General features: G+C 58.8%; 22 protein-coding genes and 2 non-coding genes across 28 annotated transcripts; 6 read left to right on the top strand and 18 right to left on the bottom strand.

Annotated features, from left to right (window-relative positions):
• Positions 1-332: 332 nt before the first annotated feature.
• Positions 333-2106, bottom strand: LOC126649072 (hemoglobin subunit epsilon). Its single transcript, XM_050332904.1, has 3 exons — positions 1713-2106; positions 1381-1603; positions 333-472 (listed from the first exon to the last, which is right to left on the bottom strand). Exons 1-3 carry the CDS (start codon positions 1802-1804, stop codon positions 344-346), a joined length of 444 nt encoding a protein of 147 aa, XP_050188861.1. The 5' UTR covers positions 1805-2106; the 3' UTR covers positions 333-343.
• Positions 2107-5299: 3193 nt separating this feature from the next.
• LOC126649061 (hemoglobin subunit beta) lies at positions 5300-6848 on the bottom strand. The gene is made up of 3 exons (XM_050332894.1): positions 6681-6848; positions 6359-6581; positions 5300-5513 (listed from the first exon to the last, which is right to left on the bottom strand). The coding sequence occupies exons 1-3, from the start codon at positions 6770-6772 to the stop codon at positions 5385-5387; spliced, it is 444 nt and encodes a 147-aa protein (XP_050188851.1). The 5' UTR covers positions 6773-6848; the 3' UTR covers positions 5300-5384.
• Positions 6849-8720: 1872 nt separating this feature from the next.
• Positions 8721-10025, bottom strand: LOC126649073 (hemoglobin subunit beta-like). Its single transcript, XM_050332905.1, has 3 exons — positions 9922-10025; positions 9602-9824; positions 8721-8908 (listed from the first exon to the last, which is right to left on the bottom strand). The coding sequence occupies exons 1-3, from the start codon at positions 10011-10013 to the stop codon at positions 8780-8782; spliced, it is 444 nt and encodes a 147-aa protein (XP_050188862.1). The 5' UTR covers positions 10014-10025; the 3' UTR covers positions 8721-8779.
• A 3403-nt stretch (positions 10026-13428) lies between these two features.
• HBE1 (hemoglobin subunit epsilon 1) lies at positions 13429-15295 on the bottom strand. The gene is made up of 3 exons (XM_050332906.1): positions 14881-15295; positions 14570-14792; positions 13429-13590 (listed from the first exon to the last, which is right to left on the bottom strand). Exons 1-3 carry the CDS (start codon positions 14970-14972, stop codon positions 13462-13464), a joined length of 444 nt encoding a protein of 147 aa, XP_050188863.1. The 5' UTR covers positions 14973-15295; the 3' UTR covers positions 13429-13461.
• Positions 15296-35173: 19878 nt separating this feature from the next.
• On the top strand, positions 35174-37412 carry LOC126648773 (folate receptor gamma-like). Its single transcript, XM_050332214.1, has 4 exons — positions 35174-35320; positions 35951-36139; positions 36614-36749; positions 36962-37412. The coding sequence occupies exons 1-4, from the start codon at positions 35174-35176 to the stop codon at positions 37324-37326; spliced, it is 837 nt and encodes a 278-aa protein (XP_050188171.1). The 3' UTR covers positions 37327-37412.
• A 22174-nt stretch (positions 37413-59586) lies between these two features.
• On the bottom strand, positions 59587-60726 carry LOC126648774 (olfactory receptor 52B2-like). The gene is given in 2 exon segments (XM_050332215.1): positions 59587-60586; positions 60709-60726. Coding segments are annotated over 2 exon segments (987 nt in total). The 3' UTR covers positions 59587-59617.
• A 15197-nt stretch (positions 60727-75923) lies between these two features.
• Positions 75924-78676, bottom strand: LOC126649044 (olfactory receptor 52B2-like). The gene is made up of 2 exons (XM_050332873.1): positions 78566-78676; positions 75924-76953 (listed from the first exon to the last, which is right to left on the bottom strand). Exon 2 carries the CDS (start codon positions 76916-76918, stop codon positions 75944-75946), a length of 975 nt encoding a protein of 324 aa, XP_050188830.1. The 5' UTR covers positions 76919-76953; positions 78566-78676; the 3' UTR covers positions 75924-75943.
• A 10682-nt stretch (positions 78677-89358) lies between these two features.
• On the bottom strand, positions 89359-91796 carry RPS11 (ribosomal protein S11). Its single transcript, XM_050332892.1, has 5 exons — positions 91712-91796; positions 90851-90982; positions 90529-90604; positions 89918-90047; positions 89359-89529 (listed from the first exon to the last, which is right to left on the bottom strand). The coding sequence occupies exons 1-5, from the start codon at positions 91724-91726 to the stop codon at positions 89406-89408; spliced, it is 477 nt and encodes a 158-aa protein (XP_050188849.1). The 5' UTR covers positions 91727-91796; the 3' UTR covers positions 89359-89405.
• On the bottom strand, positions 89648-89737 carry LOC126649790 (small nucleolar RNA SNORD35). The gene has a single exon (XR_007631172.1). It is a non-coding gene; the product is annotated as a small nucleolar RNA SNORD35 (small nucleolar RNA).
• LOC126649792 (small nucleolar RNA SNORD35) lies at positions 90325-90409 on the bottom strand. Its single transcript, XR_007631173.1, has one exon. It is a non-coding gene; the product is annotated as a small nucleolar RNA SNORD35 (small nucleolar RNA).
• Positions 91797-92996: 1200 nt separating the features above from the next.
• On the bottom strand, positions 92997-101045 carry FHIP1B (FHF complex subunit HOOK interacting protein 1B). Its single transcript, XM_050332791.1, is given in 14 exon segments — positions 92997-93624; positions 94243-94405; positions 94624-94802; positions 94874-95677; positions 95680-95823; positions 96267-96439; positions 96650-96729; positions 97103-97270; positions 97380-97466; positions 97538-97696; positions 98294-98680; positions 99099-99341; positions 99419-99688; positions 101016-101045. Coding segments are annotated over 13 exon segments (3006 nt in total). The 5' UTR covers positions 99557-99688; positions 101016-101045; the 3' UTR covers positions 92997-93343.
• Positions 101046-103123: 2078 nt separating this feature from the next.
• On the top strand, positions 103124-107273 carry CNGA4 (cyclic nucleotide gated channel subunit alpha 4). The gene is made up of 6 exons (XM_050332216.1): positions 103124-103206; positions 103566-103676; positions 103769-103875; positions 104632-105624; positions 105692-106333; positions 107026-107273. The coding sequence occupies exons 1-6, from the start codon at positions 103124-103126 to the stop codon at positions 107271-107273; spliced, it is 2184 nt and encodes a 727-aa protein (XP_050188173.1).
• A 43-nt stretch (positions 107274-107316) lies between these two features.
• Positions 107317-111296, top strand: CCKBR (cholecystokinin B receptor). Of its 2 annotated transcripts, XM_050332830.1 has the most exons (5): positions 107317-107474; positions 108454-108705; positions 108985-109249; positions 109317-109444; positions 109829-111296. In XM_050332830.1, the coding sequence occupies exons 1-5, from the start codon at positions 107324-107326 to the stop codon at positions 110344-110346; spliced, it is 1314 nt and encodes a 437-aa protein (XP_050188787.1). In that variant the 5' UTR covers positions 107317-107323; the 3' UTR covers positions 110347-111296. The 2 variants fall into 2 exon arrangements, with proteins under 2 accessions (XP_050188787.1, XP_050188786.1); XM_050332829.1 differs by lacking the exon at positions 107317-107474 and having other exon boundaries at positions 107795-108705.
• A 129-nt stretch (positions 111297-111425) lies between these two features.
• SMPD1 (sphingomyelin phosphodiesterase 1) lies at positions 111426-115808 on the top strand. Its single transcript, XM_050332823.1, is given in 7 exon segments — positions 111426-111703; positions 112741-113543; positions 114136-114307; positions 114386-114462; positions 115048-115193; positions 115261-115358; positions 115361-115808. Coding segments are annotated over 7 exon segments (1854 nt in total). The 5' UTR covers positions 111426-111460; the 3' UTR covers positions 115676-115808.
• A 292-nt stretch (positions 115809-116100) lies between these two features.
• On the bottom strand, positions 116101-122384 carry APBB1 (amyloid beta precursor protein binding family B member 1). Its single transcript, XM_050332820.1, has 14 exons — positions 122312-122384; positions 121378-121984; positions 120926-121104; positions 120464-120520; positions 120291-120385; positions 119831-119867; positions 119408-119545; positions 119198-119322; positions 118299-118413; positions 117827-117911; positions 117362-117445; positions 117145-117266; positions 116594-116770; positions 116101-116483 (listed from the first exon to the last, which is right to left on the bottom strand). Exons 2-14 carry the CDS (start codon positions 121865-121867, stop codon positions 116316-116318), a joined length of 1872 nt encoding a protein of 623 aa, XP_050188777.1. The 5' UTR covers positions 121868-121984; positions 122312-122384; the 3' UTR covers positions 116101-116315.
• Positions 122385-125068: 2684 nt separating this feature from the next.
• Positions 125069-132475, bottom strand: TRIM3 (tripartite motif containing 3). Of its 2 annotated transcripts, XM_050332848.1 has the most exons (11): positions 132334-132475; positions 130262-130511; positions 129749-129909; positions 129205-129385; positions 128105-128828; positions 127711-127814; positions 127155-127322; positions 126895-127063; positions 126312-126382; positions 126075-126215; positions 125069-125380 (listed from the first exon to the last, which is right to left on the bottom strand). In XM_050332848.1, exons 1-11 carry the CDS (start codon positions 132459-132461, stop codon positions 125228-125230), a joined length of 2250 nt encoding a protein of 749 aa, XP_050188805.1. In that variant the 5' UTR covers positions 132462-132475; the 3' UTR covers positions 125069-125227. The 2 variants fall into 2 exon arrangements, with proteins under 2 accessions (XP_050188805.1, XP_050188804.1); XM_050332847.1 differs by lacking the exon at positions 130262-130511 and having other exon boundaries at positions 125071-125380; positions 132334-132474.
• Positions 132476-135884: 3409 nt separating this feature from the next.
• Positions 135885-141175, bottom strand: ARFIP2 (ADP ribosylation factor interacting protein 2). Of its 2 annotated transcripts, XM_050332858.1 has the most exons (9): positions 141110-141175; positions 140221-140328; positions 140007-140115; positions 139049-139159; positions 138491-138606; positions 138147-138368; positions 137654-137811; positions 137398-137572; positions 135885-137092 (listed from the first exon to the last, which is right to left on the bottom strand). In XM_050332858.1, the coding sequence occupies exons 2-9, from the start codon at positions 140317-140319 to the stop codon at positions 136937-136939; spliced, it is 1146 nt and encodes a 381-aa protein (XP_050188815.1). In that variant the 5' UTR covers positions 140320-140328; positions 141110-141175; the 3' UTR covers positions 135885-136936. The 2 variants fall into 2 exon arrangements, with proteins under 2 accessions (XP_050188815.1, XP_050188816.1); XM_050332859.1 differs by lacking the exon at positions 139049-139159.
• Positions 141176-141193: 18 nt separating this feature from the next.
• TIMM10B (translocase of inner mitochondrial membrane 10B) lies at positions 141194-142755 on the top strand. The gene is made up of 3 exons (XM_050332900.1): positions 141194-141305; positions 141471-141566; positions 141650-142755. Exons 1-3 carry the CDS (start codon positions 141267-141269, stop codon positions 141827-141829), a joined length of 315 nt encoding a protein of 104 aa, XP_050188857.1. The 5' UTR covers positions 141194-141266; the 3' UTR covers positions 141830-142755.
• Positions 142756-142774: 19 nt separating this feature from the next.
• LOC126649005 (F-box/WD repeat-containing protein 7-like) lies at positions 142775-149746 on the bottom strand. The gene is made up of 13 exons (XM_050332806.1): positions 149580-149746; positions 148412-148591; positions 147861-148181; positions 147355-147437; positions 146880-147018; positions 146386-146520; positions 146187-146310; positions 145972-146108; positions 145270-145383; positions 144798-144979; positions 144470-144695; positions 143724-143934; positions 142775-143209 (listed from the first exon to the last, which is right to left on the bottom strand). Exons 1-13 carry the CDS (start codon positions 149700-149702, stop codon positions 142941-142943), a joined length of 2244 nt encoding a protein of 747 aa, XP_050188763.1. The 5' UTR covers positions 149703-149746; the 3' UTR covers positions 142775-142940.
• Positions 149747-149803: 57 nt separating this feature from the next.
• On the bottom strand, positions 149804-153161 carry RRP8 (ribosomal RNA processing 8). The gene is given in 10 exon segments (XM_050332217.1): positions 149804-149995; positions 150634-150730; positions 150832-150938; positions 151137-151214; positions 151253-151701; positions 151780-151927; positions 151930-151942; positions 152019-152083; positions 152146-152473; positions 153157-153161. Coding segments are annotated over 10 exon segments (1401 nt in total). The 3' UTR covers positions 149804-149884.
• A 580-nt stretch (positions 153162-153741) lies between these two features.
• ILK (integrin linked kinase) lies at positions 153742-157928 on the top strand. Its single transcript, XM_050332849.1, has 12 exons — positions 153742-153830; positions 154840-155005; positions 155296-155391; positions 155478-155574; positions 155665-155748; positions 155855-155940; positions 156175-156284; positions 156534-156661; positions 156754-156875; positions 156953-157052; positions 157128-157258; positions 157493-157928. Exons 1-12 carry the CDS (start codon positions 153742-153744, stop codon positions 157640-157642), a joined length of 1359 nt encoding a protein of 452 aa, XP_050188806.1. The 3' UTR covers positions 157643-157928.
• Positions 157929-158455: 527 nt separating this feature from the next.
• On the bottom strand, positions 158456-159655 carry TAF10 (TATA-box binding protein associated factor 10). The gene is made up of 4 exons (XM_050332897.1): positions 159477-159655; positions 159319-159383; positions 159115-159229; positions 158456-158621 (listed from the first exon to the last, which is right to left on the bottom strand). The coding sequence occupies exons 1-4, from the start codon at positions 159585-159587 to the stop codon at positions 158532-158534; spliced, it is 381 nt and encodes a 126-aa protein (XP_050188854.1). The 5' UTR covers positions 159588-159655; the 3' UTR covers positions 158456-158531.
• Positions 159656-160174: 519 nt separating this feature from the next.
• On the bottom strand, positions 160175-165769 carry TPP1 (tripeptidyl peptidase 1). Its single transcript, XM_050332827.1, has 13 exons — positions 165736-165769; positions 165149-165244; positions 164941-165080; positions 164717-164867; positions 164507-164628; positions 164013-164194; positions 163604-163802; positions 162276-162464; positions 162078-162150; positions 161706-161826; positions 161370-161528; positions 161168-161305; positions 160175-160721 (listed from the first exon to the last, which is right to left on the bottom strand). Exons 1-13 carry the CDS (start codon positions 165744-165746, stop codon positions 160581-160583), a joined length of 1722 nt encoding a protein of 573 aa, XP_050188784.1. The 5' UTR covers positions 165747-165769; the 3' UTR covers positions 160175-160580.
• Positions 165770-170098: 4329 nt separating this feature from the next.
• DCHS1 (dachsous cadherin-related 1) lies at positions 170099-209237 on the bottom strand. Of its 2 annotated transcripts, XM_050332750.1 has the most exons (20): positions 207486-209237; positions 193926-194114; positions 193595-193826; positions 192338-192574; positions 190984-192003; positions 190415-190602; positions 185447-185543; positions 185129-185286; positions 182676-183510; positions 182103-182342; positions 181537-181662; positions 181088-181297; positions 179694-180557; positions 179129-179242; positions 176515-176726; positions 176218-176372; positions 174850-174980; positions 174119-174405; positions 173420-173558; positions 170099-173167 (listed from the first exon to the last, which is right to left on the bottom strand). In XM_050332750.1, exons 1-20 carry the CDS (start codon positions 209235-209237, stop codon positions 170553-170555), a joined length of 9801 nt encoding a protein of 3266 aa, XP_050188707.1. In that variant the 3' UTR covers positions 170099-170552. The 2 variants fall into 2 exon arrangements, with proteins under 2 accessions (XP_050188707.1, XP_050188708.1); XM_050332751.1 differs by lacking the exon at positions 181537-181662 and having other exon boundaries at positions 207486-209190.
• Between the last annotated feature and the right edge of the window lie 25016 nt (positions 209238-234253).

The raw sequence follows: 234253 nt of genomic DNA on the forward strand, positions 1-234253 counted from the left end.
GCTGTTGGACTCCACGATCCCTGCGGGTTCCATCCACTCAGGATACTCCGCGATCCCGTGATTCCCTTTGCGATCCCTCCCTGTCCCCAGGACCCTCCAGCCCGGTTTTTCCCCGAGCCCCTGCACTGGCAGCGATCGCACATGAGGGAGCAGTGCGGAGTTGTGGAAACGCGCTCTGGCGCAGCTCTGGAGAGCGGGAACACCCCCGCGATGGCCCCGCACAGACACACGGACACGCTCAGGTGATGCTGGAGGCGTTTATTTGTGGGTCACGGCCCGAGGGGTCCCGCGGGACACCCGCCCGAGCCCAGGGGTGGTGGCGGCTCCTCCTGTGCCCGGGGGCTCAGTGGTACCTGCGGGCCAGAGCGTGAGCCACGACACCCACCAGCTTCTGCCAGGCGGACTGGCACGCAGGGGTGAAGTCCCTGCCGAAGTGGGAGGCCAGGACGATGACGAGGATGTCTCCGAGGAGCTGGAGGAGGAGGAGGACAGGCAGGGTCAGTGCAGCTGGAAGCGCTGTGCCACAGCCGACCTGGAGCTCAGGATGTCCGTGCTGGACCCACCGCCGCGAAGGCTCCGCTCCCTCTGCTCACGACCGCCCCAACCCCGTGTCCTGCTGTGCCCTTAGCTCCAAACAGCTTTTCCTTGTATTTCTCCTCGGGTTTCCTGCTGCAGATTTCCCCTCCACCCCAGTCCCTCTCCTTCCCGCCCGCCTCCGACACCACCCACAACCCACGGGCTGTTTCCTTGCCCTGACTTCTCCCTGAGGCTGAATTCCCCTCCTAAACGAACTCACACACTGCACACTCCTCCTCCTCTTACTCCCCAGCCCCCTTGAAAACATTAAAGCAATTTGGCCTGAGAACAACTCTAAAAAACCGTGGTTTTTCTTTCTCTTTTTAGGTCTAAATGAAGAGAATGATTCATTTGCATTTGAGAGTGCTGGAGGAGTGGGGAGTGTCCCACCCGCACTCCAGGCAGGACCCTGCTCTGTGGTTCTGCTTATCTTGCTGTAGGACCTTGGATTTCCTGAAATGCTCTGCTGAGCTTCCCTCTGCCTCCTCCTCCTCCTCCTCCTCCAGCCCACGCTGCTTCCCCTGGGGTTGTTCTCCAGCCAGACCTCTTCCAGGTAACCATCTCCCAATACCTTCCCCTCCCCACTGCTGTGCTGGCACTACAGGTGGGGCTTTTTCAGGTGAAGTCCCCCACGCTGTTGCAAACAGCCCTGCACAAGCTGCCACCTCGCCTGGGACACAGGGATTCTGCCCCCACCACCCAGGCAAGTGCCCCTGGACAGGGTTGTTTGAAGCAACAGCAAAAGCTGCCTCTGCCCACACCACACGGCTCAGGGAAGGGGCTGGGACAGCAAACACGGCTCACCCTGAAGTTCTCGGGGTCCACGTGCAGTTTCTCACAGTGCAGCTCTGACAGCTTGGAGTAGGTGCCCTTGATGTTGTCGAGGTTCTTCACAGCCTCCCCGAAGGAGGTGAGCACCTTCTTGCCGTGGGCACGGACCCTGGGGTTGCCAGCGATGGCCGTGGGGCTGGACAGGTTCCCGAAGTTAGAGAAGAACCTCTGGGTCCAGGGGTAGACGATCAGCAGCCTGGGGAGAGATGGAGGGACACAAGCAGACACACGTTAACGCTCCCGAATGCAGCTGCCTCAGTTTCCCTGGCAGGTGCAGCGGGGCAGGTTCCCGGAGCTGGACGTACCTGGCCAGGGCCTCGGCCCCACATTCCTCCACGTTGACCTTGCCCCAGACGCTGCTGATGAGCTGCTTCTCCTCGGCTGACCAGTGCACCATGGTGGCGGCTTTGCTGGGCTGCAGGAGGGCACAGAGCCTGGAGCTGAGCCCAGACCCCGCCGGGCCTTTTATCCCTGCCCGCAGCCCCTCCCCGGCCGGCCCCGAGGGGCCATTGCATGGGGGGTCCCCTCCAGTGGGAGGGGGAGCACGAGGGGGTGGCCAGGGCGTGGCACACCAGGAAGGGGCCTCTGAGGGAAGGGTTATCCTGAGCTCCAGATTTGTCCCTTCCCCTCCGTGAGGGCAGCTCTCCTCTCACCTTCCAGCGCAGGCCCCGCTCTGGAGAAGGGGCTGCAGGAGCCCTGGGGGATGGTCCATGAGCACTGAACATGGGCTGGGCTCAGGGGGGGTGAGCTTTGTGCCTCAGCTCTCCCAAACACCGGGCTCTGCCTTCCCTCAGTGAAATGAGGAATGTCCAGGCCAAAATCCAGCCTGTGGCACAGCGATCCCCAGGGGTTTGTCCCCAGCAGACTGTGCAGGTCCTGCCTTGTCCCAGGACTCCCTGCATCCCCAGGAGCTGTGGCAGTGCTGGAGCTGTTCAGAAGATGCTCAGGCTCTGCAGCCAAAATCTGCATTAGCCCCATTTTCCTCCTTCTGTAACAGAACTTGATTTATTTGTGCCTTTTGGAGCAGGAGGAATCATCGTTGCACTTCAGGCTCCAGCTTGAGCTGGGCTTCCATGAGCCTCGTTGGTCCCTTCCAGCTCAGGATATTCTCTGGTAGAATCACAGGCTGGTTTGGGTTGGAGGGACATTAAGGGTTGTCTTGTTCCACCCTCCTGTCGTGGGAAGTTCACCCAGGTGTTCTCCCTCAGATGTTAAAGGAGCAGCCCAATGCAGTGCTGCTGCATGGGGAGCAAGGACCAAACAGGACCATCCTGCTCATCCCAATTCTGCTTCCAGCCACACACAAAGGGTAGGTGAAACAGGTTTGTCACTGCAGGCCCTGCTGTGGGGCTCAGCTGAGGGATGTCCAGCCTGGGGGGAGCCCAGAGTGTTCCCCCTCAGAACCTGCCAAATTCCACAATCCGCCCCCATCCAGCCAGGCTGGGCACCCAGGAGGAGACATTTGGGCTCTCCTGAGCACACTGGGATGATGCATCCAAGCCAGGAGCAATGCCCTGGGGAGCTCTCCTCTTTTGTTTCCTGCATAAACCCCAAGAATCACCACCCCTGCTGAAAGCACAGGGGCTTTGATGCTGATCCCAAGGCACCCAGAGCAATCTGCAGTTTTCCTGTTGTTTTCCACAGGATTTGGACTGGGCCAGGGAAGAGCTGGGGACAGGTGAGGGGATGGCTGGGTGGCCAGGCTGCAGCAGAGCTGCAGGGCTGCCCAAGCTGCTCTCCAGACACCAGCCCTTGCCTTCCTCCACAGACCATCTCCTGCTAAGTGTCTTCTGGACTGAAAATATGGCAGGAAAATCAATTCAAAGAAAGAAAATACCGAGGGACCTTTCCAGCCTGACAACATCTCTTTCCCTCTCTAGTTGTAGCCTTTTTTTAATGGAATAGGGATGAATAATCTTCATTAGATTTGTGTATGTCTGCCTTTTCTCCAGAAAACCCAGTGTGGGGGCTGGAGCACAATGACAAATCAAGTCAAGCCCAGCCCAGCCACAGTCAGGGAGAAGAGAACAGGCAGGGAAAATGCTACCAGGCACCAGTGCTCCCCCTCCTGCACCCCCTTATCAGCCCTGCCAGGACCTGGGTGCTGCCAGCACTGCTCCAGGCATCCCCCAGGGGTGCTGGCACCCACGGGGACGTTCTGACATCCTGAAATGGGAGCAGGGAAAGCAGCACGGGCAGAGGACATCCCACAGGATCTGTGTGCTGGGGGACAGGGATTCAGGAGTCATCCCCCAGGCAGGGATGGGGAGGAGAGTGAAGCCGTGGGCAGCACCAGTGGGACTGTTCCTGTCCTGTCATGCCCCTTCTCCCTGCTCCCAGGAAGGGGGACCCCAAAAGGAACACCAGGAGCTCCAGCCCAGCCCTGTCCTGCTGGGCTGATCTTTAGGGTTTGACCTGAGAGGTCTGTTTGGCTCATAGGGTCATGGAATCATGGAGAAGTTTGGGATGGAAGGGACCCTAAAGCCCATCCAGTGCCATGGACACCTTCCACCAGCCCAGGTTGCTCCAAGCCCCATCCAACCTGGCCTTGGACACTTCCAGGGATCCAGGGGCAGCCACAGCTGCTCTGGGCAACCTGTGCCAGGGCCTGCCCACCCTCCCAGGGAAGGATTCCTTCCCTATATCCCATCTCTCCCTGCCCTCTGGCAGTGGGCAGCCATTTCCCCTTGTCCTGACCCTCCATCCCTTGTCCAAAGTCCCTCTCCAGCTCTCTAGTCTTTGCTACCCCCACATACCTCACTTACAGCAGAACTACTTATGCCAATAATTCAGTCATTCCCTCCTGAAGTCTATGAACAATCATATTCATACAAAACTATTAATATCTATCATGAAACCTATGAAAAATCATTAAGAACGGGGGGGTTCTGGTGCTGCTGTGCCTGCCCAGCCTCCCTGCAGGGAGAAAAACCCTTTGGGACTCACTGCAATTTGTCTTCTCACCTTCTCAGTGTCTGCCTTGACAGCAGGAACAAAAAGCCTCTTCCTTTGGCAGACGTGTGTGAGAAAGGGCATTTATGGGTCACTGAGGGTTTTTAACACCCTCCTGTGGGTCAAGGCAGAGTGGAGTGCCCAGAAACGTGGCTGAAGCAGGATTAGGCCACAGTGCAGAGATCCTGGGGTAAAATAGCTTTACTCAATGTTTCCCCTTAGAAATTGAGCAGGTCCCTTCAGTTCCCCACCACTTTTGCTGCATCACCCTTCAGATGGTGCTTCCCGTGCCAAGAACGAGCTCTGCCCAAACGAGTCCTGCTCTGCAGACACCCAAACCCACCCAACACTGCGTGTGCAGAGCACTGATCGATCCCTGCACCCAGAAAATGATGAAGTCTCTGCTCTTGGCAGGATCGGAACCCCCCAAATTGCAGCGTGGGCGGCGCAGGGTGGGAGGGAAGTGAATAAACAAAGTCTGGACAGGCCTTGATAGCAAAATGTTTATCTCAAACCTGCCCCCACCCAGCTGGCTGCTGGGCCAGTGTGACTCAGCTGATTTTGGGTGGGTTTGATGCCAGGGATGAGCCAGGGTAGATTAAAGTCTTCAATTTGTTTATCCTCCTCCCCCAAAAATATGAATCCTCCCAATTCCCCTTGTCTGGGAGAGACAGGCAGGTTTCACAGTGAAATTCTGAGTAGTTCCTCGGTGCAAACTCCCCAGTGTGTGACCACGGGGGTGGCAGGGCTGGATCGACCCAGTATCCCAAAAGTACAATTTCCAGAGGCAAATCCCACACAAACCACCCAGCTCACACACGACAGAGGCAGGGGGGATTTTCTGGGACCCTGCTCCCACTGACACCCCAGCCTGCCTGTGTCCCGTGTCCCCCAGTGCCCCCCCAGCCCTCCAGCCCCTCAGGGACACTCAGACTCCGTGGAGGCTTCACAGGATGAGCTTTATTTGGCTGTTGGAAGCGGCAGCGGGTTCAGGACACGAGGCTGCCGGGGCTTTCCCGAGCTCTTTAGTGGTATTTGCGGGCCAGGGCGTGGGCCACCACACGCACCAGCTTCTGCCAGGCAGCCTGGCACTCGGGAGTGAAATCCTTGCCGAAGTGGGCGGCCAGGACGATGATCAGGATGTCACCCAGGAGCTGGGGGGACAAGAGCACACTCAGGTCAGCAATGCCCCACACGAGCACTCACATGACACCCAGGGAAGCCTCCAGGAAATTTGTAGCCTTGAAAACCTCCCTGAAGTCCTTTTTAAGATGCACCTTGAACCTGGTCTCTGCTCTTAAACCTCCAAAGGTTCAGGTTCTGATACCCTCTGGGAAGAGTAACTGAAAATTCTCCAGAAATTTTGTTGATTAAATTTTTCTTTCTCCCTTTTGGCTCCATTTGGGAGTTTGTCCCAAGTAGAAGACCCAGCTGAGCTCCCAGTGTGGCAGGGAGGTGGCACTGGGCACCTCGGAGCACCCTGGCACGAAAAACGAGCTCATGCTGACATGGGGGGATCTCTGCCAGTCCTGGGAAGACATGTTGGGCTTAATTCCCCACTGGGGGACTCTGAGCTGCACAAACACAGGAGCCAAAGCTCTCTCTCCCTCTAGATCTTCTTTTGCTTTTGACATCCAGCTCTCCTCACTCATCTTTCCCTTCTCCTCCAGGCCAACCTTCACTCTTGCTCCTTCGCTTTCCCCTTGGCTCAAACCTCTTCCTGTTTAACAACTGTTTCTCTTTGCTCTCCCCATCCCTTCCTGCACCGAAACCACCTCCACAACCCCTTCCCGTCCCCCATGCACCCTCCCCTGCACCCTCTCACCAGGCAGCAGGTTGGTCCCTTCCCTCTGTCCCTCTGCCTCTCCCCCTCGCTCCAAACACCAGCCCCGTTCCTCCTGCAGCACCACATCTGGGGTAAATCCCTGCCAGGGTGGGGATGGGGTTAGGGGGGACGCCGCGCTGGGGGGACGGAGCCCCCGCTCGGGGCAGGGCTCACCCTGAAGTTCTCGGGGTCCACGTGCAGCTTGTCACAGTGCAGCTCGGACAGCTGGGCGAAGGTGTTCTTGATGCTGTCCAGGTTCTTGACGGCGTCCCCGAAGGAGGTGAGCACCTTCTTGCCGTGGGCACGCACCATGGGGTTACCCAGGATGGCGGTGGCGCCAGACAGGTTCCCAAAGGAAGCGAAGAACCTCTGGGTCCAGGGGTAGACGATCAGCAGCCTGGGGAGAGACACAAGCAGACACAGGTCAGGTAATGCTCCTGTGGTCAGGGTGGTCTCTGTCCGGGTGCAGCGGGGCAGTTCCCAGAGCTGGACCTACCTGGCCAGGGCCTCGGCACCGCAGTCGGCGACATTGACCTTGCCCCAGAGGCCGGTGATGAGCTGCTTCTCTTCAGCTGTCCACTGCACCATGGCGTCGGCTGGAGGGCTGCGTGTGGCAGGGCTGGAGAAGGCTCTGGCTCCCGAGGGATCGCACGCTGGCCAGCGGCTTTGCCAGCCCTGCCTTTATACTCTGTGCTGGGCCCCTCCTCCTGCCCGTGCACCCCTTCATTGGCTGCGCCCCCGGGGGGGCCCCGCGGCCCTGGCACCCCGAGGGAGGGGACCCGACATCAGGGTGGGGCCCCAGGGCAAGGTGCCCAGATCCAGTGCTGGGCCGGGCGTCCCCTCCATCCCTGATTCCCAGCCCCGCTGCAGGGTGTCATTATCTCCATGCCAAGCCCAGGCCTGGCACCGTGCCAGCCCCACAGCAGCCCCCAGGGACGGTGTCTGCAGGGCTCGGTGCCCCTCAGACCGTGCAAACCCCCGAGGCAGAAGGTTTAGACTTGGGGCTTTTGGGTTCTCCCTCTGAATGCACCAGTTCCTCTCTCTCCTCTTCTTGTAGGACGTCAAGCTTTGGGTTCTCGCTGTTCTTTCCCATCAACTCTTGAAGAGTTTGATGATTTAGGGTGACACTACAAAAACCATGGCACAGCCTTGCAGCCAAGAGAGGGTTCCTGTCTCAAAGAGCCTGTTGGCCAAGGTCAGCAGGGCTGGAAGGGACATGTTATAACTCAGGGCACACCAACTGCCTGCAGGGTGTTGGCTCACAGGACCCCAGGAGAGGTGGGAAGACTGAGTATACTGGGATCTCACAGAATCCCAGGATCACCGAGGCTGGAAAAACCCTCCCAGCCCACGGAGTCCACTCTGTGCCCAATGCCCCCTTGTTCCCCAGCCCAGGGCACTGAGTGCCACGACCTTCCTTGGACACCTCCAGGGGTGGGGACTCCACCACCTCCCTGGGCAGCCCCTGCTCGTGCCCCTGGGCAGCCTGAGCACCCTTCCCGTGAAGAAAAAACATCTGCACAGATGTGCAGCAGGAGATAGTGCATTGCCCAGGGATTTGGCAGCCTGAGGAGCAGTGGCGCTGCCGAGAGGTGGGAGAGGCAGCCGGATCTCCTGGGGTTGCACATCTGCTCCTGCTGCCAGCTGGGGATGGCAGGGTGGGATGCTGATGCTGGGCACAGGGATGGAGCTCGTGGGGTGCAGGAATGCCCCGGTGGGGTCTGGATGGCCATGGAGAAAAGTGTTTGCATGGGTATGAGCTGCTGTTGTGTCTAATGAGTGCCCCAGTCCTCCTCTGACTGCTCAACACAAGAGGGGTCAAAGGACCCTGGGGATGACACAGTGCCCCAGCCCTCCACACTCAGCAGGGCAGTGTTTCATGGAATCCCAAACTGGTTTAGGTTGGGAATGACCTTAAAGCCCATCCAGTGCCACCCCTGCCATGGGCAGGGACACCTTCCACCAGCCCAGGTTGCTCCAAGCCCCATCCAACCTGGCCTTGATAGTTGTGTTTATTACGTTCTACCTTTACTAGTATGAGAATGACAATGATTTAGGCAAAAAAACCTCCACAAAACAAAAACAAACCCAAACAAAAATAGCTAAACAACAACAAAAAAACAACCAACCAACCAAACAAACAACCCCCCACATTTTTCATTACATGAAGGAAGTTACAAATGATGCACCCAATCTCCCTGTCCTTTCTCCCACTGCACATTTTTGTACAGTTTTGTTTCACTTACTCTGCGAAAGGCTTAAAAAATTAAACCAAAAAATGTTACCCCATGTCTCCAAAAACCACCAGAGTGTTTCTCTGCATTTTGTGGTGTTTATTTGGGTTTTGTCCTGAATGTTCCCCTGGATTCTCCATGTTAGACAAGTCTCACTTGCGTGAATGAGACCATGGCTCATGTTGCCCCATGTGTGTGATCTTCCCTTATCCCTTCCCCAGCCTCTGTGTGGCCCCTTCCCTATTCCCACAGAGAGCCAGACACCTCCTCGTGGCTGAGCAGTTGGTGTTTATTTGGCAATGAGAGATTTTTCCAGGAGGACTCCCCAGGAGTGTCTCCAGGCAGGAGTGCTGGGGGGAGCTCAGTGGTACTCGTGGGCCAGGGCGTGGGCCACCACCCTCACCATCTTCTGCCAGGCAGCCTGGCAGGCAGGGGTGAAGTCCTTCCCGAAGGTGGAGGCCAGGACGATGATGAGGATGTCACCTAGGAGCTGGCAGGGCAGGGAGGAGAAGCTGTCAGCCAGGTGCTGCCCTCCCCCCACACTGTCACAGCACCCAGGTGTCCGTGTGGGGACAGCAGTTATTGGGGAACTCATCACAGATCCCAGCCCCGTGGCACAGATTGTGTCTCTGGCACAGACCAGGATCCCTGGGTGTGGTGGATCCTCCACAAACACCTTCCCTTGCCTGCTATGCAGTGTCCTCCCCCTGCTTCCACTGGGTTTAACCCTTCCTTTTCCACCCCTGCCCACCCTGGCTTTCCCTGGGCTCAGATCCCTCCTGCTGAAATGGCTGTGTTAGTTTTCCCTCCTGGTTTAACCTCTCCATCACAGGCAAGCTCAGCTCTTCCCTCCCTTCCTTCCTTGTCTCAGCTTCTTCCCTTCTGCTCTCTGGCTGCTCCAGGATGTTTTTTCCCACCAGGATGTGTTTGACTCTGCTTGTTCCCACCACTGTCCCCTGCTTGGGTCCCTCCCCTCACACATCTCATCTCTGTAACTTGTCTCTGTTCTCCCCAAATATGACTGTTCCTCCCCTTCCATCACCCCTGCCCTCTGCAGACTCCCAGGCTGGGGCAGTCTCAGGGTTTCTCCCGAGGTCTCACTGACTGTCAGACCCCTCCAGGACCCCGCTCCAGAGACCAGACCCCTGTGCTCAGCCGAGGCTGGAGCCCGAGCACGGCTCACCCTGAAGTTCTCGGGGTCCACATGCAGTTTGTCACAGTGGAGTTTGCTCAGCTGAGCAAAACATTTCTTGATGTTGTCGAGGTTCTTGACGGCGTCCCCGAAGGAGGTGAGCACCTTCTTGCCGTGGGCACGCACCATGGGGTTGCCAATGACGGCCGTGGGGCTGGACAGGTTCCCGAAGGAAGCGAAGAACCTCTGGGTCCAGGGGTAGACGATCAGCAGCCTGGGGAGAGACACAAACGGTCACACATCAATGTTCCTGTGATAGGAGTGGTTCCTCTCTCCAGGTGCCTCTGGGCAGTTCCCAGAGCTGGACCTACCTGGCCAGGGCCTCAGCACCGCACTCGGCGACATTGACCTTGCTCCAGGTGCTGGTGATGAGCTGCTTCTCCTCAGCTGTCCAGTTCACCATGGTGCCGAGCAGAGGGGCTGCCTAGGGCTTTCCTGACAGTGAGAGGAGGTGGTACCAGAGGCTGCCCCCAGCATTTTTATACAGGCTCAGCCTAATCTCAGTTCTGGAGCCACTGGTCGGGGCTGGGGAGGGAGCGGGGCTGCACAAGGAAAGATAGCGCTTTTGGATGCTGTCCAAGAGGAAAAGGGGCCCTTTCCCCCTCTGTCTTGGAGTGGACAAGCATCACCTCCCCCCATGCTCAGCCCCGAGCACACTGGAGCTGCCCCAGCCCAGCCGAGGGTTCCGGAGTGGCAGAGCCGCAGATTCCACCAGGAATCCCTGTCCCTACTGGGCTTTGCACAAGGGATCAGGGAATCACACACTGCTTCCTGTGGAGAGAGACCTCAAAGCTCATCCAGTTCTATCCCCTGCCATGGGCAGGGACACCTTCCACCAGTCCAGGTTGCTCCAAGCCCCGTCCAACCTGGCCTGGGACACTCCCAGGGATCCAGGGGCATCCACAGCTCCTCTGGGCAGCCGGACATCTCCAGCAGTTGCATTGGTGCCACAGGGCAGCTGACAGGAGGAATAAACACGTGTTTAAACTGCCTGCAAAAGACTTCCAAGGTCTTGTAAGTTTGAAGATCAGTGAGCCATGGGGACTGGGCCGGCCCAGAGGCTGTTTCAGCAGTGGGGCAGTGGTTGGTAACGAGCTCCCAGCCAGGCAGACACTGCCCCAAAGGTGCCCCCGAGGATGGCAGGGGGAGCCTGGCCAGGACAGCAGGAACATTTGCTCTGAGCAGCTCTGGGTACTTGAGACCTGGCAAAACCCAGACAGTCCCAGCCCTGGGCTCAGCCTGGGGCTTCTCCAGGGGATGCATCTGCCTCATCCACTTTTATAAGAAAGAGTTAATTCTATTTTAAAATCACCTTCTTTATGGCTGGGAGGCAGCAGCCTGGCTGGCAGGTTTTGGGAGCTGGAGCTCCCAGCACAGAGGTTGTCTGCTGAGAGAGCAGTCTGGGGACACAGGGTGGGAGAGGAAATGGTCATCACAAGGTGCTGAGCAGGGGCAAATCCTGTAGCTTTGTTCCTGTTTGCAGAATCAAAATGAGATCTCCTCTCCTCCAGTGCACCCCCAGCAATAGCTGGCAGCTTGTCTCCAGAAAGAAAAGCAGGGGTTCTGTAGCTGTCTGCCTGGCATGGATTTCACTGTGCTCAGGACTCTGACCCCAAGCACCCTCACAGCCAGCTGTTTCCTTTGGTGTGGGGGGAAGAGCTCCTAAGTCATAGAATCTCAGAATCATGGAATCCTAGGATCATGGAATGGCTTGTGTTGGAAGGGATCTGCAATATCACCTCACTCCAGCCCCTTGCCATTGGCAGGGAACCTTCCACTAGACCAGGTTGCTCAAGTCATGTTTGATGTCTTAGCCACACACTTGCCTTCTTCCATGGGCAGAAACCTTCCTTTTAGAGACAAACCATTCCAATCATGTCCAAAGGCAGCTCCAGTGATGGCCTTTCTGCACAAGCAGAGTTAATTGTCCCTGATTGCAGCAGGAGTGTCCCACGCCAAGCTTTACAGAGCGCTTATCAGCAGCTGTGGCATCTGTGCCCAGGCTCTGGAGCCAGGCCAGCCCCCACTCCCCTCTGCAACGTGCAGTGTCTGGTGTCCAGAGCCAGCAGGTTTCAAGGCTGTCTTTGTTCCCACTCCAAGATCCCAGAATAGTTTGGATGGGAAGGGACATTGAAGCCCATCCAGTGCCACCCCTGCCATGGGCAGGGACACCTTCCACCAGCACAGGCTGCTTCAAGCCCCATCCAACCTGGCCTTGGACACTCCCAGGGATCCAGGGACAGCCACAGTACCCAGTGCTCTCCTCTGCTCCCCACTTTGGGGTTGGGTGGGTGGTTGGTGGTTGGAACTTTGCTCTCTCACACCGGAGAGGGACAACTCTTACTGGGAAAGTGGGGCCCTCTGGCTCTGGGACACCAGCACCTCACCCTCGCCTTGTATCCCCAATCCAGGCCAGCAGGAGCATCCTGGTGCTGGCCAGGGAGCAGGACACGCCCCACAGAGATGTGTCCATGGGGAAGGAGCACAGGATGGTGAAGGAGTTCACAGGCACCGGGACAAGCACACACTTCTGATGTCCACAGCCACTGCACATGTGGGGGCTGGTTTGGGACCATGCTGGGAACACCCTGGCAGCTCTGGGAGTGCTGCTGGGTGCATCTACCATCATTCTGTGTGTGTGGTGGCAAATTCCCGAGGGTTTGGACTGGAACAAGGTGTTGAGACAGGTCTCACCTCCTGGAATCACACTGAAATGCCCATTGCTGGCTGGAAGGAGAGGCCATGCTGCAGGGAAGCTGGATGCAGTTTTGGGGGTCTTTTTCTATTTCTTTTCCCCCAACCCAGAATGTTCTTGGTGCTGCCAGAGAGCCTGGACCCTTTGCCTGCCCAGCTGTGTAGGATCTTAAGTTCCCTGCTTTATCAAGAGAAAGACAGAAAATGTATTCCTAAATCATGCAAAACAAGGGTTTTATCATCCTGAGACACCAACTTGTCTCTTCTTGTTGCTTTTTTAAATTATTCCTGAAAAAGCACTGCTGAAGCTGAGGTGCTTACATGGAATCTTCCCATTCCAGTGAAAAAATTAAGCCATTAAGCCAAAATGAGTAAAAAAGGCTCTGATCCGTCCTGCCTGAAAGCTGCCCTCACCCCTCATCCCATCCCCTGGGGATCAGGCAGATGTTTCAGACACTGAATTCTGATCAAAATGCACAAAGTAATGGGGGTGTTTTCAGTACTGGTGCAGAAAATGCCTTTGATCAACTTATTAAAAATACATTGGTACCAAAGTATGGATGGGCAAATTTCTGCCTACCCAGTGAACTTCTACACATTTAAATCCTTGTGTGGGGCCAAACCTTGGCCTAATCAGTGAATCTCTGCACATTTATATCCTTGCAGGCATCACAGGCAGAAAAGTTTAGGGCCAGAGGCGTCCCTGCTTGCCCTGCACTTGGCCTTCTGCAGAGAACAGGGCTAAATCCCCCCTCCCCAGGGATTTCAGCAAGCTCAGGGGGACTGGCTGGGCTGGGACTGGGTGGGCTGGGCTTTGCCCATGGCTGATTTTCAGACCAGTATCCCCTGATGTCCCGTTGGAGCTCTGTATGTGAGGAGCACCCCAGCATCACTTTGTGTGTGGAGGTCTGGGACCAGCAGGGAAGGGCAGCAGCAGCTGATGCCTGAGAGAGCCCAGAGGGCTGGGGGGAGCAGCCTGGCTCCCTCTGCCCAGCCTGGCTGGTGTGTGCTACTCCATCAGCCCAGAGCCCACCACCCCCTTTTCCTGCCCCTCCCTTCCTCCCACCCTGCAGGCAGCCACAGAGACACAGAACACAGAGAATTCCAGGAAATGTGGGGTTTATTGCCTGTCACAGACGCAGCTGCATCCCGAGGGTTCAGTGGTACTTGTGGGCCAGGGCGTGGGCCACCACACCCACCAGCTTCTGCCAGGTGGCCTGGCACGAGGGGGTGAAGTCCTTGCCGAAGTGGGCGGCCAGGACGATGATCAGGATGTCACCCAGGAGCTGCAGAGGGGAGGGAAGGAGGGACACCAGGTCAGCAGGGTGCTGACAGCCCGTGGTCCTGCACAGCAGCCCAGCACCAGGGGCTGGAGGCACCCTGCTCTGGGGTCAGAATGCTCTGTGCAGGACAATAGCCCTGTGCTGGCCACAGGCACCCTTATCCACCTGCTTCCTCTCACACCTGCATTTTCCAGCCTCTGGATTTTATTTCCAGATATTTTGTCTTTTTTTTTTTTTTTTTCCTGCTGTGAAACCCCACACACCTGCTGGAGCAGAGGGTCAGTGCGAGGTCCACCTGCTACATCCCCAATGCCAGGCTTGGACAGAGGCTGAAGCAGAGGCCACCAGCCCCATCCAGCCCTCCCGGTCCCTTCCAGCCTGATCTGTTCCTTCTCCTCACCCTCAGCGAGGGTGCCTATGCCCTGACCTCTGGCTTCACTCCTCTCCTTCCCCCCGCTCCTCTGCTGATCCTGTCCCCCCACTCAGACCTCTCCTCTCTCTCCAATCCCAGTCTCCATCTCTTCCCATCAGTGTCCAGCCCCAGACCATCCCACACTTGCTTTTCCCTCTCCTCCCATGCCTGCCAGCCTTGGAAATGGGGAGATGAAATGATCCCCAACAAAGTAGTCCCTATCCGTGGGGCCAGGAGGTGCCAGGGGGCCTTCCTCCATACTCTCCACCCTCAGCCCCACTCAGCCTCCCAACATCCTTCTCCCTTTATCAAGCCATGCCTGCACGAGCCTCCAGGCTTTCAGAGCATCTCCCTATGTTTGTCCCTAAATTTGTCCTCACAGCCTGGAACCTGGTATTTCCCCGCATTATCAAATGCCAAACCTTCCTCACTCCCCCAGTTCCCACCCCAGCCAACCTCTTCCTGTTTGGTAAATAAAATACAAGTTATTTATGCCTGTTTGAAACTCCCCAAGCGCTGAGATGCTCTGAGGAAGGAGAGACAGAGGGTCAAGCCCCAAGCACAGCTCACCCTGAAGTTCTCGGGGTCCACGTGCAGTTTGTCACAGTGCAGCTCTGACAGCTTGGAGTAGGTTGCCTTGAGGTTCTCCAGGTTCTTGATGGCCTCCCCGAAGGAGGTGAGCACCTTCTTGCCGTGGGCACGGACCTTGGGGTTGCCAATGATGGCCGTGGGGCTGGACAGGTTCCCAAAGTTGTCAAAGAACCTCTGGGTCCAGGGGTAGACGATCAGCAGCCTGGGGAGAGACACAAGCAGACACACGGGCACATTACCACTCCCGTGAGCGGAGGGGTTTCTCTCCAGGTTCCCGGAGCTGGACGTACCTGGCCAGGGCCTCGGCCCCACATTCCTCCACGTTGACCTTGCCCCAGACGCTGCTGATGAGCTGCTTCTCCTCGGCTGACCAGTGCACCATGGTGGCGGCTTTGCTGGGCTGCAGGAGGGCACAGAGCCTGGAGCTGAGCCCAGACCCCGCCGGGCCTTTTATCCCTGCCCGCAGCCCCTCCCCGGCCGGCCCCGAGGGGCCATTGCATGGGGGGGTCCCGGGGGCCGGGCTGGCCGGGCAGGGGTCAGTCTGCAGCGAGGTGTGGCCGTCAGGGAAGAGCCCTGTGAGTCGCTTAACGGGCCTGCTCAGGACACAGGACCTTATCTCCTTCTGCTTCACCCCTGGCTGCCTGCTGACCACAGGCTGGACATGCCACCCCCTCCCCACAGCAGGCACGGACCCACAGGGAGGTGCTTTAAAATCATGGAATGCTTTGGGTTGAGCAGGGACAATAAAACCCACCCAGTGCCACCCCTTCCATGGGCAGGGACATCTTCCACCAGCCCAGGTTGCTCCAAGTCCTGTCCAGCCTGGCCTTGGACACTTCCAGGGATGGTGTTAGTGAAGCAGAAGTCACCTCCTCAGCTCCAGGTTTCCAGGAATACCTGTGCAGGATGTCAGGGCAGGCTGGGGGTGGGAACAGGCTCCTCTGCTCTTTCCATGTGTGTCCAGTTTTAACCCTTCACTGGCCTCTCTGCTGGGAATTAAAAGTCTTCCATGAAGCAGGACCTGTCATGTCACAGCCAGACCAGCAACACCCATTTCCACTAGGTCCAGGTCTGTCCAAAGGCTTTGGATTGACTCTGGGTGTCACAGGTGTTCTCCTGGTTTCCAGGCTTCAGGTGAAGCTGTGCTTCCCTGCTCAGAAAGCAAAGCTGGGATGAGTGAGGTGTGGGACATCCAGACAAAACCATGGACTCTGGAAGTGTCCAAGGCCAGGTTGGACAGGGCTTGGAGCAACCTGGTCTAGTGGAAGGTGTCCCTGCCCATGGCAGGGGATTGGAGTAGGATGATCTTCATGGTACCTTCCAACCCAAACCATTCCATGATTCTATGATTTTATTCAAACTTTGGGAGTGTCTGTGGGGAGTTTAGGTTTCCAGTTTTAGATCCAGACCTCTGAGACATTCTAGTTACTGATCAATACTGGTCCATTGATCTATGAAGGCTGGAGAGGGACTTTGGGCAATGGCCTAGAGAGACAGAACAAGAGGCAATGCCTTCCCACTGCCAGAGGGCAGGGTTAGATGGGATATTGGGAAGGAATCCTTCCCTGGGAGGGTGGGCAGGCCCTGGCACAGGGTGCCCAGAGAAGCTGTGGCTGCCCTGTCTCTGGAAGTGTCCAAGGCCTGATCTGGTGGAAGGTGTCCCTGCCCATGGCAGGGGGTGGAACTGGATGAGCTTTAAGGTCCCTTCCCACCCAGTCTGGGACTCTGTGATCTCATCAGAACCACCCTGGCACAAGCCCATCACTCTGCTCCAGTTAGGGTTCACATCCCTTAGTCACCCAGCACAGCTATACCACAGGGTCCTATGGGGTTTTATTAAGTTTTTTACATTTCCTGATCCTGGGAGAGGCCCTCAGGCCCCTCTCAGCAGCCAAGCAGCCCCCTGTGTGCCATGATAACACAGCGGGAGCAGAGACTGCTCGTGGCAGATAAAGGTATCGAGCAGGTGGCCAGTGCTGCCTTCAGCTCCTCATCTCCAGAGCAGAGTCACGACACACCCTCGGCTTTCAGGAGACCTGAAGACTTCAGAAGTTGTATAATTTCATAATGTAGATCTCCAAAGAGTGGAATGGGATATGTGCAACCCTAAATGCACAGGCAGATATCCCCACCGTGCGAGGCAGGCAGTGCTGACCAGCAGCTGGGGGGGACGATAAACGGCCTTGATGGCCCCCGCATTTATTTCTTCCCTGCAGCCCGAATTCCCTGGCTCTGAAATTAAAACCACATCTGGGGCTGTTCTCAGCAATGCACTCACCTCATCTGTGATGGGAGATTCATTTCCTGCTCTGCAAGGCTGAACTTTAAAAGGGAAGAGATAATGATGCTTTTCTGCTGCATCTGAACCAGCAGCAGGGAAAAGCTCAGGGGGAGAGAGCAGGAGGGTGGTGCTGGTACAGGCAGGACAACATCAAACACAGAGGCTGGAAGAGAGTGGTAATGGCAGCTTTAATATTATTTTACAAAACGTGGTTAATAAAAGCTGGTTTTCTGGAGTCTGTGGAAAACAGGCAGAGACGTGGCTTGTGGTGAGAAACCTTCAGGCCTGGCCCCACACTGACCCATCAGGGTCTTGTCTTACTGGTGAGAGGCAGGATGACTTTTCATGGGGTGGTTAATGATGGTCACAAGGAGCTGTGGGAAAGGGGCAGGGGGAAGGCAGAGGAAAGGGGAGGAAGCGAGGCTGGAGTTGTTTTCATCAAGATAAGCCGGTTCGGTGCTGTTCTCCTGTATTGATCCCTTTAATGGCTGGTTTTATCCCCACAGCAAGTCCTTAACCTCTCTAAATCCCATTGGATGGGCTCAATAGAAATGGAATAACAGCAGGTGAATCAGCCTGTTAATCAGATTAGGGTCATATCAGAGGCTTTGTGGGCTCTGGATGGGGAGAATCCCTTATGGCAACAGCCTTTGACAGCCACTCTGGGCTGTACATTTGTGCCTCAGCTTCAGCCAGTCCTGCCCCACTGGTCCCCACTGGCCCATTTGGCTGTGACCAGTCTAGAACTGGTGCCTTGGATTAACTTGAAGGCCAGAGCTGATTTCCCACCACCACACTGCTAATACAGACAGTAACGTGGGGGTCCAGAATGGGGCTTGGGGCAAAAATAAATATCAAGAATCCCTGGAAAAATTGGAGAGAGGCTTTGAACAAGGGCCTGGAGTGACAGGACAAGGGGAATGGCTTTCCACTGCCAGAGGGCATGGTTAGATGGGAGATTGGGAAGGAATTGTTCCCTATGAGGGTGGGCAGGCCCTGGCACAGGTTGCCCAGAGAAGCTGTGGCTGCCCCTGGATCCCTGGAAGTGCCCAAGGCCAGGCTGGACGGGGCTTGGAGCACCCTGGGCTGGTGGAAGGTGTCCCTGCCCATGGCAGGGGTGGCACTGGGTGGGCTTTGAGGTCCCTTCTAACCCAAACCAGATCTGGGATTCTATGAACCCCAAGTTCAGGAGTGGAGCAAAGCCAGATGTTCCCAGGCTGCAGGGAAAGGGGCAGAGGAGCTGCTCAGTTCAGGATGTGGTCAGTGACAAACCCAGAGAAATTCAACAGGTGGGTCTGAATCACCACAATTTGAACAGTTTCCCTAGCTGGGACTGGTTGGTTGCTCATCTGAACATGGAAGCCACGAATTTCTGAAAATGCAATTTTTACCTTAGACGGGACAGGGAAACTGGGAGAGACCATGGACAGGAGAGGTGTGGGGGCTCTGTGGTGGAGCCTGGGGCAGGCTGGGGTTTTACACCGGAGAGCTGGATGTCATCACCTCAAGGAGAGTTATCTCACGTTGCCCCAGGCACTCTGCTCTCAACACACAGACACTGCAAAATGAATCTCTGCTGTAACAATAAACTAACAGAAAACCTCACTGCAGGTCACATTAATTCCTCTCTGTCCCTAATGAAGTTCTCTCATTTCAGGATCCAGGCTTAACCCCTGATATCTTTAGGTCTGACTCCAAGGGGTGTGGAGCACTCCTTGCTCTGACTGCTCCAGCCTGCATTTCGTGTCGTGTAATTGTAGAATCATGGAATATCCTCAGTTGGAAGGGGCAGAATCACAGAATTCCAGAGTCACTGAGGTTGGAAAAGCCCTCCCAGCCCATGGATCCCCCTGTCCCCACCTTGTCCCCAGCCCAGAGCACTGAGTGCCACGGCCAGGCCTGCCTTGGACACCTCCAGGGCTGGGCACTCCAAACCTCCCTGGGCAGCCCCTGCCAAGGCCTGACCACCCTTTGTATGAAATTCTTCCTAAAAAGGACCCACAAGGACCATCATGTCCAACTCCTGGCCCTGCTCAGGACCACCCCAAGAATCCCACCACATGCCTCACTTCTGACACAAACATGTTTTAGCTGACTTAGAGACTTTCACTCTGTTATTTTAATTTTATAAGAAATCTCCTGGGTCTGAAATGTGGGTCTTGGGTGACACTGCTGGAGTTTGGGGGCTGGATGCAGCAGAAATGCCCCAAGGACCTCGTGGGCACAGCAGGAGACGTGCCCTGACCCTGTTCATCTGTCCCTGTATCCCTGCAAAGGGATCCACCAGGATGTGCTCAGCCCTAAGGACAGTCCTGTGGGCTCTGGGGTTCAGTGGAGTGAAGGTATGAGAGGCACAAGGTCAGACAGGAGAGTCAGGATATCCAGGGAAAAGCTAGAATTTAATTGGACATCTTCTGAGTTATCCCTCCCCACAAACCCACCCAGAAACAGGCAAAAGCATTTCCTTCATTCCAGACAAGCTGTCTCCAGGACAGGCTCACTGCGGGCAGGAGTTTTGCTTCATGATTTGCTCTCAGCTCCTGCTGGGGTTCCATCTGCTCAGCACGGGACAACTCGGGCCCCTGGCAAGAGGGTCCAGCCTGTGGCTTCCACCAGCCCCTCAGCCCTGGGCTGCAAAGGAGCCCACACGAGCCCCGGGCTGGAGGTGACATTGGAGGGGACAACTCAAGGGAGGGACAGGGTCGGCAGGGGAAGGAAGGGAGGGCAAGAGCAATGGTGTTGAGGGTTTCCTGGCTGTGACCAGGTGGGAAATAGCATCACAGCAAAGCACTTGCACACGCTGGGGCTCCCCTGGCTCTGCAGTGCTCGGGCTGCTGTCACATTCCCGGCAGGACCCCGAGCTATCGGCCCGGCTGGGTCCCCCCCCGCCCTGCCGAGCCCAGCTGCCCCTGTATCGCCCGCGGGCAGGGCTGGCCCCTCCGCCCTGCGAGCCCGATATCCCCTCCCCGACAGCTCCTCCCCGATAGCCCTCGCCTCCCTCCTGCGGCCCCAGATAAACCCCAGCGCCCGGCCGGGCTCCAGATGGGCCGGGCTGTTTGCTGCCCTGGCACAGAGAAATGGGGTGGGGGCCGGGGGGCACTGGGGCCGGCTCTGCTGCCCCCGGAGCACGGACAGACCCACGGACAGACCCCCATCCTCACATCCAGCTGCACCAGTGTGCAGCCCTGGCATGGAATCACGGAATCCCAGACTGCTTTGGGTTGGGAGGGACCTGAAAGCCCATCCAGTGCCACCCCCTGCCACAGGGACACCCCTGCCATGGGCAGGGACACCTTCCACCAGCACAGGGTGCTCCAAGCCCCGTCCAACCTGGCCTTGGACACTTCCAGGGATCCAGGGGCAGCCACAGCTTCTCTGGCAACCTGTGCCAGAGCCTCCCCACCCTCACAGGGAACAATTCCTTCCCAGTATCCCATCTAACCCTGCCCTCTGGCAGTGGGAAGCCATTCCCCCTTGTCCTGTCACTCCAGGCCCTTGTCCAAAGATCCTCTCCAGCTCTCCTGGAGCCCCTTCAGGCACTGGAAGGGACTCTAAGATCTCCCTAGAGCCCTCTTTCCTATCTATGGGGAACATGGAGTCACATTTTTCTCTCAGGGCAGGTGAGGGCTGTTCCAGGACAGGGTTTCAGGGTCTCCTCCATCACTGCCTGTTGCTCAAGGGCAGCGTTCACACCAGGGCAAAGCGTGTACCAACACTGATCAGGAGGATGGGAGCAGATTCCTCAAGGAGCCCTTCCCTCTGCTCCTCCAGCCGTGTGGCTGCTCCCCCCCTCCCCACTGAGTGACACCAGAGCTCCCTGGGCAGGCTGAGCTGAGTTGTGCTGCAGGAAAAGCATCCCCAAGATGCTTGACTGTAGATGTGCTGGCAGCACAGAGTAGAAAGCAGGGAACCCTCCCACAGGGAAACCCCAGAGACCTCCGTGTAAGGGCACAAGGCCTTGCTTTCCCCACAACAAGGCTCCAGTACCCTTTTCTCCAGGCACAAGTTGGCTCCAAGGGACCCGGCCAGTCCTCCCAGCCCCACACCTGCTGCAGGTCAAGCTGGCTCTGCCTGTCACTGCTTTGCAGAAGATCCCTTTAACCAGAGAACTCCCCCAAAATCCACCAACACTGGCTGGGAACTGTCCCACTGGAACTGTCCCAGACCTCACAGTCCCCAGCACTTGCTAACAAAAGGTTCCCTGTGCATAGCAATGGTTCCAGCGGGACCGAGAGCTTTGCTGAGCTCTGACAAGGACTGTTCTCATCCTGCTTGTGGCCTGGGACCTGCTGGCTCAGGAACACATTCTATGGGTCATGTTCTGCCTTTCCAGACTTTCCAGCTGGCAGTGGACAGACCTGTTCCTGTGCTGGGGCTGGTTTAGGAGGGCAGACCTGCCCTGCCTCCCGACCTGACCCCAACCTGGCACCTGCCAATTATTCGAGCAGCAGAACTGGCTCTGAAAGTGGGGTGGCACCTGGGGCAGCCCCTCTGCAGAGGCTGAGCAGCTGTTTGGGGGCTGCCTGCACCCTGCACCACTCAGATGGGAGAGCAGCCCCTGCCCCAAGCAAGGCACCGAACCCCATCTTTGGGGTTCTGCCTTTGGCAGAGCCTCCCCAGCCTGGACAGAGACCCTGGGCTTCATCCCAGCAGCTCTGTGGTCCCAGCACTTGTGGGTGAATGAGGGACTGGCCTGAAATTCATCACTCACTCTGCTCAGCTCTGCCCAGCACCAAGCACTGGGCAGGAGCAGGGAACCCCAAATAACAGTGTCTCTGTGGGGCAGAGCTGGGACAGGGCTCAGGCCACGGCCCACAGACCCCATTGCACCCATCTTAGGAACACTTGGTTTTGAGCATCCTATTCAGACACACAGGAAGAAAGGGAGCTCTGAGACCAGGGTAAGGGTTAGGGGTTGGAGTCAGGGTTAGATTTAGGTGATCTCAATCCCAGGTACAGGACTCAAGCCTGTTCTCTGCAGTGGGATGTTGAGTCATGGTTAGGATCGGGGTCAGGGTTAGGTTTAGGGTTAGAATTAGGGGGTCTCAGTTCCATGCCCAGGGCTCGAGTCCCTTCTCTGCAGTAGGATGTTTATGGGCTCTCCCATCACAAAATTGTTTGTGATGAGTTCGCACCAGGCACCTGCAGCAATGGCAGGGGAAGGGGCAGTCTTAGGGTCAGGGTCAGGATTAGGGGGGTCTAACTCCAAGTTCCAGGCTCAAGCCCGTTCTCTGCAGTGGGATGGGTCAGGGTTGGGATGAGGGTCAGGGTTGGGATGAGGGTCAGGGTTGGGATCAGGGTCAGGGTTGGGATCAGGGTCAGGATCAGGGTCAGGGTTGGGATGAGGGTCAGGGTTGGGATGAGGGTCAGGGTTGGGATGAGGGTCAGGGTTGGGATCAGGGTCAGGATCAGGGTCAGGGTTGGGATCAGGGTCAGGGTTGGGATCAGGGTCAGGGTTGGGGTCAGGGTCAGGGTTGGGATCAGGGTCAGGATCAGGGTCAGGGTTGGGGTCAGGGTCAGGGTTGGGATCAGGGTTGGGATCAGGGTCAGAGTTAGGGCATTTCACTCCCAGTTCCAGGCTCAAGCCCTGTGCAGTGGGATGTTTATGGGCTGTCCCATCACTCAGTGGGTGTGATGAGTTTGCAGAGGCCGGGGGGCAGTGCTGAGTCACGGTGCCGGCCCGGCCAGGGGCTGTGCCGAGGCGATAACCAGGACGGCACAAACAGGAGCCAGGGGGCAGCGATAAGGCACCCCCGGCCCCGGGGCCGTGCCCTTTTCTGCTGCGTCAGATTCTGACTCAGCAAATATTTCTGCTGAGGCAGAGGCAGCCAGCGGGAAAGCTGCCAGGTTTCTTTATTGATTATTTATTTTACCCAGCAGAACCAGGAGGGTGGCCCTCTGTGGCCCACCCCTGTGGCAATGAGGGCTTCAGGACCCCCTCCACCTGTGGGGCAGAGCCCGTGGCAGGCTCAGGACACTCACATTCCCAAAGGGACGCTGGGACATGTCCTGATATCCAGCCCCAGTTCTTCATCCTCCCCCCTTGCCCTGTTGCAAGTCCCAGGGATGTGGGTGGGGAGAAAAGTGCCAGCTCTCACACCTTGTCCCCCTCCCAGAGAACAGCTCCCAGGGGATCCCTTCTCCCTGGCTCCCCTGCACTGGCCACAGGCAGAGGTCCCTGGGGGGAAACTGAGGCACAAAGTGGCTACTCTCCCAAAATGCCATGAAATGCTCATGGCAGGCAGGATCCCCCTTCCTGATGGGTCCCTTCCAACTCAGCACATTCTATAAGTCTGTGTTTGCTGTATCATGCTCTGCTCCTACCCCAGGGACACAACAAGATATAATCTTCCTTAGAATGAATAGAATTCCTTAAAATTCTTAGAATTGTGGAATCCCAGAACAGTTTGGGTTGGAAGGGACCTTAAAGCCCACTCAGTGCACCTTCCTGCCATGGGCAGGGGCACCTTCCACTAGACCAGGTTGCTCCAAGCCACATCCACCATGGCCTTAGCCAGACTTTCATTCACATTCTGACTGGATATTGATGCCCAGCCAGTTTAGGGGTGGGGGTGTAATGCCCTCTTGACCTGCCAACTGGGCCTGATGCCACGGGGTGGGTGCTTTGCTGACTGCGCTCTGGGCAACCTCCTGTGTGCTCCAAACCTGGCCTCTCCCACTGGGATCGAGGAGCTTTTGGGTAAATGTGGTTTGGGATGATCCATAGAGATAACCGTTTGCGTTGGGAAGCATAGAGCCATCCAGCCTGAGCTCCCGGGGGACAAAACTCACCCTAGGACTCCAGTTACCCGAGGAATTTGTGCTCTTCATGAGCCCCTTCCTAACAGGCACTGAGCGAGGCTTCAACATCATCATCAGTACTCTGGAAAGTGCCTTTTCCTTCCTGTTTTGCTTGTGGCAACTCCTTGGGGCAACCTTTGTGCCGGTTCATGCACAGGGCACCACGGACCCTCGGGGGATGCAAAAGGACCGACAGAACCTTGGGATGAGGCAAAAGGACCAACAGCCCTTGGTCCAACATGCAAATGACAGCAAACCTGCTTTTTCCGAGCTCTCTCCAGGCAGGGAAGTCGAAGCACAGATTTAAGGAAGGTGGGGGAAGAAAAGCAGGAGTCACTGGGGCAGACCCGGCTCGTTTGCCCGGGCCCCCCCGCTCCCGGCAGCCCCGTGCGGGTGGCTGTGCCCGGGGATGGGGGCAGCAGCACCGGACCCGCCACCGCAGCCCCGCACGCCGGGACCCCGCGGCCGATGCGGCCTCGGCCGGCGACAAACCCGGAGCAGAGGGAGGGTTCCAGCTCCCTCTGGTGTCGGAGAAACGCCGCGAGTGCGGCCGGACCGGGGCGGGGGGAAGGGGAAACTGAGGCACAGCCGGGCCCCGCGAGGGCGGGCGGGGGTGCCGGGTGGTACCAGGGCTCCATGATCCCATCGGTGACTGGGATTTCCAGGGGAGCTACTGGGATTTGGCTACCCCCAGCCCATCCCCAGTCTGGCTGTGGATTTTCCAGCCAGGCTGGTTTGTGCTGACCTCTGCTAATCCGAGGCTTAATCCAAAGCCACTCCCAGAAATACAACCCATGTTTGGTGCCCAGTGTGATGAGGGGCTGAGGGTGCAGAGCAGAGCTGGGGGTATGATGAACTGCCTGCCCTCCCCCGTCCAAGGCTCAGTTTATCCCCTCTGTATCCCCAACACAAGGCCAGAGCCACAGCAGAGCTGCTCCCCAGGGCTTTGCTCTCCTGTTTGCACACCAGCCAGGGGTGGAGAGCACCCTCACCCACCAACTCACAAATCCCTGCCCCACAAACGCCTCATTCTGCACTGCCACAGCCACACTGCTCCAGGGAACCCCCTCCCTCCCCAGTTCAGTCCACCTCTGCTCCCAAAGCCAGTTCCTGATTCTGTGACTCTGTGATTGTGCCAGCCCAGCCCCAGCTCGTGTTCTGCCCCTTTCAGCAGTGACACTGCCCTGCCCAGCACGTGCTGTGCTGGGAAACTGGGGAGCTGCTGGCTTGTGGCACAAAAGGTGGCTGAGATAAGGCAGTCACCCAGTTCCCCCCCAGCACCCAGCACAGACTGAGCTTGGGAGGAAGAGATGGGGCACAGCAGAAATTTAGGCCAATCAAAAATTAACCCTGACAGTTCCTGTCTCTCAGGGTGGAGGCTGAACTGGAATTGTGCTGTTTTAACTCGTACTGTCAGATGCTGGTACCTGAAGATGACTTATTCCTCCTCCTTCCCCTGTGTGCAATGTGGGGGATGGTTGTTAAAGAGCTCCTCAAGAACTAGAGGAACTTCCCACACATTAAAGTTAACAGGAGTTGGAAAGTGGGTAAATGGGGCCCAGGGTCTGGACATGGATCTGGACAGATTTATGGTCTGCTCTGGGGTCCAGGGGACTCGTGGACACAGGAGTGAATTGAACCAAGTGGTGAGGGTCATGTCCTGTCCTGACCATCCACCAAGGAGGAGCAGGGCTGGGTGGTGCTGGCCATGCCCCTGTGAGCAGTGCTGATGTGGGAATGGGGACAGGGCAGGCACTGCTCTCTGTGCCGGTCCTTTTGCCACCCAGGACCACGCGTGGCCCCAGGGAGTCCAGGCTGGTCACCTGCCAGGCAGATTTGGGCCATTGTAGCTGAGGTGGAGGATGAGGGTGAGCAGGAGGTGAGGGGTCTGGGTCTGGCAGGGTCACCCTCCACGGCTGGGCTGGTGTCCCCAAACAGGGGTTGACAGTAGAAGTGGCTCCTGGGTCTGCCAAAGGACTGGCTTTGGGGCTCAGCCAAAGGTGCTGGTTTCCCTTTAAAACACAAGTGTTTTCCTCCCTAGTTTTAATTTGTTTCACCTGGAGCATTTTGCCTGGCTCGGGCTGCACCACCAGCTTTCTGGAAACAACTGTCATTCCAGAATTAGCAGGCACTAATGAGGCTGCTGGAGCTTCCACGAGGAACTGCAGCTCAGCCTCCTCACACTGGCTTGTTTAGACTTGGAATCACGGAATCACAGACTGATTTGGGCTGGGAGGGACCTTAAAGACAGCCTGGTTCCACCCCCCTGCACTGCCAAGGCCACCACTAAACCATGTCCCCAGGTGCCACATCTCAGAGAACCTCTGAGAGCTCCTGGCAGAGCCTTGCCCCAGGTGAGTCCTCCTGTCCTCCCCCTCAGAGCTCTCCTCAGACTCAGGGATGAGTCTCAGACTCCTCTCCCTCAGGGGCGAGCTCTGGGACATGCTGTGGGAGGCAAAAGCTTCCACAGGCACAAAAAGCAGTGAGACAATCCACGTGAGAGTCATCCCCGGCTCCCAAAGCAGCCTCCGCCTGAGCAGTCCCCGGCTCTTTGATGTCGAGAAGCACCGCCGTGGGTTTTCCTCGTGCTCAAACCCTTTCCCAGAGACCTGGAGGTGGCCAGGCTGGGATGGACAGCGCCGGACCGAGCTCCTGGAGCAACAGCTCCCGTGTTGGTGCTCAGCAGGCTGGGCTGAGCCCCGCTGCCCCGGCGGGAGCCGTCCCAGGGCAGCCGAGCTGGGGAGCCCCGGGGGCAGCTGGAGCCGGGCATCGTCTCGCCCCCTGAGCCGGGAGAGGTGGGGCCGTGACCCTGGAATGTCCCCCTGCCCTTTGCCGGCCCTGCCCCGGCCCGGGCCGGGCCCCGCGGCTCGATGCTCCCCTCTGCAGGGGCTGCGGCGGGACCCGAGGGAGCGGGTGGGGTGCGGGGGGAGGGATGGGGGAAGCGGGATGTGGATGCGGGATGCGGATGTGGGATGCGGGATGCGGATGCAGGAGGTGGGATCAGGATGCAAATGCAGGTCCACGATGCTCCAGTCCCTGTCACCCCCGAGCCCCGTGGCCTCAGCCCACTGGTGGGAACCCCTCAGATAACCAAGGAGAGGACACATCTCCTCTTTGGAAACTACACATCCATGGGGTCATACAGGTTGCCTCGTGCCAAATGCACCCAGAGCTTAGGAAAATACCTGGCTGTAGTCAGTCCATCTGGGTTTATCTCAGGCCCAAGTCCTGATTTAGTGCTTTATTTTAGGTACCGGATCTTCCTTCATCCTTTAATTAATTTCCATCCCTCACAAACGCTGATCATTCCCACTCTTTGTTAATACTGGATTTTTTTCACGCTCCCACAGATCCCTGTGAGGGCAGAGCCCGGTGCTGAGCCTTGGGGCTGGGTGCAGAGGACGGGCACACTCGGTGCATTCGTGCCCCCAGGGCGGGAGCAGCAGCCCCTGAGCGTCCCCAGAGGCAGCAGAGCAGGGCCAGCCATGGCAGCAGGTCCTGTGTCACCCCTGTGGGGATGGCTGGAGGTCACTTCATCACCCGTGTCTGTGGCCATCCTGCCTCCCCCGATCCTGCTGGGAAGGGGATGGTGCAGCCTCCAGGGGCTGCGTGTGCTCCATCCCAATCTCAGTGATGCCCCAGACAGCTCACAGCAGAGTAATCCCACTCCAAACCATGGGGATTTGGTACATCTTTAGTCACATTTGTCACTGCGCTCCCCACTGGAGCCCCATGGGGACCCAGGGAGGGGCTGCATGAAGTGTGTCACCTCCATGACTCCAGATCATGGAATCATTAAAGCTGGAAGAGACCTCCAAGATGGAGAGAGACCATATGCAAGGCCCTGGAGTGCCAGGACAAGGGGGAACAGCTTCCCACTGCCAGAGGGCAGGGTTAGATGGGATATTGGGAAGGAATTGTTCCCTGTGAGGGTGGGCAGGCCCTGGCACAGGTTGGGCAGAGAAGCTGTGGCTGCCCCTGGATCCCTGGAAGTGTCCAAGGCCAGGTTGGACGGGGCTTGGAGCACCCTGGGCTGGTGGAAGGTGTCCCTGCCCATGGCAGGGGTGGCACTGGATGAGCTTTGAGGTCCCTCCCAACCCAAACCATTCCATGATTCCATGATTCCGTGATTCTATGATGTGCCTTTGCATTTGTGCCTGGAACCCAGGGCAGACCTATGGCAAACCCATCTCATGGTGGGTCTCACAGTTTATCCAGTCTGTCTGAGATGATTCATCCAGCAGGAACCCCACCTCCAGAACCTCCCTCCCTTGTCATCTCCTCTGCAACCCACAGACCTGGTCTCTAAAACTGCTGATCTCTGAAAGCTGGTTTTGCTTTGCTGGTTAAACTTTAACTCTCTTTTGTGACCCCAAGAATAACTGTTCTCTCTGATAACCCCTGCCTGGTCCCTGTGATCCCTGCTCCCTAATTACTGATGGAAATTGCTGATATCCCTGCACAGGAGCAGTGGATATCCAGCACTCTGCTGCAGCATATGAGGCTTTATTGAGGTATTTATTCATTCTTTTTTAGCAAAAAGACAGTGGGCACAGCCTTGTTCTTCACTGGATGTTTTTGTGAGGGGAAAATCAACAGAGGGAATGATGTTTGGTTCAAATATTAATGTGGTGACATCACTCAGGGTATGGGCATTTCTCCTAATTAATAACATCTTAGGTGTGTGTGATGCACAAAACTGCATCTGACCATTAAAATGGGACACACAGAGTCATGGAACTGTGGAATGGGTTGGGTTGGGAGTGACCTTAGAGACCATCTAGATCACCATGAAAGTTCACACCCCTCAAGTGGAATTTTATAGCCCAGGTCTTTACAGTTCCTCAGTTGGCACCAGATGATGAGTTTTTGGTGTCATTCTCATTGCCTTTCTGGGCTGTGTGATCCCATCATCCCCTGTGAGCCTCTGCCCACCCACATGTGCCATCCTGACAGACCCCCCAGCTCTGACCCAGCTCACACCACGACTGTGGAGTCACATCTGGCTTCTTGCAGCTTTCTGGTGGTCTGATACCGACCCATTTGGGTTTTACTCTGTACACAACAGGGTCCATCATGGTGGGACCAGCAGCAGGTGGTGACCACGAGGGTGTGAACAGTGGAAGAAGCATTTTTCCCAAATTTGTGAATGATGGACAGTCTGGTCACTGTGATGCTGGATATTGTACAGCATAGGTGTGGCAGGTGCTGGTGTTCAAGGCCCTGGTCCTCAGTGGTGGAGAAAGTGGGGATGAAATACATCTCACTGAGGCCACAGCAGATGGATTGGTACTAAAACCCACACAGCCCCCACTGCAGCATCTCCAGCCCCTCATGCCTGCTGTACTGGGAGACCCAGACTGGACCCAGTGCCCAGACATGGTCTCACCAGTGCAGGACTGTTGGGGAACCACTGCTCTGCACAGCCTGAGAGCCCCAGCACCCCCAAAGACCCAGTACCCCAGAGCCCCAGTACCCCAGAGACCCAGCACCCACAAAGACCCAGTACCCCTGAGCCCCAGCACCCCAGAGACCCAGCACCCTGAATACCCACCACCAGCCACCTTTACTGCAAGGTCTCCTGAAGCTGGGGTCACTCATACACAAGCCCTTTTCCAGTTCTCCATTCTGGCCAGACAGTTCTCATATGGAATAAAAGCATCAATTACAATGAAATTTAACCCAAAATCTGTGGGCAAAGTCTGCTCAGCCCCAAGGCAACTGCACAGTCTGTCCCCAAGCGCTGTTTTATTCCTGCTAATTATTGTCAGTGATAACAACGGGCTGTTGTGACTCAGCCGAGTGTTTGAATTCTGTGGGATTGACTTTCTAAGCAACCTCACGTCTCCCAGTCCTCAAAGTGTTCTGATTGCAGGAAGATGATCAACACCCAGACATCTCTGTCTGCTATCCCACTCCCTCATCCCCTCTAACAGCCTTGATGCCACTTCCAGCCTCCCCCTGGGAGCTGCAATCAGCAAAAGCCTCAGGGAAACACCTTCCCCACGTCAGCTGGGAGTCTGTGTGTCCCAGAGAGTGAAGGGATTTGTTGGTTGGTTTCTGGAATTTATTTTCCTCTAACAGGTGTCCCTGCCCATGGCAGGGGGTGGAACTGGAGGGGCTTTAAGGCCCCTGCCGTGCCAAAGGGTTCCATCACTGTGTCCCCAGCATGATTCTGTGTCCCCAGCATGAGGCTGGCTGAGAGCTGGGACAGGGGTCCTGCACACTGACCCCAGCCCAGGGCCATAGCGAGGCCACCGCTGGTCAGGGCTTTGTACTGAGTTTGCAGGGACTCAGGACCGAGCCACACCAGCTCTGCTCTCTTTGAACTTGTCCTGTGCCTTTGTTTTCACCACATTTGGCAGCGAAGGCAGCTTTTATTTGGGCTGTGGCTCTTTGCTTCTCCTTGCACGGTGCAAACAAGGCTTGGGTTTTATGCAGAGAACAGCAAATCTGTGCTGAGGGAGATATTTGTGCCTTCAGCACCCCGTGCAGTGCTGAGAAACACACACCTGGCAGGATGGCAGGGCCTCAGGGAGGGGGGACACGGATGTGACACGGAGGAGTGCAGGCAGAGGTAACGAGAGACAGGCACAGGCTGGTACTGCCTGTATATAGATATTATATAGATAATATATATGTGTGTGTAAGTAACTATTATATTGTACAACTGTATGTAACTCATGGCTATAAAACAACTCTGGGATAGTCCGTTAAGGAAATACAAGCTCAGACTGGGGCAAAAATGCCTTGGGGGTGGCAAAGAGAGCAAAGAACAAGCATCTGGCATGAAAAAAATGCATCCTATCTAGGAAATGTCGGTATCGTGGGCCTGCAGAGCAGCGAGGGGAGAGCAAGGTGCAAAAGCACATTATCAAAGGTAAAACAGACACAGAGTGCACCCTAGAGGGAGGCAGAAGAAGCCACAAACACCAATATCATGACTCCCTGTGAAGGACTCCAGGTTTTTGTGGCTCTGTGTGTCATCCACCACCAAAGTCACCAAGCTCAGGACCCCAAGGAGCAGGGAAAGGGTGGCCCCAGCAAAGAGGTAGAAATTGGGAAGAGTGTGTATAACAATCTTGATTTATTACAATTATTACTTTTTTTTTCTGTAGAGAAATATTAATTTAGCTCTTTTTTCTGCAATAACTGGCTCTGGACTCACACTGACTCTTGTGTTGGCCTGCTGTCAATGACACCAACAATTAATCCTTGCCTTTATACACACAGTGCCTTTGCTTTTCTGCTGGTTAATGATTCTGATCATAACAACCTGCGTGTCCATTTTGGCAGCTGGAGCCACGTGGGACCCCACCAGGCCTCTCGGGTGGGAGCTGCCATCGCCAGCGGCACCGAGCCTTGGTGTGTGGGCAAAGGTCCTCCCTGCAAGGACAAGGTCTGCACCTTCCCATGGAACACCCTGAGAGGCTCTTTGGAGAGGTGGGGGGATCAGCACAGCCACAAACACGGCATCTCTGCGTGACAAGGTCACAGGGAATGGATCAAAGGGCTGAATACAAAAGCACTCGGATAAGCCCCATCCCTGCAAAGTGTCCAAGGCCAGGCTGGGTGGGACTTGGAGCAATCTGGTCTAGTGGAAGGTGTGGCAGGGCATGTGACTGGATGACCTTTAAGGTGCCTACCAACCCGAAACTTCTGTGGTTCTCTGATTTCTGCTTTTCAACAATTTTTTTCTGGGAAAGGGAGGGGAAAACATCAAGTCAACCAAGTTTCTGATAGTATTAAAACCCTCCAGGACCAGCTGTAAAAATCTGCAGCAGACTGTGGTGTAGCAGCCTGGGCAGGAAAGAGTTAATGTGTTGTTTTGCCTCAAACTCCAATGGCCACTCAAGGAGAGAGTTGGACCAGGATGTGACCACCAGGATGTGGCTGGGAGGGGCCATACCGAGGTGGGGCAGCACCTCTCAGGGACAGCACCTGTTTGGGACAGCACCTTTTTGGGATCAACTTCCCTGTTCTGGTCCATGGTGACCCCACAACACAAAGGGCAGCACCAGCGCAGGAAAGGGGTCATGGAGGGGGCATGAACTGTCAGCTGAGGGTCAGTTCAGTAGAGGGGGATCAAGACCTCCAAAAGACCCTCAAAACCCCTCGACCCATTTCCAGAAAGGTCCAGAAGAACAGACTGCACGTGCTCACTCACACGAAGAGCAAGAGACACGATCTGGGGATGGGGTGGGGGGCAGACACCCTGTTGGTCAGATCAGTGCTGGAGCCAGGACTGGGGATCCCCTTTCCTCGACTACCTGAGCTCTCTTTCACACTCTCCTTCTTCCCTCTTTCTTTTTACTCTTTTATTTCTGTCACCATTAGAAAGAGGGGGCAAAACATGCACCAATTTCCCCATGGAGGGTGGAGTTGGCCAATTAAACTTTGTGAGCTTTATTTTTGGACCCTTCTGGCTTTTGCCATCCTTGTTTAACCACAGCCATCTACGGCTCTTGGGTGCTCCTTTCCACGTAGGAGTGGGATGTGACACCTGCTATGACTGAGTCACTGAACAATAAAGCAACAGATTTTACTGAAAAAGCAGCTGAGATGAACAGGCAGCGATGCACTGGGGAGAGCACAGGACACGTCAGATGGAAGATGACAGGCTGGTGGCTGACAATTATCTCTCAGGAACAAGCTGTCACTGCTCTGACAGTGTTACAACACAGTTCAGTGATCAGCAGTTCCAAAAACAAAGCAGATATTAGAAATTCCAAGGCAAGGAGCAGGAAACAGGCAGGACAGCCAGGGCATCTGAAGCTGCCACAGTCCTGTACCTCGGGGGAAACACTCATCTTGCGGGGGAGAAGGGAGCAGAGGAGGGGAAGGGTCAGTGGGGAAGATCTGCTCGGTGACAGCTCCAGTGGGAGGGGTAGAAGCACACGAGGTTCTTTTCTACTCGACAGGAGGGGGGAGCCGGGGGGGGTCGGGCTCTGCTCCCAGGGAACAGGGACAGGAGGAGAGGGAACGGCCTCCAGCTGTGCCAGGGGAGGCTCAGGTTGGCCAGGGGAGGAATTTGTTGCTGGCAAGGGTGGTCAGGCCTTGGCAGGGGCTGCCCAGGGAGGTTTGGAGTGCCCAGCCCTGGAGGTGTCCAAGGCAGGCCTGGCCGTGGCACTCAGTGCTCTGGGCTGGGGGACAGGGTGGGGATGGGGCACAGGGGGATCCATGGGCTGGGAGGGCTTCCAGTGACTCTGGGATTCTGTGATCACTAAAGCAGGCTCCCCCAGAGTCTAAAGTGCTCACACATGAAATTTAAGAAGATTTGCTCCTTAGGCAAGTGGTTCATCACCAAAACATCAGAAATGTGAGTGAGGAGAACAGCAAAGCAGCCCCAAAAGCTGCCCTAGGAGGAAGACAGCCTGTGCTGAGAGCCAGGGCTTTCCTCGGGCTCCGGTGAAGCTTTGAGCAGCAATGACTGTGCTCAGGCGTCACAAGGAGCTGCACTGCTCCCCTCAGCACCCGTGTTTCTGCTTTGTGTTGGAAGTTGCTGTTGTTCTTCCTCCTGAGGCAGCAGCATTATTCCTGCCTGTCATTTGCTGCCTTTGGAATTTATTCCATTTATTACAAACCCTGGGTCAGTACCTACCTGGCTCTTCTGTCTCATGCAATGGTGCAAACCCAAACTGCCTGGTGCAGGGTGAGCAGGGGAAATGGGACATGTTGTGGAGGGCCAAGGCTGAGCAGAGACCTGCTTTTGGAACCAAACCCCCGAGTGTCTCCTAGGCAAGAGCTTCTGCCTGGGAAAGGGGCCAGGCAAGCTGGTTATAACAAAACATCGACCTCTGCAGTAACAAAGGCTGGCACAAATGAAACCTCCCTAAACACAGGTGGAAGTTCCTCCCAGGTGCTACCAGGAGCCTTCCTATTAAAGCTCCAGGAAGCCTCTGAGCTTAGTGTTTTTAAGGTGTTACAGTCAGTTTAGAGGCTCTTAGGACTGCTAAGGTTAATTTTTTTTTTTTTTTGAGGAGAAGGGACTTTTTTGAATTTACATATATATATGAGCTTATGTAAATATGTATAACACAAGGTAGGTACTTCCCAGTTCTCAGATTTCTGTGTCTACTTCCTCAGGTCTGTAACTGCTTCTTCTGGGATTTTTAGTGCTATTTTAATGCTGTAACTGCTTTGTCTTGCTCCTGTGTCTTGCAAAATCCCTCTTAAAAGGCAGTTGGTTTAGACCCTTGTGCTGGATTGATGAGGAATGGCAGGGAATTTGCTTGTTTGGGTGTTGTTATTGGCTGTTCTGGTTTTTTTGGTTGTTTGGGGGTTTTTAGTACATTACAATAAAATTTCTCCCAGGCAGGCAGAGGAGGCCAAGGCATGACAGTGTAAAATGTGTTTTATTGCTCAAGTCAGGCCAGGCTGGACAGGGCTTGGAGCAGCCTGGTGTAGTGGAAGGAGTCCCTGCTCATGGCAGGGGATGGAATGAGCTGAGCTTTAAGGTCCCTTCCATCCCAAACCATACCGGGATTCTATGATGATTCTGGTCTCCCCTGGAGATGTCAGGTGAGGGTCTGCAAAGTCCCAGATGCAGATAAAACAACAAAAAAAAAAGCTTTCCTATCTTAACATACTCCTGAGGACAAAGTGGGGCTCCTGCAGCTCATGGTCCACCCAAGGTGTCTGTGCATTTACTGCATCCTCTGAACCCTCTCTAGGGATCCCTGAACTACCCTGTCGTGATGCAGAAGGCCTGGGCTCTGGAAGCTCCCTCTGAAGCAGTTGGGTGGCGAAGGACCCCAGCCTGAGTGGGTCTCACAGAGGACCCTCACTCCCCTCAGGGGTGTTGAGCACTCCCAGGGTGTTTTTCCCGACGTTGTCCCGATGATAACGTGTGCCTGACCTTGCAGCCCTGCCCAGGGAGGGGGAGGCTGTGCTGGTGTCCTTGGTGCCTCTGGCACATCACGGGAGTGCTCGGCCCCCACAGCACCTCCCTCGCTGCTGCCAGTGCCCAGCCCTCGCTCCGTGCCCACCATCCGTCGGCTCCGTGCTGCCCTCCCAGGCCATGCCCTGCCCCTCCCGGAGCCGTGCACGGCCCCTCCCGGCCATGCCCTGTCCTCGCTCCATGTCCTCCCGACCGGCTCCGTGCCTCTGCCCCTCACGCCTCCAACGTGCCCTGTCCCCGCAGCTCCGTGCCCTGTCCCCGCAGCTCCGTGCCCTGTCCCTCCCGAGCCGTGCCCTGTCCCCTCCAGCTCCGTGCCCTGTCCCTCCCGAGCCGTGCCCTGTCCCTCCCGCAGCTCCGTGCCCTGTCCCTCCCGAGCCGTGCCCTGTCCCTCCCGAGCCTGTGCCTCCAGCTCCTGCCCTGCTCCGTGCCCTGTGCCCTGTCCCTCCCGAGCCGTGCCCTGCCCCTCCGCTCCAGCCCTGTCCCTCCCGAGCTTGCCCTGTCCCTCGCTCCGGCCCTAGTCCGTCCGCAGCTCCGTGTCCCTCCTCGAGCCGTGCCCTGTCCCCTCCGCTCCGTGCCCTGTCCCCTCCGCTCCGTGCCCGCGATGGCAGCGGGGCCGATGCTGCTGGTGCTGCTGGTGCTGTTGGCAGCCGGGGCGGTGCTGCCGGCGAGGGACACACTACTGAACATCTGCATGGACGCCAAGCACCACAAAAGCAAGCCTGGCCCCGAGGGGAAGCTGCATGACCAGGTATGAGCTGCTGGAGGGCTCTGTGGGGCTGTGTGGGCCCCCCCTGCACCCACCTCCCCAGATATGTGGGCTGGTTTGGGCTTGGCCACCCCTTGCCTGAGGGAGGAAGCCCATGCTGGGTATGAGAGTGGTTTGTTTGCTGCCTTCTAGCAGATGGCCAGGGCAGGGGCAGTGGTGAGAGGAGCCATCAGCTCAGTGTCACCCCTCTTTAACCAGGACATCTCCCCTTCCCAAAGCTCAGGTACCCCAGAGCAGAGCCAGGGAAAGGACGGAAAGGGAAGACTCTGCTCTGCTCCCTCTTGGTATTGAAGACTCTCCTTGCTCTACCCCCGGCCCTTGGTGGAGATGGGGTTAAGAGCAAGTCAGGATGCAGGAGAAGGGGTTTGCTCCTGTTCCTCAGGGTGGGACTAATTCCTGGTGAGGCCATGACCTCCACCTCCTGCTCTTCCTCCAGGGCTGCAGCCCAGAACTCCTCAATCCAAAGTGCCCAAGGGTTTGCTGGAGGACAGAAAATCCTCTGGCTGCTGAAGGCACCTTGCTGGGGGCCCTGCAAGGAACCAGCACCTGCAGCATCCTCTGACTCCCTGGAGTTCCTGCCCTCCCAACAGCCTGTCCCTTGTTATGTCACAGTGTTCCCCCTGGAAGGACAATGCCTGCTGCACAGCCAACACTAGTTCAGAGGCCCACAGGGATGAATCCAACCTGTACAACTTCAACTGGAACCACTGCGGGGTGATGCCACCCAAGTGCAAGCGCCACTTCATCCAGGACACGTGTTTGTACGAGTGTTCCCCCAACCTAGGACCCTGGATTGACCAGGTAGGATTAGATCATAGAGTCATAGAACTGTTTGGGTTGGAAGAGACCTTAAAGCCCATCCAGTGCCACCCCTGCCATGGGCAGGGACACCTTCCACCAGTCCAGGTTGCTCCAAGCCCCGTCCAACCTGGCCTGGGACACTTCCAGGGATCCAGGGGCAGCCACAGCCTCTCTGGGCAACCTGTGCCAGAGCCTGCCCACCCCCAGAGGAATATTTTTCTTTCCAAAAATCTAGGCTGTCCCAACCTTTCCTACTGGGTGGAAAGATTCCAAGGACTTTTCTGGCCACTTCTTCGGCCTATCTGACTGATGGAAGAGCTTTTGTCAAGGCACATCCCTGCAGAGGCTGAAATGCTTCTGAGATCGATTTCTGGAGCCCAGTGGGAAGGGCTGGGGGGTGATCTGGGATGGGGCAGATCTTGCCCTTGATTTTCAGGCCTTCTCCCCAGCGTGCTTGGTCGTGTCCCCTTGCAGGCTGACAGCAGCTGGCGTCGGGAGAGGATTCTCCACGTGCCCCTGTGCCAGGAGGACTGCGAGCAGTGGTGGGAGGACTGCAGGGATGCTGTCACCTGCAAAGAGAACTGGCACAAGGGCTGGAACTGGGCAACAGGTTTGTGGGCTGTGGGGAGCCTCTCCTCACTCCCCCAGGTGGGTCACCGGCAGTGTCACTGCTGCCAGGACCCCAAATCACCCTCACGTTCTGGGGTTGCCACCCCCCATCAGCCCAGGTGTGGTGATGGGCTGTGGGCAGGCAAAGGACCCTAGGGAAGGGTTGTCCCAGTGCTCATGCTGACCTGTCCTCCTGTGGTGCTCTGTCCCCAGGAAGGAACCGCTGTCCCTGGGGCTCCATGTGCAGACCCTTCAGCGAGGTCTTCCCCCGGCCCAAAGACCTGTGTGAGAAGATCTGGTCCCACTCCTACAGATACACCACTGCTCGCCGGGGCAGCGGGCGCTGCATCCAGATGTGGTTCGACCCTGCCCAGGGGAACCCCAACGTGGTTGTGGCCAAATACTACTCTTGGAAAAAGAGATCCTCCCCTGACGGGATGGAGGACTTGGCTCCTGAGAGTGACCGAGCTGTGCGTGCTCTGCCGTGCTCTGTCCTGGTCCTGCTGCCTCTGGCCCTTGTGCTGCTGCCTGAGGGGCTGTGGATCCCATGGATGGAGGTCCCTGTGAGTGTTTCCTAAAGGGACATGGCCTGGACTGCTCCAGCTGCCCTGCAAGAGTTGCTGGCACAGCTGACTTGGGTCTGACTGTCCCAGCTGGTCACACACCCCAGTAAGTGCTCAGTGTGAGCAGCTTGCAGCTGAGCAGGGCAGGGATTTCCTTGCCATCCTGGGAAGGGCAAAACAATCTCTGCCCTGATGTAAGAGCTCCTGCACATCTGTTCCCACCCCGTGGCTGTGCTGGGCTGGCTGAGCTCTGGTGTCTGGTCCTTTGGGCTTTTGGGACTCCCTGGAGGGTGGGGTTGATAATAAAGTTGTGCTCTGAACCAGCCTCGCTGTGCTGATGTGAAATTCCGCTGAGGAGGGGCAGTGCCCCAGGGAGAACAGGATCGACTCTGGGTGGTGTGGGATCTGTAAATGTAGGAGCTTGTCCTGGGGGGTAGGAAAGGTCACAAAATAACAAAAATGGTTTGGTTTGGAAGAGATGTCAGAGCCCATCCAGTGCCTCCCCTGCCATGGGCAGGGACACCTTCCACCAGAACAGGGTGCTCCAAGCCCCGTCCAACCTGGCCATGGACACTTCCAGGGATCCAGGGGCAGCCACAGCTTCTCTGGGCAACCTGTGCCTGTGACCCTCACAGGGAAGAACCCACCTATCCCTGCCCTCTGTCAGTGGGAAGCCATTCCCCCTTGTCCAAAGTCCCTCTCCAGCTCTCCTGGAGCCCCTTTAGGCACTGGAAGGGACTCTGAGGTCTCCCTGGAGCCTTCTCTTCTCCAGGTGAACACTCCCAGGTCTCCAGCCTGGTTCCAGCCCTCGGAGCAGCTCCATGCTGCTTTGCTTATTTCAGGCTTTCCTTCCTCTGAAGCAGGAACAAACCTCCAGCAAAACCTCAGCGGCTTCTGAAAGGAAGGGTGGAGTGGAGCGGGAGGCTCTGCCTGAGTGCAGGAAGACACCTTGAACGCTGCCTTACTTGCAAAGCTGTCAGTGGCAGATGGAAAGGAGGGTCACACTGCTTTGGGGGTTGGGTAAAGCCGAGACCAGCCTGACTCCTCAATCCCAAAATTCAGCCAATCTGAGGTGAAGGTGTGGCAGAGCTGGTGAAGTACCTGAGCCAGGAAGCCACAGCTGATAGCACTGATACCTCATCTAAAGCTGCTGAGCTGGCACAGCCCAGAGACACCTGACAGTCCAGTGCTTTATCCTATAGAAGCCCAGACCCAGTTTTAATGGGAGGGTCTTTTGGCATCCCCTTTCTCAGAGTACCTCTAAGGACACCTATCAAGGTCACCCCTCAAGACTGAACCGAAGAGATTTGCCCATGATTCTTGGTCTGGGTGAGTGACATCAGTCTCTGATTAATAACTGGTTTGTTCACTTCATTATAATTGCTCCAATATTGCTTAAAAATAGTGCACTATACCGGGAGTTGTAGCTGCTATACTGTGTAGTAAATAATTCTGATTGAGGTCTTTCAGTGTAATCATGATTATGATAAATTATTTATATGCATGTATCTGGTTAGCCATCCTTAATCCTGTGAGACAAAGTTGCACAAAGGTTCAATCACAGCTGCACAATCCTTTGGACATAAACCATTGACCAAAGTCTTGGGCTGGGGTTGGATCCAGCTGCACCCAGATCCCTGTCTGGGAAGGAGTTTAGGAAGTCAGAGGGTCCTAGGGAGGTTTTGGAGGGTCTGTTTGGGGTCCTTTCTGCCCCTCGTGACTCAGCAGGAGGGTCTCCCTGATCAGCTTTGTCTGGAGCTCCCACTCTGCCCGTGACAGTACTGGGGCAATGCCAGGGCTGCCCAGGTCAGGCCAAGTCCAGGCTGCAGATCTTTGTAGTACTTCAAATATTTTCAGAAGTTTTTAGATCAAAAGCAGATGTTTCCTGAAGCTTTTCTGGCTCACTGTTTTTATTTTTAAATGCCCCTCATGATGCAGCCTCTGTCATAGCTGGTCACTAATTCCTTGCCTTTACATGAAACAGAGAAGCACTTTTTCCTTCCCTATCTAAGTTTAATATGTTACATTTAATCTAATCTCTCTAAATTTGGTATGTTGCCTGCAAAAGCTGAAGGTATTCTAGGACTGAGCAGGGCTTAGACTCAGAAATATCTTCTAGCCCTTGTGGGGGGTGTGAGGTTTGCCCTGAATGCCCCAGGTAGGGACAGGGAAGAGGGAACACTTGGAGCTGGTTCCTGTGACAGGATGGAGCAGGACAGGAGGGAGAGCTGGAAGTGGGCATTGCAAGCAGAGAGGAAGAACTTGGTAGGTAAGATGAAGAGAAACTGTTTGGTCTCAGCCTTGTCCCAAAAAACCTTTCTACCTGCTGGGATATCTGCCACTTGTCCAGGGCCCATGGCTTTGTCCAGACAGCTCTATGGGCACGTGCAGGAATATTGCATTTCCTGGGGTGTCCGTGGTGATTGTTTCAAGGAGAGAAGCGGTGCCAGCCAGCAGGACCTTCACTGCTAAAGGCTTTTATTCTCTTGGGGTTTTATTTGCTCTTCTTTGTCTGCTTTTTATAACTGAAAGGACTTGACTTCAGCAAGGTGGGCTTGGGAAAACTGAGCTGGAGGTACCTCGTTGCCCCATGCCTGAAAGTGTCTAAGGGCAGGTTGGGTGGGGCTTGGAGCAACCTGCGAGAGTGGAAGGTGTCCCTGTCCATGGCAGGGGGCGGCACTGGATATTCCACCCAAAACCATTCCAGGATTCTCTGATCACACAAAGACAATGCCTGGGAGGACACATTTCAGGAAGTTGTGCAGTTTGTTACGCATGGAATCAAAACAGCAATTTTTTTTTCCCAAACCCCACCAGTGGAATGACTAACCAAGAAGAGCACTAGAAAATACCGGCATAAATCCCCACCTTTGCAGTGATCCCTGGCATGAGAAGAAAACAGGAATGATGATTTATGGAAGGAAGCAGCAAGAGCACGAAAAGCAAAAGAGTAAGGGATGGGAAAGCAGGAGGTGATTTGCATTCAGTGAGCACAGGTTGATGTACGAGCTGCTTTGGTATTCAAATGGTGGGGAAGCACAGAGAGTGATGGATGGTGTGACCAGGCATGGCAGCTATTTATTTTTTAGTTATAAATTATTCTTCCTGGAGTAGTCTAACAGTAGCAGCCAAGCAGGAAATCAGAGAAAATAGGGAAAAAAATACAAAGGTAATGAAATGGATGGTTTTCAATGAGCAGGGCAGGGTAAGAGCAAGGTGACAATTCCCGTGGGAGCACTTAGAGAGGGGCAGGAGCAGCCCCAGGGCTGCTGGCAGAGACCTTGGAGGCTGAACAGAAGTTAAATGGGAATGAAAATCAGCGTGGAGGGAGGTAACCCCAGGGCCTGCCATAGGAGAGGTGGAAAAGGGCAAAGGAGCAGTCAGATTAACATTCATTTCCTGAAAAATAGCAGAGAAGGCCAGTTTTTATGGAGCACACGTGGGAGCAGCCATCACAAATCTCTCAATAACAAATTGTGCCAAGAGGCTGTGAGTTGTCCTGCAGCTGGGGCAGCACATCCTGATGCCAGGGCAGGAGCGGGGATGGCACAGACCCGGCTGGGATCGCACTGGGACATGTCCCACGTCGCGCCTTTGGGAACGGGAGAGCGGAGAAGAGTCTGAATGAAACCACCACAGAGTGAGGACAAAACTCCCTGGGAAAGGGCTTTGTCAAAGTGAAGTTATCAATTATGCATTGCCAAAGATGAGGGAGGTGGTCGTGTTCCTGCTGTTATTCACCACTTTCGCTGACGAGCTGCTCAGGGAACAGCGGTTTCACTGGGTGTGAGCGTTGCTGATGTCGCGTCACTTCGGAGGCGTAGAGCTGATCTTCCCGGAATGATCTGGCCTTTAATCACTGTATTCCATGTGAATGTCCCACACTGACATGGTCTTTATTACTCTGCCTCACTATTCACAATTTTTGGTGTAACTCCAGCCTCCTTCCAGTGCTCAGATGGCACCAAACCCAAGTGGGAGCACCTTCTGCGAGGTAACACAGAGACCTATTAGCAACAAAATAATTCAAGTTCCCCAGGAAATGCAGCACAAAGGCTCCTTTCAGGCACAAGGGGCTTTTGGAGAGGTACAGAGGTGCCAACCAGGAATGTTAGATTGGATTTACTGAACACCCTTCTGGGTTGGTTTGGGTGAGCTGTTGTCCTCCAAGGGGGGCAGCTGGACTACATGATCCCTCAGGGTCCCTTCTATTCCTACTTTTCGTGTTTCCTTTGAAAATTTTGTCTTAGATGTTTATTTTCCACCACTGCCCTGCACATCTTATTTGTTGTGTGTGTGTCTTGAGATTGCTCATCTACATCTAGGACAGCTTCTCCTCCTGGCACGTGTTGATCTTCACTAACAGGGACATGGGAGCCTGAATCACAAAGTCCCAGAAGGTTGGAAGGGACCTTAAAGATCATCTTGTTCCACCCCCCTGCCCTGGGCAGGGACACCTTTCACAAGAAGGTTCTGCCACCTCCCTGGTGTAATTTCAGTGTTAATAAATACTTGGGTCTTGGGGAGACCCACCAACCCTCTTGCCCTTCCTGTATTTTCATTGGCAAATTGTGTGGGCTGGTTGGATTTCTCAGTTTTAAAAAACAAAACAAAACTATACTTAAAGAGGGGAGGAGGGAGGGGGTGTTTGTTTTTCACAAACATCCAGGATTTAATCCAGACTTTGCACCCTGTGGGTCTCATCCAAGCTCAGTCTGGGGACCTGACTTAGAGAGATGTTATTGCAGTAATACTGGGTGTTATTAGAGAGTCAGAGATATGAGGAGGGGCTGAGGGAGCTGCGGGGGCTCAGCCTGGAGAAAAGGAGGCTCAGGGGGACCTTCTGGCTCTGCAATCCCTGACAGGAGGGGGGAGCTGGGGGGGGTCGGCTCTGCTCCCAGGGAACAGGGACAGGAGGAGAGGGAACGGCCTCCAGCTGTGCCAGGGGAGGCTCAGGTTGGCCAGGAGGAGGAATTTGTTGCTGGCAAGGGTGGTCAGGCCTTGGCAGGGGCTGCCCAGGGAGGTTTGGAGTGCCCAGCCCTGGAGGTGTCCAAGGCAGGCCTGGCCGTGGCACTCAGTGCTCTGGGCTGGGGGACAAGGTGGGGATGGGGCACAGGGGGATCCATGGGCTGGGAGGGCTTTTCCAGCCTCTCATCCTGGGATTATTGGCTGCATACAGATTTTCCCCTCAGAAGCCCCCATGCAGACAAGGTTTCCCCTCTTGAGGCCTCTGTGGGGCCACCAGAACCCCTAAAAGCACAAGGGATCAATCAGAGAGGGGTGGCTGTGAAGTGCCACCAGAGGCTACTATTTACACATTTTATAGGAAGAATGTTCTACAAGATTTATCTCTCAGCTCCAGCCTTTGGGCTAATGAAAGAAATTACCTCTCGTCTGAAAAGTAAAAATACAAAAGGCAGGGTCAGGTGTCTGAGAGAACCCCAATTTTCAGAAAAATGCATCATTAATTGTGGTTGTTTGCTGGAGGGAAAAGTGGTCCAGCATTAAAATGATTCACTTTTGCAAAAATTATCTAAAATCATTTTCTAGCACTGAATCCATCGCTCCCCCCAGCAAAACTACATCCTTCTGATGAGTGAGAATGAAATAATTACTTCTGTGGAAGCTCCTGTTCCCAGGCATGAGTCACCTTGATCCGATGGCTCCCAGTGTCAGGGGCACTGTGGAGGTCAGCCATAAATGGCACTGGGGCCCCACAAGGGTTCGATTCCCAGAATTCGTGGCAATTATGGGATAAGTTGGATCGTAAACACACCCATCATACTGACCATTGGGCACCATCATTCACCTGGGGATGTCCTTGCAGCCAGAAGGAGAGGTAAAAAGCAACAAGGATTTCTGGAACCCAAGAAATGCTTCAGAGGGCTCACTCCTCCCTCAGCTGTGATCTGACTGTCCAATTGCTCTTCTGTTTTCTCCTCAGATCTGTTTGCTCCAGCCCTGCCTCTTTCCTGGCATTCACAGTGGTAGCAAGGGAATATTCCCCCTGGTTCTGCTGAACAAGCCCGGGCCCAGCTGCCAGAGACGCCTACACCGAGCACTCGGGTGTTCGAGCCTGGCCCAAATCTGACTGTCCCTGTGCAGAACAACTGGCACTTGTCACTGCAGGAGGAGAAACACAGCCTGGGACTGCCCAGTCCAGCTTGGGTCACAGAGCAATATAGAGGGGGTCATTTCCCACCCAGGAAAAGTGAAGGTCTCGATTTCCAAAATGGGAATGTGCTTAAAAAGAAAAGCCTGGGAACAATGTGAATCTGTCTTGCTTTGAGACTTGGTTTTTTCCCTTGTGCCAGGTGCAATCAGGGAATTTCCTGGAGTAAGCCAGGGCAAATGGAAGGTGTCCCTGCCTGTGGCAGAGGGATGGAACTGGATCATGGAATCACAGAATATCTTGAGTTGGAAGGGACCCACAAAGATCATCGACTCCAACTCTTGGCCCTGTCCAGGACACCCCAACAATCCCACCATGTGCCCCTGAGAGCGTTGTCCAAACAGTCCTTGAGTTCTTGGTGCTGTGACTGCTGCCCTGGGGAGCCTGTTCCTGTGCCAAACCACCCTCTGGGGAAAGAACCCTTTCCTAATAGATGATCCTTAAGGTCCCTGCCAGCCCAAAACCTCCCGAGATTTGGTGATTCTCAGGCACCACAGATGGGTTTCTGTATCTGCAGGTGACAGGGACGCCAGGAGGAGGCTCAGAGGTCTTTATTTGACAACCTGGGTGAAGCAGATACTCTCACCTTCCATTTACCCTCACGGGAACCAGGCAAGGCCAGGAAGAGGCAACAAAAACAATCAACAAGAATAAAATAATTTCCATACAAGGAAGATGTGGGTGAACCCGGGCTCTCCAGCCTGGAAGAGGGATCACTGGAGAATGGGGAAGGGCTCTGTGGAATCCTGAGACCCACTAGCTCTGCTTTTTGCTTTCTGTTTTGTTTGGGGGGTTTTTTTGGTTATATTTCCAAAAAGGAGGAAGTAATTTAACCTCTGGAAAGTGGAGCACTTGGCACCTCTGCCGTGTTTGAAAGAACTTTGGCCCTCAGCTGCCAGCACTCAATTAGCAGGAGCTGCACTTCTGAACCATTCCCAAGTGCTTCCCTCCCTCCTCTTCCCCGCCACCAACCCCGGGAGGGGCCGGGCTTTGAGGGGGCTGAGGTTGGTGACAAAACCCACCCTTCCCAAATTCCCTTTTTTACAAAAATACACCCCAAAATCCACCAGCTGAGATGTTCCATGGGGGGTGTTTCTGGCTGTGCTGGCACAGCCATGAACCTTTAACCCCAGGCAGGTGATTTTAACCCATCCCCCCACCAAGAGCTGCTTTGGGGAGCACATCCAAACCCTCCTGAGGGATCTCCAGAGCCACAGGAACCCCCTGGCAAAGCAGGGAATGGCAGAGGAGGAGCAGGATCTGCAGGGATGAGGTCCCCCCATATTTAAGGTCTCTCCTCCCTTTTTCCCCAATCCAAGGCTCCTCAGGTGACCCCACAATCCAACCCTCCTCCTAATTCCCTACTTACAACCCTCTCACTGGACAAGAAGGTTTCCAACCCAGGAATTTCTTTGTTTACTTAGCCAGCAATCATTTTTTTTGGTCTATTTATTTAGTCTCCCTCTCTTTATTTCTTACTCTGAATGAACAAACACCCACCTGGATAATGAGCTGTTAGGAGGAATCCCTTGGGATCCTCAGCTTGTGCTGGATAACTGGGCAGAATTCCTGGTCTGACCAGTGGCACTCATAGACTGGAGAAATTCCCAGGTACCACAGCCTGGATCCTTGCATTAAAAAAAATAAAATAAAATAAAAAATTAAAAAAACAATCACATGTTTGGGGTTTTTCCCTCTAAAAGAAGGGCTGGCTGGATCCTGGGAATCCTAGAAAGTCCTAGCATCACTTAACCCACACCCAAACCAAGAAAGTAAGCAAATTATTCCAAAAACCCAGAATATTTCCTGGGAAATGCAGGGAAAAAACAAACAAACCACCTTTAATGCAACTTCTCTGAGCTGTTGTGAATATTCTTCACTGTCCAGCTCCTCCCAGGTTTCTGCTCCCTCCTGGAGCAATTCCTCCTGTCTGGAGGCAATCCCTGTGCAACTGGAACTCCAGCTGGGGATGGAGCAGGGGGGATCTTTGCAGTTTTGTTCTGCTGAGGGGACACAACAGGGCCAAGCTCTGAACACAAGTGGTAAAACCATTTCAACCTTGGGCTGTCAGAGGAGGTGCCAAGCCGGCCCCGTGCAGTTGGCAGTCCCCAAAAACCCCAGGATCAGAGGAGAGCTGGATTAATTCACTGCTGAACCTCCTGCAGGGGAAAATATGCAACAGAAAAGTGACTCTGGGCATAAAATCCGAAGGAAAAAAAAAAGGAAAAAAAAAGATTTTCAGACTTGCTCTTCCTGCTGTGTGTGAAAAGGGGGGGCAGAGCTGGGAGGAGGGTGATGGATCCATCCCCATGGACCTTCTGCTTGGACACACCACATCCCCAGGGGTTAGATAAGGGATTTCACTGGCACCACACAGCTCTGAGCTTCCAGGGATCCACCAGGGTGGGAATTTTGGTGATGGAGGTGGAAGAAAAAAATCCAGCTGATGGACTTTTTATACATGCAGAGGAATTTCCCCCTGGCAAGGGTGGTCAGGCCTTGGCAGGGGCTGCCCAGGGAGGTTTGGAGTGCCCAGGGAAGGGGGCACCTCCAGGGAAGGATTGGATGTGGCACTCAGTGCTCTGGGCTGGGGACAAGGTGGGGATGGGGCACAGGATCCACCTTCAGTGATCCTGGAAGGCTTTTCCCAGCCTTTTCCCAGCTATCCTGGGATTTTTACACCAAGGGAGTTCAAAACCTTCAGGAAAAAGGGGATACAAATTTGTCCCACCAGTTCCTCCTCACTGCTCCCCTCCAGCTCCCACCCCTCCCTCCAGAGCAGGGGTGGAGGGGGAATCGGGGGTACAAAAAATGGGGAGGAAAAAATCGGGAGTTACAAAAATTGGGAGGGAAAAATGGAGAGGTACAAAAATGGTGTGTGGGGAGAAATAGGGTGCAAATAATCAGGGGGTACAGAAAAATGGGTGGAAAAATCGGAGGTACTAAAATGGGGGGAATCAGGGGTACAAAAAATCTGGGGCAAAAAATCGGGGAATACAAAAACTAGGGGAAAAATTGGGGTGTGCAAAAAATCGGGGGAAAAAATGGAGGTGGGGAAAAAATGGGGTTGTACAAAAAATCGATGCGAAAAATGGGGTGTACAAAAATCAAGGGAAAAAATGGGGGTGTACAGAAAATGGGGGGAAAAATAGAGTGGTACAAAAATGGGGGAAAAAATGGGGTGTACAAAAATGGGGAAAAAAATAGAGGTGGTACAAAAAATGGGGGAAAATGGGGTGTACAAAATCGGGGGAAAAATTGGGGTACAAAAATGGGGGAAAAATTGGAGGTACAAAAAATGTTTTGGAAAAAATCGGGGGGTACAAAAATTGGGGAGGAAAAAATCGGGGGGTACAAAAAGGAGGGGGGGCAAAAAATCGGGGGGTAAAAAAAATGGGGGGAAAATCAGGGGGTACAAAAAATCGGGGGCAAAAAATCGGGGGTTACAAAAAATGATGAGCCCAGTGTGTTGGCACCTTTTCATTGGGAATTTTGCTCCCCTGAATGCAGGTTAGGAATTGAATATTTCTGATCATTTCACTGCAGAAAACAAGCACATTCCCCGCTCCAAGACACGTTTGGGTCACTAGAACATCCTTCCCATTGCCTCAAACCCCTTTTCCAGGCAGCTCCAAAGCCTTTCCAGCCCAGAACTCCAGCGGGCAGCAATTCCTGATCCCCAGCTCTGCTCTCACCTGGCTCCAGGAGCACTCAGTGCTGCCACTTCCCAGCAGGCCCTCTCTAAAAAAAGGAAGGATGAGCCATTTTTAGACTCTGGAGATGGATTTAACACGTCCCAGGTGTTTGGAGAGGGCTCTGCTTTGCTGTCCATTCCTAACCAGGTGTTCCCATGGAGAGGGAGTGTCCCTGTGCCCTGCCCAGCAGTGCCAGGGGCATTCCCGTGCCAGGGTGGCACTCCAGGGAATTTCCTCTGCCTTGGCAGACTGAGGGCTGATCCCTGTTACCCTGGGATTCCTAGAATCCTACAATTGGATGGGAAGGGACCTTAAAGCTCATCCCATTCCAGCCCCAAACCTCCCACTGTCTCTCCAAGCCCCATCCAACCTGGCCTTGGACACTTCCAGGGATCCAGGGGCAGCCACAGCTTCTCTGCCCAACCTGTGCCAGGGCCTGCCCACCTTCCCAGCCAGGAATTCCTTCCCTGTATCCCACCTAACCCTGCCCTGCTTCAGCTTAAAGCCATTCCCCCTCATCCTGTCCCTCCCTGCCCGTGCCAAAACCCCCGAGGTTTGAGCTCACTTGAATTGACAGTGATGGTGTTTAAAAACATCCTAAAGAACAGACAAGGTTCCCATGGGAGCAGCAGGGATGGATTGGGATCTTGGACATGGCACACTGGCCTTGGGCACCTCCAGGGCTGGGCACTCCAAACCTCCCTGGGCAGCCCCTGCCAAGGCCTGACCACCCTTTCCATGAAAAAAATTCCTCCTGATGTCCAAAACAATTTCTCTGCTCTTACCAAATATGGGAGTTGGATTTTTAGGGCGAGATCAGCCCAAAGGTGCTCTCTTTGTTCACAGAACCTGAGGTTTGCTCCAGAGCCGGTGCCAGCACATTCCCATCTTATTGCTTCTTTTCTGGGAAAAAAGGGTCGAAAACATCCTGAAAAAAAGCGCCAGTTCTTCCCAGAGAAGCCAGTCCTGCTGCTCCCTGTCCCTTGGCTGCCTGTGCTGGCAGCTGTGCCATGTGCAGCCCTGTCTGCAGGGCAGGAAATGCCATCCCGAGGCCTCCAACTGCAGGAACCCAGAGATGGAAAAAAAGGGAAGTGTGAAGGGATTTAGTGCTGCAGCTCTGGGGCTGGCTCCCACCACCCAGACAAATTGCTCCTGGATGCTGAGCCACAGGCAAATATTGCAGGCTGAGGAACTGATTTTCTAAATGAGCAGGTGGTTTATTTTCCTCCCTCCAGTCCATGAACCAGCCCTGGGATGTCCCAGGGACAAAATTCCTTTGAAACCACAGGAGCATCAGAGCTCCCTCCCATTTCCAGCTGGGAATTCACTGAGGGTTTGACTCCATCAGCTACTTAAATTCACATAAAAGCACTGCTAAGCCTTTTCCCTGGATTTTGGCTGCCTCCATGGCTTTTGCTGTGGAATGGGATGGAGGAAGAGCCCCCCCTTGGCTATGGAAGCTGCAGGGAAGGAATCCCCCGTCATGGGGTCTGTCCTCACCCTCCTTATTTCTTCTGCCTAATTCCAACTTCCAAACTCGTTTTCCCTGGCTTCTCCCACCTCTTCCCCTGTGTTATTTCAGCTTTATCCTGCTTTTCCAAGCCATGCCTTGTGCAGTGGCCAGAGGGGCTGCAAAGCCTGGGGGTCCTGTATCCTCTCCTCCTTTGGGATCCTGTCGTGGTTTTGCCCTGGCTCAATTTACTTTTATACCCCCCATACAATTACTATCAGTTGAGAGAAGGTTTATGCAGACAAAAAGAGACTGAATTGGAAAAAAGTATGAGTATTTATTATTAACAAACTAAAACTAAAGAATTATATTTACAACAATTCTACTTAAGTAAAAGGTATTATGTATTTACAAAAGATACTTTTCCCCCCACTTCCCTTTATATCAGTCCAAGGAGGAGAAGCAGTCTTTTTCTGTTCTCAGAATTCCAGCTCTCTCTCTCTAGTAACTCTGCAGCACTTTCGTCGCAGCTGAAATTTCTTTATCTTTTTCTCATTCTGTGTTGGCCTCCAGGGCTGGGCCTACCCCCCTCCTGGGTTAAAACCGAAGGCTGAGGGTTACCCAGGTCCTGAAGGGTCTCCTTCCATAGGCTTGCAAGGGGACACTTGCCTACTATGGATCTTCTTCCACAGGGTTACAGGGGATAATGGTTTAAGAGTTCACCCCTGTTTCCCTATGGAGGTCCCTCCCCATGGGAGAACAGTCCTTGATTGACTTCTCGGCATGGGTCCAGTCTGGATCCCTTACTCGGATCCCAATATCCCACCTGAGCCATTTTCTGCTCCAGCGTAGGTTCTCTCTAGCACCAGCAGCACGGATCCCACACATGGATCCCAACATCCCTACCTGAACCGTTTTGTGTTCCAGCGTAGGTTCTAATACCCGTCAGGGTCATAAATCTTCAACAGCAGCAGCATGGATTTCTCACTGAGATCCCAGGCTTATCTGAGCCGTCTCGCTCCAGCATAAGCATCGATCCCTTCGAGGGTCACAAAGTCTTTAACAGGACTCTGCCTCATCTGAGCCGCTTTTACTCCAGCATAAGGCTTTCTCTGTTAAAGTCACAAATCTCTGGTGCATCCACAAGCTCCTCTGTGAGCCGCACGGGGGTCTCTTCACCCCAACAAACTTTCACAGGTGGCAGGGTTTTATTTTTCAGTCTTTACCCTGCTGAAGGGAGGGAGAGTGAAAAGGAGAAAAAAAGCAGTTCTCCCCCCTTTGAACTTTTCTTCTCTCTCCTGCGACTGCAGCTTTGACCTTGGAAGTTCTCTTATCTCATGGCTGGAATTCTTCTATAGCGGTTTTTTTCATCTAAGCAGTTCGTCTTTTAAACCTTTTTTTCTTCACTCTCTCACAAGAGAGAAGGGAGGCTTCAGTGCTGCACCTGCCCCCCTCCCCGGCCCAAGCCGGGGAGGAGGGGGCCTTGGCCCTCCTCGGGCCCGCTACCCTTCTACATGGCTGCTGTTCTTAATTTCAACTGCGCCACAACCTTCTCTTCCGTTTTCTTAAAGATGTAATTAGCAAAGGCGTCACTGAACTTTTTGATTGGTTTTTTGTCCGGAAATCACCTGGACAAAACCATCCTCAGCCCCAGGGATGGGCTGGTGGGCAAAACCACGACAGATCCCCATTCCCAGCGCTGCTCCCAGTGCCAGGCAGGAGCAGGGTGGTGAAGGGGCTGCTCCAGCAGGCAGGAATGAGGCTGGATGAGGGAATTCCAGCTCATGGGAAGGATGCAGCATCAGCAAGAAACCTGCCCTGGCTTGTAACAGGATAAAGATGTTTCCCTGCCCAGCCAGCCCAGGGGTGGATTAGAAAGAGAGCAGGGATAAATTAATCCCAGGGCTGCCCACCTCCCTAAAATCAAACTAAACCCCAGCACCAAGAGGAAACAGCCTCAGGTTGCACCAGGGGAGGGTTGGATTGGATATCAGGAGAAATTTCCACATGGGAAGGGCTGTCCAGCACTGGAAGAGGCTGCTCAGGGCAGTGGTGGAGTCACCATTCCTGGAGGGATCTGAAAGTGGAGGTGGCATTCAGGAATGGGGTTTACTGGTGGGCACAGGCACCCCTAGTGCTCCTCACCATGGACAAAAGCCATCCCAGAGGGATTTGGGCATCAGAAGGAAATCAGAGGGATGCAAACAGGAGTCCCACTTTGCTCTCCTAGTTAACAAAAATCGCGGTGTTCCTGAAGGTTCTGCGGCAGATGAGCCCCTTCCCACCCTAGATCCATCTGCCAGGAAGCTCCTTTCAGATCTTCCAGTGGACAAGGGGGTGTTCCCGGGCCATCTGCATCCCACAGTTGTGCTGGAGTCAAGTGTGACGGATCGAGGCACCCCTTCCATCACTAGGATGGGAGGAAACCCAGCTGAGCATCCCAGCCTGGGGGCTCATCTGAGCAACAGCCCGAGGTTCTGATCAGCAGATCCCATCTGCCAGAGCTCCCAAATCCCAAGGGACCAGTGCCCCACATCGTCCTCTGTCCCTTCTCCCATCCCACTCGAGCTGCTCCTCGGTACAACGCTGCAGGTCTTTTTGCAGCTCTCGACATCTTTTGGTAATTATGGATTTTAAAGAGCTTGAAAACATCCTATAAACCTGAAGGTTTAATTATTTCCATGCCCTCTGCGCTTCCAGACAGCTTTTTTCCAGCAGGATGGGGCTGGGAGGGACCCTCAGCTCCAAGTGAGAATTCAGGAGGATCCCCTTTGCTTCCTTTTAATTGAGCTGGTAACGAATAAAGACAACTTTCCCCACCCACAATCCACATTAAACCAGACTTTCCCCTTCCTCCTGCTCCTCCACAGCTGCTCCATCCCACTCTGGAGCAGGAACCCTCCCACTCCTGGCTCCAGGAGGTTATATTTAGAAATTTAGGAGGGGGAGAAATCCTAAATAAATACAGTTTTGCAAACTGTAACTAGAAAAATACATCACTTTGCAGCCGTTTTCCTCCAGGCCAGACTGCTGGGAAAACACATGTTTTTCCCCTGCTGGAAGTGGAGCAGGTGCTCAGGCCCAAATCTCCTTGTTTATTGTTGGAGAAGGGGAAAAAAAAAACCTCTCTAATGGCATCATGAAACCTCTGGACACTTCACTCCCTGCCCAGGGAGTGAGGAGGGACTGCCCAGATCCTTTAAAAGGTGCTTTTTCCCGCAGCATCATCGGGAATGTCACACAAATACTGGTTGGAGACTGCTGGATATCAGGGAGCAGGCTAAGCCTGGCTTTGTAAATCCCTGCCTAGATGGGACACCCACCCAAGGGATAAGGTCCCTGGGGGTCAGGTCTGTGCCAGAAACACCAGAGCTGGTTCCTGGGCCAAAGGCTGAGGAGCATTCCCCCCAAATCCCAATCCCACCCCCCCCCAACAGAGGGATCAAAGCACCACCCAGCCCTTGCTTGGGTATTTTATCCTTCAGATCTTTCCAGACACCCAGAGCCAGTCAGGATCAAAGGGGATATTTTATCCTTCAGCTCCTTCCATGGACCACCTGGATCCCTCCAGCACCTGCTATCCCCATCACCACAGGCTGCAAAAAAAAAAAAAAAAAAAAAAAAAATCAGTATTTCAACTTCTCTTCCACACTCCCATCATGTAAAAAAAACCCCAAAAACCTCCTGGCCAAGTCTGTGTGGCTCTGGAGTCAGGATGGATTGTTAAGGGATTTATGGCAGCAAACCCATTCCTCTCCTTTGGTGTTTCTGAGCTACCCATTCCCACCTGAAAACCATCCAGGGGGGTTCTAAATCCTCCTCCTGCTGGAAAAATCCAACCAGCACTGCTGCAGTTGTTTCTCCTCTTGGGCCCTTGGCAGCCAGTCCCAGCCCCAGGGATTTATGGAAGGGGAATATTTGATGGTGTTAAGCCATGTGCTTATTCCTTTCCTGAACACTGCCCAGGGCACAGCCCCAGCCAGCGGGACCCTCGGGCAGCCCCCGAGCAGCACAGGGATCCTCGGGGACTGTTCCTCTCTGGGTGTGACAACACCTCCCATCCCAGACCCAGCATGGCGAGAGAAGCTGCCTGGAGGGGTGTCCAGTCCCGTGGAGCACCCCTGAGTGTGTGAGGAGGCGGGACATGGGGCAGGAAGAGCCCATGGAGTTGGAAAGGTGGGAGTCCTTTGATATCATCCTCACCCAGCCACGGTGAAACAACTTCTGAGCTGCTGCGTCCTCCCACCCAACAGGGGTTGGGTGGGGAAGCTGTGCCCCAGGAGCTGCTGGTCTGTGGTGACCCCAGTGCCAGAAGGTCCCCAGGCCCTGCAAAACATAATTTAAAATGCTGTTTATTAGATCTAACACCAAAAAGAGAGGTCAGTGTAGACAATCTGATGTCCTTCCAGATGCTGGCAACCCCAAGTTGCGCCAGGATGTAGCTGCCTTCCAGAGTCATAGACAAATGGGAACATTAAGGTTGGAAAAGACCTCTGAGATCATCAAGTCCAACCATCAACCAGCACCACCACCATGGTCACCGCTTAACCTTGTCCCCAAAGGCCCCATCCACGTTTTTTGAACACCTTCAGGGGCAGTGGCAGCTCTGCCCACCCCAGGTTCAGCTCCTGACCCACAGCATCGAGGGCATCACCCAACTGTAGCCACCCTCCCACCCACACACAGCCAAAGCCAGGGCTCAACAGACCCTCTCACCACTGATTTTAGTGGCTGTTTGTGGTCTCTGAAGGCTCAGCTTCCTCATCACAGCTCAGCCCAAGCCCCAGCCATGCAGAATAGGGCATGTTTCCAAAACACCCCAGCAGGAACACCCCAGCATGTTTCCAAAACACCCCAGCAGGAACAGTGCCCTGAGGGTTCGTCTCTCTGGGGGCCCTTGCACCGTCCAATCTCGCTGCTGAGAGGTTTTGCTGATGGGACTCAAGGGCAAAGTATGGAAAGAGTGTTTAATCCCTTCTCTCTGTTCTAATTAATATGTTCATCCACGTGGGGTTTCATCCTCGTTACAGGAGAGTTAGGAAATATTAAGCTTGGGAAGGATCACTGAGATGTGTTTTGACATTCTGTGTCACAGTTCTGGGAGAATTTCATGACCCATTTACCCACCAAGCCCATTCATGGGCTTCAGGCTAGGCCTGGGTCTCCAAGAAATTTCTGTCCTTCACTTCAGGGTCCCAGGAAACAAAGAATTTGTCATGTGTCCATTTTTATCTTCAGATTTGCAAAGGATCAGTGTCTCATTTCATCCCATTTCAGGATGGTTGTGTCTGCAGTCACCAGCTCACACTGACCTTGGGGGTTGTACCAAAGGGTCATCACAGCCACCACACACTGGGGATGAGTTCTGGATCCATACAGATTTCCGTTTGCCCCTCCTATCACCTGAACTCAGTAAGTCAGGTCCCTTTGGACCTTCTTTCTCTCTGCTGGTGAGATGAAATTGGAAAATTTTTTTCTTATTTTTTTAAATGTTAATTCTATTTTTAATTGTTTGCATTTTTCCCAGACTTTATTAATGTTTATCTGTTGGATGAACAGTTACAAGATCTTTGGGTTAGACCTTTCACACTTACTTTAAAAAAAAAAAAAAAAGAAAAGAAAGAAACATTCTCAGTACCATAATTCACTTCCCAGGATTAAACCTGGCTCAGGGGGTTGGAAGAGTTCAACTCACTGTGGGATGGACACATGGGATTTAATCACGATTTAACCATGATTTATTACTCGAAACCAGAGTATTTTAGAAAAGATACAAACAAAAAAACAAAACAAAAACCACCAAAACAAAAACAGAACAAAAACCCAAAACAAAAACCTAAACAAAAACTGAAACAAAAATAAAAACAAAACAAAACAAAAAACAAACAAACAAACAACCATTACTATGGGGAATTTCTAAATATTGAGGCAGCTGATAAATTTCAAAACTTCTTGACATGTTTGTCTTAATTTGTCTCTTGTTCATGGATATTTTATCCCAGAAACACCAATGAGAGGGGTAAAATAACTACTGGTATGTTCACTAACCACTGCTGTGAGCTTGGGCAATTTAAGAACAGCAATAATAATAAAATATATCATATGTGCACATGAGCTCTCTGTTTTGGGGCAGCACATGGATTTTCTGAGGGTTGAGAAGGTTGGACTGAGAAGTTCCTATTCAGGATTGTCCAGGGCAGAAATTTAAAATGAAAACCAAGTTTTTATAGTTGAACCTGTGATGTCCTTGCAAGCAAAGATCTTCCAGCCTGAAGAACGAGTTCTGGGGTATCCAGTTTTCATATTTCCAAGGACTGAGTCCTCATCCCCATGAGGAAGAATTTTTCCTTTATTTTCCAATCAAATTTTCCCATATTGCAACTTTTCCACCCACCCTCTTGTCTTTTCACTTCAGATGGGTCTGACGCCATTTGTTTCTCTGCCTTAGGTTTCAGAAATGGAAGGACTTACTTAGAAACTGCTTTGACCTTCTTTTCTTCTGCTCAGAAGCCCCATTTTCACCACCCAGCTGTCCTGGTGGCCCCACCTGGGCTTGTGCCAGTTTATTTTCACATGCATGGAAGGACCCACAATCCAGATGTGATCAGACAATCACTGATCAGAGGGTAGAACCTCTTCCCTCGAGCTGCTGGTGGCACTGTCCTGCAGTCCAGGGACACACTGAGGCCCCTGTCTGACCTGCTCCCCTCCAGCCCCTTCCTGAAGAGCTGCAGCCCAGCCAGCTCCAGGGCAGGGGCTGTTCTGCCCCACGTGCAAGACTCTGTGGGGAACTGGAGCAGCATCAAAGCCTGTGGGGCTCAGTGTCCCCCAGGCTGGGAGAGGCTGGGGCTGCTCCAGCAGCTCCTCTGGAAGGAGCTCGTTGTTCCAGGCATCTCTCAGACACACAGATCCTCAGTCCCAGTGACTCACACAGTACAGAGACAGAGATGAGCAAATCTAAAGTCTGGAAGAAATAGTTCCTTAGCATAAGGTCATTTTTTATTGTTCTCATGAAAAGGGGGCTCATAAAAAAGAGGCAGAATGACTTTTTACATGGGCAGAGAGTGCCAGGACAAGGGACAGTGGTTTTAAACCGAGAGAGGAGAGATTTAGATGGCATATTGAGAAGAAATTCTTCCCTGTGAGAGGGAGAGGCCCTGGCACAGGTTGCCCAGAGAAGCTGTGGCTGCCCCATACCTGGAAGTGTCCAAGGCCAGGTTGGACGGGGCTTGGAGCAACCTGGGCTAGTGGAAGGTGTCCCTGCCCAGGGCAGGGGCTGGGACTGGATGAGTTTTAAGGTCTCTTTCTACCCAAACCAGTGTAGGATTCTGTGTTGCCTCAAAGAAATGTGACAGGTTTTATTTCAACCTGTTCATTCTCTAATTGCATGTGGACTTGGAGGAGTTCAATAAGCTCCATGGCCCAGCTACCAGGGGAATGAAAGGCTTGGCCCTTAAAGTTCATCAAAGACCTCTGAAAAGCTCTGCCTATAATGTGAAAGCAACAACTGCTATTGGTGAACTTCCGACATGAAGGGGAAACCTCTCAAATTCTTGTTTTCAGCTCAACTAAGCTGGTGTTGAAATGCTTCCCTTGTGTCTCTCAGTTAGATTAAGGCCTCATAGAATCACAAAATCATAGAATTACAGAGGGTGGAAAAGCCCTTTGAAGGCATCCAGTCCAACTGCTCCCCCAGCACAGCCAAGGCCACCACTGACTCCTGTCCCCAAGTGCCACATCCACATGGTTGTTAAATCCCCCCCAGGGATGTGACTCACCCCTGCTCTGGGCAGCTGTGCCAGGGCTGGACAGCCCGTTCAGCAATGAAATTTTGCCTGTCACCCAGCCTAAAGCTGGCACAACTTGAGGCTGTTTCCCCTCATCCTTGTTCCCTGGGAGAAGACACCAACACCTTGGGCAGCCTGTGCCAGTGTCACCTGCCCTGCATGTGCCCTGCAAGATGAACTGAGCCCCAGGCAGGAACTCCCAGGGCAAACTCTGATTTCCACAGGCAAACCTGACTGTGGTTAGTTCTGGCCTAGAGTGGGATGTTCACATACTGCACCACACAAGTAAACTGAAGCACAGCTACAGCTTGGCAGCTACTAAAGAAAATAATGATGGCCCATGCAGAAATTAGGGTGTCATTTGTCCTTGGGCTGGCTCGGGACCTGTCCCCACTGACCAGGACTGCCTTCCCCCTCACAGCTCTATACACTCTGCTGAGGGACCAGCACTGGCAGCCCCTGGAGGTGTCCATGGCCCAAATCAAGGCTCAGGTTTGATTTCACTGCAGTTTTGATCTCTACCAATCCAAGCCCCAGCAGGGCTGGGATGGAATGGGATCTGCATTATTTTGCTGCAGCAGCACTGGTGACCCAGGGACTCCAGTGGTGTTTTGTAACATTGCTCTGTAGGTCCAGGCTCGCTGGGATCCCACTGAGAAGACCCTCCAGGCCACCTCCCACCTTTCCCTCACTTGGAAAACACAGAGATCATTCCAGAGCGTTTCTGCAGAGGCTGTTTGGCTGGTGTGTGTGCTGGCACTGAGATCACCACGGCTCTACCAGCTGAATTTAAAGGGTTCATTGATCTGATTGTTCACTCAATTCTCCAAACACCCCAGGAAATCACTCCTTGATGCTTCTCCAAAGGATCAGTGCTCAGGAAAGGACACATGTCCCTAAGACAAACCTGCAGCTAAACACCAGCCCAGGTTTGACACAAACCCACAAAGATTATGGGTTTATAGGCAGATGGCAGAGTTTCAGTGTAAATTAAACCCAGATGAGGAGTTTATAGAATCAGAGAATGGCTGATGTTGGAAGGGAACTTGAAGATCATCTCTGACCTAATACCACTCAAACATGGAAACCAAAGCCAAACTTAGATTTGTTTCTTATCTCAAAATTCTATAGAATCGGTGATTCCTGGCAAAAGGAAACACATCATCTCTGTTTTACAGGGAACCAGTGACAATGCTGGGTCCAGCACTGCAAAAGTGTCATTTTGTGTCATAGCACCGGTTTCCTCCTCCCTGGCAGCTTTTGTGACCCTGATGGAGCATCTGCCCAGAAATTTTGTAGGGTCAAGAGCCAATCGAAACTTGACAGGTTTGGAACTGAAAGAGGTTTGTTTGTTGGTTGGTTGGTTGGTTGGTTGGTTTGGGTTGGTTTTTTTGTTGTTTGGGGTTTTTTGTTTTTTGGTTTTGTTTTGTTTTTTTAATCTGGGGTATATAGCAAGACAAAGAAACTCTCTCTGCATTTCTGCTTTGAATACCAGCACCTTTCTCATTTTCATGGCATCATTCTGGTCCCAGTGTTCCCCACCATGGACACAATGGCACCATCAATTCCTCTGCTTTCACTGTTTTTAGGCTGAAAATGAGGCACATCACGACGCTGATCCCCACACTGAGGCAGAGAGGGTGAACGTGCTGAGGGCTCTGACTGCAACTGAAGGCCTAGAAAATGAGATTTTTGCCATAAAAGAACTTAATCCAATTTAGATTCTAAAGTGAAGCTCGATGTACCTTGGGCAAATCACTGAACCCATCTTTGCTGCTCAGAATGAGAATAAACACCACTCAAAATGGCAATGAACACCACTCCTGTCCCTCTGCCTTCACACACTGCCAGGTCTGCAAAGCCTCTGGCTCTCCTGCTGGGTGACTGGGGTAGTGATGAATTTCCACTGGAACATTAAGCCTCTGCCATTAAATGAGCAATAAAGTGACGACAAATAAAATATACTGTTGCTGGAGAGAAAACTATGAATTATACATGTGGCTGCCACTGGCTGGCGGCCTTGGAGGGCAGTGCCAGCCCTCTGCTGCCTCCCAGCCACCTTCAGACAGGCAACACTTTTTAATTGTTATTTCTTCACTAAATAGCAATCCCATGTGGTACCTCTGAGCAACAAGAAACAGAAAGTCAAACTCCTGAATGTTCCACCTTGGAATGGCATTAAATATTTTTTGGTTATTTTTAGAGAGAGTAACTCCAAAGAAAAGGGTATTTTAGCACTAAAATGTGGTCAGCTGCACCACCAGGCTCAGTGCACCACCAGGGTGCTCCAAGACACTCGGCAGCCCCTGCCCAGCTCTGCAGCCCTGCCCAGCTCTGCAGTTCCACAGAGATGCCCAAGAGATTTTTAAGCTCCAGGAAAGCAGCTGCTCTGGAGCACTTTTAGGATTTGATAACAACAATTGTTTCAATTGTTTCAATGCCATTCTATAATTCTTTTGGGAATGACTTTTCACTGACGTTTACTCAAAGTAAGGTCAATTAAGGAATAAAGAGACCTCATGAATGCTGAAGTGCAACACTTGCTTTATTTCTGTGTTGTTTCCTTTTGGAGATTTTCCAATACTATGAATTTTAATAAAGAATAATTCCCTAAAATGAATTCCATTACACACTTGTGATTCAGAAGAACACATTCATTATATGTCTTTCCACCTGACTCCAGAGAAGACAACTGAGATGGAGATTTATTCTCACACCACAGTGAATTCCACCTGCCTCCTTCTCATAAGGGATTTACATGGGAAGTTTCAGCTGAATATGAGGGAAAATTCTTTATTGTGCATTGGAAGCAGCTGCCCATGAAAAGTGTGGAATCTCCTTCCCTGGAGATGTTCCGAACCCTTCCTGAATGTGATCCCAGGTAACCTGCTCTGGGTCAATCTGCTTGAGCAGAGATTTGGATGAGATGATTTCCAGAGGTCTCTTCCTACCCCAACCACCCTGTGAGTCTGGGATTTCCCACAGGTGACATACCTGGGGTAGGTTCCCGTTTCTTTGATCACTCTCCTCCCATTGCCACAGGTCCTGATTTTTACCTTTATCTTTCATTTTCTACAAACTCATGGACAGGGGTGTCGGGTGTTCTGCATTTGACCGGGATGGCAGAAGACGTGGCAACATTGCCTGAAAGAGTTGAAGGAGACTCCGGGGTGGGGAGCTTGGAGTGCCACCAAGGTGTCCGTCACTTTCCCTCCTGTTCTCCCGGGAAGTGGCCCTTGGAGCAGACAAACACCTTCCCAACCTTCTCCCTGATCTGCTGCACCTTCACTCCGTAGACGACGGGGTTCAGCAGCGGCGGGAACAGCACGTACAGGTTGGCCGGCAGGATGTGGATGTGGCGGGGGATGTCCCAGCCAAAGCGGTGCGTCAGTGCCGTGAAACCGGCGGGAACGTAGAAAAACACCAAAACACAGATGTGAGAGCCACAGGTGTTGAAAGCCTTGTGGTTGGAGGGGAGCCTGAGCAGTGCCACGAGGATGAACGCGTAGGACACGGCAATGAGGACGAGGTCGAGCGCAACCACAGCCAGGGGCACCGTGAGGCCACACCAGAGGTTGGCGGAGATGTCGGCGCAGGCCAGGCGGGTGATGCCGATGTGCTCGCAGTACGTGTGCGGGATGACGTTGTGCCCGCAGAACGGCAGCCGCTTCAGCAGGAAAATGCAAGGGAAAACGATGCAGAAGCCCCTCAGCAAAGCCACCAGGCCGGTCTTGGCCACTGCCACTGGGGTCAGCACCGCCCCGTAGCGCAGCAGGCGGCAGATGGCAACGAAGCGGTCGAAGGCCATGGCCAGCAGGATCATCAACTCTGCCGAGCAGGCGAAGTGCAGCAAGAACATCTGGGTGAGGCAGGCGCCGAAGGAAATCTCCCTGGCACGGAACCAGAACAGGGCCAGCATCTCGGGCACCGCCGTGGTGGAGAGCGCCAGGTCAGCCACAGCCAGTATGGACAGGAAGAGGTGCATGGGCTGGTGCAGGCTGTGCTCGCTCCAGATGGTGAACAGCAGGACACCGTTCCCCAGTAGGGCTGCCAGCTACATGGTGCAGAACGGGATGGAGAGCCAGGTGTGCAGCTGCTCCATGCCCGGGATCCCAGCCAGGATGAATGTGGCTGGCGTCAGGCCAGTCAGGTTGACCAGGGCCGTGTTTACCTGAAAGCAAAGGCAGAAGGCACTGCAGAACGGTGTTGTAGGTGCTTGAGCTCCTCCACTGGCACCAAATGCCTGGTGTCACCTGCTCTGCTCTGTGAAGAGCCACAGCCAGAGGTACAAACCCAATTCACAGGCCCCATGGTTTGCACCGCCCTGCAGCCTTTCCTGACCCCCCTGTCCTGTGGAAACAGCAACATCCATATTTTCTCCTAATTTCATTTTAATACAACATAAATGTATTTTTCTTCCAAGTGCTTCCACTTCAAACAGAGTGACTGGAGGTAGAATCAGCCTGGGTGCACAAATACTGTGATATTTCTATGTTCTCTGAGCCCAGAGTAGAAGGAAGAAGTCGAGCAATGAGAGAAGAAAGGTCAAGTGTTCACAGAGATGCACAAGATGTTCTCAGACATCAGAAATGGGGAGTTCTAAGGCTCCTGGACTCCCACTTAGGGTAGAGAACAAAATCAGCTCCAAGTCTGAAGCTGGCTGCATGTTTGTTCCTTATCTCCAAGGTCTCTCCCTCCACTTTGGGCTCTGGGACCCAGTTCAGTTCTTTTTCAGAGCAGAAATAGAATTTAACCAGGCATTTGGGAATACCTTTGTGTCAGGGGAAAATCAAGTCATGTGGAATTCCCCTGCTAGCCAAAGGAAGGATGTGCTGCTGCCCTGGAGAGGCCTGAGAGCCCCAGAGGCTACATCAGACCCAGACTCACGAAAGTTAAAAAGAGATGCAAATGTTTCGGCAGCTTCTGCCTTAACAGCCAGGTCTTAACATATCAAAACTCAAACCAAGAATTATCCATAACACAGCCAAGAGGAGAAAGTGGTGCAAAGGCTGAAAAACAAAACTGTGAGGTTCCTGCACACAAAAAAATTGACTCTGTGTGTGAGAAAGCAAGTGTATCTTCAACAACAGATTGGATTCCCTGTTCACATTCAATTCCATGTCTACAATATTCTGAACCGTGAAAGTCCAAGGAGCCTGATCCAGGGAAACACAACATGACAGTGGACTGTCTTTGAAAATAAAACTCATCAAAATAATAAGTGATTCTATAATAATAATGAGAATATGGAAAACCATTGTATAACAATAACTACTATTCTCTATTAATAACAACCAATCCTATAAATTATTTAAAACAGTTCAGTGTAAATATTGCATGAAACAAAAATAGATGTGGTGTATTAACAGACAAAATATTACTAGTGCTGGTAGCTGACAGCTGTGCTGCCATGCCAACAGCTCTGCCTCTCCAGCAAAATAGGAATGCAAAACTGCAAAGAAACATGGATCCACTGGAAACCTCAGTGCACCAGGAGCTCTCCACCAAAGGATTCTCCTCAGCATTAGATCCCTTCTCCATGATCTATCAGACCCCTTCCTCCATGATCCATCCTCACCATAAACCTCTATTATTACAGTTTTTAATGCAGCTCTAAGGATGCAGCTCCCACAGCTTCCCTGAGCAGCCCCTTGGATTCTTCTTCCCTAAACTCTTTTAATTTCAATTTAAACTAAAAGCAATTACCTAAAAAAAACCAAAGTCCATCCCTCCCGAGCTGCCCTGATATGACGGGAAGCTGTGCAGAGAACTGTGGGATCACTGCAGAAGGGTTTTACTGCTGCCGAGGGAGAGAGGCTGAAGCCCCCCCGCTGTATCCACGGGGGCAACCTCCCCCCACCCCCAGATAACCGGCCTTCAGGAGAAGGGTCAGGGAAACAAAACCAGGCTGGGGGAGAGAGGATTCCCGGGTTATTCCGGGTGACTCCCCTCTCAAGAGAAGGAAAACCGCAGAGCCGTTTGCCTTGCACGGAGGGCAGTGGCGGGGATGGTGGGGCTGAGCCAGGCGGGAGATCCACGCCGGCTTCGCCCCTCCGACCGTGCGGGATCACTCCCGCCTGCTCCTGCTGCTCGGTCACCTCTAGCCGGCACCCCCAGCTCTCGGGACACCCCCAGCTCTCGGGACACCCCCAGCCCGCACCCCCAGCTCTCGGGACACCCCCAGCCCGCACCCTCAGCTCTCAGGACACCCCCAGCTCTCGGGACACCCCCAGCTCTCGGGACACCCCCAGCCCGCACCCCCAGCTCTCGGGACACCCCCGCAGCCTCGGGACTACCCCCCAGCCTCGGGACACCCCCAGCCCGCACCCCCAGCTCTCGGGGACACCTCGTCCCCGTCGGAGAGTGCGGATCTCAGCCTGAGCGCGGCGGATCTCTCCGCTCAGGAAGGAAAGCTTTTCTCCGGTTTGTTGTTGACAGGGAATTTGACAGCTCTGCGCCAGCCTCTCAGTGCCCCAGAGATCCCTCGGGCCCCAAATCCACAACACAAACAGCTCGCCAGCTCCCGACCTGGGGAGGAGGGGGGTCCCCGGCTGCGCTGGGGCGGTGCCGAAGCCGGCGTGGTGGGAGCGCGGTACCTGCTCGGGACTCCCGAGGGCAGGGAGGCTCCGTGCCCTGCTCGGCAGCCGCAGCGTCCCTGGGGTGCCCTCCCAGTGCCCCAGTGAGGAGCTGAGCCGTGGGGTGCCCCCTGACTCCCCAGCCCCGCCCGGCCCCACACACAGAAGGTGTCCCCACTCGCGGGTCCCCACTCGCGGCTCCGTGAGAGCCAACCCAGCGAGGGCACGGCGACATCCCCGCCGCCCCTCCTGTGCCGGGGCCCCGCAGGCTGTGGCAAGGCTCGGCCAAACTTTGGGAAAACGGGTGTGAAGAGACCGACAAGCCAGTCTGACACGGACGGTGTCGAGCAGCAGAGCGAGCACGGGAGGAGATCACTTCTGCAAATGGCTGAGCATACCTGCAGAAATAGCGATCCCTGACTGGAATAATTATTGTTATGCAGATCACTCTTGGTGATTAATTCCCTAAAAGGAATTTGGAAGAGTTTCCCCACGGAAATGAGAGAGGAGATCTGTGGACTAGGCTCCTCCAAGGGATGGGAGGAAGATTCTGGGGCTCAGGAGCCCTCCTTGGAAGGACAGAGTGGCAGGGTGGCATCGCTGCCCATGGCAGGGATGTGAAACTAGATGATCTTTAAAGTCCCTGTCAACCCAAACCCTCCTGTGATGTGATTCTATGAATGACTGGACCCCACCCCCGGAGCAGTGGGTGACCACCCCTCCCTCCAGCCCCCAGGGATCTCACCGTGGTTAATGTTCAAACACATCCACCTGCAGGAACAATTTCCTGCAGGCTGGACCATTCCAGCACTAATGACTCCAGGCAGCAGCAGCAGGGGAGTCACCCCAGCACCTGGAGAAACACAGGAAGATTTTTGACCATAATGAAAACAATAATTCCACAAGAGCAATTGTGAAGTACAGCATCCAACACCCCTAAACCCCTCGAGGCAAGAGTGCCATGCTACTGCTTGATCAGAGTTGCAGGTAGTGCAGGCGTCATGGAAACATGGAATGGGTTGAGTTTGAAGAGACCCTAAAGATTATCTTGTCCCAACCCCTGCCATGGGCAGGGACACCTTCCACCAGCCCAGGGTGCTCCAAGCCCCATCTGACCTGGCCTTGGACACTTCAGGGATCCAGGGGCAACCACAGGTGCTCTGGGCAACCTGTGCCAGGGCCTGCCCACCCTCCCAGGGAAGGATTCCCACCCACATCCAATCTAAATCTTTCCTCTTTTGGTTTAAAATCATTGCCCTGTGTCCTATCCCTCTCTGCCCACATACAAAGTCACTCTCCACTTGGATTGCTAATCCAAATAAATCCCAGATACGAGGTGAGGCCTGGCTGTGTCGTGCTTTGGGCTGGCACAGGTGTCCCAGAGAGCTGCAGGATTGCTGCTGCAGTGGAATCACTGCTCCAGGCCCTGGAGAAGCACGGTTAACGCTCTCCAGGAGGACGCTGGCCAGCTGACATCTGCTGTCCTGGCCAGGCTGGAGATGTCTGCCTGGAACTATCCAACACTGCTGCCTGTGCCAGGGAAGGGGCCGGTGCCAGGGAACATGGGTGGGCACCAGAGCTCAGCCACTGTGTGAAGGAACAGATGGAAAGGTCCAGCCTTCAACTCGAAGGCTGGTTCCCAGCCAGCCTCATCCCTGGGGCCCAGGGAGAAGCATGACATGGGAAATACGAGCTCAGGGAACTCCAGGACCATTTCCACTTGAGACAACCAGCACACCCATCTGCTTGCAGGCTGCCATGGCCAACTCCACTGCAGAGCCCCCAAGGACCCTCCCTGTCCACTCCAGACCCTGCTCCCCTCGTTTTCTGAACACCCCTGTCCTGCTGGCTTTGCTTTGGGGATGTCAAACACCCTGAACCTTCACATCCCAGTGGGCCTTTTGGGCCTTCTGGGGTTCTGCTGCCAGCCCTGCACCCCCCACCTGGGCTCCCCCCTCTCCTCTCGCGGGCTCCCAGCAGTGGCATATTTTGGCAGCATCCACGTTCAATTCCCTGCTCTCAGAACAGACATGCTCCAGCGCCACCAGCAGAACAAACCTTCACCCAGCCGAGCAAAATTAGCTTTGTTTCAAAACAAAGCCAAAAGGAGGCAAATGTGTCTCAGCATCCCATGGTTTGCTTCTTGTTTGTGTGATGCTTGGAAAGAAGCTTCCACAGTCCCCAGGCCACTGCTCAGTTTCTTCATCTGCAATTTTCCAGTGCTCATGGAGGCACTGGGAAAACCCAGGTGCAGAGCAGAACGGCTCTGTTTGTTCAGCCTTCACTCACAGCTTTCAGAGTATTTGATGCCCGCATCAATTTTGTAAATTAGAAAAGTTTTCTTTTCATCAGAACTCCCCTGATCCATTCACAGAGAGCCTGGCTCGTGTCTGCAAGTCATGCCCAGGGCAGCTCCCAAAGGATGCAGTGTGGTGTCTGTTCCCAGACACTGTGCCAGGAGCAGGCGCTTCCAAAGCCCTGGATGTGTTTGCAGTCCCAAAGAGCTGCTCTGCAGTTGTCTGCTTGGACAAAATCTGCTGCCACTCACACCTGGGATATGGCAACCAATGCTCCCTGTCCCCATGATTCATCCCTCGTCCCCTCACTGCCACCAACAGCCCCTCTGGCCACTGGGGACAGCAGTGGCAGTGACCCCCGCCCTCCTGTCTGCTGGCTCTGGCTCCTGCTCGCTGAGAAGTGAAGGGGTAGCACAAGGGGGAATGGTTTAAACTAAAAGAGGGCAGGGTTAGGTGGGATAATGGGAGGGAATTCCTGGCTGTGAGGGTGGGGAGGCCCTGGCACAGGTTGCCCACAGAAGCTGTGGCTGCCCCTGGATCCCTGGAAGTGTCCAAGGTTAGACAGCAACCTGCAATAATGGAAGGTGCCCTTGCCTTTGGCCAGGGCTGGAACTGGATGATCTTTAAGGTCCCTCCCAACCCAACCCATTCCATGGTTCCATGATTCCATAATTCAGGGAGGAATTTCTTACTGAGGAAGCCGAGTTGTTTCCCACCGGCTCATGTTAGCACTGCCATGTGTCAACAAATGTCAACCTGTTTAAAGTCAAAATAATTCTTTTTTAACAAGTATATTGCTAAATCTACGTAGAATTCTTCTCTCTCTGAAGTGGACTTTCCACAGCGTGCCTGGCATTGATTTTCTATTTGTTCATGGAAGAGCCATGGCTGGAGATGCTCACTGGAAGGTGTGTGGAACATGGTCATGAATTCTGCTTCTGGGTGGCCTTGGAAAACTGTGGAGTCCCTTCAGACTGATTTGCCTGTCGGAAACAGATCACTCTTGTCCACATGTTCCTCCACCCCACTCTGGGAACTTCAAATTGTGCAAACAAGTGTCCATAAAACTTCAGTGCTGGCATCCACCTGCAGATCACAGAGCCCTGTGTGGAAAAGGAGGAGCTCCAAGGGCAAAACAGCTCAGAACTAACACTGAAGGACAGCACAGCAGGGCTCAAGCAGCCCATGGGGATTGTAGAGACCTTGGTGACTCGGACTTCAGTGTTCCTTGGGCTTTGGTGATCCTTGTGAGTCACTTCCAACTCAGGAGATTCTGTGATTCCAAGATCTATCCCTGCTGAGAAGAGCCCATCCAAAGAGGATGGGCAGGAACAGCTCAGAAATACCAGGAACTGTCACACTGCAAACATGCACAGAAGTAGAGCTGGGGACCAAACCAGGAGTGAGGACAGGAGAGCTTCTTGGTCCTCCAAAGATGTCACTGAGAAAATAACTTTGTACTCAAAAGCTTCCTCTCTCCACAGGGCCATGGAGATATGGGCACAGTTGTTGCTGGGAAATCTGCTGCTGCTCTCATGTGCCTCTCACAGCAGTTAATTATTCTCATTACTCAAAATAAGGCTTTTATTTCTAATCAGAATATGTCTGGCTTAGTTTTCCATTCATTCCAATTCATCTTTCTCAAGGGCATTAAACAATCCTCAGCATCAGATGTTTTCTCCTGGGACTTCCACAATGAAGATGCCTTACAGCTCTTTAAAAATTAATGTTTTCTACAGCCCTGGAATAATGTCTGTTCTGTCTCCCACCTCCCCAGAATTTTTTGCTGTTTTTTTCAAGCACTGATGCCCAAAACAGAGCTGGAGAGGGACTCTGAACAAAGGCCTGGAGAGACAGGACAAGGGGAAATGGCTGCCCACTACCAGAGGTCAGGATTAGAGTCATAGAATCATAGAATTAACTGGGTTGGAAGAGACCTCCGAGATCATCAAGTGCAACCCTTGATCCAACCCGACTGTGATTACTGGATCATGGCACTCAGTGCCACATCCAGTCTCATCTTAAAAACCTTCAGGGATTGTGAATCCACCACCTCTCTGGGCAGGCCATTCCAGTGCCTGATCACTCTCTCTGGAAAGAACTTCTTTCTAATATCCAACCTAAACCTCCCCTGACAGAGCTTAAATCTGTGCCCTGTTGTCCTATTGCTGATTGCCTGGGAGAAGAGACCGACCCCCACCTGGCTACAACCTCCTCTCAGGTAGAGAGTGATGAGGTCACCCCTGAGCCTCCTCTTCTCTAGACTAAACAACCCCAGCTCCCTCAGCCTCTCCTCATAAGACCTGTGCTCAGGTCCCTTCACCAGCCTGGTTGCTCTTCTCTGGACCTGCTCCAGCACCTCAATGTCTTTCCTGAACTGAGGGGCCCAGAGCTGAACACAATACTCAAGGTGCGGCCTCACCAACGCAGAGAACAGGGGAAGGATCACTGCCCTGCTCCTGCTGCTGCACTGTTCTTGATGCAGGCCAGGATGCCATTGGCCTTCTTGGCCACCTGGGCACACTGCTGGCTCACCTTCAGCCTCCTGTCAGTCAGCACCCCCAGACTCCTTTCCTCCTGGCTGCTCTCCAGCCACTCTGTGCCCAGCCTGTAGCGCTGCAGGGGCTTGTTGTGGCCAAAGTGCAGGACCCGGCACTTGGCCTTGTTGAACTTCATCCCATTGGAATCAGCCCATCTCTCCAGTCTATCCAGGTCCCTCTGCAGAGCCCTCCTGCCTTCCAGCAGATTGACACTCCCTCCCAACTTGGTGTCGTCTGCAAATTTGCTAATGATGGACTTAGATGGGATATTGGGAAGGAATTGCTGGCTGGGAGGGTGGGCAGGCCCTGGCACAGGTTGCCCAGAGAAGCTCTGGCTGCTCCTGGATCCCTGGAAGTGTCCCAGGCCAGGTTGGATGGGGCTCGAAGCAACCTGGGCTGGTGGAAGGTGTCCCTGCCCATGGCAGGGGTGGCACTGGATGAGCTTTAAGGTCCCTCCCAACCCAAACCAGTCTGGGATTCTAAAACAGAATAAGAGTCCCTTGGGTAATCCCAGCCCTCAGAGGCTGCACTAAAGCAGCTCCTGCCCAACAGCCACAATTTGCTGGAACAGACCTCTGGAAGTGAGTGGAGGACCAGAGCTGAGACTCCTCCATGCCAGGACACAGGTGATGGGAACTGGGGCAGTGCCACTGCCAGTTGTCACTGCAGCCTGCTCCTTGCACTTTCTGCAAGGCTTCTAGTGACTAAAAAGAGGACAAAACTTTAGTCTTACAGGTCATGAACACCCATGACACAACCTAACCCCTGACAGCCACTCACAGCCACAGAACTGTGGAGCGATCCAGGCTGGACAGGACTCTGGGATGCTTCTGGTCCCACCACTTGCACAGAGTAGGGTCAGCCAAGGGCTTGAATGCCAAAATCCTCTGAGGATGGAGCTCATAAGCTCTCCAGGAAACCTGCTCAGTCCCTGCTCTGGGACTGTAAATCAGTCAGCCCTGTACAAGGCCATCCAGAAGAAACAGAAAATTCTCCCTTTGTTCCTGTTACATCTGATAACTTACATTGTCCAGGGGGAGCTGGGATTCCAGGCAGATGCTCCAGACTCCTCTGTTGCTCTAATGCAGAGCATTAGAGCACCATCTCTCCAGATGGTGCTCACGATCCAAAGATGTCCAAGGCTCAAAGCAGGGTTCTGCCCTTCAGGATCTACCAGACCAACAGAGGGATATTTAGTGCCAGAAATGCTAAAATATGTAAAGAAAGCTCCCCCCTTCCTACCCCAGCCCAGGCAGAAAGCCACATTATTTAGGTCAAGGTAGAACCCCATGGCTCATCTGAAGTCACCTGATGGCCTGCCAGCCCCTCAGCAGACACTCAAGGAGCTCCTCTTGATTTCCAGCAGTCCCAGGGACAAAAGACTTCTTTTTCACGGCAAAGGACTGCTGTGATCACCCACCTTCGCTTCTTCATCAATCCCAAAAAGCACCCGTAAGGTGCTTTGCTTTCATTTTCCTTCAGAGGGGGTGAGGAGCCCCCAGCCGCTGCAGCTGAGCGAAGCTGTACCCGTGTGCTGGTTCCTCGTCTCATCCCTGTCACCACTGGGGCAGTGGGAGAGGTGAGGGACACATGGCCCTGTGCTGCCCACCATCACCCCTCCCTGGCTGCCCCCAGGGACACACTGGGACCCTCACGCTGGGGCCAAGCACCATTCCAAGTGCCCCCACCAAAACTCCCCTTCCCTCAGACCCTGGAACCACACTGGGGCTGGGCCCTGCCCTGGAGCAGCCCTTGCCCCCTCCCGGGGGTGACTCTGCACTCACCTCGAGTGCCTTTGCAGGAGCTGAAAACCTGATTAGCAAGGATTTTATACTTGTTTCTACACAGCTGATACCAATCACCAAACAGCAGACCCAGCGTCCGGCCAATTCCCAGCAGAACCTCCCCGGGAAGGTATGGAAAACGAGACATTTATTGAAGTGAGACTTTGCAATTGGCCAAACTCCACCAGCAGCTGCTTTACTTATCATTAATTAATTCGTTTGTGTGACATAATGAGCTCCACATCACGATGCCGTGACAATAAAAAATGGGTTATGCCCAGCCTTGGGGTAACTTTAATCAGCCTTGGGGTAACTTTATCACCCCATCTGGAGTCTCTGGCAAATGAAATGCTAGGACTCCACGGAAGCCAAACACCCGAAGGAGCCCTGATTGCTGTCAATTACATTCCTGCCCTTTTACACTGTATTGATCAAGTCTCATATTCACTTAGCCATTATTTTATTTGGATCTAAAGGCAAATGAAACCGTTTCAGATTTCTCTGATAATCCTATTTCTCTGTTAAACTGAAGCACATAAACTTCTATTTTTCCTGTCTAAAGTCAGAAACTTTTTTCCTTTTTCTCACTGGCTTGGCTGAGCCAGGGGACACTCGAGGAAGCCTCGCAGTTCTGGTGGCTCCTCCACCTGCTCTTCCAGACCCCTCAGGCACATTATCCAGGTCTGCTGAACTCCACTTGCTGGAGTCCTAGTAAAGCTGCCCATTCTTTGGGGTGTGACATTGGGAATGGGGGGACACAGACACCTGGAACATCCCCGTGGGTGCTCCCAGACCCAAGTGCCTGCAGGGAGCATCCCTGCCTCAGGCCTGCCTCTTCCCATCCCATGGAGACAACGCCCAGCTGGAGCAGAGATGTTTGTGTTCTGAGATAACACACACACACACATTTTATGCACTTCTTTAATGTTTTCTACTTCACAAGCCTCTCAGGAGCCCCTCAATATTCAGAAATGGCATTTTTGCCTGCAGAAGTCTTGGTTGTACAAACACCCAACTGGACACCGTGGGGATCCCAGGGACATGGGAACCACGGTAACCCCATTGTCTGGCTCCTGATGTCCCCATGAGTGGTTTCACACCAGCACACCTGGGCACATGCCTGGGCTCTGTGACGGAGCCATGGGGCAGATGCTGGCATTGGCTGTATCCTAAAACCATCACAGAATCACAGAATGGTTCTATGACCATCAACCATCACTCTGTGATGATCAAAACGTTCCCATCCACTCCCTGTTTGCCAGGTCCCTGCTGTCTTTCACTCATTTCCCTCTCGCCAAAGCCTCCTGTCACTCCCCTCAGCTGTGCAGTCTGTCCTGGCCCCCCTGCCAGGCTGTGCCCTGCCCCTCCCACCCCCAGCTGGAGCAGGAGAGATGCAGAATGGGGGTGGGACACCAACTGGTTGGGTGCTGACATCTCCATGCAACACATCCCATTTTTCCTCGCTTGCAGGAGCTGTGGAATCACAGAACAACATAAGGTTTGAAATGGGGGGACCTTAAATTCCATCTCATTCCACCCCCTGCCAGGGCCAAGGATACCTTCCACTAGATGAGGTTCTCAGAACTCCATCCAGCCTGGCCCTGAACACTTCCAGGGATGGGGAGTCCACAGCCTCTTTGGACAACCTGTGCCAGGCTATGGGATAAGGAAAAGACTCAAAGAGCAGCAGAACACCCAGGGTTGATTCATGGGAGTGGAGCTCACGGTCAGCCTTGATGGCACATAAACATCTGAGCCACATTTTAACAGGAAGTGGTAAATATTGGGCAATTTGCTCCATCAAGGTCCCCCTCAACTGTTCTGGTCCCTTCATCTGGGCTGGGAACTGGCATTTCTGCTACTGCAGCCTTAGAGACAAGGGGATCTTCTGTCTGTAGCTGCTGGGAACTAGAGCAGAGCACAGAATCATGGAATAATTCAGCTTGGAAAAGCCTCTGAGATTATCAAGTCCAATTACTCCCCCAGCATGGCCAAGGACACTAACCCATGTCCTCAAATGCCACATCCACACAGCTGTTAAATCCCTTCAGGGGTGGGGACTCCACCACTGCCCTCTGGGCAGCTGTGCCAGGGCTAGACAGCCCTTTCTGTGGAGGAATTTTCCCAATATCCAACCTGCCCCTCCCCTGGCACAGCTGGAGGCCGTTCCCTCTCCTCCTGTCCCTGTTCCCTGGGAGCAGAGCCCGACTCCCCCGGCTCCCCCCTCCTGGCAGGGATTGCAGAGCCAGAAGGTCCCCCCTGAGCCTCCTTTTCTCCAGGCTGAGCCCCCCCAGCTCCCTCAGCCCCTCCTGCTGCTCCAGCCCCTTCCCAGCTCCCTTCCCTTCCCTGGATGCTTCAGTAGATTCACTCCAGACATGCAAAGAGACAAAGTCAAAACCCCTCAGCAGCAGGGCACTGTCACGATGTCCGGGGTCCCAAGGGGAATTTGGGGTCCCAGGAGGAGGGACCAGGTGTGTCAGGAGCTGCCACTGTGTGCACTGTATCTGTGGAGCAGAGAGGAGGACTCCAGGCTGCTGCTGGATCACCAGGAGCTCTGGCACCAGTCCAAAATAAATAATGAAATTCTCTGAGCATCCAGGCACTGGGGACTTGGGGAATATGGAAAATTTACAGCACATTCTGCACTAGCTCCCACACAGTGCTCTCCAAGTATTAGAGGAACACAAACCCATCCTTCTCCAAGGGAAATCCCTTCCCCTCCACCAGGCCTGGAGGAACTGAGCAGGGGCAGGGTGCTGCTTCCACCCCCCTGAAAACACAACAGTGCCCTCCTGGCCCAGCTCGTGGCTGGAGTTTGGGCTCACACAGCTGGAACTGCTGCCAGGGGATGGTCACACACCTCTGGCAGTGTCACCCAATAAAATGGTCACACACCTCTGGTCACTCAATAAACCCTGCAGGGACCCCAGCCCATCTCTCTAATCCACCTCTGTCTCAGCACACCCGGCTGAAACAACAGTGCTGGGACCCACCCTGCGTGTCACCAACCTCCTGTGCCATCCCCCACCTTCTGTGTGTCACCTCCTGTGCCAGCCATGTGCCACCCCAGCCTGGGTGTTCAAGGCCTGTCTGGGAGGGCCATGGGGCACAGCAGGGTTGTGGTTGTGCTCACACCCGGCGCAGGTGGCAAAGGGCACCAGGGACCTCACTGGCTCCTCTCCCTGGGCATTTCCTACCACTGCACCAATTGGGTGGGGATTCCACAAGCCCTGTAGACCTTCAGGCTGTCCCTGAAGGAGCCTCAGTGAGTCCTCACCACTCCATCACTCACCCCCCACCCTCCACAGTCAGACCTGCACAATTCATTCCCTGGTCCTGGATCCCAAAGTGGTGCCCAGGGCTGTGCCTGGACCAGCCTGGGTAGGCAGGGACCTGTACACCAGCTGTGAACTTTACCCCTGTCCTTGCCTCAGACTCAAAGTGCTCTGGGACCAGAAACTGTTTTAGCTTTTTCGGGAACCACAATGGAGAGGAATCTGGGAGCCTTTTCTAGAGATCAGTGGGTATTCCTACTACAAACCTTTCAGTTGATTTTGTGCTCCTTTCTGATTTTATTGGACTACTGTTCCTCCCCTAGAAACCTGCAGAGACCCTGGGCAGGCTGTGCAGTGAGAGCAGCAGACCTGCAGTCAGCAGCTTCCTGGCTGCCACGACCCTTGAGGGAGCTGTCAGGGACCTTCGGGGACCAGCAAGAACCTCTAATTCCTGAGAGGAAATCAGTTAACCAAAACCTCCCCCTGAATGCTGAGTTACCATCTCATTTCAGGCAGGACAATTCAAGGAGGTGCTGTGCTGTTTTTTGTCTCCCTGTCTGTCTGTAGTGGGGATTTTATTAAATTAGCACTTGATAGAATCATCTCACTGCACCCCCTGCCCTGGGAAGGGACAACTTCCACTAGATCAGGTTGCTCCAAGCCCCATCCAACCTGGCCTTGGACACTTCCAGGGATGGGCCAGCTCCTCAGCCACCCCAGGTGAGCTCCACACATCCAGCTGGCCACTGGCACAGATGGTGACCCCCCTCCTCCTGTCCCCTGCCCGTCCTTCCCACAGCCACTCTCCTGCCATTTGCCAAGACATTATGATGAGAGAAGTGAGAGGAACTAAAATCATGAAGCCTCACTGCTCTAATTCATTGCCTCCAGAGCTCTCTGCAGACTGTTAACAAAGCACCACTGTCCATGAACAGCAAGAAAACCCAGTGGAAGTGGGATACTTGAACCCTGAACACTCAAGTCTTTGTCCATGATGAAAGCCAAGCTTGTCCCTGTCCATGCAGCAAAGCAATCACAGACTGGAGAGTGTTTTCCTTTCAGACACAAGCTGAGAGCTTGACTCAGCACAAGCCTGAGGCTCCACTTCCACTTCAGGCACAGACTCGGCTCCTTCTCTGTGCACAAAGACATTCACTGAGGGCAGAGGATTCTCAGCAACTTCCACTTCTCTCCCAAAGGTTTGTGAGATTTCATTTACTTTTTACAAAACACCAGTTGAAATTACAGAATCATGGAATCGTAGAATGGTTGGGGTTGGGAGGGACCTTAAAGCTCATCTTGTCCCAATGTCCTTCCATGGCAGAGAACCTTCCTCCTTCCACTCCTCCCCCTCAGAAAAGGCTTCTTGAGCTCCAAAGATACTTACAAAAACCATCAGCTGAGCTAAAAGAGAATAGGTGTCTCCAGAGCTGGAGAAAAAGTAGGAATTGTGGGAGCTGCAGTTTCCCACCGCGTGTGGGTTATTAAGCTGACATTTTAACCACACTGAAATATAAATCTCCCTGCTCAGCTGGCTAATGCCCTATTAGGCACGGCCCCCTGACCAGGAATGGCCCAGCTGGTGATTCATTGACTCAGGAACATGTCCCTGGGCAGTTTGCTCCTGACCCAGCCAGCGTGTCCACCCAAGGAGCAGAGCAGAGAGTTTAAAACTGCCTCCTCCAGGGTATAAAGCCATTTTGGGAAACCCCAAGGAGCAGACAGATCCATAGAATCCCAGAATTATTTGAGTGGGAAAGGACCTTAAAGCTTATTCTGTTCCACCCCCTGCCATGGGCAGGGATACCTTCCACCAGCCCAGGTTGCTCCAAGACCCATATATTGACCAACTCAGATGGCAGCTCAATTGTTCTCAGAGCTGCCAACAGCAACACACTCTCCTGACGTATTTTCCTTCTCACAGCTCCCTCTCCTCTCAGAAATCACATGGCTGCTCTGAGCAAACACTCTTTCTTTTGCTAAGAAAGCCAATGCAAACACAAATGTTCTGAGGACATTGAAAAAAACCCAACGACACGAGCAGCTTTTGTACCCGGCTCTGTTATCTCCACTGGGAGACAAACAGCCTTTAATGAACAGACTTTCATTTCCCCTGTGCCCATCACGGAGTGCCACCTTTGATCAAATCAGAAGAAAATAAAACAAAGAACAGAAGAAATGCGTTGAGTGTTAAGAAAGTTTGGGAGTTCTAATCTGAAATCATAAATCTCTCCCTTTTTTTGAAGTTGTTACTGGAATGGCTGGAGCACAGCAGGGATTGGGTTGCTGTGTCAGAGTCACCTGCTGCGTCATTCAGGTGTGAACACCCCTGGTCCCAGAGAGCAGAGAACCATCAGGGACACTGGAACATGATCCACTAGCCCCCATCCTGATGCAGGGCACAACATTCTGTGGATCCCATGTCCAGGGAGAGCCATTCCCTGACATCTCGGGGTCACCAGCCACTCCAGAGGTTGGAATTCCGTTCAGGAGTCATGGTTTAATGCATATATTTCCTTCAAACACAGGAAAATAAAGCCTTTCCTGACCTCCCCAGCTTCTTCAGCAGGGAAACACCTTCAGCAGCAAGAGGTGCCAGGGTCCCTCAACAACAAGGGCAGGACAGGCCACCCACCCTCTGTGCCGTGGTGAGCAGTGAGTTGCCCATTCCAGCCATGGTTGGCGTGCCAGTCTCCTGTCTGGTGACTGACAAGGTGTTCAGGGTCTGGGCACTAAGAGAACAGGTGAAGGAACAGGCAGAAACGAGGCTGTAGGACAGCAAACACAACCAGCAGCAGCGGGTGACAGCAAGTCAGGAGGTGTAGGAGCCTCAGTGATACCCAGCTGAACCTGTGCAGTCTCTGCCAATGGAGCATTCATGGGAAGCAGCTCCGGTAGAAACCAACAGCAGTGAAAGTGCTGATGACCCAAGCCCACGCTTCCAGAAATCCCACCACCCTCAACCTGTCCTGAGTGCCTTGGGCAAACCTCGGGTGAGAAGTCCTGCAGCTCTTGGTGCCGCTTTCCAGACCCTGTCCCGTGTCCCCCTTCCCCTGCTCAGCACCTGCCCCAACAGCTGGGGCAAGGACACTCCCCCGCGGGGCAGAGGAGGCGGAGGACACGCTCCCGGATCTGCCTGGTCCTCACCCCGTAAACGATGGGGTTGAGCATCGGCGGGACCACGACGTAGAGGTTGGCGAGGAGGATGTGGACGTGGCTGGGGATGTGGTGGCCGAAGCGATGCGTGAGGAAGGAGAAGAAGGCCGGCACGTAGAACATGAGGATGACGCAGAGGTGGGAGCCGCAGGTGCTCAGGGTTTTGAGCCGAGCCTCGGGGGACGGGAGGCGGAACACGGCCCTGAGGATGAGCGCGTAGGACACGGCGATGAGCACGACGTCCAGCCCCGAGGAGAGCAGCGCCGTCGTCAGCCCGTACCACACGTTGGCTCGGATGTCGGCGCAGGCCAGGCGGGCGATGCCCATGTGCTCGCAGTAGGTGTGGGGCATCACGTTGTGCCCGCAGTAGGGCAGCCGCTTCAGCAGGAAGATGGGTGGGAACATGATGCAGAAGCCCCGGACGACGGCGGTCACGGCGATTTTCCCGATCGCCGAGGGCGTCAGGATGGACGAGTAGCGCAGCGGGTCACACACGGCCACGTAGCGGTCGAAGGCCATGGCCAGCAGCACGGAGGATTCCACGATGAAGCTGAAATGGGTGAAGAACATCTGCGTGATGCAGGCATCAAAGGAAATCTCTCTGGCGCTGAACCAGAAGATGGCCAGCATTTTGGGCACCGTGGTGGTGGACAGCATGAGGTCAGAGACGGCCAGCATGGCGAGGAAGAGGTACATGGGCTCGTGGAGGCTCCGGTCTGTGCTGATGACGAAGAGAAGGACCGAGTTGCTGAACACTGCGGTGAGGTACATCAGGCAGAAGGGCACGGAGATCCAGATGTGGCACTCCTCCATGCCCGGGATGCCTGTCAGGACGAAGGTGATGGGGTCGAAGCTGCTTTCGTTGAGCTCGTACATGGCGCTTCGGCCCTCGGTGTCAGCCTGGCTTGGCTCTGCACAGGAAAGAGGCGAGATAAATGGTGCCTGCTGCCTGGATTTGCCCACAAACCCCTACAGATGTTACAAATCAGGGCACAAGGCCTTCCACCCTGAGGGGTTCCCTCTCTGTGTTTTGCTGTACAAAGCACCCTGTTTGCTCTATCAGCACTACAAACTGTGTCTGTAAGGAAAACATCTTCTCTGTGCCTCCACTGCCACCACAAACCACGTCAGGCCCTTTCCTAGATCAGCTTTATCCACTGTCCCACAAAGATTGCAGAAGTCGCTGTCAGCCTTGTCACGATCGGTGGCTGCACCTGTGAGTGCACAGAGCCTGTGGTGGGACCTCCAGGGAGGTGAAATGACACAATTCCTCACCTTGCTCAGATCAGTGACTGATACATTTCCAAGAGCTCCTTGTACAAACCACAAATTCAGGAACGAATCCTGCCCCAGTACCAACACTGGGAAGTGTCTGCAATGTGACTGACACCCAACTGCACCTCTGAGGGCTGTGGCCATCCCTGACACTTCTCTCTTGGAGACCCTTTAGGCACTGGAAGAGGCTCTAAAGTTTCCCTGGAACCTTCCCTTCTCCAGGCTGAACACCCCCAGCTCTCCCATCCTAGCTCCAGAGCAGAGGGGCTCCAGCCCTTTCTTTTCCTTCCTTTTCCTTCCTTCCTTTTCCGCTCCTTCATAAAGAGGGGCAAAGACACGGTGGGCTGCACAGAGTGATCCTTGGACAAAGAAATGCTGGCCCAAAGCAGAAATCCCCCAGAGAGACATGCCAGAGTGTACAGTTCTGCACTGATGTCAGCCCGTGGCACCGCCCCAGCCTCTGAGCTCAGTTTCATCGTTCCTGAAGTGCTGGGGCAGCCTGAGCTCAGAGCTGGGAGCACCGTCCCAGAGCTGGATGTTTGGAGCTGGGAGCATCATCCCTGAGCTGGGAGCACCCTCTCATAACTGATCAGCCTGCGGGTGTTTTTGCACCTTTGAATAATGCAAACAAGCCAAGCTGCGGGTCCTCCCCGGAGGCTTTACCGTGAGAACGGCTTTGAGGAGAAGGAACACCACAGAACTGATGGGTTTCCATGCTTTCCCCCATTTTAGCCCCCAGCCCCCATGTAAGCTCCATCATACGGTAGAAAAACTCCAGGCCAGGCTTGGGATGGAGGAAAACCAGTTGGATTTGGACCAAAGCTAAACCTTTCCTGTTTGCAGCCTGTTTTACTTTCATTGCAAACTGAGATACTCGAGTCAGACGTGTTTGCATTTCTAAGCACTTCCATTAAGGATTCTCAGCCTCCCTGAACCCAAAGTCCACTGAAAACATCGCCTAGTACAGAAAAGACCTTCAGCTCAACGCAAATATTTATCCAGTCCCTTCTTCCACTTGCAAACCCACGCCACCCAGGTGAATCGAGCCAGGCTGGGTCTAGAGCTGGGGATTAAATCCGCCTGGGAACGTTCCCAGGCTCCAGTGCCAGCCGGTGAGATTCTGTGTGGGCTGCAAAGCCCCTTCCACCTCTGCTTCCCAGTTTATGGAAATCTATTCCTCTCACACGCCGCTTTCCTTTCCTTCAGTCTTTTCAAACAGATCCCAGCGTTCGATATAAAATGACTCACCGAGGACCAGCCCCAAACCGAGAGGAGGAACCACAGCCCCGGGCGGTGCCGAGCTCGGGGGAGCCCAAATCCCCGCTGGGCTGCCAGGGCTGGGGATGTCGGCCCTTCCCTCTCCCGGGTCTCGGCGGGAGCATCAGCCCCTGCACCTGGGGACGTTTAAACTGCCGATGCATTAACCATTAACAGCAGTTAGCACTCCCGGGTGAGGCATTTCCTGCTTTTCCAGAATTTGCATTGCAAGTGATTTTTCTCCCTCTCCCCGGGCGTGAGGACCTGAGGGGGCACAGCGCGAGCCCTCCCGGGAGCAGGAGCATCGCGGATGTTTGGTAGTCTTTTGCCTGCAACGGGGAAGAATTGCCTCGTTCCTCCGCTGAAACCTCCCAAAACAACCCCCTGGTGCTGCCACGTGGGAGGGGATTCTCTGGCACCCCACCCCTGCCCGTGGGCAATGAGATACAGCCACGAGTATGATGTGAAGAGCACTGATCAAATCAATAACCTACAAAATCATCATTTGCAAGAAATTCCTGGCTGTGAGGGTGGGGAGGCCCTGGCACAGGTTGCCCAGAGAAGCTGTGGATGTCCCAGGATCCCTGGCAGTGTCCAAGGCCAGCTTGGACGGGGCTTGGAGCACCCTGGGCTGGTGGAAGGTGTCCCTGCCCGTGGCAGGGGTGGCACTGGATGGGCTTTAAGGTCTCTTCCAACCCAAACCCGTCTGGGATTCCATGATTCTGTGATCCCTAAGATCTCAGTCCAAAAAGTACTGCCAGAAAAGACAATTCTGAGCAGTGCCCTGCCCCACCCAGCAACACTGATCCCAGCCCTGGCCCCTCCACCCCCATCCCTCCGGGGCCCTTTCCGCTGGGACACGTCTCCCTCCTCCCCCAGAGACAGGGGATGCCTCCCCACGGTTCCTGGGGTAAGGAGGCAGCAGGAGAGGGTGGAGCAGCTTGGGCTGAGCAGAGCCCGGGAGCAGGGACCGAGTCCCAGGAACAGAGGGTGTCACTGGGAGGAGCAGGACACGGGGGTTGCCCCTGCTGTCCCCAGAGCTGGGGCACTCAAAGGTCTCTCTGGGGTGGCATGAGAAAGAGGATCCCAGAGAGCTCCTTGGGGTGCTCCAGCCAGCACAGGAGAGGTGAGACCCGGGCAGCACCGCTTGTGTGTGACTGGAGAAACGCTGAGACTTCAGGAGGGCAACTCTAGAGGTCCCTGTGAGGCAAGAAATGGTCCTGCAGCCCAGCAGCTCCACAGGGCTCCCGGTGGCATCGCCCAGGGACTGTGGTGACATCACCCAGGGGCCACGGGAGGTAGCAGGGTCAGACCCCACAGGCACTGGGCAGCTGGTGTGGGGGGCACCAGGAGGGTCCAGCCAGATGCTGTGGAGGGGACCAGGACAGAGAGGGCAGGGATGTACTGCAGCCTGGCACAGAGTGGCACACAAGCCCCATCTGTCGTCCAGGACGTGAGGGGTGTCCGTGGCATATCCTGAGGCAGCCCCTCCCCAAGACCTCACTGTCCCCTCAGAGCAAGGGGCGTTTGCGCCGTGGCTGCAGCTGGGTCTGGCTTCAGCAGAGCTTCAAGGAGACGGATCTGAAGTGTCCAAGGCCAGGTTGGACAGTGCTTGCAGCAAGGGCTTGGTCTAGTGGAAGGTGTCCCTGCCTGTGCCAGGGGGTGGGACTGGGTGAGCTTTAAGGTCCTTCCCAACTCAACCCCTTCCATGATTCACTGCCCCATCCCCTGAGCTGCTCATCCCCCCAGGGATGGCAATGGCAAGACTGACAGGGACAGAATGACAGCAAGGATGGCACAGCTTGGCACAGCTCAGCACAGCTCAGCACGGCCCTGCTCCCTGCCCTGAGCCCCTCACCTGCTGCTTTCCCAGCTGCTGCACCATTGTTCCCAGGGCTTTTTAAATCATTTTTATTTACCCACAGACCCTTTTCTTCCCAGTGCCTGCAGCAGGCAGGGGAGGACTGTCCCCCCACTCCTTGGTGCACCTAAGCACAGAACCCTGTCACTGGTCTGGACTGGACCAGGCAGGGCCCACCAGAGCTGAGCCCCCACCACGGAAACTGCCCCAGCTGGGGTCTGGTTCACATCAGCCCCCCATGTGACCTCCAGGGTCCTGCTGACACCAAGAGTTTGGAACCCCCGGGCAGCCTGTATCTCACAGACACACCCCCTCCATCTCCAACCCCATGAGTGCTGCAGGGAGGACCCCACAGACACGGGGACCTGGCTGAGCAGAGCCAGGTGAGGGGGTTGGGAATTGTTTGGTTTCCATAGGAATGGTGTCAGAGCAGATTCCAGCAGGAAAGGGCAGCAGTGGCTCCCCCAAAAGCCTCCTTTGGGACTCCACCCCTGTCCTCAGTGTTGGGCTTTGTCCTCCCCCCTTTCACCCTCAAACCAGAACACTAAACCGCCCACCAAGAGATCAGAGAGCAGCAGAGCTCAGCTCCACACCAACCTCACAGGGTTATTTGCTTTTCTGCTTCTCCAGCAGATTTGGGGCCGGTTCACACCAGACGTGGGCTCAGGGGGTCCCTGCTACCTCTGTCACCAGAGCCATGGCCAGGCCCTGCCATCCCAGGGAGCAAAACTGGGACACCCCCCCTCAGATCTTCTCCACTGTGTGGGTTTGCGTTTGTCTCCTCACCCACACAACCTCGGGATATATTTAACCTGTCAATGCTTTCTCCCGGGAAGAGCCCGGGGCTGCAGGACACAATGTAACAGCCCATAATAGCTCCGTGGTGAACACCACACGCCCAAGGTCAAGAGAGCAGGATGTGGAGCAGCAGCACGGGTGCTCAAGAGCTGCTGTTTCTGTTCTCAGAGCATCTTCCCTGGACAGAGCATCACCTGAACCAGGTGGCCAACCTGGGGCTGTCATCCTCCCCTTCTGCATCAAGGCCAGGCCAGGTGTGCTCTGGGGACCCCCTGCAGAGGATGAAATCATGGAATTGTTGAGATTGGAAAAGCGTCTGAGATGGTCGAGTCCCCCTGCTCCCCCAGCACTGCCAAGGCCACCACCGCCCCCTGTCCCCAAGTGCCACATCCACACAGCTGCTAAATCCCTCCAGGGACGGGGACTCCAACAATTTTCCCAATATCCAACCTGAACCTCCCCTGGCACAGCACAAGGCCTGTGCCTGTTTGGCCACCTGTGCAGGGCAGCTCGAGTGCTGCACTGCTGCTCTGCTCCCCTCCCCTGGGCAAACAGCACCTGGGAACTCCTGGGGGTACGGCTGTGATGTTCCCAGCTCCCCCCACAACACCCCAAAGCCCCCTCACTTCACTCCTGGAGCGGAATGGGGTTGCAGCCCCATAGGGGTTCCCAGCGGAGAAGGACGAGGATGCTGAGGGCAGGTGGGACAAAGATTGGGTTGAAGCTGAAACTGCCCCCCTGGGGCTCCAGAAACCTGCAGGAATTTCCTCTGTTGCTGCCTTGGAGTTTCCTGGACAGGGGGGCAGTGAGGCAGGTGCCAGAGTCCAGCGTGTCCACAGAGCTCCCCTTCCTCAAGAGGGATTTCCAGAATGGAACATCTGTGGGATAAAACTGAAATTCCAATGGAAACGGTGACACACGGATTGTAGGGCTCATGCAGGTTAAATAAGGACTTTACTGAACAACTAAATAATTAAATAATTAAGTAATTAAATAATGAATTTGCAGAATAACTAAATAATTAAATGAGTAATTAAATAATTAATTTACTGTATAGCTAAATAATTAAATAATTAAATAACTAAATAACTCAACAACTAAATAGCTAAGTAATTAAAAAACTAGATAACTAACAACCTTGGGCATAAGCAGCAAGCAGTTAATTATCTAGCTACTTAATTATTTTCATTAACTACCCTCTCCATCCTCAGTTGCAGGGCAGCTCAAGCAAGAGGACCTCCAAATTAGATGTGTGGGATGGGCAGAGCTTCCCCTGGACGGTGGCTGCAGGAGCCACTGCTCTGGCACATGAGACCCCCTGGAATCACTGAGGTTGGAAAAGACCTCCAAGATCATTGAGTCCAACCTTTGACCCATCACCACCTTGCCAAGCACCCTCTGAGTCCAACCATTCCCCAGCACTGCCAAGGCCACCTCTCACCGTGTCCCCAGTGCCACATCCCCACATCAAGGTGTGTGTGTGGTGACAGCAGGGTGAGGGGGATGTGAAGGTCTGTAGGTAGAGCCACAGCAAGGTGAGGAATTCCCACGGGAAAGCTGCTGGAGTGCAGCCACTGGGGAAACACCGACTCAGCAGGGGCTGAATCCACCACAGCAAATGTCACCATGCACCAAAAATGGCATAAAAAATTACATAGAATTACATATAATGACAGGTAATTACATGCCTGACTCAGGCTGTGGTGACAGCTCTCCTGGTCTGCCTGGGCCAGGGGATGAGCAACAGCTTCCTAGAGCTTGGATAAACAGCAATTCCACCATGGAAACTCCTTCAGCTGCCGGCTCCAGGCTGCCCCAGCTGCAGGAGGGAGGTCCTGCAGGTGGGACGGGTGGAATGGGGCTCCTGGGGCTGCACCAGGTGCCCTGGGAGTCCCAAAGCACAGAGGGGTGAACATGCGGTCAGGGCTGCTCTGTCCCAGCACAGGGAGAAGCCCCCCAGGGGGCTGGGGGTGTCACAGAGGGCCGTGGCAGTCCTGGCAGCACCCCCTGCCCGGGTCAGGACCCAAAAGCTCGTTTCTCTCACGAGTTGTGCCGAAACACCCATCTCTCCATGTCTGCTCCCATAGGATCCTGCAGTACCACCGATCCCTGAGCTCCCAGAGCTGCTGCTGAACCATCCCCCTGGGGCTGGAGAGGGAGCAGGACAAAGAGCCTGGCCAAATTACGGGGAAGTTGTGGGGGGAAAAGACTGTGAGGGAGACTGACTGACCGTGGGGCAATGCTGTGGTGTGGGATGGGGCTGAAAAGAGACAGCCCAGGCCAGGGGGCTGTGATTTCCTGCTGGGAAGCTCTAGCAGCGACTCAGCACACTGTCGCTGTCACAGGCTGGCAATTAAGAGCCTGGAGGTGAAACTGGGACTGGGGTCCCTGTGGGACCCTGCACCTCTATGCACACACAGGCTGGGGGCAGGTACAGGTGCTGCCCTCAGGGTCCATCCACTGGAGAAAGGGGCTGGAAATACCCTTGGCCAGAGCCAATGTGCTCTATCCCATAGTCTGATAATGAGCAAGGAGCTCACAAGGACCTTAACAGGCCTTGCCACATCCTGAAGGGCCAAGTCCCTGCTGGATGGAGGGGGATACTGTGGGCTGATGGAAAAGCTCCTCGAGGACCTGACACTGCAAAGGCTTCAGCAATCCCAGAGAGATGATGGATGTTGTCCCCAGGAGCTGATGGATACTGTCCCCAGGAAATGATGGATTCTGTCCCCAGATGACAGATACTGTCCCCTGTCTGCCCCAGGAAGCATTGAACAGTTCCTTTGATGGGACCCGAAGCGTTCTAGTCATCGAATCACAGAGTCATGGAACGGTTTGGGTTGTAAGGGATCTTAAAGCTCACCTCACTCCACGCCCCTGCCATGGGCAGGCACACGCTCCACTGGACAAGGTTGCTCCAAGCCCACTCAAGCCCAGATTTCAAGCACTGTGTGAGACTTTCAGCTTTGCAGATTATTGAAGTGTTCAGGTCCCAAAGGGCAGCCCTGGACGAGCCACAGGAGGACAGGGAGATGAGCGGGAGCTTCCCACCGGAGCATGGGGTGACAGCAGCACCGGCAGCAGGGGTGACCACAGGTTTGGGAGCCAAAGCGTGGCCGCAAGAGACCGTCAGACGTGGAGTGGAGCCTCTCCTGGGGGCGCAGGGAGGAGGGACACGCTGTGTGCGTCAGCAGCGTGGCAGGACGAGGCTGCAGCCCTGGCCTTCGGGCAGAGCACAGGGAAGGTCTCCCAGGAACCCAACAAAGGAGCCACGGCCACGAGGACACCGATACCGAGAAACCCGCAGGGCGAGGCGGGAGCCAAGGCAGCACCGCGTCCCCACAGCTGCAGAGCACAGATTGAATTGAGTCTGCAAATTAAATTCCTCAAGAAATAATGAACCACACGGGCTGGTGCTCCAGCCTGGGGGGGTCAGGGACAGCTCGCAGCAGCAGCTGCCCAGCCAGGAGATGGGGGCACTGGCAGGGACGAGGCTGGGGGTGCTGGGTGGCTCCGGGAGCAGAAACTCGGGAGCTGAAAACTGCAGACACAACCCAGATTTGGACACCAGGAATCCCAGAGTCGTTTAGGATGGAAAAGACCTCCAAGATCATCAAGTGTCCCATCCTATGCCCCATCCCCACCTTGTCCCCCAGTCCAGAACTCTGAGTGCCACAGCCAGTCCTTCCTTGGACACCTCCTGGGATGGGCACTCCACCAGCTCCCTGGGCAGCCCCTTTCCAAGGCCTGACCACCCTTTCAGTGAAGAAATTTTTCCTAACACCTAATTTTTCCTGGAGCTGCTGGAGGAGACAGGCAATCCAGCAGGCAAGTGGGGATTTGGATTCTCCGTCCCAGAAGAAGGAATCCTCACTGACAGGACAGAGAAGCTGGTGCTGCAGGAGAGGCTGCAGGATGTGGAGCTGGAAGGTGGTGGCCAAGGCAGACTCCTACTTGGATGGCCAAAGCAGGGCAGAGGGGAATCCCCACAGCCAAACCCAGGCGAAGGAAGAAAATGCTGCATGTGCTTGTGGAAGACGGAAATCCATTAAAACATAGTGGGCAGATGCCAGGCAGGCTGAAAGCTTGGACAAGCAACTCCCTCAGAGGATCCAAACCAGCCCCAGAGCCTTCCTCAAACAATTCCAGAACTGGGGGCACCCCAGAAAGCTCACAGGGCTGATGGGTGGTCCTGGCCAAAGGGAGCCCTTGGGGCAAATGGAGCCTGGAAAGAGCAGATGGGTGAATCCCTAGATCTTTTGTGTTTTCCCCAGCACAGGAAAGACATGGAGCTGTTGGAGCAAGTTCAGAGGAGGCCATGGAGATGCTCCAAGAGCTGGAGCCCCTCTGCTCTGGAGCCAGGCTGGGAGAGCTGGGGGGGCTCACCTGGAGAAGAGAAGGATCCAGGGAGACCTGAGAGCCCCTGCCAGGGCCTAAAGGGGCTCCAGGAGAGCTGGAGAGGGACTGGGGACAAGGGATGGAGGGACAGGACACAGGGAATGGCTTCCACACTGCCAGAGGGAAGGGATAGATGGGAGATTGGGAAGGAATTGCTGGCTGGGAGGGTGGGGAGGCCCTGGCACAGGGTGCCCAGAGAAGCTGTGGCTGCCCCTGGATCCCTGGAAGTGTCCAAGGCCAGGTTGGACGGGGCTTGGAGCAACCTGTGCTGGTGGAAGGTGTCCCTGCCCATGGCATGGGACTGGATGGGATTTAAGGTCCCTTCCCACCATTGAGAAGGTTGGAATTGGCAGCCCAATCCTGGAATCATGAGCCCCTCAGATCCACAAAGGCTTCTGCATTTGGAAACTTTCCACTGGAAATGGAGGTGCCAAGGTCAGTGTGAGAGCGGCACGTGCAGGGGGAGGACAAGGAGTTCCTCCAGCAGCTGTAACAAGTGCAATTGGAATAACTGAGCTGCCCAACAGGAGAATGCATTCCAAACTTTATCTGACAAGCACTGACCTTGAGAGAGCTGGATGGGGATGAGGCTGATGAAGTGAACCTTCAATTAACGGAATTGGCGGCGTGAGCGGCGTTTGTTCCACTTTGCTGGGGAGCTGGGGTTGGCTGCAGGACACAGCCAGGGCCATGGAACAGCCACCAGCTCCCAAGGCCTTGGATCATGCCAGGCTGGCTCTCCTGTGCCAGGGAGAAGATCTCTGGAGCCGTGGATCATGCCAGGCTGGCTTGCCCTGTGCCAGGGGTGCCTCCTGTCCCCACAGCCCCAGACCCAGGGACTCCTGCTCTGGAGAGAAGAAGAAAAAAGACAAACTGCCCCATTCCTACCCCTGGAAGGAGTTGGTCCCTTGGCTCTGACACTGAGATTCCCATAAAACTGTTGGCAAGAAGTGAAACCCAGGAGCCTTGGGACAGGTGGGAAATGAGGGTCCTCATCCTCAGTGTGGCCCAAGCTGACACAGATCATTCCCCTCACCACTGCTGGGAGCTGCTTCCCCAGACAACCCCAAATCCAGCAGCTCTAAGCAGTCAGGAGGGCTCAGGAAGGGATTAGAAAGGGATTAAGAGGGAAAGCTTTTACCACAAGCTGTCCCTGCACCAGCAGTGCTGGACACAGTGGGAACATCACCGGGAGCCACAGCTCCCAGCAGGCCTTGGGAGGGGGGCACAGCTCTGACACCCTCACAAAGTCCCAGTTTGGTGCTAAAAATGGGCTTCTTGGGATAATTCACAGGAGAGGCCCATTAGCTGGACAATCTGCTTAAGGGAGTGAAAGAGGAGGACTAATCACTCTGAGATGAAGGCTTGGGATAATCTCCCAAGGAGCAAATAATTGGGCATTAAGGTGGGGGGGGGGAGGCTCTGAGCAGCCCGTGGATCAGTCCTGGCTCCGGGGGCTTCCCCATGGGAACCATGTGGAGAAACAGCATGGTCCCAGTGCCACGGGGCTCCCAGGGCCCCCGAGGACAGGGTCCTGGACCCACCGGGAATGGGCCTTGGAGTCTGGGGAGTCATGGCCACGTGCTGTCCCTGCCACAGATGGGGTTCCAGGGGGCCCCAGCGCCTCCAGGGCAGCCTGGGACACGTGTCCTGGGAAGGGGAGGAGCAGGGGGACGAGGAGGATGAGGATGAGGTCCTTCCACAGGAATACAAGGCTGCACGAGGCAGTCTGAACACCACTCACCTGGGTCGGACAGCCAGATAAATCCTGGTGGTCTAGTGGTAAAGGCGCCGCGCTATCACCGCGGAGACCCGGGTTCGATTCCCGGTCAGGGCCACTCCCGGGCAGGTGGGGCTCGTCAGTCCTTAAAGGCAACCCACCTACGTCCTAAGGACCTCGCTGCCACCGTCCAAGCTCGCTTGGCCCCGGCAGATGAACCTTAGGATTAAAGGGTGGGCTCAGTTCTGCGCACACTGTGTCTCACCTAAAAAATCCAATGCGCAGGCTGGAAGGTGTAAAGACCTTCCCCGGATCTTCGCTCGCGAAGACTGGCCATTATTATGTATCACGCTGCTGGAGTCAGGGCTCATTCCCAGCATCCAGCATCCCCAACACTGCATCCAGAGCCAAACCTGCAGCATCTGGCACTGGGGAGGGTCAGCCCAGACAGGCACTGTCACAGCCCAGGGCACAGGATCTGGCACAGCCCAGGGAATGGGATCTGGCACAATCCAGGGTACGAGACCTAGCCCAGCCCAGGACACAGCCCTGTCATGGAAATCACCATCAATGTGGTTCTCACAAGGTCAACACTCCCAGCCCCAGCAGCGCCAACAGATGGTGCAGCTGGAACACGGAGAGAAGGGCAGATCCTGCAGCAGGACCCAACAACCCCTGTGGGACCCACTGTCACCCCCACCGCCCTCAGGCAACTCAAGTGCAGGACACTCCCACTGTTCCTGGCTCCTTTCCTGTCCCGGGGAGGGGCCGTGCTCCAACAGCAGCTCAGGAAGGAAATGGCTGTGGAGCTCGTCCTTCCTATGCTCCTTCCCGCTGTCAGGACACAGCCGGGGTTGGGGGATCATCCTGAACTGGGGGGAGGTCAGTGTTTGGATGGTTCACAGGGCACTGCTGGGGGAACTCATCTCCCTCTGCTCAGGAGCTGGGGGTGTCCACACAGGTGCTCAGGGAATGGCTGATGGATGCCCTGTCCCATGTTCCCCTTTTCTCCTGCCCCCACATGCTCCTCCCTTCCTACTCCAGCCGGGGGAGCCTCGTGCCCAGAGGAAAGTGCTCCCTGAAGCCAGGATGGCTGTCTGGGCACAGGGCTCCAATGGTCCCTGTGTTCCCCTTCCGAAGGGTGTCCCATGGTCATAAGGTAACTGTGGAATGAATCCCGGTGTGCTCATAGCACTGGCACTGGGAGACCAGTAAGAACCTCCCACCAACTGGGGACTCTCCTGCTTGATGTCCCTGGACACCAGGACTCGCAGCCTCCGCTGCTGCCTAATTCCCAGCACAAACCTGGGACAGTCCTGGGACTCTGGCAGGGCCAGGGAGGAAGTTACAGATGTCCCGAGCCCCTAAGAACTGAATTTACTGGGAACTGTATGAACTTACCTTATACCTTGAGGTTTGTTCCAACAGTCTGAGCACAAAACATGGCTACAGCTCAACCCCCTGAGCTCCCCAGGCCCCTTCACCTGCCGTCACCTCCTGCAGTGGCACTGGGAGTGCGGACAGGACCCAGCACAAACCAGTGCTGGACTGAGCACTGAGCACTCTTGACTGTGGACAACAGGGCATGGGCTTAAGCTCTGTCAGGGGAGGTTTAGGTTGGATATTAGAAAGAAGTTCTTTCCAGAGAGAGGGATCAGGCATTGGAATGGCCTGCCCAGAGAGGTGGTGGATTCACCGTCCCTGGAGGTTTTTAAGACGAGGCTGGATGTGGCACTGAGTGCCATGATCCAGTAATCACAGTGGGGTTGGATCAAGGGCTGGACTTGATGATCTTGGAGGTCTCTTCTAACCCAGTTAATTCTATGAGAAATCACTGTGACACACCAGGAGGTGACAGGAGCAGCTGGAACGTGTCCCCTTCTGCCTTGGGCTGTGCCTGGGCTCCCACCACAACACCCCCAAGCCCACACCTGACCTGTCCCCAGTCCAGTGAGCTTCCAGAAGCTCTGCACCCCACATGACTAATTTCGGATCACACACAAGTCATTCCACGTTCCCAATGTTTATTCCTCCCCCACCTCTCCCCACAGGTGTCAGAACTTCTGGAACTGCTTCTTGGTGCCTGCAGCCTTGGTCACCTTGAGCACGTTGAAGCGCACGGTCTTGCTGAGCGGGCGGCACTCGCCCACCGTCACAATGTCCCCGATCTGCACGTCCCTGCAAGGACACCGGGGGGTCAGGGGCTCCCGGGGCACCCCTGCCCCTCAGAACCCCAAATCTGCCCATTCCCCCCAGGGCGGAGCACAGAACTCCCCCAGGTACTGCCCGGAACCTGTCCCATGGTTCAGCGCATGCCAGTGGCATTGTCAGCAACCCCTCACCTGGGGGACTCTGCAGACCATCGTGAGTTTGGACATCATCACCTGGGAGCAGTTCCCATGAGCAGCTGGGCCATGAACCCACCTGTGTCCCACCCAGGTGCACCCTCACAGTTCAGCACCACACACAGTCAATGTGGACAGATGTGGGGACACCCCCAGCACACCTGGCACAGCCCAGGGACACCGGCACACGGGGACAGGGACACAGGGACAGCTGCACACACCTGAAGCACGGGGACAGGTGCACAGACATGTTCTTGTGGCGCTTCTCGAAGCGGTTGTACTTGCGGATGTAGTGCAGGTAATCGCGGCGGATCACAATCGTGCGCTGCATCTTCATCTTGGTCACCACACCTGGGCCATGGGGGACAGGCACAGGTATTCCTCCCTGTTCACCTAAATCCCAAACCCTAACCTCCCTCTGGGGTGCTTGGGTATCCTGCCAGGCCACAGGGCAGCCGCTCCCTCGTGCCAGGCCATGCCCTCCCCGTTTCTGTTACAAACCCAAGGATGGCTCTTTTTTAAGCCTATGTGACACACTAACTCCCTGCACCACCTGCTCCTGCCCTAGAGCAACACCTGCCCCCCAGGCACAGCACGCCCAGGGGGTCCTTGCCAGCACCTGGTCCTGTCCCCTGCATCAGTGAAGCCAAGTGGCAGTGTCGTCAGGCCCGTGGTGGGCTCGGCAGACCATCGTGAGATCAGCATCATCTGCGGCTCCAGGACCAGGGCGGGGACAGGCACCTAGGGCATTAACTGCCCCAGGACTCAGGGGCCTAGCTGGTTACCTGCCCCAGGACTCCCCTGGGATTCCCTCAGGGATGTCCCAGCTCACCTGAGAGGATGCGGCCCCGGATGGAGACGTTCCCAGTGAAGGGACACTTCTTGTCGATGTAGGTGCCCTCGATGGCCTGCAAGGACAGGTGGGTGCCACGTGAGTGGACGTGGCTCAGGTGACACCAGAGCTCAGAGGACACTCATTACAGCAGGGAATCATGGAGTGGTCCAGTGGGAAAAGCCCTGGAGAAGACTGGCTCTCGTCAGCACCACCACCACTGCCATCACTACCCCTTCCAAAGTGCCACCCCCACCCTGGGCAGGGCCCTCCTGGGGGTCACAGCTGGAGGTCACACAGGCCCTGCCCAGAAGCCCCTCACCTCTTTGGGGGTCTTGAAGCCCAGCCCCACGTTGCGGTAGTAGCGGGGTAGCTTCTCCTTGCCGCCCTCACCCAGCAGCACTCGCTTTTTGTTCTGGAAGATCGTCGGCTGCTTCTGGTACGCGCGTTCCGTCTGCAGGGGGCGGGACGGGGTCAGCGTGGGGCCGTGAGCGGGACCCCGGGCCTCAGCACCGGCGTGGAGCTGGCCCTGGCCGCGGGGCACCGAGACCCTCCCCCGCCCCCGCAAGGCCCCGGGGGAACAGAGACCCCACACAACACCGGAGCACCGGGCCCCGCGCCCTCCCCCAAACCCTCGGGGCACCGGAACGCTCTCCCCCTTTCCCCAAACCCCGAGTCACCAAGACCCACCCCATAAAACCCCAGAGGGCACAAAGATCTCCCCCAACGCCGGTGCACGGGAACCTCTGCCCCCCACTCCAAACCTGTGGGGCACCGCCCCCATCGTACCCCCATCCCGGGGACACGGGCCCATCTCCTCCCCCCCGCTCCCAAAACTCCGGGCCAGCGAGATTTCCCCCCCTCCCAAACGGGCACGGGGCCCTCTCCCGACACCAGCCATCGTCGCCCCCACACCAAAGCCCCAAGCACCGGGACCCCCCTCGCCCACCGCCATCCCTGGGCACGGGTCCCTCTCCCGCCCCACCCCAAACCCCGAGACTCCCCCTCGGCGTTCACAAAACGCCAGGGCCGAACCCCCCCCGCGCGCCGCTCCCGCTGCCCCTCTCCGGCCGCGGCCGCCCCCCCCGCTCCCCGCGGTGCCCGGGGGCCGGGATGGGGGCCGGGATGGAGCCCGGGGGTGTCGGGTCCGTGCGGGGAGCGCGGGGGCTCCCTCAGCGCCCACCTGCGTGTCCGCCATCTTGGCGCGCGCGGCCGGAAAGAGGCCGCGCGGCGCGCGCGGCGCGGGTTAACCCGGGGGTGGGGTCAGGGGCGGCAGTGACGTCATGGGGTGTGACGTCACGTGCAGTCGGGGATGTGAGGGGAATGGAGCGGGACGGGCAGAGCCCCTCGCTTGTGAGGGCCCACAACAGGACACAGCCCTCGAGGTCCCTCAGGGCAGTGCCAGCAGAGGCACAGAATCACTTACACAGTCCTGCTGGCCACACTCTATCTGATACAGAATTACCTCACCTGGACCAAAAACCTCACCTGGAGCTAAAGGGATAAGTGGGAGTTGCTCGCAGGTCGATTGGGAACTAGGAAAAAGTCTCACCCACAGGGATGTGAGGGTTGGAATGCAGCACGGTGGGGGCAGGACCCCCGGATTCCAGCCCGTGGCCAGCTCCTTGCCAGAGGAGAGGTGCCACTGGATCTGACCACAGCAGATTCATCTCCCTGCTCTGTTATTTGCTATCACTTCGTCCCATTGATTCCCAGCCCTGGTGTGCAGCTGGAGCCCCAGAGCTGGGCTCTGCATCCCTTTGCTGAGTGGGTGACCTTCCATACTCCTGGGGAGAAAAAGGCTGGAATAAAGCTCACCCTGCTTCCCTCCTCAGGGTTTCCATGATGTACAACTGGAGAAAAGCTGCGATGAACACACTGAGTGACTACAATAAAAACATGAACTGCTGGCATGGGAAATATGGTTGCTTTCCAGCCATTGCTCCTGCAGGACACAGAGGCCCCATCCCCTTTATCCCCACCATCCTCATCCCATCCAATCCCACCTCTATTCCCATCTTCATCCTCCTCACCCCAACCCCACTTCCATCCAACCTGCATCATCCCCACCCCTAACCCCATCCATCCCCACCTCCATCCTCATCCTCACCCCAGCAGCACTGGGGAAGCTGCAGGTGATGGCCATGAACAGGGAAAGGGTTCTGGGGTCCCAGGTGGATGCTGGACAGGAAATGTCACAGCAGCAGGGGGCTGGAGCCCCCACACCTGGGGGGGCCAACACCAGCACCTTCTCCACGTACTGCCACTGCCAAGTCACAGCTTCACCCCACGGTTCCAGCAGCACTTGCTGCCCCGTGGCCACCCTCCCGAGTGCCGCAGAGCTGAGGAGGGGCAGATGTGGGGCATCTCAGGCCAGCAGCATGATGGGGGGCAGCCAGCTGTGTGTGGAGCCCCCAGTGTCCTGGCCAGCCCCCCCGGGCCCCGAAAGCACCACGGACAAGGCACGATGCCCTCGACCAGACCCTTTATTCTGAAGGGTTTTACACAGCACAGACACACACACACCCTCCCCATGCACGGCCTCCCCGCGCCCCCCCAGCCCCACACCCTGGGGGTTGCATAGAGAGCAGCTGGGTGGGCGCTGGGGACCCCCGGGGGGCCGAGGGGGGCAGAGCCAGCCCGCCCCGCACTCCCCCACCCCGCAAGCCCCGGGGACCCCCAGGGTCCTGCCCTGCCCCCCGGGGCACAAGGCTGGGGGCGGCCACTCGTGTCCAAAGCGCAGCCCGGCCTCGGCCCAGCTCCGCCCCAATAAATTAAAAAGGTCCGAGTCCGGGGTTAAAAAGGGGCCCGGGGGTCACTCCTCGGGGGGCTCGGTGAGGAAGGGGGAGGTGACGGCGTGGGCCTGGGCGATGGCCGCCAGCTCCTTGAGGAACTCGCTGAAGATGACGGCGCAGTACACGGCGTTGCGCACGCGCAGGGCCTCGCCGTGCCGCGCCGGGGGCGCCAGGGGGGGCAGGGGGTGCAGCCCCCCGTCCCGCAGCCCCTGCAGCGCCAGCTGTGCCGCGTGCCGCGCGCGCGTGGGGCTGTTGGCGTGGCGCAGCAGCAGCTCCCCCAGGGACGGCTTCCGGCTGCGGGCTGGGGGCACACAGGGGGTGGCATCCACGCCCTCGTCTGCCCCCAGACTCCCCCCAGCCACTGCAGAGACCCCACACCTCCCTCAGACTCACTCCCCACGGAAAGACCCCAGGCCTCCCCAGCTCCCGGCACAGACCCCAGACCCCCTGTTAACACACCCTGCAGACCCCAGCCCTCCCCACAGCACGTCATACCATGTGCAACCCTCAGCCCCTGGGCAGTGCAGGGGGCAGTCCCCAGCCCCTGCCTACAATCCATGCATCTCCCGGCCCCCCTCACCAGCCCACAGCCCCCCTGTGCTCTGCACAACACACTACACAGCCCACAGCCCCTGGGCAATGCACAGGGCAGCCCCCAGCCCTTAATGCACCCCTAGCCTCTTGTACAGCACAGTGTGCGGACCCCAGAATCCAGCCCTGCCCCCCAGCCCACCCCACAGCCTCCAATTCCCTGCACAGCCCCCACTGGTTTCACAGCCCCCAGCCCCCTGAGCACACCCAGCCCCTCACACAGCCCCCAGCCCACCCTGGACCCTCAGCCCCTCACTCAGCCCCCAGGTGCCCATGCACACCCAGCCCCTCCCACAGCCCCCAGCCCCCACCGAGGCTGTGCCCTCACCCAGGGTGTCAGGACGCCGCAGGGCAGGGGTAGCCCCAGGGCCCTCGGCCCAGTCCAGCCGTCCCCGGGCAATCAGGTACTTCTTGGCCTTGAAGAGCAGAGCTGGGAAATCCTCCTGGCTGGCGGCAAAGCTCTCAATCTTGTTCTTCACCGAGCCCAGCACCTGCAGGACCACAGGATGGAGGTGCCATAAAGGAAGAAGGGGTCCATGGCCATGGGGGATCCCTTTCCCTGTGGGGGAATAACAGCCATGTTCCCATGGCACATGGGGGCATGGGGCAGTGGTGGGCTGGGCAGTGCTGGGGGAACTCAACCGTCTTGGGGGCCTTTCCAACCCTGTCCCATGACTCAGTGAGGGCAGAGGGTCCCAGGGAGCCATACCTGGAGCAAGGACTTCACGCTCGGCTGGAAGACCATGTTGGTGTTCAGCAGGAAGGAGCGGAGCAGGGGCTGGGGGTAGCAGGCCAGCTGGGCCACCAGCCCCGTCAGCAGGAAGTTGACGTAGAGCGAGTTGTGGGGCATGTTCTCCAGCTTCCCGAAAAGCACCGACACGAAGGGGCCTGGGGACATGTAGGGTCAGATAGGGCCCTGCTGGCAGCCGAGACCCCCACCCCATCCCCCACAAGCCCACCTGTGAAGGGCTGGCTGGGGGGCGGCCCCACCACCCGCGGCGGGCTGGCCACCACCTGCGCCAGGGGGTCTGGGGGCCGCGGCAGCGCCCGCCCGGCACCCGCGTCTCCCTCGGGCAGAGCGGCGAAGCTGGCAAAGGCCTCCTCCTCCTCGCGGGACAGGGGCGGCTCGGGGGGCTCCGGGGGGGCGGCTGGGGGTCCCCCCACACCCCCGTTCCGCATCTCGGCCTCGATCTCACGCAGCTCCTCGGTGAAGGCCTCGATGGAGACGCCGGTGCCGGGGGGCTCGGTGGGAGCGCGGGCCAGCAGCTCCTCCAGCAGCGAGTCCACCGATGGCAGTGGCTCCCAGCCGGGGGGCTGCGCCTGGGGGGCCCCATTCAGAGCTCCCTCAACGCCCTCCCCCTCGCCCTGGGGGCTCCGACGGACCTTCTTCACCACCACGTCCCCCTCGGGCCGCCCCGGCTCGGCCGCTGCGTGTGCCCCGTTCACCAGCGTCCCCCCGTCCCGGGGCTCGGAGCCGGACCCCCCCACACCAGGTTCATCCCCCCCGAAGGGCCCCCCTGGCACCTCCCGCGCCCCCTCCTCGGGCAACCCCCGCTTCTTAGTCCGCGGGGTGGGGGGTCCCGGGGCCGCGCCAGGGGCTGTCAGGAGTCGGGCGGGGGGCCGGGGCGCGGGGTCCTCGCCGTCGTAGGGGGCCGACCAGGCGCGGCAGGCCCAGGCGCAGCGGTCGATGCTGCGCCGCGCGTCCCGCAGGTATTCCAGATAGTTCCTGTCCAGCTCTGCCACCTCGTCCCGGGCACTGCGCATGGGGAGCTGCCCGCAGGGGGGCCGGGGGAGCGGGGGGTGGCCGCCTCGGGAGGGGCTGCGCTCGCCTGGCGCATGAAGAAGGAGAGGCGGGACGGCGTGGAGGGCTTCGGTGCCGGAGGGGCATCTGCGCCGGGGCTGCCGTGGGCTGTGGGGGGAAGGGGGGTCAGCACCGAGCTGGGGGAAAGGGGGTCCGAGGGGAGGACACAAGCGTCAGCACGAAGCTGGGGGTTGGGTTTGAGGGGCCATAGGAATGGTGGGAAGGGGTTTAATGCCGGGAGAGGGAGGGGGTCTGAGGGGCCACAGGGATGGGCTCAGCTCTGAGCCTGGATAGGGATGGGGTCCCAGGTGCTGTGGGGATGGCATAGGGGCACTCAGCACTAGGACAGAGAGGGGGTCCCAGGGACTATGGGGACAACAAGAGAGCTCGGTGCCAGGATGGAATGGGAACAAAGTCTGAGGGGCCACAGGGACGGCACAGGGGCCTCAGTCTCGGGACAGGATAGGGTCTGAGGGGCCACAGAAAGCCTGGGAGGGGGTTCAGCATCAAGCCAGGATGGAGAGGGTGTGCGAGGGGCTGTGGTGCCATACCCCTGGCACGGGTGGGGGGCTCCTCATCCCGTTCAGGGGGTGGCGGGGGGCTCTCGGGGCGGCAGCAGCGCGGGATGAGTGACAGGAACTTGGCCGCCGTCTTCCCGTAGATGTCCAGGTCCCGCACCGCCCGCTTCTGGCTCAGCATCACGTGGCTGCAGGGCAGCAGGTACCTGGGAGCAGGGGGGCATGGAGGGGCTGCAGGGGTGGACACAGGGACGGGGACATCCCATGGGACCCCAGCCCCTTCACAGCTGGGTAACAACATGGCTGCCCCCCACCCATGTGTGCAGCTGGGAATGAAGCCCCAGGTCCCATCCCAGAGAAGCCCCTGGAATGGGGTGGCAGCAGGTGACTCCCCCAGTCCCTCCAGCCCCCGTTACCTGAGCACCAGCTGCAGCATCACGTCCTCGCAGTTGAGGCTGAGCAGGGTCCGGAACAGGCTCAGGGACACCATGCACAGCTGGGGACAGTGCAGGTGTCAGGGGGGCAGCGGGGCAGGGGGGCTGGGGATGGGAATGGGATGAGGATGTTGGGGAGAGGGATATTGGGAATGGAAGGGAAATGGGACAAACGTGCAATGGGGATGGAATGTAAATGGGACAAGGACGGGGATGATGGGGGGCCGTGGGGGCCACAAGGGCTCACATAAGAGTTGCTGTAGGTGCAGCCCACCAGCATGTAGAGATTGATGTATGTTGGGGATGGGAAGGGGATGTTGGGGGGCCATAGGGGGCTCACCTATGGAGTTGCTGTTGATGTGGCCCACCAGCGTGTCTGGGATGGGATGGGGGTGTTGGGGATGGGATGGGGGTGCTGGGGGCCACGGGGCTCACCCGGGAGTTGCTGTTGATGCGGCCCACCAGCGTGTCCAGGATGGTGGTGTTGTCGTGCCGGTGCAGCAGCACGAAGCGCAGGAAGGTTTTCAGCAGCGCCGTCTCGCTGACGCTGCGCAGGAACAGGTCCAGGTATGCCGTGCTGGCAATCATCTCCTCCACCGAGGTCTGTGGGACGTGCAGCATAAGATGGGCACTCTGAGGCCCTGCCCACTTGCATAGGCAGGGATATGGGCAGCAGACCCCCACCCTGTGCCTGCTGCTGGCAGTCCCTCACCTTGTGCAGCGCTGGCCCCATCACAGGCACGAGGAACCCGTTGTGGACGTAATCTACCAGTTGCTTCTGCACCAGTGGGTGGGCGACCTGCGGGGCCACAGGAAGGGTCAGGCAGCCCCCAACAGGCCTGGGAGCCCCCCACAGTCCCCTGGCCCCACCTGGATGACGGCATTGCAGAACTCAAGCGAGTTCATGAAGAGGACGAGAGAGGACACACCAATCCAGTCCTCGCGGCGCAGGAAGTGCCAGTCGTCCCCCCGCACCTCGATCTTGCGGGGCAGGGAGGAGTACAGGGCGCTCAGGCCCGTGGCCAGCACCTGGGGACACACCTGGGTACTCAGCTGCCCCGTGGCCCCTTGGACGTCCGGCCGCTGGACCCGATCAGCCTCCCCTGAACCCCAATCCCACAGGAACCTGCCCCCCTCCAGCCCTGCTTCAGGCAGGGCAGCTGGACTGGGCCTTGTGTCCCACCCTGGCCCCAGGGACTCCTTGTCCCCAGCCCAACACCGAGCCCTCCATCATCTCCAACCCATCATTCCCAAGCACTCCATCCCCAGGCCCCGTGTCACCTCCAAGCCCATCACTTGCAGACCCTCCATCATCCCCAGGTCCCTTGCCATCTCCCGAGTTCCCCATCATTCCCAGGCCCCCCATCCCCATGCTATCTCCAGGCCCCCATCACCCCCAAGCCCTCTATCCCAAAGCCTTCCATCACTCCCAAACTCTCCATCACCTCCAAGCCCCGCATTATTTCCAGACCCCCCACCATCTGTGGACCCCTCCCATAGCCAAGCCCCCCATCCTGGGCAGGACTCCTCCCTGCAGGCCTGTCCATGGCTCCTGCCCCAATGGCCCAACCCAGCCGTGTCCCAGCCCTGCCCCAGGGAGGGGAGGCCCCGCGGGCAGGTCCGTACCGGGCAGAAGTAGGAGTTGTCGGTGATGGACTGTGCCACGGCGCGGTTGCTGGCCGACATGGCCATGATGAGCAGCAGCGCGTCGCGCGCCTGCTGGCCCCGTGCGCCCTCGTGGTGGATAAAGGGGATGAGGAGTGAGAAGATGATGAGGTTGGCGGGGCCCTGGTCTGTGTGGCTGTGGAAGAAGAGCTCCAGGATGGCCGGCTCGCGGGCCACGGAGACGCAGAGCTGGTTGAGCAGCAGCACCAGGCTGTTCTCGAGCGGGGCCGAGGCGGGCTCGGCGCACACGCTGAGCAGGCGCAGCAGCGGCGTCAGCACCGCCTTGTGCCGCAGCAGCGGCTGCCGGGCCTGGCTGATCAACATCTCGTACAGCTTCAGCTGCTCCACCTGGGAACAGAGGCACAATCAGGGTGAGAAAGGCACTGAGACTCCTGGGTCCAGCTGCTCCCTCGGGGCTGCCCAGCCCACCACTGAGCCCTGTACCCAAGTGCCACAGCCAGACAGCTGTGAAATTCCCCCCGGGGTGGGGACTCCAGCCCTGCCCTGGGCCACCTGTGACAGGGCTGAACAGCCCTTTCCAAAAAGAATTTTCGCCAATATCACAGAATGATAGGACGTGACCTTAAAGCCCATCTAGTTCCAACCTAAATCCAACCTGAACTTCCTCAGGTGCAGCATCCAGCCCTTGGCCTGGCTGACCCTCACCACACCACCCTCACCCCTTGAATCCAGCCTGTCCTGGCCCCCTGCAAGCCCCCCACTCCCACAGACCCCCCCCCTGTGCCCTCCAGCCCCCATCACAGACCTTCCTCTCCTCGGTGAAGTCTCCCTGCAGGTGCCAGCACAGGAGCCGCTCCAGAAGGTTCTCAGCAGCCACAAAGTCCAGGATGGGCCCGCAGGCCATGTCCCCGTCCCCCTGGGACCTGTCGCCATCCCCCCGGGGCCGGTCCTCGGCCAGCAGGTTCAGCATCTGGTAGGTGTTGTTGCGGACAGCGCTGAGGTCGTCGGGGGCCGGTTTGCTCCCGTGCCGCTCCAGGATCCGCAGCACCTGCGTGAGGGGGCACTCAGCGGCGGGTGCCAGGGGCTGGGGGTGGCGGGTCCCCCCCACCCCTGCGCCCCGCTCACCTGCGCCCAGTGGTTCTTGAAGACCATGAGGCAGGTTTCAGGGTCGGCGGTGACGGGGGCCTGCAGGCTGGCGCTGCGGGGGGCTCGCTGCCCACCCGCCCGCGGGGTCAGCTTGCTCAGCCAGCTCATCCTCTCCATCGGCACGCGGGGCACGGCAGTCACGGGCAGCGCGGGGGGCCCCGGCTGCTCCGGCTGCGTCCTGGGACCGCCGTGAGGGTACAGGTGAGCGGGCGGGACACCAGGGTCCTCTCTCCATGCTGCTGCCAGTGGCTGCAGGGAGAGGGGCGGTCAGGGACCCCCCAGCACAGCTCTGCACCCAGCAGCAGGGAGGGAGGGAGGAGGGAAGGAAGGCAGGCAAGCTGGAGTGCCGGGAGCTGGGCCAGGGCAGGGAGGGCAAGTGTGCTGGAGCAGCAGTGGCTGGAAAACTCTGCATCCCAGCCCTGCTCACACCCAGCACTGGACTTTGAACCGGGAACTGGCCCAGTGTGGGTGTGAGGAGCACCCAGCACCCATCGGGACAGCTGGGACAGCTCCTACCCCCAGGCAGCAGCACCCACAGCTGGTGCGCCATGATGGTGCTGCCGGGGATATTTATAAGGTCCTGTGCCCTGGCACTGCCACCACAGGCATTGGCATGGGACTGGAAACTGAGTGGCCCCCGGGAAGCCTGGGGACATTGAGACACCAGGAGTCCCCCAGCAGCATGTGGGGAGAGCAGTGGCACCGAGAGCCAATGCCACAGCCCCTACATGGGGCTGAGGGAAGTGAAAACACCACTAAAGACACCCCAAACCACAGGAGGAGGAACGGGAAGTGGTCGGAGCCAGGGCAGTGGGACACGGCACAGGCGGGGCTGGCTATTTATACCGGCACAGTCGTTGTCCCATGTCCCACCCACACGCCAGGGCTCGTGTGCCTGCTAAAGTTAGACCTGCCGAATGCCGAGGCAGTGCCAGCGAGGGGCGCAGCACCACAGCCCTGCACAACCCCCTGCACGGACACAGAGCCAAAGGCCACAACGTGGCACACCAGGGACATCCCGGCACAGGGACCCGTCTGGCACACAGCGAGCCATGCCCATGGGCTGCTTCCACCACCCCCGTCCTGGCACCAATGCCCCCACACCCTGACCTGGCAGCTCCCACTGCATGTCAGGGAGGGGACACGGCCAGGACATGGCACGGGGCTGTCTCATCACACCGGTGACACTCCAGTGTCAATGGACCGGGCTGCAGCAAGGGTCTGGCAGCAGGGGAGTAGCAGGGACACTTGGGGCAGGGACAGCAGGGGCACGGCCACCACGGGCAGGGGGTTGTAGCCAGTGCTGGGGGGTATGGTGGTGGGCACCGGCCCCTCCGATGCACCCCGGGAGGGGGAGCACGGTGTGGGGGTCACCAGGGGTTTCACCGCGGGATGTCAGTGGTCCCGGTGAAGAGCTGTCCCACTCCGGGGCTGCTGTCCCCCAGTCTGCGGGAGGTGCTGCCCACCCCGGCACCCCCAGTCCCAGGGCCACGGTGATAGCGGGACCGGGAGTCCCCCAGACCCCGGGGTTACGCAGGACCGGGACCTCCCCATGTCCCGAGGCCGGGCCGCCTACCTGGGTCAAGGTCGCGGCGGTCCCGTCCCGTCAGCGCCGCATCTGGAGAGGGCAGAGGAGGCGTCGGACGCGGAGCCGGGACCCCCCGGAGCCCCCGCCGCTCCGGGCCCCCCCGGCACCGGGCCCCTGCCCCACGGCACCGCGACACACCCAGGCCCGGTCCCGCCGCGGCTCCCACGCCCCGGACACGGCCCGGCCCGACCCACCCAACCCGGTCCCACACGGCCAAGGGCGGGCGGCGGCCCGGGCGCCCCGGGACCGCGGCGGAAGCTCGGTCGGCCCGGCCGCGGTGCCCGCCCCGGCCACGGTGCCCGCGCTGCCGCCGTGCCCCAGGAGGGGTGTCCCGCTGGCGCTGTCCCGGCCGCGCCGAGCCCCCGGTCCGTCCCGTCCCGTCCCGTCCCGTGCCGCCGCTCACCGCCCACCCCCGCCGCGGGCCCCCGCGCCCGCCGCCATCTTCGCGCCGCGCCCGACGCACCGCGCTGGCCCCGCCCCCCGGCACGGCCCCGCCCACCACACCTTGGGGGCGCGGCCCGGTGTAGGGGGCGGGGACGGGCCGGGAGAACCGAGCGCTCATTGGCTGCGCCTCTAGGGGGCGGGGCTCGGGGAGCGTGGGAACTGAGGAAGGGGAACCCCTGAGCGGGCACCCCCGGAACCGAGTGACCCTTTATGGGCATCCCCGGGACCGAGTGACCCCCTATGGGCACCCCCGGGACCGAGTGACCCCGTATGGGCACCCCCGGGACCGAGTGACCCCCTATGGGCACCCCCGGAACCGAGTGACCCCTATGGGCACCCCCGGAACCGAGTGACCCCCTATGGGCACCCCCGGGACCGAGTGACCCTGTATGGGCATCCCCGGAACCGAGTGACCCCTATGGGCACCCCCGGGACCGAGTGACCCCCTATGGGCACCCCCGGGACCGAGTGACCCCTATGGGCACCCCCGGGACCGAGTGACCCTGTATGGGCACCTCCGGAACCGAGTGACCCCTATGGGCACCCCCGGGACCGAGTGACCCCGTATGGGCACCCCCGGGACCGAGTGACCCTGTATGGGCACCTCCGGAACCGAGTGACCCCCTATGGGCACCCCCGGAACCGAGTGACCCCGTATGGGCACCCCCGGGACCGAGTGACCCTGTATGGGCACCCCCGGAACCGAGTGATCCCGTATGGGCACCCCTGGAACCGAGTGACCCCATATGGGCACCCCCGGGACCGAGTGACCCTCTATGGGCACCTCCGGAACCGAGTGACCCCCTATGGGCACCCCCGGGACCGAGTGAGCCTGTATGGGCTCCTCTGGAACCGCGTGACCCCGTATGGGCATCCCCGGAACCGCGTGACTCTTTATGGGCACCCCTGGAACCGAGTGACCCCGTACGGGCACCCCTGGCACCGAGTGACCCTGCACCAGCACCCTCTGGAATGAGGCATCCCAAGAAACTGGGCACCCCCCTGAGGCGGGCATCGGGAACTGGGTACCCCAGTACCAGGCCCCTTGCAACCAAGTAACCCAGTACAGGCACCCCCTGTTACAACGTACCCCCAGAAACCTGGCACCCCCTGAGCTGCGAACCCAATACCTCTGTACTGGGAACCCTCTGTAACTGGGCACCCCTGTACCGTGTACCAGGAGCCCCTGCAGCGAGTAACCCCAGCACACTGCATCCCCAGAACTGGGCACCCCAGAATCGGGCACTCCCCTGAGCCAGGCACCGGGAACTGGATAACCAGGTATGGGGACCCCTTGGAACTGGACAATCCAGAACCAGGCACTCCTGTACCAGGACCCCTAGAACTGGGCACCCATCTATCAGATAACCTTGTACTGGGCACCCCGTGCAAGGTAACCCCGTACTAGGCACAGCTCTGGCACATGCACCAGTTACCGGGAGCTGCCACCAACTCTGCAGAGGGCACTGCCTGGCACCGGCCCCTGTCACTGGGGCCTGGCCTGGGCCCCAGCACACCTGGCCATGGCTCCATGCCCTGGCCTGCCCAGTGCACCTGGAACCGTGGCTGCCACAGCCCGGGCATCCCAGGGGGACCGTGGGTGCCCCAGGGACTCCCCGTTGCCAGGACGCGCCTGGTGCTGCAGGAGCCGCATGGCCGGGACTCCTCGAGGGACCGCGCCCAGGGCTGGGCACCGGCAGCAGCACCTGCCAGGTGCTGTGGTGCACAGGACCCAGTACGTGGGTGCACAGGACCCACTGGGTACCGGAACACACAGGACCCCCGTCGTGCAGGATGCAGGCCCTCAGCTCCCTCCTGTCCTGCCGCTGGGCCTGGCTCCGGCCGTGCGGCACCTCCAGACTCGTGGCCAGGGCTGAGGCTGGCACCAGCACCGGACATGCTGCAGGGTGAGCAGGGCAGGGCTGCCCACTGCAGGGCTGGGGTGGGGGCACTGCAGGGACCCCCTCCGTCCCACAGGTGCTGGGAGGTGGCTGAGCCCGAGAGCCCCTGGCAGCTGGGGGTGGGCACAGGGCAGCAGGGCCAGGGGTCCTGAGTGGCGATGGGGTGACACCAGGTCCTTCTGTGCACCTGCAGCACCGCCACTCCTCAGAGGTGGACCCTTGACCCTGCCGGGGACTGGCACTACTGGTGGATCAGCCTCATGGTGCTGCCCATCCTCTACAACTGGGTCGTCCTCATCCTCAGGTGCTGGGCAGGGGGTCAGGGTGGGAGTGTGGGGCATCCTGGCCCCCTAGGCCTTGTCTTGGTGACGCCCTGTGATGCCACCTGCACTGCAGGTGCTGCTTCCCTGAGGTGCAGGAGGCACATGCGGGGCTGTGGCGGGGCCTGGACGGGCTCAGTGATGCACTGTACCTGCTGGACATCGCTGTGCGCCTCCACACAGGTGTGTACGCACACTGACACGCAGGTATGTTACACACAGACACAGACAGAGACACAGGCATGTTACACACAGGCACAGAGACACGGGTGTGTTACACACAGGCACAGACAGAGACGCTGGCATGTTACACACAGGCACAGAGACACGGGTGTGTTACACATGTACACTATCACACAGGTGTGCACACAGACACATGGGTATGTTACACACAGAGACAGGTGTGTTACACACACTATCACACAGGTGTGTACACACACAGACACATGGGTGTGTTACACACAGACACAGGTGTGTTACAGACACACACAGGCATGTACACACGCGCACACACAGACGCACAGGTGTGTTACACACAGACACACGTAGAGGTGTGTACACGTGTGCACGCACAGACACACACATGCAGATGCACAGGTGTAACACACACACACAGACACAGGCATGCACACACAGGTGCACTCCCACTAGGCACAGCTGTTACCCAGCCCTGCACGAGGCAGATCTGGCTGGGCACTCTGGGGTCCCAGCACCCACTGATGACCCCTCAAACCCACAGCAGCCCAGGGGACCCCTAGTGACATCCCCCAGGGTGCCCATCCAGAGGTACTGGTCTCCAGGACCTTCCCACACCCCATGGCAGGCATCCACCTGCTCCCCACTGCCATCCCCTTCCATCAGAGGGACCCCCTGCAAAACCCCTACCCCTCAACTCTCCCGGGCACCCCCAGTGTCATGACCTGCCTGGTTGCCCCCCAGGTTTTCTGGAGGATGGCATCCTGGTGCAGGACATCAGCCGGATGCGGCGGCGCTACCTGTGCTCCTGGGCCTTCCTCTGGGATGTGGCATCTGTGCTGCCCACTGAGCTGCTCTGCTTGCTCCCGGGGGTCCCAGGGGTCCTGGGGGTGCCGGTGGCACGTGCCAACCGCTGCCTGCGGGCACCACGGCTCTTCGAGGCCTTCGACCGGTGCGAGACACACACGGGGCGGCCCAACGCCTTCCGCGTGGCCAAGCTGATGCTGTACCTTGTGCTGGGGATCCACTGGCACGGCTGCCTCTACTTTGCGCTGTCGGTGCGGCTGGGGCTGGGCACCGACCCCTGGGTGTGCCCCGCCTTTGCGCGCCCGCTGCGCCAATACCTGCACAGCTTCTACTTCTCCACGCTGGTCCTGGCCATGGTGGGTGACACACCGGAGCCACAGCACGAGGAGGAGTTCCTCTTCACCATGGCCGGCTTCCTGCTGGCCGTGCTGGGCTTCGCCACCATCACCGGCAGCATCAGCGCCGTCATCGCCAACCTCAGCGCAGCCGACGCTGCCTTCTACCCCGACGCGGGGCCGGTGCGGCGGTACCTGCGGGTGCATGGCGCGGGCGGGAGGCTGGTGGGGCGCGTGGCACGCTGGCACCAACACCTGCGCATGCAGCGCAAGCTGCCAGCGGAGCAGGCGGTGCTGCAGCACCTGCCGCGGGGGCTGCGGGCCGAGGTGGCAGCCAGCGTGCACCTGCCGGCCCTGCGGCGCGTGGGGCTGTTCCGCGGCTGGGGGCACGAGGTGCTGCGCCAGCTGGTGCTGCGCCTGCGTCCGCAGGTCTTCGGCCCCGGCGAGTTCGTGTGCCGGCGCGGTGACGTGGGCCGCGAGATGTACTTCGTCCGCGAGGGCCGGTTGGCCGTGGTGGCCGAGGACGGCATCACACAGCTGGCTGTGCTGGGCGAGGGGCTCTACTTCGGGGAAATCAGCCTCATCAACATCAAGGGTGAGCCCCGTGCCGCACCCCAACACCACCCTGCGGCCCCCCTGGCTCACGGCCCCCCACCCCACAGGGAACACGGCGGGGAACAGGCGCACGGCCAACATCCTGAGCATCGGCTACTCCGACCTGTTCTGCCTGGGCAAGGAGGACCTGGTCGAGGTGCTGGCCGAGTTCCCCCGTGCCCACGCTGCCATGGAAGCCAAGGGCCGGGAGCTGCTGCTGGGCATGGGCCGGCTGGACACGGGTGCCGAGGCAGCGGCGGTGGCAGCCGAGGCCGAGGCTGAGCGGCAGCTGCAGGGGCTGGAGGTGGCCCTGGAGGGGCTGCAGACACAGGCGGCCCGGCTGCTGGCACAGCTGGAGGCCAGCGCCCTGCGCATGGCCCTGCGCATTCAGCGCCTCGAGGGGCGGCTGCACCTGAGGCAGCTGCGGGACAAGGCAGCGGGGACGGCTGGGGCAGCAGGAACGGCCACACCACAGCAGCCAACCAGGACACAGGGTCCTGTTGGAGGACAGAGTCCTCCCAGGGCACAGGGTCCAACTGAGGTGCAGTGTCCCCTCAGGGCCCGTGGTCCTGTTGGGGACTGGGATCCCTCCAAGATGCAGGGTGCCCCCAAGGTACAGGGTCCTGGTCAGGGACCAAGTCCTGCTGGAGGATGGGGTCCCACCGGGGTGCAGGGTCCCTCCAAGGCCCAGAGTCCTCTCAGGGATCAAGGTCTGCCCAGGGCACAGGGTCCCCTAATGGCAGAAGGTCCCCTAATAGCAGAGAGTCGCAGTGGCGCACAAGGTCCCCCAAGGGCACAGGGTACCCTCACAGTGCAGGGTCCCCTCAGGGCACAGGGTCCTCCCAGGACACAGGGTTCCATTGGGGCACAGGTTCCCCCCAAAGCAGAGGGTCCTTCCATAGCACATGGACACCCTGGAGGACGGGGTCCCCAGAGAATGAAGGGTACCCCCATGGCACAGGGTCCTACTTGGTCACGGAGTCCCAGACGGGTGCAGGAACTGCCCGGGGCTCGGGGTTCCACCGGAGCTCGGGGTCCCGGGAGGGGTCGGGATGCGGGGGGACCAGTCCCGCGGCACTGAGACGTCACCTGGGGGGGACACAGCAGCGACAACCATTGCCGGGTGACACCAACAGCTGCTGCTACGGAACGGGGACCGGGACTGGGACGGGGAAGGGGCCGGCATGGGAACGGGTCGAAGTGGGGGAGCAGCGAGGTCCGGGCTGGGAACGAGCCGGTACCGGAGCCGGAAACAGCTCGGGACCCCCAGCTCGCCGGGCCGTCCCGGGGTCAGTCGCTGGGACACGGTGACAGCCCCACAGTGACAGGCACAGCGCTGACGGCCGCCGGCGCCGCAGGAGCGCTCCCGGCGAGCCCTGTGCGAACCCCCCGACCCGCCCAGGGCTCCGCCTGCAGCCCGGTACCCCCCGAGCCCCGCTTCCCGGACCCTCCGCGCCCCCTGCCGTCCCCCGGGTTCCCCCCGTTCCCGACTCCCCGCGCTCCCTCGCACCCCCGGGCTCCCCGCGCCGCCACCGCCCCCGCCCCCGGCCCCGGCCCGCCCCGTGCCGGGCACCGCCCCCGCTCATCCACCGGCGGCTCCGAGAGGAGCGGAGCGAAGCCTCGTCCCTCCCGGAGCCTGCCGGTGCCTGATCCTCCCGGTGCCTCCTGCCGGAGGTGGGGGCGGGGCGGGGGCCCTCGCCATGGATCCCCAGTCCCTCAACGAGTCGCTGCAGGAGCTGCTCTGCCGCGCCGGGAACGGCACCGGGAACGGCACCGGGAACGGCACCGGGACCAACAGCTCTGCCTGCGACCTCCTCCGCAGGGGCCTCCGCGGGCCCCCTGCGCCCAGAGGTGAGATGGGGGGGGAAGCAGAAGGGACACCCTGTGCCCTACCCTGCGCCTCCGGGCACCCCGCATCGTCCCGCCGTGCCGCCACGGTGTTCCTCGCCCTGCACCCCGGTGCCCCCGGTCCGTGCCGGTGCCGCACCCGTCCCCCGCCGTGTCCCCCATCACATCCTGCATGCCGGTCCCCGCGCCCCGGCCGGAGGCTCGGCGGCCCCGGCACTGGCCCCTGGTCCCGCTGGGGGTCCCGGAGGGGACACACCGGGCTGTGCCGGGGCAGCAGGAGGGCGGAGGGGACCTCGACAGGGGTGGCACAACCACCGCCCGCGCCCCCCGACGAGGCATTGACCCCCAACCCCTCCCCTCTGGCCAGCCGGGACCCTCAATCCCAACCCACCAACGGGGCTGGGACCCTCCAGTCCCATTGCCTGACTGGAACCCCCCACGCCACCGCCAGGGCTGGGGCTCCCAATGTCCCCCCTCGCCCGGCCGGGCTCCGCCAACCCCCGCTGTCACTCGGCTACCGGGACTGGACGTCCCCGGTCACGTCCCAACGCTGCCGACGAACCGAGAGCCCAGCTCCGGGGGAGGGTGGGCAGGATGGGGGCACTCGTGAAGCTCGGGGCCCCCCAGCCTCACGGACCAGATCCGGGGATCAGGGGGAGCACTCTGGTCCCACGGCGGCAGCCACACGGGGAGAACCGGGATGCTCAGCTGCCGGATCCCCACCGAGGCAGCCGGTCGCGCTGGAGCCCCGGTACTCCAGAGCCCGTACCTGTGACAGGGTGCCTCCGGGGTGCCCTGCGGGTGTCTTTGGGGTGCCACTGGGATGGCTGGTGTCGGCTCTGCACTGAGCCCCGTGGAGTCAGCCGGAGCCCCAGTGCCTGGACCTGTGCTGGGGTGCCTTCGGAGTGCCTCTGGGGTGCCATCGGGGTACGCTTAGGGTGCCTTCGGGGTGCCCTGGGGTCCCCAACGCGGCTGCCTGCAGAGCTGGACGTGGCGGTGCGCGTGGTGCTGTACACGCTGATCTTTGTGCTGAGCGTCGGGGGCAACACGCTGGTTGTGGCCGTGCTGGCTCTGAACCGGCGAATGCGCACCGTCACCAACTGCTTCCTGCTGTCCCTGGCGCTGAGCGACCTGCTCCTGGCACTGTGCTGCATGCCCTTCACCCTGCTGCCCGGCCTCATGGGCGCCTTCGTCTTCGGCGACACCGTCTGCAAGCTCGTCGCCTACCTCATGGGTACGGGAAGGGGGTGGGGGGATTGGGGATTGTCCTGCCTCATGGGTACGGGAGGGGGAGGGATTGGGGATTGTCCTGCCTCATGGGTACGGGGAGGGGGGGATTGTCCTGCCTCATGGGTACGGGAGGCGGGGGATTGTCCTGCCTCATGGGTACGGCAGGACACAGGGTAGGGCGGCTCATCACCTACCTCATGGGTACATGGGGTGCACCGTCGGCTGCAGGGGGTCACAGGGGGCTGTGGGATCATGCCGCACCCACTGACCCCACCGCCCACAGGAGTGTCAGTGGCCGTGTCCACCTTCAGCCTGGTGGCCATCGCCCTCGAGCGCTACAGTGCCATCTGCAACCCGCTGCAGTCGCGTGCCTGGCAGACACGGTCCCACGCCTGCCGCGTCATCGCTGGCACCTGGGCACTGGCGGCGCTGCTGATGCTGCCCTACGCCGTGTACAGCACCACGCGCCCCGCCGCCCCTCACGCCCCCCGCCCGCCCCCCGTGCAGTGCACGCACCTCTGGCCCAGCGAGCACATCCGGCAGGCCTGGTGAGTCGCAGGGGGTGCAGGGGCACGGGGGGAGAGGGGACAGTGAGTGACGGGCCTTATGTCCCAGGTACGTCCTGCTGCTCCTGGTCCTCTTCTTCATCCCGGGTGTGGTGATGACGGTGGCGTACGGGCTCATCTCCCGCGAGCTCTACCGTGGCATCCGCTTTGAGCTGCACGTCAAGGGGGAGGCGGCAGGTGAGGGGAAAGGATGGGGGTGACACTGGGGGTGATCCTGCCCCAGAATGAGAGGGAGGGTAGAACCCCCACCCCAGCTCTCCACAGCAGGGGATTCCCCGGGGACATCCCCTTTCCCGGGGACCTCCTTGTAGGATGTTCCCACAGCCTTGGGGTGCAGCGTGTCCCCAGGGTGCCACGGACGTGTCTGTGTCCCCTGCACTTTGTCCCACCCCCGAGAGGATGCTGCCATGGTGTTGGGGTGCCTCGGGTCCCCATGGTAGTGTGACCATAGCCCTGTTCCCCTAACGCCCCATCCCACCGCCCACAGGATGCTCCCGTGGTGCTGGGGTGCAGCCTGTCCCCCCAGTGCCATGGCCCTGACCACGCTCCCTCGCCCCACAGCCCAGCGTGGTGCCGGGGGGGACACAGCGCCCAGCTGTGATGAGGGGGACGGGTGCTACCTGCAGCTGTCGCGCCCGGGCGCGGCACTGGAGCTGCGGGCGCTGGGGGCGGATGCGCAGCAGGACCGGGCACGCGTCAACAGCTCAGGGGCCCAGCTGGCGGCCAAGCGGCGCGTGATCCGCATGCTGGTGGTCATCGTGGCCATGTTCTTCCTCTGCTGGCTGCCCATCTTCGCCGCCAACACCTGGCGCGCCTTTGCCCCGCGGGCGGCCCAGAGGGCGCTCTCGGGGACCCCCATCGCCTTCATCCACCTGCTGTCCTACACCTCGGCCTGCGCCAACCCCCTCATCTACTGCTTCATGAACCGCCGCTTCCGCAAGGCCTTCGGGGCCACCTGTGCGGGCTGGGGGTGCCGCCGGGCCTGCCCCCGCCGCCCCCCCGACGACGAGCCCCCCATGGCCAGTGCCTCGCTCTCCAAGTTCAGCTACACCACCGTCAGCAGCCTGGGCCCCCCCTGAGCCAGAACCCTGAGCTGGACCCCCTTGAGCCCCCTCAACACCAGTGCCTGGGGCCCCCTTGAGCCCCTACCCCATGAGCCCGCTCCTCCGTGAGCCCCCCGTGGCCAGAGCCTCACTCTCCAAGTTCAGCTACACCACCATCAGCAGCCTGGGTCCCCGTGAGCTGGGACCTGCCAGCCCCCTCACACCACTGCCTGGGGCCTCCCTGAGCCCAGCCGCCCTGAGCTGGACCTCCCCCAGCCGGACTCCCTCGAGCCAGACCCCCACCTCGCAATCCCCGAGCGCTGCCAGCACCTCCTGTGCCCCCCCCTCCCCGTGCCTCCCAGCTCAGGGCACTCCCAGACCCCCGCCCTCCCGGGACCCCCTCACCCACCAGCCCCACTCAGCCCCAGTACCCCAGTCCCCATCTGGGTAGGGGCGAAGGGCGGGGCAGGGGCACCCTCGGGGCTGGGCAGGATGGGTAGGGGGGAAGTTGAGGCGCCCCCAGCCCGGGGTCCCCCTGCGCCGCTCTCCAGCTCCAGTCACAATAAACTTGTCCTGTGCCACCTGTGCCACTGGTGCCCACCCGCGACAGCTGTGCCCTTCAGCGTCGCTGCTCCCACCACTCCCGTCCGGCCACCGCGGAGGCTCCGCGGGGCAGCCCCGGGCGCGGGACGGCGGGTTGGCACCGCGCAGGGCTCGGAGGGCGGCGGGCTGGGACCCTCCGCTGCGGGGACCCCCGAACCTGGCGACGGCACGACCAGCCTCGAGGGGCTGGGAGCCCCGGGTGCCGTGTGGCCCCACCGTCCTCCGGGGGTGACCCCACGGTCCCGGTGTCCCCTTCCCAGCCCCGGCTCGCCGAGGTGCCCCGGACTCCATGTCCCGTGACGCCCCGCGCTCAGCACAGGCCCCGCCCCCGTGTTTGTCCCCAGGTGGCCGCGCCCTCTCCCCGTGACTCCGCCGCCCATTGGCTGTTGGCCACGGCCACGCCCCCTTCGCTCTCGGCCGCCCCGCCTCTGGCGCAGGCCACGCCCCTTTCGCTCCCTGTGCCGCCTCTCTCGCCTGTGAATGGCGGGGCTGGCCCCGCCCCGTTCCGGCCCCGCCCCGTTCCGGCCCCGCCCCCTGTGGCTCGGCCATGGCTGCCGGGCTGCGGGCCCCGACGGGCTCGATGTCGCGGTTCCTGTCGCGGTCCCTGTCGCGGTCGCTGCCGCTGGCCCTGGCCGCGCTGGCGCTGCTGGCGCTGCCGGGGCCGGCGCAGGCGGGGCCGCTCTCCGATCCCGGGGAGCAGCTGGTGGCGGCGGCGCCGCGCTGGGGCTGGAGGAACGTGTCGTGCCCGGCCTGCCGGGTGCTGTTCGGGGCGCTGGACCTGGCGCTGCAGGTGGGCACGGGGGGACCTGGAGGCACCGGGACACGGGAGGCACCCGAGGGACACCGGGCGGGGCACGGGGATGGGAGGACATCGGGACATCAGGACACCAGGACGGGCGGAGCAAGGCGGCAGGGACGGGACAGGAGCGGGGACAGGGAATGGGACAGGACAGGGACAGGATCAGTTACAGGGACAGGACAGGCCGGGCCGGTACCTTGTGACGGGGTTGGGCCGGGGCAGGCCGGGGCAGGTCGGGGCTTGTGACGGGCACGAGATCGGGACAGAAACGGGGACAGGGACAGGGACGGGCGGAGACCAGGAGAGTGACAGGCTGGGACAGGAACGGGGACAGGGACGGGCGGGGCCAGGCCAGGGGCTCTGCCTGGGGGAACGGGGACGGACAGGACAGTGACTGGCTGGGACAGTGATGGGCTGGGATAGGGACGGGAACAGGGACTGAGACAATCTAGGACGGGCCGGCAGCATCATTCACGGACAGGGATGGGAGGTAATGGGGGCAGACAGAGACAGGGATAGGCTGGGGTTGGTGGGGTACGGGGAACCCGTGTCCTTCCCCGGGAGGGAACCGGGCTGGCAGACAGAGGGGACAGAGAGGATGGGGGGCCGTGTGGGTCCCCTCTTACCTCGGGACACCCAGCTGAGGGCTGGGGGTGGCCAGTGGGTGTGGGACAGTGACAGCAGCCAGGGATCAGGGTGTGGGGTCCGTCCCGGAGAACTGGTGGGTGCAGGGCAGTGAGGACAGATGGGAGGCAGTGTGTTAGGGTTGTGGCCGGTGGGTATGGGGCAGTGAGGACAGTGAGGGATTTGGGGTGCTATGGCCATCCCGGGGAACTGGTGGGTGCGGGGCAGCGAGTCTGGCCATGGAACAGGGAGCCACGTCTATGCTGGTGCAGGGCTGGCAGGCATGGAGCAGCGATGGCAGCTGGGGTTTGGGGTGCATGGTCTGTCCTGGGAGGCTGTTGGGCATGGGCAGCAGGGACACCCATGTTTTGGGGAGCCGTGTCCATCCCGTTGTCCCCCTGCAGCTGGAGCCGAATGTGGCGCGTGTGGGGCGCGTGGCGTCGCGGCTGTGCCAGGACCTGCGGCTGGCGCGGCCACCCGTGTGCCAGCAGGCCGTGCAGCTGTTCCAGCGTGACGTGGTGGCGGCCTGGGCGCGCTCGGTGCTGCGCCCGCCCGAGGCCTGCGGGCTGCTGCTGGGCCCCCGCTGCGGCCACTGGGACATCCTGGGTTCCTGGAACCTGTCCCTGCCTGCCACCCCGAAGCCGCCGGTGCGGCCCCCGAAGCCGCCACCGCCCGGTGCGCCCACCGCCCACATCCTGTTCCTCACCGACCTGCACTGGGACCGCCGGTACACGCCGGGCAGCGCTGCCGCCTGCCCCGACCCGCTGTGCTGCCGCGGGGCCCCCCGCGATGGACCGGGGGCCGCGGGGTTCTGGGGCACCTACGGCAAGTGCGACCTGCCCCTGCACACCATCGACGCGCTGCTGGCACAGCTCCCCAACGCCAGCAGCCACACCGGCGACGGCGGCACCAGTAACGGCACCTCGGGGTTCGCGGCCGCGTACTGGACCGGGGACATCCCCGCGCACGATGTGTGGCAGCAGAGCCGCGGGGACCAGCTGCGGGCGCTGCGTACGGTGACGGCCCTGCTGCGCGCCCGCCTCGGGGGGCTGCGCGTCTTCCCAGCCGTGGGCAACCACGAGGCCACCCCGGTGAACGCCTTCCCCCCGCCCTACGTGCGCGGGAACCAGTCAGCCGCCTGGCTCTACGACGCCATGGCCGAGGCCTGGCAGGGCTGGCTGCCTCCCGCTGCCCTGCACACCCTGCGGTGGGCACGGCGGGCAGGGGGTTGGGGTACTGGGGAGCAGGGGGCGCAGGGCTGGGGGTGCAGGGATGGGGGCTCTGGGCTATCAGGGAGAGGGGTTTGGGGTAATAGGGCTGGGGGGGGTTCTGCAATGGAGGGAGCGATGGAGGGGCCTGGGCTAGCAGGGGGCTTGGGGCTTGTGGGGGGCTCTGGGCTACAGGGGCTCAGGGCTAGGGGCAGTGGGGGCTTCAGGTTAGCAGGGACTTGGGGTCTTGGAGGGCTGTGGTTTTCTCAGGTTCATGGTGCCAGATTGGAGGGGTGTCTCTCTCAATAGAGGAGGTGCAAGCAGAGGGTCATGGCTGGTTGGGGTGCAGGGAGCTGCTGGCAGGACAAGGACAAAGGGGGCTCCAACTGAGGGGGGCAGGGGGCTGTGGGCAGAGGGGGTGGGTGTCGAGGTCCATGGGTTGGGGGGCACAGCACTAACTCCCTCTTTTCCCACAGGGCTGGTAGGTTCTATGCAGGTTGGGGTAGGGGGTCCATGGGTGAGGGAGGGTCTGTGAGATAGTTGTGGGGTCTGTGGGGCAGGGGCACAGGACTGACCCCTGTTTCCCTGCAGGGCTGGTGGGTTCTACACGGCACAGGTCTGGCCTGGGCTGCGCCTCGTCTCCCTCAACATGAACTTCTGCTCCCAGGCCAACTTCTGGCTCCTCATCAACGCCACCGACCCCGCGGGGCAGCTCCAGTGGCTCATGGGGGTTCTGGCAGATGCTGAGCGTGATGGGGAGAAGGTGAGGGGGGAATTCTGGGGGAAGACTGGGGGGCTTGGGGGTCCTGGGCACCCCCAAGCCCTAGCTCCCTGCCCCCAGGTGCATATCATCGGGCACATCCCCCCAGCCCACTGCCTGCGCAGCTGGAGTTGGAACTACTATCGCATCGTCAGCAGGTCAGTGCCCACACATACCCTTTGCCCAGACCCCCCACTGAGTGCCAGACCCCTCTCTGTGCCACACACTCCCAGCTTGGACCCCTGGCCCTGACCCCCACACTGTGCCAGACCCCTGCCCCTGTGCCCCGCTCCACATGCCAGACCCCACACTGCACCCTGGACTCCAGCCCCATGTGCTGAACCCCTGCCCTGCACACCAGACTCCTGCCTCACATCCTGGATGCCTACACCAGACCCTCACCCCATGCCCTGGACCTCCCCTCCATGAGCCAGACCCCTCCCCACTTGCCCTAGACCCCCATTCCATGTAGCAAAGGACCAAAGGCCCTTCCCCACATGCCAGAGCCCCACCTCATGTATCCTGGACCCCCATTCCACACACTGGACGCCCTAGGGGTGGCATCAGCATGGGAGTTGGGTGGGGGGTGGTGCTGGAGCACCCAAGGTTGGGACCCTGAATCTGCCTGTGCCAGCCAGAGCCATGACAGGGGCTCTGTGAGCAGCCAGGCCTGGCTCGGGTTGGGGGCCCAGGGCAGGGGGCTGTGGGTCTGGATGCTGCCCCACCTCTTGCCACTATGGCAGGTTCGAGGGCACCATCGCGGCACAGTTCTTCGGGCACACGCACCTGGACGAGTTCGAGCTGTTCTACGATGAGGAGACACTGTCACGCCCCGTCTCCATCGCCTTCGTGGCACCGAGCGTCACCACCTACATCAACCTCAATCCCGGTGCGCCCCAATCCTGCTGTGGGTCCCCCCACCCCCAGCCCTGGCGCTGACGGTCCCTCCCCCGCAGGGTACCGTGTGTACGAGGTGGCCGCTTCCTACCCCGGGAGCTCCCACGCGGTGCTGGACCACGAGACCTTCATCCTGAACCTGACGGAGGCCAACGCGGCCCCCCCGGGGACGCCCCGCGCTGGCAGCGGCTCTACAGCGCGCGCGAGGCCTACGGGCTGCCCACGGCCTTCCCGGCCGACTGGGACCTGCTGGTGCGGCGGCTGCAGGACGACGAGCGACTCTTCCAGCGCTTCTGGTTCCATCTGCACAAGGGGCACCCCCCCCGCGAGCCCTGCGGGGGCCCCTGCAAGGCTGCCCTGCTCTGCGCCCTGCGCTCCGGCCGTGCCGCCGACCCCGCGCTCTGCCGGCCCCTGCGCCCAGCTCTGCCCTTCCCACGCGTCCAGGAGCTCTGGCGACAGCGGCAGCTCTGCTGACGTGGTAACCCTGGGAGCGGGACTGGGACACGCTTACACTAGGAGTGGGGTTGGAGTCAGCACATGGTTGCACTGGGAGTGGGGCCGGGAGTGGGGTTGGCACATAGCCGTGCCAGGACTGAGGTTCGGGACTGGCACGTGGTCCTCACATCTCACCAGATGGACAATAAAGGCACAATGGACCCCATCACCCCTCCTCATCCTCATCCATCAGAATTGGGATTGGAATCAGGATCAGCACACAGTCCTCTTGTTCCCATCACCCAGCCAATACAGGTGTGATGGACCCCATTGCCCTTCATCTTCCTCATCCCAGTCCTCACCCAACAACACCCTAGGGAGAACCAAACCAGGAATAACAGAACCCTCATCCCTTCTCTTCCTCCTCCTCCCTGCATGAGGCTGAAGGCAGAGCCAAGCCGGGCTGGTGGAATGGGTTTATTAATTAATGATTTAGTACAACACAGACCCTCGTTACGCCGCATGCATTGGGGACTGTGGGGGGTTTGTAACCCACTGTGGGGGCAGCAGGGGCGGGGTAGGACCCCCGACCCAACACCGCGGGGAACTCTGTGCCCTGGTGCGTTGGGTTGGCCATCCTGCCCCCCCCCGCCTCACACCCCTCGTGCCCTCGCCCCCTTCACGGGGTCTGTGCCCCTCCCCGCCGCGGTTTGAGGGTCCCCAGGAGGGTCTGCACCCCCCGGCGCACGGAGGAGCCCACCCGCCGCGCCACCGAGTCGGCCGGGGGGGCGGGCAGGCAGGAGCTGGAGGCCTGGGGCCGCGCATCCAGGCACTTCTGGTAGCGGAGCTGCGGGGAAGGGGGGTCAGCACAGGGAAGGGGGACTCGGGGGCCCCACTCACCCTGCAGGCGGCCTTCAGCAGGGGCATAGGGAACTGGGGGCTCAGGGTCCCACTCACCACGCAGGCAGCCTGCAGCGCCTCGCTGAGCCCCGCGGCGTTGGGCTCACACCACACCATGTGGCAGCGGAAGGTGCCGGGAGCGCTGGCCATGATGAAGGCGAAGGCGCGGACGTCACGTCCCACCCCCATGAAGGACAGGAACCGCACACGGCACTCACACAGCACTGCCTCCGTCTGGGGGACAAGCAGAGGGGTCAGCGCAGCCCCCTGGCTGGGAGGGGATCCCCAGGGTCACCTGGGGTGTGGTGGGGGGAGATGCACTGTGGCCCCCTGGTACAGGGAGGGATCCCTGCAGCTCCCCGGCATGGAGTGGGGTCACTGAGGCCCCCAGAGCAGGAGAGCATTACCAGTGTGGGTGGGGGTCACCAGTGTGGGTAGGGGTCACTGCAGCTTCCCAGACTTGGATGGGGTTATCACAGTGGGGTGAGGGTCACCGTGGTCCTCAGAGTGGGAGGGGGTCACTACAGCCCTCCAGGGCAGGAAGGGGGTCACTGCAGCCCCTCGGAGTGGGGAGAGGTCACTGGTGGCGGTCTCACGTGGGCACACACCTGGCGGTGGGCGATGGTGAGGGTGGCAGGGGCCACACTGACCACAACAGGGGTGGGTGCAGGGGGCTCCCCCGAGCCAGGGGCCAGTGCCGCCTCCAGCGCCGCGTTGATCACATCCATGCCTGGGGGGCACAGAGCCGTCAGGGCAGCCCTGGAGGTGCCCTCACCCCACAGCAACCCCAGAGGCTGAGGGAACTCCCTCGAGCCCCCCACTCACCCACGGGCTTGGCAACAGGGACACAGCCCAGGTAACACACGGGGAAGCGCTGAACCGCCTCACTCTTGGGGGCCGGGAACTCCACTGTGGGGGGCATGTCAGACCTGTACAGAACCCCCCAAAACACCCCAGAGCCTCCCACCCCTTAGTGCTCACCCAACACCCCCCAGATGCACTGCCTCGCTCCTGGGGATTAGGAACTCCACTGGCAGGGCACCATCAGGAGCTCTCAAAGCCTCCCTGAACTCCTCAACACCCACCCTCTACCCAGCTGCCCCCGCCCCATGCAGCCTCTGGACACATGAGACCCCTGCCCTGGACCCCCCAGTGCCTCCCCACAAGCCCTCCTCCAACCCTTTCCCCCCACCCCCCTGCCAGATCCCCAGTCCCCTCTGGGGTATCCCCCAGATCTCCCCTGCTCCCTCCCATACCCGGCAGGGGGGTCCCCCAGCCCCGTGCTCCTACCCTGCAGCGGGGGCTCCCCCAGCCGGGGGTGGTCCGTGCCCAGCCCGTTGGCTGCTGCTCGGGCGCTTCGTCGCTCCTCCGTCAGCTGAGGGACAGGGGGCACAAACCCCCCAGTGTCACACCACAGGCACCCTGGGACCCCCGTGGTGACCCACGGCCCCCCAGACATCACACCATGGCCTCTCCGGATGTCACACCATGGGGACCCCCAGGGACCGTCTGGTTGTTCTGTGGGGACCCTGGTGGGGGGAGGGGCTCACCCTGGGGGCTGGCTGGGGGAGCCTGGGGAACCCCGGAGGTCTCACCTACACACAGACCTGGTGCACGCTGGGGAAGGAGGGTTTGGGGGTGTCACCTGGACATAGACATGGCGCAGGCCAGAAGAGGTCCCAGGGGGAAATGAGGGGGTGTCTCACCTGGTGCAGCCAGGCAGGGAGGTCCTGGGGGGGTTGGGGGGTCCCAGGGCTCTCACCTGGGCGCAGACCCGGTGCAGCCCGGTGGCAATGGTGCTGGCTGGCCCCTCGCAGCGGAACACGTGGCACTTCAGCACCTGTGTCAGGGGGTCCCGGGCCACGTACGCAAAGTCCCTGGAGAGATGGGGGGGTGCTCAGGACTCCCCCGGCCCCCTCCCCACCCAGCGTGGGCCGGGCCTGGGGGCACTGGGGGGCTGGGGGCAGGCTGGGGTCGTACCTCTCCCTGCATCCCCGGCAGCGCAGTGGGACAGAGAGGGGTTAGATGGGGCAGGGGAGGCATGGATCCCCCCCACAGCCCCAGGACCCCCACAATCCCCCCAGGACTGGGTCTGACCCTGCTCCACACCCTTCCCTGCTGGGGGTTTCAGTGCTGAGACCCTGGGGCACCCATCTGCTAGACACATGGGACCCCACCCACACGTGGGACTCCCCAGCCATGTGCACATGGGACCTCTGCACCTCACCCATATGGAACTCCCCAGTACCCCTGCCCATCTCCACACCCAGATTCCCTCATCCCAGTGTCCCACATACACAGCAATTCCCCCAGTCCCACATAAGTGGGACTTCAGAGACCCCACTCCATGCATGTGGGACCTCCAAGCCCCATAGACCCCCACATGCCCAGACCCCTCCCCATCTCTGCACCCTACATACACAGTACCCCAGGCCCACATGCACCCAGCATCAGCCCCCCTGCAGACACCAGAGTCCCCTCCAACTCCCACGTGGCCCCATGGCACCCCATGCCCCACACACAGGTATCCCCGCGTCCCCCACTTGCTGCCATGCCGCCCCACGCCCCACACACAGGTACCCCCGAGTCCTCTGTGCCCCCACCTGCTGCCATGCCGCCCCATGTCCCACACACAGGTACCCCGAGTCCCCGTGCCCCCACCTGCTGCCATGCCGCCCCACGCCCCACACTCGGATGCCGCCCACGGGCTGTGAGTGCAGCAGCGCCCGGTCCCGGGGGTCCACGAGCTTCAGCGTGCGGCCCTCGAGCAGCAGCAGCGCCCGCGCCTGGGGCACAGGGTCAGGGGCTCACTCAGCCACCCTGGGCACCGGGCGGCAGGGAAGGGGGCCAGGGAGGGCTGGGGTCACTCACCTCCCCCCAGGTGCCGGGGGGGCCGTCTCTGGGCCCCGAGAGCTGCCGGATGCAGGCGCTGACGGTGCCGCTGCTGCGGCCGGGCCCCAGCTCCTCCTCCCGCAGCTGCACCCAGCCCAGGGAGCGCACTGGCAGGCCCTGGGGGCAACGGGGGTCATGGGGGCGTGGGGCTGGGGGACAGAGGGGCAGGGGGCAGCATGGGGCAGCCCCAGCCCCCAACAGAGACCCATCCCCCCTCCCTGTGTAGCCTCCAGCCCTGGGGCAGGGTGGACTCACAGTGTGGCACAGCTGAGAGGCCCCTCCCATGGGCATGACAGCCTGGGGCAGCCCTGAGGAGGGTCCCTCAGCCCCACAACAGTGGACCAGACCCCACAGGGGTGGGGAAGGGGCCCTGTGGGTTGAGGGATCAGGGACCAGCCCTACCTTGGAGTTCAGCGCGTCCTCCTCGCCCAGGGCCATGCTGCGAGGGGAGGTGGTCAGAAGCTTCACCCAGAGACTCTGGGACACCCAACTCCTGCCACCTAAACCCTGGGAGCCCCTCCCACCCCCAGCCCCCAAGACCCTGGGACCCTCCCCACCCAATCACTGCTTCCTGAACCCTGGGGTCCCCCCACCCCACAACCCCTGCCTCCCATACTCTGGTCCCTTGCCCTACACCTAGATCCCTGCCTCCCAGGACTCTGAACTCCCCACACCTGGACCCCTGTCCCCTGTGACCTTGGAAACCCCATACCTGGGTCCCTGCCCCCAGACCCTGGCTCCCAGCCCACACCAGACCTCACTCTCCCCATGCTGCTTGTGCCCTGAGGTCCCACCTTCCCATAAGGCCCAGGCACAGCCCCCTGCACCCCACAGCCCCTGTGTCCCTCCGGTGTCCCCACACCCCTCTCCCGGCGATCCCGGGCCTGGCGATGGCGTCTCTGCATCCGACGCTCCCGGCTCCTCCTCCTCCTCCTCCTCCTCCTCAGCCGTGGGGTCCTGGGGGGCAGGGGGGGGCTCTGTGGGGCTGGGGGGGCACTGACGCCTCCTCCCCCTTCCCCCACTGCCCCCCCTCACCTTCCACAAGTCTCCGTCGCCGAAGGTCTCGGCTGGGGCGAAGCTCGTCCAGGAGAGCTGGGGAGGGTGGTTTGGCTCAGGGGGCACCATGGGGCAGCCCCACAGCAGCCCACTGCCACCCCATGGGCGTCCTGTGCCCCACAGCCACCCCACCCCACAGCAGCCCCCAGTCACACCAAAGGCACCCCACGGTTGCCCCCCAGTCATCCCCTAGCACACTGTGGCCACCCCACTCCTGACCTACAAACACCGATGCCCCATGGCAACCACGAACAGCCACGCCAAGCTGCCCCACAACTGTCCCCAGTCACCCCATGGCTCATGGCTGCCCCACAGCCACCCCATGGTCACCCCATGCAGCCACCTTGGCCTCCCCACAGCTGTTGCACGGCCACCCTGTGGTCACTCCACACCCATCCCGTCCCTCAGCTGCCCCACAGCCACCCCCCGGTCCCCACTCACAGTGGGCCCCTCGGTGGGGGTGCTGCCATCAGAGGGGGTCTCGTGGGGCCCCCCAGGGGGTTCCCACTGGGTGGTGCCGGTGGGGACGTGCCAGTAGTAGGTGCCGGAGGTGTCCTGCACCCGCAGCCACCCAGGGGGCAGGTCCCCGTGTGCCCCTGCATCGCGTGGCCACAGCGACTCTGGGGGGCATGGGGGAGTCAGGGGGGTCAGCCCAGCCCCACACACAGCCCCACACAGCCCCCGGGCCCAAGGACATGGGGGTCCCCAGGAGGGCTCCACAGGGACAAGGGGGAAAATAGGGGGGACCATGGAGCTAAACAGGGGCTGGGGGACAGCGGTGGACACACAGCCAGGGGTGAGGGCAGATGTGGGGCTGACAGGAGCAGGGGGGTACAGGGGAAGAGGCAGGCAGGGGTGGCCGTGGGGCAGTCACAGGTCACCGTGGTGCCCACCTGGCTCGTCGGGGGAGCTGCCCTGGCTCAGGGTGGCCCAGCTCGAGTCCTCGTCGCTACCGGGCCCGGGCCCCCCGAAGAGGCGGCTGGCGCTGCGCCCAGGGGGCTCCCGCGGGCCCCGCTCCGCGCCCAGGGCCGGCGGGGAGACCCCGGCCCCGTCCTCCTCCTCCTCGTCCTCCTCGTCCTCGTCCTCCTCCTCCTCTTCCTCCGAGGCGCCGATCAGCAGCGCCCGGGGGTCCCCGGCGGCGTTCCGGGCGTTGCGGGCCTGGACCCCCGGCTCGAGCGCCCCCGGGGACCCCCCCGGGCCCGGCCCCGGCTCCAACTCGTTGCGGTTCTGGTCCCGGCCGGCCTTCGCCCAGCCGGCACCGGGCAGCTCCTCGGCCGGGGCCCCGCCGGGCCCGGTGCGGGGCTCGGGGGGCAGCCCCAGGCTCAGCCCCGGGCACCGGTTGTCGTTGGCGAGGTCGCTGCGCTTGCTCAGGGCCCCCGACATGGCGAGGACACGGGGACGGGCGCGACCCCCGGCACAGCGGGAGCCCCCGGCCCGGCCCGGCAGCTCCTGCCGCTGGGGGGTCCTACAGCCCCCGGGGCACCTCCGCGTCCATCGGGCCTGGGGGAGCGGGGGGCAGAGCGGGCAGGGGACCCCGGCCACGGACCCCACGATCCCCCGGCTCCCCCCGCCCGGGGTCCCTCCGCGCCCGCCCCGCGGCCCGGCCAGGACAGATCCCCGGGGACCCCGCACGGACCGAGCCCCCCGCCCGGGCCGGGCCCGCGGGGTCTCAGCGACCGCGGCATCCCCATCGACCCCACCGCGCAGCGGGGCCGGCCCGTGCACCCCCGCGCATCCCCCCCCGCTCCCTCCGGCCCATCCCCATCCCCATCCCCATCGCCGTTCCCGCTCCCATCCCCGCTCCCATCCCAATCCCATTCCCGGTACCTGCGGCGGCGGCTCCGCTGCCGGGGGGTCGCGGGGGGGCTGGAGGGGGGCTCGGGGGCTGCGTCACTTCCGCTTCCGGACAGAGGGGGACAGCGCCCCCTCCCACCGGGAATGGCGGGAGCCGGGCGGGACCCACCGGGACCCTTCCCGGGACCAGCGCGGCCTCCCCGGGCACTGCCGGTGGCGGGGGGCTCTGTCCGGCCCGTGGGGCGCAGCAGGAACCGGGAGGGCTGGAGGATCCGCGGCCCCCACCCGGTGCCACCCCCGGGGCCGGTGCCCTCCACACCGGCCGTGTCCCTGCACTGGCACAGGGGGCCGGGGGTCTCGGGGCTCCAGCTCTGACCGACCCCGGAATGGCAGCACCGGGCGGGGGGTCCGGCCCGGGGTGTTGGGGCAGCGATGGGGACACGGGGGATGCAAGATCGCTGCTCCCAGTATGGACCTGTCTGACCCAGTACAGAATCCCGGGATCCCTGAGGCTGGAAAAGCCCTCCCAGCCCATGGATCCCCCTGTGCCCCATCCCCACCCTGTCCCCCAGCCCAGAGCACTGAGTGCCACGGCCAGGCCTGCCTTGGACACCTCCAGGGCTGGGCACTCCAAACCTCCCTGGGCAGCCCCTGCCAAGGCCTCACCACCCTTGCCAGCAACAAATTCCTCCTCCTGGCCAACCTGAGCCTCCCCTGGCACAGCTGGAGGCCGTTCCCTCTCCTCCTGTCCCTGTTCCCTGGGAGCAGAGCCCGACCCCCCCTGGCTCCCCCCTCCTGGCAGGGGTTGCAGAGCCAGAAGGTCCCCCCTGAGCCTCCTTTTCTCCAGGCTGAGCCCCCCCAGCTCCCTCAGCCCCTCCTGCTGCTCCAGCCCCTTCCCAGCTCCAGTCCCTTCCCTGCACACGCTCCAGCCCCTCAGTGTCTTCCATGAGGTCCCAGAACTGGACACAGCCCTGGGGGTCCCTCAGCAGTGCCAGCACAGGGGACAATCCCTGCCCTGGGCTGTGCCCACACTGGGCATTGGCCACCTGGGCACACGTGGGTTCATGTCAAGCTGCTGTCACCAGCATCCCCCCCCCGGGCCTTTTCCATTTTTCCAGTCCCTCTATCCCAACCTGGAGCATTCCAGGGCGTTGTGGTGACTCAAGGGCAGGAGCCAGGCCTGGGCCATGTTGACCCTCAGCCTGTTGGCCTCAGCCAGTCAATCCAGTCTGTCCAGATCCCTCTGCAGAGCCTTCCTGCCCTCCGGCAGATCCCCATCCAAGCCCAGTCGGTGTCGTCACTGAACTGCGGGTGCCCTCGATGCCCTCATCCATGTCATCGATGAAGATGCTCAGCAGGATGGGCCCCACAGGGAGCCCTGGGGAACCCCAGCAGTGCCCACCCCACTGGGTGTGTCCCCATTCCCACCCCTCCCTGTTCCCAGCCATCAGCCAGGAGCTATCCCAGCCTGGGGCTGCAGGAGAGCCAGGGGAGATGGTGCCAAAGGCTTTGCTGAGCTCCAGGCAGACACACCCACACCTGTCCCACACCCACCGGGTCACCTGGGCACGGCAGATCAGGTGGGTCAGGCAGGACCTGTGTTTCCAACCCCAGCTGGATCTGATCCCTGGTTGTCCTGCCCCTGCAGTGGCATCTCCTCAGGGTGATCTGTTTAGGGCTTTCCCAGCAGTCAGGGCAGGGACAGCCTGGACTTCCCTGGATCCTCCTCTCAGCCCTGCTCGGGGAGGGGTCACTGGGCACCTCCAGGACCTGGGACCTCCCGGGGGGTGGGGGCTGTGAGGAATGATGGGGAGGGTCCATGCAAGCTCTGTTGTTGTCTGGGATCCCCCTGGGGGGCCGGGCCTGAGGGGAGTGGCGGGAGCAGCTCCGGGACCCCCCCACAGCCCCCATGGTGCACCCAGGGGTCCATTGGCCCCAGGGACCTGTGGGATCTGAGTGGCTTACCAGGTCACTGACCCAGACCCTTCTCCCAGTACAGACCAGTCTGACCCAGTAAGAACCAGCATGACCCAATCTCTACTCCACTATAGCCTGGTTTGACCCACTACAGATGAGTATGACCCAGTAGAGGTACAGATCAGTCCAAAGCAGTCCCCTCCCCCAGTATAGACCAGTCCAGCCCAATGCCTGCTGCCAGTATGGACCAGTCTGACTGACACAGACCAGTCCATCCCTGTCCCCATTTCCAGCTGAGACCAGCACATCCTGTCCCCTTTCCCAGTCTGCCCCAGCCCGTCCCCATCCCTGCAGAAGGGTCAGTGCTGGCAGAACGCCCAGGCTGGGCAGTGCCCACGGTGCCACCGAGCTCCAGGCACTGCCCTGTCCCTGCTCAGCCTGGCACTGCCGGGGGGGCCCCAGGACGTGGGGGGGCAGCAGTGCTGGGGAGAGTATGTGCGGGGCAGGCAGGGCTGTGGGGCAGGAGGGGCCGGGGTAGTTCCAGAATACTTTATTTTGTACATACAGTTTGTCAGCGTGCGGCAGCCGCCCCTCAGCCCCCGAGCCCCCTGGGGCAGGGGGGCCCTGTGGGGCAGCAGTGCTGTGAGGCAGCAGTGCCAGGGGTGGGGCGGCAGGCACGTGCCATCACCCCACGGCTGGGGCTTGGGGCCGGGGGGCAGCCCCTGTAGGGCTCCAGGACTGACCGCCCCCCAGGCCCCCCACCCTGCCCATGGCTCCCCCTGCCCCACACACCCCCCCGCACCTCGGGGACCCCCATCAGCCAGGGCACTGTGGCTCCAGGAGGAGGGGTCAGACTGTGACCCCCAGGCAGCCCCCACCCCGTGGGACCCGTCCTCGCCCCCCAGGCCCAGCCACCCCCCAGGATAAAGTGCACATGAAGCCAGGGCAGCGCGTGGGGGCACAAGGCCGGGGGCAGCCGTCCCTCGGGGCACCGCAGGCCCGTCCTGCCGTGGCATCCCCGCGGTCCGACCGTCACTGCAGGTAGCGATAGGCCTTGAAGCAGTGGTTGCCCGAGTCAGCCACGACCACGTGGCCGTCGGAGGTGAGCGCCAGCCCCTGCGGCCCGTACAGCGGGTCGGCCGCCGTGTTGATGTAGGACAGGAACGAGCCCGCGCTGTCAAACACCTGCGGGGGGACACGGATGTCCCTGACAGCCTCACGGCCCAGGGACCCCCAGCCCCAATGGCCCCCCACAGCCCAGGGACCACTTGCCCTGACGGCCCTTGGACCTGCACGGGGTCTGCAAGACCCACTCCCTGTAGGGAGGACATGGTCAAGTCCCACCAGGTCCATCCCAGTTGACCCAAGATCCTTCTCAGTTGCTCCCAGTTAACCCTAAACCCCTCCTCAGTCCATCCCAGTTGCTCTCACATGACCTCGGACTTCTCCCCAGGCCAACCCAGTTGCTTCCAGTTGGCCCAAAACTCTTCCCAGTTCCTCCCATACATCCCTCATAGACTCTTACCAGTTGACCCAAGACCCTTCCCAGTTGCTTCCAGTTGACCCCACACTTTTCCCACATGACCCTAGACCCCTCCCAGTTCCTCCCAGTTAATACCACTTGTCTCCCAGCGCCCTCCAGGTGCCCCGTAGCACCTTCCCAGTGCCTCCCAGGGCATCCCATCAAGAACACCTGGGGGCTGGGGGTTCAGGGATGGGATGGAGAGGGGTTGGGGAGGGGCTGGTTCTGGGCCCCCTGGGGCTGCAGGTGGGGGTGTGTGCAGGTGGAGCAGTTGGTGCAGGTACAGGTGTGTGTGCAGGTGCAGTGGTTTGTGCAGGTACAGGTGTGTGTGCAGGTGCAGCTGTGCAGGGGCAGTACCTGGATGCGACTGTTGCCCCAGTCAGCCACGATGATGTTGCCGTTGCTGTCCACAGCCACGCCCGTGGGCGCGTTGAACTGCCCATTGCCTTCCCCGTGTGACCCAAACTTGAACAGGAACTCGCCCTCTGCGTTGTACACCTGGGAGTGTGCAGGGGGGACACACCGGCGTGTCAGGGGCTGTCACCACGGCCCCCCCGGTCCCACAGCACCAGGAGGACCCCGGCACTGGCTCACCTTCACGGAGTGGTTGTGGAAGTCAGTCACCACGATCTCATTCTTGTTGTTGACAGCCACAAAGTGGGGCCCTGGGGGAGACATGGGGGGGTCAGCCCTGGGACTGGGGGGCTCAGCCATGGGGGAATGGCAGGGCTCACCTCTGGCCCCACAGCAGGACCAGGATGGACCCAAAGCCCTGACCCATGGACAGAGCCCAGAACCCAGGGCCACCGGGATGGAGCCACTGTCAGAACCTGAGCCCGGAGGCCCAGCCTAGAACTGAATACAGAACCCAGAGCCAGAACCTAGAACCGGATCCCCAGCCCAGATCCCCAAACCTGGCCCTGGAGCCAGAATCAGACCCTGAGCACCCATCCAGCCCCAGAAGTCAAACCAGAGCTCAGAACAAACCCCAGGCCGAGAGCCTGGATCCAGAGCCCCAGCCCGGACCCAGAAGCTGGACCCAGAGCCTGGACCTAGCCCCCAGCCCATTGCTGGGGCCCCAGTGCCACCAGCCACCCTGGTGATGCCAGACACATGGTCCTGCCTGCCCCGGTCCCTGGGGAGCCCAAGGCCCCACAGCCAGGGGTCTGGGGGGTACCTGCGAACTGGCGCTCGGCAGTGCCGCGGGAGCCGAAACGCGCCACCAGCTTCCCGTTGGGCTGGAAGATGAAGACGCAGCACGCCTTGTTGTCCACCACGATGATGTGCCCGTTGCGGTCCACGGCGACGCCCTTAGGGCCCATCAGCCGCCCTGCACCCAGCTTCGTCTGGGGGAGGCAGGGGGTCAGGCTGGGGACTGCTGTGGACATCCAGCCCCACAGACCCCCCCGGCAGACCCCCCCCTTCCTTTTCCCTCACCTTGAACTTGCCCTCAGGGGAGAACACGCTGACCCAGCGGTTGTCGTAGTCGGCCACAATGATGTCACCGTTGGTGTCCACAGAGACCCCCGTGGGGCGTTGGAGCTGCCCCGGGGAGCGCCCCCGCACCCCGAAACGCAGCCGAAACTGCCCCTCATTACTGAAGACCTGGGGGAGCAGCAGGGCCGGGGGGGTCAGGGGGAGCACCCCTGCACCCCAAAACACAGCCAGAACTTCCTCTCATTACTGAACACCTAGGGGGGCAGCAGGGTCAGGGGTGTCCCAGGGGAGTCAGTGGGTGTCCTGGGGGAGTTTGTGGGTCCAGGCGGGCCTGTACCTGCACACACTGGTTATTGCTGATGGGGCCAGTGGGGTCATGGGGATCCAGGGGTACCCAGGAGGGTCTTGGGGGAGGTCAGTGGGGACCCCAGGAGTCCATATCTGCATGCACTGGTTGCTGCTGTTGGAGTCAGAGGGGCATGGGGGATTCAGCAGGGGTCAGCAGAGTGTCAGTGGGGGTCCCAAGGAAGTCTGGGAGTCCCAGGGGGGTCTGTACCTGCACACACTGGTTGTTGCTGTCAGCCACGACGATACGACCGGCGCTGGACGTGGAGATCCCCTGCAGGTTTGTGAACTCGCCCTTCTCCCGGCCGCGGCTACCTGAGAGCACCGGTCAGGGGGGCACAGGGGGCCCCAGGAGACCATTAATCCCCCAGTGAACCCCTGCCACCTCTGGGGCCCTCCACCACACTAGGGACTCCCCCACAACCCCAGAGAGCCTCAGGGAGCCCTGGGGAGTCCCTGCCGCTGTGGGGAGCCCTACCACCCTAGGGAGTCCCCACTGTCCTGGGGTTCTCCTGCTGGGGGGAGCCCTGAGGAGCTCCCCAACACCCTCATGAGCCCCCACCACCCTGGTGAGCACCAAGGTCCCCCCCAAGCCACCCGCTCACCGACACGGAAGATGAGCTCGTCCTCGATGGGGTTCTCCTTGCGCTTGGCGCTGCCGTACATGCTGGCGGGGCGGCGCAGGGCTTTCTGCCGCACGTGCCCCCCGCCGGGGGACTTGACGCGGCGCTTGGCCTCCTCAGGGGACGGGGGCACGTCGCCGGGGCGCAGGGCGCGGGCGCGGAAGGGGGAGCCGCGCACGGGCTGCCCGTACAGCAGGATGGACAGCACGAAGTCGCCCTCGGCGCGAGGTGTGTACACCAGCTCGTAGGTGCCGTTGCGGTTGTCCTGCACCTCGGCCTCGGCCGCGGCGCCGTCGGGGCCCGTCACGGCGAAGCGCAGGCGGGCGCCGCCGCTGCGCACCAGCGCCCCGTCCTTGTCCTTGGTGGTGACGCTGAGCGAGCAGGGCTGACCCACCACGGCCTGGCGCAGCCCCTCGCCCGTGGCCACCGTGGTGTGCGCCGTGGCGCTGGTGGTCAGCAGCGAGCCCAGGTTCTGGATGGAGCGGCGCAGCCCCTCGGGCTCGGCGTGGAACTCGAGCTGCGCGTTCTCGTGCGGGTGCTCAGGGAAGGGCCGCGCCGCCAGCTCCCGCAGCCGCTCGCCCATCTGCTTCTGCACCAGCAGCACCTCTGTGGCCGAGCCGTGGTGCAGCGCCTGCTCTGTGAACGCACAGCTGCTCAGGATGCTCTCCTGGCCCTGCCGCAGCACCTCCAGCTGCGCCTCCAGCACCTGGGGGGGAACAGCATCTGTGATACCAGGTGGGACCCACACCCAGCACCCACACCTGCATCACTGTCTGCACCCCAGCCCTGGCCCGGCCACAGCACCTCCAGCTGCACCTCCAGCGCCTCTGGGCTGGATGTTATATCCCTGTGGCATCGGGGCAGGACCCCCACACCCAGTACCCCCAATCAATGCCCCTCCTGCATCCCCCACTGGCACCTGCACCTGCACCACAGCCATGGCCAGAACCCCACAACCCCAACTGCCGCACTGGTGGTTCCACTGGCACTGGGGCGCGGCTGGGGCATGCACACCCTCCCAGGAAGGGCTGGCAAGGGGTGCAGAAGCACAGAGGAGGGGCACATGGGGACAGGTGCGTTACCTGCTGCTTGGCAGCACAGGTGGCTTCCAGGTCGCGCAGCAGCACCTCCCGCCGCTGCCGCAGAGCTGCCTCCAGCTCCTCGAAGCTGCTGCCAATCTCAGCCTCAGCCTCGGCGCGGCGCTGCCCCAGCTGCCGGCTGATCTCGGCCACCAGCCCCACAGCTGCTGCAAGCTGCGGGAGCCTGGGGGGACAAGGGGAGCCCCTGAATGCCTCCAGACCTCCAGCTCCCTCTTCCAGCACCCCCAGCCCCACAGTGCTGCCCCAGCTGATTTCAGCCAACAGCCTCACTGCCACTGCCAGCTCTGGGAGCCTGGGGGAACATGGGGACCCCCTGAACCCCCAAAGACCCCCACAGCACTCCCAGCCACCATCAGCTGCAGGAGGTTGCAGGATGAGGATGGTAGGGGACCCCAGACCCCCCTGGACCAGCCCCAGTCCCTACAGCCTTCCTTCCCCCTGTACCATGTGTGGGTGACACCGAGCTGGTCCTGCAGCCTGAGGGAGCGGGGCCGTGGGATCCCCATGCACTCCCCAGTCCCCATACCTGGCACGCACAGCATCGAGCTGGTGCTGCAGGGCCGCCTTGTGCTGCTCCAGCACATCCCGCAGTGGCACCGTGTGGTGGTCCCGGTGCTCCCGCCGCTCCCCCTCCGTGCACTCCCGGCACATTGCTGTCTCGCACGTCTCGCAGTAGAACTCCATCACCTGCCACACCTGTGCTCGTCAGCTGCCCCCCGCCCCAGCCCATGGGGCTCTGTGGTCCCCTGAACCCCCTCCTGAGCCCACACAGCTCCCACAGTGTCCCCCAGACTCCCTGGACCACTGTAGCCCCCCCAGGCCCACCCTGGACTCCCTCTCCAAGGCCTGCAGCCCCCAAGACCTCCTTGACCCCCACAGATCCCCACAGCCCCCGCTGTTACCCCAGCCCTCCCCAGATCCCACAGCCCCTGAGCCCCTCCAGCTCCTGCAGACCTCCAATCCCCCTGCTCCCTCAACCCCTCGAGCCCATATAGCCCATTGCAGGCCCCTCAGCCCTCCAGCCCCCAGCCTCCCAAGCTCTCCCCAGCCCCCACCTTTCCTCGTGGTTGGGGCAGCAGAGGGGCTGCCCGGTGGCGGCGCCCAGGGGGGGCAGAGGCGCGGGGGGGGCCCCACGGGGGTCGGGGTCCCGCTGCAGCACCTCCATCAGGTTGGTGATGAAGAAGTTGTTGGGCAGTGCTGGGACCCCCCGCTCGGGCAGGATCGAGGTCTGGCGGCACACAGGGCACGACAGGGACAGGCTCTGGGCCGGGATGTAGTTCTGCAGGCACCTGGGGTCACAGGGCCCATGGGGGTCACAGGGGCAGTGGGGTCACAGGGCTCAGGGGGCACAGAGAGCACAACAGGGACAGGCTCTGGGCCTGGGTGTAGTTCTGCAGGAGCCTGGGGTCACAAGGGGTAACAGGGGTCAGGGCAGGGGTAACCCAGGGCTGGACAGGGACAGGCTCTGAGCTGGGACACGGAGGGGGCAGGGACAGGAACGGGGCTTGTAGGGGTACATGGGGGAAAACAGGGTGACAGAAGGGGGGGACAGATGGAGGGACAGCGGGATGGGGATGGAGGGGCGGGATCTGCTGGGGATGGGGATGGGGGCAGAACAAGGGAACAGAGGGACAGATGGATGGACAGGGAGACAGAGAGATGGATGGTGGAGGTGAACGGGGGACAGGGACTGTGAGACAGGGGCAGAGCCATTGGGTTGGGGATGGGCAGACAGACAGGGGGTCAGGATGTGGAACAGGGGCACAGGGACAGAGCTAGGGGCAGGCAGTGGCAGGGGGACAGACAGACGGACGAGGGGGCTGCACATTGGGGCATGTGGGGCAGGGGCAGAGGGACAGTGGGACAGCAAGATGGACAGACAGACAGGGGAGTCAGGGGGCAGCAGGATGGACAGATGGATGAGGGGGTTCAGGGGACACACAAACAGGGGAGCAGCAGGATGGACAGATGGACAGGGGGACAGAGGGGCTGTGCATTGGCACACTGGGGTGCAGGAATGGGGGAATGGGAGACAGACCAGGGGGACAGATGGACAAGAGAGGAGCCTGCTCTGTGTCACACTGGGGTGCAGGAATGGGGCAGGGGAGACAGACGGACTGACAGACGGGAGGGCTGTGCAGTGTCACACCGGGGTGTCAGCAGGACAGACGGACAGACAGACAGGAGGGCTGTGTGGTGTCACACTGAGGGGGAGCGGTGGCAGGGGGGCAGCCAGCCAGACAAATGCAGATGGACAGTATGGACACAGCGCAGGGGTGCCAGCACCCTCGGGGGAGATGGATAGGAAGGGGATGGGGGGACTGGGGCAGGGTCGGGGAGGCTCTGGGGGCACAGAGAGAGGGGGCTGTCAGCACCAAAACCCCCCCACTGCAGGGACCCCAGCCACAGCCCCCCATACACCCCCCGCCTGGGGCGCTCAGGGGCTGGGCACAGCAATGGAGTCCCAGTCCTGCCATGGGCTGTGGAGTGCAGGGGGGTCTCAGTTCCCCACCCCTGGGGGCACGGGGGGGCTTGGCCCTGTCTCTCACTAGGGGGGCAAGGGGTCCAGGGGACCCTGGCTCTTCCACTGGTGGGGGGCACTGGGGGGACTCATGCTGTGGGTTTGAGGGGTGCAAGGGGGGACAACGGGGGCACAACCATCGGCAGGGGTCAGTGAGGAGGGCCGAGCTGGGGGACACAGTGGTGTGCAGCAAGGCAGAAGGGGGCTGGGGGCACTGGGGAGGCAGGGCGGACTGGATGAGGGGGGCCAGGGGGCTGCAGCAAGAATGCAGCACAGCCAGGGGCATGGCGGAGGGGGCTGCTGGGGGGTGCAGCCAGGACAGTGGGGTTGTATCGGGGGTACAGTCAGGACACCATGGGGATGTGGGGGGGTTGGATGCTGAGGAGACACAGCAGGGCAGAGCGTGTGCAGGGGGATACAGGGGTCTCAGAGACATGGTGGGATGGAAAGGGGGTGCTGGGGCACAGGGGGGATATCAGGGGCGCGGTGAGGGTCTGTGGTGAGGGGTCCCACCTCTCACAGAAGGTGTGCAGGCAGGGATAGGGTTTGGGGGGGTTCAGGGGGACTCAGGGGGGCTAAGGGGGTCCCACCTCTCGCAGAAGGTGTGCAGGCAGGGCAGCACCTTGGGGTTGCGGTAGCGGTCGAGGCAGATGCTGCAGACCAGGAACTGCTGGTCGATCTGCCGCACCACCGGGCTGGAGGGCTCGCGGCGGGCCATGGTGGCTCCTCAGCCTGGGGGGCATGGCACAGTGAGGGGGGCACTCCACAGCACCCCATGGAGCTCCACAGCACCCCACAGCCAGGGCCCACAGCCCCCACCCACCCCACAGGCTCACGGTGGGCCACGGCAGACTGTCAGCCTGGGGAGGGGGGGATGTAAACGGGTCAGGAGCACCCCATGGCACCCCACAACCCCCCACTCAACCCACAGCACCCCACTGCCCCTTGCCCACCCCACGCCCTCACAGAGGGCCCTGGTGGACCGTCACCCTGCGGCAGGAGGGTAAGTGGGGTGGAGGCACCCTGGAGTATGCACAGCCCTGACCCACAGCACCCACAGTCTCCGATCCCACAGACACATCGTGGGGCACGTAGGGAGGCTCCCCCTGCCCAGCAATGTACCCATGACCCCCAGGCACCCAGAGCCAGCCCCACACCTGCCCCCCAGCCCCACACGCCCCCATGCCCCCAGCACTCACGTCGCACAGACCCACGGACCCCACTGCGCCCCATGGCATCCACCCCTACCCCACGGGGCACCCACGCCACAGCACCCGCACCCTCCACCCTGACGCCACTTCCCTCCCTCCTGTGCCCCGCAGCTCTTACCCCACCCCCTGCCCCAAGGAGCACCCATCGCCCCCACCCCATCGCCCTCCTCTCTGCCCCGGCCCCGCTCACGGCGCTGCAGCAGCTCCGCGCTCCAGGCCCCCGGCCCCGCCCCCGGCCGCCATTGTGCGGCACCGCCCCCGCCACACCAGGACCCCGTGGGGTGTCTCGGGGCATCCCCACCCCGCATTTCCCCGTGGGGTCTGCCCTTTCATCCCCGCTCACCTCCCCCCAATCCCCTTCACCCACCCCACGATCGTCCCCCGGCGCCTTGATCTCCCACCGCCCACCCCGTGCCCACCGCCCTCCCCTCGGGCCCCCTGACCCCACTCACCCTCTCGTAGCCCCCTCCTCGCTCCAGCCCACGCCGCGGGACCCCACGGCGCATCCTCGGCCCCGGCCCGGGATGCGACAGGGAGGCGGCCGGGCCGGGCGGCACCAACGGCGCCGGGAGGGGGGGATTAGACTTGTCACCCCTTCCCCCTTCCACGGGACGCCCCCACCGCGGACCCCACACTGGGGCAACGCGTCGCTCGCGACGCGTTGCCCCCTGGAGTGTGGGGTCCACGGTGGGGATCCCGTGGGAAAGTGCGTAAAGCGACCCCCAAACACCCCCCCACGATAAGAGTGGTCTCGCCCGGGCTGTGGCTCTGCAGTGGGGGGGGCTCCGCGCATCCCGGGGTACCCGGCTGTTGCCACGGCAACAGCATCCCGCCCCCGAATTTGGGGGGTTTTACCCCCCCAAATTGCCGGGAGAATGGGATGGAGGAGAGGGGTGCGGGTGGAGATTTGGGGGGGCTCACCAAGTGCGGAGGTAAATGAGGGGGGTGGGAGGCGGGAATAAAGGGAGAGGAAAGGGGACAGGGGGTCTAAAGAGAGGGCCGGGGGGGACACGGGGGTTAAAAAGAGGAGTAAAGAAGGAGTTATAAAAGGAGGAGGGTATAAAGAGGGTACCGTGGGGATGGGATGAAGGAGGATGAAGAAGGTACAAAGAGCGCTATAAAGGGGGCGTTAGGAGTAATACCAGAGCCTAGTGGCCCCCCGCACAGCCCCTCAGTTTGGGGGGATCTCACACCTGCCCACTGCCACAGGTTCCCCTCCACCTCCACATGGGACCTCCCACTCACCACTCCCCCTCATCTCAGGTGCAACCCCCCGCAGGGCAGGGCACCCCCCTCAGCTCAGGACACCGGGAGCCCCTCACCATGGCATCAGGCCCACATGCTGCAGTCTCCAAGGGAATTCCAGCAGGTTCCTGGATGGCACCCTTTGGAGGGAGGGGGGGAGGAGCAGCTGGAGGGTGGCCCTGGCAGAGCTGGAGTTCGGGTGATGCAGACGGGTGACTCCATCCCAGGCCAGGTGACCACCAGAGTGAAGTGTGGGGGAGACAGCAGACACGGGAACAGGAGGGTCCTGACCTAGCCCGGGGGGGGCACAGGGACTCCCAACCCTGGGGGGTCCCAATGGGGAGAAGTGGCTCCAGGACAGATCCAGAGCTGTGCCATGAACCATCCCCCCAGTAAATCTGTCCCCATCCATATGACAGTCCCTGATGTGGCCCCAACCCCACACCTCATCCTCAGTGTCTGGAAGATTCCTCAGTCAGGCCAGATCTGGTTGTGCAGTCGGCGCAGTCCCCCAGGAGCAAGGAGGGTCATGGGGGTGCCCAGAACACAGGAGTCCCCCCGGTCCCCAGCTGGGCATCTCCAGCAGCAGCAGCAAAGTGCTGGGGCTCAGGGGGTCCCAGGGGCTGCAGCCGGGACACCTGTGGCACAGGGCAGGGTTCAAGGGAGCCCTCCTCCACCAAGGACCTCCTGCAGCCCCCTACCCTCACCTCCAGCAGCCCCTTGCCCCCACAGGGACCCTAACCCTTCCCCAGTGTCCCCCACATGATCTGGTGGATGGGCCTGGTGGGACAAAGCAGGTGCTGGGGACTCCCCACCTGGGTACATGGTGACACAGACCCCAGGGAGTGACACCCCTGTCCCTGCAGCCCACCCGACCCCTGCAGCTCAGTGAGATCAGGGACCCCCCACATCCATGTCTGGGGACCAGTGGGTATCCCTGTTCACCCTACCCATGTACGGGACCCTCAAGGGGTGAGAAGCAGAGACCCCCCCCAACACTCCCCACACTGGGACCCCCAGGAGTGGGTTCCACACCCACCCCTTCCCCCATGGAGAGGGTTTCAGTGTCGGGGGTGGTGTCCTGGAGGGACGTTGGGGACTGGGAACCTCCTGGGGGCCAGGTTTTTCCAAAGGGAGTGTCCCAGGGGTAGGTCAGTGACCCGGGGGTTGTCCAGGGGTTGCAGTGGAACAGCAGCTGGAGCCGTGGCAGGCTGAGGGGTGATGGAGGGGGGCAGCAGGTGGCACCAAACCCAGTACCCAGCCTGGGGAAGGGGAACAGGGGCACCCAAACTCCCGGTGTGACCAGTGGGATGGTAATGACAGAACTGGGACCTCCAGGCTGAGCACCCCCAGCCCCCACTCCCGAGGCACTCCGGGGCCAAGCTCCCCCAGCCCATCCCCATTTAGCCCCACCCGGCTCCTGCTGTGGGGTCGGGGTGAGGGGCAGCCCCCTGGGGACAAGGGAGCAATGTCTCCCAAGCCCCTCGGTCACCTGCCAGAGCCACCACTTCCGTGCACCAGCTCCCCACCCCAGGTCCAGGCCCTGTCACAGGGGTCTTGGCCCTTTTAGGACTCATGCCCGTGTCTCTCATCAGCCCCAGCAGCCCCAGCCCAGTGGTGCAGTCACTCAACACCTCCCAGCTCCCCCATGCCCCCCAGTGCAGGGGTCCTGGTGCAGCCCCGCACACACTGATCCGTACCGTTTATTGGGGTCTTACAGAAGTGGGAGGGGGTCAGACCGTCACCGGGAGGGGGATCAGGGTCAGATCCCGACATTAAATTACAGGTTAAATTAATGAGCAAAAAACCCAACAGTTTTGTCTCAGGAGAAAGTGCCCAAGTGCAGGGGCGGGCTGGGGGCCCCTCGTGGGGTGGGGGGAACACTGGCCAGGACCCCGACCCCCCGTGTGCAGCACAGGTGCCCTGGGACACACGTGTCCCCGCACACACATATGCACTGACAGGCGTGTGCACCTCCAGTGCCTCTGCTGGCGTTTGGTCCCTGCTTGGAGCTCCCCTGGCCCCCTAGGGTCCCAGTGCCTGGCCAGCATCCCCCTCCTCCCCACTAGCAGCAGGGTGCAGGGACCCCCCCCACCAGCTCAGGACACCGCAGCCCAGGGGAGCAGGGTGAGGCTTTGAGGAGTGCATGAGGAGTGCAGCCCCTCCTCGGTCAGGAGTGTGAGAGCAGCCACCCCAGAAACACTCGCGGTTGGCCTGAAGGGAGCCAGGGTAACCCAGGTGTAGGGGGGACAGCAGGAAACCCCCCAGGTGCCAGGTGCGGCAGGGGACCCTCACAGCCCCCTGCCATGGGAGGGACCCAGCTGTTCCGGGGCTGGCCCCCCCCAGCTCCACTGTGCCATGGGCAGCAGGGAAGGGACCTGCGGGGGTGCACCCCCATCCTGCCCAAGGGAGGCAGAGGAGGGCAGTAGAGGGTCCCGGCCCACCCCAAGGTGAGCAGGGGGACCAGGGTGGGGGTGCAGCCCAGCAAGGGGGGGTCCCTAGCCCCTCAGTGGTGCTGGGGGGCAGGGGGGGCTCAGGCTGTCTGCTATATGGGGGTCTTTGCTAAGGAGTTGCTGGACCCTACCCTGAGGAGGGCTGTGGGATGGGCAGGCCCCATCCCAGTGGCAGCCCCCACAACTGGTGGACCCAGGCTGTGCCCCCAGCAAGCCCCCGGCCACAACTGAGGTCCATGTGTACCCCACAGGGGGGCTCCCCTGTCTGGGGGGGCGCAGGGGGCTCACTGCTCCTCCAGCCAGGAGGGCTTCTCGGCGCCAGGGGTCTTGAGCTTGATGTTGAACTGCTTGAGCGTCTGCTCGAGCTGCTGCTGGTTCCCGGCGAAGTATGCAGAGATGGCGTTGTGGAACAGCAGCAGCTGCTTGTGCATCACCTTGATCTGGGACAGGGGGGTCATGGTCTGGGGGGGCCCAACCCCAGCCCAGCAGCACAGAAATGGGCTGGGAAAGCCCTCGGAGACACCCGAGTCCCACTGCTCCACCAACACTGCCCACCCCACTGCTGAACCACGTTCTCGAGTGCCACATCCGATGTGGCTGTTAAATCCCTGCAGGGATACCCCACCCCTACGCCTCCCATTCGTGTCTTCCATCCCTGTCCCATATCCCTCATCCCTGTGTCCCCCATCCCTGCACAACCCACCACACACCCCATCTCCATCCCACCCACCACCCCCCTGCCCACCTTGTTCTCCTCCAGGAACTTGAGCTTGATGGCCACGTCTGCCCGCAGCTTCTCGTACTTGTCCTTGTGGCTTTGGAACTGGCTCTGGGCTGCGTCCAGGCGGCTCACAGCACCGGCGTCACGCGGGCCCATGCTCAGCTCCTCCAGGTCCGTGCGGTACGCATCATACTCCAGCCTGCCAGGGACCCTTGGCGTCAGTGACCTGCCCCTGGAGCCCCTGCAACCCCTGAGCCCCCCATGGGTTCCCCTGTCCCACCTGGCTGTCTCATACTGTTTGACTGTCATGAGCGTGTCCTCCATGGTCTTGTTGACCAGAGTGTTGATGCTGGACACAAAGAAGTTGACAGCACCCAGCAGCGTCTCCCCATTCTTGCACAGCAGCTTCTGCGTCTCCGCGTTGTACCCGAACTCCTCCTGGCACCAGACAGAGGCCCACAGTCACAGCCCCGCTCCCCTCCATCGAGGGCCTTTTGGGTTGGAAAACTCTCCCCTCACTGAGCCCAACCACGACCCAGTGCCACCCAGCCCACCTCCAGCTCACATCCCCACCTGCACAGGCTGGTGTCCGAGGCCATTACCTCCAGTCCCAGTAGTCCCCATCTCCCCTGACCCTGGTGCCCAGGTGTCCCCCCAGTCCTGGTGCCCAGGTGTCCCTATTCTGCCCTGCTGCCCAGGTGTTCCCCCCAGCCCTGGCCCTGGTGCCCACACGTTCCCCAGTGCCGGCAGTTCCCGTGTGCCCCCCGGCACACCTGGAGCTCGGGGGATTTCTGGCTGAGGTCGGCGAAGGCGTCGCCCAGGGCATGCTGTGTCTGCACCAGGCTGTACAGGTGGGACGTGAGCGCCCGCGCGAGCTGCAGGATGCTCTCGTACTTGCGCTTCGTCTCGCGCAGCAGCTCGATCTGCGTCTCCAGCTCCAGGTCCACCGTGCGGGACCCCCGCCCGAACCGCTCCGACAGCAGCTGCTTGGTGCACTGCGGGATACGAGGTCAGGGGGCACAGGGTGTGTGGACCCCCCAGCTGCTCCAAGAGCAGCTGCTCGGAGCACTGCAGGAGAGGGGGTCAGGGGGCCCGCTGGGGTCGCCTCAGCCCTCACCTTGTAGGTGTTGATCCCCCACTTCTTGACGATGTCAAACTTCTCGACGGCGATGCCGCGCACGACCTCTTCCCCGCCGGGCGGGGGGCCCGAGGGTGGCGTGTGCAGCCCGGGGCCTGGCATGGGGACAGGGACAGGGACAGGATCTGGCACCAGCTCCAGGGAGCAGCGCCCATGGGTGGCCAGGCAGGCCCTCCCCTTCAGAGCCACTGTCCCCACAGCAGGGCCCCCAGCTCCAGCTATGTATGTGCCCAGCACCAGCTCACAAGCACTGTGGCGGGGTCCCTGCTCCTGCCAGCCCCCCTAGGGTGTCCCACATAGGGGAAGAGACACCAGTCCAGCCACATCTGCCTGCACAGCCAAGCCCAGGCCCTGCCCCGTCCTGCTGTCTCCCATCACCAGGGAGAGCAGGACCTGGCAGCACAAGGAGACCCCTGCGTGGGCTGTGGGGACAGGGGGGACCCCCTGGCTGGGACCCACCTCTGAGACCCCCAGGCCCATCAGCACTGTCCTTTGTCCCGGCAGCAGGATGGGTCAGGGTAAGGAGAGGGGCAGTACCTGTGGGGGCGGCGGCCGGGCGGGCCATCCTGCGGGCAGCGGGCGCACTGGGGGGCACCGACGGTCCTCGGGGGGGGTGAGGGTGGACAAGAGAGCCTGGAAACGGGGGGGCTGCGGGCGCCGAGCAGGGGGTGGGGCAGGATGGAAGGGCACAAGGCATGGGACAGGGATGGCCAAGGCAGAGGGGACGGGAGGCAGGGAGTGGGGACGAGAGTGCAGGCGGGCGGCAGCGGGAGAGCGATGGTGGCAGGTGAGTGTTGGAACCCAGAGACGTGGCTGTGGCCACACAGACGGATACCCCTGCCCCAGGGAACACCCCCAGCCTCCTCTGGCCCCTCAGTGGGGGTCTCTGCTCCGAGAGCCAGGCAGGCCTGGTGTGCTGGGGGTATAGGGCTGCCAGCCCCGGGAGAGCATGCACACACCCCCTCTGCCCACACAGACCCCCCCCAGGCCCCATGGGGGCTGGGGTCTGCCATGGAGGGACTCTCAGGAACAGATCCGTGTGGAGCAAGGACAGAGGGACAGTGGTGCCACGGCTCCTGTGGCACACCACGGCCTGGCCCAGTCGGGACAGTGAGGAGGGGTCAGTGGAGAGCAGGGCCTCAGTGGCCCCTGTCCGCCCCTGCCATCCACATCCACAGCCCAGAGCTCTCGCTGCCCCCAGCCTGGGGCAGAGCCAGGACCCTTCACTGGAAGGCCTCTGAGAACCTTGTTGGGGTGTCCTGGCTGAGGGCACAGAGCTAACCCGGCAGAGACCCCACCTTGGCCTGGGGGGAGCAGGGATGGGGTCAGCAGCACACCCCCCATGCTGCTCCTGCACATGGCCTGAGCCCAGCGGGGACAGAGCCTCCTGGGAGGGGCCTCGGCTGAGCAGAGCCTCATGCCAGAACCGGGGGCAGTGAGAGCAGATGAGCCCCCCTTCCCTGCAGAAGCCCCCCTGCCAGCCCAGTCCCCGTACCTTTGATGGTGCCTGTGGGGATGATGCCCTCGGCTGTGCCCCCGTAGCCGCCTGACACGATGCTGGTCTCGTTGAGGTTGGGTCCTGACACCATCACCTGCTGCAGGTCCTGAGGGGCACAGGAGCACGGGGGGCTGAGCTGCAGGGGCAGCTTGGCCCCAGCAGGGCCCCGGCACAGCCCCAAACACCCCCCGGGGTCTCCAGCCCCCCAGACCTGCTCCAGGCCATCATCCTCGGGCAGGCTGCTCGTGTCCCCGTTGCTGCTGATGGGGATCTCCATGGTGGCCGCCTTGCTCAGGATCCCGTCCGACATCCTCAGGGCCTGAGGGGATGAGGAAGTGGCGCTGGGACCCGAGGGGGTGGGCTCCGACGCCAGGGGCAGGAGGGGGCAGCCTAGGGGGTCCCACTCTCCGACAGCTGCCGGCACTGAGCCGTCTCTGCCCCTGCCCAGGGCCTCCTGCAGCTGCTGCCCCGCCCGGCCCTGGGGGCTGCCCTGGCTTCCAGAACGCTCCCGGAGAGTGGAGCGGCACGTCACGAAGGCACCAATCCCAACCCCGATCCCAGCGCCAATGCCAGCCCCGCGCCGTCTCCCCCCTGTCCTGCCCAGGTTCCCCCGGATCCCCGCGCTCCCGGGGCCGCACCGCGCGTCCCCTCACAGACGCCGGCGGGGACCCGCAGCCGCTGTCCCGGGGCACCCGGCCCGGCCCGCAGCAGCGCGCCGGGAGCCACGTCCGCAGCCCGGGAGGTGCGGGGGGGCCCCGAGCGCCCAGACCGGTCCGGCCACATTCCGGGGCAGGCGGGGCCCGGGGCGGGCTCCAGATGCCCGTTATCTGTGCCCTGTCCCTAGGCCCGGCCCGGCGGCGGTGCCGAGCCCCGCGGGACAGGTTGGCACCGCCCCGCGCCATCTCCCGGGGCAGCGGCCCCACAGCCCCCGGGACGCGACCGCCCGCACCCACCCCCGGCCGGGCCGAGCGGCGGGACCGACCCCCGCGGGGACTCCCGGAGGCCGCTCCCGGCGGGACCGGCCAGAGACGGCCCGGCCCCCTCGCGGACGGGCCCCGCCGCCCCGCGGCCGCTCCCCGCGGGCGGTGACCCGGCCCCACCTGCGCCCCGGCCCCGCCGGGCCCCCCCGCACCGCTCCCGCTCCGCCTCGGCCCGGACGCGCCGGAAGCGCCGTCACGGAGGCGCCGGGCCGGAAACGGCGTCAGCGGCGCGCCGTGGGCCGGGCCCCGCCGAGCGGGGCACAGCGGCGGGCCCGGCATGGACCCCGCGGCCGAGCACCGGCAGCAGCTCCGCAGCGTGAGCCCAGGGACGGGGGGCGCGGGGGCCGGGCTCGTGGGGCTCTGGGCCGGGATCCCGGCGTGGGATCCCGAGGCCCCGCGTTGGCAAGGGAGGGGCCCGGGGCTCTCGGGCCCGTGTGGGGGTCCTGGCCCTGCCCCGCTGTGACCCTCCCATGCCCTCCAGCTGCGGGACTTCCTGCTGGTTTACAACCGCATGACCGAGCTCTGCTTCCGCCACTGCGTCTGCACCCTCGACTACCGGCTGCTCACGGGCCGCGAGGTGAGCGGGGCGCCGGGAGGGGGGGCCGGCACGGGAGTCCCCGCGCCCCCTAACCCGCCCCCCCGGCCCGTCCCGGCCCGCAGGAGTCGTGCCTGGACAGCTGCGCCGCGAGGCTGGTCCGCGCCAACCACCGCCTGATGAGCTCCTACGTGGGGCTGGTGCCCGCGCTCCTGCAGCGCCGCGCGGCCGAGCACGGCGCCGTGGGGACCCCGGCCGCGGGCCCCGCCGCGCCCTCGCCCGCCGCTCCCGGTGCCGGCACGTAGCACGGCCCGGCCGCGCCTTCCCACGGCGGCGGGGGGCAGGACCGGCCCCTCCGGCCCCGGCAGGAGCAGCAGCGCTGGGGCCCCACCGGAGCTCTGGGTGGGAGCAGCGCCTCCGCTCGGCCCCGACAGTCCCCGGGCCGGCGGGGCAGGGGGCACAGGACCAGGGGAGCCCCCACGTGTCTGGATGTTTAGGAAGTGGATCTCTGGTGCCAATAAAACGTCTCTTCAGTGACGGCTCCATGCCATGCTCCGGGAGGGCACTGGAACCCCAACTCTGTCTGGCAGGGGGAACCCCACGGCATAACTGGGAATCCTGGGAATTCTGCCTAAATATGAGACAGACGTCTCCCTGTGGGGGCTGGGGTGCCATGGAGGTTGCAGAGGGGCAGCACCAGGGTGTCCAGGAGGCCCTGTCAGGGCAGAGGAGTAGCACTGGGGGGAAAGGGGTCACGGCTGCTTCACCTGGGCAAAGAGACACCCCCGATCCTCCAGCTCCATCCAGCCCTGGGGGTTCCATGGGGTCTCTGTGTGGGCCTGGGGCAGCACAGAGGCTGCCGATGGACACACTGGGGAGGTTCTTGGTCTTGCAGCTCTCACCGGTGCTGGGGAGCTCCCCGAGTAAGGAGTAGAACAAGCCTGGCACAGGGTATCCCAGGGCCAGCGCTGCCCTCAGAGCTGGGGTCACTGCAGGGGGGGCTGCAGGACCCCCTGTGGGCACCAGGACAGCGGTGTTATAAATGGCTGGTGCAGAGCAGGCACCCAGTGCTGTGGGGTGTCAGGTGCTGCTGGGCCATCACCCCCAGCCAGGGGCCTGTGTGTACAGGGAGAGCCGGTTCCCATGGACTGTGACACCGGAGAGCCTGTCCCCTGCTGTGCTGCCCACAGGCAGAGGGGATGCACCGCAGCCCCTGGCCAGGGCTCAGGGCTAGAGCAGGAGCCCCAGTACAGAAATAAATCGATATATTCTGTGTATAAAACATGCTTCTGCGGCCCGGCCAGGCGCTCCCGCGCATATAAATAAGGCCTGGCTGGGCGCCCCCCTGTCCTGCCCGCGGGGGCCAGCGCCTGCGCCGGGGCCACCCCTCCCGCGGGCCCCCCGGGCTGGCCGGGGTCACTTGAGGTCCACATCGAAGTCCAGCACCAGCAGCTTGGTCTCCTCGGTGCCATTGCGGCTGCCCACGGCGCACACCAGCTTTGTGTTGGAGGCGCGGATGCGCCACACGACACCCCCGGAGCCCCCGCTCTCCAGGGCCACCAGGTTCCGCACAAACTCCCCCGTCTTCAGGTCCCACAGCTTCACCGTCCCGTCATCAGAGCTGGTCACCACGAACTTGGAGCTGAACTGCAGGCAGGTCACGGCACTCTGGTGCTTGCTGGGACCTGTGGGGAGAGAGCTGTGAGCCCCAGGAGTACGCGGGGCACCCAAGGCCAGGTGACACCTGCCCCACCACATCTGGGGTACCCACGGCCAGGTGACACCTGCCCCACCACATCTGGGGTACCCACGGCCGGGTGACACCTGCCCTCACCACATCTGGGGTACCCACGGCCAGGTGACACCTGCCCTCCTGCATCTGGGGTACCCATGGCCAGGTGACACCTGCCCTCCTGCATCTGGGGTACCCATGGCCGGGTGACACCTGCCCTCCTGCATCTGGGGTACCCATGGCCAGGTGACACCTGCCCCACCACATCTGAGGTACCCACAGCAGGGTGACACCTGCCCCACCAATCTGGGGTACCCATGGCCAGGTGACACCTGCCCTCCTGCATCTGGGGGCCTCATTCCCTCTGCAGCCCCTTGAGGGAAGGAACTGCTCCCTCCCAGCCCCCTGATCAAGGGGAGCCCCTGCCTGCCACCCGCAGGCCCCTGAGGGTGGGGAACACCCCTCACCCTGCAGTGTCTGCAGGCACTGCCCCGTCTTGATGTCCCAGATCTTGACGGTGGAGTCAGCGTTGCCGGACACGAGGATGTTGTCGCGCAGCTCCATCCCACTGGTGAGGGACTGGTGCCCCATGAGGGTGTGCAGGCAGTTCCCGCTCTCCACGTCCCACACCCGGATCGACGTGTCCAGGGACCCGCTTACGATGTGTGTCCCATCAAACTGCCAGAGGGGGAGGCCCAGTTCAGCACCGGGGACAGGAGTGCTCCCTGCTTTGGGGTGCAGCCCTCCCAGCTCCAGCTATGCCCCTGGCTCCAGCACCACCCAGTTTGGAACACAGCACCCTCAGCTCCAGCTCAGTCCTTGGCTCAGTGGCTGAGCCACAGCCTCACATACCCCTCAGTTTTTTTGGGGTCTACAAATGCTCTGGGGAATGGGTACAGACCAGTGTTTGTGCCCACAGCATATGTGTGGGAGAGAGTGTCAGGGAAGTGGAGTGTCCCCACAGGACACAGATGTGGTCCATGTGTCCTTGCATTGCTCAGACATGTCCCTTGACGGCGCAGACACGGCCTACACGTGCCTGCAGTACACATGGGGACTGTCTGGCACAGCTTGTGCCCTGTGACTGGAAAGCAGGGGAGTGACAGGTGAAGGCAGCACAAGAGCAGGTGTGTGAGGTTGTACCTGCAGCGAGCAGGGAAATCAGGGCAGCTGGAGAGGGGAAGGCTGCAGGAGGGGAGGTGTGAGGCCGTACCTGCAGGGAGTAAACACGGTTGGTGTGCCCCTGCAGGGTGTGGGTGCAGCTCTCGCTCTCGGGGTCCCACACCTTGACCGTGTAGTCATAGGCGCCACTGACCACCTTGTTGCCATCGTACTGGACGCAGCGCACGGCCGCCACGTGTCCCATCAGCACATGCAGGCACTGCCCTGTCTCGATGTCCCAAAGCCGCAGTGTGGCGTCCCGGGAGCCGCTCACCACCCTGTGGGTGAGGGGACACCTGGGGCCCGGCTGACGGGGCGGCCCTGGGGCAACGAGGTTCACTCCCCAGGCCCCCCTCCCACAGAGCTCCCTCAGCCCGTACCTGTTGCCGTGCAGGTGCATGCAGCGCACGGTGGAGGTGTGTCCATACAGTGTGTGCACACACTCGCCGCTATCCGCGTTCCACACCTTGAGCGTGCGGTCCGTGGAACCGCTGATGACGATGCTGTCCCTCATCTGGGAGGACCACACGCCCCCCGTGTGGCCCACTAGCGTCTGAACACACTGTAGGGGGCGGGACGTGAGGGACAGGTGGGCCTCTCCCACCTACCCCCACCTGCAGCAGGGCAGAGCAGCACAGCTCAATGTCCTTGTCACCAGGGTCCCAAACTGATACCAGGAGTCAGGGTGCAGCCTCACCTGTGCTCAGCACAGGGGGATGGTCCCTGTCCTGGCCCCCCCATGGCAGCAGTGACAATGCCACACTCACCTGCCCCATGGACTGTGACACATGCCTCGTGACAGTGACACCTGCCCACAGACTGTGACACCTGCCCTGTGACAGTGACACTCACCTCTCCGGTGACAGCTGACCACACCTTGAGCGTGTTGTCGTCAGAGCCGCTGACAATGCGGTTCCCGCAGAACTGCAGGCAGGTTATCACGTGGTCGTCGTGGCCTTTCAGCACCTGTGGGAGCACAGGCATGGAGGGGGAGCAGCATGGGCCCCCCTAAGCCCACAGGACCCCTCAAACACAGTGAACAGTGGGAGGCGGCAGGTGCTGTGGGGAAGAAGGACAGAGGGATCCCCAAATGACCTGCACCTCTCAATGCTTCTGCAAGGCAGCAGAGCCGGGGGGAGTGGTTGGGCAGCTGCTGCCAGGGGCAGGGGCCTACTGGGAAAGAGGGAATGGGGGGGCTCAGGAGTAAGACAAGAGGTAGTGGGAGCTCTGCCCAGAGGGCAAGAGGGACGCCCCATGGAGAGCATCCCAGGGCTCTGGGACCCTGCATGGGAGACAGGTGAGGCCTGGGCATCTGTACCCTCCTTGGGTACTGGGGTTGGCTCCAGCCCTGCACAGGGGCTTGGAGAGGAATGAGAGGAGGGACCCTCCTTACCCAAGCCCATGGGACTCCATTTCTGCTGCCCCCACTGCTCCGAACTGGATCTGCTCTGTGCGGCAGATCCCACACCAACTCCCCCCATTGCAGTGCCCCAGACCCAGCTTGGGGGCTCTCAGCTCCCCAGAGTCTGTCCCTGGTGGGACACCCAGACCCACCTTGGGAGGCCGCAGCTCCCCACTGCGCCAGTTCATGTCGATGCGGTGCTGGCGCAGGAAGGCGAATTTCCAGGGGCTGTACATGAACCCGGGGCTGAGCAGGCGCCTCTTCCGCAGGTGCAAGGGCTCCTCGATCCCTGCAGGGGGAATGCAGCGGTGCCTCACCTGAGCCGAGCCCAGGGTGGCCCCCAGCCCCCAGCCTGGGGGGTCCTCACCTTCCTCACGGCACTTCTCTCTCCAGAGCAGGTTGTCCTCAGCCAGGACCCTCCAGTAGCGGCAGGTCTGGGCAGCACGGAGCAGGTCCCGCGGCTCCAGGAAGGACAGGACATACAAGGCCAGCTGCAGGGAGAACAGGGGTCATGGGGGTCCCTAGAGGGGGTCAGGCTGTGCCTGCGAGCTCCCAGCCCTGCTCACCTCCTTGGGGAGCAGAGAGATGAAGTCCCGCTGGAACTGGGGCTCGATGACCTGCATCATGTACTTGATCTGTGCCGGCTCACAGCGGTCAATGAGCTCATCCAGGGCCAGCAGCTTCTCGGGGCCGCTCCAGCGCTGCAGGGGGACCCCTGGTGACCCCCAGCTCCATGTGCCCAGCCACAGGCCAGCACACAGGTGGAGACCCCCTGGTGCCCACAGCCCAGCCAGCCTGAGCTCCTGCCCTAGCCCCCAGGCCAGGAACCCAAGGAAGGTGGGAGCTCAGTGGGACGTATGCAGTGGGTCACAGGTCACGTGCAGTGTGGCAGGTAACACCATCCCAGGCGGGGGGGGGGCAGCAGGACAGGACTGACACCCCCTCTGAGCTACCTCACCTGAGCAAAACTCCCCAAAATGCACAGTGGGCCCAGCCCCTACCGGCAGTGGGGATTCATCAGGCCTGGCTCCCACCCTTTGGAGCCCTAGATGAGCTGTACCTGGAAAGTGCGGAGCCAGTCCTGCAGCTCAGGTGGTGGAGCCACTGAGGGGATGCGGCGGCGCCGGGCCTGCCCCACCTTGGCGTTGCGCAGGTCCCCAAAGGTGGTGGTGGGGCTGGGGGTGCAGGGACCCAGTGTCCTGGGAGAGACCAGGCACAGGTGAGGCCAGGGCACAGGTGAGCCGTGCCAGCACTGCTCCAGGCCACGCAATGCCAGAGGATCTGGGAATTGATCCCCACCGCTGGGAGCTCCACCCTACTGACCCCCTCTGACCCCTTGCCCACAGTCTCACCTGGCCACAGCCCCCAGCCCAGCCTGCTCAGCAAATGGACAACTGGTCAGGGCTGGAGGTCACCTGGGCCAACCCCTGATCAACCCAGGTAGCTCCAGCATCCTCTCAGGGTGAGCTGGAGGAGGTGTGTGCCCGCCCTAGCACTTGGAACCCACTCACCTGCTGTACCCAGAGCCCCCTCACCTGCCATACTCAGAGCCCTTGCACAGCTTCTTCCCAGGGGACAGGGCCCGGCCATCTGGGCCGTTCTCCGACTTCCGCTTCATCTGCAGGACACAGCTGGTTGGAGTGGCTGAGGCAGACCCAGACCCCTGGACCTCTGTGAACTCCCCGCCCAGAGCTGAACCCCAGGTTTCCCTACACATCACCTGCCCAAAGCCGAACCCTGTGGATGTCCTGCCCAGAGCAACAAGGTAAACCCCCACCTCCTCCTACTGCCTCCCTTCAGGGTCCACATGGTAATTAGGGCCCCCCCTGCAGGGCAAGGGGTTGGGGACTGAGGCAGGGCCTCCTTCCCCAGCCCCAGCAGCCAGGCACCAGGGAGCCCCCAGCACTCAGCCCAGCAGCCCCCCGTGACAGCCCCCAGCCCCTCAGTGTGTCAGAGCGACAGCAGCAAGAGCCAACCCCACCCTCCCCCGTGCAGGACCCCCAAGCACCTCATCAACCCCCTTGGTCCCCCCCTTGGTCACCTTGGGGCGCAGGTGCCGCAGCAGCCCCCGGTCGCCTGTGCGCTGCAGGTAGTCGATCCAGCGCTCCCCCAGGGTGTAGTACAGGTACACGTTGCTGCCATCCTCCCCCTCCTCACTGCAGCAGCTCCCTTCCTCTTCCTCCTCCTCTTCTTCCTCCTCTTCCTCCTCCTGCTCCCCAGCAGAGCTGGGGGGCTCCAGCACCCCCCGCCCCCCAGATCCATCAGGCTCTGCTCCGGACCCGGGGCTGCCCTTCTCGAGGTGCTCCGGCTCCCAAGGCCCTGGTGTGTCCTCCTCCTCCTCGTCTTCCTCCTCGGCCACTGCCTGAGCACAGGGAGAGGCAAGGGCAGGGCTGGGGGCTGGGGAGCTGCCAGCAAGAGCCAGAGCCCCGGAGCACAGGGGCTCCACTCACCAGCACCACGGGGGCCATGGGGCTGAGCACCCCCAGACCACAGGCATCAGCTGTTCCAGAGCCCAGCGCAGGTCTGCCTGTTCCCCACACACCTCCCCTGAGCTCCCAAGCGCCAGATCCCCTCCCCCAGCCCTGCCCCTACCTGTGGCACGGGCACCCTGCTATCCCCACTGTCCCCTGGCGGGGCGGGGCTGGCCGGCGGGGCCCCCTCGGGGCCCAAGCGCCGCCGGCACGTCATGCGCTGGCTGTTGAGCTCCAGGATGCGCGTGGTGATGCCCTTGACGTGCAGCAGGTCATCCAGACAGGTGAAGCCCTTCAGCTCCTGCGGGGAGCGAAGTCAGCCCTGCCAGGAATAGCCGCTCCCAGGAATCCCTCCCGCTCCCACAGATCCCCTGCCCGAGCAGCCTCATGGGGAACGGGCACGGCCCCGGGGCAGGGGCACTGTTTCCCCCGGGGGCCGGGGAGAGCTCCCGGGGCACAGCCCACCTGGCCAGGCGGCGGCTCCGGGACCCCGGGCACACGCGAGCCCTCCCGCGGGACCCCCGACCCGGGAGGAGGAACCTCCCGTCACACCTGCATGGGCTCCTGCCGCGCCTGCCACGGGATGAACCCGGCCGGGCTGTGCCGAGGCAGGACCCAGCGCAGTCCCGAGTCCCGGCAGGATCCGGACAGCCATTCAGACCCAGCAGGGCTCAGTTTACTGCAATGATCCTGCTGCTGCTCCCCACCACCAGCAGCAAGCGGGACCGCCCTACTCCGGATCCCCCCCTCACCGCCCCTCGGACCACCTCCCCTTTGCGTAAGCGCCTCCTGCCCTCCCGGCGCTGCCATTCCCGGTGTTTCCCAGTTGCTCCCGCCCCCTCACCTCCCCTTTCCCAGGCCAAAACAAGCCGAGCGCCTCCGGTGCTGCCCCCGAGGCAGGGCTGGCGCTGACCCGCCGGTCCGTGCTAGACCCGCGGTGCCGCTCCTGCCCGTGGCACCGGTCGCCGCGGGGTGCCCCCGCAAGCACTTCTCGCCCCGTCAGCGCCGGTGACAGCACTCGGAGGCCGCCGGGGCGCGGTGCCCGCCCCACCCTGCCGGAACCCGCGTCCTCCCGGTACCCCGGCGGCGGTAGCGAGGGACGGCGGCGTCGGGGCCTCTTCGGGGGCAGCTGTGCTCGCCCGGCCCCGCGGGGATCCCGACCCGACCCCAGCGGCAAACCCGGATACCGAGATGCACGCGGCCCTCGCGTTCGCCCCCCCGGACCGGCACCCCCGGGACCGACACCCCCCGCCGCCGCCCCCTCCCCGGCCCCGCCGTCTTCCCCGCACCTCTCTCTTGCGGACGATGCCGCGGGCGCGGCGGCGGCCGATGCCGCTGAGGGCGCCCTCGAGCTCGGCCACGCCGGCGCGGTTAATGTCGAGCTTGGCCCCGCCGGGGCCCGGCCCCGACATCCCGGTACCGGCCCCGGGAGCCGCCGCCGCGCAGGCCCCGCAGCACCGCGCACGCGCAGCCGAGGCCCCGCCCACCCCGCCCCCGGGCGCAGACGCACGCAGAGCGGAAACAGCGGCTTTATTGGTGGTGACCGCGCGGGGGGCGGGGCCAGCGCGGGGGCGGGGCCAGCCCCCCTTCCCCGTCACCGCCGCTTGTACAGGCAGGGCCGCAGCCGCAGCCCCGGGGCGGGGCCCGCCCGGCACGGGCCCGTCTTGGCGAACTCCAGCACGTAGAAGTAGGAGCTGGAGAGGTCCTGGGGGCACGGGGATAGCCGGCTCCATCACCAGCATCCCACGGTCACCGGGAACCCCAGCACTCGCAAGCGCCAGCACCACCCACCACCAGCACGCCACCCCAGCGAGCCTCATGTTCCCCCTGCGTGCCCCGGGCCCTCCTCCATCCAGCCTCTGTGTGCCCCCAGTGCCCCAGATGCCACCCCAGACCCTGACCCCAATATACCTCCCAACCTCTGTACCTCCATCATCAACCCCCAAACCACAATCCTTCCAGGGCCCTGGAACCCTTGACACGCTCCAGGCTCCACCACACCCAGGCCTCACACCACAGCCCAACTGGGCCCCAGGTCTCCCCCTACCAGACCCCAGCAGCCCCTTCCCTGCATGCCTCGAGTGCCCCGACCCCTGGTTGCCCCTCTCCCCAACACCCCCACACTACACCCCCATGACTGCCCAGTCCCTCAAACCTCTGACCAGACCCCCATCTCTGTGGGCACTGGGTTCCCCCCCCAACACCCATGTGATTTCACCACCCCAAGGGCCTGATCCCCCTCCCCGGCAAGAGGCTGGGCCCCAGCACAGCTTCCCCACAGGCTTCTTCCCGGGCTCCCCAGTGCACCCTCAGTGCCCAACACAGGCACACCCAGGGACGCACCTTGGAGACTGTCCTGAAGCCCAGATGTCCCATGGCCTTCAGGAAGGCATGGATGTTCTCGAAGCGGCTGGCCACCTCGGCCACCATCAGGGTCCCCCTGTGGTCACTCCAGTTCTTAGCGGGGCACCCAGGCATCCCCGGGGCACAGGCAGTGCCTCTGCCCACCCCAACCTCCACTGCCCCCCAGTCCCTGCCTACCCCAACTTGAGCACGCGGTTGGCCTCCCCCAGGATCTCCTGCAGGTTGGTGCCCATCAGCGCCAGGCAGAACACAGCCACGTCCACCGACTCGTCCGCCAGGGGCACCTGCCAACCCGGGACAGCCCAGAGGAGGAGGGTGGTAATGGGGCTGGGCAGCCCCACCGGGCTCCCCAGGCTTGTGGGTTCAGCTGAGCCCCGTCTCTGGCTGCCCGAGGCAGAGACGCACAGGACCCTCGGCGTCACTGTCCCCTCCCCGCAGCCTGCCCGGGGCCACCCGCCCCCGCCCCGGAGGTGCCCCGTTACCTCGGCCATATCGCAGACAGTGACCCGCGGGCTCAGCGGCACCAGGTCGAAGCAGTGCACCCGATTCCTGACGCCGGCCTGGGGGGGGGAACGGAGTCAAGGCGGCCCGGCCCGGCGTCCCCCCGGTGCGATCCCCGGTCCATCCCCAGCACAATCCCGGTCCTCGCTCACCGGCGGCGCAGGTAGCGCACGATGCGCTGCACGGGCCGCTCGGGCCAGCCCCGCACTTGGCGCTCAAAGCCGCGGTGGTACAGGTGGAAGGCGGCGGGGTCCGCGCGGAAGAGCCGCGCTGCGTCCCGGCTGCTGCCGGTGTAGAGCTGCTGGTTCAGGTACCGGAACCGGGCGCCGAGCAGCCGCTCCTCCATCCGCGCGCGGAGCGCGGCCGAGCGGTCGGAGCGGGGCTCTGGGGACGCCTCCTGGGGGCCCGGTGGCTCCGGGGGCCCCGGTCCCGAGCCCCGCTCCCCGCTCGGCCCCGCCGCCGCCTCCTGCTGCTGCCGCCGCTGCTTCTTCTGCCGGTTCCGCCGCTGCCTCCGGCTCAGCTCCGCTGGCGGCTCGGCCGGGCCGTCTGCGGGCACCGACAGGGCGGGTGAGGGCGCGGCGGCGGCTCCCGGTTGCCCGCGGGGCCCCGGAGCCGCCCCGGTACCTGTGTCCGGGCGCTGCCCGTTCTCCCGGGGCTCGCCGGGGCCGGACGGGCGTTCGCCCGCCGCAGCCCGAGGCACGCCGGCCTTCCTCCGCCCCCGGGGCCGCTTCCGCGCTGCCTCGCCGTCCAGGCCGGTCCCCGGCAGCCGCTTCCCCGCCGCGGGGCCCTGCGGAGGGCGGGGGCCGGTCACTTCCCCGAGCCCGGGACCGGCGCGGCCCGCCGCCTCCGCGCCACCCGCTTACCGGCCGGCCCGGGCCCTCGGGGGCGCCGCGGGGCACCGGCTCCGCCGCGCCGTGCCAGTCCTCCTCTGCAAACATGGCGCGGGGACCCCGGCCTGGCCCGGCCCCGCGCGGGCCCCTCCGCCGGTACCGGACACACGTGCGCCCGCCCAGCGGCAACGCGCCCACAGCGCCCCCTCGCGGCCCGGAGGACCGGCGGCCCCGGTGCGGGGGCGGGGCCGCGCACGCCCCGCCCCAGCCGGTTGACCGCGCCCCGCCCCGGTGACCGCGCCCCGCCCGTGGCCCCGCCCCGGTGCCGTGTGGCGGAGCCGTGTCCGGTGAGGGTTCCGGCCGCCAGGGGGTGCCGTGCCGGGCGGAGCCGCCGCAGCCGCCGCCCTGCGGAGCCCGGGACGCGCACCGGTAACGGCGGCACGCACCGCCACCGCACCGCGGGGCAGGCCGCGGGACGGGCGAGGGGGCTGCAGGAAGGGGTGGGGACACAGGGGAGGGACTGGGAGGACCGCAGGGAGGGCAGAGTGAGGCCCTGGCAGCTGGTTTGGGGTCACCCGGGGGCACGGGGGGGGCACAAGGTCCCCACATCTCGTCCGCCGCGGGGCGGTGGGTCCGGTCCCGGGGTTCGTCGGGGCGGAGGTGGGCACCTGGCGATCCCGGCTGGGCTGGGGCGGGGGGTCCTGGCGGCCCTCCGGGACCAGGCGGGGGCCGGTGGGTGACGGGAGGGTGCAGCAGGGGACACGGCGGGGTGTCCCCACGGCGGTGACAGCAGGATGGGGAACCACAGGGCCGGGACCAGTGTGGGGCGTCCTGGGGTGCCCCCAAGTGGGTGGGGGATAAATCTCGTCTGGGGCTGTGGGTGCTCCAGAGCCGGGACAGGGCTGGTGCTGCCAGGACGTGCCAGGGCCATTCTGGGGCCTGAGAGACCCCAGCGAGGGTCCGGGGCTTTGCATCCCACACCCCTGGAGCCGCCTGGGCCAGGGGGTGCAGGCAGGGCCCTGGAGGGCTGCTGCCAGGTGCTGGCAGCAGGCAGGGGTCCTGTCGTGGCTGGGTGGGCACTGGGCCCTGAGGCAGCAGGTTTGAGCCCCCACAGGTGAACGTTGGGCACATCGTTCACAGTCTGTCCTTGTCCCCACATTGTGAGACTCACCCCATGTCCCGGCTGGATGCCACAGAGCCTGGGCAGGGCATCCCACGCTCACAGCTGGGGCCTCAGGGAGACAGCAGGAGGGAGCTCTGTGCCTGGCTACAAGCTGCAGTGTCCATGGATCCAAGGGAAGCGCATGGTGCTTTGGGGTCCTGGTTCCTGAGCATGGTGCTGTGCCAGACCCAGCCAAGAGGGTCAGGAGGGTAATGAACTGCAGGATCCTGTGCTGGGGATGCTGAACTCCCTCAGCCCTGCTCCCCCCCAATCTGTGGGATCCCATGCTGGGGATGCTGAGCTCCCCCAGCCCTGCTCCCCCCAGAGCTGGGGGTAAAGGGCCAGCTGTTCCCGGTGATAAGCTCGGGGGTGCCAGTCTGGCTTCCTGCAGGCAGCCACTGCCCCGCTGGAGTCACCCAGGAACTTCCCCTCAGCCGCTGCTCCGGCTCCATCCCAGCCCTCGGCCTCCCACAGGGCTGTGGGAAGGGCTGGGAGGGGACAAGGAGGGGGCTGGGAGCTCCTGCCCTTGCTGCCCCAGGGGTGAGTGGGATCGGGGTCCCCACGTCCTTCCCCCCCTTCCCTCCCACAGCCGCCATGGATGACATCTTCACGCAGTGCCGGGAGGGCAACGCGGTGGCTGTGCGGCTGTGGCTGGACAACACCGAGAACGACCTCAACCAGGGGTGAGCGGGGCCAGGCTGGGCGGGGGGGCTGTGCCGGGGGATTTGCACTGGGCTCCGTGTCCCGGGCAGGCGGTGGGATGCAGCTCCTCCCCGCCAGAGGAAGTTACCGCATCGCTGAGGCACGAGGCCGAACATCCTCCGGCCACTTCCTTGCGGCCATGGCCACGGCGGGGGCTTGGCTGGGCTGGGGAAGCTTCCCTGTCCCCGCGGTGCCACTGTCTGGTGACTGTGTCCCCGTTCTCTCTCCGGGGAGACCACGGCAGCTGTGCGGGCACACGGCTGGGTCTGACAGGAGGGCCGGGACCACTGGGGCCAGGGGCTGCGTGGGGTGCCCTGTGTGCCTGGGTCTCTGCTCCACACAGCTCATTCCAGGGGTCCCACTGGACTGTGGAGCCCACAGCCATTCAGAAGCCGTGTTCAGGCCAGGCACAGGGCTTGGAGCAGCCGCCCATGGCACGTGCAGCTGGCACAGCCCAGCCTCACACCCTAACCCTGGCCAGGCCATGGCTGCAGCATTCTGGACGCACTCTGGACAAGGGGCCTCCCCAGGCTGTGCCTCCCCGTCCCTCCTGGGGTTCCAGGCACATGGAGCTCTCCCAGTCCCACAGATGGTGTCCAAGGGACAGGGCCATTCTGTGCCAGGTACCCCCTGGCTGTGGGGCCACGGTGAGGGTGGATGGGGTCTGCTGTGCCAGGGGGATGGAGGAAGCCTGGGCTGGAGGGGAGTTGGGGCTGTGGCAGCCCCCCTGCCAGTCCCTGATCTCCATTTAAGGCCCGGCTGCCGCCTCCTCCCTTACTTGGCCATGGAGCAGGGGGACAGGGAGGGGATCCAGCTGTGATTCAGCCCTGGAGGAGACGGGATTTGGCTGGTGCTGCCGGGGCCCTGGTGGGGATGGGAGGGAGTGGGATGGATGCTCAGCCCGGCCCTGTGGACAGTGTTTGGTGGGCAATGCCCACTGTGCCCAGGCTGGGGGGCCACAGCTGAGCAGGGCCCCCCACCGCCCCACAGGGATGACCACGGGTTCAGCCCCCTTCACTGGGCCTGCCGTGAGGGCCGCTCCAACGTGGTGGACATGCTTATCATGCGGGGGGCTCGCATCAATGTCATGAACCGGGGGGACGACACCCCGCTGCACCTGGCCGCCAGCCATGGCCACCGCGACATCGTGCAGAAGGTACCTGTGCCTCGTGCCAGCACCTGCCCTTCCCCACCCCCCGGGAAGCCCACCGCCCCACCCACACAGTGCTCACTCCCCTCGTCAGCTGGCAATGCCCACAGTGCCTCTGAGCGGCCCCCCTCCGACCCCCTCTGAATCCCTATGAGCCCCACACCAGCTCTGCCCCCTCCCTACAGCTCCCAGTGTGCTGCTCCTGCCTCCCCCAGGACAAGGCTCAGGGAGGACTGGGACAGTGCTGGGCTCATGGGGACGGTATTAGGCTCATAGGGACTGTCCCTTGTCCTCAGCTGATGCAGTTCAAGGCGGACATCAATGCAGTGAACGAGCATGGGAACACACCACTGCACTACGCCTGTTTCTGGGGACACGAGCAGGTGGCCGAGGTGAGCGGGAGCACCTGGATGGGCAGGAGGGATAGGAGGGGAGGGGGGAGATCACAAACCACAGACTTCGCTCTCTGCTCGCTCAGGACCTGGTGGGCAGCGGGGCCCTGGTCAGCATTGCTAACAAATATGGCGAGACCCCCACAGACAAGGCCAAGACACCGCTGCGGGAGGTCCTGAAAGGTATGAGGGCCCTGTAGGGCCCCACACCTGCCCAGCTACAACAGGCTCCGGGTGCCACCGGGTGCCACCCTCCTCCTTGTCCCTCCGCAGAGCGCGCCGAGAAGCTTGGCCAGAGCCTCACCAAGATCCCCTACAAGGACACGTTCTGGAAGGGCACAACCCGCACCCGGCCCAGTAAGGACTGGGGGTCCTTTGGCAGGGGGTCATGGCTCCCCCATGCCCTGCCAATGCTGGACCCTGTGTCTGGCAGCTGTGGGCATCCATCCCCCTTCTCCTGCAGGAAATGGGACCCTGAACAAACTTGCTGGGATCGACTTCAAACAGCTGAACCTGAGTCAGAAGCTCAACGAGAACCAGTCAGGAGAGGTGGGTCCCTCCTACCCCCAGACAAGCCTGTACAGATGCCCCATGTCCTGGCCCCGCCAGGCATGGCTGGTCCAGGGTCCCACAGCTGGGTGCAGGGCAGGGCTCCTGCCTGGCTCATTGTGGACCCTCAGTCCTGTGGGCTCCAGAGGAGTCCCCCCAGCCCCAGGCAGGCGCCTGGGGGGTGCTGGGAACCTCTTGCCCCTCTCACAGTGCCCATGCCCTGCCCCCCTGCAGCTGTGGAAGGGTCGCTGGCAGGGCAATGACATCATCATCAAAATGTTGAAAATCCGGGACTGGACGACGCGGAAGAGCCGGGACTTCAACGAGGAGTACCCGAAGCTGCGGTGAGTGCCCCACCTTCCTGGGGCCACCACCAGCACTTGCTTGGGGCCACCCACCCCAGCATCTGACCAGGGCCATACCAGCTCTCAGGGTGTGCGACAGGTGGGACCTGCCCTGCTCCGCAGGGCCAGGAATGCTCCAGAGCGGTGCCCAAGGACTGGGAGGCCCTGGGGGATGGCAGGGAACAGCTAAGGGGGTGCAGGCAGCTCGTCCCCTCCTCCCCATTCTCAGGGCTGTCATTTCTCTTGCAGGATCTTCTCCCACCCCAACGTGCTGCCGGTGCTGGGTGCCTGCCAGGCCCCCCCGGCCCCCCATCCCATCATCATCAGCCACTGGATGCCCTATGGCTCCCTGTACAACGTCCTGCATGAAGGGACCAGTGAGTGCTGGGGGAAAGCACATTTGGGGATGGCAGAGCCCTCTCCAGCTGCAGCCCTAGGGTAGGCTCACTCCCTGTCACCCCCTTCCCAGATTTTGTGGTGGACCAGATGCAGGCAGTGAAGTTCGCCTTCGACATTGCGCGGGGCATGGCCTTCCTGCACACACTGGAACCCCTCATCCCACGGCACCATCTCAACAGCCGCAGTGTCATGGTGAGTGGGGGGCCCAGACCCCCTCCCAGATCAGGGGGGCTCCCCCGGGGCTCCTGCCGACTGCCCACTCTCCCCAGATCGACGAGGACATGACGGCGCGGATCAGCATGGCCGATGTCAAGTTCTCTTTCCAGTGCCCAGGGCGGATGTACGCCCCAGCTTGGGTGGCCCCTGAAGGTGAGTGCCCCTTTCCCAGCCCTACAGCCTGTCCCCGCTTAGCCCCAGCCCCGCTCACCCCCTGCCACCCCCCAGCTCTGCAGAAGAAGCCGGAGGAGATCAACCGGCGCTCGGCCGACATGTGGAGCTTCGCGGTGCTGCTGTGGGAGCTGGTGACACGGGAGGTGCCCTTTGCTGACCTGTCCAACATGGAGATTGGCATGAAGGTGAGGGGCTAGAGGGGAAGGGTGTGATTTAAGTCAAGTAAGGCGAAGATATTCTTCCCTGTGAAGGTGGTTATGTCCTGGCACAGGTTGCCCAAAGAAGCTGTGGCTGCCTCATCCCTGAAGTGTCCAAAGCCTGATTTGAAGGGGCTTGGAGCCACCTGAGCAGGTGGAAGGTGTCCCTGTCTGTGAGGGCAGGGCTCAGATCCTGACTCCAGCCCCTTTCCCTGCTCACAGGTGGCACTCGAAGGGCTCCGTCCCACCATTCCTCCTGGCATCTCCCCCCACATCTGCAAGCTGATGAAGATCTGCATGAATGAGGACCCAGCCAAGCGCCCCAAGTTTGACATGATAGTGCCCATCCTGGAAAAGATGCAGGAGAAGTAGCGGGGAGGTGCCTCCCCCTGCCATGCTGCCTTGCACCCCCCACCACCCCCAAGTGCCTTTAACCCCAGAGCCAGGGGGAGCAGGGGACAACCCTCACCCTGAGCCAGCCACGAACACACGGTACAGATGGCACTGCCTCCGCTGCGGGACCCAGCCCCCAGGGCTGGGGGGGCAGGCCGGGGGGTTGCCCGTGGCGCCCAGCACTGCTCCTGCTTTGCGCTTCACCGGACGCTTCCCTACAGCGTTGGCATGGCCACTGGCCCCCAAATAAACGTTTGGTATGGAACCTTTGGCTGCTGGAGTGCAGGGAGGGGCTGCCCTTGAGTCTGCAAAGCCCTGGGCACAAATCGGCACTCACAGCCAAACCCTGCTGCCCAGTGCAGGTAGGTGGGTTCAGAACCCCCTCAGGAGGTGCCCAGTGCAGGTGGGGGGTTCAGAACCCCCTCAGGAGGTGCCCAGTGCAGGTGGGTGGGTTCAGAACCCCCTCAGGAGGTGCCTGGTGCAGAGGTAGGTGGGCTCAGGACCCCCTCAGCAGGTGCCCAGCACAAGGCCTGGCATGGAGTGGGGGATGATGTGCGTTCAGGGTCCCCTCCCCAGCTCCATCGCCAGTGCTGCCAGTGCAGCCCCCAGGCATTCCCCATTGGGAACAGTTTGGGAAAGAGAAGAGTGCTGGGCAGTCCTGCCTCCCCCTGCCCCACTCTGCTCCTGGGGGAGGGCTGAGCCCCCCAGGACTGGCAGAAGGGGGTGAGCCCGACAGCCCCCCGTGGGGGAGGCCAGGGCCAGCATTTGTGGGTGCAGGCACAGGAGCCAGGCTGCCTTCCCACAAAACCCTCTTGGGTGTTTAATGGCACCAACACAGCCTCTACAAACTGCCTGAGCCCCCCGGGCCCTACGTGAAGTAATGTGGCTTCTTCACGTTGATGCCGTACTCGGCCAGCGCTGGTGTCAGGTCCTCCATGGTCAGAGTGTATTTCTTGTCCTGGGGGACACAGGGCACATCATCATGGCAGGGACAGCCGGCACGGGGACCCCCATATGGCATAGGGACAGGGGTATTCCCCTTCCAGAGGAGCTGCCAGAGCTCTGGGACCTCCTCCAGTGCAAGGACAGCGGGCCTGCTCCCAGAAGAGCTGCTGGGCAGTGCTGGGATGTTCCCAGCTCCCCACATTCCATCACTCCATGTCCTCAGCTGTCCGTAGACCCCAAGCAATAAGTGCCATTGCCCTTGTAGGACCTCAAGCTCCCAGTGTGGCATTGCAAGGGTCCCCACTAACGCTGTTTTGGCCCCTCCCCAGACTTGGAGCTGCCAGGGGAGCAGCTGCTCCCACACTCTGGAGGGGGACCAAACCGTGTCCCCACCAGCCCCTCCCCACCCACAGGGATCCCCCAAGAGTGCAGCAGAGTTGGGGTTCCTGCTCCCCACATCCCGGGCTCAGCCCCAACCCGAAGAGGGGGTTCCCCGGTGCCCCCACCTTGCTCTTGCTGCGGGAGCTGCCCGAGGCTGTGCCCTTCATCTTGCAGTGTTGCAGGGCGTCGTTGGCGATGTCAGAGATGAACTTCTGCGCTGCCAGTGAGATCAGGCGGATGCTGCGGGGCAGGGGCCGCATCGGCAAGGGGCCGGGGGGTTAACCCTAACCGCGGGTCCCACTGCCGCCCCCTGCCCTGCTGCCACTTACATGCGGGGGTCCGAGGCCTCGAACCCCGCCCGGTTCAGGTAATACCCCGTCACGGCGTCTGGTATCTGGGGAGGAAAGAGCTGGAACAGCTCCACGGCCCCGTGGGAGCTGCCCCGTGTCCCGTCCCGTCCCCCCGGAGCCGCCCCACGCGCCAGTACCGTGGGCGTGTAGTCCTCCAGCTGCATCAGGAAGTCCACGAGCGGCGTGGTGGACACCACGGGCTTCACGTCGCCGTTGGCCGCGGGCGGGACGTACACGCCGTTGGACATGGCCCCGTCCGGGGGAGCGGCCACGGCCGCGGACACCGGCACTGCGGGACAGCGCGGTCAGCCCCGGCAACGCCGCGCCCCGCGGACATCAGCCCCGACCGACCCCAGGCCCCGCCGGCCCCCGACTCACCGGCCCCCTCCCGCCGGCCGCGCCGCCTTCGGCACCCCGCGCCGCCCCAGCCCCCCGCCCGGCGCCGCCCCGGGCGCCGGCGCCGCCCGCAGCGGCCGGGCTGGGCTTGCTGCCCTCAGCGGGCACGGGCGGGGCCGCCGCGGCGGGCGCGGGTCGGCATCGGCGCTGCCGCCATGGCCCCGGCTCCGCTCGGCGCCTGCGCGCGCCCGCCCGCGCCATTGGCCGCGCCGCCGCCCCGCCCCCTCCCCGTGCCGCGGGGCTGGCCCCAGCGCCCCGCGCGCCTCCTGGCGGCGCCGCCGGCACACACAGAGGCGGGAAGGGCGGGGCCACGCGTTTATTGCCCGGCCCGCTTTATTGCCCGCCCCCGGTTTATTGCCCGCCCGCGCTTTGTTGTCCGGCCCGCTTTATTGCCCGCCCCCTTTGTTGCCCGCCCCCGGTTTATTGCCCGCCCACGCTTTATTGCCCGGCCCCGCTTTATTGCCCGGCCACGGTTTATTGCCCAGCCCCGCTTTATTGCCCGCCCCCGGTCCACAGCGCCAGTGACCCGCTGTCCCAGCGCCCGTGTCCCGATCCCACTGTCCCAGCGCCGGTGTCCCGATCCCGCTGTCCTCGTGCTGGTGTCCTGATCCCACTGCCCTGCTGTCCCAGTCCCACTGTGCCAGTGTCCCGCTGTCCCAGTCCCAGTGTCCCGCTATCCCAGTCCCAGTGTCCTGATCCCGCTGTCCTGGTGTCCTGCTATCCCAGTCCCAGTGTCCCAGTCCCCGTGTCCCAATCCCAGTGTCCCAGTCCCGTGTCCCAATCCCGGTGTCCCACTGTCCCAGTCCCCGTGTCCCAATCCCAGTGTCCCAGTCACAGTGTCCCGGTCAGTGCAGCAGCAGCGCCCGCAGCAGGCTCGGGAAGTTGGGAGTGCCCCAGCCGGTGACAGGGTCCCAGGCGGGGCTGGCACAGAAGCCCTGGCCCTGCACAGTGCCGTCCAGGCAGGACAAGTGGCAGCCCTGGGTGACCTGCAGGGATTGGTCTCAGCGCAGGGGCATACGGACTCCCTGGGGCACAGGGACCCCATGAAATCCAGCACAGAGACCCATCCAACACTCCCTATGGCACAGGCCGCCCCTCCCCAGGGTCTCCTCAGGGAACAGCACCCCTCAAATAGTCACAGCCACACAAGGGGACCTGCCCCATGAAGCTCAAGGGAGGCCCATGGGGACCCTCCCCGGACACCCTTCCCAAAGGAAGGCCATAGGGACTCTCCTGCATCCCAGCAGGTCACTTCTGGCCCTGCCCCAAGCAGGGCTCTGGGAGAAAGAGGCCCAGGACAGACCCCCAGCCCCCAGGACAGTCTCTTGGGGCACCCATGGCCCCCCAGCCCCCAGGATGGTGTGCCCAGCCCAGCCCAGCCCAGCCCCTTGGGACATCCATGACCCCCCAGCCTGTCCCCTGCCCTGCTCACATCATAGAAGGCAGTGCTGAGACCCCGCTCCTGCAGCTGGTAGAGCGCAGGGTTGAGGAAGCCAAGGGGTGCCAGCCCCCGCTGCAGTCGCCGGTCGTTGATCAGTGCCACCATGCCCGCCACCACCGGTGTGGATGCCTGCGGAACAGCACGCTCAGCCCGCGGCCCCCGGCCTGCAGGGTGGCGGGGGACGGGCTCTTACCGAGGTCCCCGACACCCAGGGCAGCGGGATGCGGTTCGTCACCACCCAGTAGTTGTCGGAGAGCGCGGCCAGGTCGGGGTACGCGCGGCCACTGTTGTTATAGTATGAGCTGGGCGGCAGCTTCGAGGCCGAGCGCAGGAAACGCCCGACGGCAGCAGCCTGGGGACAGCGCAGCCTGTCAGCACCCAACCACAGCCCTTGTCCCCCATCATGGCCTTCATCCCCTACCACAGCCCACTGTCATGCACACCACAGCCCGTGGTCACCCCCAAGTCCGTTATCCCCCACCAGGCCCCCCGCATCCCCAGACAGCCCAGCCGTGCAGGTGACTCTCACCTGATACCCAGGCATGGGAAAGATGTTGCTGAAACCGCCCCCACTGATGTAATCCGTCACCTCCTCCGTCACCAGAAACGGGTTCTTGAAGGACGTGCCGCCCACAGTGGTGACATATGGGCTGAGGAGACAGAGGGGCACCATGGGTGGCCACATGGCTGCCTGGGCCTCAGCAGCCCCCTGTGACTCTCCCGCTACCACAACCTTGCCCCGCAATCCCAACATCCCCCAGGAGTTGCAGAGGTCCCAGACCTGGGGTCTGCAAATGTCCCCAGGCCCTGGTGGGGACCCTCAGGTGATCCCCGGGAGGCTCAAACCCCACAGGGACTGAGGCCACCACTGTCCCTGCACCCAGCTCCCTCCCTCACCCACCTGGAGGCCGGGAAGCTGGGCCGGAATGTGTGGTTCCCACTGTGCACCCGCCGGCACCCAGCGCCATCATCACCTGCCGACACACAGACGAAGAAGGGACAGGTGACCGTGGTGCCCCAGCCACCCCTCAGCCTGAGATCCCCAGAGGGACTCCTGCAGCCATGCTCAGCACTAAGGCCATGCCGGGCTCGGTCGCACCTGAGGCGAACAGGATGGTGAGGCCACGCGCTGCCGCCTTCATGAATTCAGTGTTGACGCGCTCCATGTAGGCGAGGGACAGGCTGTCCTCGTCGTCCCCGTAGCTGACCGAGTGCACCCATGGCACCGCCGACATATTGCTGAGCAGCAGCAGCCAGGCCAGGAAGGGCTCCTGGCTCTCATGCCGTCCTGTGAGGACAGCAAGGCAGGGACACAGGGACAGTTACCCTGACACCAGGGGTGGGGGACAGTGCAGTGGGCCCTGTCTCAGCAGCACTGCCAGCACCGGGGGCTGAAACCCCCCAACTCCTGCCTATAGGGCACAAACTCACAGCACAGCCAGCCTGGAGCTCCATGAGCTCATCCTGGGGCCAGTCATGGTGGATGGCATCAGGCTCCAGCTTGACCCACAGGGTTGCCGAGGGTCTCCCTGAACCCCAGGGCAGGGGCCTACACGCCCCCTTCTCTGAGCCTCTGTCACAGGGTTGCAGCCACCTGGCCAGGTCTGGATCCAGCAGGGCCTCGGCCCCTCCCGTGGCAGTGTGTCCCAGTGCAGTGATGCACATACCACCTCCACACATTCCACCTGCACATGCCCGGGTCCCTCCCTGCCCGCCAGCCCTCTCCATCCAGAGGGGAGCAGAGGCCCAGCCACCCCCACTCACTCTCGATCACCCGCTTCACTGTCCCCACGCCCTTCCCACAGCAGTAATTGCGTGGGGGCAGCAGGAGGGATAGTGCCAGGCTGCTGTCACTGTCAGGAACAGGGACAGTGTCCCTGGGGCACTTGCCTCCTGCTCAGCCAGTTCCTGATCTGGGACAGGGACACTGCCCCCAGCACTGTGCCCTGTTTGTGTTTGTGTAGGCTGTTTGGCAATTTGTTTTCCCAAATTCCCTCACTCTCCCTGCTCCACTGGGAGACTCATGGGCAAGAGCTCAGCTCCATCCCCAGCGAGGCCAGGAAATCCTATGGCTGTGCCCTCTTCCACAGGAGTGAAGCGGGGCAATTGCTCTGCATGGTGCTGGTGAGGAAACAGCTGCTCCGGGATACTCTGGATGCTGAAGGTTCACACAGTTCAAAGCCAATACACAAATCAAGGATGATTCCCCTAGAAGCTGGGAATCCAGTGTCAGCTCCGACTTCGGGGAGCAGCTGGGAAGGCACCTGGGGCTGTACTGCAACCAGGTGTATCTGCACAGCCCTGATGCTCTTCTCTCGCCCCTCTGGGTTCTCTCCTCACCCCTCTGGGTGTTCTGTCCCCTGCCTTGGGGCTCTCCTCTTGCCCCTCCAGGCATTCTCCCACCCCTCAGGGCTCCCCCCCCCGTACCTGCATTGCTGAAGACCCAGGTGGAAACATTGGCACCCGTGCTCATGATGTACTCCACGTCCAGGCTGGCCTCCAGCCCGGCCTTGCCATGGCCCTGGCGCCCCACCACGCGGTCCACCTGCGTGCGGTGGGCGAAGCTGCTGCCGAAGAGCTGCATGAACTCAGCCAGGTCAGCCTGGTGGAAGTACTGCTCCAGGAACTGCACAATGTGAAGGAACAGGCTGTTTGGTCTTGAAAAATATGGTAAGATTTGGATCCTGACTTAGAAAGTTGCCCAGTACAAGTCTATGCTACACCAGGTACTCCCAGCAGCTGCCGAGGGACCTCCAGCTGTCTCAGGACCCCCGAGCAGCACCAATCCACAGGACTGCCCCAGCCCACGGACCTCCAATCTGGGCAGCTCTGTTACCTGTGCACAAGCCTGGCTGTTGTTGGGCAGGAGCCCCACGTCCCCCCCTGTCATGTTGTATCTCTGGCGCAGGATGGCCGGTGTCACACCCAGGTGGAACAGTGCTCCCGCCGACCCCACGTACTTCCTGGTCTCGGCTCTGCTGACCATGCGCTCCACGGGGAACCGATGCATCCCACCCACTGCAGTGGGACCAGAGGGACCGTCAGGGCACAGAGCCCAAGGAGGGCAGGACACAATCCCTAGGCTCCCCCACCACCTTCCACAGGCCCTGGGCTCCCCCGCCACCATACCCGTGTCCACACAGGCTGGCCAGGAGCAGGTCTCGGGGAGCCCAGCCCTGCAGCCCCAGCCCTGAGAACCCCCTCGCGTGGGTTCCAGTGGCCATCCCATGCAGGGGGCAAGGGCTGCTGAGCTATGGCTGTGGAGAGGCTGAGGGAGCTCCTGGGGGCTGGGGCTGCACCACAGCCTCATCTCCCACAAGCGGAACATACCAAAGTCCAGGTGCTCTGCCAGCTCCGCGGGAACAGTGTAGGGCAGTGGGGACCGCACCAGGCTGCGTTGGCCCTGCACGTACCGGTGGAACTCGGCCCCAGGGAGCAGGAGCTCAGCCATGCTGCAACACAGGGCCAGTCACCACGGGACGGGACACAGGGCCAGCCACCACAGGACCACCAGAGCAGGTCCAAGCCCTCGGCGCTCACCTCGCAGGCAGCTGACACTCCAGGAAGTCGAGGGTGGTGACACTATGGCAGTCCTCCACTCCATGGCCTTGCAGCCACTTCAGCACTGTCATCAGCGTGACTGGGGATGGCTGCACCAAGTCCCGGACCTGCTCCAGGGACAGGTATTGCCCTGGGAGGCACAGAGGGCTCAGACCCCCACAAAGGCCCGGGGGACCTGGGGGGCTCAGGCACGTGGCTGTTACCGTATTGAGGGGACCGGGGGTCCGAGACGGCCTCGACGAGGCGGGCGAGGTGGGCGATGCCACGTTGACGCAGGGCGAAGGTCAGCTGCACCGGCTGTCCGGGGTCCACGCGGCCGGCGTGGGCCCAACCAGGGGGCACGCTGAGGGGGGGACGGTGAGCGAGGGCGGCGACGGCGCCCCGTCCCGTCCCATCTCATCCCACACCTACCGAAACGGCTGGTCCCGCTCCAGCTTCAGCGCCAGCCCCGCGGCACAGCTCCAGGCGGCCGCACACAGCACCAGCACAGCGGGGATCCCCCGACACCTGCAACGGGCTCAGGGGAGCGCGGGCACCGACACGGCCCCGGGAAACCGGGACGGACCAGGCACTGACTGACCCCCGAGAACCCGTCACCGGGGAGCCCCCCTCCTGAGCCCTCCGAGCCCCCCTGACCGGAGAGCCCCCTCCCTGAGCCCTCCGAGCCCCCCTGCCGGAGAGCCCGTCTGACCCCCATAACCCTGGGGCTGGGGAGCCCCGTCTGAACCCCCCGAGTCCCAACACCGGGGAGCCCGTCTGAACCCCATAACCCTGGGGCTGGGGAGCCCCGTCTGAACCCCCCGAGTCCCAACACCGGGGAGCCCGTCTGAACCCCCGCTCTCCATTCCTCCCTTCACCGGGGAGCCCCGTTTGACTGCCCAAGTCCCCGTCACCGCCAGCACCGAGGAGCCCCGCCTGACCCTCCCCGGGGCCCATTCCTCCCACCACCGGAGAGCCCCGTCGGAACCCCCGGCCCGGGGCACCCCCGCTCCCGTTACCCCCGCGCCATCCCGGTCACGTGAGAGCGCGTGATTCCCGACCACGTGGGGACACCAAAACAGCGCTCACGTGACCAGCCTGTCACGTGGTGGGCGGGCCGGGAGCACCGGGATGGGGATCCGGGATCCAGGCACAAAGCTCCAGGCCCTGCACCAGCCCATCCTCCTGGCCGCTTGCCAGCGTGCCCCGGGCACGGTCCCGACGGAGAGGCCCCCCCCTCACCGGCGGCCTGGAGAGGAGGCCCGGCCGCGGCACCGGCCCCTGTTCCCATCCCTCTCCCGGGCGCCTCCCGGGGTGAGGCGCAGCCGTTCCCACGGCGGGACGGGGAATGCGGCCCGGGGTCCGTGTCGGGGTTCAGGGCTGGTGGGGGCGCAGAGGTCCTGTGCGGGCGGAGCCCGGGCTGGGCAGCGGCAGTGGCCGGGCACGGCCCGCGGGGCAGCGGGAGCCGAGGCCGCACACGGCGTGTCCGGGCGCCACGGGCCCCCAGCTGCCCTGCACCCCGTGGGCACGGGGGCGCGGTGCTCCCGGGGCTCGGTCAATCGGGGGCGCGGGGCTGGGAGGCCAGGGGAGCAGTGCTCGTGCTCCTGCTCGGCCGGGAGCTGCAGGACGGCAGCTGGGCCACACGCCGCACTCCGCCTCTCCGGCAGTTCCTAGCTGTGTTCCCGTTTCTGCCGAGCCGAGTCCAGGCCAGGAAGAGACGGACAATGGGAAAACCGCCTGCCTGGCCCCGGCTGCCCCGCGCCAGGGGTGTCCGCCTCCCTACTCCCGCCGACCCGGCCCCATCCCAGCCGCAGGGCGGGACTGGCAGCTCTGGCTCTGGCCGGGGCTGCACCCCCCGTGTCCAGCTGGTCCCTGCTTGGAGGCGGACTCTAAGTGGGATGGGATTTGCAGGAGATCATGTCTCGGACCCGTCTGGCCGGCCGGGATTAGGGCGCCCAGACAGAGCTAATTACGCTAACGAGCATCTGCTGCCGGTCTGGAGCCCGGAGGGGCCAGGGAGCCCCGGTGTCCCGCGGAGCCTTGGCTGGAGCCTCGTTCGCCCCGGCACGCTCGTATGCTGTTCCCGCAGACGGGGCCAGGTGTGTCCCTGCTCTGGGCAGCCGGGTTTTCCCGAGGCCAAGAACGCCGGGCGAGGACAGTCGCACCGAGGGCATCCTGCTGGTCCCGGCCCCGGTGTGCCCCCGCAGGGAGCTGGAAGGGGTCGGGATGGGGGATAAAGGAGCAGAAGGGCCTCAGGAACATAGGGAGGGGAGCTCTCCCCGGCTCACACCTTCGCGTTGAGAGGGGACCCGTCGGAGCATGGGGACGGCAGCTGCTGTGCCGGCCCCGTCAGAGCAGGAGGACATGAGCTGCCGCCCCCCAGGCACTGTCGGAGGCGGGTGGGACACGCTACAGGGGGACGAGACTTGCAGAGAAGCTTGGGGCTGTGCAGGACTTGCTATGGGGTGTTGGGAACTGAGAGCTGAATACAAAGACGGAGCAGGGTGGTTTGGGGAGCAAAAAAAAAAACAAAAGGGAAAGCAGGGAAGGCAGGATGGAAGCAACTAGTCACGTGTAGGTGTTTAATGGTCAACGTGTGGGCTTGGCCATGTCCCACACCCGACAGCTGCACAGCTGCTTCCAGTTCTCAGACTCTAGGACTGTTTCCAAGGGTTGGGGGGACTGTTGGGGGGTAGTGTATAGAGCCAGGTCATAGGGTCTGGAGATGAGTGGAGAACCCCTCGTGTGTCTGTCATCCAACAGGGGTCAGCTGAGCTGAAGCTACTGGGCAGACTGGTGGGATCACTAGGATCCCGTGTGTGTCTGTGTGTGCTGGTGTCTGTGATGGGGCCGTGGCCTCATGGGCTCATATGTCCAGGTGTCTGCAGTGGGAATCCTGGGAACGTGAAGCACCCATTTGGGCAGATGGCGTGTCCAAGCCCATCTGCTACAGCTGCAGCTCTGGGTCCCTGCACAACCCTGCCCACAGCCCTCACGGCAGCAAGGGCAGCGGGACCGTCTGGGCCTGCCCACGAGGGACCAGCTGTGTGCACACGTGGAGTCACGTCTCGCACAGCTGTGTTTGTGTGTGTCCACGGGGACACACGATCAGCCTCGCTGCTGGACAACCCTGGGCCGCAGCCTCACCGGCCTGTCAGAGAAGGGACTTTGCAGGATGCAGCCGTGGACATGGGTGCCAGAGCCTGGCCAGGCCTGTGGCCCACGGCACATTGCCAGCAGCTGAGCTACATGCTAAACCCCCTGTGGCACAGGTCTGCCCTCCCCTGCCAGCCCTGTAAGGACACAGTGCCAGCCCGGCACGAGCAGCAGGGATAGGGCTGTGTCTCTACAAACACGTGTGGTTTATTAAGGCATTTTTTGAGAAGTTGGCACTTGGGTCCAGGCTGCGCCGGGCGGCCCCTGCGTGGCCGCGGGCAGCGCCGGTACATGCAGCTCCGCGAGACATGATACAAAAGGTACAAACGAGTAAAAACAGGAATCGTAGTACAATGTGTAAAAATAAATAACTGGGGGCTTGGTGAGCCCAGCCCAAAACGCGGTGCGTGTGTCTGACCCTTCCATGTGGTGTGCAGGGTGACCTGTCTGTGTCCCTGTCCCAGACGTGCAGTGGGAGCTGGGCTGTGTGGGTTGCCTGGGCAGAGTAGGGCTGGGGGGCACAGGGCACCCCCAGAGTGCCCCTGCAGGGGCTCAGGAGCACAGGACACCCCCAGAGTGCTCTCACAGGGCCCAGGGAGCACATGTTCCCCCAGTGCTCTTGAACAGGACAAAGGGCATGGGGGTGCCCATCCCAAGTGCCTCTGTGGGCTGTCCCTGCACCAAGGCAGAAGTGTCCTCCCCTTCTAGAGCCCCTCAGGTCCCTGTGGATTCCAGGCAGGGTGGACATGACCCTCTGCCCCGTTAGTGCCCCCGTCACTGGTACAGATCCCTCTCCCTTGTCACTGTGACCCATTGTGCATTGGGACTGGGGTGCAATACTGAGGGACCTCTACGGTGTAGGGACCCCCACAGCACAAGGGGGATGGGGGACTGATGATGACAGATGGGGCTGCAGTCATAGATGGTTCGTGTGGGACATAAGGGGAACAGGCAACATCTTTGGGGCTGGGGTTGCAGCTACCGCATGCATGTGTTAGGTCTGGGGAAAGTGTGATGGGAGGAAGCTTCCCTCAGCCCCTCCTCAGGTGTGGGGTGTCCTCTCTGACCCCCAAACATGCTTATGCCCAGATTGGCTGTGAACTGGGGGCTCCCCATGCCCTGATCCGGCCCTCGCTCTGCACCCACAGCTGTGTGGGGGTCACAGCCTTGGGGTGCAGCAGGGCCGCAGCAGCAGAATCCCCAGCCACACTGCCAGGGCTCCCGCCTCGTGGCTGTTCCCTGTGAGCAGCTGTAGGCTCAGGGTAAGCTCCAGTGAGGGCTGAGCCTGGTGTGAGTGTGACACCGGCTCCATGGCCGGCCGTGCGTGGTGGGAGGGGACAGGGACCGGCCCCATCACAGAGGGCTCTGTCCCATGCTCACAGCATGCATGACAGGGGTGCAGAGCAGTCCTGCACAGGGGGCTGGGGCCAGGAGCACCTGCCCACATTCTGGGCAGGTGACCCAGACCGTCCCAGAGAGCAGTCACGCGACAAGGCCCCAGGTGAATCCAGCTGCTCAGTGTCCCACTGTGGCTGTAAGAGAACACACTGGCTGCCACCACACCAGCTTCAGGCCATGTGGCTTTTTGGGGTACCCCCTCTTACCTGGGTCCCTGCAGCTGCAGGCTGCCCACCAGGCCTGGGGTGGATGGGGGTCACAGCAGCCATCGCTGCTGCTCCTGGGGCTGGGCTGTCCCCATCACCTCTCATACAGCTCTGCCAGCCCCACTGCACTGCCCGTCTTTGGACACAGACACTGTCCCTGCCTGGAATCCCCACCTAGAGAGGCACCTGGCCCGGGGAACAGGGCTCCCACACTGAGCAGGGCACCCGCCCCCCTCCCTAGGACCCCAGGAACAGCTCCCTGCAGCTCTGGGCCAGAGATCCCCTGGAAGCGTCACCTGAACTGTGGGTGGTGGAAGGGCTGGAGAGACCTCAAAGGGTCCCCTGTCCCTGCCCAGCCATGGACAGGCAGCAGGACACTGGCACTGCCTTCTCTGTCTGCCATATCCAGCTGTGGGGTGGGTGTCCCCTCCAGGTCAGGAGGCAGGTTCAGCCCCCTGTCCCTGCAGGCAGCACAGACAAATGCACAGGCAGCATCCTTGGCCTGGGGCATTGCCCCCAGCTGTGGTGCATCATCCCCCTGCCCTGGGAGATCACCCCCAGCTGTGGGGCATCATCCCTCTGCCCTAGGACATCACCACCAGTGCTGGGGCACCAATCCCCCTGCTCTGGCAGCTCCTAGGGAAGGGGTAGCAGGGACAGTGCAGGGTCATCCTGCATCTGGGCTGCTGCATGGCCCTGGGGCTGGGAAGGGGAGGGTCTGGGTCTGCAGTCCCTGGCCCAGCAGCCCTCTGCTCCCAGCCACTCCCAGGGAACCGAGTACCATGACACACCATCCTGCCTGGCGCCGATCCAAGACACTGTGAGCAGCACAGGGACCATCACCCCAGGGTGCCAGCACTGGGGTCAGCAATCCATAGGGCACCAGCCAGCATGGGGTCTGCCAGACCACAGGGACAGGGGCCACAACCGCAAAGGACACGGGCACCCACAGCCCCCTTGGCTCAGGCCAGGTGTAGTGCTGGGAGCAGAGGAGCACCCACGTGAGCAGCCCTGGGCTGGGTCCTGCTCCAGCCCCATGGCTCCAGGCTGGGGCAGAGGAGTCCAGGGGCCCAGCTCTAAATCCTGAGCTCGGCCTCCTCGGGGGGCTCCAGCGAGTGCTCGGTGCTGATGGTGGAGGCCGACGGCCCCTGCGAGATGCCAAAGGGCGAGACCACGGGGGAGCGGGCGGCCAGCGGGGACAGCGACGGGGAGAAGCTGGGCGACATGGCCGAGGACGAAATGGAGCCCTCGTGGCTGATGGGCGAGCGGCGCAGGGAGGATGGGTGTGGGAAGGTCCTGCCCGGCGGCGGCTTGGGGGGCACGGACTTAGCACCCGGGTGGGCCACCGAGGTGATGAGGGGTGGGGGGTCAATGCGGGGCTTGGGCTCTGCCTTGGGCTTGGCCTGGAAGGGCTTGCGCAGGGAGCTCTCATCCTTGAGGCGGGCGATCTCTGTGAAGACGCTGGCCAGCGGCTGGAACTGGGGGCACCAGTTCAGCAGGTAATCCCAGTTGTAGCTGCCACGGAGCTCCTCGTCGCTGGCCACGATGGCGGTGAGTGAGCCGTCCACAGAGGGCTTGCCATCCTCTGGGAAGGCATAGTCCTGGGGCTGTGAGGAGACACTGAGGCCACAGCGGACACCCAGGAAGGCACTGCCCCCCCCATCTTCACGGTACAGCTGCAAGGGTGGCCCTGGCAGCAGCAGCCCAGAGCCCTTCTTGCTCTTGAACCACTGGGTGCTCTCCAACACGGCCGGCTCACAGGAGATGTCGGAGAGCTGGTCAGCATCCTGCTGGATGCCGGAGTCAGGGCCACGGGCAGCAATGTGCTCCTGCATGGAGGCCGTGATGCTGGCCACGCGTGGGTACTCGTTGATCATCCGGATCTCATCGTCCTCAGCGGCTTCAGCAGAGCCGCGGCCACTGGAGTGTGAGGGGTCCAGCGAGCCACCTCGTGTGTAGGGCCCTGCTGGCTCGGCCCCATACCCCGGCAGTGCCTGGTGGTAGATGTGCTCAGCCCCAGGCAGCGCCGGCTCCTCACGGCCTAGTTTCTGCAGGGACCCGCTCTGCGTGTGGGCCAGCACCCCTTCCCCCTCCGCCTTCTTGCGGCCCCGGCGCTGCCGGGAGCGCACCAGTGCCAGCACGATAGCCACGGCAGCCAGCACCACCACAACACCCAGCGAGGCAGCCACAGCCACCAGCAGCAGGTTGAGGTCGGGCGCCAGGCCAAAGGAGGTGTGCGTGATGTCGATGGTGACTTGTGCGGAGGCCATGCGGGAGGTGGGCAGGGGACTGCGTGCCTGCACCTCCAGGTTCATCTCCCGTGGTTCCCTCTTGGCGCGCCCTGCCCCGGCCTGGGGCTGGCTGTCCACGCGCAGGTAGATGATGCCCGTGGTCTGGTTGATGGCAAAGTATGGCGAGGGCTTTGCTAGGGCATACAGCACGACGCCATCCGCCCCCTCATCCTCATCCGTGGCCAGCACACGCCCAATGCTCTGCCCTTTGCGTGCACCCTCAGGCACCTCAAAGTTGAAGGAGGGGCTCAGGAAAATGGGATCATACTCATCCTCCCCCGTCACCAGCACCCGCACGGTCACGGTGGCTGAGGCGTTGCCAGCGTCAGTGGCCCGAACCAGAAGCTGGAAGGCTTTGGCTCGCTCGTAGTCAAAGGTGAGGCGGGAGCGCAGCTCCCCGGAGCTCCTGTTGACGGCGAAGGCATCTCGGCCATCCCCCGTGGCAGGGTCCCCCACCGCCTGCTCCAGAACCGTGTATTGCAGCTCCCCAAAAGCGCCGGTGTCGGCGTCGACGGCGCGCAGTGTGGTGACCAGTGTGCCAGGTGGCAGGTTCTCCCGGATGCTGGTGCTCAGCACCTCTACTGGGAAGTATGGCTTGTTGTCATTGATATCTTTCACCTCAATGGCCACAGGAACAAGTGCGAAGTGCCCGCCTGGTGTGTCTGTGGCCCGCACCACCAGTGTGTGAATGGTCTGGGCCTCCCGATCCAGTGGCCGCACCAGGCTCAAGGCCCCTGTGCTCTCATGCAGCTGGAACAGCCCATGCTGGTTGCCCGAGCTGATGGTGTAGTGTACGCGGCCCCGTGGCCCCGAGTCAGCATCGTGGGCTGCCACACGCAGCAGCTCGGTGCCGGGCGGCGCGGCCTCGCTGACGGCCGCGCGGTACTCGGCCCGGGCAAACACGGGCGGGTTGTCGTTGACGTCCCGCACAGTGATGAGCACAGGCACGGTGGCGCTGCGCTGCGGCAGGCCCCGGTCTGAGGCCGCCACGGTCAGGTTGTACACCGGGATGGTCTCGAAGTCCAGAGCCTCCACAAGCACCAGGGCTCCCTGTGTACGGAGCTGCCCCTCGGCCCAGGCCACCCGGCTCTCCACCTGGAAGGCATTGCCACCATTCCCGCTGACGATGGTGTAGTCGAAGCCAGCATTCTCCCGAGAGAGATCAGCATCACCTGCCTCCAGTGTCAGCACAGTGGTGCCCGGGCGCAGGTCCTCGGGGATGCTGGTGTTGTAACGCGGCTCCTGGAAGCGGGGGCTGTGGTCATTCACATCCAGCACCTGGAGCTGCACTGTGGCCCAGGATGAGAGGCTGGGGGAGCCGTGGTCATGGGCCTCCACCACCAGATCCAGGGTGGGCTGGCTGGCATCAAACTCCATCTGCCGGGTGGTGAAGAGCGTCCCTGTGGGGCACAAAGCCAGGGTCAGCATGGGGCCAGCAGGAACCAGGACTGATGTTGGGGTATCGGCGGGAGAAGCAGGTGTTGGGACACTGCGGCAGGAGCATTTGATGGCCATCACGATGTGTCTGCCTCACCAGCCACCCCAGAAAGTGATGTGAGGGGCTGAGCAGGGCCAGCATGGGGGCATCCCCTTCCACAGGCATCCCCAGAGTAACCCATGAGAGAAACCTACAGAGCGCCAACCTCACCCACCATTGCTGGGGTCAATGGCGACATCAGGGCTGGGCACAGCCAGGTGGAAGGTGACATTCCCGTTGCTCCCCGAGTCAGGGTCAGTTGCACTCACGGTGAGGATGACGCTGCCAGCAGGTGTGTGCTCTGGCAGCAGCACCTGAAGAGGAGGAAACCTCAGTCAGTGTCTGCTACCAGCTGCCCAGAGCCCCCAGCAGGGCTGGGAGGGGGTCTGAGGTTGGTCAGGCAGCCAAGGTGGCCCAGCACTTCACTGGCCAGGACAGCCATAACCAAGGGACGTGTGCTCCTTCAAGCATCCCTGGGGCTCCCCAGCCCCTTGCCTGGGCTCCAGAGCTGCAGTGCACACTGCCTGAGACAGCCTTCATCGGGGGCCTGCCCATGGGATCCCAGGTCTCACCACAAACATTTGTCCAGGCTGTGGCCCATCTCTCAACCACTCTGGCCTCCCCTCTGTGCCCATCCATTCCAGCTGGACCCTCTGCAACCAGTTGTGCCCCTTGTGGGGGCTGGTCCCAGGGTCACCTGCATGGTTTCAGCCCCTTCTACACTGCACCACGAGGAGCGTCAGGGTCTGGTTGGGAGTCAGGAAGAGGAGCCAGGAGGGGCTCAGACCCATCCTCTGTGCAGGTGACCAGGCAGGAGTTGCAGAGGGCTCGTGCAGGATGGCCCGCACTGCCTGGCACACCTGGTGCACATTACCTGATAGAAACTCTGGGTGAAGGTGGGCGCGTTGTCATTCACGTCCTCCACAAGGACAGTGAGGTTGGCCTCGGTCTCGTGGCGTGTGTCGGAGGCACGCAGGGTGACGGTGTAGCGGCTGCGCTGCTCGCGGTCCAGCGGCCCCGTCAGGGCGATGCGGCCCCCGTAGCGCAGCACCCCAAAGGTGCCCACCGCATCCCCCTCCAGCAGCAGTGTGTACGAGAGTGCGGGGCCTGAGTCCACGTCATTCCCAGTCAGCTGGGCTATCTGGGTGCCCAGCAGCGTGTCTGTGGGGAGCAGAGATGTGAGCGAGCAGCCCCATCACTGTGGAGCACACGTGGCTCACCTGGTGGGAAACTAGTTCATTCCAGAGCCTGAGCACCAGAGAGGAGGGGAGATACCATGGAAGAGGGAGATGCTAGGGGAAAGGGGAAGGTCTTGGGAGCTTGGCAGGGCCAGTGGAGGTTGGCACAGGGTACACTGGCTGAGGACTGTGAACAGGCAGGGCCAGTGTCTGCAGCCAGAGCTGTGGCAGCGGAGCAGGGGCCTGGGCTGAGTTTGGAATTCAGATAGGTCCCTCAGGACACAGCTACACCACAGGGGTTGTGACAGAGAGCTTGGGGCCTCAGTGAGAGAGTCAGTGTGACACAGCCCAGTCTGACTGGGTGCTCCTCCCTGCCTCACGGTGCCCATTACACCCCAGCTACAGCCCTCAATGCCGCAACACTTACTCTCAGGGACACGGACTTCCCAGGGGACTGGGATGGTGGGGCTGTTGTCGTTGACATCCATCACCATCACAGTCAGTGTGGCCGAGCCCACGAGTGGTGGTGTCCCTCGGTCCATCGCCGTCACCACCAAACTGCAGGAAGGCACAAGGGTCAGATGTGCACACATGTGTAAGGGAGCACCTCACACGTGAACACCACCCGGGAGATGCACTGCACACGTGCATAGCACCTGAGACATGGACCATGAGTGTGCACAGCACCTGGGATATGCACTGCAGGTGTGCACAGGGCTGGAGTACGTGCATGTGGCGGGGAAACCATGCACAGCAGCTGAGTGTCTGGGGTGATGGACCCATGAGGAGCATTCCCTGGAGGTGTCTAAAGACAGACTGGACATGACACTTAGTGCCATGGTCTAGTTGATAACGTGGTGACTGGTCATAGGCTGGACTCAATGATCTCAGAGGTCTTTTCCAACCTAATTGATTCTGTGATTCTGTGACCTGGATGGCATGTGTAGGAGAGCATATGTGGGGCAGTGGGTGTGGGTACATGGAGGGCATGATGGGGCAGGGCAGCAGGTGTATGCACTCCTAAGGCACGTGTTGGAGTCTGGAAAGTGCGTGGGTAGAGGCAGAGCACCTTGTGGGGGTTGCAGGCAGATGTCTGGGGCTCTCTGGCTGCTAGGGAACACTTGGAGCCTCTCTGGAATGGTGAGAGGTTTGTGGATGGAAGGAATGCCCCAGGCCCCCCACACTGGAGGACAGGAGAAAGGGACCCACACCCACTGGAGCACAAGCCGGGGGGAGAAAACGGCCTGGGGGGCTGCACCTGAGCCAGGTGTGTGGGAAAGGGCAGGTGAAGACTCAGACTCTTGGTGGGGTGTTTGCAGGCATTTAATGTGTGCGGGCAGAGTGGCTGAACACGTTCAGAGCATGCAAACATGGCGAGGGGCCCAGAGGGCATGGCTGGATGCGAGGGACATCTGGGGGGGGCTCACTGTAGCGCAGTGGCATGGCACCATGTGGCAGGACACAAGGATGCTGTGCTCTGAGGTGAGAAGGGATTGAGCAGATGTGGTGTGGATTAAGCAGGCAGGAAGGGAGATGGATGAGCCCAGGGCCCCCTCACAATCTCCTCAGCTCTGCAGAGACCCAGCTGGGCCATGCTTGGGCTCATCTTGGCCATCTGTCTCCTGTGCCCTTCACTCCCACACTCACACTGACCCTCAACTCCTGCTGCTCGCAGAGCCATTTCACAGCCAGGCTGGGACAGCTCTGGGGGCACCACAGGCAGTGTCCCCTGTGCCCTGGCGCTGTGCTGCATAGCTCTGCCCTGTCCTTGCACCCCCAGCCAGGCTGCACTCACCGGGTCTGGGACCAGATCTCCCTGTCCAGGATGGCGGTGGTGGTGATGGTGCCAGTCTGAGGGTCGATGTGGTACAAGCCTGGCATTGGCAGGGACTGGTTGATGGCGTAAGTCACCTGCCCATTCGCTCCCTGGTCCAGGTCATCTGCCAGCACCTGCAAAGCCACATGAGATTCAGCTGTGGAGCCCCTGAGGCAGGACCCGTGTACAGGTGCCAGGCCCAGGCCCATGTAGCCCCCACCCCCTCATCTCACCTAGGCCAGGGCTGAGGTGTCCCTGTTTGTGCCCCAGCCCTACCTGAATGACAGGTGAGTCATAGCTCTGTGACTCCCAGATGAACGCCACATAGTTCTGCAGCTGGAAGCGGGGCAGGTTGTCGTTCACATCCTGGAGGTTGAGGTTTATGGCCATAAAGCCAAAGGAAGCCATGGTCTCTGCCTGGATCACCAGGCGCAGCCGAGGGCTGGCCTCGAAGTCCAGACTGCTAGAGTCCTGCACTGAGATGGCACCTGGGAGGGGGAAGAGTGGGATGGGGAAATGAAGGTCGGGGGTGATGCCCTAGCACGTCCACCTCTCATCCATCCATCCCTCCGCTCATTCCTCCTTTCCTCCATCCCTCCCTCTCCCCATCCATCCATTTTCAGATGGACAGGACAAATACACTGAGCCCTTCCCAGCCCTCTCCACACTGGCAGCTTCTCATTCTCCCTGAGAACTGCCCCGGGTGATAAATTCCACATCTTGCTGGGGACAAGCACCTCCTGCTGACATTACAGCATGTGACAGTCCCCCCACCTGGAGACCCCCCCAGAGGTGTGAAGCAGAAAGAGCTGTTCCTATCATGACTCAAGCTCATCCAGCTCTGAGCCAGTCACCTCACTGCAGAGTCCACTTAGAGCCTTGCACAGGGCTCTAAGGACAGACACCCACTGCCACCCACCTGAGCCATGGGCACCCTGGATGCTGCAGCAACAAGGTGTTGCTGTCCTACCTAGGAAGGAGAAGGGCAGCCAGCAGGATGTACTAAACCAGTTGGCAGTGTTCCTACAGGTACGTGTTCACAAGGAACAAGTGAGAACTGAGCTCCTATGGCTGAATTCCTGCCCCAGGAGTCCTGCGGAGCCTCTCTGCAGCCTGTTCCAGCATCCACATGAAACCAGCAGCTGAACCACTCCAGTGGCAGGGATGCAGTGGCAGCATCTGGAACAGCTGTGTGGCTTTGGACAAGCCTGGCCTGTGTGAGAGCTCTGCCACCAGCTTTGCATGGGGACATGGCGACAAGGGTTCCAGGGCACACAGTGAACCAGACCACACGTCCAGGAGTGGACACGGGTGGCAGCTGCCCACACAGGGACCTGGTTTGGGGAACAGCCACGTCCTCACCTCCTGCCACCTGCAGGCTGGGAGCTGGCTGCGCTGCTGTCCCTCCTTACAACCCCTGCCTCTGTATCCCTGCTGGGCAGCTGACATAGGGCAGGGGTCAGGTCCATGCCAACCCTTCCGGTTGGCCTCCTCCAAACCCTCATGTCTGCCTACAACACTGGCCCCTTGCCCCAGGAGAAGGCAGGGCAGCATCACCTATAGGCATAAAGATTCACAGACAGACATGTTTTAAGGGAAAAATCTTGTACTCTGGAAATCTGGAAAAATCTTGTATTTGCTGAGGACAGTGTTTCCTCATTGGAATGAAGTGGCAGTGCCACAGTGACTGTGCAGAGTCAGGATGTGCCCAGGATGTTCTAGGAACCATGGGCACACACAGCTTGAGCAGGGGCACAAGAAGAGGATGCAAAGGAACAGGGATGATGGGGAGTGGTTCTGTGCCCCTACAGCAGTGTGCCATGCAGTCCAGTGTCACACGCAGTGTGAAGTCACACAGCTTCATTGCCATGCTATGCTTACTTCTAAACATTAGCCTCACACAGACCCACTCCTGTGGTTCCAGCAGGAAACCTGCAACTCAGGCCCCTCAGGACTCGGTGGGACCATGACCCTGGGGGGGCTGAGACCTCCTCTTGGGATGCAGGGGGCTGACCTGGCCTCCCCGCAGTGCTGTGCTGTGGTGTGGGGGGGGCTCGCGGTGACACCAAGGTGCCGGGGGGGGTCCATGCGGTGGCTGACGGGTCGCGTGGTGACAGAGGACTGCTACAGGCACCCTGATGTCAGATGGGCTCTTCTGCATGGCTGAACATTGCCTGCTGTACCCATGGATGACTGACAGTGGCCAGTACTTGGTCATGGTGCCGAAGGATGCACGCTGTGCTCTGCCACGGGTGGCTCACAAACACCTGCAGAGTGGCCACGGGCTGAAGAGGGCACAGGCAGAGTGTCAGTGAGATCTCTTGGGTCCTGTCCTGGACCCAACCACCATGTGGGCACAGGAGAAGAGGGCTTTAACAAGAAGTTCTCGCTGCATGTCTGGGCTCCGACAACCAGCTTTCTCCTATCACAAAATCCCAGACTGGCTTGAGTTGGAAGGGACCTTTAAAGGCCATCTAGTCCACCCTCCTGCCATGGGCAGGGACTCCTTCCACTATCCCAGGTTGCTCCAAGCCCTGTCCAACCTAACCTTGAACACTTCCAGGGATGGGGCAGGGACAGCTTCTCTGGGCAACCTGTGCCAGGGCCTTCCCACCCTCATAGGGAAGAATTTCTTACCTCTATCCCATCTAACCCTGTGCTCTGAGATTTTGGGGTAAGGTCTAGTTATGGGAGGACCACAAGAGCACTGGGAGCAGTGCTAACAGTCACTGGACAGGGCAGTGACAGGACAGTTTCACATCCCAGTCCCAACACCTCTCAACTGACAAGAGTTGGGTACAGAGTTGTTAGCAGTGTTCCTGTGCCCTGGGGGCCTCTGAGAAGCCAAGCAAGTATGGGTAGAGCTCCCCAGGTGTTCCTGGAGCTGTACCTGAGCTGGGCTGGATAAGGAAGGTGTTCCTCTCGTTGCCGCTGACAATGCTGTAGGTGATGCGCCCCGAGGAGCCCCCCGTGTGCACGGCCTGGACACTCGCCACTGCAGTGCCTGGGAGAGAGAAAGGGTGTGAAGGGACAGCAGAGCCTCGGGGCAGGTGCCAGAGGGTCAGGGTGGCATGTGGCAGCACATGCTCTGCCTGAGGACACTGCTGACAGGGAACACAAGAACTAATGGTAATGTTGGGCTGGGAGCCTGGAGTTGTGGCACCTGTCCATGACCCCTCTGTGGTCTGTGACCCTGGAGACCTTCCAGGAGCACCTGGGTGTCCGTGGCTGCCTCTAGTGATTGGAACACCCTGAGGCCAGCCCACAGGGACACCATCCTGACCAGCCTGGGCACCAGTCAGACGCTGCAGTCCTTCGGGTCTGCCCAAAGCTTAATGGGGCTTCCCCAGACCCTGGAGTGCTCCCTGGTCTGAGTTCCCCACAGCGCTGCTCCCACCTCCCCTCCTGCCCTGTCCCATTCCATCCCAGTGCTTGCTGTCACTGCCAGCAGGTACCTGGGGCGGCATTTTCAGCCAGGGCCACGTCACTGGTGCCACGGGGAAAGCGCAGCCCGCGGTATGGCTCCTCTTGCACATGGATCACCACCACCCCAGTGGAGGAGAGAGCCGGCTGCCCCAGATCTGTGGCCAGGATGAAGAGTGTCCGCTGGCGCTGGTTGAGTGAGTCCAGGGGCTGCAGAAGCTGGATGTCCCCTGTGTAGGAGTTGATGGCGAAGGCAGGGCTTGGGATGGCAAGTCGGTACAGGATGGAGGCGTTGGCACCTGCGTCCCTGTCCTCGGCCCTCATGGTGGCCACCACCTGTTTGAGCGGCGTGTGGCGGGACAGGTTGACAGTGAGTGGGCTGTGCAGGAAGGCCGGGGCATGGTCATTGACGTCTCGTACTGTGACAGTGACACGCACGGCTGTGCTCTTGGGCTCCCATGGCGCTGAGTCCACTGCCTTGGCCAGGAAGCTGTAGCTGGGCTGGCGCTCCCGGTCCAGCGCCTGGGCGCTCCGGATGCGTCCACTCTGTGGCTCCACCTGGAACATGCCCAGCGACTCATTGCCCAGGTAGTAGGAGACCTGCCCGTTGGTGCCCTCGTCCGGGTCCTCGGCCACCAGCTGCAGCACCAGGGCACCGACTGGCAAGTCCTCTGGTACCTCCACTGTGTAGGTGGCCTGAGCAAAACTGGGTGTGTTGTCATTGAGGTCCAACACCTGCACAGTCACCGACATGGTGGCACTGCGTGGGGGAGAGCCGTGGTCCTGCACCACCACAGTGAGGCTATAGGAAGCAACCTGCTCTCGGTCGAGGGCACGTGCAGTGGAGAGGACACCAGAGATGGGGTCTAGGCTGAAATCCTGCCCAGGGTCTCCATCTGGAAAAGAAGAAGGGGAATAACAAAGCAGCATGACTATAACTGGAATGAGGAAGGCCCTGGACAGGAGGAAGCCCACCACCATGTGTCCTGGGGGAGTGCGGAGAGTATGCCCAAGTGGGACCAAACTTCCTTGGGTCAGCTCCATTTGAAAAATTAACTTCAACCACTCACAGGCCAGTGCTGCTGCCATGGTGGCTCCCCACATAACGTGTGGCAGGATACAGCAGAGAGCTCACTTCGTAACCTGTGAATTCACAGGCCAGAGCAGTCAGGAGAGGTGTGGAACTGGTCTAAGCCTGGGAAACCAGACATGAGCCTGGGGAATGAGGAGTGGAGCCTCTCCAGACCTTGGGGTACTCTACTGGGGGCAGAAAAATTCGAGGGCTGAGAGGTGGCAGTAGTGCAGTGCAGTTTGGAGCAGGAGAGAACTGAGGTGGGAAGGGAACCTGCTGCTGGTGATGTCACCAGAGCCAGGGGAGCACAGAAGAACCACCCTTGCCCAGCCGTGCACTCCCACTGCACCTCACCTGCCACCCGGTATTCCAAGCGCCCGTTCTCTCCACCGTCGGGATCAGTGGCCCGCAGGGTGTAGAGTGCCACGCGGCTCTGGTTCTCAGGGACCTCCACGGAGCAGGACTCACTCTCCAGGTGTGGTGCGTGGTCATTCTCGTCCCCCACTGTGATCCGCACGGTGGCCTTGGAGAGGCTGGGGGGCAGGCCAGCGTCCCGCGCATACACTGCAGGACACAGAGAGCGCCCTGCCAACCGGGAGCTACGGCCTTGGTGCCCATATGCCAATGCCCAGGCATGGAAGCACCAGCATTCCTGCACCTCCAAACCACTCCACAGACCTACTGTGCCCCACAGACACCCCTCCCTCCCCGTGGCCTGCCTTCCCTGCAATGCTCCCCACCCCAGCAGCAGGGAGCCAATATCTACCCCCCTGACCCCCTACTTGCTGCCTCTCGTCACCTACCTGTCAGCACATGCTGCTCCTGCTCCTCCCGGTCTAGGGGACGCGTGGTGACAATGAGCCCTGTCTGTGGGTGGATGGAGAACGGCCCCCCAGAGAGACCCCCATAGGACACCTGCCCGTTGGCACCTGCGGGGAGGAAGGAGGTCTGACAGTGGCCCTGAAGCAGCCCAGTGCCTCACTGAGCTCCCAGCCCTACACCCCTCTGCTCTCAGCTCCCACCTGGGCTCACAGGCTGAGAAAGAGTGTGGGCTTGCTCCCTGGGAGCAGAGAGGTGTGTGGGGGTCCCAGCCCAGCCCAGCTGATAGGGGTGCACACGGCCCAAGGAGCCTCTGCAGAACAAAGGCCACTGGCCAGGGGGAGCAGAGGGAACCACAATCCCTGTTCCATTCTCAGCTTCTACCAGGATCCAGGCCATCTCCCACCTCCAACCCAGGTGCTGATCCTTCCCTTTGGTCAGGCAGGCTCTCCAGACCAGTAGAAGCAAGCAGAGTATGCCCAGTCCTGGGATTGCATCTCCAGATGGACCCTGACTGAACTGGGCAGCCCACCCATGTGTGTGTCCTCACCCAGATCCCGGTCCGTGGCCAGGACCTGCAGCACCGGACTGCCGGCCGGCAGGTTCTCCATGATGTGGGCTTCGTACTCGGGTTTCTCAAAGGCAGGAGCCTCATCATTGACATCCAGCACCAGCACGGTCAGCAGCTGTGTGGCGGAGCGGCGTGGGAAGCCGTGGTCCATGGCCACCACCGTCAGGTTGTGCTGCGCCACCTCCTCCCGGTTCAGGGCCCGCACAACAGAGAGTGCACCTGTGGGCACAGGAGGAGGGGCGAGCTGGGACCAGTGCAACTGGGGTGAGCTGGGACCAGTGGCACTGGGGTTGACAGCTCTTGGGACAGGTCTACTATGAGGCTGCAGGCACTGGGGTCTGCTAGAATAGACAGGTCTCAGAGATCAGCAACACTGTGCCAACCAGATGCTGTGCTTGGGGCTTCCTGCACCCCTAATCTCCTTCCTCCAGGCTTCCCAGCCCCCGGTCTCCTCCCACGCACCATGCAACATCCCCATGTACCTCTGCACCCTCCTCAGCCTCCGTGTTCCCAGAGTTCATGCTGCCACCCCTGCATGCTCCTAACCCTCACCAGTGCTGGGATTGAGGTGGAAGCGGCTGTCGCCATTGCCTGCTTGCAAGGAGTAGCTCACACGTCCATTCTCTCCCAGATCGCTGTCCTGGGCCACCACGTGCAGTGCCACGAAGCCCGTGGGCTGGTCCTCCATGATGCTGACGGTGGCCGGGGAGAGGAAGATGGGCGTGTTGTCGTTCTCATCAGTCACGAATACGCGGGCGGTGACGGCAGCTGAGCGGCGCTGGCTGATGTTGCGGGCCTGGTCCGTGGCCTCCACCACCAGCAGGAAGGAGGCAGCAGCCTCCCGGTCAAGGCCCTGGCTCAGGGTCAGCTGCCCTGAGCGGCTGTCGAGCTGGAAGGGGGCCCCAGCGGGCTCCAGGTGCAGCAGAGTGTAGCGCACCTGGCTATTGGGGCCTACCCCATCCCCATCCAGTGCCTGGAAGGTGAAGATGGAGGAGCCAGCCTGGGTGTTCTCCGGCACCACGATGGTGATAGGGTCTTCAGGGAAGGTGGGCGCCTGGTCGTTGCAGTCCTGCACATGGATCTGGACCAGCACCAGCCGGCTGGAGGGATAGCCGTGCTGCGTGTCCTCAGCACTCACCTGGAGCACGTGCCGTGCTCCAGCTTCATAGTCCAGCTCCCGGGCAGCATAAATTTCCCCTGTCACGCTGTCAACCACAAAGGTGCCGTCCCCACCACCTCCTACCACCGTGTAGGTCATCTGTCCTCGCGCAGGGGCATCCGGGGGGGCCACCGAGCCAATCACAGATCCCGGCTTGATCCCTTCGAGAGGGTGCAGGGTCAGCACGGTGGTATCAGGCCGTGGCAGCACACGGGAGGATGGCAGCACCTGCGAGGAGAGGCAGCAGTGAGGGGCACGCGCAGGGGGCTGTGTGCCAGGGCACATGCTGGAACACAGGAGGGTCCTTCTGGTCCTCAGGGTACACTTTTCATTGTGAAGATGCCCAAGCCCTGGCACCAAAGAGGCGGTAGAGTCTCCAGCCTTGGACACAGACAAAAGCCACCTAGATGACCCCGCCTAAGCAGGGGGCTGGACAAGGTGACCTCCACAGGTGCCTTCCCTCAGCCACTCCTTGGTCCTATGACTGTGTCAGATACCACAAAGGCAACAGACAGCAGCAGAAACAATTATGCAAACATAAGCAAGACTGGGCAAGAAGAGAGGTCATGCTCATCCCATTGGGATGTACAGGAAGAGAGAGAACCTGGTATGACCCCAAGATAAATAAATACTATCTCTAATTTTATTAGAGATATTGGAGTTATGTAAAGTTAATTTGGGGATGAGGTGCACCTGTGGATGGGAGAGAGAATGCTGGAAAGGCCATCGCAGTGTGATCTAAATGGAAAACCCACTGAAGAACTCAGTACACTCCTGTCAAGGTCCTGGGAAAAACGGGAATAACATCAAACCTGTCAGCCCAGGGGGGATCAAACCCAACGACTGTCAAGCAAACCCTGTGTTACAGGGATACAAACCAGCACAATGGGGATGGCCAGCCTGGCCCCAGTGCTCTGGAGAGTCCAGGACAGCTTTGCTGACAAGAACTGTTACAGACATGGTGTAAAAAGGAAATGGTATCAAACATATAGTGGGTAGCTGAAGGCAGATGTGCCAGGCTAACACCGGGCTCTGCTCCTCAAGAGAACATGGTGTATTGCACCTGCCTGTGCTGGAGCTGGGATCTGGTATGGGAGCACACATGGAGTTCCCAAACTAACAAGGGAAAGGCACAGAGTGGGGACGGCTGTGTGACAGAAAGGGAAGTGATGGGCTGGTGGGGATGGCACAGCATGGAGAGTCAAATGGTCTCGACACCTGCAAGGACAGGGACAGGAAGCTGTGAAACAGTGTTTTGTGAGAGTGCCTTGATGGGGGGAACCAGACTCTGTTGTAAAAGGAAGCTCATTATTAACAGAAGAGAAAGGATGTGGCTGTCCAGGCAATATAGGCAAGGAGTGCCGAAGTGACAAAGACGTCAGGGACATCCTGAGGGTCAGAATGTGCTGTGGGTCAGAACAAACACCCTGGGGGTCAGAACACCAGTTTCAGTAGATGGTGGGAAGAATGGATGTCTCTGTGCAGAGGACCTCTGAGTTCTTCCCTGCACCAAGGTATCTAGGACAGAGTTGGCTGTCCAAGGCTTAGAGAAGGCAGAACTGTGGTTGGCCACTTTGGAAATGAGAACATGTGCAGGGGCAGATGGACCCACCTCTTCCCATTTCAGTTTCTCCACATGGATTTTAGGGTTCGATCAACAGCTGAGCAAGGGCTGAAGGTTCCCAGGGATGAAGGTGGTGGAGGGTGAGGAGGTAGGGAGAAAGGCTGACAGCTGGAAGGCGTTCAAGAGGCAAGGGGTAGATGGTGCAGGAGGACAGGGACAGGAGGAACTGGAGGAACTGGAGGAGCTGGGATGCAGGGACAGGAGGAGTTGGGTACTGGGTACCTGGACACGAACGATGGCTGACGTGCTGCGAGGCACCGCGCCACGGTCGCTGGCTGTCACCGTGAAGATGTACTCGGCACGGTCAGCCCGACGCAGAGCTGTGGCCGTCCGCAGCTCTCCAGTAGCCACGTGAAGGGTGAAACGCTCTGCCCAGGCTCCTGCAGAGAGAAGTGAAATGCTGCCAAGGAGGAGGGAGGGCAGGGTAGGGCAGGAAGGAGGGGGAGCACAGTGTGGGGGTCCTGGGCAGTGGGCACCCATCTGCCCGGGTGAAGGCTGCAAGGCAGAGTAGCATCGATTTGCCAGTTTTGGAGCTCATACCTATCAGTGAGTAGATGATGGTCCCATTCTCCCCCTCGTCAGGGTCCTTGGCCTGCAGGGAGGCGACCAAAAGTCCCGATGGCTTCTCTTCCAGCACCTGCAGCACAGCCCAGGGAGCAGCTGAGTGGCACAAGGCACTCTTCAGATCACCCCCACAGCTCCCCAAGCATGGCACGGGGTCTGCACTCTCCTGCACCAGCCCTACACCTCACCCACGGCACAGACCCCTGGGAGGACCTACAGGTTGTGCCTGAGGCTGGAAACATGGAGGAGTCTGCAGTGACACTGACCAGGGGACGCTCTGCCTTGCCAGTCCTCCTTCCCTTTTGCCCTGTTTCAAAACCTGCTCAGCGTGGTGGGGGCACACTGCAGGGCTGTGGGAGGGCACTGGTTCACCCATGTTACACCCAGAGCCTCTGCAGATAGGAAAGTGCAGGGCTCCACGACAGTCCTGGTTCCCTCTGCCCCAACAGACCCCTTCAGCTGCCAGTGCCAAGGTGTGAGCCCTGACAGCCCAATGCCAGCCTCCCTGGTTGCAGCCAGTCATCTCCTCGGTTCCCATAGCCAGGCTGGGATGTTTGCCACCTCTGGAAATGCAACTAGTAGATCTTCCTGGGCTCAGGCACCTCTACTCGGGAATTTTCCCTTCCCTCCTTTGTTCCTGGGTAGCACTGACTGTCTCTGGGCACTTTAGACCCATGTTTTATGCCATTGCAGCACAAGACTATTGAGAAATCAATCACACATGTGCTCAGGTGACCTGATGTCCTGAGGGGAGTTACCAGCTTCCCCTCAGAGACCACACGTAACAGCATTGTACACAAACACCTTTCCTGGATAGTTATGGAAGTGGACACATCCCCATCAATGCTCCTCAGCACCTGTCAGGTTTTGGGATCACCCTCAGCAAACATCCCTTCCCTGCTGCAGATAAGCCTCCTCCAGCACAGACTCCTTGGTGGAGCAGGATTCCTGCTTGGCACAGGCCCTGCAGTTCCTTCCATCCCAGCAGATGCCAAATTCCCACCCCAAGGGGACAGACCTCAAGCATTCCCATCCCGTCAGCACATCCCGAGGCACAGACCACTTTTCCAGACCCAGCTCTGCAGGGTGATCTGTGTCTCTTAATGCATTCAGGAAAGGGACAAGTGGAATCTGAGCAGGACTCTGGAGGAGAGGCTGCGGGCTCCCAAGTGGAGGTGAGGGCCAGGGCTATTGCCCAAGCTGCTGGCACCATGATGGAGCCCTGGAAGGGGAGACCAGAGGAGCTGGACTCATTCAGCCAGGCCAAGCAGTGCTGGGACTGCGCTCTGTAAACATTGGGAGAGGGAGGGAAATTCCAGAGAGAGAAGAGAGCTTTTTAAGCAAAAACACAATATTGGCACAAGAACAAATAAGTACAAAATGGTCAGAAATTAGTTTAGGCTGGAAATGAAGAGATGGTTTCTAGTACCAGATCAAGGAATCTGGAACAGCCCTTCACAGCAGCGATGGAGGCACAGACCTAAATATAGCCTGGCCCTCCATGAAGGGAGAGCCTGCGTGGACACCTCTGCGTGGGGCCACGCTTCAGAGGCCCCTTCCAACCTCTCCCCACCACAGGCTGGGGCAGGGTCTGCCCTCACACTGTCCCTATTGCCCTCAGTCCAGACATGAGTGGCTCCTGCTCAGTGGGCAGGGACACGTTCCCCTTCCATGAGGAATCAGACCTCTCCAGGGAAGGCAGAGACTTGGCAGAGGAGTTCCATGAGCAGCACCCACACAGCCCCGTGTCCAAACGCCAGTTCAACCGCTCAAACAGGAATAAACAGCAATAGCAGTCGCCTTGCCTCTGCAAACTGGTGAGAGAGTGGCCAGGCCACCTGAAGGTTTCTGCAAACACCAGCCTGGTTCCAAGTTCACAGAGCCATTCTGGCCACAGGCCAGCTCTGGCAGGGGCTGGCAGTGGATATACAGAGAAGATGTGAGAAACATGGTATGTGTGGAACAATCCTACTGTGAACCTCCCCGGCTCCCAGCCTACTGTGGCTCAGACACTTCCTGAGCCACAGATCGTATTTGTGTTCAACAGCCTTTGATGGATATTTTTTTCTTTCCATGAATTCATCTAGTTTTGAACCCATGCAACTTTGGGCAATGATTTCACAATTTAATTATGTTCTGCATGAAAAAGTGCTGCCTGTGTTTATTTTAAACCTGCTGCCTGGTCAGCTCTTATGGAGCTGCCCAGTCTTGTGTTGTGAAAAAAGCAACTTCTCATTTCCCCATGACTCTCTGCACACCTCTGTTATATTCCTGCAGCTTTATCCATGCCAACCCGGGTCTCGGCGAGACCCGGGTTCGATTCCCGGTCAGGGCCACTCCCGGGCTGATGGAGCACGTTAACCCTTAATAGGCAATCCATCTACGTCCTAAGGACCTCGCTGCCACCGTCCAAGCTTGCTTGGCCCCGGCAGATGAACCTTAGGATTAAAGCGTGGGCTCAGTTCCGCGCACACTGTGTCTCACCTAAAAAATCCAATGCGCAGGCTGGAAGGTGTAAAGACCTTCCCCGGATCTTCGCTCGCGAAGACTGGCCATTATTATATCCATGCCAAAGAATGTCCAACTATTTCCTTTCTGCATGGAAACCATTATCTGCCAGAGATCCCATTAACATCCTTTTCTGAACCATCTCTAGCACTTCTGCTCACTTAGGGAACAGAGCCGGGCAGAGAGAGTGGGCAGAATCTGAGTTGTGGTAATGATGTTTTCTTTCGTTCTCTGTTCCTTTTCTAATTAAACTCAGCATCTGATTTGCCTCTTTGCCTGTGCTGAGCCTGGGGTGACACTTTCACAGAACCCCAGGCTTCTCCCCAGACTAAAGCAGCCAGTTCAGAGCCCACCACTGTGTAAGTCCCATCAGTGTCTCTCTCCAGGATTTCATCTCCCATCGTCTTTCCTGACTGAACAGTGAAAGATGATTCTTCTACAGTTTTTCACTGGGAGCCCTCACCTTGATTGCTGTGAATAGACCAGTGACATCAACCTTCACCTCTTCGGGAGGATACAGCAAAACAGCAGCACCAAGGGCACCCTCTCTGTGAAAACAGACCTCTTTTTCCTTCCCTTTGTACCCTCTCCCCTCTCCTAGCAACCATTCCCTGGGATGATCCATTATTGCAGACACTACGCAAATGCCCCTGGTCCTGCCAGCGTGCCACCAATTTGCTTCAACTTAGAATTCCCCCCACGAGACACTCCTCCAGCTGATGCTGGAAGGTGCTGACACGAAACCCTCCTCTGCTTTGCCTGATGAACACCAACATAAACACAGCACCAAGCATGTCTGCAGGGAATCACGGAGCTTTGTGTTATCATCCAGTTTTCACTTTTCCCTCCAAGCCTCTCTTCTACATCCAAACCATGGCTAACAGCGGGCTCTTCCTGTGCTTCCTACCCTTATTTCCAGTAGGAGAGTTGCAAACCAAAGTGCCCAAACAGGTGTTTGCTCAGAGTCACTGCAGCATTTACCTGCCCTCAGGGCTCTGAACCCATCCCAGCTTTGCCCTGTCCCCTGAAGGACACATCTGCTTTTGTGGTCCCTTTGTATAAGCAGAGCCCTCCCAAGTCCTAGCAGGGCACTCGCAGCGCTTCGTGCCCCCAGGCACTGGGATCAGCTGCAGATCCTGCCATGCAGCGTGTCATGGGTGTCCCCACACCACGGGAGCAGGGCTCACACGGACCCTGGCTGTGAGCACTGCTGCATTGCAGAGCCTGTCCAGTGCAGCCTCAGCCATGCTGTGGCTGGCTGCTCCCTCACCTGCTCTGGTCCCAGAGTGTTGCTCAGAGAGAGGGCAAGACTAACTGTCTTCCTGCCTCCTTCAGGCCCTGGGAGATGCATTCACCCAGGCCAAATCCTACTAGCAGTGTTGCCAGCAGAGCAGGGCATGCAAGAAAGCATCTGGGCAGGGGATGGCTGCACTCTGGAACAGGAAGGGAAGCAGCAATGAACAGGGAAGGCTTGGCTGGAGCTGCAGAGTGTCCCCAGGTCCTGTGTCACCCAAATGGGCAGTGACCACCAGCACAGATCTGCCTGCTCTGACCTGCACAGTGTGCGTGGCTCAGGCAGCATCTGTGACAGAGAGTGGTTTCCATCACCTTGATGTGTCTGAGCCAGCCCCACGTGAGGGGCTTTGAGCACACAGCCTGATGTGCAGTGTCCAGCCACAGGCTGATCCTGTGCCAAGGAGATGAGGCCAGGGCTCTGGCTGCTCACCCTGCTCTGCTGCTGCCAGCGATCCTTGGCCGACTCCTGTGAGCCCTTGCCCCTCGTGCAGCTCTCAGGGGCACAGCAAATCAGAGGCAGAAAGATGGGGGGCTGGTCCTCACCCACTTCTCCTGAGGAGCACCCACATAACTGTGTCTGCAGCACATGCAGTGCCTGGTGACTGCTGCCACCAGAGTGCCGAGGGAAAACTGGGCTGGCAGCCACGGTAGATTCCCAGAAAACCACTGTGCGTGCCAAGCCCAGCTGTGCACTGCTTTCTTGACCTTCCAGAAATAAGTGTGGCTGTACTCAAAATCTCCAGATCTAGGTGATGGCATCCTGCACCTTCCCACTCACAATTGCTTACCCTGGCTCTTCTGGGTCAGGTTCAGGGGTCCTCTTGCCATCCCTCCCTGCTGGTACATGCAAACCAAGAGCTTCTGTCTGCTGGCCAGTCCTGCTGGTCCCAGAGCCCTCTGCAGACCTTGACTGCTCTGTCACCAGGATGTCTGCATTGCCCAAAGACATTGCCCATCCTGCCAGTCAAATTGGCCAGACTGCCCTGGCTGCTGCATAGATCTGATTCGTGCCTGCTCATCTCCCACCCCAAAACTCTCCTGGGTCTCCCTACCCCTCCCCATCCCCCAACAGAATCACCTGCCCCATATCCAGAAGCCACCTGTTCCCTGCCTCAACAGCACTCCAGCCTGTGCCTCTACCTGCACGGGCAGCTCCTGACCACTGCCCACGTGGAGGAAAGCAGGAGCATTGTCATTCTCATCCAGCACGGTGACATAGATGGTTCCAGTGGCACTGCGGGGCGGTGCTCCCCCATCCTGTACGATCACCAGGAGCTGGAAGCTGGACTGCTGCTCCCGGTCCAGGCTGTGCTTGGTGCTGACCTCTCCTGTGAGGGAGAATCCCAGAAGGGTTTGGGTTGGAAGGTAACTTCAGGCCCATCTTGTTCCACCTCACTGCCATGGGCAGGGACACCTTCCACCAAACAAGGTTGTCCCAAGCCCTGTCCAACCTGGCCTTGAACACTTTCAGGGGTGGGACAAGCACAAGGAGTGGGAACACAGAGGTAGAGACACAGAGGTGGGGACACAGCTCAGCCCTCGAGTTGCCTTAGAGCAGAGCCTGTGCTCAGCTGTGTTGCTGGAGCCCAGCACTGTAGGGGCAGGAAGGTGCCTATTCTGCTGCTGCACTGGCCTGGCTACCATCACTGCTGTCCTGCCCTGGGCTTTCCCACCAGTCAGTCCAACCCAGAAAGCCAGGAGTCTCTCACCTGTCTGCGCGTGGATAAGGAAGTTGGGATCGTGCTGGAGCAGGCGGTAGGTGAGCCGGCTGTTCTGCCCCGCGTCCCGGTCGCTGGCCGTCACCCTCCCCACACTGCTGCCAGGAGCCTGGTTCTCAGGCACGGTGAAGAAGTACCGCTCCTCGCTCAGCCGAGGGCTGTTGTCGTTCTCATCAGTGATGCTGATCCGCACAGTGCTGGTGCCGGTTTTCCGGGTGTCCCCCGCAGCCCCACTGCCTCCCACCGAGGCCAGAACCGTCAGCACATACAGGTCCCGCATCTCCCGGTCCAGGGCGCTTTTGACGTACAGCCAGCCGCTCTCGGGCATGATGCCGAAGCTGGCAGCGTCCCCATCTGCGCGCAGGTGGTAGGTAAGGGCTGTGGATTCCACATCGTGTGCCAGGGCCCTCACCTGCAGGAAGCGGGTGGAGACGGGGACACCCTCCTGGACCTCCACGCGGTAGGTGAGAGTGTCAAAGATGGGCCCGTTGTCATCCTCAGCCTGCACGTGCACCAGCAGCGTGAAGGTGGAGCTGAGCTGTGGGACACCGCTGTCCCGGGCCACGATGGCCAGGCTGTAGGCTGAGCTGACCTCGTACTGCAGGGCCCCAAGGAGCCGCACCGCCCCCGAGGTGCGTTCCACACCAAAGGTGCCCTCACCTCCTGACACCAGCTCAAAGGTCACCTGGCCGTTGGCACCGCTGTCACGGTCCTCAGCCTGCATGGTGTAGACTATAGTCCCAGGTTCTGTTGCCTCTGGCAGCAAGATGGAGTCGGAGGGGCTTGGGAATGCCGGCACATTGTCATTCACGTCTGACACAGAGATCTTCACGCGTGTGTTGCTGTAGGCGGGGGGTGAACCGCTCCGGGCCTGGACATCCAGAATGAGGACTGCCTGCGACTCATGATCCAGAGGTAGGTTGGTGCGGAGCTGTCCTGAGGCCGAGTCGATGGAGAAGTAGCCATGAGGATCCCCCGAGGAGATGGAATAGAAGATGTCATCAGCGTGACCTGTGCACAAAGGATGGAGACAGGAGAATGACAGCAGGCTGGGCAGTGCTGGCTGTGCTGGAGGTGGTCTGAGATGTCCGGCAGCACTGTGCCCATGCTCGTGGATGCACAGGTGTGTGTACTGACATACGTAAGCAGACACGCTGAGCTGGGTGACAATCATAGGGTGCACATTCAGACATGTGTGTGTGGAGCTGGGTGGGTGACAATCATAGGGGTGTGTGTGGAGCTCCTGGGGCAGGGCTGCTCTGTGAGGAAGTGTGGAGGGTGCTGGACGTTGAGGATGGTGTGGGGACAGGGAAAGTGACAGCATGCAAAAGGGACGAGCCCTTACCTGGAGGGTTGTGGGCTTGCACAGCCCCCACGCTGGCACCCTGCGACATGTCTTCAGGTACAGTGAAGAAGTACTGAGCTTGCTCAAAGACAGGAGGTGAGACTGTGCCCTCCACAATGCTGATGTTCACCCGGGCATTTGGCTGTGCTTGCAAGCCCCCCCCGTCCTGCGCAGAGATCACCAGCTGCACCAGAGTGTTGGCTTTGCCACTCAGGGACCATGACAGGGAGATGACACCTGGGGAAGAAAGCCACTGATGGGGCACTATGCTGCACCCTTGTCTGTCACCTGGCACCAGGGAACAGGCCAAACCATAAGCTGGAAAAGACAGATCAGAGGGGACAGGAAACAACGTGTATCACAGTGGGAGCTTGCTGTGGAGGAGTTGGAGTGAAGGAGAGGAGCCTTCCAGGAAAGCCTGCCCAAATACTCCCCACTCAACCTTACACCCAGCCCTGAGCTAAGCAGTGGTACGGTCCGAGGGACACAAGCCAGAGGGCAGGTCTTGGGAGAGGGAAAGGAGGGGAGAGGGCTTTCTAATGTGGGGCACAGGGTGAGGGTCATGACACAGCAGGTGGGTCCTGGTCTATAGGGAGGCTTTGGGACTGAAGTACCATAACTGACAGGCCCTGTGAAGGAGGTAACCCTGTGTTAGGAGGGCTGGTAGTGCCTGTCTCATCCCAGTCACCTACTGGGAACTTGGGAAACTGTGTGCAGATCCCTCAATGAACCTTCCTGTCCTGCTGAGAGTCCCCGGTGCTGCACGCTCATGTGCCCACCTCCCCAGTAGAAACTGCTCTGTCTTCAAGGCTGATGCAAGGCAGAGTAGACACAGCCAGTGAGAATGGTGGGACCAAGAGTGACAGAGCTATAGCAGAGAGTTAACTGAGCTGGGGAGAGGAGGGTACTGGCAGGGACAAGAAACAAACCAGGATACAGTTTGATGGGGCAAAGCATCAGCACACAGGAGGAAAGGCAGAGTGAGTCAGGGATGGAGAATGAGGGAGAGGAAGGAAGATGGGACAAATGAGAAAGAGAGCAGGAAGTAGAAACAAGAGGTCAAGGACTGAGTGTGGGAAGGGGCTGCCAGAGGCTCAAGAAGTCAAATGGGGAATGATGTGGCAGGGAGAACAGGCATACTCTGGAGGCAGACTGCACCACTGAGGTGTCCAAGCATTGACAGTCAGGCTTGCTTTGATATTTTCCATATCATAATGCTCCAGTTTCTGCCTGCTCTGGCTCCCTTCCAGCTCTCACCTGTGTCCTTGTTGAGGGAGAAGAGCGGGGGTGAGTTTCCCCGGACAATGCGATAGGTCACTCTCCCGTTCAGCCCCTCATCCTTGTCGTGGGCGGTGACACGCAGCACAGCTGTCCCCGGCATGCTCTGCGTGCTGATGCTGGCTGCGTACTCCAGTGGGTAAAACACTGGCCGGTTGTCATTTGTGTCCTCCAGGAACACCTTCACGTACACCATGGAGTTCAGGCCACCCTGCAGAGGGACCAGGTCAGAGACAGTGCAAGGACAGCAGCATCCCCTGCACAATGCTGAGGCAGCAGCACCGCGTCCCGTGGCCTCGCCAGCACTCACCCCGTCCACAGCAGTGATGGTGAAGTCGTAGGCAGACGTGCCCTCATCACGGTCCAGGGGCTGCTCCGTGCACAGCTGCCCCGAGTGCTTGTCAATGCTGAACTGCGTGGGGACAACACTGCCGATGCCAGAGCCAATGGAGTAGGAAAGAGAGCCAAACACGCCACTGTCTGCATCTGTGGCTGTCACCTGGGTCAAGGAGGGTACTACCTTAACAAAGCAGACCACCAGCCAGACCCAGCCCTGCCCCATCACCACACTCCAGTGCCACCCTCTGCTCCATGGCCCACAGCCACCACACCATCGAAGGTCATTGTGACACAGTGACAGTGACTACCTCAGGCCTGCAACTCTTGTCCCACAGCAGCCATTGCTTTCCCTGCAGCCCTCCCTGCAGCAGGACAGGGCTCCTAGGGCTCACTAATGCAGACTGTGCCCTGGGCAGTGTTGCCTGCAGGTGTGGGGCACTCTAGGATCAGCCTGTGCTGGCTGGTCCCCATGAGGGGATGTAGAGGAGGGGAAGCACTGTGTTGTGAATGTGCAAGAGCCACACCCTACTTTTTATCTCCAGCACTGCCGTGGGTTCCTCACCACCCAGGTGACAACTCCCTTCTGCACCTCTGGGGCAACATCCATCACCCAGGTCAATAGACTTGCCTTGGCAAAAGAAAAGACCATAGGGACAGTGGGAACAGAAAGGCCCAGGCTCACCAAGATGCCAAGGATCTCACAGTCAAGCACCCCCATTGCCCCCCCCTTGATCATCCAGCCAGGGACAACCTGCATGGCAGCAGCAGCTGCCCCTGCCTGTCTGTTCCTTCTTTTCTCAAAGACACTCAGTATGAGACAGGAAGAAAGTCACCAGAGCCCTGGCTCTGTCCTGCTCTCAGAGCTCTGTGTCCAGCAGCCCTGGCTGCTAGGGATGAGGATGGAGAGTGGCATTGCCCTGTGACAGCCCAGTCTCACCCAGCCTGGGGCACAAGAACCGCACCCACCACAACAGACACAGCAGGAGGATGAACACTGCTCCCTGCTTGCCCACCCCAGTTCCTCTTCGGGCTCCTACAGAGCTCAGGTCAGCAGGAACCAACTTCTGACCCCACATCCCTGCCCACAGCTCCTCCACCAGCTGGGAGCTCGGCAGAGAACAAAGCTGGGGGACGGAGCCGGGGGGAGGCAGCTGGGCCAGGCCCGGGTGAAATGGAGTTCAGGCCTCATCAGCTACAGCTCCTCCCTGCAGCGGCCATGGGGCCTCGGCTCCCGCGCGAGGAGCGCAGGAACGCCGCGTGCGCGCCAAGGAGAGGGCCCGGCTGGGGGCTGCGAGCCCTGCCACCGGGGACAGAGGCACAAGGGCGAGGGGACACAGAACGGCTGGGCCAGGAGGGAACAGTCAATTGGGCAGGGGTGGCACCACCCTGCCCTGACCAAGAAGAGGAGGCAGCATCTGCAACACCCCCACCAGCCCTGCTGCCTGCGGTCTGAGGGGCTGCCTGCAAGGAGAAGCTCAGAGCACACCTCCGGTGAGCACCAAGCTGCTGTGCAGAGGATCTGCTCCCCAACTCTGCAGCAGCTGCCAGAAGAATACCATGGCACCATGGAACAGGATTCCCCCTCCCCGCTCCTGCTGCAGAGCACTCAGAGACAGAGGTGCCATGACAGAGCTGGGTCAGGAGGCACTTTGGGAAACTGGACCCATCTGCTCCTCCAGAGCTCACCCTCTCCTCTACTGTCTCAACCCCCCTTGCTGGGGAGCTGCTCACTGGAGAGTACAAATCTGACCTCACTGACATCACTGGAGCTCATCCAAAGGGTACCAGCACAGTGGCTCCATGTTGCCTGTTTTACTGGGGTACAGCCCTATACCCACACCCCTGTGTGCAACTGGGCCTGGCTCTTGTCTCCCTTGGATGGGTGATACTAAACTGGGTGCTCAGAGAATAGCCACAGGAACAGGAAATACCTGCTGAAGCAGGTAACGGTGTTGACTCAGTTTGGGGCTGCTGAACACTTTGCTTTGTGCTATGCCACTGTGTGCAGAAGGAGGGAGGCTGTGGCTGCCCCAGCTCCCTGCCCGCAGACCACTGACATCCCGTGTGTGCATCCCATGGGATGGGGCTGGCTGCCTGCCTCCAGGCAGCCTACACTCAGCAGGGCCTGACTGAGCCCCAACGGCAGCAGGATCCCCACTGTAGCTGGGTGATGCCTCCTGGGGACTCCTAAGAGACGTCACAGGGGTCCACCAGCCACCAGGTATGGCAGCCACCTTATTTTAACTGGCACACATGGCTGCAGGCTCAGAGCACACACGGTCTGGGAAACGGACACATTTTTAGCTGTGAGGGAAATTAGCCACCAAAAGGGCTCATCAAGGCCTGTGGTGAGTTCACCACTCCTGGAAATTTTTAAACCAAGTCTGGACATTTTTCCAGGAACTATGCTAGAAGCTAATGCAGGGCAGCCCCAGGCTCTGTATTTAGCATCCGCCCCAAATCTTGGATCCACAGCTGGTTTTACTGTAGCTCACTCATGAGACTCCTGACATTTGCTTGAAAAACAGAGGGAAATGGGGTCAAGCTGCTTTATGGAACTGCCCAGGAAACACTCCACTGGGGTTGTGCCAGTCCTGCTGCTTGAATATGTGGGAGCAGGAGTCAGAGCTCTGAGCCTGAATGGAGCCTCCACAGTCCCCTCATCTCTGACTTTTGAACGGAGTCCCCACAGCCACTAAAGGCTTTAAGCACAAGGACATCAATGCTCTGCCAGGAAATCCCTGAAATGAAGCTGCCAAGGAGGCAGCAATACCTGGGGAAAGCCAGGGTCACAGACTCCTGGTCTCACAAAGAATTCCAAAGTCCCTGGCCAAGCAGGGATGGTACACAGCTGGATCTGCTGTTCACTAGAAGGGAGCACTGACTGGGGATGTGGCAGTCAGCAGCAGCTGTGACTGCAGTGGCCATGAAGCAGCAGGTGCAGAATCCTAAACGGCCTGAGGAAGAAGAGAAGCAGAGTACAGACCCTGGAGTGCAAGAGAGACTTCAGCTTATACAAGGAACTGGTCGATAGGAGGGATCCCATGGCAGGCAGCGCTGAAGGCCAAGGGAGCTCAGGAAAGCTGGCAAGCCTTCAGGACAGCACAGTCCAGTACAGTCCATCCTAGAGCTCAGGAAAGTAAGGAGACATGTCAGCAGATGGCCTTGGCTAAGCATGGGCCTCAGGGCTAAGCTGCCATGCAAAAGGCAGAGTATGCTAAGAGAACCAGGATTGTTCAGCCTGGAGAAGGGAAGGCTCTGGGGTGACCTGACTGCAACCTTCCAGTTCCTGAAGGGAGCCCGCAAGGAAGGTGGAGAAAGACTATTTACAAGGGCCTGGAGTGACAGGACAAGAGGGAAGGGCTTCACACTGACAGAGAGTAGGTTTACATTAAATATTGGGAAGGAATTCTTCCCTGTGAGGGTGGGGAGGCCCTGACACAGGTTGTCCAGAGAAGCTGTGACTGCCCCATCCCTGGAAGCGTCCAAAGCCAGGTTGGACGGGGCTTGGAGCAACCTGGGATAGTGGAAGGTGTCCCTACCCATGGCAGGGAGAGGGAATGAGATGAGCTTTAAGGTCCCTTCCAACCCCAACCATTCCATGATTCTATGAGGTGGGTATGGAGGCAAGCTGCACATTAGGAATTTATAAACATTGCCAGGCATGTCAGGAGGGTGTCAGCAAAGTCAAAGTTCAAGTCGAGTTGAGACTTGTAAGGCAAACTGAGGGCGCCAAAAAGAGCCTCTACCATTGCACTGGTAGGAAAAGGCTCAAGAAGGACCCATTTCCAAGTGTGGTGGGTCATTTAGTGACAGCAGGCACAGATAAGACTGGGACACTCGATGTCTCCTCCACCTTGGTCTCCACAGTTTCCCAGGCCTCCATGCTGTTCAAAAGGGTTCAGAGGTAACAGAGAGGGGTGAAGATGGAGTCAGGATTTCTTTAATGAAGTTGATCCACATGAATCCATGGCTGCATCAATGGATGCTGACAGAAGTGGATTTATAGGGCTGCTCTTCACATGTGATGGAGATCAGGGGAGACCCCTGACAACTGGAGGGAAGCAAGTATCACACCCCACACCTTCAACAAAGGCCAAAAGGATCATCTGAGGATCTACATTCTTGTCAGACACACTTTGGTCCCTGGGAGAATCATGGAGTGAGTCCTCTCAGAGCATGTTTTTGGCCACATGGAGGATCCTGGGAGAGAAGAGCCATCATGGATTGACTGTCCTGTTTGCCCCCTGTGATGCAACAAAGATGGGATGTGGGATCAACGGGCTGACAGCTGTGGGTGACAATTGCCTTGACTTTAGGAAGAATTTCGACACCTTCTTCCACAATCCTCATATCCAAGGCAGGATGATACAGTTTGGAGAGCTGGACAACCAGGTGGCTGAAAGACAGGTTGGAAGGCAAGCTCTGAGGGGAGAGGTTCATGAGCTGTGCTCTGCCAGGAGGTGGTGATGAGGGAAAGGATCTGGACAAAAGGAACAGATGAACTAAATCCTTTCTGTCACATAATGGATGCAAATGAACTGGCATGTGCCCTTGGTACCAGGGGATGTGTTAAAGAACCCAGGGGATGAACCCGATGCTATGTTTTGAAGCCTTTACCTTGATAGGTGTAGAAGAGGCTGCTATCACAGGGGGCTCAGGGAACACACCTGGGGCACTTTCTGCTGAAATCACCCACTAAACAGTGTAATTACATGGAAACACAGCTGTTGGCATCCAATTCCCAACTGGGTTTTAATCTGGCAAGGGATGTCAAAGTCAAGATGAAAGACTTCTATAAGTGCATCAGTGACAAAAGGAAGGCTGGTTAAAATACAGGCCCACAGCTGAAGAAGATGGGAAACCTGGTGACACAGGACATGTAAAAGACTTAATGCCCTCTCTACCTTAGTCTTTACTCATAACACCAGTCTTCAGGAATCCTAGGCCCCAGAGACTGGGATGAAAGCTGGAGCAAGGAATATAAATCCTTGGTTTAAGAGGAACAGGTCACTGAATTCCTAAGCAAACTGGACATGGGTCCTGGGCACACCCACAAGTGCTGAGGGAGCTGGCAGACATCATTGTTAGGCCCTTCACAGTAATTGTTTCTCAATCACAGTGTTTGAGCAGAGTGCCTGAAATCTGCAGGAAGGTAAATCTCTCTCCTATCTTCAGGAACAAGAAGGAAGACACAGGTAACCAGAGATCAGTCAGCCCCACCTTGATCCCTGGGAAACTGATGGAGCAGTTAATCCTGGAAACCACTTCTATGCACAGGAAAGGAAGAACAGGAAAATCATCAGGAGTGGTGAGCACGGTTTCTCCCAAAGGCAAATCATACTTCACCCACTTGATAAACAACTGGTGGATGACAGAAAAGGTGTGGATATTATCTACCTGAACTTCAGGAAGTTCTTTGACACTATTCCCCCTAAGATCCTTATGAAGATGTTTGTGAACGGGCTGGATGAGCCAACAGTGAGGTTGGCTGGAAACGGGCTGAATGGCTCCTGTCCAGAGAGAGGTGATTAGGGGCACAACATCTACTTGGAGAACAGTAGCTAGCAGTGTACCCCACAGGTCAATCCTGGGTCCAGTCCTGTCTGGAATCTTCCTTAATGACCTGGATGATGGGGCAGTGCGTAGCCTCACCTCAGCACATATGCGGATGACCCCAAACTGGGAGGAGTACCCTGAAACACCAGAGGGTCATAATGTGCCCAGAGGGACCTCGACACAAAAGGCTGGAGAGATGGACGAGAGGTCTTGCGAAGTTTTACACGGGGAGGTACAAAGTTCTGCCCTGGGGAAGCAACAATCCCCTGCACCAACATATGCTGGGGGCCACCCCGCTGGAGAGCAGCCTGGCAAAAGAAGCCCTGGTGGGTGCCAAGTTGAAGATGAGACAGCAAGGTGTCCTTGCTGCATGGAAGGAGAATGGTGTCCTGGGCAGCATCAGGAGGAGTGTGGCCAGGAAGTCAGGGAGGAGATCCTGCCCCTCTGCTCAGCACTGGCGAGGCCAGAGCTGGAGCGCTGGGTTCAGTGCTGGCTCCCCAGTACAGCAGAGAGATGGCCACACTGGAAAGGGTCCAGTGAAGGGCAACGAAGATGATGGACTGAAGCAAATCTCCTGTGAAGAAAGGCTAATGGAGCTGGGATAGTTCAGCCTGGAGAAGACAAGGGGTATGATCCATACATGAAAGAAGAAAATAAGAAGATGGAGCCAAGCTCTTGCCAGTGGTGCCCAGTGCCAGGATCAGAGGCCATGGGAACACAGTGGAACACAGAAGGGTCCCTCTGAAAATCAGGGAGCACTTTCCTACTATGAGGGTGACCAAGCTCCATCATAGGTTGCCCAGGGAAGTGGTGACGTCCTGGGCAAACAACTCTGGATGGTGCTGCTTGTGCATGGGGAGTTGTACTAGATTATCTCAAGAGGTCCCTTCCAAACAACCATTCTCTGATCTCCCAAAGACCCTCCTAAATACCACAGTTCCCCATTGAGCTCCAATTTTTCAAGAGAGCTGATCTGCTTCCCCAGCCCTGCACCACAGCCCTGACCACACTGGGCAGCAGCACCTGCTACCTGCCCCTCCTTCCTTCCAGGTGTGGTGAGAAGACTTAGCTGGACTGCCCTGCAGCTGGTCAGAAGAGCACCGGGTGGGAGTGCTCTGGCCACCATGGAGCAGAAGAGGACGACACAGGAGAGCAGCAAGATGGCTCAGGGCTAGGCAGAAAGAAGCCAGAGCACCACCCTTAGAAAAGGAAGCGGGGTCCTGGGCTAGTGCGCCTCTCCCCACTGCACTGAAAACTGGGAGGGCAGAGACGGGCATCGAGGCCTTGCTATTTCACACCCTCCTCCCAGTTCCCCACCAAGACAGGAGCCAAGGCACCACAGACACATTTCCCAGAGATGGGGATGGATTAACAGTGGGGTCCTCAGCTGCATCGCCTGTGGGAGTCAAAGCCTCCCCTTCCCACAGACCCACCTGGAGGGCAGCACCAGAGCCCCTCACCCAGAGCCATCCCCTGCCTTCGCAGCCCTGCTGCTGAGCTGTGTACCCCCGCCCAGCCCACAATGCTGGAAAGCAATGGAGCACAGCTCAGCAGCTCGGGCCTCCATTCTCTGGTTGTCCTCCCCGCTCCAGCCAGCGCAGTCGCAGGCAGGGAGCTCATCTGGAGCCTGGCCCTGGCTGGGGTTCTGCTGCGCACATGTTACGCTGTGGCTTTGGCAAACATCTGGCTCTGGGCTCCCGCCCCTCCGAGTGACGGCTCTTGGTGGGAGAGGAGAAGAGGCTGGCGCCAGTGTGGTCAGCGATCCCACGCACGGCTCCCTACGCCTGAGTGCGTGCCAGGCGTCCTGCCCTCCCGGCCCTGGCATAGCCGCTGACCAGCTAAAAGCCGAGGCGTGGCCACGCGGCTATTTCAGGAGCCATCCCTGGCTCCCGAGCTTCATCTCAGCCTCCAGCACGCTCGGGCCTCGGGGGAGGGAGCGGGGTCAGGGTTCGGCCCAGCGACACTCCAGCACACGTGGCCGAGATGAGGGTCAGAGCCCACAGCTGCTGGAACCCCCCGTTTGGGGAGCCCTGCGCAGCTGCTGCCACTGCCGCCTCAGGCCACTGGGTCCCCACTGCCCCAGGGCATGGGCAGGGGGCTGGCTGGCAGCCCCACAGCCACAGCCTCCACACTGCCTACTGGACTGTTGCTGCCCCGTCCCTGGAAGTGTTCAAGACTGGTTTGGACAGGGCTCAGAGCAACCTGGTTTAGTGGAAGGTGTCCCTGCCCATGGCAGAGGGTAGAACAAGACGGGATTTAAGGTCTCTTTGTGATTCTATGAATCTGGGCTGCCACAGCCACACACAGCCAGGAATGGGGAGCAGGGGTGGCCAATAGCCTCCAGCACTGCTCTGGGACGGGGTAAAGCCCTCGGTTTAGAGGATGAGAGGAAGTGGGCTAACCACAGACACTGTCAGGAAGGCAGGCTGCAGGATGTGGAGGGTGAAGCTGGGCAAGAGGTGCAGGAGCCTGGGGATACACAGTGCCTTTCTGGGAGCCTGGGGGCCTCTGAGCACAGGGGCAGACTAAGGCACAGAAGGAAAATGAGCAAGGCTCACACCTCGGCATCCAGGTGTCCTCACTGGCAAAATGGCAGCTGCAGCTACAGGGCATAGGGAGCCCATGGAGGGTGCAGGAGCTGAGCAGACTTGGAAGCTGGGAAGCAGAATAAGGCACGGAATCCTAGAGCTGAGTGAGGGTGGGAAGCTGGGCTCTGCAGGGAAGAGTGCTCACAGTGCAGGGCTTGAGTAGGGCAGCCACAGTGCACAGTAGAAGTGGCAGGTCCTGACTTCAGGGCACTGGTGCATAAGGACCCCAAACCAAGTTGTGGGGCTGGGTTTCATCTGCGCAGAGCTCAGGCAGGGAGTGCTCACAGATAAGGTCTGTGCAGCAAGATGGGACGCGGCTGGGCAAGACATGCAGGAGAGACAGGGCTGGGGTCAGCACGAGATTGAGCATGCCAGGTAGGGTAAGTCTGGGGACCAAGACAGGGATGGGGTCCCCAACAGCAGAAGGACATGGAGCTGCTCGAATGAGTCCAGAGGAGGCCATGGAGATGCTCCAAGGGCTGGAGCACTATGCTCTGGAGTCAGGTTGGCAGAGCTGGGGGTGTTCACCTGGAGAAGAGAAGGCTCCAGGGAGATCTCAGAGCCCCTTCCAGAGCCCAAAGGGTCTCCTGGAATGCTGGAGAGGTTCTTCGGACAAGGGATGGAGGGACAGGGACAAGGAGGAATGGCTTCCCACTGCCAGAGGGCAGGGATATTGGGAAGGAATTCTTCCCTGTGAGAGTGAGGAGGCCCTGGCACGGGTTGCCCAGAGGAGCTGTGGTTGCCCCATCCCCAGAAGTGTTCAAGGTTGGACAGGGCTTGGAGCAACCCAGTCCATTAGAAGGTCTCTGCCCATGGCACGGGGTGGAATGAGATGAGCTTTAAGGTCCCTCCCAATCCAAATCAGTCTGTGAATCCATAGGGAGCAAGGAGAGGCTGGCATGTCCCAAGGGATGTGCAGGTCAGGGAGAGCTGCCCTGGGGCACAGCAGCAAAGGTCCTGGGGAAGAAGACAACTGCAGCTGGCACTGACCAAGGGGTGTGGGGAGAACAGGAGGGAGCAGAGATTGGGGGGGCCCGTGCTGGTGGCTGGGGCTCTGTGAGGGGGGCATGAGGACTGGCCCTTTGGAGGGCAGCCTGCACCAGTGTGAGGCTATGGGTGCAAGTGGAGGAGGGAGCTGTGTGAGCAAGGGCAGCGGGAGGAAGAGGAGTTCCGAGGGGCCTGGAGCTGAAGCAGAGGTAAGGGAAAAGGGGCAGCTGTGAGGGGGCTGGGGATTACGTGGAGGAAGGAGAGAGCTGTGTGAGGGGGCTGGGAGGAGGAGCAGAGCATGGGGGGAGAGGAGCGCAAGGGGCTGGGGCCTCTCGGCTGCAGTGGAAAAGCTGCTGCAGCTCCAGGGGAAATGCTACTTGAATTAATCATGGCGCTGGCTGCTGTGCCAAGCCCAGGAGGAGGCTGCTGGCAGCGCAAGGAAATAACTTTCACAGGAATTTGGAACAAATGCAGCTCTTCTGGCGGTAACAACAGCATTCACCTCCCCCCACAACCTCCCCATGTACCAGCATCTCCCCCATGTCCACACTCCTGTGCACCTCCAGACTCTCCCACATGGCAGCCCACTCCCCAGGACCAGGATGCTCTCCCTCCCCTCACTTCACTCTTCAGCACACACAGGCAGTTCCCCATCTTGTCTCGGAAAGCTCGCCTTGTTTCTGAGGAGGGGGAGGCCTGTTCTATGTCGTGCAAAGATCTGAAAATAGGTTGACGTTAAATCCCTCGACTCAAGAACACAAATGTAATCAGCAATGCCCCCTCTCCTTGGCAGCAGTTGCTGAGCATGAGTCCTCATGCTGCTCCAGTCCCCATGCACAGCTATGCCCCGTGTCTCCTCACAGTTGCTGCTTCAGCAGCACAACTGAGGCATCAGGATTAGCCCTCCACACACTCTCTTTCAGTAATACAGTGTACGTGGCCTGGTGTAGCCTACAGCTCTTCACCCACATCTTCCTACCTGGGCACAGCCCACGGGGCTGTCCCAGTGCAGTGCACGCATGTCCCACGAATGTCCCATGGAATCACAAATCAGGACCCAAAACTCATGAGACTTATCCTCAAAACTGCAGAGACTCTACGTTGGGTGCATTGCTGGTCAGTGTTTCATTTTGGATGTCCCTCAACAATTGTGTGTATGGATGCAAAGGGAATATGTAAACTCTGGTTCCATAATCATCAATATTGGATCTATGCAAGAATCAATTAACCACCATCTCATGTTATTCAGGTTTTTGTCCAATCAGCCCATGCTCACTACATGGGGTTCATAGCTGTCTGTCAGAGCACAGACAATGCTTGATTTAGCATGAAAAGCCAGAAAGTCACAGAAAAACAGTACCTGACCATGCATGCAGCATGCTGGTACAAGTCAAAGGTTTAAAACAAATTTAAGCCAGCAGGGTGAATTTATACCAGAGCAGTGCTTCCCATCACGGAACCACAGCACTGGAATGTGGTCCAGTGTGCCCTAAAGCTTCTGCATCGTCAGCTTATGGCCACAGAGAGGAACAAGGGAGCCAGCCAGTGACTGTCTACTGCTCCATTTTCTGCTGGTTGTATGTCACTGGTTACCTGAGTTCTGAATCCACTGGTGTTTCTCTCTCATCTCAGACTTGAACTGAGAGTTTGCCATTTTCTTTGCTTCATGCTCATGCACAGTCTGCTACTGTGGGACTTGGCCCATGATAAACACAAGTAATATACAGAGGAGATGTTATGAGTTCCTTTTCTTTCTCCAGAGCTCAGGTCAGCAACCTGCTCTGCTCACCCCTGCTTGTACCCCTGGCAAAGAGGGGAAGCAGGAGACATGCAAACACTCTTCAGGTCTCTCCTGGTCACTCATAGGGACTCCTCTCTTCCCCACTGTTTGTCCTACCCACAGAAAGTAGACATGAAACAGATCTCATCCTCCCAGGGTCTTCTGCTTAGAAACGTGACAGTCCGATTGAGAACCAAACCCACCGAGTTCTGGGCTGACCTGAGTGACTGTCCTGTGTCCTGGATGTCATCTGGCAGGGCCAGAGCTCTCCTGACTATTGTGTGGGTGTGGCCCAAACCCAGACCTTGACAGAGACCCTTTACCATCCCAAGTCAGGGTGAGCCCTGATGCCTGGAAACCGTGGACAGATGGAGTTAGGCAGAGGCAATGGCACACAGGGGATGTGGGGCAGCACACCTGACATGGGCAACCCTGTGCAACACAGTGCCAGACACTGGCCACTGTGGGTCCTGGCAGCACCTCTAAAGCCATCCTGTTCATGACAACAGGGGTGGTCACGGTGGGCAGCTGTGCTCTGTGCTCAGGGCTCCCTGCCCAGGCTCTGTCCAGCTCCCAGATCTGGTTGGCTCCTGCTGCGTCCCCGGCAGAGCCATCAGCCTGGACAGCCTCCTTTCCCATCCTCTCACATTTCCCGGCTCAGAGGAAGCAGCAGCAGATGTGTGAGCTGTTTGCTTTGTGCCGAGGCCACGCGGGAGTTACCTGCACTCAGCCCAGACGTGCCGTTTCCAAACGAAACACAAGGACTGAGCCAAGACCATGGAAATCTGCCCAAAGCCTCTGTCGCTACTGGCCGCCGGGTCAGCCCTGTGCCCTGTGCAGCGTGGAAATGGGCTGGACCCTTCAAGAGCCAGGCAGTCATGTGCTGAACCCGCTCCTGGATATGCCCCCACGATGCCGCACATCCCGGCTCATCCGCAGGGTCTGCTCTCCCTTCAGCTCGGCCCCGCACCCGGCCGGCAGGCGCGCAGCCGCCATCTCCGATTGCATTTCCAGAGTGCCTCCCCACACGGCGAGCAGCACTGAACAGGAAGGCACGGACAAGGAGAGAGGGGGGCCTCCCTTCGGGGGCTGTGCAGCCCAGACATCCCCACACATGCCTGAGGCCACCACACTCACCCAGGGCCACACGGCTCCTCTCCTTCAACCCTGTTCCTGAACCCATTCCTGCCCCCTTCCCCATCTCTGTCCCCAGCCCTGCTCCATCCCCACCCACCCCAGACTGGGACAATGTGTAGTGTTACTCTGCATAGACCAAACCTAGCTCTCTTCTGACCCAAATCTTCCTCCTCATCTCCCACTCACTTCTTCTGCCCAGACTTCCCCCTAATCCTACCCTGACCCATCCCCAAACCCCCCAGATATGCCCCATCCTACACTTGCCCCTGCCCCACATCCCTTCTCTTCTACATTCCTCCTTTCCCCTACACTCCTACCCAATCCCCTGCACTCAGCCCCTGACAAACCCCTCTCTAGTGCTCCCACCCCACTCTGTCAGTCACTTGCATTCACACACCCACCACAGCCCACCCTTTCCACACCCAACTCACACCTCCCCTGCCCCTGCAGTGCATCCAGAGCACCCATAGACAGTTCTTTCTTGACAGCTCCAAATCCTTCTCCAGGGTCACCTAGAGACCCTTTTCCCAGGCCAGGTCACAGGACCTCCCTCTGTTTTTTCTCATGGGCCCCAGAATTCCTCCACCTCCTGGCACCACGGGCACCTCTCACCACCTGGCCCCAGCCAGACATCCTCATGTCCCAAGGCTTCAGCAAAGAAGTGTCCTCAATGTCACTGGTGCTTGTCCTGATGGACAGCCTGGACACTGTTGTGGTCAGCAGTGCCTCACTGCACCCCTGCACCAGCTCCCCACTGTCCCCAATCCTGACAATGGGTGGCATCACCTGTGCCCAGGAACCAGGGCTCCAGGGCCTGAGCTGTGACAGAAACACCGAGCGCAGGGAACACAGAACACACAGAATCCAAACAGCACTGCTGGCTCATTGTGGGGTCATGGAGCTTTCGGAGGGGCAGCAGCCCTCTGGCCCCAGCCGTGACCTCTTGCAGCATAAAGGCTGGCACAGCAGCACGTGCCTCAGTTCATCAGCATAATTAATGCTAATGCTCACAACCAGCCCTAGTGACACTGATGAACTTGGGCTGATGACCTCACAGGGGAGGGGGAGTGGGGGAGAGGGAGGTTCGCAGCCTGGTTACAGGCAGCTTCCCAGAGGTGGTTCCTGAGCTCTGTTGTGAGTGTCCTGGCTGCAAAGAAGCTCCACGCTGGTGCAAGCAAGGCCTGGCACAGCAAAACCCACCTCAACTGAGGCCCACAGTGTGTTCTGCACGATGGACAGCCTCGCAGTGTGTCCAGTGTCAGTGGCGTTGCCCACTACTCACACGCAGAAACGGTGTGACACTGCTTGGCCCCATTCCACACTCACATTGAGAGCAGGGATCTCCACTCCAACATTCCTGCTGCAAACACTGCCCGTCAAAGCCATGGTACCTCCGCCGAACACCCTGCAGTGGTATCCCAAGACACTCACAACCCTGGCCATGCCCTCCCCAAGCTCAGGTTTCAACACCTGCACCTACCTGCAAGAAGCAGGTCCCAACAGGGGTGTTCTCCTTCAGGGATACATTGTAAAAGTTACTCCTGAACACCGGCTCATTGTCATTGACATCCTGCAAGGCCACGTGCACCACAGCTGAGGAAGAGAGGGCAGGAGTTCCTCGGTCTGTGGCCACCACAGTCAGCTGAGGCTGAGGGTCCTTCTCGTAATCCAGTGGGGCAGCAGTGGTGATAATGCCAGTGGCAGGGTCGATGGCAAACCAGCTGGAGTGGGTGTCATGACCATGCACGATACTGTACCGCACCTCCCCGTTAGGACCCTGGTCCTTGTCACGAGCCGTCACCTGCAGGACAAAGCTGCCTGGGTACACCACCTCGGGGATGCTTTGCTTGTATTCCTGCTGGTCGAAGAGTGGAGGGTTGTCATTGACATCCATCACCTGCAACACAAAGGCCGATTCTGCCCGGAGTGGGGGTGTTCCTGAGTCAGTAGCTGTTACCCGCAGATCATAGGAGTCTCTTTCTTCCCGATCCAGAAGTTGGTCCACACAGATCAGATAGATGATGTTATCCTTGGTAGTGAGGGCAAACTTGCCATCCCCTCCCTCCAGTGTAACATTGACATTGGAGTACTCTCCATAGTCTGGGTCAGAAACAGAGATGCGAGCCACATACTGTCCGGGCTGGGCTCCCTCGGAGATCTGTGGGGAGCCATCCTCACTCAGGAAGATGATAGTCATGGTGGGCTGGTTGTCATTGTAGTCACGCACATGAATAGTGACAAAGGCTGTGGTGACCTCAGGATGGACAGCCTTATCCCTTGCCTGCACCACCAGCTCATGCACCTTCCTCACTTCATAGTCCAGACCCTTGTTGAGCTTGATGACTCCAGTCCGGGCATCAATGGTGAAGTACTGGTCAGGATCACTCTGCCGCCGGTTGATCTCATAAATCACATCCCCATTGTCACCTTCATCTGCGTCGGAAGCAAAGACCTGCAGGATGCTGCTGCCAGGTTTCAGATTCTCTGAGATCAGCGTATGATAGCGGCTCTGGTTGAAGCTGGGAGCATTGTCATTGATGTCCTGGATGGACACATCCAGTGTCATCTGGGTGCTCCGGGGAGGAGAACCGCCATCGTAAGCTTCCAACAGCAGTGAGTATGATGAACGATTCTCCCGGTCCAGGACATTGCTGACCACCAGGTCCAAATATAGGACCCCGTTGGGTCCTAGTCGCGTTTCCAGGCGGAAGGCCTGCCCCACATTCCCTCCCTTAATCATGTAGCCTTGTGTGTTCAGGAGGCCACTGTCAGCATCAAAGGCTGGGTCCAAGGGAAACCTGCTGCCAATGGGTGTGTGCTCTGGGATCTGGAGGGTGCTGTGCTGTTTGGGAAAGGCTGGAGCGTGGTCATTGATGTCATTCACTTGGATGTTCACTTCTACCGTGATGCCCTCTGGGGTGACAGCAATGAAGCTGTAGTGGTCCCGAGTCTCACGGTCCAGGACACGAGCTGTTTTGATGATCCCCGTGTTCTCATCTATCCCCAAGTCAGTGGAGACACCGCTGCCCTCCTGTGCTGAGATGAAATACATGTAGGCACTAGTTCCAGGGGGCAGGCCAGCACTGATGTCCCCAATGATGGTGCCAGCCGGCTGTTCTTCATCTATTTGTAGATCCAGGGTGCCCAGGACAGCAGAGCCCATCCCCGCTCTCAGGCCCCCAAGAATGAGCAGTTCCAGCAGAAGCATGGCTGACCCCTTCATCTGCTCCATGGCTGGCAACCGGCAGAGCAGAGGGTGGCTCGATCTCCTTTGCAGTGTTTGCTTTAATCCTGCATGGAATGCAGACCGGAGGATGCTGATTAAGAGGGAGTAAAGGAAGGACAGAGAAAAAAGCCTTGAGAGGGAAAGCCTGCTAGGTACCTGCTGCCCAATTGCTGTGTATCACCTGTCCCTCACAAGGAGCAAATGTGACAACATGTCAGAGGGTGCCCAGAACAAAGGCCAGGGACAGTACCTGGAGTCAGCCCAGTAGGTCACACCTGACAGCACACTGAGGTGAGCAGCTGGTACCCCGTCACCTACACCCTAAACCGCCCCTCCCAACCACCACCTGGCTGGCAACACTGGCACCAGCTGCCCCAGAGCAGTGTGCTCCTGTGCCTTTAACAGCTGAACGCTTCCTGTGAGGCTCAGAGCTTGTCTGCAAGAGGACAGAGGTTTTGGGACAAACAGCAGCCTTGCACCTCTCCACCCTGAGAAAAGCTGGTCTCAAATTGTGAGAGAGCTCAGCAAGCAACCAGTTGAGACCCTAGCCTTCATCCCCCACTCCCTCTCCCCCTCCCCAGCAGCGTGTCTTTCGGGACTACAGAGATATAGGTGCCAAAAACCCATGAAGTGGAAATCTGGTGTCCCTGGAAGGGAGCACAGAGATGGAGTGGGCTTCGATCCAGAGAACAATAAATCAAAAAGGCTGTATTGCAAAGGATGTGCCCACAGCTGGGAATGCCCGGGATAAAATCAGACCATGCCCATTGTTTGGGCTGGCACAGAGATCTGTGGGTATCCCAGGCTGGTACCATGGAGGGTGGTGGCAGTGCAGTAGGAACGCAGCGACTCCCTCTGAGCTGCCAGCTGCTCCGGTTCCTTCCCGTCCCACACCCTCTGCTGCTCACTCTCCTCCTTTGTCTCCTTCTCGCTGCTCCTTGCTGGCTCCGGCTCCTTCCCTCCCTTTCCCCCTTAGCTGCATTTCGCTGCAGCAGTGGGGGAGGGACGAGCAGTCAGCCACAGCTCCTGCAGCACCGCAGCCGGACACGGCAGACAGGCTCCCCGTGTCCATGGGCTGCCAGCCCCCCGCCCTGCCCACCCCCGCTGAGAACAGCCAGGGGAACCCAGCGGCCAAGTAGCTGGTGAAGAGCACCAGCCCCAGCACTCGCTCAGCCCCGGTGAACGAGGCTCCGTGGTCTGCGGGGATGGCGGCAGCATGAGCTCACACTTGGACTCCCTTGAAAGCGTTTGCTGCTCGTCCCATAACCACACTCAGGAGCCGCTCATGTCAGATGAAGGAGCAGAAACCTCCCTGTTTTGGGGGATGGAGGTGGCTGACATTGTCTAGTTTGGGAACTAAGAATGTCAGCCCTTGACTAAAGAACCCCACGGCAGTGTTAACCTTTTCTAGGGAACATAGAATGATTATTCCTGGGTCCCCTTTCCCCCCTTGGATCAGCTGTTTAGACTGGTTTTCCCTGTGGAAATCCCAGGTTAGTGACAGAAACAGAAACACTAAAAAGTATTTTCTATGCATAAAGAAATGTTTACTTCAGTGAGCATCTGGTGTCTGAGGTCTGTCCACACATTCTGAGGTAAACCCACATGCTCCTTTTGCACCCAGCAACTGAGAACCCCTGCAATGTCCCAGGAGATGTCAAAAGAAGATACTTTTGTACCTTTGGACTCCGAGTTGGGAATCTGCATTAATTCAGTGGTCCTAGACAGGTCTGTCTCTCTATTGGAGCCAGTTCTAATTCCCCAGCTGGAGGTGCCCACCCCCAGAACATACAGTGCTGGGGCATGGGGTCCCAGGTAGCTTCTGTGATGAAACTGCACCATGTCAATGGTGCCCAGCTACTCAGGTCACAGGAAGGGACAGGGCAGAGGGTTTAAAGCCTTGGCAGGAGCTTAGACACAAAGAACAAAAAAATAAAAATGAGAGTGGAAAAACAGGTAGAGGGCCAAGGTTTCCTGGGGCAAACTCAGTGGCTGAGGATAGGATGGAGCTGAAAGATCTTGGGTAGTGCCCAAAACAGATCAGGGCACAGATATGGGGAAAAGCCCACCTGGTTTGATTAGTAATGCAGCTCTTGAGAAGTCAGTGAGGCTTTGTGAGCTGCTGGCAGGGAGGATAGAAACTCGAAAAGCAAATCTGCAGAGTGTGAAGACCAGCTGAGAGCACTGGGACAACCAGGGAACAAAAATTAGGGTCCCTGGGTTGGGGAACTGGTGATGAAAGCCTGTATAAACTTCTCCATTTCCATCCTCCCCGGATGCAATTGGGTAGTTTCAGAGCCTATCTTTTGGTAAGAGGTGCAACTGCCCAGCTGCACCAGTCCAGGGTAGCAGAAGCCATCCTCGGTACGAGCAGCCCCCTGTTCTGATGAGGTCTGCAGCCTTGGGTCATAGGGAGCCAGCAGTGACCTCAGTGGATGCAGAGTCACCAAATCTGAACAGCTGCTTCCAGTTAGCAGAGAGCTCAGCGCAGGGGCTGGCTTGGCCGGTCCCTGTAATGTGAGCCAGACTGCCCCACTCCCCCTCTCTCCCTCCCACTGCTGGGCACCAAGATCCCTTGCGAAAAACGGCAGCAGGAGCCTCTGAAGAAAATTGCCAGGATGAGAATCTCTCCACACAGGCATTTGGGGTCCAGAACCATGGCGAGGATGTTGACAGGAAGGGCAGCTAAAATGGAGAGAGCTGCAACATCTATAAGCACATCTGAGCCTAGGGCTGACAGCCTGGGGCACCAGGAGAGCCCAGCCTATGCTAAGCAGATACGTCACATTTAGGAAGAAAAAAGATAATGGAACTGCATTGGGACCACTGTGTCCACCCCTGCCTGCTGGTGGCACCTCGCACCTCTTGTCAGCCATGAGAAAAGGGACGTGGGCCCAGAGCAGCCCCAGCAGAGGAGCTGGAAAGACGGCACCCACTGTGCACGCCACAAACATATGTCAGAGTGCTTGCTGTGCAAAGGCCCCATCAAAGCTGCAGATGCTGCTGATGCCATACCCTAAGTCTCACATGAGAGGTCATGACTCATGTAATGATGTTTTTGAGACTCTAGTCCAGATGAGGAAGGATTCAGGAGCCCGTTTAATCTTTGCTGAGCACCAGTTACTGACCTGGAATATGCTTTCCTCCTCTACATTCACATAGATTCTCTCTCTAGTTTCAGATGATCTGCCCTCCGAACCACACACAGTTTAGACTTGCCTGTAGTGCACCCTTGGGCTAACGACTCCCTTCCAGCCCCTACTCAGCCTGCTGCTACAGCCATGTCTGTGCCTTCTGGCCCTCCTACCATTTCCCACCTAGGCCTTCAGGACCAGCACCCTTCTGCTCGCTCCCAGCCAGGCCACACAGCCTCATGTCCCTCTGATATGGGATCTGAGCAGTTACAGTGGCGGTGGCCATCCTCTCTCGAGGATGCAGTCAAGACCCACTGCACCCCTGTGGATCCCATTTTCATGCCACACTGGGGCTACCCACGGCTCTCCTGTCTCTGAGAATGCTTCCTCCGCAAAGGAAGCTCTAATGAAATTTCTTCACGATGGAGCCAGTTCCCACAGTCCCAGCCCCGGGACACCCCTTCGCTGCACCGGCTCCTGCCAGGCTGTGCCCATCGCCGAGGGGCTGCGGGGCCTCGCCTGTTCCCTGCACACCGGTGTCCCCGGCTGTCGGGACTCGCGCTCCCCCGGAGCTCCGGGCTCCCAGGGCTCCCCGGCCGCCGGGCCTACCGCCCGCTGCCGCTCCCCGTCCCGGTCCCCAGCGCTCCCCGGCGTCCCGCACGGGGCGGTCCCGGTGCCGGCGTTCTGCCAGCCCCGCTCCCCGCTCCGCCCGGGCCCGCAGCCCCAGCCCGGCGCCTCTGCGGCTCCGCTGAGCGCCGTCCCCGCGGCGGGTCTGCCCTGCGGCGGCACCGTGCCCGTCCCGTCCCGTCCCGTCCCGTCCGGCCCGGCCGCTGTCAGCGCCGGGGCCGCGGGCGAGCCCGGTCCAGCCGCGGGTCCGCGGTGCTGCGCCGCCGTGGGCGCGCCCCCCCGACACCCCCCTCCCGCCCCCCCCGCTCCATTGTCTGCGCGGCGGAGGCAGAACAAAGCGGCCGGTCCCGGTGCCGGACCGGGCCCCCCGTGCGGCGATGCCGCCGTGCGGGGCAGCGGGCGGGCGACGAGCGCGGGCCGGTCCCCGGCGCTGGCACTTACACCGCGCGTCCCGCGCCGGCGGCGCTCACATCCCGCAGGGTCCGGCCCCGCCGCGATGTCCCGCCGCCGCTCCGCTGCTCCGGTGCCGAGGTCGCTCCGGTACCGCCGGCCGCTCCAGCGCCCCGGTACCCCCCGGCGCCGCGGCCGTCCCGGTGCGGCGGTGGCCCCGCGAAGCGCTCGCCGGCGGGTCGAAGCTGGCTCGGCGCGGAGGCTCCTGCTGAAACCCGACCCAGCGCCGCCCTCAGCCCCCGCTCCCCCGCCGCCCCCATCCCCGCCCTGCACCGGAGCGCGCCGGCGGAGCGCGGACCCAGGGCAGCCCCGGGCGGGCGGGGGTCCGAGGGCAGGACGGTCTGGAGGGGCACCAAGGGGCCGGGGAACGGGGCCGACACGGGGAGGGGGGAAGGGCTGGAACCCGGGTACAGAGGGATGGAAGGAAGCGGTGGGCGCTGGGAGCCCGGGGAAATGGGAAGGGGCTGGCAGGAGCAGGAGGCAGCAGTGGGAGTAGACCTGGCAGGGAGAGGGCTGGGCAGGGAATGGACGGAGGCTGTAGGTGACCCTGGGGGCATGTGGGGACATGATTGTGGAGACACGGGCCATTCTTTCCTCTCCGCTGCAGTTCTTTCTTCAGCACAGAACCCGGAGCTTAAGTACCTGTGACCTGCCAACCCCTTGACTGTCATCAGAGTTCCCAAGGTCCAGGCTGGAAGGTGCTCACCATGTGTCTGTGCCACAGGGGACTGAGGCCCTGCCAGTCCATGCCGAGGGACAAGCCAAGATTCTGGTGAATGACTGTCCATGCATCTCCACCAGTGACTGGCTGCTCAGCTTGGCTTGGCCACTCAGGCAGCCTTTCCCTGCTCCAGACAGGTCTCAGCAGTGTCCATGTGTCTGTTGGAGCCACTCAGCACCCAGGCCAGTAACCACTGCTGGATCTTCTTTGATTTCTTAGTGGAGAAACTGCCATTGACTACAGTTAATTAAAACTGTATTACTAAAATCATCTGCTATAAAGGCCATGGCTCAGTCTGCTCCATTGGGAAAAGGTTCTTCCATCAGTGACAATCAGTTCAAAGAAAGAATAGGGACCACCAGACAAATTTCACAGAGAAGGAACCCTTCAGGATTTGTGTGTCTGCATCTCTTCCTGAATACCACATGGGCTGAGCTGGATTTAGAAATAAAAAGTAACTCTGGATTACTGCTACTGGTCTAAAGGTACCCTAAAGAAGCCAAATCCTTTTGACCCTGAACAGCACATCTCACAATTCTTATCATAAATTCCCTAAGCTATAGTATATTCAGTTTATTTTCTCCTACATCTATCTTGAGAAGGTCACAGGAAGGTAGGAAAAAAGTTCAGAAGAGGGGAAAGAGGATGATAAAGGTCCAGACTAGTTCAGTGCATGGAACAATTTAGTTTCCATTCTGAAAAGGAGAGAAATGAGGGAAATGGGGAAGAGGACAATGCAACCTGTGGAGGGTCTTTTTGTTCAGCTCTATGGAGCTGATCTGGTTCATGTCTCTATTTCTCTGGCAGATCTTTAATGACACTTCGCATAGAGGGCAACAGCTCTCAATCCCCATGTGTCAGCAATAATGTGGCCAGCAGAATCAGGGCAGAAATTCTTCCTCTCTGCTGCACCTTGGAGAGACCCCATCTGGGACACTGCACAGCTCTGGAGTCCTCAGTACAGGACAGACACTGAGCTGTTGGAGTGAGTCCTGAGAATGGCCACAAAGATGATCAGAGAGCTGGAGCATGCTAAAAGAGTTGGAGTTGTTCAGCCTGGAGAGGGAGGGCTCTGAGGAGACCTTGGAGCCCCTTTCAGTGCCTAAAGGGGGCTTATAAGAAAGATGGGGACAGACTTTTTAGCAGGTCCTGTAGTGATAGGACAAGGGGTGATGATTTTAAACTAAAACACGGTAGATTCAGAGTAGGTATAAGGAACAAATGTTTATGGTGAGGGTGGTGAAATAGTTGAGGTTGGATGGAGCTCTGAGTAACCTAATTGAGTTGTAGATGTCCCTGCTCATTGCAGGAGGGTTGGAGCAGATGACTCTTAAAGGTCCCTTCCAACACATCCCATGCTATTCTATTATTCAAATATTGCACTCACTTTAAGGAAGGCAATGAGGAACGCAAAGAACCATCCATTTGTCAAGGTCACATCTGTACCTGGAAAACTCATGGACCACACTGTCTCAGAATCCATCTCTGAACATATGGAGAACAAGAAGGCAATCAGATTTAGCTAGCACAAATCATGCCTGAGCAGCCCAACTAACCAGCCGTATAGATGAAGGGAAAGCAGTAGATGTAAAGCATCTTGACAGTGGCTCCCAAAGAGTTTCAATATATAACCTGAGGATGTATGGGCTGAGAGAATGGAGCATTACATGGGTTGAAGTTTGTCTGCACCTCTGGGATGTGAGGGTAGTGATCAATGACTCAATACAGGGTTGGTCGTGGCAGACAACAGAGTACACTGAGCACCAATTTGAGAACCAGTATTGTTCAGTATCTTTGTTGGTACTCTGCGATGACATGGAACACAAGTCTGAAGATGACACTAGGACAGGTCACTGATATGTGGCACTTCAGTTCAGAGAGATATGTAGAAACTCGTAGGATTGGATTAGCAGAAACATCGTGAAGTTCAATAAGGAAAAGTACAAAGTTTTGCACCTGTGGCAGAATGACCCCAAAACTGGTGCAGGTTGGGAACCACCTGGCTAAGTGGCAGTCCTGTTGAAAGGAACATGAAAATAGGGGTGAGCATGGAATGAAGAGTCAATAGGATGCTCTCATTGCAAATCAAGTAAACAACTTCCTGCACTGGAGAACTTTAGGAGGGTGGTCAGCAGCGGATCAAGGGAAATAATCATGCCCCTCCAACTGGGACATGGTAAAGCCACACCTGGAATCCTCTGTACATTTTTGTCTCCCACTGCTCATGAGGGATGTGGAAAAACTGTAGGAGATAGGTAGGGGCCTGGCACATCTGATCATTTATAACAAGAGACAGAAGAAGCTGGGCTCTCTCAGTCTGGTGATGTGTAGGTGACAGGGCTGTGTAACAGCATCCTGCTGCTACACGAAGGACAGGTTACGAAGATGATGGAACTAAATGCAGACAATAGAACAATAACAATTACCACAATTACTCTTGAGAGATTCAGAGTGAGCATTAGGGAAAGTTTTTTCACCAAAGGAGTTGTGTAGCACTGGAAGAAACAGAGTAGTGAATCTCATCCCCTTGCAGGTTTCCAGGGCTGATTCGACCTAGTATTGTTGACTGTCTTCACATGAGAAGTTGGACTATGCATTTCTGGACACCCCTGTTAACCACAGGACTGTCTACTATGAATCTAATAATTTCATTCCATTTCTGCTAATGTACTCTTTAATAATAGCATTTTGCTTTTATGATGTTCCAGTCACCCTCTATACTCACAATGCCTCTTGCCTTTGTGCCACTGATCTACCTTGCCAGTGTATATTTTTTTCCTTTCTGAGATCTTTACTGAAAAAAAATTAAATATGTGAGCTCCAAAGCTGTCCTTGAAAAGACTGTGCATTTCCCCAAGCATAAACCTTCTGACTTATTGTTTGGAGGGTTTTTTTAATCAGTCTTCAACATCTTACAGTTTTCATATTAATTTCTATCTTCTCCAGTTAATAAATAATTTCTTATGTGTTACTATAGCACTGCAGTTCAGAAAGTCTGATCAACCTTCCTTCCTGGCCCCCCAAAAAATCATCTATAAAGTGTCTAATGTGCTGTTTTGGCATAATTTGGCAAGCTTGTTGCATTGGATCACATGTTTTCAAACTATCATTTCCCTTTAAAATCTGCTTTGGATCCCTTATACTATTACAGGCAATCTGCATTTTTCTGGGTCATTCCCTTCAGTCCTTTCTTTGGTACCAGTGAGTTTGTTATTCCTCAGCCCCACAGCATTACCCCAGATCATCAAACAATCCTCCTCTCAGAATTCCAATTTATTCACAAGTGCTCCCTCTACTCATAGATGGAAATTAGTGAATTCCTTTTGGTCTCCTAGTAAATTCTAGTTCTGGGAGCCCCTTGGCAAGAGAGAAGAACAGATCCATACCATGTGCTTGGACATTCAGAGAGGCCTTGCACAGTCTTTCTGACATGCATCTTTGGAACTGTATGTAGACTGGTAGAAGGATGTAAGTCAAGCTATGCCTTGTGAGAGCAACTGATATACAGCAACAGGAGCAGAAATACACTGTTCACCTAATTGGGGCAGACTGTTAGTGGTAGCAGTAGTTACTGGTAGTAGTAATTAGAGTTTTGGTGAACTTCCAAAATTGAAATTATGTAGAAGGAGGTGAAATATGGCAAACTGGGGCCTGTAGTGGCCCAAGTCCAGCTGAGGTGAGCACAGAAAACACACTCTGCATGCTCTGAGAGCTGCAGGCAAATGCAGTGGGATGCCGGGATACCCCTCACAATGCTGTTCTGCCACCACACTGACCCTGGCCCCAGAATCGGGCACATCCCCACCCAGACTGGACTTTGCATTTCCCATCCTCATCCCTAGCAGGTGGAAAGTGGTCAGGCAGTTTGGCACCTTCCTGCTAGATGGCAACTTGCTCCTGAAGCTGACAGTAGCCACCTGGCCCACAGCCCAGCAGGACCGAGCTCGCTGCTCGGAGGCTCTCGCTCATGCAGGCTGGAGTCTGGCTCCAAAGTCCCAAACAGGAAATCCTTCTAGGATGTGCTTAGACTCTGATTCCCGGATGTTCACAGCAAGCAAAGGCTTCCTGCATGCAGAATGGAGGTTAAAAATAAAACAAGGCACCTGCTAGGAACACACATGGGCAGGGCTGGGGGAAAAGTGAAGAGTCAATAGGACGTGAGGGGACAACTCTCCTTAAGACAGGAAAAAGTTTTTTCATGTGAGATCCAAAGTGTGCCTCTGCTATTTAGAATGCCCTTGAAAATCATGACAGACAATACACAAAATCCATGACCAGAGAAAAAGCTGCAAGATCATTTCACCTACAAACGGAGTTGGTACCTCAGCTGTGCAGCTCTGTCTTCACAGCTGGGAGAAGAGGAAATGCTACTTGTGTCCTGCTGCTGGATCTAACCTGGTTAGAGGGCTTTGAACTTCACAGTGGAACAGTTCTGCATTCCCTGTTTGTCTGGATGGATATAGAGCTCCTGTCACACAAAGTTCTTGCAACATGCATATTTCTGTGCCATAGCAGTTACTCCTGAGCAGTCTGGATCCTGAGTGTAAGGTCCTCTCCCTGGGCTGCACGTGATGGATGGTTTTAGGGTAGAGCAGGTAGAGTTCAATTGGTTGATGAGAATGTTTGCAATCCTGTAAATTTGGTGAAGCTCTGTCAATGTTGGAAGCAGCTGGATTGAGCAGGGCTCTTAACATCACACTTTGGCTTCAGCATGGACGAACCCAGCCATCACCTCCACTTACTTCCCTCTTTTCTTATGGTAGCAGTCTGTTTTCCAGGAGGTTTTCTAGCACAGCCCTAAGCACCCTGAATATCTGATTGGAAATCTTGCCTCCTTTTATAGAGAAATCCTATAGCACAGCAAAACCTGTGAAATAGTTGGGCTTAACATGTTGCTCCCTGCTACCTCCTTGCCTTGAGCTTTTATTATACCCTGCATTGTTCACACTGAGAGCCCTACTGCTCTTTGTTTCACCTCTCCCAGCCCTGGGCTTGTTCCTAATTTTGGAGTTCTTTTCATTCCTAACTAGCAGTTGTCTTGAAATTCAGCATGAGACATCTAAAACTGCTTATTTTGTATTATCTTAAGTTATAGCAGCATCTAAATGTTAAGACTTTAAGTCAAGTGCAGAAATAACACAATCATACCCAGAAGACAAAATGGTCAAGTGAAGACAGGTCAGTAGATACAATAAAGAGAATGGAAGAATAAGGCTACAAGTCAGACAGCAGTTATATTCTCTGCAGGTACTTCCTAAACAATATATCACAGGAAAGTTTTAAACAGTTCAAGAAAGATCTAAGGCTGTCAGGTGCTTCATTTCCTCACCTCCAAGAGTATTCAGTCGAACCATGAGCACCTGCCATGCTCATTGGATGTGCACCCAACTAGTTCTGAAAGTCCACCCATAATGAAGATTTCATAAAGCTGCCAGTCAATCTATTCAGTGCTAAATTTTCTTAGCTATTATTTAGACGTTATTTCTTGTACTACCTGTCATGAACACTGAAAATAGATTGTTGTCTGCAACTGTCCTGTACAAATCAAGGTGGTCATCATATCTTTTCACTCTTTTCTAGGCTAAACTGCCCAGAGCATTTAATCTTTCCGTATTGTATTTTCTCAATGTCTAATCATCTCCTCTGGACTTTCTCTGATTTGTCAACATTCTTTGAGGTGCACTGACTAGGACTGGACACAGTCTGTGACTATAGGCCTGATCACAGCAAAGCAGAGCCAGAAATGTTACTTCATCACAGAATCCCAGAAGTTGGAAAGGGCCCACAAGGATCACTGAATCCAGCTCCTGGCCCTGCACAGACCCATCCCCAAGAGTCACATCATGTGCCTGAGAGGATCATCCAAACACCTCTTGAACTCTGTCGACCTTGGTGCTGTGCTGACTGCCCTGGGGAGCCTGTTCAGTGCCCAACCACCCTCTGGGGGAAGAACCTTTTTTCTAATATCCAGCCTAACCCTCTCCTGAGGGGACTCCAAGCCATTCCCTGGGTCCTGTCCCTGGTCCCCCCAGAGCAGAGCTCAGGGCCTGCCCCTCCTCTGCCCTTCCCCAGGAAGCTGGAACTGTGATGAGGTCTCCCCTCAGTCCCCTCTTCTTCAGATGAACACACCAAGTGCCCTCAGTGTCCTCACACGGCTTCAAATCAAGGCCCTTCCCCATCTCTGTGTCCCTCCTTTGGAAGCTCTCTAAGAGCTGTTGTGTCCCCCAAACTGCCCCAATATTGCAGGTGAGGCCGTCCCAGGGCAGAGCAGGGTGGGACAATCCCCTTCCTAGTCTGGCCAGCGATGCTGGACCTGGTGCTCCCCAGGACAGGGTTGTCCCCCCTGGCTCCCAGGGCACTGCTGACTCATGACCAAGTGGCCACCGACCAGGACCCCCAGAGCCCTTTCCCAGCATTGCTTTCCAGCCTCTCATTCTCAGTCTGTCTGTCCATCTGGCGTTGCCCCGTCCCAGGGGCAGAATCCAGTACTTCTCCTTGTTGAAATTCCCATTTGGTTGGTGATTCCCAGACCTCTGATCTGTCCAGGTCTCTCTGCAGGACCTCCTTGCCTTCCAGGGACTCAACAGCTCCTCCTAATTTAATGTCACCTTCAAAGTTGTTTAGTATCCCTTCCAGTCCTGTGTCCATGTTGTTTATGAAGATGTTGAGGAGCACAGGGCCCAAGATGGAGCCCTGGGGAACCCCCTAGTGACAGATCACAGCCTAATGTCAGCCCAGTCACTGTCACCCTCCATGCCCGACCTGTGAGCCAATTGCTCACCCTGCACAGGATGTGTTTATTCAGCTGTGGGATGGACAGTTGGTCCAGAAGGATCCCAGGAGCTTTACTGTAATCCAAAAAGATCACATCAAGTGGTTTCCCTTGATCAACCAAGTGGGTCACCTTGTCACAGAAGGAAATCAGGTTGGACAAGCAGGACTTTCAGAAGCCATGCTGGCTGTGACCAATAACTGCGCTGTCTTTCAGATGTTTTTCAACAGTTCCCAGAATAATCTTCTACATAACTTTGCCAGGCACTGAAATGAGACTGACAAACCTAGAGTTTCCAGGCCCTCCTTCTTGTCCTTCTTGGAAACAGAGACAACATTCACCAGCTTCCAGTCAACTGGGACCTCTCCAGATTCCCAAGACAATTCAAAAATCATCAAGCCAGGTTTTGTGATGACATCAGTAACTCTTTGAGGATTCTGGAATTAATCCCATCAGAACCCATAGAACTCCATGCATCCTGCAAGTCTTATTCCGGTTTACACCATCTCATATGATTCTACTTTGTTTTTGCAATATGACCTCTGATTCATATCCAATCGACAGGTCTCTGTAAACCAAACTGTACAGACTTTTTTTTCTATCTGTACCGTTTGTTATTCCTACCAAGTGGATAATCTTTCAACCAAGGAATAATGATAATTTTAAAATTTCCATGCTGTTTAATGTGTTTGATGTTGTTTAGTATCTTGACCAACAGTCTTCAAGGAAGTATGAACTGACTAAACAGAAGGACACGGAACAATAGGGAAATTATGTTTTTGAAGCTTTAGTGTTGTAAACATAATATAATAATGGCCAGTCTTCGCGAGCGAAGATCCGGGGAAGGTCTTTCCACCTTCCAGCCTGCGCATTGGATTTTTTAGGTGAGACACAGTGTGTGCGGAACTGAGCCCACCCTTTAATCCTAAGGTTCATCTGCCGGGGCCAAGCGAGCTTGGACGGTGGCAGCGAGGTCCTTAGGACGTAGGTGGGTTGCCTTTAAGGGCTAACGAGCCCCACCTGCCCGGGAGTGGCCCTGACCGGGAATCGAACCTGGATCTCGGCGGTGATAGCGCGGCACCTTTACCACTAGACCACCAGGGGCTGCCATGTAAACATAATGTTCAATATTTATAAAGACTGTATAAAGTGGTCAAAATCATAAGTCAGTATGCATAGTACAAGGTTCCTCATGGAGACCTTCAGAAAGATTAAAGAAATTAATGATTTCTAAGGATCTGTAAGGAAAAAAAAAAATTGTTTCAATAATAATAATAATGTTGCAACCTAGCGAATGAAGGCAGAACAGGAGCAATGGGGTGCACCTGAAGTTATATAAACTGAAAGGAAAGAGCAATGGTTAAGTGGAAGGAGGAATTAATCACAAGAATAACTATGACAAAGGCATAACAGATTCCTAACAGTCAAGGTTGTCCACTTTTTGGCTTATAAGTGTGCTGGGCCACCAGTGCTTTTCCCAGAAAGTTGGACCACATGATCCCTGAGGTCACTTTCAACCTGGTAATCTCTGGTTCTACAAGTCTGTGGCCTTTCTCAAGAGGAAGTGTCTGTCCCCAAGTTTGTGTAAGCTTTGTTTGTGATTCCCAAAGGACATGGACAGTGTCACCCAGTCCTGGTGCCTGAACTGCTGTCTGAATCTGTGTGCTGCCTGCCCTATGAAACCCTTCCCAAAGAGATGGCTGAAGTGTGTCAGAAAAAGGAATTGTTATTTTGAGAAAAGGGAATGGGAGAATGATGAGAAGGAAACCATCTAGTACATTTTCATCTGTGAGCCCAGACAAAACTGGAATCAACATTTCCAGAGAGGGAGTTGACTGAGCCGAGCCCTGAGCTACTGACTGCTCTACTTCCTGTCCTGGCTTCTTCCATCCTCCTTCTCTGGAATCTCTTCATCCCTGTTTTGCAGCGGAGTGACCTCATTTGGCAGTAGTTCTGCGAGCATTCGTTGACTGAAGAACACCGCTCTCACCGGTGCCTCTTAGAACACTGCTTGCTAAGGCCTGGACTTCCTCCCTGGGAGCAAACAAGTCTCCTTCTGTTCCCATGAAAATCAGCTGGGAGGAAGCGCGGTGGTGGGGGGGTGGTTTCCGAAATGACATGGATTGTGATTACAGACACACCTCGGAACCCACGGGCTGGGGGTGGAGGGCACAGGGGCTGCAGGTCATTTTTGCACAAGGTGACACATGCCTCTGGTCAGCAGTGTTCCTAAACAGGTACAAGCCTGATGGCAAAGAGCCTACTGATTTCAGAAAAAGGAAGAAAACAATTTGAGGAATATCCCTTCCCAAAGAATATGGCTTTTGCTTTAGAGGCGTTTTCTATATATAGTGAGGTGACTATTTCAGAATGGAAAATGTTTGTTCAGGAAGGAAAGGCTCTGAGATCAGCAGAGTTGAGTCTCACCCACACATTGCCGACTCCATTGGACTCTTCTGCCCAGCAGCAGGGACTTGGGAGGAGGCTGCAGGGGAGAGGGGACTGTCCAGGAATTGCCCACCTGCACCCCATTTCTCCACGCTTCAGCTTGCGTTCAAGCTCTGGTCTGTCAGGGAGGGGCAGTTTCTGAAGTAAGATCTGATAATTCCTCCAGGAAAAAGAAAAATGCAGATGGTCTGACCTTCTTTTTCCCTTTGATAAATAATGTTTGTCAGCCACAACCTAGGTGCACTGGGATGCTTCAACCCCCCCCCCAAATACCCTGGACTGCAGATGCCAGCTGCAAACTGGAGGAGTGCCACACTGACCAGACAGCTGAATACACTGTGTGCATATATGAGATATATGACCTGAACTTCACTAAATACACCTACCACAAATAGGCATGGGGAGCTGTCATTCCAAACTAGAGAGGATCACACAAACATCAGAGAGGATCACACACAAACACAAGGACCGCCAATCCGGTGGAAGGCGGGATGAACTGGCATGGTGTAGCTCCATCTCGTGGGAGTTTATTTCTGACACAATCCTAATCTCATGAATGTTAGTTATCCGTGGTGTAGCATTGCTTATGAGCCCCAGACACTGACCCATATACGTGCTAAACTTACTGTGATTAAGTTATTTTAAAAAATGAAAAATCAATTGTTACCTTGCAGCTTAAGATGCCATGATGCACATAATTTGACAAAAATTTGACCTTTAGGTAACATCACACAATCTAATTCAAATCACAGTCCCCATGTGTGCACCCATGGGCTGGAAGTGCACACATGAGCCTGCCATACACTTTAAAAGTTACTCAGGTATCCAGGTTAAATCCCAGCCCTATCATTTCTCCAACAGCAGAATCAGACTACAAACCACCACTTTGCTGATCCTGCTTTATACAATCTTAAGGGCAATAACTGGTGCAACAGAAGGAAGAAAGTTTGGTTTACAAATCAATTTAATGATTCTTAAATATCTAGAAATAGGCCACTGAGAGGCACTGTGAGATGGCAGAAGGGAGGGGTAACCCAGAAGGAATATAGAAGTGTTACCCAAGCAAGCAGATATGGGGAGGGAAAACCAAAGCCCACACAGAGTCAAATATGGCAAGAGATGTGAAGTGCAACAAGAGAGGCTTCTGCAGGTATCTCAGCAGCAACAGGAAAATTAAGGAAAACATGGAACCTCCAGTGAATGAGGCAAGCACCACAGTGATGAGCAAAGCATTTCCAAACACAAGAAGACACAAAGTAGCCAGCAAGGATTGATGAAGAGAAAATCATGCTTAAATAACCCAATAGCCTCCTACAAGGAGATGACTTGGTGTTGGTGGGGAGAGCAGCAGATGTTGGTGGTTCAATTTTAGCAAGGCTCTATTTGTCCTTGCTTCGAGCAGGGAAGGTGGACTAGATCTCTAGGTGTCCTTTCCAACTTCATTTATTCTGTCCCTCCTATGAACACGATATAAATTCTGGTTTGGAGATACCCAAACCCAGTTTATGAAACAAATCTTAGTAAAACCAGGGACTGTTAAGACTTCATTTTCTCAGCATTATTATATATCACTTCTCTGTTTCTTGTTTTTGCTCCACCTCTCTGTTTATTACAGAGAATAAGTATATGGGCATAACCCACTTCTTCCACCATTCCTTACGGTATTCCACCTCACTGATACCATCAAATTGGAACATAGGATTCCGTTTAAACCCAAAAAGCATTCTCTTGGGGGAGGGGGTCAAACACTGGATCAGGTTTCTCAGGAATGTTGTGTAGTTTGCTGTCTTGGACATATTCAAACCAAACTGGAGATAGTCCTGAGCAACCTGCTGTAGTTGACACTGCCTTGAGCAGAGAGACTTGACTAGAAATTTTTTCAACTTTCAGCCTCACCTGTTCTAGGATTCTGTGATTGCTTTCTGTTTTTCCACTGGCATAAAAGAATCTGCCTTTGTCATCCAACACTGAGGGAACAGTCATCCAGTACCCAGAGATCAGGTAGGATATCCACAGAGTCACACAATCCTGGTGTGGTTTGGGTTGGAAGGCACCTTAAAAATCATCTCGCTCCAATCCCCTGCCACGGACAGGGACACCTTCCACTATTCCAGGTTGCTCCAAGCCCCGTCCAACCTGGCCTTGGACACTTCCAATAACCAGATCAGCTAAACACTTCTCACATCACCTTTATGAACAACTACATGGGATTATTTTCCTCCTTTTATTTAAATTGCTTGACATCTTAAGTAACTGCAGAGAATGTTAATCCCACAGATAGTGTATGGAGTCACTGATATTAAAGTCAGGGTGTTAGTTTCTCTTTCAAACATTTTTTTGTTTTGTTTTCACAAGCCTCGGCGTAATTTTAAATTTAACATTTCAAAGTTTAAGATCCTCTTCTCCTCTATGACATTCTCTTTGATGATCAAGTACACAAAGGATCCTATCTATGACTGAGGATGGAAGTCTTTGGTGGCCACTAATTTGCCACTGTGTCACAGGCTCACAAAGCAGACAAGGTACAGTTCCCAGTTTATAGCCTTCCTTACAAAATCTAAATACCTTCTGGAAGCTCATCAGGCAATATTATAAAACCTCTCTGGGTTCTACTGAAGGTGTTCATGAGGTGGAGGATACAGTAAGAAAGGTGTGAAAATTTTTTATAGAAAAAATGTCTATAAATCAAATCCATGTAATGCCAAGTATCTTCAAATAAGTAAATCTGCCTCCAAACATCAAACCCTTCCCATGTGGAATTTATAAAAGAACCAGGTCCAAGAATATTGGAACCTGACAACTGACCAAACAAAACAGAAATATGTATTCTGAACTGATGGCCTACTGTAAAGCAGGGGAGATAGACATTTCAGATGGATTTCATTTCACCCTGCAGCAGGAGCTTGAACTTCTGCTCATGCAGAAGGACTTCTCACAAACCACAGACAAGCTGTGTGTCCTCCACTGCTGGCTCCTCTTTTCCCATACAGACCCCCTGGAATACCCCACAGCACTTACTCTGTGACAGCAACCTTGCCTCCAGTCATGCTTGGTGAGTGCCAACACACCAGCTAGCACAGTAGCCACGGTGTCCCTTGGTACTCCCTTTGAAGTGACAGCACTCTTAGTGCAGTGTTGGAGTCCTTCAGCACTCTGAATCCCATTCCATGATTTAACGGCCTGAAATTTCAACCAGTTTTTGTTTGCGTTGTTGTTGTTGTTGTTGTTGAACTGAGGTCCAACATCATGCTGTAATTGGCTAAGGCATCCGACTTCCCTGTATGAATTACTACTTCAAAAATGTAATAGAGAGAAACCTAGAATCCATAGAACTGCAGAAGAGGCTGACTTCTACACCTGAGAAACACGGTGTTAACACACAGGGCAAGTAGAAATAGGGTGTGAAAATGCTCATTTCCCTGATGGAAACAACTAGAATTTAATTTTAACTAGATTCTTGCATTGCTTCTGCATTCCAGAATGGACAGAATGGGCATACATAACTGCAGCAATTGATAATGGAAGCAATTTTTAACCAATTCTACCATATTAGAAGTGAAATATTTGGTAAATAGTCAATGCAGTACCTATATTTAGGAAAGATTCCTTTAAAACTATTTTGAACAACTATGGGTCTGTTAACTTGATTATAACAGAATGCAAAACTGTCCTGGATGGAATCTTATAAAACAGACTAGTTTGGCTCAAAAGTAGAATACAAAATTTAACAGCCCAAGTAATTAACAATATGAGCAACTTAACTAATGATGTTGTAAATTTCTGGTCATTGGTAACTCTGGAATCAAAACATACTTGTGTGGGGGTTTGTTTTGGGTTTTGTTTGCTTGTGGGTTTTTTTGTTTATGTTTTTTGCCAAATATATGTTAGTAAATCAAGGAAAAGATAATTCAGGGAAGTCCTATGGCATGTGTTTTACAAGATGACAGGCCAAATCACAATTCACATTACTTTTTTGTGGGTTTGTGATTTACGACTGCTAGCAACTGTATCCCAGAGTCACTTAAATCCTACTGTTCTGAAGATAAAACCCACAGTTACACGTGAAATTAGACTGTAGATCATATAATTGCAAGACATAATTAAACAAAAGAGTCAAGAACATTCAAGGACTGGAGATTTTCAAGGATAAGAATATTCAGTGTTACCATGGATTGCAAAAAAACAAACAAAAAAAGCTTTAATTATGTGAACATGTCTCTGCTATGTCCAATCTAAATCTACCCTCTTTTAGTTTGAAATCATTATCCCATGTCCTGTCACTGGAGGCCTTGGTAAAAGTCTCTTTGTTTTTCTTATAAGCCCCCTCTAAGTATTGAAACTGTCCTTGGAGCCTTCTCTTCTCCAGGTGAACATCCCCAGCTCTCCCAGCCTGGATCTAGAGTAGAGGAGCTCCAGCCCTTGGAGCATCTCCGTGGCCTCCTCTGGACTCTTTCCAGCACCTCTACATCTTTCTCATGTTGGATCCCAGCACTGGAGGCAGTACTGGGGTGGGATCTCACCTGAGCAGAGAAGAGGGAAGAATTCTCCCCTGGACCCAGATACAATCTATCTTCTGGGCTGCCAGCCCACATGGCCAGCCCATGTCCAGTGTTTCATCCACCAGTACCCCCAGTCCTTCTGTAGCGGTTTTGAGACCTGGTCTTCCTTGGTAACGAGGTTGTAACCAAGGAACCAAGGCCATGTTCCCAGTATTCCATAAGATTTTTACGTAAGCAAGGGTATAAACAAGAAAGGAGAGGAAGCTCTCACTCTCTTTCTTCCAGTGGACTGAAAACAAAAGTTTTCTGCTGTCATTCTGCCCAGGTGAAGGAGTGAGGCCTCGTGCGTCTGGTTGGCCTTGGGAAGCGGATAGTGCCGGTGGTTGGTGGTGGGGTTCTCTGCTATTTTGAGGAAAGTATTTGCATTTTGTCCCTTTTATCCTTTTTTCCCTTTTCCTTTCCCTTTCTTTTTCCCTTTTGGGGGGTTCCCTGTGGGTGATATCTTGTATATAATCCCATTTATATATATAAATGTGTATTACTTGGAATTTGGTTTGGTTTGGGTTCTTTTGATTTTGTATAGTCTTTTCGGTCTGTCCGAAGAGAGGGAGAGGGAGGGGGGAAGAGTTTTTTCACTGTGGTCCGGGCACTTGGCTGGAAGCCAAGTCCAACCTGGGGCACCTTCTTGGCAGGGCTGCTCTCAATCTTTCCATCCCCAGAGTGCATTGATACTGGTGGTTATCCCACCCCAGGTTCTGTGGTTCTTTAATGAAGGCAAAATATGATCCTAAGCAACTAAGATCAAGAAGTGTTTGGAAAATAGTCTTAAGCACATGGTGTGACTCTTGGGGATGGTCCTGTGCAGGGCTAAGGGCTGGACTCAATGATCCTTATGGGTCCTTTCCAACACAGCATATTTTGTGATTCTGTGAAAATTCTCCGTTCATCCTGGATCTGAGTAATCTGAAAAAGTGATCAAAGTAAAATCATGTGAGCAGGGAGCACAACGATAAAGGAATCAGAGAAATCTGGATTGTTTTTTACTCTGAGAGATGATTACTTGTCCCTGTAATTCCACTGACAGTTTGTGTATAATTTCTAACTCTTCAGAAGTATACTGCCACATCACGTGGAACTCAGTGAAAACAAGGAGTCACATAAATCCTTTGAAATGCTGCAGTTGAAATCCTCAGACCATTACTTGGGATTACAATAGCAGAATAAAATAGGTAAGAAATTTCTGCATTTTTGATGGGTAAAAGAAAGAGAAGAATGAAACAAGGCCAAGAGGAAGTAAAGAGGTTATTTCTTGTTCCTTTCCTGTGGTAGGAAGCATAGAGCTCTTACAAAGAAACACCTGAAAGCAGGAGAGGGAAAGTACTTGAGGAATGAACTAAAACACGTTAAACTCACTAGAAATCGAGGACAAGGGAATAAGTAAAGCTTTGAACCTTACTGTTTTACGTTTGGAAGATAACAAAGTGAAAGTGGGAGGAACCAGTGCAGGAGGTGAAAGAGGTCCCAGAAGTATGTAAGGGCTCAGGACTTTCAGGGTTTAGTTTGCAGTGGAAGAGAAGGACAAAATTATTCAGGGTAGAGAACAACAGAGAAAAGAATTAGCCAGCAGAGAAATGTGAGCCATGGCTGTGAGCAAAAAAAAGAGAAGGAGCCAGAACCTGAAAGAAGAAAGGGTGGCAGGATGGATCTGGTGACAGCAACACCCAAAAGCTGAACACAGCACTTCTCTGAAGAGAAGATGAAAGGAAGCAGGATAGGGGAAAGGCAGCAGTGGAAAAGCAGCAGTGCAGCATTCCCCTGGCACCTAACCCTATTCAAGCAACATGAATTATCAGTTTAGACACGAGAAATGTCAAATAAAGGCATTGAATTTTTTTAAGGATTCGGGACATAGACAGGAAGACCATGAAAAAGACCATGACAGACGCATTTTTTACAGAGGACATTTCAGAAACAGCAGGAGAAAGCAAGGTGATATTAAAATCAGCAACATGACCAGTGGAGTAAGCAGAAAAGATGGAAGGAAATATTAATCAAACCAAGGGGGATGAAAGGAAGTAGCAGGTCTTGCAAGTTGGATGAAGGATTTAAATTTATACTTACCATGGGAAAACAAAAACAAGGCAGAGAAAGGATCTAGCAAAGGCAACAAGAATCACTAACAGATAAGGGTAACAAGATGGAGAAATAGTATCAGCAAGACAGGAGGAATAAAAACGTAAGAATGGCACATAAAAAAGAACCCACCCTCAAAGAATTTGAAAAATGCTGAGCAGAAAATTGTCATAGCAGGACCCCAAAGTACAAGACTGTACAAGGCTACCCTAGAGGAAAGGAGCATGATAACAAAGGAAAGCATAAAAATGAAGACAAGAATATCTTTCGCATGTTTGCAGCATTCCCTGTTAAGTTATGAGCAGCAGTATCCCAAGCTCTACATTAGTCCTTAGAAGAGGTTGGAAGGACAAGCCTGGAGTGCCATTCCACATAATACAAGGTCACCTCAAGTAGAGCCCGGAGAGGGGTCAAAGGTGAAAAAAGCCTGTTGTGACTCCCTTCCATTTCTAACTTATCTTTGTTTTGCTCTGTTGCTTCAAGTCCTCTCCTCCTGGGATGAGTTTCATTCTGAATCTTACTAAGAGTTGGTTTCATCCTCCAACAAGGACTCTTTCCTACAGAGTAAGAGCATGTTTCATTCCTTCAGAATTGCCCCTGTGACAGACCGGACCGGGGCTGCACTGTTCATCAGTGTCTGCAACTGCCAGCAATGTGTCTGTTCTGCACTGGTGGCAGATAATTAAAACCTTCCTTGGTGCTGCTTTCTCCGCTCAGAATAGAAAGTGCCTCTCTCCCCATTAGGAAACCCATTCCCAGCCCGGAACAAAGGCTGGAAGTTTCTGGCAAGTACAGATCTCGCCACAAGAAAGCAGGGGCCAGCACAATTTATATTATTTCCTCCCTTGCCATCTCTGTGTGGGGGCCCAAAGTGATGATATTGTGGCTCAGATGCTTCAAGGCCAAATTCATGGACCAGAGACTCCCTGGAGACTGACTAGATGTCTGTGTCAGGTTAGGAGTTCCTGGAAGCAGAAATAATAGTAGGATGAAGCTTAGAGAATGGGACGCTGCAGAACTAGGAGTCAGATCATTGGAGAGATCTGCCCTTTGCTTGTCCTGTTCATCCAAGCCTCCTGGCAAGAAATCCATGAACGCAATTCTGATTTTAAGATCATGTGGATAGGGAATTCTAACCTGGGGAAAGCAGCACCATGTCTGCGGGCAAACACGACAGTAAAATACTGTTGATCCTTGAAACATCAGGAAATTGATAAGAAATAATGTCACCTGCCAGCAGAACAGAGGCATCATGTAGCTGGTATCCTGACAAAATTTATTCACAGCCCAAAACCAGATTTTATTTCATTTTCTGAAAATCCTGTTGTAATACTAGTCAATTTTACAATCATCTTATAACTAAAGAGACTCAATCTCTGAATATAGGCGACACCTCAAACCAGAACTCCTTTTGACTTGTAACCAGGATGGGTTTGAAACACTGATCCCAGAATACTGACATTGTGCCAGTAATCACTGTACTAATGGAATACATGGAAGTGACGCCAGTCCTTCTTGCAGTTGGACCAGAGGCTCGTTGGTCACTTTCAGCTGTTGTATTGTATTGTACTGTATTCTATCCTATTCCATTCTTTACAAATACTCTTCAAACACTTTTTGGTCTACCTGTTTCATCAAACTGAGAACTCCTACTCTGTTGGTCACCTAATTCCTTTAAATCCTGCTTTCCAGGACACAGGCACCAATCTGTACCCATGAACTGCTCTGTGGGACTCTACCCTAGAAACAGCCTTGTTGCTGACAATCATCCACTGGAAAATCAGCAACAGAGTTTAAGTCAAAAGTTGATGAATTACTGCTCAGTGTTTATTCAGCTTTTCATGTCCTACTGACAAATGCCTCACAGACATCCCTTATCTATCTCTGATGTGCCAAAAAATCCTTTTTTTCTTCATGGTTTTCCCTTTGAAAAGCATGGTCTTATCCCAAGAAATTTGGTCTTATCCCCATTTTAGAGACATGGAACTGAATCAGAGAGTTGAGGAGGAAACAAAGAGCCAGATTTTTGAAGGCTTTCAAGTCACCAAAGAAACTGCAAAGCAGCCACTGTGTAACTTGTGCATTTGGAGTGAAGAACAAGAGTCTTTATCTCTCAAATACAAACGGAGAGGCTTGAGTCTGCTGACCAAAGCAGCTGCAGGAACAGCACCCCAAGCACCAGGCCCCTGAACACAGGCACAGAGGAAGTTAAAGACTTCCCTCTTGCTCGTAACTCTTTTTAAAAACTCTGCACTGTACAGGAACTCGAACTGGAGTTCGAAATGTTCAGAGAGCAAAAGCAAATTGAGATGGAGTTTTAAGGTCTTTGAACAGCACAAACGGACGTGTAACACGGCAGAATGTGCCATGTCACTTAACCAAGAGTGGCACAAGCACATTCCATGTTTATTCTCAAAATGCAGAGAATTACTGAATGTAAATGCTACGGATATATTTGGGAATGTGTCCTTAAAGTGGGGAAAGTAGCAGTTAGCACAGGAGCTCTGTGGAGGGTGAGGAGATAGAGAGTGCTCCCACTGAACAGAAGGAAGACAGATGGAGGTTGATATCACTTGATGGACAGCTTGAGATGTCCTCCTGCAAGGAGGAGACTCCAAGACATTTTTTTGAAAGCTGAGTCATTTTTCTGAAAGAGTTGATTGTAGCAGTGCCTAAGGTCAAGCTCTTGTCCTTCAACATGGAATGGATAACAATATAATGAATTTCTGAACTATTCACACACAGATTTTAAAAGACTACAGTATTGCATGAGAATAAAATAGGGAAGCAAACCTCCTAGGATATCAGCGTATCTCCACTGGTGGTATTCCACACAGACATAGAATTACATTTCTCAGAAATGTACATTGGTTGTATAGTTAAGAGCACTCACTGCTCCCTCTGACAATGTGTGGTCAACCCTTCCTTTTTTCTGTCCAGGGCTGATACTGTAGTGTTGAACAATTTCTCATTACACGTCCTTTTCATCCTACAAATATCAGTGCACTAGTACTTCCCCCAGATCCTCTAGTCCAAGTTTTCTGCAGAACAAAAACAAAAGAAAAACAAAACCCCACCTTCAGCATTCTTGGTCCTCACATCTCCTCAGCTGGTTCTTTTCACCCTCCTTGTTGATTTACAAATCTAAGTCCATTATAATACCAGTGCAAAGTTATCCCTCCAGGCTAGTATTTTAGCCATACCCATATCTCACTTCCCCCTTCTCTACTGCAGTCTTGACAAGGCAATAAAACAAACCACTCTTGAAAGTCCTTACAACTGTGTCCTACACTTCCTAACTTCTGTGACAAGACACAGGATGATTGTTTCTTCTCTCCACTTCCCACATCACTGCCATTAGTACCTAAGGATATCTACTAATCTTCCTATCGCTCCTTTCAAAGGAGAAAGATTCCACTGAACATCAAAGAATGAGAAAACACAGTATCTTCCTTGACACTGATGGTTTTTTTTGGAGATGTTTACATTCTTATCCATGACTCAGCAGCTGGTTCTTGTGATTGCATTCAGTACTCAAGGCCAGGTTTGACAGGGCTTTAAGCAAACTGATCTAGTAAAAACTGTCCCTGTCCATGGCAGAGGGGTGGACTAGATGATCTTGAATGGTCTCCTCCAAACCAAACCATTCTGTGATTCTGGGATTGTATCTTGTTTTGTTTATCACAGCAGCTTTGATGACACAGGTGTATTTTATACAGTATTTATGTTGCACACTCAAGACTTCCGTGTGTATAACACACAAGTTGTGTTGTTTATCTCTACATTTTCCTGCACCGCTCTCAGCCTTGCCCTGTCACTGAGGCCTCTCTGTGGTATTACATTACAATAAAATGATCGAGATCTGAGACTCAAACCATATGTTCTCCTGGATCCAATTCTCACCATATTGTCCTAGACTGGCAGATGAATCCAGCCCTCCACTCTTGCAGTGACTGAGAGCGACAGGACCATATCAGTAGTGCTAGAACCAGACTTTCAGGTAGAAAGGTTATTAAGGCACAAGGGCTTGTCCAAATCATTTCAGTGGAGGAGAAGCCTGTATGCCCTTATGAGGTTGCGAGCTGTGCTGGCAGTGGTATATGCCTCCAGTAGGGTCTCCCATGCCAGACAGGTCAAAACTGAAGGGTCAGCTAAAAACGTGTCCATGGGCAGTGTCGTGGTTTTGTCCTGGCTCAATTTACTTTTATACCCCCACATACAATTATTATCAGTTGAGA

Source organism: Myiozetetes cayanensis, unplaced genomic scaffold (assembly GCF_022539395.1).
Source record: "Myiozetetes cayanensis isolate MyiCay16 unplaced genomic scaffold, myiCay2020 scf5-8, whole genome shotgun sequence".
Lineage (NCBI taxonomy): Eukaryota > Metazoa > Chordata > Aves > Passeriformes > Tyrannidae > Myiozetetes > Myiozetetes cayanensis.

Bases quoted from the DNA above. Each gene is read 5' to 3' on its own strand.
- CCKBR (XM_050332829.1), top strand. From the start codon at position 107,937: ATGTCCCCCCTCGCCCGGCCGGGCTCCGCCAACCCCCGCTGTCACTCG. The intron at 108,706-108,984 runs GTACGGGAAGGG...CACCGCCCACAG, and splicing joins GCTCGTCGCCTACCTCATGG to GAGTGTCAGTGGCCGTGTCC. The intron at 109,445-109,828 runs GTGAGGGGAAAG...CTCGCCCCACAG, and splicing joins CGTCAAGGGGGAGGCGGCAG to CCCAGCGTGGTGCCGGGGGG.
- ILK (XM_050332849.1), top strand. From the start codon at position 153,742: ATGGATGACATCTTCACGCAGTGCCGGGAGGGCAACGCGGTGGCTGTG. The intron at 156,285-156,533 runs GTGAGTGCCCCA...TTTCTCTTGCAG, and splicing joins GAGGAGTACCCGAAGCTGCG to GATCTTCTCCCACCCCAACG. The intron at 156,876-156,952 runs GTGAGTGGGGGG...CACTCTCCCCAG, and splicing joins TCAACAGCCGCAGTGTCATG to ATCGACGAGGACATGACGGC.
- HBE1 (XM_050332906.1), bottom strand. From the start codon at position 14,972: ATGGTGCACTGGTCAGCCGAGGAGAAGCAGCTCATCAGCAGCGTCTGG. The intron at 14,793-14,880 runs GTACGTCCAGCT...GTCTCTCCCCAG, and splicing joins GGGGCCGAGGCCCTGGCCAG to GCTGCTGATCGTCTACCCCT. The intron at 13,591-14,569 runs GTGAGCTGTGCT...TCCCCTCTGCAG, and splicing joins TGGACCCCGAGAACTTCAGG to CTCCTGGGTGACATCCTGAT.
- CNGA4 (XM_050332216.1), top strand. From the start codon at position 103,124: ATGGCCGGGACTCCTCGAGGGACCGCGCCCAGGGCTGGGCACCGGCAG. The intron at 103,677-103,768 runs GTGCTGGGCAGG...CCTGCACTGCAG, and splicing joins TGGGTCGTCCTCATCCTCAG to GTGCTGCTTCCCTGAGGTGC. The intron at 105,625-105,691 runs GTGAGCCCCGTG...CCCACCCCACAG, and splicing joins CAGCCTCATCAACATCAAGG to GGAACACGGCGGGGAACAGG.
- LOC126649072 (XM_050332904.1), bottom strand. From the start codon at position 1,804: ATGGTGCACTGGTCAGCCGAGGAGAAGCAGCTCATCAGCAGCGTCTGG. The intron at 1,604-1,712 runs GTACGTCCAGCT...ATCTCTCCCCAG, and splicing joins GGGGCCGAGGCCCTGGCCAG to GCTGCTGATCGTCTACCCCT. The intron at 473-1,380 runs GTGAGCCGTGTT...CTCCTCCTCCAG, and splicing joins TGGACCCCGAGAACTTCAGG to CTCCTCGGAGACATCCTCGT.
- TPP1 (XM_050332827.1), bottom strand. The intron at 164,629-164,716 runs GTGAGCGCCGAG...CCTGTGTTGCAG, and splicing joins GAGTGTCAGCTGCCTGCGAG to CATGGCTGAGCTCCTGCTCC. The intron at 160,722-161,167 runs GTGAGCAGGGCA...CAATCCCTGCAG, and splicing joins TCAGCACTGCCTTCTATGAT to GTCACCCAGGGCTGCCACTT.
- RPS11 (XM_050332892.1), bottom strand. The intron at 90,048-90,528 runs GTGAGCTGGGAC...CCCATGGCCCAG, and splicing joins CCGGGGCCGCATCCTCTCAG to GTGTGGTGACCAAGATGAAG. The intron at 89,530-89,917 runs GTGTGTGCAGCT...GTGTCCTTGCAG, and splicing joins CACCTGTCCCCGTGCTTCAG to GGACGTGCAGATCGGGGACA.
- LOC126649061 (XM_050332894.1), bottom strand. From the start codon at position 6,772: ATGGTGCAGTGGACAGCTGAAGAGAAGCAGCTCATCACCGGCCTCTGG. The intron at 6,582-6,680 runs GTAGGTCCAGCT...GTCTCTCCCCAG, and splicing joins GGTGCCGAGGCCCTGGCCAG to GCTGCTGATCGTCTACCCCT. The intron at 5,514-6,358 runs GTGAGCCCTGCC...TTGTCCCCCCAG, and splicing joins TGGACCCCGAGAACTTCAGG to CTCCTGGGTGACATCCTGAT.
- TRIM3 (XM_050332848.1), bottom strand. From the start codon at position 132,461: ATGGCCCGCCGCGAGCCCTCCAGCCCGGTGGTGCGGCAGATCGACCAG. The intron at 130,512-132,333 runs GTGGGACCCCCT...CTGTGACCCCAG, and splicing joins CTGCACACCTTCTGCGAGAG to GTGCCTGCAGAACTACATCC. The intron at 129,386-129,748 runs GTATGGGGACTG...TTGTCCCCCCAG, and splicing joins CTCGATGCTGTGCGTGCCAG to GCTCCCGCAGCTTGCAGCAG.
- TAF10 (XM_050332897.1), bottom strand. From the start codon at position 159,587: ATGTCCAACGGCGTGTACGTCCCGCCCGCGGCCAACGGCGACGTGAAG. The intron at 159,230-159,318 runs GTAAGTGGCAGC...CCTGCCCCGCAG, and splicing joins GAGGCCTCGGACCCCCGCAT to CATCCGCCTGATCTCACTGG. The intron at 158,622-159,114 runs GTGGGGGCACCG...TGTGTCCCCCAG, and splicing joins GCTCCCGCAGCAAGAGCAAG to GACAAGAAATACACTCTGAC.
- LOC126649073 (XM_050332905.1), bottom strand. From the start codon at position 10,013: ATGGTGAACTGGACAGCTGAGGAGAAGCAGCTCATCACCAGCACCTGG. The intron at 9,825-9,921 runs GTAGGTCCAGCT...GTCTCTCCCCAG, and splicing joins GGTGCTGAGGCCCTGGCCAG to GCTGCTGATCGTCTACCCCT. The intron at 8,909-9,601 runs GTGAGCCGTGCT...CTGCCCTGCCAG, and splicing joins TGGACCCCGAGAACTTCAGG to CTCCTAGGTGACATCCTCAT.
- LOC126649044 (XM_050332873.1), bottom strand. From the start codon at position 76,918: ATGTACGAGCTCAACGAAAGCAGCTTCGACCCCATCACCTTCGTCCTG.
- DCHS1 (XM_050332750.1), bottom strand. From the start codon at position 209,237: ATGGAGCAGATGAAGGGGTCAGCCATGCTTCTGCTGGAACTGCTCATT. The intron at 193,827-193,925 runs GTGAGTGCTGGC...GTCCCTCTGCAG, and splicing joins CCATCACTGCTGTGGACGGG to GGTGGCCTGAACTCCATGGT. The intron at 182,343-182,675 runs GTGAGGGTTAGG...CTGTGCCCACAG, and splicing joins CCACCTCAATCCCAGCACTG to GTGCACTCTCTGTTGTGCGG.
- APBB1 (XM_050332820.1), bottom strand. From the start codon at position 121,867: ATGTCGGGGGCCCTGAGCAAGCGCAGCGACCTCGCCAACGACAACCGG. The intron at 119,868-120,290 runs GTGTGGGGACAC...CTCCCCTCGCAG, and splicing joins CCGGGATCGCCGGGAGAGGG to CATGGCCCTGGGCGAGGAGG. The intron at 116,771-117,144 runs GTGTGTGCCCAC...CTTGTCCCCCAG, and splicing joins TCACCATCGCCCACCGCCAG to ACGGAGGCAGTGCTGTGTGA.
- LOC126649005 (XM_050332806.1), bottom strand. From the start codon at position 149,702: ATGTCGGGGCCGGGCCCCGGCGGGGCCAAGCTCGACATTAACCGCGCC. The intron at 147,019-147,354 runs GTGAGGGGGCTC...GGTCTCTCCCAG, and splicing joins AAGGGCTCTGAGTATGGCAG to GACACTGGGTCCCTGCACCC. The intron at 146,311-146,385 runs GTGAGCAGGGCT...TTCTCCCTGCAG, and splicing joins TCTCTCTGCTCCCCAAGGAG to CTGGCCTTGTATGTCCTGTC.
- LOC126648773 (XM_050332214.1), top strand. From the start codon at position 35,174: ATGGCAGCGGGGCCGATGCTGCTGGTGCTGCTGGTGCTGTTGGCAGCC. The intron at 35,321-35,950 runs GTATGAGCTGCT...GTTATGTCACAG, and splicing joins AGGGGAAGCTGCATGACCAG to TGTTCCCCCTGGAAGGACAA. The intron at 36,750-36,961 runs GTTTGTGGGCTG...CTCTGTCCCCAG, and splicing joins GGGCTGGAACTGGGCAACAG to GAAGGAACCGCTGTCCCTGG.
- TIMM10B (XM_050332900.1), top strand. From the start codon at position 141,267: ATGGACCCCGCGGCCGAGCACCGGCAGCAGCTCCGCAGC. The intron at 141,306-141,470 runs GTGAGCCCAGGG...CATGCCCTCCAG, and splicing joins ACCGGCAGCAGCTCCGCAGC to CTGCGGGACTTCCTGCTGGT. The intron at 141,567-141,649 runs GTGAGCGGGGCG...CCCGGCCCGCAG, and splicing joins GGCTGCTCACGGGCCGCGAG to GAGTCGTGCCTGGACAGCTG.
- ARFIP2 (XM_050332858.1), bottom strand. From the start codon at position 140,319: ATGTCGGACGGGATCCTGAGCAAGGCGGCCACCATGGAGATCCCCATC. The intron at 140,116-140,220 runs GTCTGGGGGGCT...TGTGCCCCTCAG, and splicing joins AGGATGATGGCCTGGAGCAG to GACCTGCAGCAGGTGATGGT. The intron at 139,160-140,006 runs GTACGGGGACTG...CGGCGCCCGCAG, and splicing joins CCCCACAGGCACCATCAAAG to CCCCCCCGTTTCCAGGCTCT.